We start from the raw sequence: 288,358 nt of genomic DNA on the forward strand, positions 1-288,358 counted from the left end.
CTCCTGCTTTTTGTTTATTTATTTTTGCTCTCCATTTGGTTGGTAAATTTTTCTCCAACCATTTGTTTTGAGTCTTTGTGTATCTTTGGATATACCGTTAGGTTTTGGCTGTATCTTTTGATTGGGGGATTTAGTAGATTTAAATTTAGGGTTACTGCCATTTGATGTTAACTGGCTATTTTATCCATTCGTTGATATAAATTCTTCTTTATGTTGATGCTCTTTACTTTTTGGTAGGCTCATTTTTAGAAAGGCTCATACTGGTTGTTCCTTTCTATGTATAATGCTTCTTAAGTATCTTCATAAAGATATTCTTAAGTAAAGAAGACTAAAGGAACTTTAACATGCAAGAGACACTCCCAAAAATACTCCTTGACCAAAATCTAATGAATTCACTCATCAACTCAAAAACTTAAATACAATAAAGAAAAACAAAACCAAAAGTGTTTTCTTCAAAAAGATTTATAAGATAGACAAACCTCTGGTAAGAGAATAAGAGAGAAAAAGTAAGATACAAATAAATAAGATATAGAATAAAAATGGAAAAGAACTAACAATATAATAGATTTTAAACATAATGAAAGAATATTATGAGGAATTATATACTAATAAATTTGATTACACAGATCAAATCGAGGCAAAACTTTCTCAAGCAAAATTATTGGAGTAAGAAGAAATAAAAAATTGGAACTAACTACAATAAATTGAAATAGTCATCAATAACTCTATCCCTAAATGTGCACACACACACACACACACACACACACCCCTCTTGCATACACACATGGCTAAAGCAAATTTTATGAAACTTTCAAGGAATACGCTCTCTCTCTAATTAAAGATGTTTCAGAAAAATTTAAAGAACTGAAAACTACCCAACTCATTTATATATAAATCAGGTTCCAAAATTGAAAGGATACAAAAAAGCATCCTGTATGCTAGCAAGAGCCAGCTGAAAAATATAATATAAAACAAAATACTATTTTCAATAACAACAAAGCAATAAAAGACCTAAGAATTAAAAAAAAAAAAGAACCTCATAGGAAAAATTTTAAAACTCTATTAAAGGACATAAATGTTTATGTACCAATAAAAAGACATACCATGTTCATGAATGCAGAAAGTTCAAAATTATAAAGAGGTAATTTCTCCTCCAACTTAATCTACCTAATGTAATTTTAATATTTTAAAATCTTAACATATACATGAAATAAAAGTTTATAAATAGCTTGCAGTCTTGAGAATAATGAGAACATGTCAAGAGGGAGAGATGACAAGAGAAATAGGGCAGAGCTCAGTGTGCCAGATATTATGTACAGAATATAAAGCTGTAATAATAAATATATTGATATGCTGGAGGAAAAACACATGAAGGTGGACTGGAGACAGATCAGCTGAACTCTCATATGATTGCAATAGTACGACCACAAGTGATGAGTCTCAGCATTATCTTGGTAAACTAGCAATGAGAACAGCACAGCAGGGGCAGCTATGAGATATATTTAATCAAAAGCCTGGAGGATTTCCTGACTGAATGGATATAGGGGTTAAGGAAGAGAAAAGATTGAGTGAGTCTGACAAGATGGATTAAGGACAGACTGTGCCAGATCACTTATATGAAGTTAATCTTAGAAAGGTTAAGTGTTGGGGCAGCATAGGGAATGAATCAGCAGAGGAAGAGGCCAATTACGCTAACTGGAGAAATACACATTAAACTGTTGCAATTGTCAGGTAGGGAATAAAGAACAGAACTAAAACTGTGGGAATTGGGATGGGAAGCGGGAATGCAGAGATGGGAGATATTTACAATGTTGAATCTAAATAACTTGGTACATTAGTTAAAGTGGATGGGAAAAGAGGAGAAGGGTTCAAGAAAGCTCTGAGTTTTCTAGCTTTGTTAGGAGGTAGGTGGTAGCAGCCTTCGTCAAGAAAATTCAGGGGTCACTGTTTCAGCCAGAAGTCAATTTAACTTTGAATATCCAAGTTTGGATGCTTCCTACACACGTACAGTGGGTAACTGGAAACGAAGCTCTGGAACTTTAGAGAGAGGTTAGGCCTGCAGATATAGAATCCAGCATCTGACCAGAGTTTGGGAAAGTAATTGAAGCCATGGATATGACCAATATTTCACAGTAAATGAACACAGAAGGTGAGAGTCATGTGGTCAAGGTCTGCCGGAGTCTGTGGTGTTAAGGCAGAACCCAGCCCTGCCTTGGGGAGGCACAGGGAATGCGAGGAAAAGTCAGAGCCACATTTGGCAACCGTCACATCACATCTGCTCTCTGTGGCGTGGTTTCCTCACTGACTATCAGACACATAAATATGTGTAGCATATCGAACAGATAAAGCCACTCTGTACTGATCTGCCTAAATATTTAGACAGAGCAAAGCAGTGACAGAAATGATTGAGAAATTGAAATTCCAGTCACGAAAGGTGATCAGCGAAACAGAGAACAGCTCTCATTTCAACCTCTCATCATCAGACCCATGGTTGACTTGTCACTTCCGGAATGAGGAAAGAATAGTTCAACAAATGTGGGAGGCTTTATAGATATCTGACGGCATGTGGGTTAGCCTTTAAATCTCCTTTGGTGAATTTTCTTCTGGTGGCATTCCGCCATTAAAGGTTAGACTGGGGAAGTGAGCAAAGGGCAGGGAATAGGTGCAGTTAAAAAGATATTGAATTTGGCACCAGAAGAGTGAGTTCAAGTCCCAGATCCACAGGTTACTATTGATGTGACATAACCTCCCTGAACCTCTTCTTAGCTCTAAAATAAGAATATTAATTCCTGACCTGCCTACCTCCCAGGGCAGGTGAGAGTCGATAGCTTATGTATGTCAGGAGTTTTTGAACTGTGTTATTCGGGCTGCTGGGCTCCTAACTGAGCCCTTAAGTGCCACAGCTACAAGGGGGATTGAGGGTAAGGGATATAACCAGAGGCAGTGCTTTGGCTCCCCCATGCCTGGCTATCCCAAAGAAGCCCCACTTTTATCCATATCTGCTGCTAAAAACATAGAGGGTAAATTCACTGCCCTGGATTAACGTCAGATGAGGCACGGAGGTGGGCGGATCATTTGAGGCCAGGAGTTCAAGACCAGCCTGGCTAACATGGTGAAACCCCGTGTCTACTAAAAATACATAAATTAGCCTGGCGTGGTGCCTCATGCCTGTAATCCCAACTACCTGAGACACTGAGGCAGGAGAATTGCTTGAAGCCAGGAGCCGGAGGTTGCAGTGAGTGGAGATCGTGCCACTGTGCTCCAACCTGGGTGACTCTGAGGAAAAAAAGAAAGGAAAGGAAAAGAAGGGGAGGGGAGGGGAGGGGGAGGGAGGAGAGGAGGAGGGAATGGGAAAGGAAAGGGGAAAGGGGAAGGGAAAGGAAAGGAAGGAAGGAAGGAGGGAGGGAGGAAAGAGAATTATTTGTGAACTGCAATTTTCTGGTACCCTCTCTCAACCTTCATTATCTGATAATTTAGAACTTGTTGTATGTGATTTCTATTATAATAAGTTGGCTCCTGGTACTATTCTAAATTACATCTCCTATAAGACCACAGATTTACTTATCTTGATTACATCTGTGGACTGGGTACTGAGTTGCCAGGTGAAGACTGCTCCCATCTTCTACCACTCCTGGTTTGATTGCAATGCCCCATCCTGCAGCCCAATAGAACTGCGGTGAAGATGCAATGTTCCAACGGTTCTCCACTGCAGAGATATCATTCAGGAGACCGAATCCCTGCTCAGTCCAGAGTTCCTGCGGAATAACTCAATTTCCCTCAAAGTTTTAGCACAGGTCGAGAGTGATGGCTCACCCCTGTAATCCCAGCACTTTAGGAGGCTGAGGCAGGCAGATTGCTTGAGCTCAGGAGTTTGTGACCAACCCGGGCAACACAGTGAAACCCCATCTCTACTAAAATACACACACACGCACACACACACACACAAATTAGCCAGGCGTGGCAGCATGCACCTGCAGTCCCAGCTACTCAGGAGGCTCTGGTGTGTCTTAACAGGGTTCCCAGGAGCTCAGGATCTCAATGGTCTGTAGTACAAGTAATGTCAAATGGTTTGGCAAAGAGAAAAATCAGATCTGCTCTAGATTTGCAGAGTGGCATAAATCCTGATCAAGACAGTGACCACAGGAGCTGGAGCTAGTTAATTTTCTTTTGTTTTTTTGGAGACAGAGTTTCGCTCATTACCCAGGCTGGAGTGCAATGGTGCAATCTCGGCTCACCGCAACCTCCGCCTCCTGGGTTCAGGCAATTCTCCTGCCTCAGCCTCCCGAGTAGCTGGGACTACAGGCACATGCCACCATGCCCAACTAATTTTTTGTATTTTTAGTAGAGACGGGGTTTCACCATGTTGACCAAGATGGTCTCAATCTCTTGACCTCGTGATCCACCCGCCTCGGCCTCCCAAAGTGCTGGGATTACAGGCTTGAGCCACCACGCCTGGCCTGCTAGTTAATTTTTATTTGTGTATAAGAATATCATAAGTTACCAATGAGTCTTTCCAATGAGTCTCTCCTTTATAGCAATAACACCCAAGAAATGGTAGTCAGAAAGAAAGGGAGCATTTAATTTAGGAAAACTCCTCAATTCGTAATTGTCTTAACTTCTGAAGACTGCAGGGCTTTCAGTCCGCATCTCTCCAGGCAGTAACTTTGTGGTCAACCCACTGTTTCCAAGGTCTGTTTCTACATTCTCCGGGTGTGTCACACAGGGTTTGTCTCTCCTCAAGTGTTGCTTTCTCTAATGCCACCTGGTCATCCAGCCAGGACGCTGGGAAGAAGCATGGCAGATTTTGTCGTTTCTTTCAAGCCAGGGAAAGGGAGGATTGGAAGTGTTTCCTAAAGTTGTGCTCAAGGCTTTGGTAGTTTCTAGCATTATAGGAAAATGAGAAAAGTTCTGGGTTTTGAAGTGTGGTGAGCAACAATGCCTTACGTAGGAGCTAAAGGGAAATTCCATAATCCTTCCTTCATTTGCCCCAAGCTGGAGTAGGAAGGAGGCAGACAGCCCTGTTGGCAGCTAGGAGAGCCATGGGCTTCCAGCTCCCATCAGCTTGCATCACGGAGGTTTGGAGTGAGGACAATGTAAACTGAATGGCGGAGCCCAGAGTACAGAGACTATACTGTCAGACCTCATTTGGAAATTTCTAGAACCTTACGAGGAGCTCCACTTGCTCCTTCAGATAATTTAAGAACACAAGAATTGCCAAATGAGCTCAAAACATGACCCATCCAGCCTAGAAGTTGCTTTATGATGAAAACCCCTGAAATGTGTTATGGCAGGGCTGGCTGCCCCAAAAGCCTCAAACCTCAGATGTTTTTAGCTGTTGAGAGTATTTCTAAGAACAAAGTCTCCATAATTTGGAAGAGCCCTTCTGTAGCATAGGCTGAGAAGGAAAACAGAAACTGGGAAGAGAACCAGTTATTTGTGGAAAATCTATGTGTACAAAGCCCTGTTCTTTTACCATAAGCACCTTTAAGACTCTCAATAATCCTGTGAATTAGGTAATATTACTGCCCATTTTCCAAAGAAAGAAACAGAGTATTGGAAAGGTCAGGCCCTGTGCCCAAGGCCACATCACTAATGAGAAGTAGACTGAGACCTTCCTCAGCCTTTGCGTTCAATGAACCCACCGCTCAATCCTAGGGGTTCTACCTCTTAAATAAGTCTCAAGTCAGTCTCCTCTTTGCCAGTTTCATTACCATGAGCTTCAATCCTTCACCGTTTCTGTTTTGACTATTGCAATGACCTTAACTGGGCTTCCTACATGTCTCACTACGCCGCTTTCCCCTTCCCTCCTTACCCTACGCCATCCCTCTCCACCCCCACATCATCCTTCACTCTGGCCATGTTTTGCCTGTACCACCCGATATAGACTGTCTTGGTAAAGACCTATTTCTTCCTTCAAGTCCCAGCTTATGGCATCACCTACTCTGTGAAGCTTGCCCTGATATCTCAGGCAGACTTAGACGCTCCTCCCCAGCGCAGGACCTTGCGCATGCGCCCTTCATAGCAGTGGTTACGCTGTAGCAGACTTGGCCCTTGAAGTGTATCTTCGCCATGCTGTGAACCTTTTGTAGACAGGGGCAAAGTCTCTTTTCATCCATTTATCCCCTGCACTTACAGTGTCTTGCCTACAGTAGGCACTCAATAAGAACTTGTTGAATAAAATGAATGAATGGAATGAGTGAAATTTTAAAATGCTCATTGAATCAAAGAAATAAGTAAATGAAATTTTAAGTACGTTATCTCCGACTCAAAAGCTACACTAATAAAAGAATCTTGAATCATTACTAGAATGTTAGATTTCTCTTGTAAACACAAAAGGAACTAGAAAATATAAGTACAGTAAAATTTGAATTTCAAACAGGTGAAATATTGTTACTTTAACTGCAAAAAGCACACATGGAAACAAAATACATTATATTTATGTAACACTTCATAGTTTTCGAAGTGTTATACTGTATTTCATTTGAACTTAACGGCAATTCAGTAGGGTAAAGCAGAGAAGGTGTTTATTATCCCAGTTTTTGAGATGAGGAAACTAAGCATCAGGGAGGTTAAGGTGACACACACCCAAAGTCACAAGGAGGCAGGGATCAGAACAGACCTCAAGAATTCTAAGTGCTAGTTCATCAGTCTTCTGTACCAGGTGACCTCTGGTAGCGGGCTCTGGTCATTCCATTGTCAGTGAAAAGGTACAATGATTATCATTTTCACGAAGTTCCCCCTCCTGACTACAGGCAAAAGGGTCCCAGCCATCTTAAGAGGCCAAAAGACTGAAGGCAGGCAATTCCTTCAGAGTCAAGACTCCATCCAATTCGACAAGTCTCAATCTTCCTAGCACACAGCTATCCCTATGATTGATTCGGGTGCTCCGTTGTCTCATGCTCTAGGTTCTTTTCTGAAGGTTGTGGCCAGAGGATATGTGGGGCAAAGTCAAGGCACGGGAGGAAGGAAGCGAGGCAGTGAGGAGAAACAGAGGCAGGCAGACCTGGGCTCAAAAGATAGTTCTGCATCCTTTCTTTTCCAGATAGAATCCAATTGCTCTAGCACCAGTTGTTGAAAACACTTTTCTTTCTCCATTGGGTGGCTACACCGCCTCTGTTGGAAATCACTTGACTGTATGTGTAAATGGTCTGTTCTCAGGCACGCTGTTATCATTTCAATGATTTCTTTCTTTGTTTCTCCTGATGCCACACGGTCTGGATAGTGTAGCTTTACAGTAAGTCTCGAAGCCAGGTAGTTTAAGTCCTCTAACTCGGTTCTCTTCAGCATTTCTGTAGGCATCCTGGGTTCTTTGCATATAAATCTAAGAGTCGGTTTGACAATTTGTACAAAAAACCCCAGTGAATCTATAGATCAGTATTGGAAGAAGTGACATCTTAACAATATTGAGTCTTCCAATCCATAAACATGGTGTATCTATCTACTTATGGAGGTCGTTCCAATTTTTCTCTTAGCATTGTTATTACTTTCCAGCGTAGAGATCTTGCACATTTTTTGTTAGATTTATTCCTAGGTGTTATATGTTTTTGCTGTTATTGAAAATAGAATTATAGGTTTTTAAAAATTATTTTTCAATTCTACTACAGCAAATGTGGATTTACCTTGGAGCTAATCCTGCCTAAGCTCCAGAGTTCTCCCTCGCAAAGGCCCTTTGCAAAACCTTCTCAGGTAACCTAGCAGCTTTATAATCATAATTTTGTATGATTTTCATTAAGTAGAGCCCTCCAAAATTGTAAACCATTCAGAGCACACAATACTTAGACTTGTCCTCTGCCTGACTGATAGTGATGTTCTTCTCTCTCTGAGAACCTGAGTCTTCCTATCTCTAAAATTGCAATAATCTTTTCTAGCTCCCAGGCTTATTTTTTCTAACGTGATAAAACACACACACAACAAAATTCACTGTTTTAACCATTTTAAAGGGTACAATTCAGTGACATCAGGCACATAATGTTGTGCAACCATTACCTCTATCTAGTTCCAGGACTTTTTTTATTCCCCCAAAAAGAAATCCTGTAACTATTAAGCAGACACTACCCATTCTCCCTTCCCACCCTACCCCTGGCAACAACTAATCTGCTCTATTCATGGATTCGCCTTTTCTAGATACTTCATATAAATGGAATCATATAATATGTGGCTTTTGTATATGGCTTCTTTCATTCGCATAATCCTTTCAAGATTCATCCATGTTGTAGCATGTATAATCATTTCGTTTGTTTTTACGACTGAGTAATATTCCGCTGCAATGTGCCACATTTTGTTTAACCGTTCATCTGTTGATGTACATTGTGGTTGTTTCCATCTTTCGGCTATTGTGAATACTGTTGCCATGAACATTGTGTGCAACTTTTCGTTTGGACACCTGTTTCCAATTCTTTTGGGTATACACCCAGGACTGGAACTGCTGGGTCATATGCTATTTCTATGTTTAACTTATTGAGGAAACACCAAACTGTTTTCACTCCTAGAGTTATTTTGAGAATCAAATGAGCCAACACATTTGTAAAGCTTTTAGTATAGTGCCTGGCACATAGCAGGAACTCGATAAATCATTACACAAAAATACAATTCAAATTATACACAAGTTATCAGCAATAGAGTACATCTGCTGTAAAATGTGTCATATGTTGGAGGGAACAACTAGTTCCTGCTCCTGATTTTTTGTGTGAAGTGACCTCCATTAGAATAACATTCCAAGCCTCTTGCTCCATCCCCTTCCTCATTCCTTTCAGAAAAGAGGAGTGATTTACCATCTGGAAGACCAAAGTAGGCCTGCTCTTGTCAGTCCATTTCACTCTTCCCTTGGGATCCACATGCTTGTAGGAAGCATGTATTCTAATTGACTCCACAATTCTGTGCCATAAAGTTTTAAGGAGTGCACCCCTCTATTGGAGGTCTGAGGCTGTTGCATTCAAAGATTGGCATGGCAGATGCCGTGGGTAAACTTATTCTGGGGGCACAGTACTAGTGAGTATATTTGCTAATGGAGCCAAACTGCCTTCTCTAAACACCTTCATTAACTTGGAGCTAACACTGCTTAAGCTCCAGAGTTCTCCCTCGCAAAGGCCCTTTGCAAAACCTTCTCAGGTAACCTAACAGCTTTATAATCATAATTTTATATGATTTTTATTAAGTAGGACCCTCCAAAATTGTAAACCATTCAGACCACACATACTTAGATTTGTCCTCTGCCTGCCTGATAGTAATGTTCTTCTCTCTCTGAGAACCTCAGTCTTCTCTAAACACCTTCATGAGTATGAAAGATTATATTTTGATTTACATCTGCCTGACCCCTGTGTATCTTACACAATTGGTTCTGTCAATGGGAAGGAAGGGATATTGTATATTGCTTCCCCCCACAAAAAAAAAACCCTGAATATAACCAGGTAAATTAACAAGGCTGCTTCAGTCCCCAAGTTCTTTTACTTCAAATCTAAGTAGGCTAAAAATCAAACCTTATATTGAAATCAAACATAATAAGTGACTATTTGTCTTTTTCAGAGAGTTTTTTTATTCTTTGATCTTGGAAAAGTTAAAATTAAAATCGAAAGGCACTGGGCTATTCTGTGGTGTTGTTATAGTAAACCATGCTATAGAAAGTGCTTTACCAGCAACTCTCCACTGTGGAGAGCCTTCATTTCAAAGTCCCTATATTCTTAAATTACCAGCCTTGAGATGGCATTTGTTTTCATTTTTGCACTTAATAGAGCATAATATCACATTCATTCTTTTTTCTCCTGGGGCAAGTGCAGAATTGATAGGTAGTGAACGTCTTCTTTTTAATTCAATTCAATAAACATTTACTGAGCACCTGCTATGTGCTAGGCACTGTGCCAGGTATTCTGCGGGAGAACAAAGTGTGTGTCCTTCAGTTTCATATGCAAACGGCTTTTAGTCTAGTGGCAAATGAAAAAAAGATACTTACATAAGTATAAGGCAAATTTTAGCTGATTTGGCTTTAAATGAGTTTCAGCCATTTGGTTTAGATGATTAAAATCTAATACATCTCTACAAAGGAAATTGGATTCAGAATTTTTATTTCATTACTATTCCCATGCTGGTTATCCTCCCTTCTGTCAGCCTAAATTTCTCTCTTCCTTTGGAAAATGACATGTTTTCTACAGTTCCACACATATCCCAACCTATTCAACTCGTTTATTAGCTTATTTTTTCTTTATAAACCAGTCAGTTAAGTAGCTTAATTGACTAATTTTTTGCTGCTATTATACTTTTCAGACAAGTAATAGGCAACATCAGGCTAGTGAATGAACAAATTAATGGATAAGTAGAATTCCAGACTGAAACTCAGAAAACGGAAATTCTAGTTTTATCTCAAATATATCCTTTAGACATTCCTTTCCCCAGAGTTACTTCTCAGGACTCAGGATCACACCGTCTACATTTATGTCTTTGTTAGGTAGATCGAAAGGAATGGAAAACAACAACATCTGGAGAATTTATGTCCAAGAAAACCCAGATATGAACATATTTCCATAGAGGGATATGTTGATCCATTCAATTCCCAAATGAAAGGTGGTTGTAGCGAAATGATTTAAATGGGGCTGTGAAGCCTTGAATCCTGGCTCTTTCCCCTGCTAGCTGTGTGACCCGGGACAAGTACGGTCACTCAGTTTCCTCATCTGTAAAATGAGGAAAAATCATACCGTCTGCTTCACAGATTTGTTTTGGGGGATAAAAGTGAGTTAATATTTGCAAAGTACTTAGACCGGTCCCTGGCACATGGTAAAAACTCTGGAACATCAGTTGAAATGCAGTCATGAATCTGGGATACAGAGAGAGGGCTAAAAAACAGAGTCCCCTAAAGGACATAAGAAGGCAGAATGAGGTGGAATGAAGCACAAAGAAAAAAGAAAGAGTGGGCTGAATGAAGAGAAAGTGGTAAACAAACACAAGGCAAGTGTTTGGCTCAGAGAAAGACAGTGACTCCATTGCAGAGGATAGAAAGAAAGGACCAAAACCCTTTTGTTTCCTGTTCTATATGACCACGTACAACTCACTTGACGTCTCTGTCCTCTGATACCTCCCCTGCAAAAAAGATGAGAGGCTGTAGAGAGTAGTGGTTAAACACATGCATTGCCATTGACTAGCTGTGTGACCTTGGGCAACTTACTTAACCTCTCTGGGTCTTAATTTCAACTGTTCCATAAGAATATTAACAGTACTAACATTGGGGAAAATAATACCCCAAGCATGATGCTTTGGCATGCTGAGTACTCTGAACTAAAGGAGATTGGAAACCTCAGAAGCAGCCTCAGAACCAAGATTTCTCCAACCTTCTGCCCTCCAGTTTCTTGCCCCTCTTTCTTCCCTGAAGTGTCATAGAAACCAGGGTTGGGCGCAGTGGCTCACAGCTGTAATCCCAGCACTTTGGGAGGCTGAGGTGGGTGGATCACAAGGTCAGGAAATCAAGACCATCCTGGCTAACACGGTGAAACCCCATCTCTACTAAAAAATACAAAAAAATTAGCCAGGCATGGTGGCACATGCCTGTAGTCCCAGCTACTTGGGAGGCTGAGGCAGGAGAATCACTTGAACCCGGGAGCTGGAGATTGCAGTGAGCCAAGATTGCACCACTGCACTCCAACCTGGGCAACAGAGTGAGACTCCATCTCAAAAACAAGAAACCAGAATTCCTCTTCCCCAAGGCAAGTCATAGAAACTAGAACACCTCCACCCCCAAAGAAAACCGTAAAACCTAGATATTTCTCTAACCTTCCCCTGCCTTTCTGTTTAGGAGCTGGTCATAAAGAAATTCTCTGACTTACTGTGTCTGATTATAGGTTATAAGACCCTCACTGCCGAGTGGTCCTGCCCCATGTCTGGGAAAAAGGAATGCAACACGGAGAGACCAAGAAGAATCCTAACAGGCAGGCCTTGCTGGGGCCCCTCAGTCTATTACCATTAGAGCTTACCTCTTTGGTTCAATCACACTTCTATGTGACTGACCATTCTTCATCGAATATAAGAATAAAAATGAATAGTTTTCCCTGGGTCTTTGGGTCATCATTTCTGAAAGCTCCTGTATCAGGAAAAACTTTGATTAAAGAAATCTGTTCTGTTTTCCTCTTGTTAACCTGTGTTTTGTTATCGAAGTGTCAGCCATCACCTATACAATGGTGAGGAAAGGTATCAAACACTCAAGAGGTCTCAGGATATCAGTTTGCATGTAAAAGCATGTTATAAACTTCAGAGGCCGTATTCTCATCAATATTAGAGATTATTACAGCCTTCAAATTTATTTACTGTTCTCCATTTAGAGAGCGAAATGGCCTAAACATTTTCGTTCTGTCTTCAACTGATTTTTAAAACAAATTGAGAATGTCGGTCAGTAGTGAGATTTCATAGCTTCTATCTCTCCTCTCTGTGGGCTGACTTCCTAGCTAATTCTCTCCCTCTGGATAGCTGTAAAAGCAAGAACTACTGCCAGGACAGCTCTTATCAAAATATTTTAGCACTTCTGCATCTGGTCCTGGCCATAAAATAGAAGCGAAGAAACACTTATGTAAAGCTTTCAGAGCTGTGAAGGAAAAAGAAAGCTTTTATATCATTGGATCTGGTTCATATATCTCCAGGACAGCAAGGAAAAAATAACTAAGATTTAAACCAAAAAGGCATTCAGTGAAAGAAACCTGAAGATATGACATGAGCACCAGCAACTAAGATAAACAAGAGAGCGAAAAAGAGTGAGTGATGTTGGGTGAATTACCTTTCCCCCGAGCTCTGTTCAGCTCTGGGTACCAAGTAAACTAATGAGCTGGGCCAGTGGGAGAACAAAATGATCTATGTGCTAACAAACAAGCTTCTGCCCCATCCTTCTCACCCTTGTCCGATTGCTGTGCTGGCAGCTCACATCCATACCAGTGGGTCCCAGGGTCCCGAAACCTCTTCCTCTCTGCAGCCAAGTTCTTTCTGTCCCAGCTCTTCTCATGATCCAATAGGAAATGGACAACAGAGACAGCATTCATTTACTATTTACTGGGCATCTACGGTGCTCCAGACACTAGGCTAGGATCTGGGGTATGCAATATAAAGCAGATGAAAGCCTCGCATTCAAGGAGCTGTCTTCGGTGATGGGAAAGAGAGCAGCAGTAAGATGTGGTGAGAACTGAGAAAGTGGATACCCTGAGTGCACAGATAGGGGAGTTACTGTTCTCTCTGAAGGAGGTGGGAAAGACAAAAGCCTTCACATAGGATATGATTCGTATCACTTTATAGATTAGGAAACCGGGGCCCAGTGTAATTAAGTCACTTATTCCAGGTAGCAAGACGCTGAATCTAATTCTTACTCCAAAGCCTCTGATCTTTCCAGTAACCTTGTTTTGCTGACATGACAGGATGATAATACTGGTGGGATTCAAAGGAAAGGGGAAAGGGTAGGTAGGAAACACCAGGTGAATTGTGAGTAGTTTCATGCGGGGTGTGGGGCGGGGGAGAGGGTAACTGAAAGTAACAGGAAGGAGTGAAGAGAGAGATTTTGTGAAGAAAGAGAGAAGGTGGCCGAGGCGGGTGGATCACGAGGTCAAGAGATCGAGATCATCCTGGTCAACGTGGTGAAACCCCATCTCTACTAAAAATACAAAAAATTAGCTGGGCGCGGTGGCTCAAGCCTGTAATCCCAGCACTTTGGGAGGCCAAGGCGGGTGAATCACGAGGTCAAGAGATCGAGACCATCCTGGTCAACATGGTGAAACCCCGTCTCTACTAAAAATACAAAAAATTAGCTGGGCACGGTGGCTCAAGCCTGTAGTCCCAGCACTTTGGGAGGCCGAGGCGGGTGGATCACGAGGTCAAGAGATCGAGATCATCCTGGTCAACATGGTGAAACCCCGTCTCTACTAAAAATACAAAAAATTAGCTGGGCACGGTGGCGCGTGCCTGTAATCCCAGCTACTCAGGAGGCTGAGGCAGGAGAATTGCTTGAACCCAGGAGGCGGAGGTTCCGGTGAGCCGAGATCGCGCCATTGCACTCCAGCCTGGGTAACAAGAGCGAAAGTCCGTCTCAAAAAAAAAAAAAGAAGAAGAAGAAGAAAGAGAGAAGGAAGCATTGGTATACTGAAGCCTGCCCCAATCTATTCTCATATTCAGGAATTTTGTTTCCTGGTTTTTATACCCTTGGCAGCTTAATCCGCGATGGTGGGAGTATTTATAGGACAGAAATTGGCAAATGTGACAAATCAGTGTGTTTCTTTCTCCCAGAGACGCAGTTAACCAGCACACCACTGGTGAGAAGGCTGGGAGAGCACGTGGATGGCTGTGGAAGCATTTACAAATAGTAAATTTCTTCTGGGGGAAAACTGAAGTCTTAAATCATACACATCCCATCTGTTCACATACCTCTATTTCTAGTGATGAGAAAAGTGCGCTGAATGGACACACTGGTGTGTAAACGCTAATTCACTTTTCCTCTTTCACATGCTGTAATAGTCAGGATTCTTTGGATTCACTGGCAGAAACCAGTGTAACTCGCTTGATCGAAAAAAAGGGGGGAGTTTATTTGCTCAGACTCTCTAATCAGCAAGTCCAGGGAAGGAGTTGTCTTTGGGGACCCCTGCGAGTTAAGAAGTGCTGTAAGTTGTCAGCTCTAGGTCCTTTTTTTCCCTCTCCATTTTTCACCCTATTTCTGCATGTTTGCTGTGTTCTTTCCAAATGCACAGAAGCTTTCTCTAAAGAAGTAGTGCAGAGGAGAGAGTCCTGAGCAGGAAAGGGACGAAATGACCCCAGGCGTTGCCAAGCTTGCATCACAACAGCTTGGTGACCCCAGAGGAAAGAGACAGCTTTTCCCGTCTAGCCTCCATCTCTATCCTAGGGCATCATTGTGGTAGTCCTGGCTGAAGTCATACACTGTGTCGGGGTCAATGACTGTGTTCAGAGGAGTAGGACCCTTTGATTGGCTAGACCCAGGGGATGTGCACACCCCTGACTTCGGGAAAAGTAAGATTCTGTATGGTATTTGGGGGACCCTGCTTGGACCAGGATAGGTCGAGAGGGTACGGTTAACAGAAGAAGTGAGGGAAAGGTAAGTTAAGTGGACTAAACCAAAGCCTTTGTATCTGCTCACCTTATTTTTAGAAACACTAACGCTCTGGATCTTTAGGGTGCTTTAAATGAGGCACTTAGATGACATGGGGAAGAATACAATCATTTGACCTTAAGATTATCTCCCTGCAAAGTTGATTGCTTTTGAATAAAGTCCAAACTCCTTGTGAAGTTCTGATGAGCTCTGGCCCCTGCCCACATCTACATTTCCAGCCTACTTCCCTATCCCTCCCTAGCCACCCAAATTCTCCCTTCATTTATGCCGCTTCAGTCACATTGGCTTTCTTTCTGTTTCCAGAAGAGGCTGTTCGTTCGGTCTCCCAGCTTTTTAATTACCATATACTCTGCCAGAAACGCTGGTCTCCCAGACGTTCCCATGGCTGGCTCTTCTCATAATTCATCTCGAAGATTACCTTTCAGAAAAGACTTTTTCTTAACCACCACGTATAAACTCGCTGTTGTTCCAGCCATAAACAACTTCAGTCGCATCATTCTGCCTTATTTCTCTGGCATCTAGCACCTTGTCACATTTCCGTCTTATTAATATGTTTCCATGTTACTGACTGTCTCCATCTACTAGAATGTAAGCTTAATCAGAGCAAGAACCGTGTCTGCCTTGTTCACTGATGTGTCCCTCTCTCCCAGCACAGTGCCTCACTCGTCATAGTGCTTAACAAATACCTGTGGAATGAGCCAATGAACAAAATCCCATGTACAGCTGACCCTTGAACAACGCACGTTTGAACTGCATGGGTTCACTTATACATTGATTTCCTTCCACCTCTGTCACCCCTAGGATAGCAAGGCCACCCACTCCCCTTGCTGCTTCTCTTCAGCCTACTTAACTGAAGATGGCGAGGATGACCTTTATTATTATTGAGTTTCTCTTAATGAATAGTAAATATATTTCTCCTCTTATAATTTTTTCTCTAGTTTACGTAATTGTAAGAACACGGAATATAATACCTACAACATAGAAACTACGTGTTAATCGACTATTATGCTATCAGTGAGACTTCCAGTCAACCGTAGACTATTAGTAGTTAAGTTTTGGGGGAGTCAAAAGCCACACACGAATTTTCGACTGCACGGGGGGCTGGTTCCCTTAACCCCCGCATTGTTCAAGGGTCAACTGTATTATGCTACTGTTACCAGCAGACTGTGCTTGAGGCAAGAGAAGAGGATCAGGATTTATGGGTTATTAACTCAATTTTCTTGATGCATGCCTCCTCCTTCCACTTAAACTGCTCAAAAGCAAATGATAATCACTTTATGGCTGAAACTAACGACAACTCTTTGATTCATCTTATCTCATCTTGATCTTCCTGTTGTCTTTGACACTATTGCCCAATTACTCACTTGATTTTTCCTTTTCTAATTTGAACTTCCACAATTCTATGATATCTTCTCGTTTCTACCTTTTCTGCCCTTCCTTATCTCTCCTTTCCTGGCTTCGGCTCTTCGCATTAATCCCAGGCATCTATCAAGTCTCAGTCTGTTTCATTTGCATATGTATCACCATGAGAACACAGATCAGCCCAAAAAAAACTTCTAGAAGCCAAAAGATTTACAGGATCAAGAGCTTTGTAAACAACCAAAAATAGGCCGGGCCTGGTGGCTCACGTCTATAATCCCAGCACTTTGGGAGGCCGAGGCGGGTGGATCACGAGGTCAAGAGATCGAGACCATCCTGGTCAACATGGTGAAACCCCGTCTCTACTAAAAATACAAAAATTAGCTGGGCATGGTGGTGCGTGCCTGTAATCCCAGCTACTCAGGAGGCTGAGGCAGGAGAATTGCCTGAACCCAGGAGGCGGAGGTTGCGGTGAGCCGAGATCGCGCCATTGCATTCCAGCCTGGGTAACAAGAGCGAAACTCCGTCTCAAAAAAAAAAACAACCAAAAATAGGAACCACAGTTCACCCGTGCTACTCACATAAACTTGCAATTATTTTTCCAGGAACTTTCCTATCTAAATCATTTATGTAGTAACGAGAATGGATTTAGGAGTATTACCGAGGAAGTTATCAATCTATTCACAAAATCTGGTGTCAAAAGGTATTACTTTAACGCAAAGAGAAAAATTAGAGATGAAGATGAATATTTCTGCCTAACGTTCTTGCTCACAGTCTTATTCATGATTTTAAAAATACCATGAGAAGAACCAACGTTCAGTAAAAGGTGAAGAAATAAGATACCTTTAGACATCAGGATTGTTCTTGAACTCCCGACCTCAGGTGATCCGCCCGTCTTGGCCTCCAAAGTGCTTGGATTACAGGCGTGAGCCACCACACTCGGCCTAGGATTGTTTAAAATATTTAATGTGTGGGAAAATAATCTTGCTATATTGCTGAGTGAAAAATGGAGGACACAAAAACATATAGGAAAAGAGAAAAAGAAAGGGCAGACTCTTTTATGAGTGAGTTTCAGTATGTCTTTAGATGCTTTTATACTTTTAAAATATTTTCTAAGATGTCTACAATAAGCAAGTATAGTTTTATGAAACCATTACTTTTCAAGAAGAATATATGACTTTACAATACATACCTTTGATAGGCCGGGTGTGGTGGCTCATGCCTGTAATCCCAGTACTTTGGGAGGCGGAGGTGCGTGGATCACCTGAAGTCAGAAGTTCAAGACCAGCCTGGCCAACATGGCAAAACTCTGTCTCTACTAAAAATACAAAAATTAGCCAGCTGTGGGTGCCTGCCTGTAATCCCAGCTACTCAGGAGGCTGAGGGAGGAGGATCACTTGAATCCAGAAGGCGGAGGTTTTAAGGTTTTAGTGAGATTGCACCACTGCACTCCAGCCTAGGTGACAAAGCAAGACTTTCTCAAAAAATAAAAATAAATAAATGTTTGTGATCTATTTATTTGCATGTATAGTGTATTTCACAATGTAATTTTTAAAAACATGGCTTTGGAGAGTATTTTTTTAAAAGACAAAATATACATAAATTTCTGAGAAACTATGCTCGATGTGGAGAGCAGAGGTGTGTCGGTCCTTACATAGACAGGGTGGAAAACTTAGCTACACTGAGACGCTGTCCATCAACTGTCCAGGTGGAAGGAGGAAGTGACAGGGTAAAATCTGGACTCAGCTTTTAAATTTCTGTCAGTGAAGCTTGTTCAATTAGTGCAGGAGATTGTTTGTAGATAGTGGTTTCCTGAATTTTACAGACAAGCCTCGTGATGAGAAAAGAACTGAAATTGCAGATGATGAGATAGATATTTAATAGACAAGAAAAGCTGATATGTAGAAAGTGGGATGCGGATTCATAAATTGAAACGTATAATTTAATTATTAGAGATAACCAGTAAATCTTTGCATCCACAAACAGAATAAAATACAAATTACATAGTCAGCACAATTCAGGGCTTCCAAGCTAGGAAGCTAATGCAAAATAATAAAGAACAGCAGCTAAGTTAATTGGCCATTTCCATTTTATTAATTAGAGAACGATGTGGTAATCATTTAAGTGGAAAAGAACCGTATTTTGTGGAAAATACATATCAACCATTCCAGATACTTTTTTCAGTAAAATATTTTCTTCTTGTTATCAGAGTATTTTTATTATTGGTGTTCTTAATATTTATAAAGCATCCAGTATCTCTGGGCCTTAATTTTCTCTTCTGTTGGGGCACTGGTTTTTGTACTTCATGCTATGAGAGTGGTACTGTAAAATTTTCACCAATGTTTTATTCCATTTCATGAAAGCTGATGTTGACCAAGACTGTGATCATTATCTGTGTTCCTGGATTTCAATTTCTGCTTATCAAACAGCCTCATGGGTCTTACCGACAAGCTCTATAATAAACGAAGGGTGTACAATCTAGCTCTGATGTTTCAAAATGGTTTTACTTATTGGGTTCTTTGTAAGATTTTGTTGGGGGAAACACAGTTTTATGGCTTCAACAACCAAGTTGAAAAGGACTGAGCTTCAAGGTTTGCCTAGCACTCAGACTCTGAGAGTACATACAAGTGGCATTTCCAAGCTTGTATGTCCAAGAAGTAGTAGATCTGGCCTTTGCCCTAACCTCACTATCACCTCGAAATAATACCCTTGAAGGACCAGGGCTGATAACCCCACACCACTTTTCACTTTAAAAAGTCACTCAAAGGATCTAATGGTCTCTTTGCACTTTTCAAATTATCCCACAAAGGAAGAAGTTCATTCTATATCTTTCAGTGAAAAAAGCAAACTTTCTGGAAATGTGAATACTTCCATCTATTTTATTTATTTTTATTTTTTATTTATTTTTTTTTTGAGACGGAGTTTCACTCTTGTTCGGGGAATTTCGCTCCTGGGTTCAGGCAATTCTCCTGCCTCAGCCTCCTGAGTAGCTGGGATTACAGGCACGCGCCACCACGCCCAGCTAATTTTTTGTATTTTTAGTAGAGGCGGGGTTTCACCATGTTGACCAGGATGGTCTGGATTTCTTGACCTCATGATCCACCCGCCTCAGCCTCCCAAAAAATATGTAGCTGAATCCAGACAGGTAAATGCTAGAAAGATGCAGATTGTGTTACCTGTATAGATGCACCAGGCACTACATGAAGCACTTTGTGTTATTGCCTCATCTTTTGTCCTCAGTCCCTCAAATGAGGCAGATATTATTATCATCTTCATTTTACAGGTGAGGAAACTGATTCACAGCAATTAATTATAGAACTTACCGTACATCTGCGTAGAAGAAAATTCTGGAAGCATTTATCTAAAAGTTGTAAGACTATGGGTGATATTTGCTCTTTTGCCTGTGTATAATTTCTAAAAAGAGCTTGTATCACTTATGTGACAAAATGAAAGGGGAGACTGTAGGTTCCCATATTCATTTTCCCACATTCCCATTTGGCAGCTGAGCAGTAGCAGGTTCAGGATCACAGACCTGGCTCTGCTTGGGAATGGGATAATGATCCATTAAGATTTGCAGATGATTCTCCACTCTGTGTTATATGGGATGGTAGCAATTTTTATTCAGTTGGCAGAAAGGGCTGGATGTGATGGCTCATGCCTGTAATTTCAACACTCTGGGAGGCTCAGTCAGGAGGATTGCTTGAGCCCAGGAATTCAAGACCAGCCTGAGCAATAAAGGGAGACAGTGTCTTTCTGAAAATTTAAAAATGAGCTGGGCATAATTGTGCCTGTTTGTGGTCCCAGCTACTTGAGGGGCTGAGGTGAGAGGGTCTAGGAGGTCAAGGAAGTCAAGGATGCAGTGACCTGGGATCGTGCCGCCGCACTCCAACCTGGGCAACACAGCAAGACCACGTTTTAAAAAAATCTGTTAGCTAGAAGAAGTGGTTACAATAAAGTATCCTGGAAAGAAGCCTTGCTCTAGGCAGCTTGCATTTTACTAAGGGTGAGTCTGCAACCTGCCCTAGCAGGCTGGGATCACTCTGTCAGAGCCAAGTTCCAAATAAGTCGGGCTTGCAGAAATTATGTGATCACCTACCTGGGTCTATGAGAACCAGGGAACTAGTGCTAGCCTGTGCCACTATTCTATTGAACTGCTTATCTATGGTTTGTGTTATTAATCTGCTCTGAGTATCTGTGTTTAACTTCTTCAATGAGATTATAAATTCCTGGGTGGAAGTGATGCTCTGGGAAATACCTCTTCATTTTTCCCAGAGCGCGTTAAACATAAAAAGTACTTGATGAATGGCACTTGAATGAAACAGAATCAAATATATATATGTATGGTAGATTTTGGCAATTTGGAGTATTTATTTTCCATAACAAAGCAATAAACAAAAAATGGAAGGGTCTTCCCTTTCTCTTCCCTTCCTTTCCCTTTCTCTTTCTTTCCTCTTTCTGCCCTTCTCCTTACTGAACAATTCCATCCTAAATCCACTGTGTGGGGCAGAGCAAGGTACACATCCATTCAGATGGGTGGCCTTAGTGTGGGATGTCAGAGCCCAAATGGGGTGAGGGATCTACTCAGGGACAAGGGCAGCAATGGTGATAAGAGATTGGCTATATGCAGGGGAATTGATCTAATAAATAAATATATTAAAAACAATGGGAGCCAAGCTTCTCATTGTTATAGAAGAGAGTCAGAAATAAGGAAAGGGAGAAAACTAGCATGAACATTGTGTTGAATTGATATTGGAGATACCAGTGTAAACTCATGAATTTCGGTAAATATATGTACGTATGGAAATAAATTTCGATGTAAATGTGTTTATGTATATATTTGTCGATAAGCGTGTATCTGTGTGTATATTCCTTACCTAAATATTTTTCTGACTTTGTCATGTTTTCAATTCCACATTTAATTCATCTAGGATTTATTTTTATGTGCAGTGTGAGATGAGTGCCACATGTTTTTGACCAAATAGCCAGCCAATTTTCCCAACACTGTTTATTAAATAAGTCACCTCTCTCCATTGATCTGAGATACCTGCATTCCGATATACGCATATGATGTTAACTGTAAACACCTTAGAGAAGCAAACTTGATGTTAATGGTGAAACAATGCTAACATGTCTCCATTTCCTCTGCTCTGACACCCTGGGCATCAGTGGCCTATTTCCAACTGAGCGTTCAAAATACATCCTTAAGCTCAGCACTTCCCAAGCTAAACTGATCCCATCTGTGACCTCAGAAAACATCATCAGCCTAACTGCCCAATGATCTTTCAACTACTCTGACCCCGTATTCCCCTCTCACTGTTAAATCCCTTCCTGAGTTCCCTCTTCTCTCTGCAACTCCTGAGTTTGGACTTATCCCCTGAGCTATTATGATAATATTATATTTATTTCCAATGTAATATTGAAAAGTATTTCAAAAATGGAAAGAATTCATGTGAAAATAAAGCATTTGGCCTGTTTGACAGGGCTGATCTGATGAGTCTGAGTGACCAGATCCCATCTCATGTACCTTTCACACTGATTTCTGAATAAACATAATGTAGTCAGAGGGCCTGTGCCTGTGACTCTGTAACTCAATAACCTCCAAGTCTCCGTGTTGTCTTAAACACCACAGCTGAACATTCAGGGCCGCTGGAATTGCCCTTCCAGGTGTTCTTTCTTCCACCTGACTCGCACTTTCATCACTTGTATTAAGCTCTGGTCCTGGAACATGCCAGATATTTCCCCAATTTTGTACTTTTTTGCCTTGCATGGAAAGCTGCCCCTTTCCCCTTTATCAAAAATTAAATTAGCCCTCTTCCATAAAGTGCTTCCCTCATCCTCCAGCTGGAATTATTACTCCCCACCGTTTTCAAAGCACTTGTTTTTGTGTTGTGTTGTACTACCTGTTTCCTTATGCTTGGTGTGGAAGTGTTATACCCCTTGGTTTCCAGATCCAAGATTTTAACTCCTGAAGCCAGGGCTGCATCTTCGATACCTCTGACCACTGCCTATGGCTAGCAGCTTTAGTACACTTACTTTGGCACCTAGCTAAGTCCTTTGATCCCTCCCCTCCCCTCCCTTCCCTTTCCTCCCCTCCTTCTCCTCCCCTCCCTTCTCCTCCCCTCCCTTCTCCTCCCCTCCCTTCTCCCCCCCTCCCCTCCCTTCTCCCCCCTCCCCTCCCTTCTCCTCCCCTCCCCTCCCTTCTCCTCTCCTCCCCCTTCTCCTCCCCTCCCCTCCCCTCTCCTCCCCCCCTCCCCTCCCCTCCCTTTCCTCCCCTCCCTTCTCCTCCCCTCCCTTCTCCTCCCCTCCCTTCTCCCCCCCTCCCCTCCCTTCTCCCCCCTCCCCTCCCTTCTCCTCCCCTCCCCTCCCTTCTCCTCTCCTCCCCCTTCTCCTCCCCTCCCCTCCCCTCTCCTCCCCCCCTCCCCTCCCCTCCCTTTCCTCCCCTCCCTTTCCTCCCCTCCCTTCTCCCCTCCCTTCTCCTCCCCTTTCCTCTTTTCTCCTCCCCTCCCTTCCTCTCCCTTCCCCTCTCCTCCCCTCCCCTCCCTTCCCCTCCCCTCCCCTTCCCTTCTCTTCCTTTCCCCATTGATATAATGAGCCACAATGTATACCAGGCACTATTCTAGCACCTGGGATACTGTGATGAACCAGACAAAGTTCTTGTCCTTATGAAGCTTATATTTCACAAGGAATCTTAATGAACCCTTTCAAGAACCCTGTGACATAGGGTCTATTGTAAATTATTCAAGAGTTTAGCAACATATTTGGTAAATAGCATCACTGGAATTCCAACTTAGATCTATGTGATACTGCTTGTCCCTAGCACCATAGCTTGCTGAAATATTTGTGGAAGTGGAAATAAGTTTGGTACTTCCAGAGGATTAAATAGGGTACTTCTTTAGATGCTGAGCTGAGAGGAAAACAATTATGCGTCACCGTTGAAAAAGCCACGACCCCCTTTGATCTCTCCATATGCTCAGGAAATAAATATAGAAACCAAGTCTTTTTTTTTTAATTAGTTTTCAATGATAAAGCTTATAATAGAAACCAAGTCTTATAGCCAAGTTTGATCTTCAATTCTGAGGGCCCATGTTGCTTTATTACAGAAAATTGAAAAGAAAAAGGAACTCACATTTTTTGAGGTAGATGCATCTACATATTTTATTTTTTTTAAACGTTCATAAGAACAATGCAAGGTAGGTACTACTGTCTCCACTTCTGCAGGGAGAGAAACAGATCCAGAGGGGTTAAATAATTGTCCACAATCATGGCTATTTCCTGGTCTTATGTTTTAAATAGGAATCTTATGAGGCATATGTAGAACTTACATCAATTGAGTCATTTTAAATGTACATGGAGAAGATTCTATTTAAAGTACTCCTATAAAAGGTAGACTAATTCAATAAATGGTAATGGGATTTACTGACTTGCCATTTTGGGGTTAAAAAAAGACAAATAAAACTGGATCCCTATATTGCCTCTTATACCAAAATAAATTCCAGATGGATCAAAGATTTACATGGAAAACATGAAATCACAGACATCCTAGAAGAACACATGGATGCATATTTTTATAATTATAGAATGGGCATGACTTTAAAAATATAGCCCCAGCCAATCACAGTGGCTGACGCCTGTAATCCTAGCACTTTGGGAAGCCGAGGCAGGCAGATCACCTCAGGTCAGGAGTTCAAGACCAGCCTGCCCAACGTGGTAAAACCTTGTCTCTACTAACATACAAAACTTAGCAGGGCATGAAGGCGGGAGCCTGTAATCCCAGCTACTTGGGAGGATGAGAGTGGAGAATCTCTTGAACCCAGGAGACAGTGGTTGCAGTAAGCTGAGATCACACCACTACACTCTACCCTGGGCAGCTGAGCAAGACTCCGTCTCAAAAAAAATTATCTATCTATCTATCTAACCCAAAGCCCAGAAACTAGAAAAAAAAGGTTTAGATATAAATTTGAATTTTGTATAGCACACTTTGGTCTCTTCAAAAAAAATAGGCAAAGATGAAAAGAAAAAGGATAAATAATATCTCTTTTTCTTCTTCTGTTCTTTCTTACCTTCGAGGAAAGGAGAAATATTTTCTTTGCTTTCTAGACCTTAGGTAGATCTCACCAAAGGACTGCTTAGGTATTTGAAGCTAAATTCCTGCTAGTAATGCAGGGCTGTACGGCCTGGCCATGTCTCACATGACAAAGTGATAGTCGCCAGCCAATCAGAAACAGAATTGGGGATCAGTTTCTGTATCCTGGACTGTATGTTTCCTGCAAGTCTCAAATCACAACAAAACGGAGGGGAATAATGTGATTTGTTGCTTGAGGCTTCAAAAATGGAAAGAATGAATGTGAAGGTAAAGCATTTGGCCAGTTTGACAGTCAGGGCTGATGTGATTAATCTGAGTGACCAGATCCCTAGAGCTTCCTGTCATTCCTTCTTGAAGCTGGGTTTCAGTCACAGAAGAGGGAAGAAAAGCAAGAATGAAAGGGCCGGTGAAATCTACTTGATTCTCAGTGGAACGCTAGGTTTTCTGTGCAAAGTGGCACTTTACCATTTTTAAAGGATATTGACCTGACTGGAAACTGTAACTGAGTTTATGTGACTTTTCTCAGCAAAATTATGGAACATCTTAGTTATATAAACACTGGGGACTGGGTTGGAGGGCCATAGGGGACTTGCCATGTATTTGTGCTACATTTATATTTGCCAAGCGCATATCCTCTCTTTAGCTCTTAGGGATAACAGATGTGAGCTTATTTGGGATGAGCAATAGATATTTTGTTTTGTATAGCTGTGCTTCTATTCTCCATAGTTCCACGAGTATTTAAGTTGTTTTCTAACGAGACTGTCTGCATTAGCTGAAGCTTTACAATAGGAAGACCTGAGTTGAGGAGGTCTATTGAGCAACCCCAGCCTTTGTAATGGAACTTTTGCTTTGTAATGGAACCTTGGTGTTTGTGGAGTGTGTGTCAGAGTGAGAAAGAGGGATTGTTGAAAGAGGGGAGCACAATCAAAGAGCTCTAACACTTTGGGGCCCAGGTAGCGCTGGTTTGGGATATCCTTAATGGAGCTTGGCTCTGGTAATCTTCTCCTTGGCATTTCAAAAAAGATTAGGTAGGGCGCAATGGCTCATGCCAGTAATCCCAGCACTTTGGGAGGCCGAGGCAGGTGAATCACAAGGTCAGAAGTTCAAGACCAGCCTGGCTAACATGGTGAAACCCTGTTTCTACTAGAAATACAAAAGCCAGGTGTGGCGGTGGGCCCCCACAATCTCAGCTACTTGGGAGGTTGAGGCATGAGCCTCACTCGAACCCGGGAGGCAGATGTTGCAGTGAGCGGAGATTGCGCCACTGCATTCCAGCCTGGGTGACAGGGCAAGAATCAGTCTTTAAAATAAAACAGAAAATTAATGAGCTGTCATAGAACCCTGAGAATGAGACATGAGACAAAGAGGAGACAGTAAAACCAGGTGGATCTTCACAGCTGAAAACTTGAATAAGCAGACAAGGGAGAGAAATTCTCAAGCACACCTTATCAAGCCGGGCAGTTTCTCAGTGCCAGCCTTATTAGCAAGCTGGAGTGGATGTGTACAAATACTCACAGTAATTCATGGAAACAGTGAAACAGTGGAACCTGTGAGGACAGGAAGAGTGCACTCAGAGGTGTTGCAATTTGGGTACAACTTCACAGGAAGCCTCCCGAGCTAGTGAAGTCTGAATATTGTTACCTTTTAGGGTTCATCCAGGACTTTCCCGAATCCTAATGCCGTACACCTTTGTTGCAAGTACGAATTATTTTCTCTAAGAATTATGGTCAACTAGTATTTGGAAATGGTGATACTGTAGGAGACCTAATCCATGGAAACGGGTCTGGAATCTGAGTTTGTTTGTGACTGCCAGTGAATAGTGAAGAGCCATAATGAAAAATACCTGACAGGTTGCTTGAAAGACCCTGGAAAGGAATAAAATGCTTGGCAAGTGTTTTAGGAAGGAGGAGGAAGCAGACGTAGCCTTACTAGAGTGTAATTACTTTACACCCTTGGAGGGATATTGGAAAAGTATCTGGAAAGTAATCTTTCAGCCCTGTCATTTGTTTGTTTGTTTATTTATTTATTTGAGATGGAGTCTTGCTCCATCACCCAGGCTGGAGTGCTGTGGTATGATCTTGGCTCACTGCAACCTCTGCCTCCTAGGTTCAAATGATTTTCCTGCCTCAGCCTCTCGAGTAGCTGGGACTACAGGAGCTTGCCACCATGCCCGGCTCATTTTTGTGTTTTTAGTAGAGACAGGGTTTCACCATGTTGCCCAGACTGGTCTTGAACTTCTGACCTCAAGTGATCTGCCTGTCTCAGCCTTCCAAAGTGCTGGGATTATAGGCATAAGCCACGGCACCCAGGCTGAATATTGAATTTCTATACAGACTGAAGCTATTCCTATATCAAGATAGACAAGGAATGTCACATACGACCCAAGTCCTTAAGTAATAGTTCACACAATGGATTTAAACCTAAGCAGGCCATGTGTCATATGCATATGAGCTCAAGTTCTGGGACAGACATGATGGAAATCATGGAGGCCAGAGGCAAAAGCTAGGTATGTTTCTCAAGAGTGTTACCACACCACTGGGAGGAGAGACATTTAAACTCTGCCTAGGGAAAACCTGTGACACTGCAAAAACTGCACGTACCGGAAGTGAAGTCTTCTGGGAACAACCTCAAACACAACCCTAACAATAGCTTACATTGACCCATTGCTTACTCGGTTGCAGGCATTGTGAGGAGCACTTTACAAGCATTATCTCATTTAGGAAATTGAAGGGGGTAGATGGAGAACTTTAGAGGCTTGACATTTGAGGTCATATATCTCCTAAGGGATGTGGTACTTCAGAAAGTGTGCTAAAATGTTTAAGAACTCTTGAGCAGGTATTTGGAAGAGCTATAAACTGTAGAGCTACACAGGTAAAACTGCTAAATTATCAGTGAACAAATGTTTTAAAAGCTTGCTTTTTAGAACTCGAAACCCTATGATGGAAGATGGTCAAAAGAAAGCATGGATTACTGTGAACAAGCAGTTATTGAGGCCGCCTGGAACAGAACACTTCAATCAAAACTCCAGCTGCCAGTCCAAGGATAGGCTCCTAATTCCCTCCAGCTGCCAAGACTAGAGACAAGCAGCATGACATGCCTGTCTAAATCAGGAGGGAGTCACCCAGACCAATTGGGACAGTCACTTAACTGCTAGAAACACAAAGGTTTTACTTCACTCTAGGGCTTCTGAGAAGGCTGGTAAGTGGCCTCTTGCCAGCTTCAAGGGTCAGTTGGCCAAGAAAAAAAATGTGGAAGAGGTTGTGCATAAAACTGCTAAACGAAACTGCTTTCATGGACAGTGTAGAGAACAAGGCTACATGCAAACAGAAAGTGATCAGGATGAAAACCCGTCTTTCTATTCCCAAAGTAAACTAGCATTATAATAAGTCCGATACGGCAATGTGGGCCAAGACCTGCACTGGTCCTGTCACAATAGCAGTCCTCAGGCATGCAGAGATTTGAGGATATCAGAGCACAGTCGAACAGGAACATGGAGATTTGGTGTTCCAGCAGTGCAGGAAAGGGGATCCCAAGCCATGATTCCTTCTCAGACTCCCCATGACCTACACCTTACCCACCTCCTTCGCAAGAACCTGATGGATGAGGGTTTGTGGTGTCAGCATGAAGGTTACCTCAACCCACAGTTTTTTTGTGGGGAGATGGGGTCTCGCTCTGTTGCCCAGCCTGAAGTGCAGTGGCACAATCACAGCTCACTGCAGCCTCAACCTCCTGGGCTTAAGCAATTCTCCTGCCTCAGCCTCCCAATTAGCTGGGACCACAGGTGTGTGCACCATGCCCAGCTAATTTTTTAAAAATTCATTTTGTTGCTCAGGGTGGTCTCGAACTCCCTGCCTTAAGCAGTCCTTCTGCTTCAACCTCCCAAGGTGCTGGGATTACAGACATGATCCATCACAAGCAGCCTCCCTATGCACTTTGGAACTGTGGGTAGGGTCTCTCGGTTCCAAAGGTTACATTTTCAGAAGGAAGAGAAGAAGTGGATGCAGATGGCAGTGGCTGTGTGCTTGAAATGGAAAGACAGGGCCAAGGAGAAGCTGCAGGGATAAGAACCTGTTCCAGTTCATTACAAGTACTTCCGCTACACAGTACGCAGCAGGTTGGTATCACAGAGATCTGGACATTCTCTTCACCCACCTCTGCAGCCCAACGCCTACAGGAGATAGACTTGGGAAGGAGCTAAAGGCATCTACGGGGTCCCCAAGAGTAAACTTGGAAATATTAGCGCATTACACTGCTAGGCGAAAAAAGAGATAGAAGGGAATATAATTCCCTAAAAACAAATGTTCCCTTTCTGTGAATGAGACTAAGTGGTCTTCAGGGAAACAGCATAAAACAGAGCTGCATGATCCTTTTCCCTTTAGGAGAAAAATTCGCGAAGATTGTGTTGCTTGGGCAAATGAGATCACCTGAATTAATTCCTAATTGATAAATGACAAAGTTTTGAAGTCTCATGGCCTGTATACCTTCTGTTCATGGCAGTGAGGGTTAAAAATGGGTGGGAAAAAAAAGATGTACATTTTAGAACGCTGAATAATTAAACCAGACCAGCGTACTTGATACTTGCCCCAGATATTTACCTAATAAAAGATCAGTGATTATCGGCATCTATTTGAGGAGACTGTCAAAACCTTATGATGATTGAAGGGAATAAAAAGAGACCATGAAATAATCTATGTATAATTTCAACTGGAAAAACCGGAAGTGGAGTAAAAAGAGACCATGAAACAATCTGTGTATAATTTCACTGGAAAAACCGGAGGTGGAGTAAAAAGAGACCATGAAACAATCGGTGTATAATTTCAACTGGAAAAACCGGAAGTGGAGTAAAAAGAGACCATGAAACAATCTGTGTATAATTTCAACTGGAAAAACCGGAAGTGGAATAAAAAGAGACCATGAAATAATCTGTGTATAATTTCAACTGGAAAAACCGGAAGTGGAATAAAAAGAGACCATGAAATAATCTGTGTATAATTTCAACTGGAAAAACCGGAAGTGGAATGAGTTGTCTCCAGACCTATATGTTATTAACAAATATGCTTTAAAATAACATATAATGCTATAAAGTAATAGGAAGATAACAAAAGTTGATGGAGGGGGCGAGACATGGTGTTGCACACCTGTATTTCCAGTCCTTTGGGAGGCTGAGGCCGGGGGATTGCTTGAGGCCAGGAGTTCAAGATAAGCCCAGCCAACATGGCGAACCCCCATCTCTACTAAAAATACAAAAATTAGCCAGGCATGGTGGTGTACACCTGCAATCCCAGCTACTTGGGAGGCTGAGGCACAAGAATGGCTTGAACCCAGGAGGCAGAGGTTGCAGAGAGACAACATTTGCACTCCAGCCTGGGTGACTGAGTAAGACTCTGTCTCAAAAACAAACAAGAAACAAAGTTGATGGAGTAATCCTGCGCTGGTGTTTCCCAAACTTCTGTCCTTCTAGTACTACGACCTCGCCGCATCCTTGTGTTTCATGTTGTTCTTTAAATCGGTGGGTGTTTTAAACTTACATATACTTTTTTAAAGAAGAAACTTCATATCATGACTGTAATAGAAAACCTATATCATTTGCCAAAGGCTGTCAGCCTGAGGCCTTGTCTGTCTTTTAAAAAGGGAGATTAGCAAGTGATAGACCAGACAAGGATCAGATGGAATCTTTCTCCTTGGAATAATGAGCAGGAGAGTGAGAGAACTGGAAAGGGAATAACTCTCTCACTATGTGATCCAATGCCATTTAATGTTGTTAGCTGGGTACCACTGATAACCGTCTCCTGTGTCACTCAGGCTCAGATCCTGATCTGTGTACTGTATACTGTGGGAAACACAGTTCTTGACCCTCTTAAAGTGATGTAGACCTCATCCACCTGGAATGGAGTGAAAATAAGATGGGAAATCAAGAGAAAAAAAGGTATTTAAAAACTCTAAAAAGCAGATTAGGAAAATTGAGAAGCAGAAACACGGCAGGAGCAAGGTTCACAAACATAAGACAAAACATAAAAGAAGTTGAGGGGAAAAACTCGCGCTTTGAAAGTAAGCAAAGAAGCTCAGAAAAGGAAGAAGCAAAGCTGACTGAGGGCTGAAAGCGGGTATGGAGTGACGCCACATCCAAGCAGGATCGACATGGACAGGAATGCAGACGGCTATCCAAATGAGCAAACGGGCTAGGTCTACAGGCCACATCAGCTGTTACTCCCTGGCCTGTGTTCCTGAGGGAAAGTGGCGGAGGTGTGAGAGAAATGGCTGACACTTCTGTGTGTGCACCGTGAGATCGTCGCACAACTGAACCTGCCGGCGGCAGGAACGGGGCTAACTGGAGAGTCGGGCATTTCAGTCACTTTCACACAGACGTATTCTTCATTTTCCCATGATTAAAAAAATGGGCATTTGTCCAGCTGAGTTTTACCTCTCACAGAGCTGTTTTGCATGTGGAATTTGAATTGCCCAGGACTTAATTTGTTTTTCTAGAAGGCAATAAAAGGTAATTTATAACTGGTAGGTTTGGTGGCCAGAGAGAATGATAAAATTCCAAACCCAGGGCATTGGTATTCAGTGCTCTTAGCTATTCCTCTATATAATCTAGTTTACAGCAAAGTAAAGATGGGTCACTTGGGACTCCTATAGTTGCTGTTTATGTCTCAGAAAATAATTGTTAATGATTGGGGCAAGGTACACAAACAGAAGACCAATAAGGCTCAAGGTGAAAGCTATGTTCGGATCACACCAGAAGCTACACATATGCTAACTAACGTAAAACTGTGTTTCATTGCTTTAAATACTCCCCCGTCTGCATTATCACAGTCACCTGGGCAAAAAAAGCATCAACATGTAATAACATAATTAACGTATCTAATATAAACATTTATGAATATATTTTTAAGCTTCAAGACAGTGTTTCTCAAGCACTGTTACAAACGTGGTTTTCTGAATTTTGAAAGTTCCTCTCAATTTTGGTTTGTTCTCACATTGACAGAATGAAGTGGGAACCATATTTATGATAAGACTTCGTAGATTTTAATGAAAAAGAGTTTTAGAGTAATATTTTACATTTATATAGGGTGCCACATTCTATAGAGCATTCTCACACCCCCAGTGACCTTCACCACGACTCCGTGAGACAAGTAGACTTTACAGAGGAGTTAACAGGCTCAGCAAGATTAAATGACTTGCTCAAGCCCACACAGCCTGTAAGTGAGGTTGACATTTAACAGGAGCATGTGTTGAAGCTGGTGTGTGTTGCCAGGGGAGGAGAGGCTGACTGTGTCCTCAGAAACCTCACAGGTGACCTTGCTTCCCGAAGTCCCCAGGTTGTATGGTCTGTCCCTAGCTTGTCAATGTCCCAGAATATTGCAATCCAAGTCAACCAAAGTACTCTGACCAAACCCATACGAGACTGAATTCTAAACCAGTAAGCCGGCTTGTTTATTGTGAGAAACATGACTGCCATGTGAACAAGATAGAATGCAGTTGCAGGTATCACCAGTATACTGTCTTCCTGTAGGTAGAATTCTGTGGGATGACACACTACAATACTGAGATTCCATGATGGGCATGAAGGGAGACTAGGAGGCAGATGTTGGGGAGTAGGCAAGGAAGAAAGTGACAAGATGCCTAGGAATATTATGATCACTTTCATTATTACCTGTATTTATTATCTCTGTCTGTCCCATTCTGGAAAGGAAGAAATTGAGACACAAAAAGATTAATTAACTTGCCCAAGCATTTGTTGGATTTCATTTTTAGGTAGTGTTTCTTGAGATGGATTTCTCATACTTCAGCCAGAAGCTACTTGCTCTAATTATAGTAGAAAAAAAAAAGATGGCCGGGCGTGGTGGCTCACGTCTGTAATCCCAGCACTTTGGGGGGCCGAGGCGGGTGGATCACTTGAGGTCAGGAGTTCGAAACCAGCCTGCCCAACATGGCGAAACCCCGTCTCTACTAAAAATACAAAATTAGCTGGGCATGGTGGTGCGTGCCTGTAATCCCAGCTACTCAGGAGGCTGAGGCAGGAGAATTGCTTGAACTTGGGAGACAGAGGTTGTAGTGAGCCAAGATCATGCCACTGCACTCCAGCCTGGGCAACAAGAGCAAAACTCCATCTCAAAAAGAAAAAAAAAAAGAGAAAAACCTTCTCACATAGTGGGTTGGGGCATACAAGCTTGCAAGGAGTAGATATATCTTTGGGGAAAAACTCACATTAAGAACCAAGTTGATTCATTTTAGGTGTTGGCTTCTCAACTGGCAGCATCAGTGAATTCATATTATGTATTTATTTAAACGATACCCTCAGAAATGTAGGCCTCTCTATAGGTGATCTTATATAATGGAGCCAGATGGGAGGTGGTTGAGGACTTGAATTTAAAGTTTTCAAAAATTTTTGCAAATTTTTTATTAAAGAGTGACATAAATACCCCATTACTAATATTTAATCGGATGAGCAGCCATAGGGGACCGCTATGCCTTCTTCTTTTGCAATTTTATAGCTGCCATGTTATTTTTTAGAGGTTTAAATATAACATCTCTTCACGACTCTGCAGGTTTTAATTATCAAAGCGGCTACATCAATTTTTGCCAAAAGCAGAGTGACCTTATTTTATAACTGAAACAAAGCCCAAAGCTTGGTCCCAGCAGCAGGCAGTTAATAGGTCATTCCATAAAGATTTATGTATACTTCGTGGACACAGAAGAATTTTAAATAGGGGCAGTCAAACTTATGGACTCGTCTTTCATCCCCTAAGGCAAGTTAGGATTTACTTCAATTAAAAGCTGTATCCTAGCTAAATGGGGTTTATCTTTATGAAGGCTCCAAGAGAAAAAAAAAAACCCACTGCTATTTAGCAATTTAGAGAATACCAAAATCAGCAACTAATCTTAATATACTTTTGGGAGAAAAAGAAACCACAATCAAGTTTTCTTCTGTTTCAGCATGAAGGTAGCTTTACTGTAGGATGAGAGAAACAGGCAGTGTTTCATAATTACATTTATACACCTGACATAAGAAAAATATTCCTTCAAAGGGAAAGCAAAAACGAGGGCAGAAATAGCTGGTGTTAGAGGGTGGTGGGTAGGTGTGTAGGAGAGGGTGAGGGACATGTTTCTGTTACCTCTTGGATCTAGCACTATCAATACCAACCTATCTTCTAGCTCATTTTGCCGCCGCAAAATTCTTTAGAAAAAAAATCTGTGATTAAAATCCTCAACCTCTGCACCCCCATTCCCATGCCCACCAACCTCTTCCCTGAAAAAATCTGTTGCCAGTGCCTCCTCCGTGATCTTTCCTTGTGTGGGTTTTCTCTCTGGAATAACATCTAAATCAGGAAAAGGTCTTGGGCACAGCTCACTGCTTCAGTGACTACCTTGAGGCCAGCTGGGGACTGACAGTCTCAGACTCCGACCAGTTGCCACAGATGCAATTGCTTTGAAAAGGAGATTCTCCTCTCTGCTAACCTCATGCAGAAAAATGAAAATGAGAAATGCAGTGGTATTTTATTTCATTTTCTCCTACTCATTCTAGGAAATAGAATCAAGGGAGTGTATGATTGGAGTGAAACATGGTTTTTCTTAGTAAATAAACATTCCACCTGCAGAATCAGTATGGATCTGAGAATATTCTAAACAACACTAAATGGCCATTCTTCATCTCCCTGTCTGTGAGGGATGGGGGCAGTGGTGGAGGGGGTGTGTAGAGAGTAAATGGTCAACACTTAGAGAATAGACCTCAATATGTTCATTTGAAAAAAATAGCACTCAAACGGGTGTAAGCTTTATAAATTCTAATTTTGTCATTACAAAAAAAAGTATGCTTTTAAATATGTTTTCGATGTGGTATGAGGAAATGAGATTGTTGTGATGTTCTGCGATCTCTTAACTAGGACTATTGGTATTTTCTGCAGTACAAAATGTCCATTCTTTGCAATTTAAAGCCCAGAGCACTTCTCCTCACAGGTGGGGAGACGGAGAGAGGCTGCACTTCAAAGTGAGAAAGATACAAGCGCAAGTGGAATGGAAGTGGCAGGTTGCTACCTAAGAGAATCCACATCGTTTAGCGCTGAGGCAGTGAACGCATGCCCCTAATAACCTGCCTTATTCCTGGCTCTCTTTCTCCCATAAGCTCATACTGCCAGTTAGTAGTCTCTTGCATCTCCTGAGTGGCTGTGCTTCCTTAGTGAGGGAGCTTGCTGGGGCCTCGGTGCTAAATAAGCAGACAGGGGAGACACCCGATGTGATCCTCCCACGTAATCCCTGCCTTGTCTTCACTGTGAGAAGGGCAAGGTCCTGGTTCCCTACAGTCCGGATGTCTTGTGAACCAGCAGTAAATATCACCTGGATTAATCAGACTGAGAGAGATGCTGATTAGCTCAGGGACTAGAGGAGCTCAGCCAAAGGAAACGAGACTTTAGAACAAGTCAGAATGATGGGAAGTTGTGGGGTGGAGAGGGGCAGACCTGCCATGCCAGTGGGAGAGAAGGCTGACATCTTGGGAGGTGAGTTCAGTGCAGTGGTTATGAATTCAGGCTGTCTGGCCAGACAGGCTCATTTTCTGCTGAGCAATTGATCTTAGGCATGTTTCTAGAACTTTACAGTTTCAGTGACAACCCTGAGTTTCCTTCTCTCTAAAATGGAAATAACTATGTTCTGAAAACCCAAAGAGACAATGTATATAAATTTCCTGGCATAAAATAATGTTTAATATTATCATCAGAAGCAAATAGAGGTCAGGTGCAGTGGTTTACACCTGTAATCCCAAAACTCTGGGAGGCCAAGGCAGGAGGATGGCTTGAGCCCACGAATTTGAGACCTGGGTAATATAGTGAGACCCCATGTCTACAAAAATTTTTTTTAATTAGCCAGATGTGGTGGCATGAGCCTGTAGTCCCAGCTACTTGGGGGAGAGAAGCGGGAGGATCTCTTGAACCTTGGAGGACGAGGCTGCAGTGAGCCGTGATCATTCCATTGCATTCCAGTATAGGCAGCAGAGCAAGACCCTGTCTTAAAAAAAAAAAAAGCAAATCAATATGGATTTTTAAAAAGTTATTCTGTCCCTATGCCTAGGTTCTTGCTTGGGCAAGTAGACAGGCATGTGCAGCTGGGCTTTAAATTATATCTTTTACTTTAGTTCTGCAAATGTTAATTTTTGTGTTGGGTTAATTTCTGTGTGGAGGAGCTGACATGAAGGCAGGCTAAGCTATCAACTGGGCATTTTCCCTTTATAGTCTGCCTGATCTCTAAAAGTTTTCTAATGAATATAAATCGGTGGTGATAATTGTCTACCTGAGAGAATTGCAGAGCAGTAACCGCTGACCTTTCATCCTGTCTCCCCTGTTTTCTGGGGTTTTGATAGCTACAGTTACAGTTGTAACATCCATCTTTATTAAAGAAGAAAAGGGACCCAATTCGGAAATTAAAAGGTTCGGTGCACTTGGCTATGCTGTCTTATAAAACATGTGTTGACTGTTAACACTAACTGTGACAGCTGCTTTCCTCATACTCTTTTAGCTGGTGCAAGAAGCTACAAGAAAGTTATTTTATCTCTGCTTTACTGAGGATCAGAGAAGTTAAGTAGCCTGTTTTAAGTCACTACCTGCCTAGTGGCAGAGTCCTAATCCATCAGTAGCTGGAGCTACCTACCCATTTGCCCCTCAAATATTTTTGGACTGCCTCTTATGTGTTGCTCCTGTAGTAGGTGATTGAGGGGACAACGTCAGTGAAACTGACCCCATCCTGGACCTCACAGAGCTGCTAGCCTCTGACGCTAGCAAGGCTGAGCAGAAGGTTTACAAGCATGCAGGCAATTGCAACTCCATGTCACAATGCAGAGGGTGTGGGGTGGCATAGTCATCCCAGGCAGAAAGAATAGTCTCTGCAAAGGCCCAGGGGCAGAAAAGAGCAAGGCACTTTGGGGGAAGCTTGAGGAGTCTGCTATCATGCTAAGTGCTGTGTAATAAATGAAGGCACAGGCAGAATACTGCGGGCTCTCGGGAGAAAGTCACTATGTCTGCCTGGGGAGTGTTGGGTTGAGTTTGAATTTATTTGAGGAACTGTGCTGTCAGACTCTCAAATATTCTGCAAAGCAGTAATAATAGGCTCTGGAGATGATGATGTTCATTTCTCTGATTAGAATTTTCCAAAAAAAAGAACGGAACTCAAGGCTCCTCCATATTTGTTTCATGCTCCTGTGCCCCAACATGAGCTGACGGGTAGCTGTGACTGGGTCTTAACACATCAAATAAGAAACAGCACGTGTGTAGGTGAAGATGCATGTGGAGGTCCACTGTAGGATCCTGGTGTCCCAGAGGGGATAAAACATCCTCCTAAAAACATCATTTGGCTCTGTGCACCTAACACTTTTGTGCTAGACTATTTTCTTGAGCTGGTGAGGTACCAACTCATTAAGTCTTCATAATAATCCTGTCAGGTAGGAGCAATTATTCCTAATGCTTCAGATGAGGAGATTGAGGCAAAGAGAAGTTAAGAGATCTTTGCTCACGCAGCGAGTCAGTACTAGACACTGCGTTTAATCTCAGAGCAGTGTGGGCCTAGCGTCTGTGCTCCTATTCACAGTCTTGTACCTCAGACTCCTTTACCTCTTGTATCATTCATTGCTGAAGATTTAGAACTGTCAAAAGTTCATGAAATCATTTATGCAGATTATGAAAGATAAGCCTCAGTTCTGTTCTCTGGTAATATATGAATCAAGATCATTTATGGGCAATCTCAGAAATAAACCTACCACCAGCCACATCCGCTCCCAGTGCTTTTGACTCATTACCTCTATACCTGTGCCAAATAACCAGATGTTGTAAAGCTGGTTACCTTCAACGGAGCAGTAAGCAAAAGCACCCCACGCAAACCTGTGATCTATCATGGCAGTGAAGTCACTGCCTGTAGGTGGATTTTGTTTTTGTTTTGTTTTTAATCCAAGCCTGAATCCTGGCTCCCCTGCAGGGAGTGCTCCACTAAGGCTCAGCAAAAGGTGAATGGCAGTGACACTGTGGCAGTCTTTTGTTCCTAATGAAGCTCCTTATGGTTCATTATGTGACCAGGTTCTACCCCAGGAGATCCTAATTTAGTAGCTTAGGGAAGAAGCTGAGGCATGCAGATTTAAAAGCAAAACAAAACAAAGCAAACTCCATGGGTGATTATGATATGTGGATAGAATTAAGAACCCCTGGAAGGGGTTAATCGGATGGAGGCCTTTCACCTGCCTGTGAAAGGTAAATAATGGCTGACGTCAATGATGATAATAATAACAAATTAAATTAGCAGAATGAATGACTGCTTCCAAGAAGTCCTGGGATTTAAATGTTTCCTATTTGGTAATTTATTTAGAAATTAGCATATTTGGGGGTCTGTAGTTCCTAGGCTTTGCTGTCCCACAGCATCATCAAGGGATCCATCTTTTATACAGTTATGACCTGGCCTAAGTTAGTTCTCTCTGTGCCCCTCACCCACAATGGACTCTCAGCTCTGTGTCCCTCACCCACAATCGACTCTCAGCGCTGTGTCCCTCACCCACAATTGACTCTCAGCGCTGTGCCCCTGGTTCATCTTCCCTGTAGAATGCACTCAGATTGCTCCCCGATGTTCCTTTTTCTTTTTGGAGTTGCTAGATTCAGACGATGTTCCTCTTTCTATCTTTATGCCTTGCTTAGTTTGATTGGTTACGGGGTCCCCACCTCTGGTTTAATATATATAGTTGAATTAGTTTCTTTCTCTACTGTTGTACTAGCCGAAGTAAACCTGATGCTCAGGAGCTGCCGTGACTACCATTTCCCCATTGCCTCCAGAAATCAGTAGACAGAGAAGTTAAACAGAAGAGAGATTCAGTTTAGACGCAGACAATAACTTTGTATGAAATAGCAAGACAGACATTTGAGAAGTCTTTGTCTAACCCAAATTAATAGAAAAAAGATAATCATCGTCTTGTGGGGACACCGTTAATATCTTGCTGAAAAATAAGAGAAAGCACTAAAATACCTTTCCAAGTTACTTGTTATAGGTTATGTTATTATGACTAACATTGCTTCTGAGGAAATGCAATTAATTTTTTTCCTGTTGGATGCTGATTCTATCTTTGAACCTTGACGGATCTTTCTGAATAGTGTGTATGAATACTGTGCTTTATTCACATCCACTAGTGCACCATTCTCTTCCTTCCTTCTTCCTTGCATATACATTTCTAGGAGGCATGAAGATTAGAAGAAAAAATTATCAAAAAACATAAAAATAAAAACAACCCAACTCTAATACATTTCTGGCTCAACTGGAAATGTAAGAAACTATAATTTTATTCTCATGGCCTAATTTTGTCCATGCTGTTTAAAACCATTAAGTGATTATAATTTTGAAAAATACCAGAAAAGCATAGTACATCTGTTCTTTCAGCTTACGTTACAGAGCAGAAGAGGCTTACGACATCTTGATAGCAGGACCTTATATTTTTAGCATGTCTCCATTAAGGGAGTGACGTCTACGTGGCAGGCGAGAATGACATGATGCTTTGGGTTGGGTGACAAAACTTAACGACCGTTTTGTCAAAGTGGGAGAAGAGCCCACTTTGCTATTTTGCTTGCTCTATTTTTGAATGGAAAGGGCTGCAATTGAAGAAGCAATATGGTCTGGGGCAAAATTATATGATAATGGTGCATAATAAATAGCGGACTCTGAGTGTGAAATTTAATGCAGTATCTGCCCGCACCGAAGTGTTAACATTAAAAATCAGACACAAAATGGATTTTTGTCTTTTCAAAATGCATCTTTATCGTCACTCAAGAGGTGATCCTAGAGTCAAACATCTCTTTATTATGATCAGGAAACTTCCAGTCTGCAGACTTCCAAATTCTTTTTAATGGGAATTAAACCACACCAAAAGGTTTTGTGACTATTTGAGCAGTCCTGTTCTGGGGTACAGGCTAAACTTTACTCAACTTTTTAGACTAAAAAGTTGCACCGTACATTGGGAACTTTCAATGAGAACAATCGATATCTCATTTGCATTCGGGCTGCTATAAAATGAATACAAAACCTTAAAATTCATAATCAGAAATCTGTAAGTCCTTTAAACCTTCTTCATGCTGGAAGATAATAAGTAAAGTACCTTTGGAATAACAGCCCCTTAATTTCCAGCCTTTGTCAGTAACCTCATTTTGGTTGTATAATAGTACCCACCTCCCTAACTCCAGTCAATGCAAAATCATTTCTGAAGGATAAACACACATTGTAAACTCAAACATGAGTTTAAGGTAATCAATAACAACTAGGAAAAAGAAGGGACTGTATGTGCTGTGAAATCTGTGACTGTAAGAACCCACAGGTCAACAGATTGGATTTATTTGACCCTAACAGCAGCTGAACACAAAGCAAAGCAGTCATGGCTGCTTTATTGCCTCAGTAGTTAGGCACACAGGAGTGCTTGGAAATCCATCATGGATACGGAAGTAAGAAAAGCTGGCCGGGCACAGTGGCTCATGCCTGTAATTCCAGCCCTTTGGGAGGCTGAGGTGGGTGGATCGCTCGAGATCAGGAGTTTGAGACCATCCCGGTCAACATGGTGAAACCCCGTCTCTACTAAAAAAAAAAAAATACAAAAAATTAGCTGGGCATGGTAGCGCGTGCCTGTAATCCCAGGTACTCAGGAGGCTGAGGCAGGAGAATTGCCTGAACCCAGGAGACGGAGGTTGCGGTGAGCCAAGATTGCGCCATTGCACTCCAGCCTGGGTAACAAGAGCGAAACTCCGTCTCAAAAAAAAAAAAAAAAAAAAAAAGAGTGCTTTTAGACAGATATTTAAAAAAATTGATTTACATACTCCTTGTGTATGGAATATAATTTAACTTTTTAATGAACAAGTTTGAATGTCAGAATTGAGGGACTAGCACTTAAGTGCTGTAATCAAAAACAAGGGGAAACAGTATCTTCTTCTCTCCCCTACCCACCAGATGTGCTTTTCTTCACGTTGCCATGCATCAAGTTGCCTAGGGAGAAATATGAATGTTATCATTGATCCCCTCCCCTGCCATCCAATCAGCTATGTTATCTGAATGCCCCTTTAAATGCCTGCTCTTTCTTTGCTAATAATACTGCTATAGTCCAGGCCACTAGTATTTCCCTGATAAACGATAGGAAGAGTTTTCTGATGGGTTTCTCTGCCTTTATGTAGTTTGACCACCCTGAAGTTCTTTTCCATTTTATAGCCAGTGATCCTCCTAAAAATGCATATCTGATCTAATCACTCCTCTGCTGAAAACCCTTTCGTGCTTCCTACTGCACTCAGAATAAAACCCAACTACTTAACGTGGTCTCTTTACAGGCCCTGTATGATTCAGCCTCTATTGCTTGCTTTTTGTCTGCTTGATCTAGCTGTTTCTGACTGTTAAACTCTCTCATTCATACGGTGGGCTTGTCAATTTATCTTGATGATTTATATTGTCTTTTTGTTTAAGTTTTGCAGGGTGTTTTTGTCTTGTTTTGAGATAGGGTCTCGCTCTGTCTCCCAGTCTGAAGTGCAGTGTCAGCATCAACCAACCTCCGTGGCTCAAGAGAGTCTCCCACCTAAGTAGCCGGGACTATAGGTGCATGCCACCACACTAGGCTGACTTTTGTATTGTCCGTAGAGATGGCTTTTTGCCACGTTGCCCAGGCTGGTCTTGAACTCCTGGGTTCATGATCTATCTGCCTCTGCCTCCCAAAGTGCTGGGATTACAGGTGTGAGCCACCACACCTGACCTAGTTTCGTGCTGCCAAGCTGATAATCTCTGTCTTTTAAAAGTAATTTAAATCTGTTTAGTTACTGTGTTTATTAACACAGATTGGAAATTATTTCTACGTTTTTGTATATTTGTTTTCTTTGCTACAACTTTATTCTTTTAAAGCTGTTTTTGCTTTTCATTAAGCTGCCGGTTTTCTACATTGGATCTCCCCAACACTTGGCCACTCTTTCCTCTCTGCTTATTTAGAAGCTCTAGATGATATTTTTATTAATATAAACTATCTTAAATTCAAGGTATTCACAGAAGCCGGGGACAGTGGCATGTTCCTGTAATCCCACCTACTTTGGGGGCTGAGTCAGGAGGATCTATTAAGCCCAGGAGTTCAGAGCCAGCCTGGGCAACATAGTGAGATTTTGTCTCTGAAACTAGAAAGCAAAACGAAACCAAACCCAAAGTCTTCAGACAAAGTCATTATTTCTAGCCCTCTTCTGAACAAATAGGACAAAGACCTTAGCTTATGTTACTCCTTTTACACTTCTTTCTCTCACGTTTTTAAACAAAAAGTGGTTATTATTTTTAATTCTACCACATATTTTAATTTTTTCCCTCACGAGTATCTCTTACATGTTTTCCCTCTGGACTTATTTTTCTTTTGTAGTTCTTTCAGGGGCGATGTGTTGGTAGTAAGGTCTCCTCGTCTTTTATGGTTGAAAATGTCTGTTTTGCCTTCTTCCTTAAGTGACAGTTTATCTGGAAATCAGTTTCTTGGCTGATAGTGTTTCATTCATCACCGCTACCATTCAGTTGTCTTCTTGTTTCTATTGTTGCTTTTGAGGAATCTAGTTATAGTTCCTTTGTAGATAATCAGTACTTTTTTCCCTTTGGTAACTTGTGATTTTATCTTTATTGTTCTGTACTTTCACTATAATGTGACAGGAGTGTTAGTTTACCTTTATCTATGTGCTCAGTACACATGATGTTCTGATGTTTTCATGAGAAAACCTCAGCCATTTTTTTTTTTTTTTTTTGTAGATGGAAAATTTCACTCTTGTTGCCCAGGCTGGAATGCAATGGCATGATCTCGACTCACTGCAACCTCTGTCTCTGAAGTGCGAGCGAGCATGCCCAGCTAATTTTTTGTATTTTTAGTAGAGATGGGGTTTCACCATGTTGATCAGGCTGGTCCTGAACTCCTGACCTCGGGTGATCCACCCACCTCACCCTCCCAAAGTGCTGGGATGACAGGCCTGAGCCACCGCACCCGGCCAGCCATTTCTTTTTCTTCTCTGCTCTTCCTTCCAGCGTTTCCTTTCAGAACTTGTACTCTACATATGTTGGAGCCACTCAATCTAACCCCAGGAATCTGAACTTTTTACACTTAAGAATCCCTTTATTTTTCTAAACTCTGTTCTGGGTGAATTCTTCAGTACATCCCTTTAATTCACTACTTTATCTCTTCAACTTTGGTTAGCTCCAGAGATCTTTTGATTTCAATGACCATATTTTTATTTTTTAAGATTTGTATTAAATCTTTTAAGACTAAATTTAAGATTTGTATTAAAATTTTTATTTTTTAAGATTTGTATTATTATGTTTCAAGATTCTTTTTCATATTCACCTGTTTCTTAATTCAGTCTGTATGTGTTCCTTAATGTCTTGTCCTTTTAAAATGGGTGCCGTGTATTCATTTATTGCATATCGAATTCAAAAACATTTAATTAAAAAAATTTGCCAGATCGTCCCGTAGAATTATTTGGAGCAAACACATGTTGTGAGTATTCATTGTGTTGCTATCTTTCATAGTATTAGATATTTTTATGTCATTGAAACTTGGTGGTCAGGCTCATTTTGAGGGGAAGTTTTAATTTGTTTTGTTTTTTTTCTCTCACTCCCACTGGGCTCACCTCTCCATGTTTAGTGATTTCGCCTCCACGTGTCTCCCCAACCTCCATTCTAGAATTAGATCGAAAGCTGGCATCTCGCCCCTGTCCCAAGTGATGCCACAGGCCGAGTCACACAGCCAGCTGCTTGGCTTGGTTCCCGATTCCAAGGCTGTGTCTTTGCTCTTCCACTTCTCCAGGTAGTGGGTCGGCAGCGGTTTATTTTTAGCCTTCTTTCAGGAGCTCCTGGCTCCTGCCCTCAACTGAGTTTGAAGCGTCTGTATTTCCTTTCACCTTGCAGGAGACGAAAATCTTGGCATTTGAAGCCGAGGCCCCAGTGGGCTTGTAGCTTCAGCCTTGCTGAATGCTTTCTGTTTTGGTTCCACTTTAGATCCATGAAAACGTTCATTTTGTTCTTGAGCCTGGTTATGTCTTTCTGGTTTTCTCTATTTTTTAGCCATCATTTCTCTTTGTGTGGAGGAAAAGGAGAAGATCAAAGCATGATGTTACTGCACCAGGTTGAGCAGAAATACTTCTGTGTGGACTTCTCCATCTTTATCTGTCACCACCGCTTCCTTACAGTTTATGTTCTAGTCATAATGAACTACTTTCAGTGTCCAGAGGGTCAATAAATTGCATGCCTGTCTCCCAACCCCCAACTTTGGATGAAATAAGACAAGAGGAGACAGTCAAATGGAGACTTTAAAAAATTGATATCTATATTATATCAACCTACCCTTATGCTTCATTACAGATAAGCTAATAAAATGAGGTTCCAAATCTGTTGCCCCAAAGGGCTTGCCAACAATCTCTGCTGACTCGCAGTCCCCACAGAATTCAGTCCTGGAACAGCCCAGTAACGGGGAAGTTTGGGTCTGCAGCCAAATCATGTTTATCCAAGATCACTGTCTGCACTGATCTAGGGCAGAAAGGTTAAAAAAAGAATAAATGTATTAGTTCCACCCAATCAAGGGCTATGAGCTAATGAATGTAACAGCAGTCACCAATCGAGTAACTCACGCCTGAGTGTGAAGAACAGTGGTGTAAGCCAGAACTAGTACTCCAGTAAGGAGTCCCCCTCCTCCCACGGAAACATGGTGCAAAAGGACAGGAGGTTCCCTTAACACACAGGCCATGCTCTTTTTCATTCTTCTGTCTTGTCTTTTTCCCTCCCTGCCTCCCTCACTCTCTCCCTCCCTCCCTCCCTTTTTTCCTTCCTTCATTCCTTCCTTCCTTTTTTCCCTTCTTCCCTCCCTCTCTCCCTTCCTTCCCTCTTTTCTTTCTTTTGACAGACGGTCTTGCCAGGTTGGAGTCCACTGGTACGATCACAGCTCATTGCAGCCTTGAACTCCTGGGCTCAAGCTACGGAAGAGGAAGTTTCCTTAACATATGCCATGCATTTTCTCCTTCCTCTATTCCTTGCCTCCTCGCTTTCTTCCCTCCCCTTCCCTCCTCCCCTCCCCTTCCTTTCTCTTCCCTCTTTTCTTTTGAGACAAGGACCTGCTCTATCACACCTTGAACTCCTGGGCTCAAACTATCCTCCAACTCAGCTTCTGAGTAGCTAGGACTATAGGCGCACACCACCATGCCTGGCTAATTTTTATTTTTACTTTTTATGGAGATGCAGTCTCACTACGTTGCCCAGGCTTCCAAAGTTGGGATTACAGGTGTGAGTCACTGCACCTGGCCCCTCTAAGTATTTTCAAAGGCTCTTCCTTCCTCTATCTGCCAGCTCTTGCTTTTTCTAACGCCTAAAATAAAAACAATAGTTAATACTTACTGAATCCCAACTATGGGGGCAACACTACCACATACATTATTGAGTTTAATCCTCAAACAACTCTATGAGGTATGTATTTTTATCTTGATTCTGTGGATGAATAAACTAAGAGCAAGTAAAGCAAATGGCAGAGGCAAGATTAGGCCCAGGTTTCTCCAGCGCCAGAGCCCATGTTCTTTTCATCACATACAGCTGCCTCTCATGTTTTATTCATCTCTGGATGCCTAGAACACAGCATAACACCAACTGAGAGAGAGTGCTCAATAATAATGAATGAATAAATATATGTCAATGAAATATATTCTCAAACTAGCTGCCTAGAGGAGATTTAAAACACTTTAATAGAAAGATTTATAAAGAATGCCTAACCTCTTCTGGAGTCAAATTCCTTTTCATAAGGGTGGTATGAGGATCCAGCTTTGAAGGTTTCTGTAGGGGTTGCTAGGTTTCATATACCTCTGTGGTCACATCTTCCCAGCCCTCTCAATTTTAGGTTTTCTTCCCCTGGCTGAGCAAAGAGACATCTTATCTCTTGGTTTCATTCTGCTTTTGTCCCTGGCCCAAGCTTGTTGCCTACCTTAAAGAGTGGGTTCCTTCTGGTCCCTGATTTCTTATACTTTAAAACTACTGAAACTTCACATACGCCTACCAACCACAAAACCTCCATGTAGAGATATGCTGTGTATTAATCAAGACTCTTGATTGTAAGCCACAGAAACTAATTCTGACTGAAAAGGAAGTGGACAGGCTTATGTAACTGAGAAGTTCAAAAGATGAACTAGCCTTAGATATACCTGGATTCAGAGAAACAGATTTACGATGAGCCCAGTGAAGTTTAAATTTCTGGATTACTAATTGCTTCATTCTGGGTTGGGCTCTGGAAGAGCCTAGCAAAGTGTTTTCATAATCATGTTTCTTGAAATCTTGTAAAAATAAAATATTTCAATCATGATTGGTTAAGATGGTGGCTTCTTTGCTACTCTGATTTCCTATCCATCACACTGCTCCACTGGTCACACAGGTTGGGTGGTGGTGGTGCAGTCTTAGTATATTAAGACATACTCACTTGTAATAGAATTCAGTTTAGCAAAATCCACTTTTATAATTCATTTTGTATTGTTTTTCTTAGAGGAATCCTCAAATTATGTATGCTTCTGGCCCCACAAGACCCAGATCCACCCGTGCCAAGGGTTCAAGTGATACCATGTGGATACTTTCCCTCTCAGTGTCTAAGCTCTTTGCTTACGTTTGCTCTGTTAGTAGCGAACTTCCCCCCATGGTGGCAAGAAGGTCACTGGCAGCTCTAAGGTTATAGCACGCTCAGGGCTGGTAATTCTAAGGAAAAGAGATGCCATGTTTGTTGATGACATCAGGAAATAACCTAAGGAAGGTTCAGATTAGCTTGGTTTGAGTCACTTGCTCTTCTCCAAATCAATCATTATGGCCAGGGAAATGTGGAATACAAGTTAGTCGAATCTGGGTAACATCCCTGGATCCAGTTGATTGTGGGAGCAAGTGCTATGGTGGGTGGTTGAGAGGTCATCCCAATCTAGACCCATAGACTAAGACTGAGGAAAAGAGAGTTTTCTAAAGGGATGCCAGGCGAACTGAAATTTCTTGTTTCCAAGTCACACCAACACTACAACCATCAGCAGCCTATTATTTTGAATAGAACAACTAAGTCTTTAGAGCATTTTAGAAACAATAACTCATTTGATCCTTAAGCAGTCCTATAAAATAGGTAGGGACTATTATGTTTTATAAATAAGGAAACTCAGTAAGAAGTAGAGCTAGGTTTGAAATCCATGTCTTTTGACTCCTAGTTCAGTAGTCATAGACATTTAAAGAGCTCATTTTATTAACGGATTTAAAGAAGTAGAATATTGCCTGAAATGAGGGTACCCCCCGTGAAAGCACAGATACACCGTCTATGTCTTTTGATTACAGAAACATGTTGACGATGCCCATGAGTTGTTCTGAACCCATTTTACTTGTGATATAATAGCACTGCCCCACCATTCTCACTTTCCCAGCTCAAGAGTGTCGGGAGACTAGGGCCAGGCAAGCTATTTACTGGAAGAGCAGAGCAAGAATAGTTCTGGGTAAATGACAGGAAAAACCAGCTATGGGTGCCTGTGCATGTTCTGCTCCCTAGGCTGGAGCACGACCCTTCTCTTATGGTTCATTAAAGGCTCAGCTCAGGTGACGCTGGATCCCAATCCACCTCCTCTCACCCTGGTGCCCGTTCAGTGTTTCTTTCCGTAAAGCCCATGACACTTTGTTCCAACAGCATTCTTCCCAGTGTCTCGTAATTGCCAGTGTTCATGTATTTCTCCACACCAGACTGCAAGCTCACTGAGCATAGGATTCTGACTTACTTCTCCAAATCCCTAACACCTAGTACAGGATCTGTCAACTAGCAGTCCTCCAACAAATGAGTCTTTTATAAGCAAATGAGCCTCAAGTACTTTGGGTAGGACAGGCAGCCAAGCGTCCTTGGGTTTGCTGACGTTCATGGATCTAACTTGAGGGCTTCATAGCACTCAACTTCAGTTTGTCCCTGACCTCTGAGGAAAATCGTCACGGAGGAGAGCAAGAGTGGAAGGAGCAGGACGGAGGCCTGTTATTTTCCTACATATTCAGTGGTCGCGTCCAGTCATTTCTCCTCTAACATCTTCCTTAGACATTTTGGGCGCTAGCTGGATCAGGTTACTGAGTAAATCAAAGCCTCTTTTTGCATACCAGCTGGATTTTTTTCTCCTGTAGCACATTACTTCAGTTTCGCTTAAGACAGAGCTAGATACGTGTGTGTGAGTGTGTGTGTGTACATAACAGGTGTCAAATGGTTTCAATAATACAAAAGTCAACATATGGTTGAACAAATACAAGTAACTTTTTTTTTTTTTTTTTTAATTTAAAAGATGGGGTTTCACCATGATAGCCAGGCTGGTTTTGAATTCCTGACCTCAGGAGATCCACCCACCTCTGCTTCCCAAAGTGCTGGGATTACAGGCGTGAGCCACCGTGTCTGGCCAAATACAAGTAACCTTCACATTGCAATACATGAGTGGGTCTTAGGAGTGGTCCTTTAAATCTGTAGGAGTAAATTTTGTTAGTAACTTATTAATTCTAATTTCTAAAATATTTATGTGAATTTGTAAAAGGGAAATCATCACTTTGGAATCTCTGATCAAAGCTTAACTGCTCTTTGCAAATGAAATATTCTCTTTAGATTATCTGGAATGATCCTTCCCTGTTGTAGGTGTATACACACATACACACACACACAAAACAGGCCGCACAGTGTTTCTGCTGACTGCCCTAAGATGGGCCGGTCTATGTATTCATCTTGATCCCACTTAGTCCACCTATCTGAAATCTGACCTTAACTTTTTCAGGTACCAGTTCTTTTATAACATTTATTTAACTGTAAATATAATACAACAGTATACAATGGAAAAAATCATATATAATACCAGTATCTCAACAGATCAGTTGCGATCTTCTCCAAATATTCCGTCTTTTCTTGTTTTTAAGTGCATGTAATCACAATTAGTGAATACATTTGCAACTTGCTTTTTTAAACCAATATGATTCTTTAAGAACTCAGACTTGTCTGAAGAGTTGGTAATACTATGTATACAACATTCTGGTTGCTGGTGTAGGAGTGTAATAACTGACGGTTACCATCAACGACTTTAAAACTGCAGACTGCATTTGGACATCTGCAATAACCCCTAATTTAAATCTTTACTCTCAAGAAGGAAAAATGAATTTTGCAAAACAGACAAGCAAAGAAAGAGGAGGCTTCTCCATCAGCCATGAGGTCTTACTTGCTTAAGTCATACTTGTCAACTAGGTTATGTCAGGTTTCATGATTGACATCTCTTGTGGCTAAGTTTGGTGTCAAGCTAGGTAATATTTAAAGATTTATATAACTTGCTATTTCATTCAGAGTTCAATATTTATTTCCCCTAAATGACCTCAACAGTAGGAAAACTGTCTGTTCTTTTTTTCTTTGGCTTACAGAGTCTCAACATTAGAGACTTATTCTTAAATTTGGCACATTTTATAAAGACACACTGGGAAGGCAGAAAGTTTCTTACATCTACTCCTCACAACTGTCCATCACAAATTTCAACAGGGACTGGACACTTCTTGCTTACCAGTCTCCCTTGGTGAACTGGTGAGAGGTGAGTCCCCCTCAACATTTTTACTTTTTATTTGGTGAAGCAGGGTCAGTGACAATGACTTCTTTTGTCATGTTAGATATGCAGAGCTTCCAGAAATAGTGCAGACTGGGAGACTGGAATGTAGTTACGAACTGTACCAATGAACCTGAGACTTTTTTGCCTGGTTTTTAAGCAAGGGCCTCCTCTCCAATTCCCAGCCATCAGTAAAGGATGTGTACAGGAAATGACAATATTAGAACAGAAACGATCAGTAAGTAAACCGGATGCAAGAGTCTACCTACCTTGGAAGGAAATCTTTTGCACTCAATTACGACATGGCTCTTCTCAATACTAGGGAGAGCAGAATTGATTCAGACTGTTTTTAGGCCTGAATGTAAACAATATTGTTGTCTTTTTGGGTTTCAGCACCTCCTTATTCGTCTGTATTACCTCTTTTATGGGAGGGGTGGTGGTGGTGAGGAGTGTGAAGACAACGGAACGTGCCCCAGACACTGAACCCCAAGGAGGCGTCTGTCATATGGGGGGGGGGGTCCTAGATTCCTCCGAAAAAAAGCGCAGCTTAAGGAGCAGGCTCACCATTTTAACACGGAACCTGGCACACGTTTCTGTCTCTCCATGAATGGAACCTCGGGTGCCCAACAACGTGAGCATGGGCTGCATGGACGTTTGAGACCCTGTGCTGAGTCCTGTCGCCTGATGGTCTGTAATTGAAGACAAGACTTCACAGAGCCACACTCAACGTTAACCTAAGCCGTTAACTCCAGTGACCCTCAATTTCAGCAAAACCTTGGCGACCCAAGCCCTCGCTCCCTCTCGTCCAAACGCCAGGTCAACCCCACGAACTGGCGGCGGCAAGGCCCTGGGCACCGATGGAGTTCTCGGGGCAGCGCAGATCCGCGGCGTCCTCTTCTCTGGCGCTCAGCGGGCGGCAGCAGCAGGGCGCTTTCGGGCTGCAGGAGCCGGCGGCGGCACGAGGCCCGGGCGGGGCGGGGGAGGGGCGGCGGCGGCGGGGCCGGGAGCGTGCGCGCGCACCTCATACTCCACCGCCGGGGACGCCCACTCGCGAGTCGGGGTGGGTAGGCAGGCCCGCGCCCCGCGCCCCGCGCCCCGTCGCCCCGTCTCCCCAGCCCTCCCGTTCCTCTCCGGCGTGCGCCCAACGGGTGTGGGCCCAGCAGCTGCTGCGCTCACCAGGCCTGGGAAGGCAGGACGCGAGGAGCAGGCCGCAGCCCCGCGCGGGGTGGACGCGCTGTCTCTCCCGCTGCCTCTCCCGCCGCCGCCGCCAGGGCGAGCCGCTGTGAGCCACCAGAGACGGGCGGAAGCCCCCGCGGCCGGGCGGAAAGGAGACCCGGCCGACCTCTGCGCGCCCGCGCGCCCCCGGCCTCCATCCGTCCCGGGGCTGAACGAGGCATGAGCCGGCGCCTGCCCCGGGATCTCGGAGCGTGGGCCGCGGCTTGCTTTCTTCCCATGCCGCGGATGCGCGGGGTTCGGCCGCTGCGGCCGGTGGCCTAGCTCGGGGAGCAGGCGCCGGGGTTCACCACCCGCCACGGAGAGGAGGCGGCGGAGGAGGAGGAGCCGGGCGGGGGCGGTCGCCGCGCCTGCCCTCCCCGCCGTACACGCCGGGGCTTCTCAGTGGCCGCCGGAGGAGGAAGTTCCGCTCCCTGCCAGACCTGTGCGGTAGCAACAGCGGCGGCGGCCGCGGTGCCGGGCCGGGCTCGGGTCTTCCGGAGGCGATCGCCCTTGGCGCCAGCCGTCCAGTGGGCAGCGTCGGAGCTCAGCCGGGCACCGGACTCCTGCCGGGCGGCCCGTAACTCCTGCCTGCGACTTCGCCCGGCGCTGCCGCCCCGGCTTCCCGGGGAGGTGGGAGACCTTCCTCGCTGCTGGCGGAGGTCCGTGGGAGACCCTTAGTTTCTCCGCCGCGGAGGTTAAGAGGTTCTGGAACAGAAGCGTCGAAGGAGATCAAGTGAACCTTCTGCAGTTGTTCGGATGCCGCGCGGCTCCCTTTCGGGGCGGAAGGCTGCGTTGGAGCATCTCGCGGAGGCGCAGGAATGGAAGCACCCACCTTGCCGCTCTTCTGCAGCGTGGCTTGCCTGATCTACCCCTAGGAAGGAAGAGGAGGCTTCTAACAACCCGATGAAGAGGACCTCGCCGGACATTAACTTGTGCTCCTTTAGGGGAGGTCACGCACGTTTCTGAGTGGAAATGGGCGTGAAAGGGGTGTCCTCTTAAAAAGCACAGCAGTCCTTCAAGAGGAGCGAAATTGAGTTTTCCCATTTCTGCCAAGACAGTTCAATGTATTGTACATTTGGTGTAAGATGAGAACTTTCTAAAGTATTCTGTCCAAGACCGTAAAGGATGACTACCCCAGCCCTGCTGCCCCTCTCTGGACGTAGGATACCACCTCTGAACCTGGGGCCGCCCTCCTTCCCACATCACAGGGCTACCTTGAGACTTTCGGAGAAGTTTATTCTTCTCCTTATTCTTAGTGCCTTCATCACCCTGTGTTTTGGGGCATTCTTTTTCCTTCCAGACTCTTCAAAACACAAACGCTTTGATTTGGGTCTAGAAGATGTGCTAATTCCACATGTAGATGCCGGTAAAGGGGCTAAAAACCCTGGAGTCTTCCTGATCCATGGACCCGATGAACATAGACACAGGTTTGTTTATTTCAGAAGTTCTGGTACTAACATTTGGCCGAGCAAGGTACGGTTATTGGATCGAATCTGTCTTTTTTTTTTTTTTTCTTGCAGTAAAATGTAATTTTTCGAGTCGTAAGAATTGTATTGTTAATTCAAGACTGAATAGAAATTCAGTCTTGTACTAAATACTATTATGAATAGTAATCTGTCATGTACTAAGCAGTTTAAAGTTCTTAGAGTCCTAAGTCGTTCTTCTTTTTTGTTTTAAATAGGAGAAACATTTGCGTTCAGAGTTGGGTCTAAGGTGGACATCTGGGAAGGGAGGTATGAAAACTTAACCTAAAGAAACGGTGTCAGAAGCCGTGCCTGCGTTTATTAAGAATATGTTGCAGTCAGTCATTGTGCCATCATGTGAAATCAATGCATTGAACATTGACAGCTCTTTTGGGTTTGCTATCCCACAGGGCTCTCATTTTCTGGCTTGTAGTTGAAGCTTAGTAGCGGATCTTAGCTTTTTAGGATGACAAACGTGGGCAAAATATACCTGTCATTTCTTAACGTGAAAATATCCTGATTTTTGTTCTTTTTTTGAGTATGTGTTGGTGCTCTATGTGAAATCAGTTAAGTTAAAAGGTATCATTGAATCCTAAGTTATTGCACGTTTTGAGGCTTGTAGACAAGATTTATTTTTGTAAAATTTAATTTACTAATTCTCTTTCTTAAGGTAATAGATGGCCTGTGTCAAGCAACTATTAGAATTTGTTTGATTAAGGGGTTCACTCGTATTCAGATGACCAAATCTAAACTGAGCTCTGGGAGAGCATAGCCAAACTAGGATAAAATGGGTGCTCTAGTTAAAGTTTTTATAATTTTTATATTTGTACTCAAAAGAGTCTGGGAAAGTCGTTGACTTTTCTTAAACCTGTCAACTTTTCCCTGCTTCTTAAAGTAATTCTTGAGTATGTGGGAAAAAAGCATCTTCTTGAATTCAGTTCCCATTTGATGATAGTTTTAAGTTTTTGTCAAGCACGGAAGCAGCTTAGGTTCTCATGTGAGCCTACGTTACACGTTTGGGAAAACGCAGTGTCGTAATGAGAACTGGAGTTTCTTTTTTCTCAACCTAGTTAATTCATTGCTTGTGTGAGAGTTCTTTGACTTTTGGATGAACTTTTGGAGTAGTTATTGCTAATACTGTTTCATGCATTCTTTAGTGACTAAGTTAATTTGGATTTTTTGCCATTTTCAACTTTTGTACTTTTGGATTTGTTTCTTTAATTTTGCCTTTTGCTTGTTGTGATTTTAAGAACTCTAATATGATCTGTGAAATATGTTACTGAAAAATGAACACTGAAAATAATTTTCCTTGAAAATCTTAGTTCCTATTGTATTTGTATTACCTATGAAATATATTGAAAAAAAGTGTTAAGACTAGTTTTAGAGCTGATTCACAGCAGCCACACATTAACATTAACATGATTTAGCTCTATTATGAATAGTAATCTGTCATGTAGTAAGCAGTTTAAAAAGCTCACTTTGCATGGTCTGAAAGTTCAAAATAATATGACCACATTTTAGTTTAAAGACATTTACACAAAAATTTCAGTAAATGGAGTTAAAATATGAAATCTGAATGAAAATACAGATGTGTGCCTTTTATTTACATTTTTAAAAGTATATAAATATAGTTTAAACAGGAATTCTTAAATTTATAAAACCCTTGATATACATGCATATGTATTTATACATCTAAAACTCCTGGGTTCCTGAGTTTGGAATGTGGGTTGGGTTGTTGCTCTGACAGCAAGGGTGGCTTGGGAGCCATGCTCTTGAGTTTCGGATGGTAAGAGTCTGGATAACGCGTGATAGAAGTGAGTCTGGATAGATTCCAATGCATTCCTTTGGAATCTGTTCGGTTCCTGAGTTTTGGAAAAAGAGAATTCAAATAGACATCAGGTAGCAAAGGATCCTTGTATTATCTCTGTCTGTTTCTGTGGTTATATCAGTTTACATTTGCTTTAGCATATTATTTGCTGCTGTTTACTGTATCAGAAAAGAGTCTGTCGTAATAAATTTGCTTTTACTTTGAGCAAGGAAATGCATTTTAAATTAAGTGTGTGTTTAAAATGTGGAAACGAAACATCAAATATATAAACAATAACTTATTTAAAAATAATTCAGAAGAGTAGCATTTTTACAGTTGGTACTAAGATCATACATATTTTGGGTTTTGGTCAGAGCTTACCTAATTTAGAAAACAAATCGACAATTTATCTTAATTGTGTGTGTGTGCGCGTGTGTGTAAGGGTACTGGATAGACTGCTGAGGAATGTCCTTTAGCTCGTAAGTAATGCAAAATAAATCATGGCCACCAATTTTTATTTCCAGTATTTAAGAGATACTTGTTTAGTTAGTATTTCTTTATTAATAGATTAGTATAATAATTTGGTGTTTAAGTTCTGGAGTCAGACTGTGTGGTTTCATACCTAGCTTGCCACTGATTAGATCTGTGATACTGAGAAATTTTTAAACTCTATGTTATGTTGTTATCTTTGTATAACAGTGGCATATACCTACTTTACAGTTTGTTGTATTGAAAGAGATAGTGCATGCAAAGCACTCAGCATAGTGCCTAGCGTTTAGTGAATGATCAATAAATGTTAACTATTATTATTATCATTAGTGATTATAATTGTAATGGAATTTTTTATTCGGAATCTGCTTTGCTTTAAATACTGTACATTTTCAGAAAAGTTTGGTACATTTTGATTAATGTTTAAAAGTATACTAGAATCTTATTGTCTAAATGACCCAAACTGGCTGGCAATAAATGTATGCCTACTGTGGCAGGCCCTGCTTTTATGGAACTTTCCATCTAAGGAGAGATGATGGGCATTAAATAATTTTGTTTTTGAGGTATGATGAATGTTACGAAGTTGTATTCAGTGCTATCAGAGCAAGTAATGGGCGAGCTAGTCTATGCAGTGGAGGTGAAGGGGCAGTGGGAATAAGGAAGACTTCATTGAGGAAGTGTGGCTCAGAAGCTTAGATGAGTAGGAGATCACTTAGTGAAGTAGAATTGGGGATTGATGGGAAGAGTGGTCAAAGCAGAAGACACGACATGTGTGAGAGCCGTAAGGTAAAAAACCTTGGCATCACTGAGGATCTGAGAAATGTTAAATATGGCTGATGTAGACTGTGGGTCTAGGTGGTGAGACTAGATGGGAGGTCAGGTTTGGCCTGGTTTCAAGTTTTTTGGCCTCTTTATTGCTGTTACCAAAGTTGGAATTAGTTGTCAGCATTCACAGATCAGGAGATTTCATGTAAAACTCGGGATTTTTTATTTCTCTGGAAAAATTAGAGGTTATGGCAACACAGAATGTATTTTTAGATGGTAACATTCAAGCCACAACCCAGTGCCACTCGGAGTGCGAAATAAGTAAATATAAATGAATCAATATTCAACCTGATTGTTGTTGAGTTTGCAAATTCTAATCAGGATTCTAGAGAATTTGTAGTTAAATATTTTGGTCTTTATCATAAATACTAAGAGAAGTTGTTGAAGGATTTTGATAAAAGCAAGAAAATGACATGATCATTTTAAATAAAAAAAAATTAAATAATCACTTTGGTTGCAGTGATTATTGACTGGATGGTGAGAAGCAGGAGGATAACAAGCTAAGAGGGCCCGGGTCACAAAGGTTATATTGGCTAGGACCGCAGTGGTGATGGTGGAGAATGAAATAAATCAGTGAAGAAAAGTGGTTGGTTCAAGGGTTGTTAAACTATGAAGTTTCACAGAAAATGGTGGTTGGCTAAAGTAGGAGGAAAAGAGAGCCTGAGATAACGTCAAGGGTTCTGGGTGACATGGGGTAGTAAGAAATATATGCTGGACTTAATTAATGCTTTAATTTATATTAGTGGTATTACATGAATTTAGTATATTTTCATGAGGAAACCAATATGTTCCCTTCTGTTAAGTAGTTCATAAATAATCCAGAATTTTCAAACACTATAGAGATACTTTATAGATGATGAGGACATGTCAAATGTGTAGATTGGTATAGATTATGGTTATTTATAGTATCTATGATTTTTCAGTACCCAAAACAAGAAGTGGTTACAATATAGACAAATGTTGTTATATGCTGATAAAGTAATGTGCATAAAGTATACTTTGTGTACGTAATAAACCTCAATAATTAAAATTTACTTTTTTTTTTGAAACTGACAATTGTTTTATATAATGGCATTATATAAATGGGCATTTGTTTTATGTAATGGCATTATATAAATAAAAAAAAACCCAGCTTATGAACTGTTCATTTGAATACCTAGGAAGTTTCACACTCCAGTCATAATTTTGTAGGTCTGAATTGAATACTTGAGGGTCAGGTTTATGTTTACCTTTGATAGTTTCCTCAAAGGGAAAGAATATAGGCCTTGGAGTTAGAAAGAAGGTTGCATCTTAGTTACACTAACTAGCTGTGTGACATTGTGCTAGACAGAATCACTCTAAACCTTTGTGCTGTTCGATACCATAGCCACTAGTTAAATATGAATCTTGCACGTGAAATGTGGCTAGTTCGGATTACAGTGTGCTTTAGTGAGAGTTTATTAAGTTCTTCATGTCATGATTTGTGTTTTTTGCTTGATTCTGTTTTATTACAGGAGTAGAGATTTCAAATCTCACTATTGTGATTTTATTTAGGGCTTTCTGCTCCTGTTTGGGGGACCTCACATTGTTTTATCCTCTAGTAAGTCTGCTGGATGTTCCATTTCCCTTATAAGTTGCTCATGATTCTTTTTCCCACTTCCCTTTCCCCAGATGTGAATTATTGTGAGGTCTGTTTATATTTGACATTTGTCAACAACAGAGTGATGTAGATGTCTTTGCTGCCTTTTTTTTTTTTTTTTTTTTTTTTGGTCCACTTGTATACTGAATGAATACCCTTTTCATCTTTGTAGTCGGAGAGAACAAATGGATCCATACAGCTCTCAGTCTAGTTTCCTCTGTTCTGATGGTAGCCCCTTCAGTAGTCTCAACTGTTTTGGTGCTGGAATAGGTTTTTATGTAATTCAAAACTCCGAATACATTTGGAAGTGTGGACAGTCACTAAGATTCTTTTTGTCTTTCCTGTTACCACACAGAATGCAGTTGCTCATCAAACTTCCCCAGCACAAATCATTCAAGAGTTGCTCTGTGACAAAATGTAGCTAGATAAAAAAAGAATTAGGAGGGGACTGTGTGGAAAAACAGGTTGAACTGCATGGAGGTCTCTCTTGTTTTCTCATTGAGACAGACCATTTGGTCTTTGAGATAGGGTACATACAATTGGGTGAAGGTAATAGTTTGGACATTTTTGTTTCATGGAGTAAGGCATGGTTCTGGCAAATCTAGATTTTTAAAAATAAGTTCTTTCAGATTCTGACAGTATCATATGGCTCTCATTTTTTTGATAGTCTGAGTTTTCATTTTCTCTGCCTTTCACAGATACAGTAATTTAGAAGAGGCTATATATTCTGGGGCTGTTCATCAGATAACATTTTGTATACGCTTGTTTAAAGTCTGATTTTGATTTGAAACAAAGTAACAGTGACTTTGCTTTTATTAGTTCAGCATTATAAAATCACTGAATGTATCAGTGTGTTTCATTCTTCTCAGAAATGAGGAGTATTATTATGGCATGGTTAAAATGCAGAATGCCAAAGTGTGAGTCCTGATTTTCATGTAGGTCAGTGAGGGTTCGACATTTCAGGAGATGACATGATTGCACAATGTTCTTAATAAGTGAAAAGTATTTATTGGCTATAGTTAAATGTTTCAGGGAATCCAAAATTGTTCAAGCACGAGTTTGTTCACTTGCTCTAAAAGCTATAATAACTTTTACACAATTTCTCTTGGGTTTTATGAGAAGATTTTCAGGGCTATAAAATGTTTGTTTTCTCTTACTAGTATTTCTTTTGGGCTTTCTTAATAAAATATCAAACTCACAATCTTTATAATAGATTTATAAAGATTATTTAGTCTCCATGGTAATGTAGTTTAAGATTTTGTTTTCTGTCATCACTGTTTATTGTAAATCTTTGATTGAATCACTTTGGGTTTTTTCACTTAATGTTATTTCTAATAGTGTTTCTTGATCTTCAGGTTCTTTTTAGTATTTTACTTGTTAACAGCCGAGGTAGCCCACATCCACATGTGTTAGTCATTTTTTCGTTGTTATAACTGAATACCACAGACTGGTTAATTTATACACAATAGAAATGTATTTGGCTCGTGATTCAGGAGGTTGAGAAGTCCAAAAGCATGGCATTGGCATCTGATGAAGGCCTTCTTGCTGTGTCATCCCATGGAGAAAGGTGGAATGGCAAGAGAGTGAGAGAGAGGAAGAGGAAGTGGACATAAATCATTCTTTTATCAGGAACCCAGTCCTGTGACAATGGCATTGATTCATGAGGGCTCTGCCCCCAGGACCTAATCACTTCTTAAAGGTCTTACTACTCAACACTGTTGCATGGGGATTAAGTTTCTAACACATGAACTTTGAGGAAGACACACTCAAACCATAACATCACGTATAGACTTACTCCCTTACTTCCCTGTCATTAGTTTTTCTTTTTTTAGTCTTTCTCATGTATTGTTTATGATTGCATAAAGTGTTTTACAATCATTTGCTTACTTATCTGTCTCTTTCAGTAGAAGATGTACTCCTTGAGAACAGATTACTATATTTTATTTATATCTCCAATGTTTGAAGTACATTTGGTCCTTAATAAAATTACATGTCTGTTGAGTGAATGTTGTCCATGGCAAAGTAACAAATTCCACAAAAGAAGATGTAAACACAATACAAGAAAGTATTGAGAGATAAGATGCAAAAGCAGGGGGGATGATGTCTTAAAGTGAGAATATAGTCTTTAATAAAGGCCCTTTATAAAAAAAAAATAAAAAGATTAGGAATAACTTGTATTGGCCCTATTTAGAACATAGTCTTTTAAATGTATCTAAAGCATTTTCTTCCAAGTAGCCGGAACTATAGGCATCAATTGGGAATACAGGTGTGAATGACCACACTGGGCTGTTTTAATTTTTTTTTGTAGAGATGGGGGTCTTTGTTGCCCAGGCTGATCTCCTGCATTGAAGCAGTCCTCTCACCTTGGCCTCCCAAAGCGTTGGGATTACAGTTGTTAGCCACTGCACCCAACCAGATCTCATTTTTACAGTTATGGATACTTTCAAATGGAGCTTATGCCTAAGATTGGAAAGTTGTTAACACAGAAGCTAAGTATCTTCTAGAAATCAGTAGTACAAGGTAAACATTAATTTGATTTTTTTTTTTTTTTTTTTTTTTTACGCGAAAGCAAGTTTGTTAGAGAAGGAAAGAAACAAAGGATTGGCTACTCCATAGGTAGAGCAGCCAGTTTAATTTATTTTTAACTAGGCAAATGTTTTGTTTACTGTTGTTTGAAAACTATAGAAATATATAACTTATATGGGAGGTGGAGGTGGGAGGATTGATTGCTTGAGGCCAGAAGTTTGAGACTAGCCTGGGCAACATAGTGAGACCCTGTCACTGCACACACCTGCACATGCACACACATGCGTGCACATGCACATAACTGTGGTTGGTGCCTCCCTGTAGTTGGAGGTTGAGGTGGGAGGATCACTTGAGCCCAGGAGTTTGAGGGTGCAGTTAGCTATGATTGTGTTGTTGCACTCCAGCCCGAGAGACAGAGACTGCCTCTTAAAAAAAAATTAACTTGGTTTGGGCTGATTCCACATACTTCTTGGATAGGAAAATCATACTACTACCTTTTATTTCCCTCGTTAGGCAAATTCTGTGAGAAAAGTGTATTTTCGCTGCTGTTGAATTTTTGCTAGAACTTTATTCCTGTTAGAAGTCTGCACTGGAGTTTTATTTTCAGATTGGGTATTAGGATTTGCCATTAAAAAAAAAAGTCTCCTTCAAATGGCATTCTTTCCGATGATCTGTTTTTCAGTTTATAGTCCAGAAGGAAGGCATCATTATGTATTAGAAAGAACACTGGACTCAGTGTTGAGACAGGGGCTTTAGTTTCACTGCTGTCCCTGGTTGTGGAAGTATATTTAGATAAGCTGTTCAACTTCCCTGGGCTTTGATGTTCTGATTGATGAAATGAAGGAACTGATTGAATCTTTAAAGATTTTTCTAGCTCATGCATATGAAATACAAGTAATTTTATGAAGTAGGGAACTGAAGAGTGCGCGGTAATTTGTTCATACATCACAGATATTACAAAGATAAAATGTATTCTAAATAGGAATTAGTTTCCTTTTTGTATATAAAAATTAGTTTAAAAATCACTTTAGAAATGACTAAAATTTGTTTACATAATATGATTATTTACATAATGAAATCTATACTAATTTAAGATGTGAAAATGAATAAATGACTTCTATACATTCTCATTTCTCATTAGTTTAAAAGTATAGTTTATTGAGTGTGTTATAGGTCAGCCTGAAGGTAGTGGGTATATTTACAAAATTGTTTTCAGGTGTCATTTCTTGAGCCCAATTATTTACTCATCTTCACCTGTTACCTAAGACTTCAAGATAGATTCTGTGGAAAAAGAGTCCTTGCCTGAGGCCTCAGACCCTTTCGAGGTTCTTACTACTCCTGTGGCACAATTTTCTTTGACTTAAGGTTATAATTTCTTTTTAAAAAAATGTTTTATTTTTATTTTTTAACAAAACACACCTCTCATGGGAAGGACTGTCATTTCCTAACCTTAATATTGAGAGATACCACTGAAAGTAGTGTTCTCTTCTGTTCTCCATATCTTAAGAGCAACTTTTGGGACTAGTCATACAGATAGTTTTTTTTTTTTTTTTTTTTTAAAGAGGAAATTAAATAATCTGGAGATTACAAAGAGCAATGAAGGTACTATTGTTCCTTTTGACTTTTATTTTGATATTTACATACTTATATAATCAACTTGTTATGTAGGTCTCTTGGCCTCCCCTTAGTGATACTGATATTACCGTTAAAAAATATTAGTCACATTCGTTTATTCAGCAAGTGTTTTGAGTATTTATTATGTACCAATCATTATGCTAAGTATTGGACATTATTAATGAATGTTATAGAAGATTAATTTTGACTGTGTGCATGATTGAAAAATTCAGATCTTAGACTAACATCTTAATATTTTTCTTAAAGCATGTTATTATGTTTGAAGCCAGATTCCAGGGGTCTTAGAGATACCTTTCCACCTATGGGAGGTTCCGGTACAGGCATTTAGGTCATCGGCATTTTTTAAGAGTTCAGATAAGTTGTTGCTCTGTCTTTCCCTATTTTTGTTTTTGTTTTCTAAGATGCATGATCATTAATTTATATATTTTTAATATATGGTCTGGGTTATCTGGTGTAAGGGAAGTGGATGTGCTGTGGTCAAGAATAGGTTGAAGCAAACATGCAGTCCAGCATGACTCAGCGAGTTTGCAGTGCAGGCGCACAGCTCTGCTCATTATGTAGCTATGCCCTGTGAGGTGCATTGGGTGATCACCCATGTGAGCTAGTGTTTGACTTGGAGCCATTATTGTCTGTGAAAGGTATAATTACTCTGTTAACATGGTACATGTGGCTCGCACCAAGGCTCACTTGCACCCAGAGAGAGAGTAAAGCCATGTTGAAACTGTCTACGATTCCTTGAGTTTTTCCAGCTACCTGCTGTTTATCTACTGACTCCCCTCAGACCCCAGACAGTTAGAAATAAAAGGCAAATATTTTGAAGTTTTTTGATAAGAAATCAGACCCTGGCATCTGAAAAGAATTCCTAACATTGTATGAAGTTGAGATCTGGTACGTATGTATGTACAGTCAGCCCTTTGTATCCATAGGTTTCACATCTGTGGATTCAACTACAGGTTGAAAAGAATCAGAAAAAATTTAAAAAGTTGATTGTTTCTGTACTGAACATATACAGACTATTTTTTCTTGTTGTTATGCCCTAAACAGTGCTGCTAACCATACATAACATTTACATTATGTTAGGTATTGCAAGTAATCTAGAGTGAAAGGACGGGAGAGGATGTACTAGGTTATATGCGGATACCACACCATTTTATATAAGAGACTTAAATATTTGTGGCTATTCGTTTCCAAGGGAGGTCCTGGAACCGATATCTCATGGATATCAAGGAATGACTGTATTTATATTTAGCTATGTATACATAGTTACATATAGCTATATATGATTATATCTGTATGTTTATAAAGTTAAAAATGTACACATGACTTTTTTCCAACTACTCACATATAGCTATATACATATTTACATATAGCTATGTGTGATTATATCTGTACGTTTATGAAATTAAAAATGCATATGTGACTTTTCCAACTACTTGGCAGTGAGGTGGCCTCTGATACAAAGTTGGTATGTGTTTGGTATGTGTCTGTTATGCATGTAATAAATGTGAATTATTTTTCTGTTACTTTGTGATGTCATTAATAAACATTACATTTTCATGACCTAGATTTTCTCCCTCTACATAAAAAGATTGGTAACACCCTGGGTGAGGTGAACATTGAGCCTCTGGCTCCCCTTGAGTGCCGTTGGTGTAAATGTAAATTAATAGAATTTTCTTAAGGAGCAACTTAATTTATATCTACTAATTTATGGTGCATATTCTTTGACTCAGCAATTCTTCTAGGGATTTATCTTGGGAAATTCTCACATTATTGCGCAAAGAAATGTTCAAGAACGTCCCCTGAAACTGTAACATGACACATTGTAAATGACCCAGGTATCTGTCAGCAGGGATTAGTTAAATAAATGAAATATCCTATACCAATATATACAGAGGGGTTTTGTTTTGTTTCTGGTGCCTGTGAATCTTTCTGGATACTCTCAAATGCACCATGCTATTTTAATTTCATAGGTTTATAATAGCATGTTTTGATATCTGGTAGGTTAAGTTTAATGCTATCATTCTTATTTTAAAAGTTATCACCACACATAAAAAGCCTTAATGGATATATTACTGAGTGTCAGTGTAACTGCTAGTTAGCTTTGTGAAACCTTAACATTTTCTTATTTTAGCTGAAGATTAGTCTCCTTGAGGTAAATCTTACACTGCGTTGGGCATTGTCATTCTCAGTACATGGTTTTATATTTCCACAACGTGTATTTGTTGTTGTAAATTAGATACAGTTTTGCATGTTTTTAAACATTATATATCCTTCTGCAAGTTTTTTCCCCTTCGTGTTATCTTTACAATTTGGTGTTTGGGCTCTGGTTCAATTATATAATTATATTATCCATCTAGATATTCAGTGATTAAACCTCAAATTATTTATATATTCCCCTGTGAATCAATTTTTAGTTTTTTGTTTAGTTTTGCTTTTGTCGTTGTTGTTGCAAAAACATTCTGTACATATGTTCTTGGGTACACGTTTCTCTCCAAGGCAAAAACTTAGAAATATAATTACTGGATTGTAGGGTATGTGTATCATTGACTCTAAATTTTGTTGTTAGCCCCTGAAGTACTGATCATACCAGTTTATACTCCCACCTGCACCTTTACAAACCATGATATTGATAGACTTTAAAACTCTTTTCTAGCCTGATGTCAAATTGTTTGTATTTCCCTGATTGCTAGCTAGGTGAAATATATTTTTTTAATATATTTATTGACTGTTTGAGTTTCTTAATCTTTGAGTTGCTTGTTCAGTTTTTTGCCAGTTTTTTTGGGGGTTGTTGACTTTTTTCTTTCTTTTTTTTTTTTTTTTTTTTTTTGTTGAGACGGAGTCTTGCACTGTCGCCTGGGCTGGAGTGTAATGGTATGATCTGATCTTGGCTCACTGCAACCTCTGCCTCCCAGGTTCAAGCAATTCTCCTGCCTCAGCCTCCTCAGCCTCCTGAGTAGCTGGGAATACAGGCGCCTACCACCACGCCTGGCTAATTTTTTGTATTTTTAATAGAAATGAGGTTTCACTGTGTTGGCCAGGCTGGTCTTGAACACCTCACCTCATGATCCATCCCCCTTGGCCTCCCAAAGTGCAGGGATTACAGGCGTGAGCCACCATGCCTGGCTGCCTTTTTCTTATTTATTTGTAGAAGTTATTTGTACATTCTCAATGAATTCTGTGTTAGTTAATATGCATTACACATTTCCTCTTGCTGTGAGTACCTTATTTTTATATTTTGTTTATGGTGTTTTTAGTTTGACATAAGTTTGAAATTTTAATATATTTAAAATTGTTAATAGTTTTGTGTATAAGCTCACTTTTTGGGTTCTGCATAGGGAAAGCTCTCTACCCTGAAGTTACAATCTCCTTCTCCTGTATTTTCAATTCTGATAGTTGTAAAGTTTTGTTTTTCACACCTACGGATTTAATCTACATGTTAATTTTTGTGTATGATGAGGTGGGGGACTGAATTTGTATTTTTCCATATGGGTATCTAGTTGTTCCTGTGTGACTTATTGAAGAGTCTGTTTTTTCTAAGGAATTTGTAATGTCGTTTCTGTCATGTAAAATTTTTCATATATTCATAAGTTTATTTCACTTGGTTCTTTTTTATATTTCTGTTGGAATAATGTGCCGTTTTGTTAAGTACAGCTTTTAGATACATCTTGACATTAGATAGTGTGGGCTCTTCTGCCTTGTTCTTCAAAATTTTTTGCCCTTAATTCTAAGCTCTTTCATGAGCATTTTTTTTTTTATTCAGGTAAAATTCATTTAACATAATTAATCATTTTAAAGTGAGCACTTAGTAGCATTCACTATGTTCACAAGGTTGTGTAACCACCACCTCTGTCTGGTTCAAAAGCATTTTCATTACTCCAAGAGGAAACTTCGTACCCATTAAGGGGTTACTCTCCACTCTCTCTTCCCTGCTTCCCCCCCAGCCTCTGACAACCACCAATCTGCTGCTTCTGTAGATTTACATGCTCTCCAAATCTCACATAAATAGAGTCATGCAATCGAAGACCATTTTTGTCTGGGTTTTTTCACTTAATATATTTTTGAGGTTGATGCACATTGTAAAAGGTACCAAGTATTAGCACTTCGTTTCTTTTTAATGGCTGAATAATATGTCATTGTTTGTATATATGTGATTTGTTTATACATTCATCTGCTGATGGGCATTTGGGTCCTATCTATTTTTTGGCTATTGTGAATAGTGTTGCTGTGAACATGTGTGTGCCTATATTTGTTTTGAGTACCTGTTTTCAGTTCTCTTGGTTATACGTCTAGGAATAGAATTACTGGGTCATATGGTAATTCTATGTTTAACTTTTCCAGGAACCACCAGACTCCTCTGTAGCTGCTGAAATGTTTTATGTTTCCACCAGCAATATACAGAGGTTCTAATTTCTTTATATTCTCTAACGTTTATTCATTAAAAATATTATATCCATCCTAGTGGGTAGGAAGTGGTATCTAATGATGAGTGAAGAATGAGTAATGATGAATAAGAATAATGATGTTGAGCACATATTCAGGTGCTGGCAGACCATTTGCATTTCTGAAGCCTGAATGTCTATCCAGGCTTTGTCTGTCTTTTAAATTGGTGGTTATGTCCTCTGCACAAAAGTTTGTAATTTTTACGGAGCCCAACTTACCTGTTTGGTTGCTTGCGCTTTGGGTGTCCTATGCAAGGATCAGTTGCTAAATCCAGAGTCTTGAAGATTTATTCCTGTTTTTTCTGAAGATTTCTTTAAGAAGTTTATGGTTTTAATTCTTATTTATGTTGTTGATTCATGCTGAGGTAATTTTTGTGTCTAGAGTGAGACAGAGGTCTAAATTAACTATTTTGCTTGTAAATATCTGTTTGTTTCAGCACCATTCGTTGAAGAGACAGGTTTTCCCCTGTTGAATGGTATTGGTACCCTTACTGAAAATCAACTGGCTCTAGATGTGTGGGTTTGTTTCTGGACGTTCAGTTCTATTCCATTCATCTATATGTGTATCCTTATGCCAATATTCACTGTCTGGCTTAATGTAGCTTTGTAGTAAGTTTTGAAATTCAGAAGTGTTCCAGCTATGTTGTTCTTTTTCAAAATTGCTTTGGCTATTTGGAGGCCACTGGCAGCTCCTTATGAATCTGAATATTGGCTTTTCAATTTCTGCAAAAACGACTGTTGGAATTTTGATAGTGATTACACTGAATCTGTGAATTGTTTTGGGTTCTGTTATCATCTTATTAAGTCTTCCAGCCATGACCACAGGATATCTTTCTATTTTTGAGATCTTTAATTTCTTTCACCCTTGTTTGTCGTTTCCAGCATACAAGTATTTTACCTCTTTTGTTAAATTTATTCCTAAGTATTTTGTTCTTTTGTATGGTATTGTATATGCAATTGTTTTCTTAATTATCTTTTTTGGTTTTTAAATTTCTGGTGTATAGAAACACAACTAATTTTTGAGTGTTGATATTATGCACTGCAATTTGCTAAATTAATGAATTAGCTCTAATAGTCATTTTAGGAATTAATTGGGATTTACTATATGTAGGATCATGGTCATCTGTGAATTGAATTGATTTTACTTTTTCCTTTCCAATTTGGATGTCTTTTATTTCTTTTTTTTTTTTTTTTTGAGACGGAGTTTTGCTCTCGTTACCCAGGCTGGAGTGCAATGGCGCGATCTCGGCTCACCGCAACCTCCGCCTCCTGGGTTCAGGCAATTCTCCTGCCTCAACCTCCTGAGTAGCTGGGATTACAGGTATGCGCCACCATTCCCAGCTAATTTTTTGTATTTTTAGTAGAGATGGGGTTTCACTGTGTTGACCAGGATGGTCTTGATCTCTTGACCTCGTGATCCACCCACCTCGGCCTCCCAAAGTGCTGGGATTAGAGGCATGAGCCACCGCGCCTGGCCTCTTTTATTTCTTTTTCTTGCCTAATTGCTCTTCCTAGCACTTCCAGTACAGTGTTGAATAATAGCACTGAAAGTGGGGATGTCTTATTTTCTATTTTAAGGGCAAAGCTTTCAGTCTTTCACCATTGAATATGATGTTAGCTGTGTGTTTTTCGTAAACACCCTTTATCTTGTTGAGGAAATTATTTTCTATTTTTAGTTTGAGTCTATGTCCCTTCATTCTATTAATATGATATATTACATTCATTGATTGATTTTCTTATGTTGAACCATCCCTGCAATTCTGAGATAAAGTCTGCTTGCCTGTGCCTATAATCCTTTTAATATGCTGTTGGATTCAGTTTGCTAGTATTTTGTTGAGGATTTTTGCATTGCTATTTATAAGACATATTAGTCTGTAGTTTTTTTGTGATGTCTTTGGCTGGCTTTGGTATCAGGATAATTACTGGCCTCATAGAATGAATTAGGTAATCCTTTCTCTTCTGTTGCTTTTAGAAGACCTTGAGAAGGATTGCTGTTAATCCTTCTTCAAAGGTTTGGCAGAATTCATCAGTGAAGCTATCTGGTTCTGGACTTTTCTTTTTTTTCAGTGGTTTTTGATTCCCGATTTGGTCTCCTTATCTGTCACAGATCTATTCAGATTCTCTTCTTGAGTCAGTTTTTATAGCTTGTGTGTTGTTAGGAATTTGTCTAATTATTTGGTGAACTATTGTTCATAATATTCTCTGGAAAACATTTTTGTTTATTTTTTAGAGTTGGGGGTCTATGTTGCCCAGGCTGGAATGCAGTGGTTATTCAGGATATGATCATGGTGCACTGCAGCCATGAACTCCTGTCCTTAAGCTATCTTCCTGCCTCAGCCTCTTGAGTAGCTGGGACTATAGGTGCATACACCAAACAAGCTGGGCCATAAGATTTTCTTTTAATCTTTTTTATTTAGTTAGGTCAGCTGCAGTGTCTCCACTTTTATTTGTGATTTTAGTTATTTGCATCTTCTCTGTTTTTTTTTTTTTGAGTCAGAGTTTCACTCTGTTGCCAGACTGGAATGCATTGGCATGATCTTGGCTCACTGCAACCTCTGTCTCCAGGTTCAATTAATTCTACTGCCTTGGTCCCCTGAGTAGCTGGGACTACAGGTGCATGCTGCCACACCTAGCTAATTTTTTGTATTTTTAGTAGAAACGGGGTTTCACCATGTTGGCTAGGATGGTCTCAATCTCTTGACCTCATGATCCTTCTGCCTCGGCCTCCCAAAATGCTGGGATTACAAGTGTGAGCCACTGTGCCTGGCCCTCTGTTTTTTTTTTTTTTCTTTGTCATCTAACCAGAGGTTTGTCAATCTTGTTGATCTTGTCAAAGAACCAACTTTTGGTTTCCTTTGATTCTCTCTGTTGTTTTTCTGTTCTTTCTTTTATTACCATTCTAATTTTTTCCTGTTTTTGTCTGTTCTGCAGGCTATAGGTTTAGTTTGCTACTCTTTTTATAGTTCTTTAAGTTGTAAAGATTATTGATTTGATATCTTTTAAACGTAGGCATTTACTACTATTAATTTGCCTCTGAGGACTGCTTTTGCTGCATCCCATAAGTTTTGGTATGTTGTATTTTTGTCTTCATTTATCTGTATTTTTTAATTTCCTGTGTGATTTCTTTGACATATTGGTTGTTTAAGAGTGTGTTGTTTAATTTCTACATTTTTTTCTTTTTCTTTTTATAAAATAAAAAATTATTTACTTTTTAAGACAAAATCCTCCTGGATAATTTCCACATATTTAAGATTTTTTATTTTTCTCCTATTATTAATCTAACTTCATTGAGGTCAGAGAAGATACTTTGTATGATTTAATCTCTTTAAATTTATTGAGACTTTTTTTGTGGCTCAAAATTTGGTCTGCCTTGGAGAATGTTTCATGTGCACTTGAGAAGAATGTCTGTTCTGCTGTTACTGGGTAGGTGTTCTGCATATATCTGTTAGGTCTAGTTGTCTCATTAAGTCTTCTTTTTCCTTATTGATCTTTCTAGATGTTCTAGCCATTATTGAAAATGGGAGTATTGAAGTTTCTATTATTGTGACATTCGTCTATTTTTCCTTCATTTCTGACAGTGCTTTCTTCCTATATTTTGGGGGTTCTGTTGTTTAGTATATATATTTATAGTTTTTATATGTTCTTGAATTGACTTCCATAAGTATTTTAGAATCACGTTATCAAGATACCATCCTTGTGCTTTCAAGTCTCCCTTTAGTGCTTTCTGTTGGTGGAACCTCGTAAGAGACCAGCTGGCGAAAGAAAGATGTAGTTTGCAAAGCCTAAGCCCCAGCATCATGAAGCGTAGAAGATTGAATTTGGCATTATGTAGAAGAGTGGATTTGGGATTGAAAATTTTGGTTTACTCACTGATGCTGTCTGGTTGTCTGAATTTGAGTGTATGGACTTTGATTAGGTCTAGATAAGCAGTCAGTGGAACAGTCTATGAGGGACCTCTTCCTTGTAGAATTGGAATTGAATAGCCAGCAGCTCACTTCAGACAAAATGGATGCCTGTTAGAATGGGCCTTTTCTCAGTAGAGCCTTGCAGAGGTTTATGACTTGTGTAGTCTCCTGAGGTTTTGCCCTATAGATGAGCAGCAGCCCAGTAGTAACAAAGACAAACTCTCTTAACCTGTGCTGGAGGATATACCAGTTCTCGACTCAGGCATGTAATAGACGTGCGAAGAGCAGAGCCTACATAGGTGAGTGCCTTGCTAGGTTCCAGGTCTCTTCCTAGAGTCCTGAAGGTGCCTTCTATTTGAATGTCCAATAGTAATTATGGACTGGTTGACTGCCTTCTGCATTCCACCCCATTCTCATCTATACCATATTCAGATTAACTTGGAGTTTTAACCATGTAAGTAGGATCCTTCTCTGTTTTGCAGGGGTGTTGTGATGGATCAAAGTCTTTCTTTTTTTTTTTTTTTTGAGATGGAGTCTCACTCTGTCACCAGGCTGGAGTGCAGTGGCTTGATCTCAGCTCACTGTAACCTCTGACTCCCTGGTTCAAGCAATTCTCCTCCTTTAGCCTCCTGAGTAACTGAGATTACAGGCACACACTACCATGCCCAGCTAATTTTTAGTATTTTTAGTAGAGGTGGGTTTGGGGTTTTACCATGTTGGCCAGGATGGTCTTGATCTCCTGACCTCGTGATCTGCCCGCCCCAGCCTCCCAAAGTTCTGGGATTATAGGCGTGAGCCTCCGCGCCTGGCCTGGATCAAAGTTTTCTATTCTATATTGTTTGACTTGCCTAGTAAGATTTGAGGGGGTGGGGTGGTGAGTTAAAGGCATGTGCTTAAGTTTTATTCCCAAAATACTTTTTCATTTGTATTGCAGATAATTACAGGAGAGGAATCCTGGATATAAACAGTAGGCAGCAACTGTAACACATGCAGAAAAGGGATTTATTGGAAGGATATTAGACTGTAACACATGCAGAAAAGGTGTTTATTGGAAGGATATTAGGTTGCTTTAGAATTGACATAAAAATCTGAAGAACTAGGTTTAGTAAACAGGCATTAAGTGAAGCCAGATACTCAGAGCCACTGTCAGTGCTGCTGATTAATGAGCATTGGTTATGGCATTGCTACCTCTGGATACTGGATTTCTGCTTCCAGAGTGATTTCTTAAATTGAGTTGTTTCTTTACAGGTGTATAGTCTCAGCCATAGCATCGCATTGCTTACACATAGGTGATAGGCAATACCCTTGTTGCTAGATGTTAGGAAGATTAAGTATCTTGAATTTTTCTGGCTTCTGTAGGAAGAGGAGGGATTCTGCTACCATTATACTAATTAATTCCTTAATGTTTTGGCAGCTTAAGAAACATAAAGGAAACGGAAAGGAACCATATATATATATATATATATATATATATATATATATGTATTTTTTTTTTTTTTTGAGACGGAGTTTCGCTCTTGTTACCCAGGCTGGAGTGCAATGGCGCAATCTCGGCTCACTGCAACCTCCGCCTCCTGGGTTCAGGCAATTCTCATGCCTCAGCCTCCTGAGTAGCTGGGATTACAGGCATGCGCCACCATGCCCAGCTAATTTTTTGTATTTTTAGTAGAGATGGGGTTTCACCATGTTGACCTGGATGGTCTCAATCTCTTGACCTTGTGACCCACCTGCCTCGGCCTCCCAAAGTGCTGGGATTACAGGCGTGAGCCACCGTGCCTGGTCCAGGAACCCTATATTTTATTATGGTGACTTGTAATCAAATAAGGGGATGAAGTTTTTATTGGTGCTGTGCTATTTAGATATACAGATATAAATAGACGTTTTAGACTCTATCCTTTCAGCACTTTTTGTTCAGGGGTTTAAAGTCGGGGTTCGTACTGTTCACCTGAGAGGGAGCCTGGAAACATGGGGTTATTTTTTGGCTGTCAGAATGATGGGGTGAGGGCACTATTGTACTTTATGAATGTGGGCCATGTATATTAAACATCCCATGGTGCCTTCACGGTTCTGCACAATAGGTGAATTATCGCCCTCATAATGTCAGTATTGCACTTAAGAAACATTAGGTTATATGGATCATCTTGATGAAGGGCTAAAAGTTATTAATAGCCTCCTTTGCTTCACTGTCTGCACCTTCTGGCTGAGGATTATTTCTCATTTCGTTGTTTTGCTGTTTTCTTTCCTTAGTTCAAGGGACTTGATTCCTTCCAAAATTTTTTTTTTTCAAAGTGTAGCTTTGGCCAGGCTCAATGGCTTATCCTTACAATCCCAGCACTTTGGAGGACCAAGGTAGGAGGATTGCTTGAGGCCACAAGTTGGAGACCAGCCTAGGCCACATAGTGAGTGAGACCGTGTCTCTAGAAAAAAATTTAAAAAAATTAGCCAGATGCGGTGGCACACACTGTATTTCCAGGTACTTGGGAGGCCAAAGTGAGAGGATCATTGAAGTGGGAGGCTGTAATGAGCTAACATTGTGCCACTGTACTCCTACCTGAGTGATAGAGTAAGACCCTATCTCTAAAAAGAAAACAAACAAAAACTGTGAAAAGGTGCCCTGCAGCATGGAAGAAAATATTTGCAAATTATATATCTGAAAAGATATTAATATCCAGAATATATAAAGAACACCTACAACTCAACGACAACAGAAAACCCGATTTAAAAATGGGCGAATGACTTGAAAACACGTTTTTCTAAATAAGAGGTACAAATATCCGATAAGCACATGAAAAGATGCTGAACACCACTAATCTTCAGGGAAATAGAAAGCAAAACCACAGTAAGATACCCCTTCAAGTAACAAGTGTTGGTGAGGATTTGGAAAAACTGGAAACCTTGTGCATTGCTGAGGGGAATGTGAAATGGCGTAGCTGCTGTAGAAAACAGGATGGTGTGTTCCTTAAATAAATAATTCTGTACTTAATATTGATTTCCAAAAGAAGTGAAAGTGAAACTAAAACAGATACTGTACACCCACATTCTAGCAGCAGCCATATGTGCAGTGGACTATTATTTGGTCTTCAAAAGGAAGGAAATCTTGAAGACATAATGCTAAGTGAAATAAGCCAGTTGCAACAGGGGACATGTTATATAACTCCACTTAAATGAGGTACCTAGAATAATCAGATTCATAGAGATAGAAGGTTAGAATGGTGGTTTCTGGGGACTTAGGGAAAGGGCAGAGCAGATTTAGCGTTTAATAAAGACAGGATTTTTGTTGGGAAAATGAAGTTCTGATGGATGGTGGTGATTGTTACAGAGCAGTGTGAATGTACTTAATAATACAGAACCGAACACTTAAAAATGATTAACATGGCAAGTTTCATTATGTATATTTTACGCCAACATTATAAAAAATCTGACTTCAATCAAAATCCATGTTCTTTATTTGTTTGTCTTTCTTTAAAAAGACTTTCACTGAAAAAAAAAAATCTTTAACGGAATAAAAATACTTGTCATCTCTTGGGCGCTGGCCACTATAAGCAGTCTTTGCGTGGCCAGTAGTTGTGATACTGATAAAAGTAGCAGTTGGTTTGGGACTGATAGTGACTGTTACGATTTCAACTGGGTAGTCTTGACAGTATGTGGTTCTTGGTATCTGTGGGGACAAACTGCATATGCTGTCTCATTTCTATCTTACATGAGTGGTGTGACTCATGACATATCAGTAGGTTCAGTAATGCAAATGGAGTACATTTAAAACAATGTGAAAGGTAGTAGTAAATGCAAAAGTTTGGAGGTAAAGGTGTACCATTAGTTTTGGGGCTTTAAGGCTTGGAACTGAGGGTTGGGGGCTGTCTTAGTTTGCTTGAGCTGCCTTAACAAAGTACCATGGACTGGTTGGTTGAAGCAACAAACGTTATTTCCCATAGTTCTGGAGACAGAAGTGATGAAGATGCTGGCTGATTCAGTTCCTGGTGAAAGCCCTCTTGGCCTATACATTGCCACTTTCTCTGTGTGTCCTCTCACGGTCTTTCCTCCATGTGTGCTTGTGAAGAAAGAGACAACAGCGTTTCTCTTCCTTAACTTACAGGGCCCCACGACCCTCACTGCTTAATCTCATGATTACCTCCCAAGGCCCTCATCTCCAAATACGATTACTTTCGGAATTAGGGATTCAACATAAGAATTTTTTGGGGACACAAATATTTAGTCTATAATGGAGACAGTCTGAGAGATAATATCTTAGTAATAAACCAGATAAATTGAGGCAGACCACAGAAAAAGTTATCAGTTTGGAGAGGCTGGATAGAAAAAAAAGATGTGAGCCGATAAGACAAATTAGAGACACATGAAGGGGGCGAAGGTTCAAAGCCTGAGAATGGAATGGCAGAGATTTGTGAAATTATCTGTAATAACAAGGAGAGATGGCTATAACAATTTTGTTTTTGGGTTCTTACTGCTTTAAATATATATGTAGGCAGGGGAGACATGGTAAAGATGCTCTATTAGGCTTTTCTTGCATTGCTACAAAGAAATACCTGAGACTGGATAATTTATTAGAAAAGAGGTTTAATTGGCTCACAGTTCTATAGGGTGTTTACTATAGGAATTATGGTGCCAACATCTGCTTCTTGGGAGACCCCAAGAAGCTCATAATTTTGGCAGGAAGTGAAGGGCAGTGGGGAGTAAGCATCTCACATAGCAGGAGCAGGAGCGAGAGAGTGAGGGGGGAGATGTCACACACTTAACCAGGTCTCATGAGAACTCACTGTTGTGAGGACAGCACCAAGCCATGAGGGATCCATCCCATGACCCAGACATCTCCCAACAAGCCCCACCTTCCTAACACTGGGGATTACAATTCAACATGAGATTCGGTGGGGTCATATATTCAAACTGTATCAGATGCCCATAGTACTGATAACAACTTTGGACCAGGGACTACACAAAGACTGAAGGGGTGATGTTTTACTCCACAAGAAAGAGTGAATTGTTTACCCAAAACCTTTTAAAAATAATACTTAAATTCTTTTCATGGTTTCACAGATGACATAATGACTTTTTGCTTTGAATTCATGGTGATTTCTTATAATTAACAACCTAGTGTACTAGTGCTGTTTCTGACTTCTTTCCGATGGTACCTTTTGATGAAAATATACAACTTTTTGGCAAAGGATCTTGACAGTGATCAGAAATCCACTTCAACTTGTATCCTTTATACTTCAAAATGTCAATGAGGATGACTGCTTACCACCATCCAAGACAAAAAAAAAAATCTCATAAAATACTGAAGTTAAAAGAAAGAGTGAATTTCTGTGTGTATAATAGTTTCTTTTTCCTTTGAGTGTTGTACCTTTTTCAGTTTCTGATTTGTTACAGCAGAGGTCCCCAATCTTTTTGGCACTAGGGACTGGTTTCATAGAAGGTAATTTTTCCACTGGTGATGAGTGGGGCGGAGGATGATTGTTTCAGGATGAAACCTCAGATCACCATAAGGAATGTGCACCCTAGATCCCTCACATGTGCAGTTCATGGTAGGGTTTGCCCTCCTATGAGACTCTAATGCCATCCCTGAGCTCATAGGAGGTGGAGCTCAGGTGGTAATGCTTGCCTGCCCAACCCATTTCCTGCTTGGCAGCCCAGTTCCTAACAGGCCATGGACAGGTACTTGGGGTAGGGGATCCCTGCGTTACAGGAAGGCCAGGCCTTATTTTATTTTAGCACCTGTATACTGGGGTAGTGATTTTTACTATTTTTTTCATTATGTGTTTTAAAACTACAGCAAAGCAATTTGAAGGAGGTCTTATAAGGTTTATGCCTTTTGTTGTTGTTATTTGGCTAATCGCACTGCTAGAACCTTTAGTACGTTTTTCAGTAGACTTAAGTTGTGAGAGTGGGCATCCTTCCATTGTTCTTGATTTTAACGGGGCAGCATTCAGTCTTTCACCCTTGTGTATGGTGTCTGCCATAGGCATTTAGTAGATGCCCTGTATCAGAGTAGGAAATATGCTTGCATTCCGAGTTCACCGAGAATTTTCGTCAGGAATGGATACTGGATTTGGTTAAACACTGTTTCTGTATCTCCTAATGATCATGAGGTCGGTCTTTTTAAGTCTTTTAATGGAGTGAGTTGTTAACGTTGTTTGAGTTTTGAATGTTAGCCACCCTTTGGTAATTATTCTGTAAACCTAAAAGTAGTTTTCCATGTTTTTGAGGGATGATAGTTTATTTATTTATTTATTGTGTTTGTCTGATTCCTGTATCAGAGTAATGTTGGCCCCATGATGAGTTTGGAAGTTTTCCTTTTTTGGTGTTCTGAGAGTTTCCATGGAACTGGTATTGATTTTTACCTAAATGCTAGGTAGAGTTCATTAGTGAAATAATCTGAACTTGAGTTTTCTTTGTGGAGAGGTTTTAACTGTGCATCCGGTTTCTTTAATAGATACAGGTTGTTAAGGTAATCTAGTTATTGAGTTCACTTGAATAGTTTTTTTTAAAACAAGGAATGTGAATTCTTGAATTTTTGATATAAAGTTGTCAATAGTTTCTTATGGTCATTTTAATATTTGTAGGATTGTAGTTATATCAGTTCTCTCATTGCGGATATTGATTATTTATGGCTTCTCTTTTTCCTTCTTTTACCACTATTAGAAATTTATCAATTTTATTGATCTCAAAGAGCTAGCTTTTAGATTTATTGGTTTTTCTGTTACTCTGTTTTGTATTTTATTTCTTCTTATTTTTGCTTTTATCTTAATTTTTTTAAACTTTGAGTTTAATTTTCTCTTTTTCTCAAGTTAGAACGTGAGGTTCTTGATATAAGATCTTTTTTTCCCCTGATATAGATTGGTTAATGCTATAATTCTCTAACTTTTCTTTTTTTCTTGATATTGGCATTTAGTGCTGTGAATTTCAGTCTAAGAATTACTTTAGCCTTATCCACATAGTTTGATCTTTCCATTTTCTTTTAGTTCAAGGCACTTTCAAATTTCACTTTTTAAAAGTGTCTTTATTGAGATATTCACATACCATTCCAGCCACTCATTTAAAGTATACAATTAAATGGTATATTCAGAGTTTGGTATAGTTAGTATATATTCACAGTTATATGAATCAATCACCAATCATCTAGTTTTACTTTTGATTTCTTCTTGAATCTGTGATTATTGAGAAGTATCTTATTGAGTTTATAATATTTGGAGACTATCCAGATACCTGATTTCTACTCTAATCCCGTAGTAGCAGAAAACAGACTTTATATGGTTTGAATCCTTTTAATTTCATTAAGACTTGTTTTATGGCCCAGAAAACCGTACATTTGCATTTGAACAGAATGTATACTTTGTTGCTGTTGGGTAGAGTGTTCTGTAAATGTCAGTTAGGTTAAGTTGGTTGATAGTATTGGTCAAGTCTTTTATGTCCTTATTGATTTTCCTTCTATTTTGATCAGTTGTTGAGTGAGGGATGTTGACCTACAACATTGTGAATTTGTTTACTCCTTCATTTCTGTCAGTTTTTGCTTCAGGTATTTTGAAATTTTGTTGTTAGGTGTGTAATGTTTATCGTAATCTTCTTTTGATATGTTGACCTCATTAATACGAAGCAACCCTTTTTATACCTGCTCTGAAAGCTACTGTCTGATTTAATATAGCTGTTCTCACTTAAACTTTACTGAGTTACTTTACACACTGTCAAATTTACCCATGTTAAGTATACAGTTAGGTCGGAGCTATGCCCTGCCTCATATACATAGGCTGATGATTTCCAAATCTTTCAGCATTTGACATCTGAACCTCTGTGGTTTGTTTACTATTTAAACTTAACAGGTCTAAAAGCATACAGTTTCATCTCTGTCTCACTCCTTCCCTTTATTTATTCTTGGTTTAGTTAATGGTACCCCTTTTTATCCAGTCAGAATAGTGACAAATCTATTATTGTTAATTAATTCCTTTCCATTTTCATGTTTAATCACTTGCCTAAATTTCTAGCTTTCTAAGGTCTCTTATATTGGTCCTTCTTCTCCATATCTACTTTAAATACATTTTATTAGGCCCTTGTCATTTTTTGCCTGGAGGGCTGCCGTGACCTGACTCCTTTTCCTACTTCCAACCTTATATCCTCTCCCTTTGGATTTGGTATAAAGCTTGAGGTTCCGTGGATTTCTCAGTGCTTGGCCTTAAATCTTTTTTATCCTCTTTCATGTGGCCAACCATTACTCAAATTGAGAAACAGTTGGGCTTCTTCATTAGCATGTTGTTTTAGGAATGGGATTACTGTTACCGTTTAGGAGTGGTGGTCCCAGATTTGATACAATTTGTCCTGTTTGCCTTTTCACTGCAGTCAGTATACTGGAAGGTATATGAACCTTAAGATGATCACGTTAGGACATTTTTGGTCATTTGTATGACAGTGTTATTCTGTGCAAGTAGAGTGTATTCATTTGCTATTGAAAATAATCTTAGACTAGATTTGTAAATATCTCCCTATAATGGCACCATTTAAATTAACCTCTTTGTTACTTTCAAGTTTAAGGAGATCTTTTTATGACCTCGAAGTTGTAGCATTTCTTTTTGAAAGGTCTTAAATTCCTTCAGGCACTTGCCACCAAAGCAGTGTAGAAAGCTGTTGTTTCATTATTTTCTGTACCAGTGCTGACTATCCTATAGTTATTTCCTAAAATCATTCTTGGCCTAGACTGTGCACAAGTAACTATTTGCATAACTGCTTCAACTGTGTTTTTGTGTGTGTGTGTGCGTGCGCCTTTCTGGATTCTCAGAAATTTCTTCTGAATATTATTAAAATATAGGATGTTTGAGAAGGCTGTTTAATATCTAAGTTTTTCATAAAACACTTTAGTATTGGCCATTGTTACTTATCAACGGGTAGCATTACATTGTTGATTCATCCAGTATGTATACTTTTTAAGTCAGTAAATTGAGCAATGGGGAGTTCTTCTTGGAATTTGGCAAATAGAGTCAATGTAAAATTCACTGACGATCATTAACAATAGGTATCTATCTGCTGAAGGCTTTAAAGGGCTCTCAGATTCTTAGACCTAAATCAGAAGAACATGGTCTGGAAATCTTAGCAATAGTAGTATCACCAGAGAAGAAAGAACCTATCAATGGAAGTTTGAATGTATGTTGTCTAGAGATGGGACCCAGTAGATGCGGAGGGAAGGAAATTACATTTACTGAGTACCTGCTGTCTGCTTGCAGTTTCCTTCCGTTGCTGCACTCTTACAATTTTTTAGATTCTTTTGAGTTTTCTATGTAGAAATCATATTGCCTGTGACCAAAGACAGTGTTTTGTTGTTGTTTTTTGTTTTTCTTTGAGACGGAATCTGGCTCTGTTGCCCCGGCTGGAGTGCAATGGCACAATCTTGGCTCACTGCAACCTCTGCCTCCCGGGTTCAAGCAATTCTCCTGCCTCAGCCTCATGAGTAGCTGGGATTACAGGCACCTTCCACCATGCCCAGCAAATTTTTGTATTTTTTAGTAGAGACAGGGTTCTACCATGTTGGTCAAGCTGGTCTCGAACTCTTGACCTTGGGTGATCCACCTGCCTCGGCCTCCCAAAGTGCTGGGATTACAGGTGTGTAATCCCACACTTGGCTTTTCTTTTTCTTTTCTTCTTCTTTTTTTTTTAAAGCTTCCTTTTGGCTATGTGTGGTGGCTCATGCCTATTATCCCAGCACTTTGAGAGGCTGAGGCAGGCGGATCACTTGAGGTTAGGAGTTCCAGACCAGCCTGGCCAACATGGCAAAACCCCATCTCTACTAAAAATACAAAAATTAGCTGGGCATGGTGGCATGTGCCTGTAATCCCAGCTACTCGAGAGGATGAGGCAGGAAAATTGCTTCAACCTGTCAAATGGAGGTTGCAGTGAGCCGAGATTGTACCACTACTCCAGCCTGGGTGACAGAGCAAGACTTCATTTCAAAAAAAAAAAAAAAAGCTGCTTTAAAAACATTTTCTTCTTCTTTTTATTTTCCTTTTTTATGTTGCTGGCTAGGACTTTTAGTACAATCAAATAGAAGCTGTGATAGTGAACATCCTTACTTGTTTCTCTCATTTTGAGAGAGAATTACTTCTGTAGATTGTTTATCAAGAATGCGATTTGCTCTAGTTTTTGAAAATATCTTTTATTAGGTTGAAGAAGTTCTCTTTTTCTCTGTTCACTTTCTTCTTCTGTTTCTACTGAATAAAGACCGTACTTTTGGGGGTCCATTGAAGATGGTAAAGCCAATGATCAGAGACCTGTTGGTAAAGCAGGTAAGAAAGGATCAGTTTTTCATGGTGGTGGATAGAAGAGTGATTTAAAGTGTAGGAAGTGGAAATGGCAAGTGAAAAAGTAAAGTGAAAGAAGGGGAACATCAATGAAGGATGAAGGGAGGCTGTTTTGAGGGGAGTTTTTATGTATTTTTAAAGGATGGGTGAGACTTCATATTTGTGAGTGATGGTAAAGCTCTAGTAGAGAAGGGAAAAGTGACTCTAAAGGAAAGTTTCTGCCAAGCACAATTTCAGTGTAATGTTATGTATCCCTGTGTAATCTAGAATCATCCAGAATGCTTCCAGACATGATGCAGGAGCCTCAGTGGCTTAGGCAAGGTAGAAGTTAATTTCTGTTCACACATATGAATTCTGCAGGAAAGTTTCGTTAACAGAGGTTGAGAAACAAGAGTTTTTATTTAGCAAGGTCATGGGTCTAGCCAAACCAAGAGGGTTCTAGGACTAAGGAAGAAGACTGGAAAGATTTTGGGAGACAGTTTTTAGTATCTGCACAATAAGTGTGAGAAAACTCTTAAAATTGATCTCTTGCGGTATTTGGGTGGTATTAAGAAGTCACAATGATATTTGTTTGTATCTGGACTCTTTACTTACTAGCCCTTGACCCTGAAAAACGATTTTTCTCTTTGTGCCTTACTTTTTTATAAGGTGGAGAATAATGGTGTTTGATAGACTACCTCATAGATTGGTATGGAAATTAAATAAGGTAATATATGTAATTGATGAGACCATTGCCTTGTACATCGGAGCCACAATTACTAGTTTTGTTGTCATTTGCCCTTGCTCTTCAAGGATCGGGGCTGTGTTGAAGGACAAAATACAAAAAACAAGATAACAAAAACAATAAACAAAACCTTACATTCCTTATGGGATATCCAAAATTTGAGAAGAATAATTTCAAATCTTATAAGAATTTGTAGATATAAGACTAGATTTTATTGGAAACCTTGGCAGGTACTCAGCTAAAGTTACCTGCAAAGTTTGAGGGCACAGTTCTTCACATGGCCACTCACTTCTGGTACCACTTGTAAATCCTGAGGGTTCTCAGATAATTTGCTAGGACTCACAAAGGGATTACAGATTACAGGGATCCGGATTAAAATCAGCCAAGGGAAGAAACACGAAGGGTGAAGTCCAGGAACGTTCCAGATGTTGATCTGCCAGCGTCCTCTTCCCATGGAGTCAGGACACGTCCTTCCAGCACCAATGTGTGACAGTATGCATGGAGTATGGCCAGCTTGGTAAACTCATTCAAGCTTCAGTATGTAGTGTTTTTATGGGGCTTCATTATGTAGGCATGTTTGACTGATTACTCAATTGCCTGTATGGTTGAACTCAGTCTCCCCATGGACTGATACTGTGCAATGCAGAGCCTTGTCCTAAGTCATACTGTTGGTGTTTATGACATGGCCAGCTTCTGCTTTAAAACTGTTAGGTGTGGCCAACCCTACCTGAAGATCTGGTATGGTCAGCACCCACCATAAACAGGGACACTGTTATCAACTATGACGTATTACCTCCCAGAAGCTGAAGTCAATGGTGAAACTTATCTTTGGGCAAGGCCAAATTCTTTACTACACAGGAAGATATAAGCCACTGATGAAAAGGAAAGATGTTTAAAATGAAAGCCTAACGTGATTATCCGTTGAAGATACCAAAGTTAAAAAAAAAAAATCTTAAAAATATGTAGATAAGAGAATGATCATCCAGGTAAAAATAAAACCTACAAAGAAGTGACCCAGCTGGTGTGATTTAAAAATCTTGAAATTTGGCTGCTAAGGTAGAATTTGAGGAACCATTTACATGCAAATCAAAATGAAAATAAAATTTTGAGTCATATAGAGAAGAAAACTAGCAAGAAAGTTCATAGTGCTACTAAATGATCATTGTGAAAAATACTCAAGGAAAAAAGGAAATAAAGTATATTATTTGCTTTGGCAGTGGTAAGGATTGCTGCATTCACTTGTAATTTGGAACAGAGAGGTTAGCAGGACTGAAAGAATTAATGGCTTACCTGTGTATAGAACATTACTTTTTACTTTAGTCCAGGTAAAGGGAAGTAGAAGGAAGTACTCAGCAAAAAAGGGTTATGGTACTTTTAAAGTGGTATAGTCAGAGTAGTGTGTGTTTTCCTATCTTTGTTGATGAAAGTACTAATCTTAGAGGTTTTCTCTCTCTCTCTGTCTCTCTCTCTCTCTCTCTCTCTGCGTGTGTGTGTGTGTGTGTGTGTGTGTGTGTGATTATTCCAGGTTGTAGGGTGAGGCATGAGCACAGCTGGAACTAAAATCTTTGTCTCCTGATTTTTGGGTTAAGTATACTTTTTTTTCTGTAAGGGCAAAATGTTTCCTCTTGGAACCCAGTTTTTTTTTTTTCCTCTCAAAGATACAAGGTTTTAATTACGCAAGATAAATAAATCCTGGAGATCCAACTGTACAGCCTTCTGAGTAGCTGGGACTACAGGCACAAGCCGTCATGCCTTGCTACTTTTTTTTTTTTTTTAAAGAGATGAGGTCTTGCTATATTTCCCAGGCTGGTCCCAGGGTTCTCCTGCCTTGGCCTCCCAAAGTGCTGGGATTACAGGTATGAGCTACCACACCTGGCCTATGTTAAGCACTCTTATTATAAAAGAAAAAAATAACAAATAGAGGGAAGAAACTTTTGGAGGTGATGGATATGTTTATGGCACAGATTGTGGTAATGGTTTTAAGAATGTATACTTATCTCCAAATTCACCATACTGTATACAGTATGTATAGGTCTCCATATACAAGCCTGGAGCCTGAAATTCTGAAGTCCTGCTTGCCTCCTGATCGTCTCCCCCAGCACCCTTGCCCAGCAGAGCTTCCCTGGACAAGGCTCTTACCCACCCTGCCATCTAAACTGTTCTTATGATAATGTGAATACCTCTCGCCCATCCTGCCATCTTAACTGCTCTTCTGCCTCATCTCCACCCACCACTGTAACTGAACTTGTGGTCATGTATACTCCTTGTCCCTACCCCCACCACTGTAACTGATCTTACTCTGTAACTTTCCACTGCCCACCCCAAACCTATAAAACCAACTCCTATCCCACTGCCCTTTGCTAACTCCCTTTTTGGCCTTAGCCCACCTGTACCCAGGGGAATAAACAGCCATCTTGCTCACAAAAAAAAGCAAAAACTGGGTTCCAAGTTCTGATTGAATTTCCTGGGACTCTAGAGTTTCTTTTAGGACCAGTCTGGTTAGTCTTTTCTTGCCCTCTAGTGATATTGGTTCTTCTGAAATAGTGTGTTTGCTCACTAAACTCTTAAGCAAATAGTGCTTTTTGAGGGACAAATAAAAATAAATCTGTAGATTATTTAGATTTTCAAAATATGTTAGAGTAAGGCTCTTCACAATATTGCAGCAGCGTAGGTTCTGATGAACAAGTTTGACTGCCTTAGCAATAACAGGTGGGATAAGATGACTGGAGCTTTCCTTTGGAGCAAAAATTTAGAGGGTTCAATTTTTTATTTTTAAAAATAATTATAAAAATTATGTCATTTGTGAATTATTTACACATGCATGTTGCTATCAAATGTACTTTTCACCTGTGGAGGAACAACCGATGCTAACACGAAGTTTATAGCAATAGTAAGTGCAAATAGAAACCTGTCACATGGCAGTGTTAAGGGGTTTCACCATAACACCATGTCATTCATTTTAATATGGAGTTTAATATTTAACATGCATTTGTATTGCTTACCCTGTAGTCAGAGCTGCTGTTCACAACTTTTTTTTTTTTGAGACAGAGTTTCACTCTTGTTGCCCAGGCTGGAGTGCAATAGTGCGATCTCGGCTCACTGCAACCTCTGCCTTCCAGGTTCAAGCAATTCTCCTGCCTCAGCCTCCCAAGTAGCTGGGATTACAGGTGCCTACCACCACACCTGGCTAATTTTTGTATTTTTAGTATAGATGAGGTTTCACCATGTTGGCTAGCCTTGTCTCGAACTCCTGACTTCAGGTGATCGACCTGCCTCGGCCTCCCAAAATTTTGGGATTACAGGCATGAGGCACCATGCCTAGCCTTACAGTTCTTTTGACTGTTGCCTCATGATGGTCTACAGACTTTTTATATCATAATTGCTTCAGATGGGGCTTAGAATCTGTGTTTGCATTTAATATTTCTTTCTTTTTTTTTTTCTTGAGATGGAGTTTCACTCTCATTGTTCAGGCTGGAGTGCAATGGTGCAATCTTGGCTCGCCGCAACCTCTGTCTCCCGGGTTCAAGCATTTTTCCTGCCTCAGGCTCCTCGTGTACCTGGGATTACAGGCATGCACCACCATGCCTGGCTAATTTTTTGTATTTTTATTAGAGATGGGGTTTCACTATGTTGGTCAGGCTGGTCTTGAACTCCTGACCTTGTGATCCATCCGCCTTGACCTCCCAAAGTCCTGGGATTATAGGCGTGACTGCGCCCGGATGCATTTTAATATTTCCAAACACCAATTATATACCAGATGTTGTGCTACACATTGAGGGATACATTAGAACAAAAATCAGATAGCGTCTCTGAACTTAATGGAGTTAATAGTCCTATCAGGAGAGACAGACATTACTCAAAGAATCACATGTGATTAAGTACTATGAAGGAAAGATACCTGGTGCCATCAGACTGTCTATTAGGGAGATTTGTCCAATCCAGGACATCTGAAGGAGTTATGATTGACCAATGATTTGAAGGTAAAGAACAAATTCTAAGAGTGTTTTAAGCAGAGGAAACCTCATGCATACGGGGCTGTTGGTGGGAAATAAAATGGTGTGTAAAAAAACTAAAAGAAGGCGGCCAGGCATGGTGGCTTATGCCTCTAATCCCAACACTTTGGGAGGCCGAGGTGGGTGGATTACCTGAGCTGTGGAGTTTGCGACCAGCCCAGGCAACATGGTGAAACCCCATCTCTACTAAAATAGAAAAAATTAGCCGGTGTGGCGGCACCTGCCTGTAGTCCCAGCTGTTCAGGAGGCTGAGGCAGGAGAATTGCTTGAACTTGGGAGGCAGAGGTTGCAGTGAGCCAAGATCCCACCACTGCACTCCAGCCTGGGTGACAGAGCAAGACTCTGTCTCAAAAAAAGAAACAAAAAACTGAAAGAAGGTATGTGGCTATAGAACGGAGAGCTGGAGAAGTGTGTGTGAGATGAAGCTTGAGGGATAGTAGAAAGCACCTTATAAAGAATTCCTTAATAGGCCGAAATATAATAGATTTCTTCGGGATAAGGGTAGCCGTAAAGTGTTTTAAGTGAGAAAAAGGTATAGTGTGAATAATTTCAGAAAGCACATTGGGTCTATAGTGTGGATAGAGAACAGCTTGTGGTGGGTGGGGGAGTGGTGGAGGGTGAATGTGTGAAGACTATGCGAAGCCTGTGACAATAGTTTAGGTGAGGCGTGACAGCAGTCTTACTGTGGTTCCATCGCTCGCCAAAAGGAGCATGCAGAAAAGGAGGACTATGAGTAAGTCAGTCTAAGAAGTGCTGTGTTAGACAGCTCCATTGCAGAACTTCTCAGGGCTTTAAGAATGCCCATGTGCATGGTAAGGGGATGCGGGATGTTCTGTGGCATGTATGTCTTGCCCCCCTCAGTGTGGGCTCTACAAAGTGGTGTGTAATACCTGTTCATGGAAGTTCACTGGTAGGTAAAGATGCTTTCGGAGTTTTTACATATGAGCTATTGCATACATGGTTGGGGGCTTCCACATGCCATTTAACAGGAGCTTGGGGATAACATGGTACTTGGAAATAGAAATGGAAAGCTTGTTTTCCTGAGGAAACCTCCCCATTTGTCATCAGGACAGAAAATCACCCTTGAAAGAGCCACTCCTCTCTGATGTTGCTCTTCCTTGGGGCCCATTTCCAGGTCCTCTGTTTTTCTGAATCTTTCTGCATGCTTGCACAATGAGTGGGTGAGTTGGGGACATTCTCAGCTGGAAATGACAGAATACCCACTGATAGTTTCTCTGTAGAATCTGAAATCTGGGGACAATTGAGGGGTGTGGCAGTAACTCCAGGCACTTTCCCTCTTTCTCTTCTGTCCTGAACCATGTTGGCCATTTGACCTCAGGCTTGTTGTCTCTTGATTGCAAAATGGCTGTCTTAGCTTTAGGCTTCACAAATACCTTTGGGGACAGGAATAGGTGGTTGGATAGGTTTAGGCTTCACAAATACCTTCGGGGACAGGAATAGGTGGTTGGATAGGTTTAGGCTTAGCAGCTAAAGGCTGTTTTCTCAACTGGCTCTGTCCATTTGTTAATCCATAAAGGAAAATATTTCCTGGTAGTTCCCTTTATTCTCTTTGGTTGAAATGGGGTTGTGTGGCTACCCTTAGCCGCAAGGGCAGCTGGGAAATACTTGATTAGCATAGATGGATTCTGATCTGTTCTCTGGGGGTAGTAACAGTGTTTTCTGTTGGTAAAATGTGGGGCTGGGATTGGAAGGCTCTTGGGTGTATCTGCCTTGGATATCTTATATAAGACTTTGTTCAGCACCTGTGTGCTGATGATGCCCTTGTCTGCCTGAGTCTCCTGAACAGATCAGGCCCCATATCAGTTCCTCTTGGACTCATTCAGGGGCCAACCTTAGCTCCCTGCCCTATTCCTCCCACATTCATCCAGTCTGTCTATAGGCCCCATGGATTCTTCCTCCCTGCTGAATGACCTTGTGTATTACTGACTGTCTAGCCTGCTAGACAGTCCCTCTCCCTTTCTCTCTCATTTCCCTTATCAGCACCTTCTCAGTGCTAATAATCCAGTTATTTTCTCTAATGTTTAACATATAATTGTTAATACTAGATAATATTAGGTTGTAAGTTTTTCTTTTGGTGTACAGGTTTATGACTTAATACATGCACCATTCATGTAACCACTATCATTATATATGTAATAATTCTATCATCAAAAAAACTCCCTTGTGTTATTCCTTTATAGTTAACTCCTCCCCCATCCATAACTCCTGGCTACCACTAATCTGTTCACCGTCCCTCTTTTTTGTCTTTTTTGAGAATGTCATATAAATGGAATCATATGGTGTGTAGTCTTTTGAAACTGGCTTCTTTCACTCAAATATTAATGCCTTTGAGATTCATTCAAGGAGTGTTTATAAATAATTCCCTCCTTTTCATTGCTGAGTAGTATTCCATAGTGTGGATATACCACAGTTTTGTTTAACCATTTACTTGTTGGAGGATGTCTGGATTGTTTTCACTTTTGCCTATTATGGATTAAGCTGCTATAAATGTGGTGTATAGTCCTTTTTCCTCCAGTTTATTTCTATTTTGGTAGAATACAATTAACATAATATTTACCATCTTAACCATTTTATACAGTTTAATACTGTTAAATACATTCGTATTTTTATACAGTCATAACTGCATCCATTTCCAGAACTATTTTCATCTTGCAGACCTGAAACTCAGTACCCACTAAACAATAACTTCTCATTATCCCATTTCTGGCCGGCTAGCTACCACCATTCTATTATTTGTCTCTAGGATTTTGCCTTCTTTAAGTACCTTCTACAAGTGGACTCATACAGTATTTGTCTTTTGTGACCAGCTTGTATATAGTTTTTTTTTTTTTAATGAATGTAAGTTTTTATTTCTCTGAGATAAATGTCCCAAAGTGCATTTGTAGGATTCTCTGATAGTAAAATCTCTAGTTTTTTTTTTTTTTTTTTTAAAAACACAAACTTTTCCAAAGTGGGAAAATTTACACCATTTTACATTCTCACTAGCAATGTTATAAGGTCAACCATCTGCAGAGTTCGAATTAAATTTCTGGAGAGGTGACTCCAGTGATGGTTGGGTCAGGTGTTTACCCTTGGAGTAGATACTGTTGGTTGGTTTATTTGGAAAAGAATGGGTTATAGTAAGTACCACTCTGCATTCATTCCTGTGGGTTAGGGTGACTATGGAGGGAATATTGAACTCTCTTTCACAAAAGTAGGGCTGGGTAGAGAACTGAGTAGGTGTCCACTGCAGTAGTGATTTCCAAATCTGTGTGTACACCAGAACCATCTGAGGAGCCCCTCATGGTACAGATTCATGGGTTACATATAGATCTACTAAATTGGAATCTGTTTTTAACAAGGGTTCAAGAGAGTTTTAAGTAATTATACCCACATCTGTTGGGCATGTTACATTATAATATCTATGTACTTTTGAAAATTTAAAGGTTTTAGAAGCATATGGTACACTATATAAATGAAAAACTTTCTGTTCTCTTATCTTTTCCTCTTTTTCTTTGGTCCTATGTTTATATTTTTGTCTCTTCTCTGATACTTACTCTATTTTTATTTTCTCTCCTCCATTTAGTTTTCACTGGTGTCTATTTTTTGCAGCTGTCTATGGATAAGTTACTGTTTTCTCTGTTCTTAGTCTGGAAATCTTATAAAGAGATTATAAAGAGAGTTTGATCTTAGGCATCCAGGGTTCATTTTCTTTTTCATACCAGATCTGAATCTCTCTCACTGATAATTTTTCCCTTTTAATGGCAGAAGTAGAAAACAAGTCCCTGGGCTTAATGGAGAAAACTTTATATTTTATATTTAAAGGTTGACATTCTCAAGTAGGCTCACTCTTACATTTTATTTCCTCCTTTTCTCACAGGGAAGAAGAAGAACGTCTAAGAAATAAAATTCGAGCTGATCATGAGAAGGCCTTGGAAGAAGCAAAAGAAAAATTAAGAAAGTCAAGAGAGGAAATTCGAGCAGAAATTCAGACAGAGAAAAATAAGGTAGTCCAAGAAATGAAGATAAAAGAGAACAAGCCACTGCCGCCAGTCCCTGTTCCCAACCTTGTAGGAATAAGTGGTGGAGACCCAGAAGATAATGACATCAGAGAGAAAAGGGAAAAAATTAAAGAGGTAATAAGCTGAGTTTTGTGATATGGAGTGTTTATGGATTTGTATTTGACTGGATATAAACAGATATATATCGTCTATGGTGTCATGTTTTGATCTTTTTATTCTTGCGTGATAGTTGTGGTAGAGTTTTCAGGTTGGTGCTTTCATAAGGACTAGAACTCTTTCTTTTTTTAAAAAAAATGTTGATTATAATATAATTATTGGACACATAAGCTTTTAATATAACATTGGGATTAGTGCCACTCATTCTTGTTAAGAGATCTTCTGGAATTCAGCATTTTATAAGTAATATATCTGTATGTAACTTAACATTGACCTAAGCAGTTTCTTAAATGTTCAGTTTAAAGGAACTCTGCCAGATACCATGCAGATCCCCTCATAAACGTGCTTCTAAAGAGTTAGATTTTATCTCCAATTTTTTAAGGAACACGTCATGATACCCCTCAACTATACTGTAGATTAAGAGCACATTTCTTCCAAAGAACCTCCATGGATTGAAGAATGGGAAAGAATTGATTTCAAAATTCTTCATTTAGCCTCGGAAGTCTTTCAGTTTGTTGTTTTATAATTACTTAAAGGTAAAGAGAATACCAGCTGGGAAAAATCTAGTGAATATTTGAATTCAACTTGGTTAATTAGAACTCCTGAAAATTCTGGGTGGAGTTTGTGATTATGCTGCCTGTGAAGAAAGATGTTTTTATCGGAGTGTGACTGCACCAGCAGTGTTTTAGAAGGTTAATTGTTACCAAGTAAGATAAATCTAGTTCAAATAGTCAAATATCTATTTGGATATATTCTAGTAATGGATATGGAAGGTAGAGCAGATATTTTAAGCATAGCCTTATGAATTATTATAAAACCTTGACCCCGATGGAGTAGAAATAGAGCTGTGTTCTGATTTTACCTCACCTCCGGAGTCTTTTTAATATGTAGACTGCTTATAGCACTTCCTTTGGACAGTGTTGGGACAGACAGCGATAGATATTTTTTTCAGATACCTAACTCACTTTTTTTTCAGATGTCATTACAAGTTACTGAAATACTTTTTTTCCAAATAAACATAATAATTCAGATAGACAACCATGTGTTCGGGGGACCCCAGATGATCCTCAGGTTCAGTGACTCACCAGGAGTACTCACGGAACTTAGCACATGGAAATGTTTTATAGTTTGGCGAACTTTTATCCTGTTATTTTACTGAAGTCATTTATTAATTCTTACAGGTGTTTTTGTAGATTGCTTGTAATTTTTCTTATACATAGTCATGTCTTCTGTGAAGAGTTACTTTTCCTTTTTCCTTCTTGATTTGTATACCTTTATTTATTTGTTTTTTCTTGTACTGCTGTGGCTAAGAGTTCTAGTACATTGTTGAAACTAAGTGGGGAGAACGGATATGCCAAGTTTGTTGCCAGCTTGAGGGGTTAAGCATTTAGTCTTTGGCCATTAACTATGATGTGTCAACTGTAGGTTTTTAAAGATGCTGTTTGTTAGGTTGAGAATGTCTCCTTGTAGTTGTAGTTTACTGAGAGTTTTATCATGATTGAGTGTTAGAATTTTGTCAGATGCTTTGTCTTCGTTTTTCTCTAGATAACTATGATTTTTCCTCTTTATTCTGTTAACATGGCAAATTACATTGGTTTTTGGATGTTAGATTAATCTTATATTCCTGGGTTAAATTAACTCCACTTTGTCATGATATAGTATCCTCCTTAGATGCTGCTAATTTTTATTAAGGAATTTTGCATCTGTGTTCTTGAGATACATTGGTCTTGAGTTTTCTTGTAATATCTTTGCTTGATTTTAATGTCTGATATATGCTGGCTACCTAAAGCAAATTGGGAAACGTTTAATGAATAGTACACTGTTAAATGAATAGACTTTTGTTACACCACAGTCTGCTATCATATAATTCATCTGATACACAATTAAATACTCTGCTGTTGTATAGCTCAGAAGTCCTTGTCTTGCAACACACTCAGCTCAAACTAAGTGATACAAAAAGTATTTATTGGTTTGATGGCTCTACACAAGGGCTTCAAGTTTGGCTGAATCCAAGTCTGTAGGTATTATTGTCAGTATTAGGCATGTGAATCTCTCTTTCCTTTTGCTAGTTTCTCCATGTTGCGAGAGAGCCATTATCCACTCCAGAATTATATATTACATAGACCATGAGATTGCAGAATAAAAAAGTCCCTTTATCTTCTGGTGCCTATAACAACATGTGTAAAAAGGACTTAACTGTTCCTACTCGAATCACATGTATCCACTCACTTTGTCTAGGGCAGGGGTTGACAGCTACAACCTGTGGGCCAAATTCTCTTGCTAGACAGCAAGAGAATTTTTTGAGAATAAATTTGAATTTGAACCCAACCGTGTCAGTTTACTTACATATTATCTGGGACTGCTTTTGTGCTGTAACAGCAGAGTTAGTTTGTTGATCTCTGTTCTAAGGATAAGGGGTTTTCTAGCTAGGCTGGATTAACTGGTGGTAGAAACAGAGCCTCTTGATTGACAGCTCTGTTGTATGTGAGGAAGAGGGGGAGCTTGTTCCCCCAAAAGACTGACATTTCTTAACAGGAAAGAATGACAAACAGATATGTACCTCCCGAAGAAAAAGGACCTGTCTCTTACACCCATGTTTTTTCCTGTCATATAGATGAGATTAAACATAGTTATGTGTGTTTTCTTACTGATACAAATGTTAATTGGATAATATAGTAATGTAGATCTTGAAGAACGGGCAAGGATATAGTAATAGAACCCAAAATTACGTGAAATAACAGTAACAGTCTGTGAAAAATGTAAGTTCATTGCTTATAATTTTTCTCTTTTCAGATGATGAAACATGCCTGGGATAACTACAGGACATACGGGTGGGGACATAATGAGCTCAGACCCATTGCAAGGAAAGGACACTCCACTAACATATTTGGTAAGTTGACTTTTGCTAATGAACTCAGACCCATTGCAAGGAAAGGGCACTCCACTAACATATTTGGTAAGTTGACTTTTGCTAATGAACTCAGACCCATTGCAAGGAAAGGACACTCCACTAACATATTTGGTAAGTTGACTTTTGCTAATGAACTCAGACCCATTGCAAGGAAAGGGCACTCCACTAACATATTTGGTAAGTTGACTTTTGCTAATGAACTCAGACCCATTGCAAGGAAAGGACACTCCACTAACATATTTGGTAAGTTTACTTTTGCTAATGAACTCAGACCCATTGCAAGGAAAGGGCACTCCACTAACATATTTGGTAAGTTTACTTTTGCTAACTACTATTTCCATTTTCTACCTCCATCTTTTAAAACAAGATGTAACTTTTTAAAGTACTTTTTAAAATCTGAATATTTCTGTGGAACTACAGTTTGAAGAAACATGAATGAATTTTGCAAGTGTCAGTCATGATTAAGTTCCAGTTGCTTTGGGGTACACACATATGTGCTAGATTTTCTATTTGCATCTGGATGCTTTAGTCATTTATCTGAGTATTTTAAAGCTTTTTTCGGCATTTTTTTTCTTTAGTGTCAGGAAAGGTAAGCACCTATCGTCATTTTTTTCTTCAGCATAATACCTATTCTGATATTCACCTTACAGAGGAAGAGGGGAAGGATAGGAAATTCTTGTAGTCCTGTGTACATTTTTTTAAAAAGTGACATACCCAGGGTGATGAGGTTACTGAATTCAGTGGGTTATGTTGTACAGGCACAGTTCTTAAGGGAAAATTAACAAATTAACAGTGTGTTCTGTGAATGGAGGTTTGGGCAAGAGCTGTGTCCATCTTGGGTTTGTTCACTCTGCCTTCTTTCAGCTCAGTTCACTTATAAAACCTCCTCGGGGAGTAAGTTAACTGACTTAACTAATTTAACTAACAACGTTTACTATACCCAAAGAGAAGCCTTGAGAGCTGTTAGGCTGCTCTTTGTAGTCCTCACTCCTTCCCCATTTTAGATGCTTCTTAGACTTGATTGTCCTTTAAGTAGTGATAGATGGAGGCAAGAACATTTTAATGGGCTAAAAAGAAAGAAACTAGTTATATGCAGTCTGATTTTCTTTATCACCTGTAGTAAACCATCACAGCAATTCAAATAATAGCAATTTTCTTTTTGACACTAGAGAAGGATTTTTCTAATACTGTGATTTCCCTTATAATTTGTTCACTGTTGCTTTTTTTGGTCAAAAAAGAAAATGTCTTAAAAAATAATTTCTGTTGGGTTTGGGAGATGTGGTAAAAGAGTAAAGGAAAACAGTTTCCTTCAGGTGATCAGTGAGTACCAGAGACTCCATAATATGTAATTTATCAGCTGTCATGCAATGAAATAAAGTGCATTTTCTTAGCAGCATTTCAGACTGGGAAGTTGATACTGCTCTGTGGGTGTCACAGTATGAGGCATTAGTGCACGAAAGACATTATGTTCAGATCCTCCCTTCAAGGGACTTTCCTTTATGTTAGACTCGGTGGTAAATTGTGAGCCGTTAAAAACAACTGGAGTATAAAAATGTATTGAAAATAAGAATTGGATTTTAATTTTTTACTTTTTTCAAATGATATTTCTCAGAACATCTAATGTGTTAATATTTACTCAGGACCAAGTAGATACTGGTCCTGTCTGTTTATCAAATAAATACTGCTTGCTTTAGTAAACTTTGACGGTAGAAGAAAATTAATTTAGATGTTTCGGAAACATCTATTATGAGAAGAAAATTGTAGTGAAATGGTAGATAAAGCAAAAAAATCTGCAGAATTTTCAATACTCAAAATTAGGTGCTTGTTATTTTTTATTAAATTTTTAAGTGGTTATGTAGCTTCTTTTCCAGCCAGATAACCTAAGGAGGAATAAGATCCATAATTATGTTTTGTCTTATGTTTGTAGCTTTGCAGTTAGTTTGTTAAAGGATGATTTTTTATAGTTAATACTTTGTTTCCTACTCTGTTCCTTTTGTGTATCTCAAATTCTTGCCAGTAAGTACAATTTGAGTTTTTTTTTTTTAAAAACGATTTTTTTATTTTTTATTTTTAAAAATAGAAAAAGTCTAAGAGAAGGGTAGTAATTAGTTCTCAGGGTCTCATTTGACATCTCAAATTTAGTATACCTTTACAGAATCCAAATCTTAGAGCCTCTATTACTGTTGGAACATGTAAGTGGATATTGAACCTTTGCTTGAAGTATTCTAGATTTTAGGGAAAACACTAACTTAAAACTTTCCCCGTTTTGTTAGCCATGATAATTAAGCGATTCTTTTGTATGGGTAATTGAGATAGCGGCTCCTCTGACTTCTGTCCGGTTATTTCTTAGCGTCACAGTCCTTTTTATGTGTGGATAACAGAAAGTCTATTGCAAAATGGCTTGAATGCAAAAGGAAACTTCATCAGCTGATGAATTCCTGATGTATATCTGATTCTACCTAAGCTTTTTTTCACTTTCTCTTCTGTTTTCCGGTGTGTTTATATCATCAAGCTGGTTTCTTAGCAGGATGGCTGCAGCAGTTTGAAGCTTTGTATCTTCATACTACCTCATCTGTAGGAAAGAGAACATTGTAGAGAAGAGAGCTCTTGGATGTCTTAGAAATAGAAGTGAAAGACTCATTATTTCTTTTTGTCCCTGACTGGGTTTTGTGCCAGTTGCTGAACCAAAATGCTGTACTTGGAGGGTGGGGATATGTTCTTATTTTTGTTAGTGAGGGCCAGGCTCTGGAGCCAGGAGAGGGGAGAGAGAAATGTTGCTGGATGTAAGTTAGCACTGATACTAATTATTCTAACAGTGATTAATAGTTAGAATGGCCGGGTACAGTGGCACATAGTCCCAACTCCTTGGGAGGTTGAGACAGGAGGATCGCATGGGGCCAGGAGTCCAAGGCCACAGGGCACCGTGATCGTGATGCCTGTGAATAGCCACTGTACTCCAAACTGGGTAACATAGCAAAACCTTTTCTGTAAAAAAAAAAAGCAGAATGCATTCTTTCTATTGAGATATTCTGGAGAATAGAAAGTTTTGTTAGGGATAGGTCTTTCTGCATGTAGGAGAAATTATTTGGATTTGGAAAAAGAGTATTCTTTGACTTTGCAGTGCTTTTTATTTTCCAGGGGTATGTGTGAATATATTTGTATGTAAATAAATTCCTTTTATTACTTCTGACTTCACTGTGATTCGATTTGCACATATTTTGAAGATTTTTGTTTTTATATTAATGAGAGATATTGTTCTGTACTTTTCTTGCATTCGTCTTGTTTTGGTATCAGAATAATGCTGGACTCATAAAATGATTTGGGAAGTGTTCTCTGCTTTTCAGTTTTCTGGATGAGATTGTTTAGGATTGGTTTTATTTTTTTCTTAAATGTTTGCTATATTTTGCTGAAGAAACCACTTGGATCTGGGATTTTTTTTTCTTTTGAAGGTTTTTAAACTACAAACTTCATTTCTCTAATAGTAAGGACCATTCAGTTTATGTGTTTCTTCTTGAGCGAGTTTTGGTAATTTGTGGTTTTTGAGGAATTGGTCTGGTTTTATCTGTTATTGATTTTATATGCATCGAATTGTTTGGAGTATTGCCTTGTCATTTGAATGTCTGTGGCAGCTGTAGTAATACTCCCCTTTCATTTCTGATAATAGTGATTTATGTTTTGTCTCTTTTGTTGTCCTGCTAGAAGTTTATTAATTTTATTGATCTTTTCAAAGAAACAACTTCCGTTTTCATTGATCTTTGTAATATTTCCTTCATGTTTTCATGTATTAATTTCTACTCTTTATTGTTTTCTTCTTTGCATGATTTGGGTAATTTTGCTCTTGTTTTTCTAATATTTTTAAGTAGAAGCCTAGATTATTGACCAGAGATCCTCTTTTCTAATGTGTTTATTACTATAAACTTTCTAACTGCTGCTTTAGCTGCATTCCTGAGGTTTCGATATATTTTCATTTTCATTCAATTCAGTGTTTTAAAATTTTCCTTGAGTAAGTTTAAGTATTTAGTTTTAAAAAAATCCTGTTGCTGATTTCTCATTTTAATTCCATTAAGATTAGAGAATGTACTTCACATAATTTTAATTATTTTAAATTGTTTTTGATTTGCTTTCTGACACAGGTTTGTCTCGGTGAATTTTCCATTTGTGCTTAGAAAGAATGGTATTTGTATATTCTGCTGTTACCGTGTGGAATGTTCTCTTGTTGTCAGTTAGACCCCATTGATTAATGGGGTTGTCCAGGCGATCTCTGTCTTAGTTGATTTTCTGTCTACTTCTGTCAGTTACTGAGAGAGGGATGTTGACGTCTTCAACTCTTATTTCGGACTTCTTTCAGTTATGTCATCTTTTGCTTCATGTAATTTGAGGTACTCTTGTTAGGTGTTTGTGCGTTTAGGATGATGTATTCTTAGCAATACCACTAAAGCCTTAGTATCAAAACCAGACAAAGATATTTATAAGAAAAGGAAACTGTAGAGCAGTATCCCTTATAAACATAGACATAAAAATATTTAACCAAATTTTAGTAAATCTTATTCAGTAATAGAGTTGTCCCTTGGTATCCGTGGAGGATTAATTTCAGGACCCCAGAGAATACCCAAATCCACAGATGCCCAAGTCCCTTGTATAAAATAGTGTATAATATTTGTATATAACTTAAGCATATTCTCTCATATATTTAAAATTATCCTTAGATTACTTGGAATACCTAATACAATAGAAATAGTGGTTATGCTGTGTCTCAAAAATTTTTTTTAATTGCTGTATTATTTTAAAATTATTTTCAAAATATTTCATTTATTGTTGGTTGAACCTGTGGATATGGAACTGGTGAATATTGAAGGCTTATTGTATATTAAATTGTGACTAAGTGGAGTTTATCTTAGAGATACATGGTAGGTTTTATATTTGGAAATTGGTTAGTGTTGTTTAAAATACCAGTATAATAAAAGAGAAAAATCTTAGGATCATCCCAGTAGCTGGAGAAAAAGCATTTAATCACATTTAACATGCATCCATGATAAAACCTGTTAGCACACTAAATTAGAAAGGGGATTTCTTCAGTTTGATAAAGAGAATTTCAAAACAACAACAATAAGCAAAAAATATAGAATACCTCCCACATACTTAATATTGAAAGACTAGATGCTTTCCCCTAAGATTGCTTTCCCCTAAGTTGGCAAGCTAGGCAAAGGTGTCTACTCTCTCACTTTTGTGTAACATTGTACTGGAGATCCTAACCAGTGTACTAATGTAGGAATGAAAAAAAGGAAAACAAAAGAATAAAGATTGGAAATAAAGAAGTGAAACTGTCTTTACGTTTTTAGTCAGCGTAATTGTCCGTAGAAAGAATCTTAAGGAATGTATCAAAAAAGGGTAGAAGAGTAAACAAACAAATTTCGTAAATGTTACAGGATACAAGTATGCAAAACCAATTATATATATTGGTTTACTTCCAACAGATGGTTATAAATGCAATTTAAAAAATAATGTCATTTGCAGTATCATCAAAAAATATGAACTGTATGTGTATGAATTTGACAAAATATGTATAGCCCCTGTACACTGAAAAGTTCATGTTGTTTTTGAGAGAAATTTAAAAGGACTTAATGGAGAGAAATGCCATGTTCATGAATTTGAATACTCAATATTGTTGGGATGTTAATTTTTTCTACATTTATGTTTAAATTTAGAGCAGTCCAATCAAAATGACAGTAGCTTTTCTGTAGAAATTGGCAAGTTGATTCGAAAATCTCATAAAAATAGAAAGCACTTAAAATAGTCAATTTTTTTTAAAACAAAGCTGAAGGATTTGCACTACCTGATTTTAGAATTTACAGTAAAGCTACAACTTAGGACAGTAGGGTTTTAGTATAATGATGGGCATAGAGATCTGTGGAAAAGAATAGAAATAGAAGAGCACATACATGGTTAATTGATTTTCAACAAAGATGCTGAGGTAATTCAGTGATTGAAAGGATAGTCTTTCCAACAAATGTTGCTGGATTAACCATATATTCATAAGGGAAAATAATGAACTTTGCCTCTTCCTTCAACATTGTATACAAAAATTAACTGGAAATGGATCAGAGAGCTAAATATAAAAGCTAAAAGTATAAAACTTTCAGTAGAAAATGTTTGAGAATATATGTGTGACTTGAGGTAAGCAAGAATTTTTCAGAATACAAAAAGCATTAAGTATAAAAGAAAAAATACTGGTAAATTTGACTTAATGAAAATGGAAGATTTCTGCTCCCCCGAGACATCAGGAAATTGGAAAGGCAAACAACAGGCTTGGAGAAGAAGATATTTGAAATACATACATAAGGATGTATCCAGAATATATAAATACTTCCCCACCCAAGGAGGTATATGGATAGCCAGTAAGCACATCAGTAAGCAGGGAAAGTAAAATTCACACCACAAGGCAATATTTCTACACACCCATTAACATGTCTAAAATTTGAAAATCAACAATACCAAATATTGACAGGGATGCTAGAGCAATTATCTCTCTTACAAATTGTACTGGGAGTGTCAAATGGCACACTGTGGAAAGCAGTTTGTCAGTTTCTTATAAACTTACTGTACAGCCTAGCAGTTCCACACCAAATATTCCCTTGGTGCTCACAAATGAGATCAGATGTACTTGTATGTTTCTTAGTAAATTCAATTTTTTTCCATCAGTGGTATACAGAATTTGCAAATTGAATTTTAAGATCTTTTCCCCTGTGTTATATAAAAAGTTTATATAGAATAGGAGTTATCCTTAAAATTATTAATAAAAAAATTAATAATGAACTTTGGGAAAATAATGAACTTTGTTTCTTCCTTCAACATTGTATACAAAAATTAACTGGAAATGGATCACAGAGCTAAATATAAAAGCTAAAAGTATAACACTTTAAGGTAATATTATGAATCTTCCAGAGTATGGTACTTTGATAGCGGGTAGCCCTTTGAAAGCTTCTTTATTTTCTCTGTTTTTTGGTCTGTTTGTTTAGATTTTTCTGTTTCTTCTTTCAAGTCAAGAGTAGTATTTCTTGAGAAAGATCAAATTTACTGTGAATATATGAATGAAATGGGCCTTTTATAATTAAAAAAATCTCTGTGCTTGTCTGTTATTGCATTTTTATTGTTTCTGTTTTTGTCTTGTCTACCTTTTAAAAACTAGGTAAATGGTAGATTCACTGTATGGTTCTTCGTGGAAACATTTCTTGAATTTATTATTTCAATAATTTTCATCATTTCTAATTTATCCATTTCTGCCTTTAGATTTTCTCATTCTTCTGTTGTTTTGCCCCAATTTTTTTTCTTCCTTAGAATGTTAAATTCAGTTATTTTCATTTGTTCTTGTTAACTAGGATAAATATTTTAAGTTTCTCTGTGAGAACTGCTTTAGTTGATTCCCATACTCTCATACTAAATTTTTATGATGTTTTATATTTTCTATAGTGTCATGTTTTGCTGCTGCTTTGACTCAAGAATAGTGTTAGGCTTTTTAATTTTTTCCTGTTGAAATCTTGACTTATCCAGGTAAACAATCATAATGGTGGCCAGTAATTTCAATTTTACACTTTTCTTCCTTGAGCTCTTTTGCTCCTGGCACCTTGTGGAACTAAGCAAGACTGGTACAGAATAGGTGGGTCAGACCTTTTTCCATTCCATAATAGTCAATACCTGAGAGAAGTGTATACATAGAGGACTAAATAAATAACTAGGTAACTGGAGGAGCAGAGAACTACCTACAAAAAATTGATAAGGACACAAATAGTAGTCTTAAGGATTTAAAATAAGTTCAGTAAATGTTTTGGATGAAATGCTAAAATGAAAAGAGATACGTATTCAAGCAGTTATGCACGAGATAGAGATATATGAGTGATTAAATGGCTTGATAAAGTTTTTATCTTAATAAAAAGCTGAGGAACGGAATAACACATAACTAACTTTCTAGATAATATCAATATCAAGGGAACTGAGCAGGGAGAAGACCAAGGAATTTATCAGGAAATGTTGGAGTACTTGTCAGCTAAGAGAAGACAGATGTGTTGATAAGTTGAAGTAATTATTAGGAACACATGAACAAGAAAATGGCTTGTAAATTAAGGACAACCATCATAAGGACAAATGGTGTATAGCTTCAAACCATTGGAAGAAAACAACTTCTGCCCGGTAGAAAGAGGACTGGAAAAAGAAAGAAAAGAATAGTAAATGGAAAATATGAACCAAGTAATGTTGAATGCTGGCTCTTAAAAATCATCAGGAAAACCTGTTGATAAGACAGAGCTGTTAATTATTACTCTGATAAGGAGATCACTACCTCACTGGAGTCGTAGCCTTTTAGAGTTTTGGGGTATAAATTATCATTTGAATACTTTCTGTTAAACAGTTGATGGGTCTTTCAGGAAGTTCCTGGAATGAACAATAAATTTTTTTTGCAACTTTTATCTTTCCGGACGAGAGCTCCTGGAACAGTAAATTCAGTAAAAGCCATGTTAATGCAGGCAGCAAGCTGTGTGGGTCATTTGCATTGTCAGAGGACAGAAATAATTGCATTTATGGAATTGGGGAGAACCCATCTGCTCCCTGCTACCTATTTTTTTTTTTTGCTATACTACTAGATTTTTTTACTCGACTAGTAGCAAAACAAACCTAGTTTTGCTGCTATTTTGTTTAGGATTTGTGCGGTTATATTCATTAGTAAGATTGGCCTGTTTTCTTCTCTTGTGTTCTCATTATCTAGTTTTGTTATCAGTTAGGCTGGTTTTGAATTAATTCTTCCCTCTCTTCCTCCCTTTCTCTCTTGTTTTCTTCCCCTGGAAGTTTTTTTTTTTTTTAATGATCAGGATTATCTTTTTTTTAAAAGTGGTTACAGTTTATTTTGATTCTCTATACTCATATTTTGTTTGATGGTTTCCTTTTTCTGTATGATCTACCTGCTTTTTGATTGTTAAGGATTAAGTTTCTTTTCCACTGTGATTAGCCCTGTTATACATTCATTATTTTAAAATATATTTTTATTCTTTCTGTGAATTTGGACCAGACCAGAAGGACGTGGTTGTCTTATTACTCAGCTTCTTATCTTGAACTACTCTCCCCTTTTCCTCAATGACTCTTCTTGTTTTTTCCTTTCTCAGTTGAGTAGGATCATATTCTCATATTCTGACTGGGCTGAAAATGAAGAAAAAGTATTCTTTTAGTTTTCTTTTATTGTCCTGTTATCCAAGTACTATTTTTTATTAAAATATATTAAACTGTATATTATTACCTAATGTACATGATTTCTAACGTAAAAGTGAACAAAATTGGATATTCTTTTTAGTCCTTGTACTATTACTTTACTTTTATTCATAAAAAATTAAAATATACGGAATATGAAGGGAATCTTTCCCCATCCCCCACCCAGGAGAACAGGAGCCTAAAGGGATCTTTTCAATGATATATTTTTTTCTTCCCAAATATAGGAAGTTCACAAATGGGTGCTACTATAGTAGACGCTTTGGATACCCTTTATATCATGGGACTTCATGCTGAATTTCTAGATGGGCAAAAATGGATTGAAGACAACCTTGATTTCAGTGTGGTGAGTGTACAATTGATAATTAATCTCTTAGATTGACCATGAAAAAACAGTGTCTAACTGCTACTGTCTGAACATTTGTGCCTTCCGAAAATTCCGATGTTGAAACCTAATCACTAATACTATGGTACTAAAAGATGAGGACTTTGGGAGGTGATTAGGTCATGAGGGTTGAGCTCCCTTGAATGGAAATAGCACCCTCGTAAAGTAGACCCCAGAGAACTCCTCGCCCCTTCCACTGTGTGAGGGCACTGAGGTCATGAAGGTGTCATCTGTGAGCCAGAAAGTGTGCCCTCACCAGACACTGAATCTGCTGGCTTCTAGATCTTGTACTTTTCCAGTTTCTAGAACTGTGAGAAATACAGTGGAAATTTCTATTTTATATAAGCTACCTAGTTTTTGGTATTTTGTTATAGCAGCCTGAACAGCTTAAGATACTAACCATAGTAGTTTTCAGCATTATACTAAGACTTGAAAGAAACCCCAAGTCCTCTTTCTTCTTTTGGGATTATTAATTGTTATTTAATTTTTGCATAAAATGTGCATCCTTTCTCACCATCTTTTCTTTTACTTATCATTTGAAGCAAGGTGTTAATAGGAAATCAGTAGGGGAAAATGCAGTGAACTAGAAGCATCAGGCAACCATAACAACTTTGTAAATTGTGTGTGTGTGTTTTAAAGTTTAGTGATTAGCACAGTTTTGATGAGTTTTCATAGGCCTGTATCCATTCTTCTGGCACTTGAGCGTGGTTAAGTGGTACTGCTTAGGTTTGACATGGTTGTTAAGTCACACGCCTTTATGTAACAGATTGTGCTTTTTGTATCTTGTTTAAGAAAGCCCTACTCCTAGGTCATGAAGATACTTTCTTGTATTTTATTCTGAAGGTTTTAAAGTTTTGCTTTTGTATTTAGTCTTTAATCCAAATGGAATTGATTTTTTAATGTAGGGTGAAAACAGGCCACTATTAATTGATCCTAGTACCATTCATTTCTCTGCTATTTTTATATGCCACATTAGTCATCTATTAGTCATATTATAGTTTATTCTTTAACATTGGCTTTTTTCTTTATCCTTATGTCAATACTAAACTGTCTTAACTATAATTTTTTTTATGAGAAGCTTGATGTCTGTATCTGAATTTTGGTATCTGATTGTTCCTCTGCAGAAATTATCTTAGTTCTCAGCTTTTTGTTCTTTCAAGTTCTGGAAAACTGAGTGGAAATTTTGATGAGGATTGCATTTAATTTACAGATAAATTTGGGGGAGAATTAGCATCTGTGCAATACCCCCATTCATTAACAGACATCTTCATTATGGCTGATAATTCCCTTGTATGTCATTGTTACCACTTGGGGTTCAATCAGGAGCCAGAACTATACCATTTACTTTAACTAGAGGATTTAATGTTTAGAATTGTTATCCAAGTAATGGGGAAACAAAAAGGCAAAAAGAGAGCATTGTGATGGCACAGGAGGTAGTAGCTATAGGAAACCGGAAACAGTTGCCACCTATGGGGGCTATAAGAACAGTGGCCGGGCGCGGTGGCTCACGCCTGTAATCCCAGCACTTTGGGAGGCCGAGGCGGGTGGATCACGAGGTCAAGAGATTGAGACCATACTGGTCAACAAGGTGAAACCCCGTCTCTACTAAAAATACAAAATGTAGCTGGGCATGGTGGCACGTGCCTGTCTGTAATCCCAGCTACTCAGGAGGCTGAGGGAGGAGAATTGCTTGAACCCAGGAGGCGGAGGTTGCGGTGAGCCGAGATCGCTCCATTGCACTCCAGTCTGGGTAACAACAGCGAAACTCCGTCTCAAGAAAAAAAAAAAAAAAAAAGAACAGTGGCAAGATGTTGAGATCATTAAAATGCGGTAGCTTGGGCTTTGTAGAACTAGTACTCGTGCTGCCCAGGTGTTACTGGCACCTTAAGAAGACTCTGTCACAGCTGGGACTCAGACTCTGAGGAGGAGACACTTAGCCAAATGCTTGATCTCTGTAAAGGAAACGATGAGGCTAATTTGGGGATTGTGTGTGTGTATGTGTGACAGGGGAACAGTACTCTGGAAACAATTACCACTGCAGCGTGAACCCTGGCTGGTACTACACTATCAGACACTAGAAGTAAACAGGAGGGCATAGGACTCTTCTTCCTCCAGTCTTGTCTTTTTAGAACCTCCTATTGTTAGTGCCTAAAAGGGAGCCAGCTGGTAAATTAAATGCATTTGTGTAGTTCCAACTCCAATATACCAAAATGTAGAGTATAGAAGAATGGGTTTGAACCTGAAAGAACTAGTTTAATAATCAGCACAGTCGTTTTTTGTTCCTTTCTTTCAACCTTTTAATGTCATTATGTTTTAGCTGCTTATTTTGCATATAGTAAGTATTTGGGTTTGGTTAATTTTATCCAGTCTTAGAGTCTTTTTATTTCAACTGTTAAGTTTGATATATTTACATTTATTGTGGTAACATACATTTGGAGTTAGGTCTTTCATCTTTGTTCTGCTACTTATATTATGCTTGTACTTTTCATTTGCTTTTAGTTTTTTTCCCTTATTTTAGATTAAATTACATCATCTCTCTTTTTCCCTCGACTAGTGTGGAGTTATCCTTGAAATTTAAATATATATATGATATATATATGTATAAACATATATATTTTATAAAAATATATTAAAACTGAGTTTTGTCTCTTTTTTTTAATTTTTTTAAATTTTTTTAAAATTTATTATTGGATTTTAGGTTTTGGGGTACATGAGCAGAGCATGCAAGACAGTTGCGTAGGTACACACATGGCAGTGTGCTTTTCTTTCCTTCTCCCCTTCACCCACATTTGGCATTTCTCCCCAGGCTATCCTTCCCCACCTCCCCCTCCCACTGGCCCTCCCCTTTTCCCCCCAATAGACCCCAGTGTTGAGTACTCCCCTTTCTGTGTCCATGTGTTCTCATTTTTCATCACCCACCTATGAGTGAGAATATGCGGTGTTTCATTTTCTGTTCTTGTGTCAGTTTGCTGAGGATGACGTTCTCCAGATTCATCCATGTCCCTACAAACGACACAAACTCATCATTTCTGATTGCTGCATAATATTCCATGGTGTATATGTGCCACATTTTTCCAATCCAGTCTATCATCAATGGGCATTTGGGTTGATTCCAGGTCTTTGCTATTGTAAACAGTGCTGCAATGAACATTCGTGTACATGTGTCCTTATAGTAGAACGATTTATAGTCTTTTGGATATATACCCAGTAATGGGATTGCTGGGTCAAATGGAATTTCTATTTCTAAGGCCTTGAGGAATCGCCACACTGTCTTCCACAATGGGTGAACTAATTTACACTCCCACCAACAGTGTAGAAGTGTTCCTTTTTCTCCACATCCTCTCCAGCATCTGTTGTCTCCAGATTTTTTAATGATCGCCATTCTAACTGGCGTGAGATGGTATCTCAATGTGGTTTTGATTTGCATCTCTCTGATGACCAGTGACGATGAGCATTTTTTCATATGATTGTTGGCCTCATATATGTCTTCTTTCGTAAAGTATCTGTTCATATCCGTTGCCCACTTTTGAATGGGCTTGTTTGTTTTTTTCCTGTAAATCTGTTTGAGTTCTTTGTAAATTCTGGATATCAGCCCTTTGTCAGATGGGTAGACTGCGAAAATTTTTTCCCATTCTGTTGGTTGCCGATCCACTCTAGTGACTGTTTCTTTTGCCGTGCAGAAGCTGTGGAGTTTGATTAGGTCCCATTTGTCTATTTTGGCTTTTGTTGCCAATGCTTTTGGTGTTTTGTTCATGAAGTCCTTTCCTACTCCTATGTCCTGGATAGTTTTGCCTAGATTTCCTTCTAGGGTTTTTATGGTGCCAGGTCTTATGTTTAAGTCTTTAATCCATCTGGAGTTAATTTTAGTGTAAGGTGTCAGGAAGGGGTCCAGTTTCTGCTTTCTGCACATGGCTAGCCAGTTTTCCCAACACCATTTGTTAAACATGGAATCCTTTCCCCATTGCTTGTTTTTGTCAGGTTTATCAAAGATTGTATCGTTGTATGTATGTTGTGTTGCCTCCGGTGCCTCTGTTTTGTTCCATTGGTCTATATCTCTGTTTTGGTACCAGTACCATGCTGTTTTGATTACTGTAGCCTTGTAGTATAGTTTGAAATCCGGTAGTGTGATGCCCCCCGCTGTGTTCTTTTTGCTTAGAATTGACTTGGCTATGCAGGCTCTCTTTTGGTTCCATATGAAGTTCATGGTGGTTTTTTCCAGTTCTGTGAAGAAAGTCAATGGTAGCTTGATGGGGATAGCGTTGACTCTGTAAATTACTTTGGGCAGTATAGCCATTTTCACGATATTAATTCTTCCTAACCATGAACATGGAATGTTTCTCCATCTGTTTGTGTCCTCTCTGATTTCATTGAGCAGTGGTTTGTAGTTCTCCTTAAAGAGGTCCCTTACCTTCCTTGTGAGTTGTATTCCAAGGTATTTTATTCTTTTTGTAGCAATTGCGAATGGCAGTTCGTTCTTGATTTGGCTTTCTTTAAGTCTGTTATTGGTGTAGACGAATGCTTGTGATTTTTGCACATTGATTTTATATCCTGAGACTTTGCTGAAGTTGCTTATCAGTTTCAGGAGTTTTTGGGCTGAGGCAATGGGGTCTTCTAGGTATACTATCATGTCGTCTGCAAATAGAGACAGTTTGGCTTCCACCTTTCCTATTTGAATACCCGTTATTTCTTTTTCTTGACTGATTGCTCTGGCTAGAACTTCCAGTACTATATTGAATAGGAGTCTTGAGAGAGAGCATCCTTGTTTAGTGCCGGATTTCAAAGGGAATGCTTCCAGTTTTTGCCCATTCAGTATGATATTGGCTGTTGGTTTGTCATAAATAGCTTTTATTACTTTGAGATACGTTCCATCGATACCGAGTTTATTGAGGGTTTTTAGCATAAAGGGCTGTTGAATTTTGTCAAATGCCTTCTCTGCGTCAATTGAGATAATCATGTGGTTTTTGTTTTTGGTTCTGTTTATGTGGTGAATTACGTTGATAGACTTGCATATGTTGAACCAGCCTTGCATCCCCGGGATGAATCCTACTTGATCATGATGAATAAGTTTTTTGATTTGCTGTTGCAATCGGCTTGCCAATATTTTATTGAAGATTTTTGCATCTATGTTCATCATGGATATTGGCCTGAAGTTTTCTTTTCTCGTTGGGTCTCTGCCGGGTTTTGGTATCAGAATGATGTTGGTCTCATAAAATGATTTGGGAAGGATTCCCTCTTTTTGGATTGTTTGAAATAGTTTTAGAAGGAATGGTACCAGCTCCTCCTTGTGTGTCTGGTAGAATTCGGCTGTGAACCCGTCTGGACCTGGGCTTTTTTTGTGTGGTAGGCTCTTAATTGCTGCCTCAACTTCAGACCTTGTTATTGGTCTATTCATAGTTTCAGCTTCCTCCTGGTTTAGGCTTGGGAGGACACAGGAGTCCAGGAATTTATCCATTTCTTCCAGGTTTACTAGTTTATGCGCATAGAGTTGTTTGTAATATTCTCTGATGGTGGTCTGAATTTCTGTGGAATCTGTGGTGATTTCCCCTTTATCATTTTTTATTGCATCTATTTGGTTGCTCTCTCTTTTATTTTTAATCAATCTGGCTAGTGGTCTGTCTATTTTGTTGATCTTTTCAAAAAACCAGCTCTTGGATTTATCGATTTTTTTGAAGGGTTTTTCGTGTCTCTATCTCCTTCAGTTCAGCTCTGATCTTAGTTATTTCTTGTCTTCTGCTGGGTTTTGAGTTTTTTTGATCTTGCTCCTCTAGCTCTTTCAATTTTGACGACAGGGTGTCAATTTTGGATCTCTCCATTCTCCTCATATGGGCACTTATTGCTATATACTTTCGTCTAGAGACTGCTTTAAATGTGTCCCAGAGGTTCTGGCACGTTGTGTCTTCGTTCTCATTGGTTTCGAAGAACTTCTTTATTTCTGCCTTCATTTCATTATTTACCCAGTCAACATTCAAGAGCCAGTTGTTCAGTCTCCATGAAGCTGTGCGGTTCTGGGTTGGTTTCTGAATTCTGAGTTCTAACTTGATTGCACTATGGTCTGAGAGGCTGTTTGTTATGATTTCAGTTGTTTTGCATTTGCTGAGCAGTGCTTTACTTCCAATTATGTGGTCAATTTTTGAGTAGGTTTGATGTGGTGCTGAGAAGAATGTGTATTCTGTGGATTTGGGGTGGAGAGTTCTGTAAATGTCTATCAGGTTTGCTTGCTCCAGGTCTGAGTTCAAGCCCTGGATATCCTTGTTGATTTTCTGTCTGGTTGATCTGTCTAGTATTGACAGTGGAGTGTTAAAGTCTCCCACTATTATTGTGTGGGAGTCTAAGTCCTTTTGTAAGTCGTTAAGAACTTGCCTTATATATCTGGGTGCTCCTGCATTGGGTCCATATATGTTTAGGATCGTTAGCTCTTCTTGTTATATCGATCCTTTTACCATTATGTAATGGCCTTCTTTGTCTCTTTTGATCTTTGTTGCTTTAAAGTCTATTTTATCAGAGATGAGAATTGCAACTCCTGCTTTTTTTTGCTTTCCGTTTGCTTGGTAAATCTTCCTCCATCCCTTTATTTTGAGCCTTTGTGTATCCTTGCATGGGAGATGGGTTTCCTGGATACAGCACACTGATGGGTTTTGGATTTTTATCCAATTTGCCAGTCTGTGTCTTTTGATTGGTGCCTTTAGTCCATTTACATTTAGGGTTAATATTGTTATGTGTGAATTTGATACTGCCATTTTGATGCTAAGTGGCTGTTTTGCCTGTTAGTTGTTGTAGATTCTTCATTATGTTGATGCTCTTTAGCATTCAGTGTGATTTTGGAATGGCTGGTACTGGTTGATCCTTTCTATGTGTAGTGCCTCTTTTAGGGGCTCTTGTAAAGCAGGCCTGGTGGTGACAAAATCTCTGAGTACTTGCTTGTTCGCAAAGGATTTTATTTTTCCTTCACTTCTGAAGCTCAGTTTGGCTGGATATGAAATTCTGGGTTGAAAGTTCTTTTCTTTAAGAATGTTGAATATTGGCCCCCACTCTCTTCTGGCTTGTAGGGTTTCTGCCGAGAGATCTGCTGTGAGTCTGATGGGCTTCCCTTTGTGGGTGACCCGACCTTTCTCTCTGGCTGCCCTTAGTATTCTCTCCTTTATTTCAACCCTGTTGAATCTAACGATTATGTGCCTTGGGGTTGCTCTTCTTGCAGAATATCTTTGTGGTGTTCTCTGTATTTCCTGCAATTGAGTGTTGGCCTGTCTTGCTAGGTGGGGGAAGTTTTCCTGGATGATGTCCTGAAGAGTATTTTCCAGCTTGGATTCATTCTCTTCATCCCCTTCTGGTACACCTATCAAACGTAGGTTAGGTCTTTTCACATAGTCCCACATTTCTTGGAGACTTTGTTCATTCCTTTTTGCGCTTTTTTCTCTAATCTTGGTTTCTCGTTTTATTTCATTGAGTTGGTCTTCGACTTCAGATATTCTTTCTTCTACTTGGTCGATTTGGCTACTGAAATTTGTGCATGCTTCGCGAAGCTCTCGTATTGCGTTTTTCAACTCCTTTAATTCATTCATATTCCTCTCTAAGTTATCCATTCTTGTTATCATTTCCTCGAATCTTTTTTCAAATCTTTTTTCAAGGTTCTTAGTTTCTTTGCATTGATTTAATACATGATCTTTTAGCTCACCAAAGTTTCTCATTATCCACCTTCTGAAGTCTAATTCCGTCATTTTGTCACAGTCATTCTCCGTCCAGCTTTGTTCCCTTGTTGGGGAGAAGTTTTGGTCCTTTCTAGGAGGTGAGGTGTTCTGGTTTCGGGTGTTTTCCTCCTTTTTGCGCTGGTTTCTTCCCATCTTTGTGGATTTGTCCGCTGGTCGTCTGTGTAGTTGCTGACTTTTCGATTGGGTCTCTGAGTGGACACCCAGAATGTTGATGATGAAGTATTTCTGTTTCTTGGTTTTCCTTCTACCAGTCTAGCCCCTTTGCTGTACGACTGCTGAGGTTCGCTCCAGACCCTGCTTGTCTGGGGTGCACCTCTAGCTGCTGTGGCACAGCGAGGGATGCTACCAGTTTCTTTTTCTGCTATCTTTGTCCCAGGATGATGCCTGCCTAATGTCAGTCTTTTGGATATAGAGGGGTCAGGGAGCTGCTTGAGGAGACAGTTTGTACTTTATAGGGGCTTAATTGCTGAGCTGTGAGCTCTGTTGTTCATTCAGGGCTGTTAGGCTGCTATGTTTGATTCTGCTGCAACACAGCTCATTAAAAAAACCCTTTTTTTTTCTCAAATGCTCTGTGTTGAGGGGTTTGGGCTTTATTTTTGGATGTCCGTTGAGGTCCTGCCCAGCTAGGACGCAGACTAGCCACTGTTTGCCTGCCGAGGCTCTGCCCTGCTGTCGTGAGGCTCGCCCTGGCTCCGCTGTTCTGCTGTGTTCTCCGCCACGCCCTGTGGCGGAGTCTCTCTGTTGTAGCGGGTTGCCTCGGCAACGGCAGGCTGTGTCAGCAGTGGGCGTGTATCTCAGTAGGGACGGGTTGCCTCGGCAACGGCTGGCTGCGTCAGCAGTGGGCGTGTATCTCAGTAGGGACGGGTTGCCTCGGCAACGGCTGGCTGCGTCAGCAATGGGCATGTATCTCAGTTGGGGCGGGTTGCCTCGGTAATGGTGGACGCCGCTCCCCAGCAGAGCGTCTCGGGCCGTCTGCACGGGGCTTGTTTGAAATCGCGGTTTTGTTCGTCCCACTAGGCCACCCCTAACGCTCTGTCCCTGCAATCCCCTGGGCTGGCCCACTGTCCACGTCTAGCTCAGTCTCAAGTCCAGCCCTCTCACGTCTCCGGTTGCCAGTTCAACAGGGCACCCGGACAAGCGCGCCCTGTGGGGAGCGCTGGGCAGGGCTGGCCGCCGCCACCCCGGCTGCCGGCTTTGACAGGCGGAGGTTCTGCCTGGCGTCCTGCGTCTCCTCCTCACTTGGGAATTTCCCCGTTCCGTGGGCAACAAAGATCAGTCTGGAAATGCAGCTCAGACTCACCTCTCCGCAGACACAACGAGAGCTCCAATCCTGGGTTGTTCTCACAGCACCATCTTGAGTCCCCCTTTGTCTCTTTTTTGTGTTTGTCCTCCAGTTTCGGGAGTCAGGAGCAAAACAATAAACAATGTAATATATATATTTAAACTTTAAGGGTAACTCCAAAGTAGATTCCTCTCTCTCTCTCTCTCTCTCTCTCTCTCTTTCAATGTATAGTATATATAAAGACATTATAAACTTTAAGGGTAACTCTAAGTAGGTCCATATATATATATCAGAGCTTAAAATTAATCATCAGGCCAGGCATCACTTTGGGAGGCTGAGGCAGGAAGATTGCTTGAGCCCAGCCTGGGAACAAAGTCAGAGCTAAACTCTGCAGAAAATAAGTCTCAGCTACTTGGGAGGCTGAGGAGGAAGGATTGCTTGAGCCTAGGAGGTTGAGGCTACAGGGAACTGTGATCATGCTACTGCACTGTAGCCTGGGTGACAGAGTAAGACTCTGTCTCCAGAAAAAAAAATCAATGGATTTATCCTGCTTCTGAAGAATATAAGGATCTTAGAATGCTTTAACTTAACTCATCTCCCTTTTGTTTTGTGTGTAATTGTTGTCTAGTTGATCCTAAGTTATATTTTAAACGTCCAAATTGAGTAATAGATAAATAAATGCATACATTTGTCAAATGCTTCCTCTGCAACAGGCACTGTTCTAGATTCTGTGGATATAGTCATCAACAAAACAGAGTTTTATCTCTTTTTTTGTGTTTGTGTTCTGGTGTAGGGGGCAAAACAGCAAACACATAAGTTATATACAGTGTATCAGATGGTGATGATAAGTTCTGTGGGGAGTAATTAAGAAGAGCAGGTAGGATTGGAGTAACTGGTGGGATATTGCTATTAGTATTTCACATGGGGTGGCCTTGGAAGGACTCTTTGTTAAAGTCATACTTCTGAGAAGAGACCCAAGGGGAGCCATGTGACTATACGGTTCTGTCTTAATAGATATTCAGATTGAGAATAGAGGTACAGTTCCCTTGTCTTTCCTGCTTTTGTTATATTATTGCAAAGTGTGTTTTCAGTCTAATTTTAAAAAGGCAATCTATTTTCTCCCTTGTTTTAATATTTTATTTTTCACTTTGTTGTTCTATAATTCTATTACCATGTGTCTATTTTTTTTTAATTTTTTTGAGACAGAGTCTTGCTCTGTTGCCAGGCTGGAGTGCAATGGTGTGATCTCGGCTCACTGCAACCTCTGTCTCTTGGGTTTGAGTGATTCCCCTGCCTCAGCCTCCCATGTAGCTGGGACTACAGGCATGTGCCACATGCCCAGCTAATATATTGTATTTTAGTAGAGACAGGGTTTCACCATGTTGGCCAGGATGGTCTTGATCTCCTGACCTCATGATTCACCTGCCTCAGCCTCCCAAAGTGCTGGGATTACAGGCGTGAGCCGGCGTGCCCAGGCAGGTTATTCTTTAAAGGACTCACAATGTTTGATCAATCTACGTGCGTATGTTTTCATCAAGTTTAGTAGATTCTCAGTTATTACTTCTTTCAAAAATGTCTATATCCAGTTTCTCCCTTCTGTCCCTCTAGAATTTCTCAGACCTTTTGTTTCTGTAGTGAAGGAAGATAATTTTACAAATGAAAGTATTTCATTACCGTGTGAATGAAATTGTTATTGTTCACACGGTAATGAAATACTTTCATTTGTAAATTATATTGTTAGGTGATGATGTGTTGATTAGGGAAATAATGCAAGGTTAGAAGGGTATTAATATTTTATATTAGATGGTCAGAAAAAATTTCTAGTAAGGTGACATTTATTCAGAGACCTGCAGGAAGTGAGTGATTTGTTCAGCTACGTGACAGGAAGCATCCAGATAAGAGAGTAGTAACTGTAAAGACTGACGCAGGCGTTTCAAGTTTGACAGTCCTGGGAGCAGCAAGTAGGCCCACACAGCCAGATGAATCAAAGGGATATTAGTACGACAGTCAAGAGGTTGTAGGGGATCCGCACATGTTGGATCGTATTGGTCATTTTACTCTGAGTATAATGTGAAGGCATTGTCAGGGTTTGCACAGAGTAGTGACCGAAACGGATGTAAGATTTAAAAGGCTCATTTTAACTGTCGTGTGCTGAATAGCGGGTAGGGGAGGAGCGTAAGTATGAAAGCAGGGACACTGGTTGGACGGTCATTGTTGCAATTCTGGTTTGGGATGGAGGTCCTCCTGCCTTTCTTTCCTTCCTCCTCATATTTAGTGAATGTCTAATACGTGCCCTGTAGTATGTCAGGTGTTGGAATATATGAAGTAATATTAAGCACTTTACTTTCAGGGTGGGATGGGATGACAATCATGTTATCAAAAAATCACATCATATTGTGAAAATTCTAAACTGCAGAAATGTGTTAGCGGATGATGTGTCTGCCTATGAATGTTGGAAAGTCTTAAGAGTAATACGGTTTTCCTTTTAATTTTGACTGAAATTATGAATGTTTTCATATTAGTTGTATATCTTCTGTAGATTCTTTGAGCATGTTCTCTGCCACTTTTACTTTTCTTTCCATGAGTTAGAATATTTCTAGCAATATCTACATCAATATATAAACACAGAGACTCTAGTTGGTGAGGTTATTAATATTACTGTATTTGTACAGTTTCCATCTGTATGCCATTTAATTTTGTTCATGATTCTTTTTCTTATAGGTAATTTGCGTTTTAGAAAAATGTGTCTGTTATCAGTATCAAAACTATTGGTTTTATGCTTAAGTACCTGCTTTCTCAGGAAAATTTATATATTGTCACACTTTCTTCTACTTTTTAATTTTTTAACATTTATTTCTAAATAATTTAGGTTTCATTTTGGTTTATATGCGAAATGAGTATTTATGTTAATTTCTTACCCAGGAGGCAATTTTGTCAACATGATTACTGAATACTCTATCATTCTACCATTTTTTTTTTTTTTTGGTGCCTCCTTTAACATTTATTATATATTCTAGGAAAAATACTTAAAACCAGGAGGAGAGATAGAAATAAAAATGATGCTATAGTAATTAGAACAGAAGAAAGAAGGATCACTAGTAGAGAGTGCTTACTATAGACTCAAGATCCAGAATTCAAGAAATGACGGCTTTCATGAAGAAGGGCGATAGTTAACATTATTAAATATGTTGATAATTTCACAGAACTGAATAAGATACATAAAAATGGCTCGTTGGTTTTGGCAATTAGGGAACTGGTGATAGCAGTAGAGGACTTTCAGTAACGTTAACAAATGAGAGAAGAGATTGCAGTTGTACGAGAAATGAAGATGCAGTAAGTAGAAAAATAATTTCCATAGGGTATTTGTGAAAAACAAATGAAGTATTGATAGAATTTTGAAAACTATAGAGCATTACAGATCTGTGAATATTTTCAATATGTTTTTCGCAGAACTCAGAGGTGTCTGTGTTTGAAGTCAACATTCGGTTTATTGGAGGCCTGCTTGCAGCATATTACCTGTCAGGAGAGGAGGTGAGCAAAATCAAGCAACACATTGTTTGTTTTGGAGGGATGGTTAGAATTTAATAAAATGAACAATTTCCCTAGACGCATATTATTTTTGTAAATTGGTAATAATGAGCCAGTCGCAAACTGGATGCCTCAGGTAGAACTATTCCTTGGGAATAACAATTTTTTCATTTTGAGAACCTCAGTAAAACATGAATTCATCACAGATCCTAGCTGTGTATACATCATGTCTCCTTTGCAAGAGTGATCCCTCTCTAGGATTTGGCCATTGCAATTAATTCCATAGTCCAAGTAAAGGGGGAGAGAAACTAATAAGATAAAAATTAAATAATGAGGCAGGAGGAATCAATGTGGTCCTCCTAAGACCAAAAATTAATAATTAAAACTCACTGTTTAAAAATTGAATGCAATTTTTGGCTATAAATAATAACATCTCTGAATTCTCTTCTCTGAAAATTTTGGCACAGAACACATAGAGACACTTGAGACCTAAGGTGACGAAGAAGTGGGTGTAGGAAATTCCCTTGCACTATTCAAATTGGTTAAAGAATGAGATTGAAGAGGGGGAGAAAGAGAAACTAAAGGAGGTGGTTATAAGTCATTTCTTTTCTTTTTCTTTTTTGTCGAGAAACTATTTCACCATTATTTTAAAATTGGTTCGTTGATCTAGACGATTTGTAAGAGCTCCTTGCAGATTTAAGAAAATTTATCTTTTGTCATGTGTGTTATAAAGATATATTTTTATGTTATCCATATTTTGTTTATGTTAACATTAAATTAATCATTTGAAGGACTTCCCCCCCCCCCCCCACTATTATGGCTTCTAGATTTCGGTCCTTAGAAGGCCTTTGCTATGTCTGTGTTATTACAAAACAAAAAATCCCATTTTATTCTGGATTTTTATGACTTTATATACTTATATATATATTTCATTTATCTTTGTGTGTAAAGAGTGAGCTACTTATATACTACCCTTTTTTTTAAAAGAAATATGTTTAAAGCTGCTGGTATTTAATATATAATATTAGATTAATATTTATCTTAATGTGAGGTAATTTTCTTGTCAAATTATATTGTGTGATTTGTTTATACCTCTAACCTTTATTTTCTATAGTCAGGACATTTAAGTTCACATTTAATACAGTAGAAATAATTGATTCATACTCTGGCCAAGAGGTTATCAAACGTCAGTATGTATCAGAATCACACAGGGTGTTCTGTAAAAATGAGGATTCCAAGCCCTACCGAAAGGATTGATTCAGTTGGTTTAGTGTGGAGACTACTATTCTACGTTATTTGTGCCAAATATTCTTTGTTAAAGGTGATTTTGAAAACATTGGTTCTATATTTTGAGAAACTCTGATCTGGCTTATAGGAGCAAAATCATTGTGAATTAATTGATATTTTTATTTAGGTTTATTGAGGTATTTGCGTAGAGTAAAATTCACTCATATCAGTGTATAGTTTTATGAGTTTTTAGAGTATATTGTCTTATAATCGCCAGCATGATCAAGATAGAGAATTTTACTATCCTAGAAAATTCCCTTTACCGCTTTATAATTACCCTATCCCATTGCCAGCCCCTGATAACTACTGATCCCTTTTCTGTCTCTACAGTTAAGAATGCTGGCTTCTTTTACTTAGCATAATGCATTTGAGATTTATCCATGTATTAGTAGTTTAACCCTTTTTACTGTATTACATTACTCCATTGTGGATTATATACCTTTATCAATGGAATTATTTCCAGTTTTGGAGTGTATGAATAAACCTGCTATAACTATTTGCCTATAGATTTCTGTGGGAAAATAAATTTTTATTTATCTTGGATAAATACGTAGGAATGGGATTTACTGGGTCTAAGGATAAGTGTATATTTAACTTTGGAAGAACCTGTCAGATTCTTTTCCAAAAATTGCCTCTCATTGTTGTGAGTACTTTGTGTTGTGAGTTTCTTTGCTATTGTTAGCTGTTCTAATAGGTATTTGTGGTATCTCACTGTGGTTTCATTTTGCATTCCCTGATGACAAGTGATGTTGAGCATCTTTTCTGCTTGTTTGTCATAGGTATTTTTTTGGTTAATTATCTCTTCAAATCCTTTGGCCATTAAAAAAATTTTTTTTTTGAATTACTAAATTTTGATAGTTCTTTACATATTTTGGACATAGGTCTTTTATAATCTCTATGTTTGCAAATATTTTCTGTATCTGTGGCTTGTCCTTTCAGTGACTTCACAGTACCTTTTGAAGAATTGATGTTGTTAATCTGAAAGTACAGTTTACTAGTTTTATCTTTTATGGTTCATGCATTTGCTATTTTGTTAAAGAAATGTTTGCCTAATCCCACATCACAAAGATTTTCTCTTAATTTTTCTTCCAAAAGTATTAGAGTTTTACTTTATTTTTACTTTCAGGTCTATAATTGATTTTGAGTTAAATCCTATGTACACGGTGAGGTATAAGTTGAAGTCCATTTTGTTCCATATGGATGTTGAAAAGACTACTTTTTCTTTCATTGGCTTTGTACCTTCGTTGAAAATTAGTTGAGTATGTGTTGGTCTACTCTAGAGACTCTTCGTTGGCTTGATTTACGTGTCTGTCTTTGGCACTGCCATATTTGTGTTCATTATTATGGCTTTATGGAAAGTCTTGAAATCAGGTTGTGTGAGTCCTCCAACTGTATTCCTTTTTAAAATTGTTGTGCTGTTTTAGTTACGTTTCCTTTTTGTATAAGTTTTAGAATCCGCTTGTTGATTTCTATAAAATAATCTACTGGGATTTTAATTGGGATTGTACATTTTGAGTGATTTTAGCTCCTAACAGTATTGAGTGTTTCAATCCATGAATATGATTTATTTAGTTATTTTTTCTATTGGTGTTTCTAGTTTTTAGTATACGGATCTTGCATGTATTTTGATAAATCTATACCTATTTCATGTTTTTAGTAGTTCTGTATTTTAAATTTTAGTTTCCCATTGTTCCTTGCCAGTATATATAAATGCAGTTGATTTTTTAAAAAACTTTTAATAAAGACTTAAATTCTCAGCCGGCTCAGGACATTTTGTTTCTTTTAAATCGCTTCCTGACACTATCATTTAAAAAAAAATGTACTAAAAGGTACGTAACATAAAATTTACCATTTGAAAAATTTTTAAGTGTGCAGTTCAGTGGCATTAAAAACATTTGCATGGTTTTGCAATATGTAATTTTTTTTTTTTTACATTTTGTTTTTCCTTATTTCCTTTCTTAAGCTATCCTCCACACTGTAACGATTGATTTTTATGTTGATTTTTTTACCCTGTGATTTTTCTAACTTCATTAATAATTCTAATAGCTTTAAAATATACTTTAATAGATTCTATGGGATTTATCTTATAAACAATCATGTTATTAGTAAATAGAGGTGAGTTTTATTTTTCTGTATAGAGAATGGTTATTTATTTTTGTTCTTTTCCTCTCCTTCTCCTGAGGCAGAGAATGGTTTTATTTGTGCGGTTCCTTTCTTTTTTGTGCCTTCCTGCTACAAAAAAGATGTCCTTGCCTAGGACATCTACAATGGGGAGACTACTCTCCCCTGGTTCCTGATCCTAGGAATCGCAGTCATAGCTTCATTCTCTACCATAATCGTGGCATATGTCTTCAAAAGTACTGTGATCCATGAATGTTTATTATGGAAATGTCCGTCTCTTGGTCTGCTGCTTTAACTCTCCACCTTTCATACCCGTAAGATTTTTGCCTGGTTTGTCCTTTCTGTGTGTGCCCTGCAGTAAAGATAGTTGCTGGAGAAACTAGTCCTAGAGGAAGAGCTTTTGTTCATGACTTAGGAAGGAGTGGGATTTGTGACTTGGAACTCTAGTGTCTTTCAGCCCCCTCAGCTCTCCTATATACGTTTCACCCCTCTGCCTTGAGTCTGCAGTCTGCTGCTTACCCCATCCTCTGTCTGCCTCAGCCTTACGGACAAAGAGCAAGTCTGGGCTCCTCTCAAAGAGCACTCAGAGAGGAGCCTTTCTTCATAAAAGCTTTGGGGTTTAGATTTCCCCAGGAAGTTGGAGGATGGATATTTATTCTTGGGTCTCATCTTTTCCACTTGACCCAAAACTTCCTCCTTACAGAAATGCCATTAAGAACCTTCCTGAGGTGTTTCATCTGCCAACTGCCAGTTCTCTAACACTGAAACGTGGCAGATAACTGGACATATCTGAGGGACAGCTTCATGTAAGACATATATGGAGTCAGGACATAGCCACCTTCATATATTGCTCTGTGCCAAGAGAAGTAAAACCGATTTCTTTTTCCAAAAGAAGGAGACAAAAAAGGAGAGGGGAAGGGAAGAAAAGGAAAGGGAAGGGAGGAGAAGGGAAAGTGGAAAGGAAGAAAAGGAGGGGAAAGCAGGGAGGGGGGAAGGATCAGAACTGTATCAAAAATTGCATAGTTTTAAAACTTGGAAAGGAAAAATCAAACCTCCAAACCCAAGTTGCTTCACTGGCAAATTCTACCAAACATTTAATATCAATTATACGCAAACTTCTCCAGAAAAAAAGAGCAAACTTTTTCAGTTTATTTTAATTAATCCAGCATTAATCTTATGTGACACATACACAGAGGTATTAAAATAAAACTATAGATCAGTATCTTATGTGAATATAGATGCTAAAAATTCTCAACAGTATATCACCAAATCAAACCTAGAAATAGATTAAAAGGATAATGCAGCATGACCAAGAATGCAACACTGGTTTGATGTTCAAAAATCAACCAATGTAATTCACTATGTCAACAGGCTAAAGAAAAACATCATATAATCGTCTTATTACATGCCACAAAACATCTGACAACATGTAACATCTGTTCATGATAACAGTTCTCAGCAAACTAGAAGGGGACCTCTCTCAAGGTGATAAAGGGCATCTACAAAAAAAACTGTAGCCAACAATATTCTTTTTCTCTTTTTGTGCATGTTGTTGTTGTTGTACATTTCAGTTTTATGCTGCAAATCCATAATACGTTGCTGCTATTTTTACTTTAGATGGGCAGTTATCATTTAGAATTATTAAAAATAAAAGAAATGCCTTCTTGTTTGCCTTCATTTCGGTCATTTTTGTTGGTCTTTTCTTTTTACAGGTTCACGTTTCTGATTTTTCAGGTATTTTATTCCTTCTGTGGGAAGAGCTTCTTTTAACATTTTTTATAGTAGAGGTCTACTGGTAGTGAGTTCTTTTAGTTTTTGTTAGTCTGAAAATCTGTTTCTACTTTATTTTTGAAAAGTTTTCTTTGGGTATAAAATTTATGTTGACGGTGTTTCCTATCAACACTTTATAAATGTCACTGCATTATGTTATAGTTTGGATACTTTGTGATGAGAAATTTGCTTTAACTATTTGTTCCTCTCTTTGGCTGCCCTGAAAATTTTCTGTTCATATTTTGTTTCGTATGAAGAATCTGAGTGGCTTCACTGTGTGTGTGTGTGTGTGTGTCGGGTGTGTGTGTGTGTCGGGTGTGTGTGTCGGGTGTGTGTGTGTGTGTCGGGTGTGTGTGTGTGTGTCGGGTGTGTGTGTGTGCGTGCGTGTGTGTCGGGGGTGTGTATGTCGGGCGTGTGTGTGCGTGTGTGTGTCGGGTATGTGTGTGCGTGTGTGTGTGTGTCGGGTGTGTGTCGGGTGTGTGTGTGTCGGGTGTGTGTGTGTGCATGTGTGTGTGTCGGGTGTGTGTGTGTCGGGTGTGTGTGTGTCGCGCGTGTGTGTCGGGTGTGTGTGTGCGCGCGTGTGTGTGTGTCGGGGGTGTGTGTGTGCGTGTGTGTCGGGTGTGTGTGTATGTAGGGTGTGTGTGTGTCGGGTGTGTGTGTGTGTCGGGTGTGTGTGTGTCGGGTGTGTGTGTGTGTGTCGGGTGTGTGTGTGTGTCGGGTGTGTGTGTGTGTCGGGTGTGTGTATGTCGGGTGTGTGTCGGGTGTGGGGGTAGGAGTAGGACTGTTTATCTTGCTTGAGGTTCTTTGAGCTACTGGGATCTGTGGGTTGTTATCTTAAATTGTTTTCTAGAAAATTCTCAGTCATTGTTTTAAAATATGGGTGCTCATTGACTTAGGATATGTCCTGATAAACTGACTGTAAATTGAAAACATCCTAAGTTGAAAACGCATTTAGTATACCTAACCTACCAAACATCATAACTTAGCCTGCCTTAAGCATGCTCAGAACACTTACATTAGCCTACTGTTGGGCCAAATCGTGTAACACAAAGCCCATTTTATAGTAAAGTGTTGAATAGCTTGTGTAATTAAATACTGAAAGTGGATGACAGAATGTCTCTATGGGCACTTGAAGTGCTTATTATTACTTCTGAGTGCTTATCACTTTCATACCATTATAAAGTTGAAAAGTCATGAGTTGAGCCATCCTAAGTCAGGGACCATCTGTATTTTTTCTTATCAATACTTTAAAAAATCACTACATTATCTTACAGCTTTCATAATTTGTGATGAGAAATCTGCTTTAATTCTTTGTTCCTTTATATGTAAATTTTTAAAATGCATTATAAGAGCTCCCTGCCCCACTTTAGGGATTCCAATTATACACATATACTAGGCTGTCATAACTCTCAGACTCATTGTTAGATTTTGAGTTTAGCCAAATTTAAGCGCTTTTTAAAACAAAAAAATGAGCACTTCTTAGAAGATATAACAGAATCAGTTTCCTCCAAAGCATATCAATCACGGTGATCAGGATACAGTTTAAAAATTACTCAATGTATGAAAAAAACGGGGAAATGATCCATTTTATTCCCCCAAAAGTCAATCAGTGGTGACCTGTTCTGAGGTAACCCAGATACTGGCATTCATTGACGAGGGTATTAAAGCAGCTGTTATAACCATGCCCAGTGACGTAAAGGAAGATATTTCTGAAATGCCCAAATAGATGAAAATCTCATCAGAAATGAAATAACATGGAGATTCTAGAATGAAGACCACAGTGTCTAAAGCAAAAAGTCATCCTGTCGACTGCTATCACTGGAAGGGCAAAAGTCAGTGAACTTGAAGACAGATCAATGTAAATGATCCAGCATGATGAAGAGAATATTTATTAAAAATGAAAGGAGCTTCCGGAACTTGTAGGACAGTATTCCAACATCCATATAATTGGAATCCTGTATGAAGAGAGCAAACAGCTGTAAAAAATATTTGAAGAAATAATGACTCCCTTTTTTTCTATATTTGGTGATAGACCTAGACCTGAATTTCAAGACGCTAAGGAGAGCCTAACATGATAAATACTAACCAGACAGATGTGGGCATATCATGGTCACACAGCTGAAAGCCAAATGCAAAGAGAAGAGTTTGAAAGCATTCAGAACAAAAGGACACGTTATATGTGGTGGCACTTTAATTTGATGATTGCCGAATACTCATCAGAAACCACAGACATTCTTATTTTTTCAGAAGTTCTTTAAAATTACATGAATGCTTATGGCAGAAACCGTAGCATTTTTTTATTGGGTTTATAACACATAGATGACACATGCGGCTATGAAATAAAAGAGGGAGGGAGGAAATGGAACTATAAGATTGTAAGGTTTCTCCATTTTATATGAAGTTACACCATATTACATTTAATAGTCTGTGAAACTTTAAGGACATAATTAATCCCTAGGGCACGCATTAAAGAAAAGTATTGCAAACATGTATAGCTTAACGACCAATAAATCGTAATTCTATAAAATAGTTTTTTTTCCCCCTTGGGTGGGGGGACAGAGTTTCACTCTTGTCACCCAGACTGGAGTGCAGTGGTGTGACTACACTTACTACTGAGGCTTAAGTGATCTTTGTACCTCCGCTTCCTGAGTAGTTGGGATCACGGGTACACACCACCATGCTTGGCTCATTATTTTATTTTTTTGTAGAGATCAGGTCTCTCCATGTTGGCCAGGCTGGTCTTGAACTCCGGGGCTCAAGAGATCTTCCTGCCTTGGACTCCCAAAGTGCTAGGATTACAGGTGAAAGCCACTGCGCCCTGCCAAGAAAATATTTAAATTAAAAAAAAAACCCAAAAGGAAGGAGGAGAGGAACAACAACAAACACAGTGGAAATGGCAAACAGAAAACAAAAAATAATATCATACACCTATATCCAGTAATATAAATAATGCCCTTCAGTTTTAATGAATGAAATGTTCTAAGTCAAAGGCAAAAATAGTTAAAAGGGCATAAGAGCAAGACCTAACTATATGCATTTTTTTAAAAAGACACACTTTATAGACAGGTTGAATGTAAATGGGTGGGAGAAAAGATAAGTAATATATAAACAGCAAGTGTAGAAAGATTTAAATGACTACATGGAGTATGGAAGTATACTTCAAGATGAAAAGTACTGTCAGAGACAAGGAGACCTTTCATAATGATAAAAAGATTATTCAGGGGCATGGTGGCTCATGCCTGTAATCCCAGCACTTTGGGTGGTCGAGGCGGGCAGATCACGAGGTCAAGAGATCAAGACCATCCTGGCCAACATGGTGAAACCCCGACTCTACTAAAAATACAAAAATTAGCTAGGCATGGCGGTGTGTGTCTGTAGTTTCAGCTACTTGGGAGGCTGAGGCAGGAGAATTGCTTGAACTTGGGAGGTGGAGGTTGCAGTGAGCCGAGATCCCGCCACTGCACTCCAGCCTGGCACCTGGCGACAGAGCGAGACTCTGTCTCAAAAAAAAAAAAAAAAGATCTATTAGAAAGACATAATCACAACATTAAAACATAAATGAGTAAGCACCTAATAACAGAGCTTTGAAATGTATGAATCACAAATGAAAGAATTAAAAAGAGATTCCTTTTAAATTTTTTGTTAAAAATGCAGTTCCACAAAGATTGTTGAATCTTTCAACATTCTTCTCTTAAATTGATAGAATAAGTGGACAGAAAATCAGAGATGATGTAGGAGTCCTGAATGACGCTATCAGCGATTTTAAATGAATTGATCTTTATTTATAGAGCACTTTCCTCTGCAACTGCTGAATACACCTTCTTTTCAAGTGCACATGGTATGCTTACCAAAATAAGTCATACCCGGGATCATAAAACACATTCAGTCCATTAAAAAAGTTAGAAATAGTACAGAGTATGGCCAGGTACAGTGGCTTATGTCTGTAATCCCAGCACTTTGGGAGGCTGAGGTGGGTGGATTGCTTGAGCTCGCGAGTTCAAGACCAGCCTGGGCAAACATGGCAAAACCTCATCTCTGCAACAAATCCAAAAATTAGCTGAGCATGGTGGGATGAATCTGTAGTCCCAGCTACTCAGGATGCTGAGGTGGGAGGACTGCTTGAGCCCGGGAGGTCAAGTCTGCAGTAAGCTGTGATCACACTACTGCACTTCAGCCCAGGCAACAGAGCAAGACCCTGTCTCTCAAAAACAAAAAAGGCATGATCTTTGACCACAGTGGAATTAAATTAGAAATCAATGGTAGACATCAGAAAAACTTCAAATATTTGAAAATTAAGAAGTATGTTTCTAAATAAATAGACATCAAATCTATTTTAGCAGCTAAAAAAGAAATTGAAAATATTACAAAGTTGATTTTTTCAAAGTATCAACAGAGTTGATAAACCTTTTTAGCTAAATTGATTAAGAAATAACAGAAGACAGATAGATTACCAATAGCAGGAACAAATGGTATTACCAATAGTAGGCTATCATTGCAGATTCCAATACAAGGTATAATAATGGAATATTGTAAGCAGGTTTTTTTTGCAAAATTTAATAACTTAGATAAAACAAATTTTCTAAAAAATAATCTTATGGAAACTGAGTCAAGGTAAAGTAAGAAGTATGCCATTTGTAGTATTAATTGAATTCATAACAAAAAGTGATTTCACAGAATTAACTCCAAGTTAAATGGTTTCAGTGGTGGATTATATCAAATAAGGAATAAATATCATTCTTCCACAGAGGAAGAGGGAACGTTTTGCAACTCTTCTTTAGAGGCCAGCTATCGCTGACGTCGTAGCCTGAAAGGCAGTATAGCAAGATGCAATAACAGACTAGTATACCTTTAGAATACATTAGCAAGAATCCTGAACAAACTATGAATATTTGTAAAGGTTAGCTAGTTTTGCAACTTTTTATGTATATAATATAAAAGAATATATCATGAAAAACTTTCTTTTAGGAAAGCAGAATTAAACATTTGAAAAAGTAGTTAATGTAATTAATCATGTTAACAGAATAAGGGAGAAAAATTATATAATTATTGCAGTAAATTTAGTAAAAGCATTTGACAAGATGGAACACCCATTCATAATTAAAATCTCTCAGTAGACTAGTACAGCGTGATTATTCCCAATCCAAAAACCTGAACTGCTCCAAAATCCTAAACTTTTTTAACCCCATCATGGAGTGCAAGGGAAATGCTCATTGGAGTGTTTCTGATTTCAGATTAGAGATGCTAAACTGGTATAATGCAAATAATCCAAAATCAGAAAATATCCCAAATTGGAAACATTTCTGGTGCTAAGCATTTTGGATAAGGGCTGCTCAACCTGTACTAGAAGGTAATTATTTTTCATTCTGGTAGGGGACACCTACGAAAACTCTACAGCAAACCATGTGTTAATGACAAAATATTAAAATGTTTTTACCCGAGTATCTGGAATAAAGGGAGGTGTTCCATTTTCACCATTTACATTTAGCATTGTACTGAAAATCTTAGCATTGCAAGAAAGCAAGACACATACCTCGTATTCGCTTGTATGGGTTTTTTTGCTAGATTCGTTTTGATTTTTGAGATACAGTCATTTTGTCGGCAAGTAATGACAGTTTTCCTCCTCCTTTTTTTCTAAATTCTGTGTAGCCAGGAGTGCCATCACAACACTGATTCGTTGTAGTCATGCCTGCACACACATTGCAGTTTGCACTGATGGCCCAGCTGACACTGGATGCTATCCTTAAAAATTTCTGGAAACCAGATGAACTTGACACTACCTATTGGCTGAATGGCTAAACGGAGTCCTCACCATCTCTGGTCTCTAACTTCTCCTTACAGCCTAATTTGCATATTCCTGAATAACGGAACAAAGGTGTGTTGCTCACTACCTTAGTGGCAGAGGAGGCCTGGAAACGTGTTTATATGGCGTTTGCAGAAGGTTTAAGGCAAAAGACGGATGGAGTTTCCTGTTTGTCAGATAGAATGATAGTTTCCATAGAAAGTACAGGGAGTACTTTCTAAAGAGGTCAAAAGCTGTAAAAGATCATCTGAGGGATCTGCTTACTGTTTCCTAAGATTCTCTGGACTTGACACTTACATTAAACCACAGTGTTGTGAAACTGTTTATTTAGACCACATTGTTTCATCTCCCTGTATGTTTATAGAGTTATATCATGATTTTTCTGCCTGTAATAGGCTCTCATACTTCCACATTCTTTGCCTGGCAGAGACTTTCAAGACCCCATTGAGGTCAGTTTATATACAATAAAATGTACCTATGTTGTATGTGTAATATGTAATTAAATGTATACTTTGCATTTTAACAAGTGTGTAATAAAGTGTTGGAATATAAATGGATACTATCTTTTCAGAAAATAATTTGGCTGTGTGAAGTAAATATTTAAAATTTAAAATACTCTGACCTCCTTCTAGGAATCTATTATCTGGAAGCAACAGAGTAGATACACAAGGGTAAACTTGAAAGGATATTTTATTGCAGTGCCATTTGTAGTAGCAAACATCTGAAAAAGACCTGAATATTCATCCATAGGAGAGTGACTGAACAAATTGATATATCTGTTACCGTAGGATAATGTTCAACTATAACCTGAATATATATTTTTAGGTTATATTTTAACTAGGAAAAATGTACTTGATATATTCGGTGACTAAAGCAAGTTATGACCAATAGTTGTTTATAGCTTTGTGTGCGTGTGTATCCATGTTCATTTGGCCAGCTAGTCATCACAGTATTTTGGCCAAGAAATAATGGCAACTTGGACTAAGATGGTGTTATGGAGATGAGAGATAGAAATGATTTCAGGGTATTTGAGAGATAAATTTGAAAGGATTGGGTGATATTTGGAGGGGGATGTAAGAAGGAATGGATTTTGTCTCTCAGGTTTCTGTTTTTGGTGGTAGATTGATGGTAGGATAGTTATTAAATCGCAAACACTTTAAGAATGCTAGATTAGAGGGAGAAGATCCTGAGTTAGTTTTAGGTGTTTTGAGTTTCAGGAGATTTTGCTATATTTAAGCAAAAATAAGTAGTAGAGAGGTGTAATGGGTCTGGTGCTCAGTGGGTAAGTATTGACTAGAGATATAAATTTGGGAGTCAGTTGCTGGGTAGCTGATAATTGAAATCAAACACATTGTGAAATTGTCCAGAGAGACAATTTTGAATAGGAAGAGAAAGGGGCCTAGAGTCATGCCCCAGGAAATAACAACATCAAAGGCCAGGCAGAGGAGGATAAACCAGTGAAGAAGCAGGGAAATTATAGATTATTCAACACAAAGTAAGACTGTATTTTAAGGAAGAACTTGTCAGTAATAACTGAAAATACTTCTGGTCATATGTGTGGTCAGTCCTTAGCAAGATCTATTTCAGTGAAGTGATGGTGGCAAAAGCCGTGTTGGAAGAGGTTGAGGAGTGAATAGAAAGGAAAGGATATGGATACAGTAAATCAGACAATTCTGTAAAACTAGAAAAGTTACTTGTATTATTATGTCAGAATAAAAATCCAGCTACTTAATTGTATGTTATGAATAGAGAAAAGGGATGGAAATACATAAAAACATTAACAGTGTTTTGTTCAAGATAGAGGAACTGTTTATGATTTAAGCTTTTTTTATTTTTTAATTTTCCTATTTTTTAAACTAAGCAAATATTTTGTAATAGATAAGATATGGATTATTTATTTTTCAGAAGTCTATTCAAGAGACAATCCATCTAGTTACTTGAACAGAGAAAATTTAATATAAAGATTAACTAGGTATAAAGTTGTTAACTGGGTAAATGCTTGTTTAAAAAGAATATCGGCCGGGCGCTGTGTCTCAAGCCTGTAATCCCAGCACTTTGGGAGGCCGAGGCGGGTGGATCACGAGGTCAAGAGATCGAGACCATCTTGGTCAACATGGTGAAACCCCGTCTTGCCTAAAAATACAAAAAATTAGCTGGGCATGGTGGCGCGTGCCTGTAATCCCAGCTGCTCGGGAGGCTGAGGCAGGAGAATTGCCTGAACCCAGGAGGCGGAGGTTGCGGTGAGCCGAGATCGCGCCATTGCACTCCAGCCTGGATAACGAGCGAAACTCTGTCTCAAGAAAAAAAAAAAAAGAATATCTATAGGTATCATAGAGGTGGCTCCTACAGGAAGCAAACAGGGTTGAGATACTATGGGGAAGAGGTTTTAGTAAAACTTAGAAACTTTAAGAGAAAGCGATACCGAAAGCTGAAACTCAGACGTCTGATGAAAGTGGGCTAGCAGGTTATTGCTGGCGCTGATGTCTTTGGGGTAGGTGATGGTGACTGATGCCTTTAAGGGTGTAAAGTTGGTTCTTAAGTATTGGAACAACTTCCGGATGGATCCAGCTGCTGCTATAGGAAGGGACTCCCTTTGCTGATGTGAAGGGTTAGAAAAGCAATCCAACATGGGAGCCTGAGCATGCGTGCACGCTTTTGCTGGATGTACCAGAAATGGAAGTCCCTGACTGCTCTTTACCCAGATAATCAGAATTGTGCTTGTAGGAATGAGGTAATGTTTTGCCCTGGATACATTTTACTTTTATCCAGGCTTACTTTTGCTAACTGTAGAAGAGATACCCCAAGCTGAATGTTCCATATTGTAACCCACTGTGTGTCTAGGCATTCATGTGGGCCCTGTGCATCATCCCAGCACAATTGGGGTGGAGGTGGGGCATGTACAATTAATGCAAATGAACTTGAAGCTTTGGCTGCTACTTTTCTGTAAATAATAAAGCCTTTCATCTCTGACCCAGTAGTCTTGTGTCTTCTGCCAACATTTATGAAATTGTGCGCGGTGGCTCAAGCCTGTAATCCCAGCACTTTGGGAGGCCAAGGCGGGTGGATCACAAGGTCAAGAGATCGAGACCATCCTGGTCAACATGGTGAAACCCCGTCTCTACTAAAAATACGAAAAATTAGCTGGGCACGGTGGCGTGTGCCTGTAATCCCAGCTACTTGGGAGGCTGAGGCAGGAGAATTGCCTGAACCCAGGAGGCGGAGGTTGCGGTGAGCCGAGATCGCGCCATTGCACTCTAGCCTGGGTAACAAGAGCGAAACTCCGTCTCAAAAAAAAAAAAAAAGAATTGTGGCAGGCTGACTTACTAGCTTGCAAGTATGATAAAATCTTAGATTTCATTATGAGTTGTAAAATGATTATTTTCAGGTTCATTTTGAGAAGGAGGTGTGTGTGAAATGTGTTTCTGTCTCTTCGTGTTAACCCTCAGTTTTGCAGAGACCTTCACTTGGTCCTGAGGAATAGCCGTCTAGCCTTAAGGCTACTTATGCTCATGGTGACACTGAAAAATTCATCCAGAATGTACTGTAGACTCAGGGAAAATAAGCAAAAGAGTTGAGAGATGAAAATAGGTTGAGAGGTTTCAGGGAATATTTGGTAGAAGTCTCAGATGAGTTTAATGGAACAAATGATAATATGTGAAAAGATAATGAAGAACAAAGAAGAAATACGAAAAGCTAATAAAGAGAAGGGACTGATTACTTAAAAAAGAATGACAGCTGACAGCAGAGTTCTCAGTAGCAATAGATGTCAGAAGACATTAGAATAATATCTTTAAACTCCTGAGATAAAATAGCTGCCACTCAGAATTTTATATTAGCCAAACTGTCATTCAAGAGGGAAGATACAAGATAAAAGACAAAGGTATACGCATCAATCAATAAAATATTTTTGAGGAATTTAAATATTAACTATAAAAATTAAGATTAGATAATGCAAGGTGTAGGAGTGTGTGTGCACACGTGCGTGTGTGTGTGTGTGTGCGTGCGTGTGTGTGTGGTGAAGAACTGGACTCTAGAGCTGGACTGCCTGGGTTTAAATTCAGACTAACCACTTAACTAGCTGTATGACCTTGGGAAATACATTACTTATTCATTTTGTATGTTTTCTACTCTGTAAAATGGGGGCAAAATTAATTCTCATCTCACTGGCTTGTTAGGATTAAATGAGTTAATATGTGTGTCATCAGCATCATCGTCATTGTTCCAACATTTTTGTAGACCATATTAAAAAGTTCTTAAAACTTGTATGCTAATGCGAATTATTAGGGGGGTAAAGTTGGTATGGAAATGGGAGGAGATAATTAGTTTATTTTAAATCTTTGCATCTTTTGATTTATTCAATACTTGTTGAGCATCTGCTATATGCTAGACACTGGTGTTTTTTTTTTTTTGAGACGGAGTTTCGCTCTCGTTACCCAGGCTGGAGTGCAATGGCGCGATCTCGGCTCACCGCAACCTCCGCCTCCTGGGTTCAGGCAATTCTCCTGCCTCAGCCTCCCGAGTAGCTGGGATTACAGGCATGCGCCACCGTGCCCAGCTAATTTTTTGTATTTTTAGTAGAGACGGGGTTTCACCATGTTGACCAGGATGGTCTCGATCTCTTGACCTTGTGATCCACCCGCCTTGGCCTCCCAAAGTGCTGGGATTACAGGCCTGAGCCACCGCGCCCGGCGCTAGACACTGTTTTAAGCATTTGAAACAAACAAATTCCTCTACCCCTATGATTTTACTGTCGTAGGGGTAAATAGGCAATAAATAAAATGGATATATGAGAGAGTGTGTCTGGATACACGTATACAGTCGTGTACCGCGTAACTGTGTTTCAGTCAACAATGGTTATGATGAGGATGGCTCCATGAAATGGTCATAGAGGTGCAAAATGCTTATTTTCTAGTGATGTTTTAATGATCCTCATCCTGTGTGGGCCTAGCCTTTTTGTGTTTCTGTCTTAGTTTTTTACAAAAAAGTTTAAAAAGTAAAAAAAAAAAAAAAAAATTTTTGATAGAAAGTAGCTTATAGAATCAGGATATAAAGAAAAAATATTTCATACAACTGTAAAATATCTTTGTGTTTTTAAGCTAAGTGTTATTGTAAAAGTCAAAAAGTTAAACCAAAAAAGTTTATATAGTAAGGTTACAGTAAGGCAAGGTTAATTTACTGTTTTGAAGGATAATCATAAAAAATAAGTTAGTGTAGCCTGAGTGTACAAATAAGTTTGCAGTAGTGTTCAGTAATGTCCTTGTTCTTCACATTCACTCACCACTTACTCCCTGACTCACCAGAGAATTTCCAGTCCTGCGAGTTTCATTCATGGTCAGTGCCCTGTACAGATGTACCGTTTTTAATCTGGTATTCTGTGTTTTTGCCATAATTTTTCTATGTTTCGATATGTTTAGGTAAACAAATACTTACCATTGTATTAAAATTCAGTGCAAGATTCGATACGGTAACATGCTATATAGGTTTGTAGTATAGGAGTCACAGGGTATACCATATGACCTAGATGTATGGTAGGCATTACCATCTAGGTTTGTGTGAGTATATCCTGTGATGTTTGCCCAAGGACGAAACTGCCTAATGATGCATTTCTTAGCACGGATCTCTCTCATTATACATGATGGAACATACACCATTAGCGATAAGCACCAAGGAGAAAAATAAAGCGGGATGGGGTAAAAGCAGTTGGAAGTTTCAAATAGGATGGTTAGGGAGTCCATTAAAAGGTAGCATTTGTGTGAAGACCTGAAGGAGATTAGAGGGTGAGGATATTTTTGTAAGAACATTTACCAGACATGGCAAATGAAAAGACGGTGAAACAAAAACATACCTAGCATTTTTAGAGAACAACAGAAGAGGCCAGTGGAGCTGATGTAGAGTACATGAGGGACAGAGTGAATGAAGGAGAGTACATGAAGGAGGGGGTGAAGCCATAGAAGGTAATGGGGATACATCTTTGATAGAGGTATGTACCCTCTCTAAGGACTGTGGCTTTTGCTCTCAGTGAAATAGGGAGCCATTTGAAGGTTCTAAACTGTTGACTTCTGTGTAACACTCCCACGTGGACTGCTAGATTGAGAGCAGGCCACGAAAATATTACCTTAGTAATATAAATACTCTAATAAAGAAAACAAGCGTAAGAAGCATATATAGATTTTAATGTCACGTCCCTCCTCAAGAATCTGCAGTGGTTCTGTGTTACCTATTCTGTTGTCTTAACTGGTTTTTTTTTTTTTTTTTTTTTGAGAGACAGTCTCGCTTTGTTGCCCAGGCTGAAGTGCAGTGGTACTATCTTGGTTCACTGTAACCTCTGCCTCCCGGGTTCAAGTGATTCTCCGGCCTCAGCCTCCTGAGTAGCTGGGAGGCACACTACAGGTGCACACCTTCACACCTGGCTGAATTTTTGTGTTTTTAGTAGAGACAGAGTTTCACCATGTTGGCCAGGCTGATCTCAAACCTCTGGCCTCAAATGATCTGCTCCCAAAATGCTGGGATGACAGGTGTGAGCCACCATGCCCAGCCTCATTTTCATTACTTATACTTTAAAGCTCTTCATAATCTTGCAATATTGTGTCTGTTAAATTTTATTTCTTCCAGTTCTTCTGAAGCTAGGGTCAATTCTTCTAATCCTGATTCTTCTAAACCTAGGACTGGTTTTAACATAGTTCTATTACTTATAATTTATTCTGATAAAAATATCCGGAAGGTTTTACATTTTACATACACTGAATACATAAACGTTTTTTCTACAAATAAAATGCTTGGAAGTCTTCTTTTAAGTCCTTTAGAGACTCTTGAACCTGTAAAATATTTACTTTCATCATTTTATCTGTCAACAGTCCTAGTCGCAGGAACCAGAGTCCATTTTAGCTGGTGATTTATTAGAGGGTACTGACTAGCTGACAGTCTTTGGGAAAGTTAGGAAATCAGATACTTCTGTTACACACTTGGATCCCTTCAGCCAGGAGAAATGCTTAAGCGTACCATGTAGCTGATGAGTACCAGTTCTGTTGTCTTCATTACCCCTAAGTATCTATGAAGCCAGGGACCAGTCACGAGAACTTCTGTTAGAGCTACCACAGAAGAATCAAATACCTCCACCACAGTGCTTACAAGACAAGCGGTCTCGCATCATGTGACCGCTGCTCCAGTGTGCTCACTTCTTCCCTCTAAATGTCACATACTTGTTTGTAATTGGCGTGCTTTGGTCCTATCTAGACCCTTAGCTGCAGTGGACTCTGGGAAGTGTTACATATAATTTTCCATTCTCTGCAGTACTTGAAAGAGGATTTGAATGGATTTTGAGTACCTGCCACATTCATAATAAAAGAAATGAGAGTTATGACAATGGAGTATCCTTTTCTGCTATCAAATGGTAGTAGTCAACAGTTCGATAACTTCGGTGCTTAACAGAGATAATGTGAAACAGCCACCCAACTTAGCAAAACACACATGAAGGGCAAACTGGCAGTAACTTATTAATATTACAAATGTTTCTACTGATTGAAACAACAAATCCACTTCTGGAATTCATTTTACATAGCCATATACTGTAGAAACAAACTAAATGTCCATCAATAGAGGACTGAGTAAATAAATTATAGTATATCCATAAAAGAGGAAATTCTGCAGCCACCAAAGAGAATGAGATGGCAACACTTTGTAGGCTGATTTGGAAAGCTCTTCAAGGTACAAACAATAATATTAAAGAAGCAAGTTCAGAATGTATGATATTCTGTGTTAGAGACTCTGAGTGTGTGTAAATTGTAACAAATTCTATTTTTAGGAGGGTTTGGGAATGAGGATTTTATGTGACATGACTAGGAACCATGTATGCCATGGAACTGATTTGGCACAAAAATACAGAGAAGCTAATAGATGGTTGCGTTGTAAAAGGAATTGTGTGGTTGAGGGACAGAACTGAAAAAGAGACTTAATTTTTACTTTTGATACTTTTTGGATTTTGTATTATTTGCCTGCATAGCATACTGAAAACTAATTTGTTTTAAATTTGCTGTTGCTGTTGCCTACCAAAATATTTTTCTGAAAATAGGGAAGATAAACCTAAAATATATTATTAAAGAGTTTATATATTTGTGAATAAATTAAGATTTATATGCTATATAAGAGAATTTTTCTCAATGACATTACTGTGTTGTTTTCTTTTAGACCTGTCTACTATAACTGTTTATTGTATATGTTAATTGCTATTAATGACACAAGATTTTTAGCTGGAAATTAGACAATATGTTATTGGTTTGTTCTGGAAATGAATTGAGCATGCTTTCTATTTACAAAAAGCTTATATTTGTAGGTCATTTTATCACTTTAAATTTTAGTTTATATTTAGAAAAGATGTGATACAAAAATGTGTGATTAACAAATATGTAGTATTAATATTAGTTATTAGATAAGAAAGTTGATTCCTTTGTCTTCATGGTAAATAAGCAATACTTTTTGCTATATAAGGTAACTTGTCTTTACTAACATGTAAAAAATATTAATAAAGAGAACTGATTTTACATTTGCTTTTCCTAATTGAGATGAACGTGAGAAAATTATGCAACTTTCACCTTAAATTATAATGTTTTTCTTTGGGGTTTTGATGTTAAAGTAGATACTGAAGGGAATGATAAATTGTAGATGTGTGAATTAAAAGTTCCGCTAAGTAGCTTTTGCCTTACTGAGGGAACTTTGGAACATCTTAATGAGGGACAGAGTGGATGGCAAAGAGTGCATGAAGGAGGGGGTGAGGACACAGAGGTAATGGGGATATTACCTCTATGATATCTCCTTATCTACTTGTACATATTTCTCTCTAATGTTTTCTATCCGCAGTAATGTTGGTATGCTTTGTTAGAATTGCATCTCAAAATTTTGACTTATTCTAGATCTTCAACTACTTATTATATTATTAGAAGAATCTAATACTATTTTTATCAAATTATTTGGCTGCAATGAAAAGTTGGAGCTTTAAGTAACCATTCAATTTGGAGACCATTTGAGAGGAGGGGATAGGCTTGATGCATATAGGAGAGTGTGCTACTTTTTCTAATAGAACATTATAACCCAGTCACAATTTGGAATCTGTAAGTCAGTGGTTTCTAAAGTTAAGTACACACACTTATATTGGGTTTGCTAAGAAAATAGTAGAAATTTTACTATATACATCTTCATAATACCGCATGTTAAGAAAACAGAAGAAATTTTACTAACTACATGATTTTAAAAGGTTGGATACCACTGTATTTAGGAAATTTATTGTTTTTGGGTACCAAAAAAGCAGCAATTGGGACTGAAAAATGAAGCATTTGTTTATTTAGAGACGGAGTCTCACACTGTTGCCCAGGCTGCAGTGCAATGGTGCAATCTTGGCTCACTGCAACCTCCACCTCCTGGGTTTCCACAATTCTCCTGCCTCAGCCTCCCAAGTAGCTGGGGTTACAGGCACCTGTCACCACGCCCAGCTAATTTTTGTATTTTTAGTAGAGATGGGGTTTCACTATGTTGGCCAGATTGGGCTCGAACTCCTGACCTGGTGATCCACCTGCCTCGGTCCCCCAAAGTGCTGAGAAGATTACAGCTGTGAGCCGCCCTGCCCGGCCACAATGAGGCATTTGTAACTCTCAAAGTAAATTTAACATGTGAACTCAAATGTTTCCTTTTCTTTTTTATAATATGGTTAAACCCTGATGGAAAATTTTGATACATAACATGTTCATAGTAGTTTAAGGGCATTTATCCAAATTGAATTACCTTTTTCTTTTGCTTATATTTTGGACTAAACTTGTTTACCTTGGATGAAAAATCCATAGCCTAATGTTTCCTCTTAAAGTTTTTGCCAGCTGAAAATAGAGAGAATATCAACACCAAAACTAAGTCCTTGCTTCAATTAATTGTAGTTTCAGGCCTTTGCATGGTTAGCTTTCTTTCCTTAGTATCCAGCTTGCAAACATACTCTCTCATTGCCATATGCTGCATGGTACCAATGAGTCGCTTTTTCCCACCTGTGCTTTCATGTACTCAGTACCTTGTGCTATGTATACTTGGAGAGAGAGCGCGCAATCAGTAAATGCTTACTGGTGGCTATAATTTATGAATATTCCATGTTTTAAATCTCAGGTATTCAAGATTAAAGCAGTGCAATTGGCTGAGAAACTCCTTCCTGCCTTTAACACACCTACTGGGATTCCTTGGGCAATGGTGAATTTGAAAAGGTAACTTTATGTGGATATTCTTATTCTGGAAGAATTATTTTGACCTTTTAGTCTTAGAAATTTCTAATGACTCACACCCATGTGTTTTTAAGACTTACATGTTTTTCTCTCTATGTATAATCTTTGTTTTCTTCTGTGTATATGCATACATTTGTTTCTTTAAAACATTTTCCGATTTTTAAAACATGTCCTTTATTTTGAAACAAGTTAACTGTCTTCATTGCAGTTTTTACTATTCATTTCTCTAAGTCTGGATTTCTCTTCCTCACCAGTATGGTATACAACATTTGTTTCTTTTCTTTGCTTATTTGTTTCCATTTAGTGCTAGAATAGAGCCAAAGTACATCCCCCTCTGTTTCTTTTTATATACTACCTGCTGATCTTCTGAGTGAAAATGGAAAACAGTATACTTAAAAATTAGGGCTTCCTATTGCTGAATGTCATATTAAAGATAAAGGAAGCGATAATTCATGATGTTGACTGTGGGGTTTTTATTATAGCATCCACACTATTGAAGTTCAAAGTGAACTCTTAAGTATCATTCTTTAAAATCTGTTTTATTCTAATTGAAAACACTGTTTTTTTACTTAGAAGTCGGTGAAATGTTTTCTTTGGACAACTTTATAAATTATACAAAGATATACAATTAATATTTTAATAATATCAACATATTTGAACTTGCATTTAAGTAATTGTTTGTTCTGCTCATTTTTTCCTCCTAGTAAAATTTATTCATCATAATGTTGGAATTTGGAAATTACCTAAAAATCTGATTGTTGTTCATGCACTGAAAGCCTTTAGAATAAAAGTTAGGAACATTTATTTTTCTGGTGATGTGAATCTGTGACATTATTTTTAAAAACGACACGAACAACTTCATTGAGTTTAGATTTACATTGAGATGTCAGCAGCGTTTATACTGAGCATTAATCTAACTTTACTATTTCTGATTTCATGCACTGTGTTTAGTGCAAATTACCTCCTTGGTGAGGAAACACCTGGCTGGAGTTCCAGAGCAAGCTCCATGGAAGGATATGGCCAAGTGATGTTGTGTATGTACTTGTTTCGTGACAGATTTTGTGATATTTCCTTCAGGATCATCGTCAGAATCAGGCACTATTGTCTACATAGCTATTAATTAAAACTTAATTCCAGTAGGAAGACAGACTGGAGGCTCTTATTTTGTCTATATAGAGGACAAGAAGTTGAAAATCAAGATTACATTGCCGAACTTCTAAGTTGAGATTGAGATTGAAGTGGAAAGGTTTCCAAGGACCATGTTGTGAGCATTTTCTAAGATTCATTTTTATTTAGTTTCTTTGGTGTATATTTAAACAAATACATCATTTTACTTGAGTTTTATATTATGAATAATTATTCATGTACTTAAAAATTAAAAAACATTTTTTTGCAGAGATGGGATCTTATTTCGTTGCCTAGGCAGACCTTGAATTCCTGGGCTTAAGCGATCCCCCTACCTCCCAAAGTGCTGGGATTATAGGCATGAGCCATTGCACCTAGAGTTATTTACCTGTTTTTTAAAGTTATTATTACTATGTTTTTGGGCTGGGGCCTACACATTTCCCAAACATAGGCCTTCCTGCCCAGTCCTGATGACTGAAAGCCAACCCATCTTAATAGTCTTATATTTATCTTCTACAATATGATACAGCAGACAGAAATAAAAGCAGAGCTTTTTTTGCAATGTTTATTTGGTTTATCACTTTAATGGCTCGCTTTTCTGCTTCTTATCTTTCTCACTCAATAATACTCCATGGAAATATGATTCCAAGTCACCCAATAAAGATCTAAATCAATCTTTGTGATGAATACTGAATGAGAAATGGGGTAGTTATACCATAATTTATTCATTAATTTTCATATCAGTGGTATTTGTTTCCCTTATTTTCCTACCACACACATGGCTGAATAGCATCCTGTTATACGTGTCCTTGTGTAGTAGGAATTCTATTTCTTAGAAAACGGTTCTCAAGAATACAATTGCTAGATCAAAGAGCATATGCCTTTCTTCATCTATGGGACAGATTTCCAGATGTGGGATTGCTGGATTAAAGGGATATGTATTTTTAACTTTAATAGATATTGCCAAAATGTGTTCTAGAAAGGCTGTAGTACATTTCCATCAACAATATGTGAGAGTCTCTAAATGTCTACAGGTATAATCATTGTTTGTATTTTCTAACTAGTGGATTTGAACATCCTTTTCATAAATTTATTGGACATGTAGATTTGCTTTTTTGTGAATTGTCTATTCCTAAGTCTTGCTTGAGTTCTTGCCTTTTTCTGATTAATTTATAAAGTGTTTCTTAGATTATAGAATTAATTCTCCTCTCTCTACTCTTCTGTTGGTCTGTTGTCTTTATAATCATTTATGATTCATAAGTTTTATAGTTTTACATATTCAAATATATCTTTTATAACTTTTAGTTTCCAGTCTTGTTTTAAAAAAATTGTCTCCATCTGTATTGTTTACTTTCTTTGAGGTTTCCATAAAAGCTTTGAAATACTGCTTTTCTAAAAAAATGGAAGTATGGCATTAGCTGTAGTTTTCATCATTACATCAGTTCCCTTTGTCAGATCGAGGAAATTTCCTTCCATTCCTATTTCACTGAGATTTTGTTGTTGTCGTTTTACTGTGAATGGATGTTAAATGTTGCCAGATACTTTTTTTTTCATCTCTGGGGGTAACCATAAGGTTTTTCACCATTATTCTTTTAATTTTAATAGGGTAAATTACTTGTAAGATTTTCAAATGTTAAATCAACCTTGAATTCCTTAGTTATTCCTTGGCCATAATGTATCCTTTTTATATATTGCTGTATTTTGTTTCCTAATATGTTTTGAAACTATTTGATAAATATTGGTAGGAATTTTATTTTTGGAATGCCTTTGTCAGATTTTGGTGAGAGTTATCTGGTCTCATTAAATGAGGTATTATTATTAAAATTGTTTTCAGAAGTAATTTGTGGGGTGCTGTAGTTACTTCTTTCTTACTGTTTGATAGATAGACCTAAATGCAACTACCTGGGCCAGATTTTTTTTTGTTGGAAAGTTTTTAATAAATTAAAATTTCCATGTGTGTGTTGTGTGTGTTTGGAGGGGGTGGTTTGGCGACAAGGTCTTGCTCTGTTGTCCAGGCTGGAGTATGCTGGCACAATCACAGCTCACTGCAGTCTTGACCTGCCGAGTTTAAGTGATCTTCCCATCTCAGCGTACCAAGCAGCTGAGACTATAGGTGTGTGCCACCACGCCCAGCCAATTTTTTTGAGATGGGGTCTCACTGTGTTGCCTAGTTTGGTGCCAAACTCCTGAGCTCAAGTGATCCTCCCTTTCTGGCCTCCCAGGGTGTGTTAGGATCACAGGTTTGAGCCACTGCACCCTGCCCAAATTTTTGTGTGTGTATGTATATATATAAATTTATATGTATACATATATAAAAATGTATATATATATTTATAAGATATATATAAACATGTATCATATATAAATATTTAGATTTTGTTTTATTGTGTATCACTTTTACTTAATTTTAAAGAAATTTCTCTATTTCACTTAAATTAGAAAATTTGGTGTAAAGTTGTTCTTGTGTTACTTTCTTTTACCTTTCTTCTTTGTAGATTCTGTAGTCACAACCATTCTTTCATTCCTGATCCTGGTAATTTGTATTCTTTTATTTTCTCTTTATAAGTTTAATGAGGCATTTGTCAATTTTGTTAATCTTTTCAGAAAAGTGCTTCTGTTTTTGTTAATTTTTACTTCTTTTTGGGTTTATTGATTTCTGGTTTATTTTTATTATTTCCTTTTCTTTTCTTATTGAAGTTAATTTTGCTCTCTAGTTTCTTACATTGGAACTCTAGGTTATAGCTTTCTTCACTGATCTTACAGCTTTCTCTCTTTTCCCTCCATAAATGACTATTTTCCTATAAAGCTATAAATTTCCCTCCAGGGACTGCTTTAGCTGCATCCCAGAATTTTGATATGTTGTTTTTTTGTTATTCAGTTCAGAATATTTTCTCATTTTCTGTAGAATTTCATCTTTGATATATTAGTTATATAATTGTGTGGTTTAATTGACAAATTTTAAGCTGTTTTTTAGATATCTTATTGTTTTGATTTCTAATATAATTATGATCATAAAAAATACTCTACAATTTGAATCCTTTCAAATTTATTACAACTTGTTTGTAGCTCAGCATATAGTCTTTTTTGGTATATACACTTGATAAGAATACGTGTATTCTGCAGTTGTTGGGTGTAACATTCTATATGTATATCAGTTAGGTTATGGTGTTTGAATCATGTATATCTTTCCTGATTTTTTTTTTTTGGTATAATTGTTTTATACATTCCTGAAATGGAGTGTTAAAATATCCCAGGTATGGTTGTGGTATTGTCTCTTCTCTATTTCTGTCAGTTTTTTGCTTCGTGCATTTTGATGAAGCTTTACTCTTAAATACTTAGACATTTAGTATATGTTTTCTGATAACATGAGCCTTTTGTTATCTCAGTGTGTCTTCAGCTCTGGTGATGTTTTTGTCCTGAAGTTTATCAGATAATAATATAGCTGCTCTACCTTTCTTATGCTTACTGTTTTCGTGGTGTATCTTTTCTTTCCATTTATTTTCAGCTTCACTGTATTTTTTTAACTGTAGTGCTTCTTTTGCAGACAGCATATAGTTTGGATCAAAATCCAAATTTTGATATTCAGTCTAACAGTATTGACATTTTACATCATTTAGCAATAGATCTCAAAAATTATTCTATATCAACACTTTATATATATTTGTCTCATTCTTTTTAAGAGCTTCATAATATGATGTTTATGAAAATACTGTAACTTTAACTCTGTATTAGTGAACTAGATTTTAATACTATCATTAGAGGAGGTATCCTGTGTATGTTGGGAATGGTGTGTATCTGTACATACACATGTGTTGGTATGATTTTGCTAGAAATAGTGGATCAAAGAATTATATACGTTTTTTTTCTGTTGATAAGTACTGCCTTCTAGAGAGGATATGCCAGTTAACATTTCTTTAATAAGTGTGTGAGAATGGCTCTTATGTAACCCTTTGAAAATATGGTTTACTTTTATTTATCAGATAAGTAAATATAAAATCTTATTTCAATTTTTGTTTCATTAATTTTTGAGTGAGATCGAGTTTATTTTATTCAGTGGATAGCATTTTTATGTCCTTTGTCTGTTTTTTTATTGGCTATTTAAAAAAAATCAGCCCTTAAGATCTTTTATTAGCTTTTTTTAAATATACTATTAATAGCAAAAAAAATTGCAATTTGGGTTGTGTAGTGTGATGCCTTTAGCTTTGTTCTTTTTGCTTAGGAATGTCCTCACTAAACTCTTTTTTGGTTCCATATGAATTTTAAAATAGTTTTTTTTTTTTTTTCAAATTTCTGTGAAGAATATCAATGGTTTAATGGGAATAGAATTGAATCTATAAGTTGTTTGGGGCAATATGGTCATTTTCATTGTAATATTTCTTTCTATCCATGAGCATGGAATGTTTTTCCATCTGCTTGTGTTCTTCTGATTTCTTGGAGCAGTGGTTTGTAGTTCTCTGTGAAAAGGTCCTTCACTTCCCTTGTTAGGTGTATTCCTGGGTATTTTATTCTCTTTGTGGCAACTGTGAGTGGGAGCTTATTCATGATTTGGCTCTCTGCTTGTCTGAATATATTTAAAAGAAAACTGAACATGTTTTAAAGAAAGAAAACAAAATTCAGATATTCAACAATATATTTTTATAATATCTGTAATCCCATCCAAAATTACTTTATGGCATGCAAAGAAGCAGCAGAATAATGTAGCCCAGAGAAAAATCTGTTCATAGAAACAGACATGGAAATAAGAGAGGTGATAGAGAGAGCAGTAAAGGAATTTAAATAGCTATTATAAGTATGCTCAAGGATTTAAAGGCAAACGTGAAGAATGAGAAAAGAGATTTTTAAAAGGACCAAAGTGAAACTTCTAGAGCTGAGAAACATGAAATAAAAGGTTTACTTGACCAGCTTAAGGGCAGATTTGATACTGCATCAGAAAAGACCAGTGAGCTTGAAGACAAAGCAATAGAAACCACATAAACTGAAGCACAGAAAGAAAAATAAAAAGCTGCAGTATGGAGTGAAGCATATCCAGTGGTGACCTATGGGGCAGTGTCAGAAACAATTCATACCTGTAGTAGAATTGTGGACGTGGTGACTTTGGGAGTGGGAGGAGTCGCAGAAAAACTACAAGCATGAATTGTCTTATTGTGCTTCGCTTAATTGATCTTTGCAGATACTGCTTTTTTCCTTTTTTTAAAAATTGATCGTCTGTGTCAACCTTGTGCTGAGCAGGTCTACCCGTGCCATTTTTCCAGCAGCATACACACACTTCTTGTCTCTGGATCACATTTTGATAATTGTCATAATTTTTAAAACCTTTTCATTGTTACTATATCCGTTACAGTTATCTGGGATCAGTAATCTTTCTAGTTACTACAGAATTGTTTCGGGCACCATGAGCAAGCAGCCATAGATGATGGCAAACTTAATCACTAAATGTTGTCTGCGTTCTGACTGCTTCACAAATTGGCCACTCTGTCTCCTTTCACCTTCTCCTTGGACTTCCCTATTCCCTGAGGCAGAACAATGCCAATAAATAACCTTACAATGGCCTCAAGAGATAAGAAGAATAGCATGCCTCTCACTTTAATCAAAAGTTAGAAATTAGGCTGGGCTTATACCTGTAATTCCAGCACTTTGGGAGGCTGAGGTATGCAGATTGCTTGAACTCAGGAGTTCAAGACCAGCCTGGGCAACATTTGGGCATGGTGGTTCGGGCCTGTAGTCCCACTTATAGTGGGAGGATTGCTTGAGCCCAGGAGGTGGGGCTTGCAGTGAGCTGAGATCCTGCCACAGCAACTCCAGCCTGAGTGACAGAGAGACCTTGTCTCAAAACAAAAAAAGCTAGAAATAATTAAGCTTAGTGAAAAAGTCATGTCAAAAGCTGAGATAGCCACAATCTAGGCCTCTTGTGCCACAGTTAGCCAAGTTGTGAATGCAAAGGAAGAGTTCATAAAAGAAATTAACATTACTACGCCAGTGAACACATAAATGATGAGAAAGCGAAATAGCTGTGTGGCCAATATGGAGAAAGTTTGAGTGGTCTGTGCAGAAGATGAAACCAGCTACAACATTCTCTTAAGCCAAAGCCTAATGCAGAGCAAGGCCCTAATTCTCTTCACATCTATGAGTGCTGAGAGGGGTGAGAAAGCTGTAGGAGAAAAGTTGGAGGCTTTCAGAGGTTGATTCACAAGGTTTAAGGAAGGAAGCTGCCTACGAAACATAAGGGTGACAGGTGAGGCAGCAAGTACCAGTTGAATGGGGTGCTGCTGAAAAGATGCCTGAAAATGTGGAAGTGACTTTGGAACTGGGTAACAGGCAGAGGTTGGAGAAGTCTGGAGGGCTCAGAAGAAGACAGGAAAATGTGGGAAAGTTTTGAACTTCCTTGAGACTTGTTGAATGGCTTTACCTAAAATGCTGATAGCAACATAGACAACAAAGTCCAGGCTGAGTTGGTCTCAGATGGAAATGAGGAACTTGATGGGAAGTGGAGCAAAGGTCACCCTTGTTATGTTTTAAGCAAGAGACTGGTGGCATTTTGCTCCTGCCCTAGAGATGTGTGGAGCTTTGAACTTGAGAGAGATGATCTAGGGTATCTAGTGCAAGAAGTTTCAAGAAGTGATTTCAATGCTGGTAAAGGCATTCAGTTTTATAAGGGAAGCAAAGCGTAGAAGTTCTGGATCATTTGCAGCCTGACAAAGCAATAGAAAAGAAAAGCCCATTTTCTGAGAAATTCAAGCTGGCTGCAGACATTTGCAAAAGCAATGAGGAGCTGAATATGAATCCCTAAGGGAATGGGGAAATGTCTCCAGGGCAGGTCAGAGCTCTTCATAGCAGCCTCTCCTATTACAGACCCAAGACCTAGGAGGAAAAAGTGGTTTCGTGGGCTGGGCCCAGGGTCCCCTTGTGTGCATCCTAGGGACTTGATGCCCTGCATCCCAGCTTCTCCAGCTGTGGCTTCACAGGGTGCAAGCCTCAAGCCTTGGCAGCTTCCACATGGTGTTGAGCCTCCCAGTGCATAGAAGTCAAGAATTGGGGTTTGGGAACCTCCACCTAGATTTCAGAGGATGTATAGAGATGCCTGAATGTCCAGGCAGAAGTTTGCTGCGGGGACGGAGCTCTCATTGAGAACCTCTGCTAGGACAGTGCCAAGGGGAAATGTGCCGAAGTCCTGGGCAACACTGTGAGACCCTGAGTACCTGCTGGGGCATCACCTAGTGGAACTATGAGAAGAGGGCCACCGTCCTCCAGACTCCAGAATGGTAGATCCACCAACAGCTTGCACCATGCACCTGGAAAAGCTGCACCCAATGCCAGCTGGTTTAAGCACCGAGGAGATTGGGCCATACCCTGCAAAGCCGTAGGGGTTGAGCTGCCCAAGGGCATGGGAGCCCTCCTCTTACATCAGCATGACCTGGATGTGAGACGTGGAGTCAAAGGAGATCATTTTGGAGCTTTAAGATTTGACTGACCCACTGGATTTCAGGTTTTCATGAGGCCTGCAGCCCTTTGTTTTGGCCAATTGCTTCCATTTGGAATGGCTGTATTTACCCAATGCCTGTTACCCTCGTTGTATCTATGAAGTAACTAATTTGCTTTTGCTTTTACAGGCATGTAAGCAAAGGGACTTGCCTTGACTCAGATTAGACTTGGGACTGGGGACTTTTGAGTCAATGCTGAAATGACTTAAGACTTTGGGGGATTGTTGGGAAGGCAAGATTGGTTTCGAAATGTGAGGACATGAGATTTGGGAGGGGCCAGGGGCAGATTGATAGGATTTGGCTGTATTCCCATTCAGATCTCATCTTGAATGCCCATGTGTTGTTGGGGGGGGACTCAGTGAGAGGTAATTGAATCATGAGGGCAAGTCTTTCCCATGCTGTTCTTGTGATAGTGAGTAAGTCTTAGGAAATCTGATGGTTTTAAAAAAGGGAGTTTCCTTGCACAAGCTCTCATGTGCCTTTCACCTTCCACCATGATTGTGAGGCCTCCCCAGCCACGTGGAACTATAAGTCCATTAAACCTCTTTCTTTTGTAAATTGCCCAGTCTCCGGTATGTCTTTATTATCAGTGTGAAAATGGACTAATGCAGCATGGTGGTGCATGCCTGTAGCCTCAGCTTCTTGGGAAGCTAAGGTAGGAGGACTGCTTGAGCTCAGGAGGTGGAGCTTGCAGTGAGCTGAAATCCTGCCACTGCACTCCAGCCTGGATGACAGAGTCAGACCCTGTCTCAAAAACAAAAACAAAACAAAACAGCCAGGCACAGTGGCTCACGCCTGTAATCCCAGCACTTTGGGAGGCCAGAAAGGGCGGATCACCTGAGGTCAGGAGTTCGAGACCAGCCTGGCCGATGTGGTGAAATTCTATCTCTACTATAAATACAAAAATTAGCTGGGCATAGTGGTGCAAGCCTATAATCCTAGCTACCCAGAAGACTGAGGCAGGAGAATAGCTTGAATCCAGGACACTGAGGTTGCAGTGAGCCAAGATTGCACTACTGCAGTCCAGCATGGGTGACAAGAGCAAGACTCCATCTCAGAAAAAAAAAAAAAATCTGTAAATAATTAAGTTTAGTGAGGAAGGCATGTCAAAAGCTGAGATACCCAAAAGCCAGGCCTCTCATGCCAGTCAGCTAAGTAGTGAATGCAAAGGAAGAGTTCTCAAAGGAAATTAACAGTGCTATGCTAGTGAACACACGAATGATGAGAAAGTGGAATAGCTATATTTCTGACATGGAGAAAGTTTGAGTGGTCTCTGTAGAAGGTCAAACCAGCTGCAACATTCTCTTAAGCCAAAGCCTAATCTGGAGCAAGGCCCTAACTTTCTTCAATTCTGTGAATACTAAAAGAGGTGAGGACGCTGTAGGAGAAGAGTTTGAGGCTTACAGAGGTTGGTTCACAAAGTTTAAGGAAGGAAGCTGTCTCCCAGAACACACAGGTGACGGGTGAAGCAGCAAGTGATCAGAAGATCTGGCTGAGTTAACTGATGAAGGCAGCTCTGCTGAACAACAGATTTTCACTGTAGACGAAACAGGTTTCTACTGGAAGAATATGCCATCTCATACCTAAAGACAAGTCAATGCTTGGCTTTCAAGGACAGGCTGACTCTTGTTGGAGGATAATACAACTGATGATTTTAAGTTGAAGCCAGTGCTAGTTTACCATTATGAAAATCCTAGCGCCTTTAAGAGTTTCACTACGTCTACTCTGTGTGGTCTGTAAATGGAACAACAAAGTTCAGATGACAGCACATCTGCTGATGGCGGTTTACTGAATATTTTAAGCCCGCTTTTGAGACCTGCTGAGCACAAAAGATCTCTTTCAAAATATTACTGCTGATTTTCAGTGCACCTGGTCACCTATTTTCTGCAGTGAAGATGCCCAAGATTAATGTTGTTTTTATGCCTGCTCACAAAACCTTCATTCTGCAGTCTGTGGGTCAAAGAATGATGAAGGCTCTCAAGTCTTATTATTTAAGGAAAGCATTTTGTAAGGCTATAGCTGCCTTAGATACTGATTCCTCTGACAGATCTTGGCAAAGTAAATGGAAAACCTTTTGGAAAAGATTCACTGTTCTAGGTGGCATTAAGAACATTTGTGATTCATAGGAGGAGTTCAGAGTATCAACATTAACAGGAGTTTGAAAGAATTTGATTCCAGTCCTGATGGATGATTTTGAGGGCTTCAACTCAAGTGGAGTAAGTAACTATAGATGTGATGGAAATAGCAAGAGAACCGGGATTAGAAGGGGAGCCTGAAGATGGGACTGAATTACTGCAGTCTTATGATAAGACTTGAACGGATGAGGAGTTGTTTTTTACAGATGAACAAAGGAAATGATTTCTTGAGATGGAATTCTACTTCCGGTGAAGATGCTACGAACATTGTTGAACGGACAATAAAGATTTAGAATGCTACCTAAACTTTGTTGATAAAAAGTAGTGTCAGGGTATGAGAGAATGGACTCCAAGTTTGAAAGAATTCTTACTGTGAACAAAATGCTGTCAAAAAGCATCACACGCTACAGAGAGATCTTTTGTCTTACAGAGAAATAAAACAGGAAGAATCAATAAATGCAGCAGATTTTATTGTTGTCTCATTTTTAGAAATTGCCCCAGCCACCCTTCAGTGGCTCCTACCACCCCCATCAGTCAGCAGCCACCATCATCAAGGCAAGACCCTCCACCAGCAAAGAGAGTACGACTTGCTGAAAGCCTCAGATAATTGTTTGCATTTTTAGCAGTGAGGATTTTTAAAATTAAGATATGAACATTGTTTATTTAGACATAATGCTGTTGCACACTAAAAAGACTACGGTATAATGTAAACATAACCTTTCTCTATACTGGGATATCAAAAAGTTTGTGTGACTCACTTTGCGGTGATATTTACCTGATGGAAGTAGTCTGGAACCAGACCTCTAATATCTCTGATATTTGTAGCCTGTTTTTTAAGAAGTAATGTCTAAAAATTTTCCAGATTTGTTAAACAGCTGTAAATTCACAGATTACAACATTTGATGGAACCCTGCAGGATAAATGTAAAGAAACATGATGTCTGAAAATCTGTGACTAGATAAAGAAAAGTTTTAGCCAGAGAAAAAAGACATTTACACTGGGGAACCAAAATAGAAATACTTCCTTTTTATCATAAGCAATGCAAGCCAGAAAACAATCGAATGCATCTTGAAAGTGTTGAAAGAAAAAAGTCGATCTCGAATACTGTAGCCACTGAAAATATTCTTTAAAAACAAAGGTGAAAATAAGACATTTTCAGGCAAATAAAAGCTTAGAGAATTATTGCTAGAGATTTTAAGGAACTTTTAAACAATACCAGATGGAAAAGCAGATTTACACAAAGAAGTGAAGGGCACTGGAAAGAGTAAATATTTAAATAAATATAAAAGGCCTAGTTTTTCTATTTTCATCTTTGTTTAAAGCAAAAATAATGACTTGCATTGTAGAGTCTATAATATATGTAGAAGAAAAAACCGTTGGCCCAGTAGCACAGAGGATAGTATGGAGATGTGAAACCCCTACATTATATGTGAAGTGGTGTAATATATAAAGGTCTCCTGTGGTAGGTTAATGGTTTACATTGTAATGCCTAGAGCAGTCATAGAAAAATAAGCCAGTAAAGAAAATGGAATACTAAAAACTACTGAATCCAAATGAAGGCAGGAATACAGAACGAAACAACTAATGGGAAAAATAGACAACAAAAAGGCAAGATAGTAAACTTAGGTTGGTGGGATGTAAAATGGTACAGATGCTTTGGAAAAGTTTGACTATTTTTCTAATTTTTATCGTGTCACCAGGTACATAGATTAAATAGTTGTTATATTCATACAATGTAATACCACTTAGCCATAAAAAGAATCTAACTGCTGAGACACAGCAATATGGATGCATCTCAAAGACATGTTGAAAGAGCCAAATATAGGTGCATATATGATGTTTATATGAAATTCTAGAATATGCAAGATTGAGAGTTGTTTGAGACTTGGTGGAGGAAATGTGTGCATTGATTGCAAAAGGGATAGGGATATGTTTTGGAAGGATTGACTAGGTTTGTATACCAGTCTTTGTTTTCATTTGTCACAATCCATTGAATGGTGGGCCTGAAAGGATGCGTTTTTGTAATGAAATTATACCTCTGTGTATTTAAAAAGAAAAATAAACCAGATCCTATACTTGGCCGAGGGGCTGTGTAATAACAAAAAAATAACATTACCCTATAATTGAAGGACAATCTCAACTTTGAAAATGTATTTAGAAAACATGTTTGTAAAAATACAGCATTAAAATTAGAAACGATCAGTGAGTATTTAAAATGTAATAGGCAACTCAAATTATGCTTATGTAGGCATACAGTTTTCTAAAAGGCTGGATGAGAATGTGTCAACAGATTGCTTTGGGACTGAGTGATTGGAAGAGGTAGAGGGAGACTTTATACTTCTTTAGTGCTTTTTAAATTTTAAATTATATGTATGTATTACATATCCCCTCAACTTAAATGAAAATGTAACAAAAGTCAGACTTCATTTTAAAATAAAAATTAAAGTTGTTATATTCATTTGGTGTCAAACGCGAAAGTTTTTTACTTAAAAACATTTTGAAGCATCTGCTATAACAGAAAGGTGAGAAGAAAGCCATTCTTACATTTCAGCTTTACTTGTAGACTAGTGTATTCATCGAAAGCCCTTAAAGCTTTTTTCTCTTGACCGGCAATTCAACCTTTGTTAATTTACCCAAAGAAATTGGATATATGGACTAAGGAAGACGTATACAAAATGATGTTTATGACAGCATAGTCCACAAAGTCATAAGTACAGGTCAAATGTTCAAGAGTAAAGGTCATTTGTTAAGCAAATTTGGTAGTCCATAAGGTAAAATAATATGTTGCCACATAAACGATATTATAGAGAAAATATTTACATTATACTCAAAACAATTTATAAGCCAGATTATGGCATCATGAGAGTGATTATATAATATGTTATTCATAAGAGTACAATTTAAGAATGAATGGGGGAGCTGAAACTAAACTATTTAATTTTCAGAGTATTTAATCATTTGACAAATTGGTTTTATTTTATTGGGTATCCTGTAAAATACTTCTGCTATAAATCTCTTTTCTAAGATGAAATTGTTAAAAACATACATTCTTGTATATTTATCTAATTTTGAAATTACTGGCACTTTCAGTTGACTCTTGTGTCCTTTTATTAGAGAAGATATTCTCCCAATGCTTGCTTAGAGGAAATTCTGCTGAATTGTGGGATATTCTCAATTGTAAATTTTTGCATATTAAAATGTTTAAATATTTCAGATCAGATATTTTCACAAATTCCATTCTTTTGCTTTCATTTAGAATACCTTCCACAAATCTGAGATATTTTTACATAGACTTTTATTTGTAATTACTTTAAATAATCTTCCAGTTTAGATGATACAAAATCATAGGGCTTCTCAATTTCATTCTATTCAAGTATACAATATAAATAAATCTTATTGAAAATAGGAGCTCCATCAAACGATTATTCCTGCAAATGAAGATATTTCAACTTAAGCTTACACATTGAGTGCTTAATTTCTTTAGTTCATTCCTTGCTTTTGTTGGAATGCATTTCATTATCAGCCTGTTTGCAAGCTTGGTTTCTAATAATTGCAGTTCACTAAATGCTTTACTCCATTCTTTCAATACATTGATTAAATATGTTCAACTGACTTTGAACAAAATGCAAACCAAGTAAGGATAAGTCATCATCAAAGCAGTTTAATACGATTGTAGAACACTCAGGTTCACTTACTGTCAATAGTTCACCAAACATTCTTAGAATTTTTCCTTCTGTTGGTGGTCAGGTAAGAGAAACATGCTTTTTCCTTGCTTCTTGTTGTTTTTTTGTATTCCTTGCAAATTTTTTTGTTAACTCAGGTTCTCTGAGTATATATGTAAATTTTAGTATCTAGACCTTTTATTTTGATCATTTGAAAAAAACATAAAATTTGTATGAAATCATGATATGGTTAGTTTTTGGCAGCTCATCATCTTTTCATAGTTTGAATTTTTCTATCCTCAGCAGTGTTATATCTTGTTCTTAGGGATTTTCTTGTTTTTCTTAGTTGCTAGGATATATGTAAGTATCAGATTTAATATTTTAGATTCTTCCTGTGATGCTGTATGTAAAACATTTAGAAACCTTGTTTAGAATTTAGCATTTGGAAAATGTTCCTTTTTGACTTTTGGCTAGAAGTTCTTTTTATAGAGGATGACAAACTGTTGGACTTCATAAGTTTTGTTTTTATACTTGACTACACTGTAATTCATTCACCGTGCTGAAACCTAGTTAATCTTTCTAAATGGTATGCTTGATTCCTTAAGTATTATGTTATAATCCTTAAAGTTATTCATGATTTTCCGTCACACTTAAAGACTACAATTTTACTTAAAGACTACAATTTTACCATGGCCTACAAAATTCTTTTGTAGTCTGGATTATACCTTGCTTTTTAATCTCATCCTATGTCATTCACTTCTTACTTTCTGAACTCAAGCCAAACTAGCCTCCTTCCTTTCCCTCAAGGCCATTGCATTTGCTGTTTCCCTTACTGGGAATTCTGTTCTTCCAAATCTTTTCATCAGGGGCTCGTAATCATTCAGGTCCCAGGTCAAATTGTATCATTTTAGAAACATTTTCTCTGAACATAATTGTAAAGAGTCTTTTTTCTAGTTTACTTTCTATCACTAGTATTCAATATTCTATTTTTCCTTTTTAATTTTCTTCATAGCAACTATCACTATTTAAAATGATCTTATTTATTATAGCAGCAGGAATATTATATGTCAGGTTCACCACTCTCTCAGCATAGTAAATGCTTACTATTTGTGAAATGAATGACTGTCTAATGTAGCTACTATATCCATATTTTTCTTTGATTCTCACTTCTAGACATAAAATATCTTAATGGTATTTACCTTCCCTATTTTCAGACAGTTTAAAAATCGCACCAAACAATGAAGGAACTTTAAGCAGGATTGTGATATGTTCTTATATCTCTTTTAATGTTTTCTAAACACAAATAAAATATAGCATATTGAATTGACAGAATACAAGTGAACATAAGATAAAAAATAATGTATATATGTATGTGTCTCTGTGTGTGTGTATATATATATTTTTTTTTAATTAATTTTTTATTTTTATTTTTTTAAGACAGAGTTTTGCTGTTGTTGCTCAAGCTGGAGTGCAATGGCACAATCTCAGCTCACTGCAACCTCTGCCTCCTGGGTTCAAGAAATTCTCCTGCCTCAGCTTCCTGAGTAGCTGGGATTATGGCATGTGCCACCATGACTGGCTAATTTTTTGTATTATTAATAGAAACGGGGTTTCACAATGTTAGCCAGGCTGGTCTCGAACTCCTGACCTCAGGTGATCCACCCTTCTTGGCCTCTCAAATTGTTGGGATTACAGGCGTGAGCCACTGTGCCTGGAAAAAATATTTATATTCATATGTCACCCTAAAAATAAGACAAGATCCTAAGAATGGTTTAGAATTCTTGTAGGATTAACCCAGGAACTCTGCTGCTTGAATCATGTAGACGCCCAGTTCCAACCATGAAACACCTTTTATCAGACTGCTGTCCTGCCAAAAGCAGTCGTGAAAGCTAGACAAACAGTATCAAACCAGATGCTTTAAATACATTCGCATAGAGCTTGAAGGGGCTGTGATCCTAAGAGGTCATCTCCGTATAAACCTTGGCTTTTTCCCTGAGGACCTGTTTAGAGCAACAGAGGCCAAGTCTAACTTGGCAGTCATTTCGAGCAGAGGAGACAGTGGTCAGGCCTTGGAGCTGCTTGAATGACTGAAACATAGGGACAAAATCTCAGATAGAAAGAAATTGCAGAGGAAAAGCCCCAAAATTTATGGACAAATTTCCCTCAAGTCACTGGTGATTCTGCAACTGCACATGTATGGGGAAAGCAAGACTCAAAGAAACTCAGCAGAAAATAGCAGAAGAAATTATTTAACAGCCACACGATGGTGGGGAAACAGAGGTTAAGGCTGCCTAGGTGTCCTTGGTAAATACCCCTGGCTTCCAGGTGAAATCCCCAGGGCTACTTCTGCAGGTTGGGGTAAAAACTGAAGTGGATGATTCTTGACAAAGCCTAAAACACAATATAATCTGTATTTACTGAGTCTGAGTTCAGAAGAAATTTAACCTTTTTAAAAGATACTGTCATTCAAAGCCTCTATAATTTTTGGTTTATGTAGTCTGGCTTCAAATAACAAACCTCTGGACAGACTGAAAAAAAAAAAAAACCCAAGAGCATATTCTAGAGATTATATCTGCACAAATGAAACGTGCATGAGATTATTCACTGAAAATGTTCATGATAACAAAATATTGGAAATAGCCCACGGGACCATCAGTAGGGACTTTATTAGATACATTTCGTTTTATATAATGTATTGGTTTTCACACAGGCACCATCAGCATTTGGTGCAAGCCAGTTCTTTATTGTATGATACTGTCCCGATCGCTGACTACAGGGTAGTTTATAACTGGACCTGGCACAGTAAATGCAGGCTGCACATTCAAGGTTTGAACACTCAGAATGCTTCCACACATTTTCATACGCCTTTGGGGTGGGGCATTCCACGTGAGAATCGTTAATATTATGGAATTCTCTACAGCAGTGAAAAAAAAAACTGAGGAAGCTGTTTGTGAACTGATGTGGAAAGACCACTAGCTTGTTATGTTTTGTTTAAGGAGGACAATGAGAATATATATTTGGAATGTTTACATATGCATAAAACATTCTGTAGTAATATATAAGAAACAAATGAAAGTGATTATCTGTTAGGGCATGTGACATGACTGGAGATGAGAATGGGTGAAATATTTATGGATTTAAAAAATACTGTTTTAATTTTTAGAACATGGATTATGTATTTAAATGTTAAATAAAATTTTAGATATAAATAAGCTATTATGTCAACTATGATTTATAAAAGATCTATTCAAAATTTACATATTTATTAAACAAATGTTTTGGTCTTTTCCCAATCCTGTCTCCTTTTACTTTTACTTTCATTCAGTGGAGTAGGGCGAAACTGGGGCTGGGCATCTGCAGGTAGCAGCATTCTGGCTGAATTTGGTACACTACATATGGAGTTCGTCCACCTCAGCTACTTGACAGGGGACCTTATTTACTACAAAAAGGTTCGTTCTTTGCCTTCTATTCTTTGTTTGGCCCAAAGATTTGATTAATGCTTAAAAATGTTTGCCTTTCTAGATGTATGTTTATTAGGCTTCTAGCCTTTATTTTTTCTTTTGAAGTTACTCAAAGAAATATTCTTTCTATTTAGAACATATTGAAAATATTTATTGTTATTTGAGAAGTTATAACCACTGCTAAAATTGCACTGCTATTTCCACGCAGCATTGTGCTGCAGTCTGCAGTTCTAGCCAGCATGGTAAGACAAGAAAAACAAAATGACCAGATGTTTAAGAATTGAAAAGGAAGAAAGAAAATAATAGCTATTCACAGATTACATGATTATCGACCTAAGGTATTAAGACAATCCATATTTAAATTACTAGAAATAAGAGTTTAATATGTTTTTTAAATAGATGATCAATATGGATGTTAAAAATCAGTAGCATTTCTCTACACCAGCTACAAAAGGCAAGAAAATGTCATTTTGCAAAAAGATGTCTTACGTAATAGAACAAAAATATGTATGTTTCCTACAAATAAATCTAACAAAAGATCAAAATTTTACTCAGCCATGAAAAAGCAGAAAATCCTTTCATTTGCAGTAATTTGGATGGAACTGCTGGAGGACAATATGTTAAGTGAAATAAGCCAAGAACAGAAAGACAAATATTATATGTTCTCATTCATATGTGGGAGAGAAAAGAAATTGATCTCATGGAGGTAGAGAATAGAATGGTGGTTATCAGAGGCTAGGAAGGGTAGTGGGAGGTTGGTTAGTGCATACAAAAGTGCAGTTTAGAAGGAGTAAGATCTAGTGTTTGATAGCACGATAGAGTGACTATAATTAACAGTGATTTGTTGTATGTTTCAAAATAGCTAGAAGAGAAGATGTAGAATGTTTTCAACAGAAGAAATGATAAATGTTTGAAGTGGTGGATATTTCAGTTACTCAGATTTTATCATTACACATTATATGTTACTATCAAAATAACATGTACAACTATTCCGTATTCATAAAAATAAAAAATAAAAAATTTAAAAATACAAATCTTTATTAAATGACATTGAAGAGGATATAAATAAACGGAGAGATATCATATTTATGTATAGGTAAACAGTATCATAAAAATTTCAGTCATCCCCAAATTGATTTGTAGTTCAGTGCCAATGAAATCTCTAATGGCCTTTCCCCCCGCCGGCAGGGGAACTTGAGGAGACACTTCTAGAATTTATACAGTATAGAAACATTGTAGACACTTGTGAGGAAAAACACACTGGCTGGATTTACATTGCCTGGTTATTAACATTGACAGGGTAGTATTCGTTAATAGTGACAAAGAGACTGGCGAATAGAGACTGACAAAGAGACTGACGAATAGAGACTGACGAAGAGACTGACGAATAGAGACTGACAAAGAGACTGGCGAATAGAGACTGACGAAGAGACTGACGAATAGAGACTGACAAAGAGACTGGCGAATAGAGACTGACGAAGAGACTGACGAATAGAGACTGACGAAGAGACTGGCGAATAGAGACTGACGAAGAGACTGACGAATAGAGACTGACGAATAGAGACTGGCGAATAGAGACTGACGAATAGAGACTGACGAATAGAGACTGACGAAGAGACTGGCGAATAGAGACTGATGAATAGAGACTGACGAATAGAGACTGACGAATAGAGACTGACAAAGAGACTGGCGAATAGAGACTGACGAATAGAGACTGACAAAGAGACTGGCGAATAGAGACTGACGAAGAGACTGACGAATAGAGACTGACGAAGAGACTGGCGAATAGAGACTGACGAAGAGACTGACGAATAGAGACTGACGAATAGAGACTGGCGAATAGAAACTGACGAATAGAGACTGACGAATAGAGACTGACGAAGAGACTGGCGAATAGAGACTGACGAATAGAGACTGACGAATAGAGACTGACGAATAGAGACTGACGAATAGAGACTGACAAAGAGACTGACGAATAGAGACTGACGAATAGAGACTGACAAAGAGACTGGCGAATAGAGACTGACGAAGAGACTGACGAATAGAGACTGACGAAGAGACTGGCGAATAGAGACTGACGAAGAGACTGACGAATAGAGACTGACGAAGAGACTGGCGAATAGAGACTGACGAAGAGACTGGCGAATAGAGACTGACGAAGAGACTGGCGAATAGAGACTGACGAATAGAGACTGACGAATAGAGACTGACGAATAGAGACTGGCGAATAGAGACTGACAAAGAGACTGACGAATAGAGACTGACGAATAGAGACTGGCGAATAGAGACTGACGAAGAGACTGGCGAATAGAGACTGACGAAGAGACTGGCGAATAGAGACTGACGAAGAGACTGGCGAATAGAGACTGACGAAGAGACTGACGAATAGAGACTGACGAAGAGACTGACGAATAGAGACTGACGAAGAGACTGACGAAGAGAGACTGACGAAGAGACTGACGAATAGAGACTGACGAAGAGAGACTGACGAAGAGACTGACGAAGAGACTGGCGAATAGAGACTGACAAAGAGACTGACGAATAGAGACTGACGAATAGAGACTGACGAATAGAGACTGACGAATAGAGACTGACGAAGAGACTGACGAAGAGAGACTGACGAAGAGACTGACGAATAGAGACTGACGAAGAGAGACTGACGAAGAGACTGACGAAGAGACTGGCGAATAGAGACTGACGAAGAGACTGGCGAATAGAGACTGACGAAGAGACTGACGAATAGAGACTGACGAAGAGACTGACGAATAGAGACTGACGAAGAGACTGGCGAATAGGTCTTAAACAGACCTACAGATATGTAGAAACTTGTTATAACAAGTGTCACACTGTGGATTATAATAGTTAATTCCAGGAGCATTGAATGCTTAACTTCAAAAGACAAAGCCCTGATACTTTGAGAATAAAAAAATCTATGCCCTTGAAGTAAAGAAGGATTTTTACAATGGGAAACAAAAATATTATCTAGTAAAAATACCCTGTAACCCAGCAATTCCATTATTTGGTATGTACATTTATATTATATACATAAAAGCGTTGTTTGTATTGGCAATTTATATAATAAAACAGTAATGAAAATATGAATTATGTTTATATCCATCAGTTAAAAAAATTATAAAGTTCAAAACAAAGCTGAACAATATGTTGTTTAGGGAGTCAAAAGTGGTTTTGATAAATTGTCCAAGTAAGAATAATATAGAGAGATGAATCTCTAAATTAAATGTTTTATCTGGAAATGCAGAATTCCAGTTCAGGGCAGACACACAGACTGGGGTGGTCTTCAGTACATCCAGAGAACAAAGAGAAGGTTGGAAGTTTTATTAGAAGAGAAATGTTATATATAGTTTTGAAAGGAAATGCATTGACATGTGTAAAGCTTCTAGAAGCTTTCTGGCTCTGACTGGTGACAGTAGTAGGTAAAACTATAATCTTAGGGTTTTTAAAACTGAGCTTGGGGAAAACTTAATTTTTGGAGCTGGTGTTCTGTGCCCCAAGTGATTTTTCCCGAGGCCCTTTGACTGATTTTGTTTAGTGTGATAAGAATGACCCAATTTGTATAATTTGCTCTCACAAAGTCAAGATAATGACAAATATGAAGCTCAGGACTACAAATACATGTAGGATATGGGCAGTAGTATGTGAACAGGAAGTGGAAGTGGTAAACAGACCACCAAAGGTGTTTGTAGTGTTATATTTCTTAAATTGAGATGTGCATAGTGTCGAGATACATATGTATATTCGTTTCAGTATATGAAATACTTCATCAACAGAGAAGAATTTTCAGGAAAATACAGCAAAATGGAAGTAGATGACAGAATTTTCCCTGTCCTGACTAAATGAATAACAACAAAAATATTCAAGACAGTAAAAATTCATCAAAAGCAGTAAAAGAAGGCAAAGATGTAACTTCACATCATATTTGGTAACCAAAATACAAAGAATAGATTTCTGATTTCTGGCATGAGACGTAAGTCTGCTTCCTACTCCATCCTGAAAAAAAGGGAGTCAGCAAATTCCAGTATTCTCTGTCAGTCTTGCCAGAGAGACCAGTGTCCAGAGCATCAAATATGTGAGTGCCCATAGCTGCAGCGGAGTTCTCACCTCTCATCCTTCTTGAACACATAGGCTTCAAGTGATCAGATAGTAGTATACTTGTACTCCAGAGCTCAAATTGTATCCAGGAATGGAGGAACAGACACACACACACACACACACACACACACACACACACACACACAGGGAACTCAAGGAGAATTCAACACAGTTCAGATCAGAACTAACCCTGGTAAAAGTGAGCAAGATAAACCAAGCATTGCAATTGTGCAAGCATACTGTTGGAAACAAAAGCAGCGTGGTACATAGCGTGTAAAAGACTGATAAAGAATTCAGTTTCAAAATTTTTAAAAAATAAAAAGTGACCGTGAGTAATTCATCCTATAATAGGAATTAAATTTAATAAAATTAGAACTCAAAACTAAAATAAAACAATAAAATGATAACAAAAATAATGTGGAGCTAAAGAAACAAATTGAGACCTGAAACGAGATATCCCCATAGCTAATAAAATAGAAAACAACAGTGAACTGATTGCACATAGTTAAAAGCCGAATTACTTACATAGAATAAAAGCAAGAGATAGTCGTAGTCAAAACAAGGGAAAAGCAGAAATTAAAACGATAATTTGTAAAATTCAGATAATTTAACATATGGGCATGTCTGAAGTAGAGGATCTAAATCATAGGAGTTAACTTAAAAGCAGCAAGAAGAAGAAACACTTCTGGGTGCAGCGGCTCGCACCTGTAATCCCAGCACTTTGGGAGGCCGAGATAAGTGGATCGCTTAAGCTCAGGAGTTCAAGACAAGCTTGGACAACATGGTGAAACCACTTCTCTACCAAAAATTAGCCATGTGTGGTCTGGCATGCTTATACTCCCCAGCTACTCGAGAGGCTGAGGTAGGAGGATCACTCACACCTGGGAAGCGGAGGTTGCAATGAACTGCGATCGAGCCGCTGCACTCCAGTCAGAGGGATAGAGCAAGACTCTGTCTCATAAAAAAGGAAAGGAAAAGAAGAAACTGCAAATTCCATTTTTAACAAAATTAAGAGACTTCAATCCCAGCACTTTGGGAGGCTGAGGCGGGATCACGAGGTCAAGAGATTGAGACCATCCTGGTCAACAAGGTGAAACCCGGTCTCTACTAAAAATACAAAAATTAGCTGGGCATGGTGGCGCATGCCTGTAGTCCCAGCTACTTGGGAGGCTGAGGCAGGAGAATTGCCTGAACGCAGAAGGCGGAGGTTGCGGTGAGCCGAGACCGTGCCATTGCACTCCAGTCTGGGTAACAACAGCGAAACTCCGTCTCAAATAGGAAGAAAGGTAAAAATATAAGCAGTAAAGATCAGAGAGAGGTTTGGTATAAACTGGAGACAGAATGTTTGGCGCTGCAGATTAAGAAATACAAAGCCAGTAGAGCACAGTTCTCTAAATTAGGTGGTGAATGTTGACATACAAAACTCAACATTCTCATGAGCAGCGATGAGAACAGGATCACAGCCTGACAGTGAGAACTTATGTGGACTTTACTAGACATAATGTGTTGAGGAGCTGGAAGAACAGAATTGAGTAAGGCTTCTACAGACAAGCTGTTTGCGCCTGCGGACTTTGGTGAGGGGAAGATTCGCTAGCATAAGCAGTGCCGTATTGCTAATCTCTAGTGGCTGGGGATAAGCAAAATCTAAAAAAAAGTTTATATCTGGATTTTACCTTGTGTCTTATGACAAAACTTTCAGGAAAACTGTAATGAGTAATTTGTCAAAGAAGAAAAGGCACAGAATTTATACAAAGATATTACCAGAAAAAAGGAAAGGAAGGAAAATTGTGGCACAAAATATATAAAAGAGCAATTGAAAATTCGACCAAGTATCACCATGAGAGAAAACATAATGAAGCCCTCATCCCTGTAGAACACGTATATAAACAGAGACAGGTGCTCAGAGACAGCGAGATACGGTATTAGTAACAAAGTATAAGAAAAAACAACACCAACAAAACGCAGGCCAAAATGGAAGCAACACAAAGAAAGTGTCCAAAATAGAAGAAACGTAGAAGACAAAACTGAGAAAAGCTAGTAAATGCGTGGAAATGAAAAGAGATCTTTTTTAGAAAGAAAATGTTAAGAAAGGCAGAATTGAACAGTATACATTTTTTTGAATGACAGAAGAGTTAATTTTCTCACCCCTTATAACATCATTCAGAACTTGCTAAAAAGTGGTTCATCGAAGTTTTCAGATTGAGATTGTTATACATACTGTTGGTCTCAAACGTGAAAGAACACTGGGAATACAGACAGCATCCCTGAGCCCATTCCTAAAACTACTTAAAGCCAAAATCCAGCCAAATGAATGACATGGAAAACCTTGTGGCAGAAGGGTTGATACTGCGCTCAAGTCCAGGACGGTGAAGTATATTTCAGGTCCTCTGAAGAAGAAAGAGTTTCCCAAAGTCATTTATTTATACCAGCCAGCTTATTCATCAAATGCAGTATTCTCAAACAAATAGGAATACAAGGAACGTAACACTCCCTCCCACCCCCAGACACCCATTTAAAAGTTCACCCAATCTAGCATTGAATCAAAATAACTCCATAGGAAAGTCTCCAGCCACTTAATATATTTCGTGATTTTTCTTTCCCTGTTAGCCTCAGGGAGATATTTTTAAAATTGGAATTTCAGGAACTTAAAGATATCAATTGTGGGAAAAATATTTAAAGTTCAGCAATTTGTTTTACCTTGTTTAATTTTTGATCTGTTGAATTCAAATTAATACTTTTCAAAATACAATGGCATTTTATGATTCAATTCCTGTGAAATTGTTTCTGTTCTTATGTTTGAATATATACATATTAACTATGTCTGGAGTTACGTTTATAACTGATGTTTCAGATGGTATTTCTAGGTAGTAGCATGTTGAGTTTTAAAATCATTTCTATTTGTGCTGTTTTCTCTGTATTATTTTTATTATTGCTTGATTTTAAAATAACAGACACATATCATCTTATAAAAATGAGTCATTTAAGAAAATAGAAGGCTTTCCTGACTCCCTGCTGCCCCTCCAACACACACACACACACACACACACACACACACACACACACAAAGGCAAGGAATTGGTGTATATTCCGAGTTAGGACGAACACAAAGTCTACGTTAATACCAAGCCTTGATGACACTTATTTTTATTAATTGTATTCTTAATTTCATTTTACTTAGGTTATGCACATTCGGAAACTACTTCAGAAAATGGATCGTCCAAATGGTCTTTATCCAAATTATTTGAACCCCAGAACAGGGCGCTGGGGTCAGTGTAAGTATTTCTAGTATACCTGAGGTTTTCTTAAAAGATAGTCTGAAAATTCTTTGCTTGATATAGTAAAAAGTTGACTACGTGGAGTTAGAAACCCTCAGTTAGTGTCTGACCTTGTGGTCTACTGGTGCTCTTCTTTGGCATGTTTCTGATCTCTCTTAGCTTCAGTTTTCTTATTTATCAAAAGGAAATGTTAATAACATGTCTTCTAAGAGTATTTTATTCCCTGTATTGCTAAAATACAGTGTGGCAGTTTGAAGATTATACTTAAAAGCTCTTACTAATAAATTATATCTTCATGTAAATAAAAGCACTGTTTAGGAGAGGGAGGTGAAGGAGGAGTGTGAAAAATAAACGAGCATAGTAGATTACTAGAAGGGGGGCAGTTGCTCTTGGATGAGCCATGTCTATTCATTCATTTTAGAAGAAGCCATCTTGGCATTCATTATTTACCAGTCTCTGTGCTAAGTTCCTCGAAGAGATTGAGATGGGTAAAGAAGATAGGGCTTGGCCTGGATTCATAGGCTGGCAGGATAGGCAGACACAAATATTATTGTACAGGAAGGTACCCGTTGTTACATGGAATGGTGGTAGAAGCAATTCCCTCTGCTAGAGGGGAAAATGTTTTGTTTAGGGTGAGGGTAATTTTTCTTACTAGAGCTCATTTATTTTTGAAGGAATTGATTTTTAAAAGTAACAACTAATAAATATTTATGTGGAAATGTGGAGCTTACAGAATTTTAGTAATTGTAGGTTTATCAGTGATGTTATTTTTTTAAAATTAGGAAAATGAAAACAATGGAAGTTGCAACTTTGTCACTAATAAAACATGATCAGTTATTTTTGAGACTAATAAAATCTTAATGAAATAGTAAATAAGAGACAAAAGTAACAATCATTTAATTTTTGTATTGATAACACTGCTGATTCTGCCAGTAAGAAAATACGCGGTGTGAGTACCAAGAATAGGAAAACATTTGCCCTGGAATTGTCTTTTTGTTCCTTTCCAAGAAATTGTCTTTTATTTTATGAAAGGGAAGCAGATAGATCAATATAATTATGTCTTTCATGGATCTGGGAATAGATCTCAATCTTTTTTGACTTTTTTTATATTTACTTTTCCTGTTTCCTGAAATTATTTACATACGACTCATTTTCTCTTTATTTTGAAGAAGATGTAAGCGCTAATGCCTAGACTGAGTCAGAATATTTTCCTGAAAACCAAAACCCTGAAAGCTGCATTTCTAAAATGTAAAAATGTAGTTTTCTTATTTCAGATAAGAGTGACTGGATTGAATGTCTACTTAGTAATCCACATGAGTTCTATTATAAATTTTTACCCCTGAGAGTTATATTGAGATTTGAGAATATTATAATAATATAATGATATAATAATATATGAAAAATTATGTTTAGTTCCTGACTCAGATCATATGCCAGTGTATATTCTATATGGTGTTACTATTTAAATGTAAAAGATGAAATCATAAAAATACTAAAAACCAGGTTGAATATGTACTCAGGAAAGCTTTTTCTAAGCATGTCACATAAAACAGAAACTACAAAAAAATAAAGGTTTCAGTCTTTATTGTATATTACTGTTAACAGTAATTACTGTATTAGCCCATTTTCATGCCGCTATAAAGAACGCCTGAGCCTCAGTAATTTATAAAGGAAAGAGGTTTAATTAACTCACAGTTCCACAGGGCTGGTGAAGCCTCAGGAAACCTACAATCATAGCAGAAGGGGAGGCAAACACATTCTTCTTCATGTGGAGGCGGTGAGGAGAGATGCTGAGCAAAGCTGGTAAAAGCCCCTTATAAAACCATCAGATCTTGGGAGAACTCACTCACTATCACGAGAACAGCATAGGAGTAACTGCCCTCATGATTCAGTGATCTCCCACTGGGTCCCTCCCACGATGCTGAGGACTATGGGAATTACAATTCAAGGTGAGATTTGAGTGTGGACACAGCCAAACCATATCAACCTCCTACATTTAATAATTCGAAAGCAAGTTACAGTCCAATAAAACATACTTGGACATATTTGAAAAACAGAATTTTCATATCCTTTCTATATCAAAATCTCTTATAAATCATTAGGAAAAATGATCACCCCAATAGAAAAGTGGACCAAGAAAAGTTAGTTCATGAAAAATAAAAACACAAATGGATAATAAAAACCTTTAGCCCTACAAGTGGTGTTAATGAAGATAACTTCATTTTCTTGGAGATAGTATCATGTGACAGCATCTCTTTTTGTACAGATGACTACTACCACTGCCGGGTTAGTAATTACAAAGACAAATACATTTGTGACTTATCCATAGATGGGTCACCAGAGACCCTTGCGTCTCCCTTTCCTATGTCACCACATCCATAATCAAATCAGTGTAGCTTTTAAACAGACACTATTCTTTGATTAAATTGACAAAGGCAATTGATGTGTCCCTGTACAGTCTCCAGAGTGTGTGTATCTGTATGCTTTTTGAGCCAGCAACTCATTTCTAGCAATTTATTCCAAAGAAATTTTCAGAGCTATATATTGAAGTTGATTTACAACAATCTTGCAGTTATTTAGAATAGGGATAATTTGGATGCAATCTAAAGCAGTCCTGTCTAACAGAACCTTTTGTAATGAGGGAAAGATTTTATTATCTGTGTTATTCAATACCGTAGTTACTAGCCACATGTGGCTATAGAGCACATGAAATGTTGGTTGTGTGGTTGTGGAATTACATATTAAATTTTATTTTTAATTAACATATTTAAATAGCTACTTGTAGCTAGTGCTTCTACATCGGACAGTGCAGCTTTTAAACATCTTGTAATAGGGATTTGGTTAAATACATTTTGGCCCATCCATATGTAGTATGGATGCAGCCATAGTATACTATGCAGCCATTAAAAGTTATGTTTTGGAATACCTTGACTTAGATTAATATGACATATCTACAAAGATATTTAGAAAAGGAAATGCTGTAAAAATAGAAACCAAAGTGTTATGTGTTGTTTTTTCTAAATGATTGTTTTTATTTTCTCCTTTTCATTTACCGTTACTATCCAAAGTTGATTATGAATATCCATTATTTTTCATGTTAGCTTAAAACATTTTTAAATAAAGAGAATGCCATTTTCCATACCAGAATAAGGATACCCAAAAAAGTAAATCACAATTTGAGAATTGCCAGCCCTGACATGATCAGAAGTACAGCATTGAGGACACGGAGGCAGGGACTTGCTTGAACCGAGGAAGCGGAGGTTGCAGTGAGCCAAGATTGCGTCACTGCACTCCAGCCTGGGTGACAGAGCGAGACCCTCTCTCTAAAAACAAAACATAACAAAAAACAAAGACAAAAAAACCAACTCTTTCTCTTCAACATTGTGTTGAGAAAATGGACAGCCAGGTGAAAAAGAATGCAGTCGAACCCTTAGTCTATATTATCTATAAAAATTAACTCAAAACAGATCAAAGACTCTAAATTTGAGAACCCAAACTGTAAAACTCTTAGAAGAAAACATAGGGGCAAATCTTCATGACCTTTGATTTGACATTGGATTCTTTGAAGTGACACCAAAGGCACAGGTAACAATACAAAATAAAAGGTAAATTGGATTTGATTAAAATAGAATATTTTTGTGCATCAAAGGATACCATCCATGAGAATGAAAGACAACCCACAGAATAAGAGAAGATATTTGCAAATCACACATCTGATAAGGTTATATACACAGACTATATAAAGAACTCCTACAACTCAACAACAGAAGGCAAACTACCCAATTAAATAGTGGGTAAGGACTTGAATAGTCATTTCTTCAAAGAAGATAGGCAAATGGCAAGTAAGTACATGAAAAAGATGATTAACATTAAATTGCAAATCAAAACTCAATGAGGACCACTTCACAGCTACTATAATCAAAAGAATGAAAAATAAGCATTGGCAAGGATGTGGAGAAATTGGAACCCTTGTACACTGCTAGTAGGAATGTAAAATGGCATAGTTGCTGTGAAAAAGAGACAGTTCCTTAAAAAGTTAAACGTAGAATTACATATGGCCCAGCACTTTATTTCCTGGGTCATATAGATACCCAAAAGAATTGAAAACAGAGACTCAGATACTTGTATGCCAGTGTTCGTTACAATATTACTCATGATAGCCAAAGGTGGAAGCAACTCAAGTGTCCAGCAGATGAACGGGTAAACAGTATGTGGGTTTAAACATACAATAGGCTATCAGCTATAAAAAGGAATGAAGTGCTGATACCTGCTGTAATAGAAACAAACCTTGAAAACATTATGCTAAGCAAAAAAAGCCAGTCACAGAAGGACAAATATTGTATGATTCCACTTATATCAAATATGTAGAGTGGCCAATTCATAGAGAAAGAAAGTAGATTAGAGTTGAGCAGAGGCTTGGATGAGGAGAGAGTGGAGAGGAGAATGGAGAGTTACTGCTAGAGTATCTATTTGAAGTGATGAAAAGTTCTGGAACGAGGTATTCGTGATGGTTTTACAGCACTGTCAGTGTAATTAATGCTACTGAATGGTGCATGTTGAAAATAGTTAAAATGGCAACTTTTGTGTTATATACATTTTGTCACAATAAAATTTGCAGCAGAAAAGATAACTTTTATTTCTCTGCATTTTTTCCACACAAAATAAATTCAAATTACTTTATAATATGTTTGCTCTCAGCAGTTTTTAATTTTGATGTTGTAGAAAGAGCCATTCACTGATTATTTTGGCAGAAGATCTTTAAAATCCTAGCGAGCTGCCCTGGTATCCTTTTACCAGCTGTAGTCCTTACAGAATTGTCCAATTTGTTCCTTTTAATGTTTTTGTATATTTTATGTCAGCCTCTGAAAAGTATATCAAATTTTATTATTATCATTGAGCAGTATACATCTGTCATATTTATAAATAGTCTGCAAAACAAACATTTAATTGAACTGAAATTTAACAATTCAGCTTTGGCTAACTATATTATAATTAGAGTAATGATAATATCCGTGCTATGCACATAGCAATCACAGAGAATAATTACTGGTAATTACCTTCAGGAAAAGTACTTGGCAACAGACATAAAAGAATATAGTAAGGAACCTAGATTTAAAGACAAATTGCTAGTTTTTTTCTTTTTTCCTTTTCTAAAAAAACCTTTATTTTTTTCCTACTAGTTTTCTAAGCACAACACTTAACCTATGTCACTTAATGATTAAAGTGAAGAAAATACAGGAAATCAGTCACTACTGATCCATTGTTTTATATTACTAACGTTATAATTGTGGAAGAACAAGAATGGGCATGTTATTTTGAGTTAGAAAATGAATTCTGATTTTCTTGCTTAATAATTTAGATAATTTATTTAACTTCTCTATGCATCTTTCTTCATCTGTTCTAATTGCACTTATTTAATAGAATTTTCATGTGGGTCATATTTATGACATAATATATTTGAAAATGTTTCAAATTAGTTTTTATTCTAGAATTTCCTGTAAGAACACAATAGCTTCTGTTAGAAACCTGCCGTTAACTGTATGACCTATTGAAATAAATCATATGAATCATTGTTATTTAGGAGTATTTTATAATTGTTACCAATTTCTGAATATCAAAAGTGCCTTAGAGGGACATGGTTTATCAAATTTGACATGTAGACATATACTCCACAGGAAAGAGAAGGGGCTTCAAGTTCTTTAGTGTTATCCACTTGCCTTAATGTAATTTCAGATGGTCTGTAAGGCAAGATGGACAGAATTCTCACTTGAGAAGTTTGGGTTTTTTGTTTGTGTATTTTGCTTTCAATGAAGATAATTGACAAGAAAATGTAATATTCTCTGTACTGTTCAATAATAAGGTTAATTTTGTTGTGTTGTGATTTGTTATTGTAACATTGTCAATTCACATTCTTCCTTTTGCACTCAGTGAATATATACTCTGTTAAAAGTTAAACAAGGCATATACCATAAGGTGTCATATTCAGAGACTCAGGAGAAACTAGACCAGGTTTTGAGAAAACTAATGAGGGAAAAAGATTACTTTTGTTTGATTAAAACTGTCTATAAAACCCATTGTAATAAATAGGCTACATTAGGAGAAGGAAAAGCTTAAAGCAGAAGGACATACTAGAAAGCTAATGTAATACGAATCTGGATCTAGGATAGCTGTCTGTGGGAATGGTAATCATCCTAGATTTTATCTTTTCCTTCGTATCCCACATTCATTCTTCACTAAGTCTTGTCAGTTCTAACTATTTCTAAAATATTCTTTTCCCCATTTTAACTGTACCTTTTTCCATTTGGAATACCCATCGCCTTCTCTATGTCCTCTTGCCAATAAATTATTACCTATTCTATTAAAACATAAGAGGAAAACTCTAAATTAAGTAAACTTTTAAAATATAGTAGTCTCTCTTGCAACCACGTGTTAGGGAAAAGGAAAATTATTGGAGTATATATATAAATACCTGTCAGATTAATAGCAATTTTATATGGGTGATAGTATTATAGGAATATGTTTTCCCTTATCTACAGGATGTTTGCATTCATTAATTTCACTGATACTAAATGTCAACCACTGTTGCAGATGCTGGGTACATAGATGTGAAAAAGTAGACAGTGTCCTAATACCCTTGGAGAACTTACATACTGCTGAAGAGATAAATATATGATGTGATGTAATATAATGATAAGAATTCTACCAAAGCTCTAGGCACTAGGGATAGGCACTTGGCACTAGGGATCCCCAAATACTAAACACAGTTGTCGGTTCACAGGCCTCATCTTTCAGACTCCATCAGCATCTTGATTTCTTTTTTCTCTCTTTCTTTTTTTTAAAAATTATACTCAAGTTCTGGGATGCATGTGCAGAACATGTAGGTTTGTTACATAGGTATGCATGTGCCATGGTGATTTGCTGCACTCGTCAACCCATCAACTCCCTAGCCCCATCCAGCGACAGGCCCAGTGTGTGATGTTCCCCTCCCTGTGTCTATGTGTTCTCATTGTTCAGCTCCCACTTAGGAGTGAGAACATGCAGTGTTTGGTTTTCTGTTCTGTGTCAGTTTACTGAGAATGATGGTTTCTAGCTTCATCCACATCCCTGCAAAGGACGTGAACCCATCCATTTTTATGGTCGCATGGTATTCCATGGTGTATATGTGCCATATTTTCTTTATCCAGTCTATCATTGATGGGCATTTAGGTTGGTTCCAAGTCTTTGCTATTGTGAACAGTGCTGCAATAAGCATACGTGTGCATGTGTCTTTATAGAATGATTTATAATCCTTTGGGTATATACCCAGTAATGGGATTGCTGGGTCAAATGATACTTCTGGTTCTAGATCATTGAGGAATCTCCACACTGTCTTCCACAATGGTTGAACTAACTTACACTTCCATGAAGAATGTAAAAGCGTTTCTATTTTTCTACATCCTCTGCAGCATCTGTTGTTTTCTGACTTTTTAATGATCGCCATTCTAACTGGCGTGAGATGGTATCTCATTGTGGTTTTGATTTGTATTTCGCTAATAACCAGTGATGATGAGCTTTTTTTCATATGTTTTTTGGCCACATAAATGTTTTCCTTTGGGAAGTGTCTGTCCATATCCTTTGCCCACTTTTTTATGGGGTTGTTTTTTCTTATAAATTCTTTGTAGATTGTGGATATTAGCCCTTTTTCAGATGGATAGATTGCAAAAATGTTCTCCCATTCTGTTGGTTGCCTGTTCACTCTGATGATGGTTTCTTTTGCTGTGCAGAAGCTCTTTACTTTAATTAGATCCCATCTGTCAATTTTGGCTTTTGTTGCCATTACTTTTGGTGTTTTACTCATTAAATCTTTGCCCATGCCTATGTCCTGAATGGTATTGCCTAAGTTTTCTTCTAGGGTTTTTATGGTTTTAGGTCTTACATTTAAGTCTTTAATCCATCTTGAGTTAATTTTTGTATAAGGTGTAAGGAAGAGGTCCAGTTTCAGTTTTCTGCATATGGCTAGCCAGTTTTCCCAATACCATTTATTGAATAGGGAATCCATTCTCCGTCACACTAAACATGGAAAGGAAAAACCAGTGCCAGCCACTGCAAAAAACTTAGCAAATTGTAAAGACCATCGACACTCTGAAGAAACTGCATCCACTAATGGGCAGAATAACCAGCTAGCATCATAATGACAGGATCAAATTCACACATAACAATATTAACCTTACATGAAAACAGCTAAATGCCCCAATTAAAAGATACAGACTAGCTAATTGGGTAAAGGGTCAGGACCCATTGGTGTGCTGAATTCAGGGGACCTGTGGCACATGAAGAGAGACACATAGGCTCAAAATAAAAGGATGGAGAAATATTTAACAAGCAGATTGAAAGCAAAAAAGATAAGGGGTTGCAATCCTCGTATCTGATAAAACAGACTTTAAACCATTAAAGATCCAAGAAGACAGAGGAGGGCATTACGTAATGGTAAAGGGATCAACGCAACAAGAATTGCTAACTGTCCTGAATGGATACGCACCCAATGCAGGAGCACCCACATTCATAAAGCAAGTTCTTAGAGACCTACAAAGAGACAGACTCTCACACAATGATAGTGGGAGACTTTAACACCCCACTGTCAATATTCGGCAGAATATGAAACCATTAAAGATCAAAACTAACAGGGATATTCAGGACTTGAACTTCCCTCTGTACCAAGCGGACCTAATAGACATCTACAGAACTCTCCACCCCAAATCAGAGTATACATTTTTCTTAGCACCACATCACACTTATTCTAAAATTGACCAAATAATTGGAAGAAAAACACTCCTCAGCAAATGCAAAATAATGGAAATTATAACAAACAGTTTCTTAAACCACAGTGCAATCAAATTAGAACTCAGGATTAAGAAACTCACTCACAACCACACAACTACATGGAAACTGAACAACCTGCTCCTGAAGAACTACTGGGGAAATGATGAAATTAAGGCAGAAATAAATTCTTTGAAACCAATGAAACCAGAGGTACAATGCACCGGAACCTCTGGCACATAGCTAAAGCATTGTTTAGAGGGAAATCTATAGCACTAAATGCCCACAAGAGAAAGGAGGAAAGATCTAAAATTGACACCCTAATATCACAATTAAAAGAGCTAGAGAAGCAAGAGCAGACAAATTCATAAGCTACCAAAAGACAAGAAATAACTAAGATCGAAGCAGAACTGAAGGAGACAGAGACATAAAATGCCCTTCAAAATAATCAGTGAATCCAGAAGCTGGTTTTTTGAAAAGATCAACAAAATAGACCACTAGCCAGACTTAATAAAGAAGAAAAGAGAGAAGAATCAAATAGACACAATAAAAATGATAAAAGGGATATCAACATTGATCACACAGAAATACAAATGACCATCATAGAATACTATAAACACCTCTACACAAATTAAAAAGTCTTAGAAGAAATGAATAAATTCCTGGACAAATACACCCTCCCAAGACTAAACCGGGAAGAAGCTGAATCCCTGAATTGACCAATAATAACTTCTGAAATTCAGGCAGTGATTAATAGCCTACCAATCAAAAAAAGCCCAGGACCAGATGGATTCACAGCCAAATTCTACCAGAGGTACAAAGAGGATCTGGTACCATTCCTTCTGAAACTATCCCAAAGAATACAAAAAGAGAGACTCCTCCCTAACTCATTTTATGAGGCCAGCATCATCCTGATACCAAAACCTGGCAGAAACTTAACAAAAAAAATTTCTGGTCAATATCCCTGATGAACATTGATGCAAAAATCCTCAAAATACTGGCAAACCAAATCCAACAGCACATCAGAAAGATTTCTTTTTTCTTAAAGCCCTTTTAGTTTCTAGGACAATACATCATTTTGCTTTTCTCATGGCCTTACTTAGTTTCCTCCTCCTCCTCCTCCTCCTCCTCGTCCTCCTCCCCCTCCCCCTCCCCCTCCCCCTCCTCCTCCCTCTTCTTTCTTCTTTCTTCTTTCTTCTTCCTTAGTTTTCTTTTTTACTCCTAGCCTCTCCTAGTGTTGGAACGCCCTGAAGCAAGCTTGTCCAGCCCAGGGCCTAGGATGGCTTTGAACGCAGCCCAACACAAATTCATAAACTTTCTTAAAACATTTTGAGATTTTTTTTTTTTTTTCAATTTAAAAAAAGCTCATCGGCTGTCGTTAGTGTTAGTGTATTTTATGTGTGGCCCGAGACAATGCTGTCAATGTCGCCAAGGTAAGCCAAAAGATTGGTGAACAACCCTGCTGTAGGGGTCAGTCCTCCGCTGCCTTCCCTCCAGTGTCATAGTTTTAAATACCCTTTACATGCTGACCTCTCTCAAATCTAGAACTCCAGTCCCCACCTTGTCCTTGGCCTCTGTACTCGTATATCCAATTATCTACTTGACATCTTTACTTAAATACCTCACTCATGTCTGTAAATGAGCTCTTCATAATCATTCTGTCCACCTCAAAACCTGTTATTCTGCCAGTCTTTCCCATTTCAGTTAATGGCAGCTCTGTTCTTGCTCATGTCATAAATCTTGTTGGCATCCTTTATTTCTTTCTTTTATCTCACACCACATTCCAGTTTCTCAGCAAATTCTGTTCTGTCTGCCTTTGAAATATGACTAGAATTCAATGCCACCACCCTGAGTCATGTCACCATCCCTTGTCTGGATTGTTATAATAGTATCCTAATTGGCCTTTCTGTTTCTGCCTCCACCTTGTTCAGTCTATTCTTAATACAGGAGCCAGTCATTTTTTACAGAGTAAGTCACATTATGCCGTTTTGTGCAACTCTCCGATTTTCATGTCAGAGTAAAAGCCAAAGTCCTTTTGGGTCCCTGTGATCTGGCTCTTATTATCTTTTCCTTCATTCTTCTCCGGCGACACTGGCCTTCGGTCAGGTGTTGAATCCATTAGGCACTTCTCCACCGCAGAGTTATTGCAGCCACTACTTCCCTTGCTTGGATTGATTTTCCCAGAGATATTCACATAGCTCACTCACTTGGTTTCTTCAGGTTTTTTTTTAACTCAAAAGTTACCTTTTCAATGAAGCCTTCCCTGCTCACCTTACCTGATAAGTGGAAGTACAGAAAATTGAAAGATATGTTTTTTAGAGTCCTTCCTCCGTGTGGCCCATATTTTCTCTGTGAATTAGAAGGCAGTTAGCTGCTGATAGCAGGGAAGACGGTAGAGCAGTAGGGGACTTATGACAAAGAACAAATATCTCCTTCAGGAAATAGGAAGGAACACTAATGAAGGAGTTACAGAAGAGTTGACAGGCATTGTTGAGGCTCCTGCTGTTGGTGAAAGTGGTGTATTTGGAGATAATAGTGAAACGTACTGACAGCTGGGCTGATCCAAAGCTGCTGTTTAACTGGTTGGGTACAACAGAAGAACGGCGGAGTAAGGGTCCTGGATGGTTCCTTTCCTATTCAACCTGGACTGTGTAGGATCCGGACTTATGGGAGCACATGTGTGTGTACCTTTGCCTTTCTCTTTTTATCTAACAAATCCCAAAACTCGAGTCACCCCAGCCGCCTACTTTTCCCATTTACAAACAGAGTCAACTAAGCATTGCTGGTGGAAATAACAGTACAGGTTAAAGTTGCTGTAAGTTTATAATTTCCAGTTTCACGTGGATCACCAGTATTCCGCGACAGTTTCTTTTTTGCTGTTTCGTTTTGCTTCGCTCAGCTTACCTTCTTATTCTTTACCCTTCATAAGTCTTCTGTGGAACTCTTCTGTCCATCCACAAGCCTTTTTGTTTTGACCGAAACAAAAAAGAAAAACCCTTTTTTCTTTTGACCATTTATTTATTCTCAATTTCCTAGGCAATTTTAGTTGAGATCTATCTTTAGGAAAAATAGTTTTTATATAGATTTTTAAAAACATTTCAGTTTGAGCGTCCAGGGTTTAAAAACTGGGTCAAAACAACTAAGTTTGTGGAGATTACTGATACGTTTGGAGTAATTCCAAATATCCTGTTGGTTTTGTTTCTTTACTTTTGAAAAACTGCTTTATTAAGGTATAATTTACATACAGTAAACTGTACTTATTTAAAATGTACAATTTGATGTTTTAAAATATGTGTACACCTCTGGAAACCATGATCACAATCAAAAGAGCAAGCATATCTGTCACCGCTTTCCTCATACCCTTTTGTGTTCCCCCTCCCCCAAAGCAACCACTGATCTGCTTTCTGTTATTAAAGATTAGGTTGCCTTTTCTAGAATTTTTATGTAAATGGTATCTTTTATATGTACTCTTTATCTGGCTTCTTTCAGCGTAATTATTTTGAGATTTATCCATGTTGGGTATAGCACTAGTTCCGAGTGGGATTCTGCTGTGTGGAATACTACAATTTGTTTATCTGTTCTCCTGTTGATGGACATTTAGGTCGATTCCGGTTTGGGGCTATTACAAATAAGGCTGCTGTGAACATTGACTTACACACCGTCATATATTCTCATTTCCCTCTGGTGAATACTTAGGAGCAGGCTGCTTTTATCAAATAGTAGGTATGTATATTCAATTTTTTAAGAAACTGCCAAGTCATTTTCCAGAGTACATACACATTTTACATTCTCTTCAGTAGTGTTTCTCCATATACCTGCCAACACTTGATATGGTCAGTCTTTTAATTTTAGCCATTTTATTTTTATTTTATTTTTTCTTCTTTTTTTTATTATACTTTAAGTTCTGGGATACACGTGCAGAACGTGCAGGTTTGTTACATAGGTATACGTTATGCCACCGTGGTTTGTTGCACTTACCAACCTGTTATCTACATTAGGCATTTCTTCTAATGCTATCCCTCCTCTAGCTCCCTTACCCACTGACAGGCCCTGGTATGTGATGCTCCCCTCTCTGTGTCCATGTGTTCTCATCGTTCAGCTCCCACTTATGAGTGAGAACATGCAGTGTTTGGTTTTCTGTTCCTCTATTAGTTTGCTGAGAATGATGGTTTCTAGTTTCATCCATGTCCCTGAAAAGGACATTAACTCATCCTTTTCTGTGGCTGCATAGTATTCCAATGTGTATATGTGCCACATTTTCTTTATCCAGTCTATCATAGATGGGCATTTGGGTTCGTTCCAAGTCTTTGCTATTGAGAATAGTGCTGTAATAAACATATGTGTGCATGTGTCTTTATAGTAGTATGATTTATAATCCCTTGGGTATATACCCAGTAATGGGATTGCTGGGTCAAATGGTGTTTCTAGTTTTAGATCATTGAGGAATTGCCACACTGTCTTCCACAATGGATGAACTAATTTACACTCTCACCAACAGTGTAAAAGCGTTCCTATTTCTCCACATCCTCTCCAGCATCTGTTGTTTTCTGACTCTTTAATGATTGCCATTCTAACTGGTATGAGACAATATCTCATTGTGGTTTTGATCTGTATTTTTCTAATGACCAGTGATGATGAACTTTTTTTCATACATTTGTTGGCTGCAAAAATGTCTTATTTTGAGAAGTGTCTGTTCATCTCCATTGCCTACTTTTTGATGGCGTTGTTTTTTTCTTGTAAATTTGTTTAAATTCCTTGTAGATTCTGGATATTAGCCCTTTGTCAGATAGATAGATTGCAAAAAATGTTCTCCCATTCTGTAGGTTGCCTGTTCACTCTGATGATAGTTTCTTTTGCTGTGCAGAAGCTCTTTAGTTTAGTTAGATCCTATTTGTCAATTTTGGCTTTTGTTGCAATTGCTTTTAATGTTTTAGTCATGAAGTCTTCGCCCATGCCTATGTCCTGAATGGTATTGCCTAAGTTTTCTTCTAGGGTTTTTATGGTTTTAGGTCTTATGTTTACATCTTTAATCCATCTTGAGTTAATTTTTGAATACGGTATAAGGATGGGTCTAGTTGCAGCTTTCTGCATATGGCTGGCCAGTTTTCCCAACACCATTTATTAAATAGGGATTCCTTTCCCTATTGCCTGTTTTTGTCAAGTTTGTCAGAGATTGGATGGTTGTAGATGTGTGGCATTATTTCTGAGGCCTCTGTTCTGCTCCACTGGTCTATATATATATATATATATATATATATATATATATATATGTTTTGGTACCAGACCAGGCTATTTTGGTTACTGTAGCCATGTAGAATAGTTTGAAGTCAGGTAGTGTGATGCGTTTAGCTTTGTTGTTTTTGCTTAGGATTGTCTTGGCTACACAGGCTCTTTTTTGGTTCGTATGAGATTTAAAGTATTTTTTTTCTAATTCTGTGAAGAAAGTCAATGGTAGCTTGATGGGGATAGCATTGAATCTATTAATTACTTTGGGCAATATGGCCATTTTCATGATATTGATTCTTCCTATTCATGAGCATGGAATGTTTTTCCATTTGTTTGTGTCCTCTCTTATTTCCTTGAGCAGTGGTTTGAATTCTTGTACACATAAACCCTCCCAAGACTAAACCGGGAAGAAGTCAAATTCCTGAATAGGCCAATAACAAGTTCTGAAACTGAGGCAGTAATTAATAGCCTACCAACCAACCAAAGTCCAGGACCAGACAGATTCACAGCCAAATTCTACCAGAGGTACCAAGAGGAGGTGGTACCATTCCTTCTGAAACTATTCCATACAATAGAAAAAGAGGGAATCCTCCCTAACTCATTTTATGAGGCCAGCATCATCCTAATACCAAAAGCTGGCAGAGACACAACAAAAAAAGAAAATTTCAGGCCAGTATCACTGATGAACATTGATGCGAAAATCCTCAATAAAATATTGCCAGACTGAATCCAGCAGTACATCGAAAAGCTTATCCACCATGGTCAAGTCGGCTTCATCCCTGGGATGCAAGACTGGTTCAACATATACAAATCAATAAATGTAATCCACCACATTAACAGAACCAGTGACAAAAACCACATGATCATCTCAGTAGATTCAGAAAAGGCCTTCGATAAAAATTCAACACCCCTTCATGCTAAAAACTCTCAATAAACTGGGTATTGATGGAGCATATCTCAAAATAATAAGAGCTATTTATGACAAACCCATAGCCAATATCATACTGACTGGGCAAAAGCTGGAAGCATTCCCTTTGAAAACTGGCCCAAGATAAGGATGCCCTCTCTCACCACTCCTATTCAACATAGTATTAGAAGTTCTGGCCAGGGCCGTCAGTCAAGAGAAAGAAATACGGAATCTTCAGATAGAAAGTGAGGAAGTCAAATTGTCTGTTTGCAGATGACATGATTGTATATTAAGGAAACCCCATCGTCTCAGCCCAAAATCTTCTTAAGCTGATAAGCAATTTCAGCAAAGTCTCATGATACAAAATTGACATGCAAAAATCACAGGCATTCCTGTACACTAATAATGGACAGAGAGCCAAATCATGAGTGAACTCCTATTCACAATTGCTATAAAGAGAACAAAATACCTAGGACTACAACTTACAAGGGATGTAAAGGACCTCTTCAAGGAGAATTACAATTTTAGCCATTTTAATAGATGTGTAGTGGTAACTTATTTTGGTTTTAATTAGTTCCCAAATGACTATGCTGAACATCTTTTTATATACTATTTCCTACCCACTTAACTTCTTTGGTGAATTATCTGATCAAACCCCTTGTCTACTGCCTATTTAAAAACAGATTATTTTCTTAATTGTTGAGTTTTGAGATTTCAGTATATATTCTGCATACAATTCCTATATCAGATATATTCTTGGAAGGTATTGTCTCCCAATCCATGGCTTGTCTTTTAATTATCTTAATATGTTGAAAAGCAGAAGATTCTAATTAAGAAGTCCATTTTATCAGTTTGCTCTTTATGAATTATTCTTTTATGTCATATCTAAGAAACTTTTGCCTAACCCAAGCACACAAAGATTTCGTACTGTGTTTTCTTCTAAAAGTTTATAGATTCAAGGCTGAGCATGGAGGCTCATGCCTGTAATCCCAGCACTTTGAGAAGCTGAAGTGGGCGGATCACCTCCTTGACCAACATGGAGAAACCTTGTCTCTACTAAAAATGCAAACTTAGCCAGGTGTGGCATGCCTGTAATCCCAGCTACTCTGGGGTCTGAGGCAGGAAAATTGCTTGAACCTAGCAGGCAGAGGTTGCAGTGAGCCAAGATTGTGCCATTGTACTCCAGCCTGGGCAACAACAGTGAAATTCCATCTCAAAAAAAAAAAAAAAAAAAAAAAGCATATAGATCCAGTGTATGTTGTAATCTGTGAGATTACAAATGTCCATCTGTGAGACATTTTGAGTTGTTTTTTCTATAGGGCTCCACGTTTTTTGTTTTATTTTTTAACATACAAATATTCTGTTATTTTAGTGTCATTTGTTGAAAAGACTATCCTTTTCCCACTGCACTGCCTTTGCACCTTTGTTAAAAATCAGTGTACATTTAAGTATACATTTATTTTTAGACTCTATCCTGTTTGTCATTAAATCTACACGATCCAAGCAGTGTATGCCATCCTGATTTGATTAATGTAGATTTGCTGTAAGAGAAGTCAAATGGTGTTAGCCTTCCCACTTTGTTTTTTCTCAATCGTTGTTTTTGCTCTCTTTATTTTCTTTTTATTTTTTCTTCTTCAACTTTTATTTTAAATTCTGGGCTACATGTGCTGGATGTCCAGATTTGTTACTTAGGTAAAAGTGTACTGTGGTAGGTTGCTGCACAGATCAACCCATCACCTAGGTATTAAGCCTGGCATCCATTAGCTATTCTTCCTGAAGCTCTCCCTCCCCCTATACCTCCTAACAGGCCCCAGTGTGTATTGTTCCGCCATATGTCCAGGTGTTCTCATCATTCAGCTTCCACTTATAAGTGAGAACATGTGGTGTTTGGTGTTGTGTTCCTGCATTAGTTTGCTGACGATATTGGCTTCCAGCTCCATCCATGTGCCTGTAAAGGACATGATCTCGTTCCTTTTTGTGGCTGCATAGTATTCCATGATGTGTATGTACTAGATTTTCTTTATGCAATCTATCATTAACGGGCATTTATGTTCATTCTAAGTCTTTGCTATTGTGAAAAGTGCTGCAGTGAACATAAGCATGCACATATCTTCATAGCAGAATGATTTGTATTCCTTTGGGTATATACCTGGGAATGGGATTACTGGATCAAGTGGTACTTCTGCCTCTAGATTTTTGTGGAATCACCACCCTGTCTCTCACAATGGTTAAGCTAACTGACAGTCCCAGCACCAGTGTAAACGCGCTCCTTCTTCTCTGCACCTTGCCCGCATTTGTTGTTTCCTGACTTTTTAATAATCACCATTCTGACTGGCGTGAGATGGTATTTCACTGTGGTTTTGATTTGCATTTCTCTAACGATCAGTGATGTTGAACTTTGGATCAATTTGATCAGTTGATCAGTTCTGGATCAATTTTGATTAAATCCTTATTCTTATAGTGCATTATTTTTTCTGTGTCTGTGTGCCTGGTAATTTTTGACTAGATTCTAGGTGCTGGATATTTTTCATTCCCTAGAAATCTTCTTGAGCTTTGTTTAGGGATACAGTTGTTATTTGGAAATAATTCGACCTGTTTCCTGTTTTGCATTTTGAATATTTTAGGTGAATCTGGAGCATTGCTCAGTGAGGCAAGATCTTCCTGAGTACTCTACTGAATGCCCTGTGAATCATGAAATTTTCTTATCTGGCTGGTGTGAATGTGCTGCTACCAGCAGGCTCTTTGTAAGCACCAGGCAGCGTTCCCTGCAGTCCTTTCATGTGCTTCTTTCCATAGTCTTAGGTAGTTTCTTCACATGCTCAGTGCTCTCCTGAATACTGAAGGGAGATCCTTTGCAGAACCCGGGTTCTCTTTCTGTGCACATCTGTTCTCTCTGATAACTGTAGCTCCCCCAGTCTTTCCAGACTCTCCGCCTTATTTCTTCAACTTAGGGAGTTCATAGGTGTATGTCTTCATTTTTTCTCTCTGTTCCTTTACCTGAAAATTTTCTTGATGCAGTAATCTAGGATCAATAATGGACTCACCTTGTTTGTTTTTCATCATTTAGCGGTTACTATCCTCTGTTGTCTGATGTTCATTGTCTTGAAAACCGGTATTCATGTATTTTGCCCAAAGTTTTTGGTGGTTTTAGGTTTCAGGGTAAGCTCAGTACCCATTGCTCTACTTTGGCCGGAAGCACCTTTTTAAAAAGTCCATTTCTATTATGTTGTTTTTCCTCCTATTTATTGGGCATTCTTAAAATATCCTACCCCATCCTGCCTTATTTTTACTCATTTGAATATTTGTATATGTGTATATTTCCATCTTTTTCTAACAGTTGCCCTTGAATTTTAACTTACATCTTGTTTATATTTCTTCTAACAAGATCTAGAATTAATCATGATTGTACCTTCCCTCTGAACAATATAAAAACATGCGTACTTTCACTGCCCCATTGCTCAACCTTATTTTGAACTTGAGGTTCAAAGAGTTAATCTCTCTGTTCATTATTGCTTCTTGTATGCTCCATTCTGTTCCCCTAGATTTTTTGCTTTAATTCCTAGAACACCTCCTCTAGGAGTTTCTAATGGTTGGTCGCTGTACACCTTTCCCTCAACCCCACCCAAATGACCTTGCTTCCTAAGTCAAGGTGAAAGAAAAGATCCTTATGCAAGAAATCTCTTTACCTGTAAACTCATTTATTTACCCAGTTGATCCTCTGTTTCTCCGGTCTCAGAGAATGCAGCATCCGTTGTTCTGTCCAATGTATTAAAAACACGTACTTTGAATGAACAGCCCCCGCCCCCCCCCCCCCCCCGTCCCCCGGCCCCGCGCCCCCTGCAAACAGGCTTTGTGTGAGCAACATGGCTGTTTATTCACCTGAGTGCAGGTTGGCTAAGGCGGAAAAAGGCTTTAGCAAAGGGCAGTGTGATAGGAGTTGGTTTTATAGGTTTGGGGTGGGCAGTGGAAAGTTACAGAGTAAGATCAGTTACAGTGGTGGGGAGAGGGGCAAGGAGTATACATCACCGTAAGTTCAGTTACAATGGTGGGTGGGGTAAGAGTATTATCGTAATAACAGTTAAGATGGCAGGGTGGGGTGAGGAGCTTGTTTGGGGAAGCTCTGTTGGGCGATTGGGGGGACAATGGCGATCCAATGGTGAACGCTGGTGGGTGAGGGGGGTGGTGGGAGACAATCAGCCTAGACAAACAGGACTTCAGACTTTCAGGCTCCAGGTTTGCATATGGAGACCTGACACAGTGTTTATCCATTGACCTGTGCTCTGGATCCTGTCTTTGGACTCTTGAACTTTTTATTTTTTGGTGTTTGCATTTACTTATGCTACATATTAAACTTCCTGGTTCCTTTCTCATAGCCAGTAGGTTTCTCTCTATACTTTCTTTAACTCTTTTTCAATGCCATAGATTCCTTCTGGGGAATACTCTGTATCTCTTCTTCATGTCTTGGTAAAGTCTGTTTAAAAAAAGGAATAGTCTGCTTTTCTTGTTTGCTTTCTGTTTACTTCTCAATGCATTGCATTCTGGGCTCGCTCCCCATCACTTCACTAAAAGTAATTTCTTATGTGGCCCTCTTACTGTCCTATAGACTGGTCCAAAAATAAGACAGGTATTGCTGTGTAACAAACCCTTCTAAACTTGAGTAGCTTAAAACAATTTTTTTATTTCTCTGGAATCAACAGGTGTGATTGTGCTGATCTGGCTTGGGCTTTGCTTATCTTATCTGGATTTGTTCATGTGTCTGCAGGTAGCTGACAAGTTGGCTAGAGGCTTGGTTGGCCCCACTGGGGAAGACTCAGCTCTGCTTCATGTGGTCTCATCATCTATCAGGAGATGCCATACCTTTTACATGTTAATAACAGTTCCACAAGAAGAAGTGAAGCATGCAAGGCCTCTTGAGGCTTAGGCTTGAAACTGGCACACTGTTACTATTTACCAGATTCAGTTAAACAAAGCAAAATGCAAGGCCAGTCTACTTTCAAAGGATGGAAATTTGTTTCCTGTTCTTTTTTTTTTTTGAGATGGAATTTCGCTCTTGTTACCCAGGCTGGAGTGCAAATGGCGCGATCTCGGCTCACCGCAACCTCCACCTCCCGGGTTCAGGCAATTCTCCTGCCTCAGCCTCCCGAGTAGCTGGGATTACAGGCACGCGCCACCATGCCCAGCTAATTTTTTGTATTTTTAATAGAGGCGGGGTTTCACCATGTTGACCAGGATGGTCTTGATCTCTTGACCTCGTCATCCACCCGCCTCGGCCTCCCAAAGTGCTGGGATTACAGGCTTGAGCCACCGTGCCCGGCCCTGTTTCCTGTTCTTGACACACCTTCTGAAATGTTGATTGGAAATTTGTTTTACGTTCTTTACACAGCTTCTGACATGTTGATACTCCTGGTAATTTTTTCTTCTGACCCTTTCCATTTTGTCTTACCAACCTCATCTCTTTTTAGAGCATGACAAACTGTGTCCTGTATGTTGGTGACATCCAAATCAGCAGTTAGCAAACTGTGGAGACCAGCCTGTGGCCTGTTTTTACATGACCCTCTAACTTAGAATGGTTTTTACATTTTTAAAGTGTTGTTTAAACAAGCAACATAGTCATCAACAATTCTGACAACAAAGCAGAGGGATGTGCAGCGGAGACTCTGTGCTATTTGGCCTTTTAAAAAAAAAATTTCCCCCATGTTAATCAGTATTTGGTTAGGGACCTTTCTTGGTTATAAACTTCTATCTGTACATGTACAGGATATTTGTGTGTGAGTATTTTGTGGTACTTCAAACTCCATATATACAAAATTCAGCTCCGTATCTTTGCTTTAAAACTGTCCCCCTAATTTCTGATTTCACCCACATGCTACATAGTCTTCTTGTATAATCTAGTAGTTTTCTTCCCATGCTTAAAATTTATTTGCTATATTAGGACTAGGGTATAGGCTGAAGCCAGAATGTAGGGGATTAAGGAGCAAGTAGGTTATGAAAAAGAATTAACAGTTAAGTTCAGACTCTTGAGAGACGAGCGGAATGGAATTGTGCATTTGAGTATTTCTGTAAGATACATTCTTACTACAGTCAGCCAAGTAGTTTGAAATATTTTATGTGGACACAGGGCTATAAGAAAATTTAAAAGCTCTGGGCGCAAAGATAATGTTTACAGAAGATGAAAAAACTCTGAAAGGGAATCTTTAATACCAAGATTTTAATGCATTTTCTGATGATCTACGTTAATGAGATATTGTAAGTTTTAAAAAAATTATCTTCATAATGGATATTTAATGCAAGTAATTGAATGTGGTATAATTTTAGTATTGGGGAATTAGGAAAGTGTTTAAAAATGCATACATGGAAATTTTATTAAAACTTGAGCCAGGCGCGGTGGCTCACATCTGTAATCCCAGCCCTTTGGGAGGCCAAGGCAGGTGATCACGAGGTCAGGAGTTCAAGACCAGCCCAGCCAAGATGGTGAAACCCCGTTTCTACTAAAAATAGAAAAATTAGCCAGGGGTGGTGGCGGGCACCTGTAATGTGTTTCAGGTATGGGGTGGGATTTTGCATGAACTTTTAAGAACATCTTGACAAAGAATCATTATATAACTACAGTTGACCCTTGAACAACACAGGGTGGGGTTTAGAGTCACCAGCCCTTTGCATAGTCAAAAATTCACACAGAACTTTTGACTCCCCCAAAAGTTAACTGCTGATAGTCTACCATTGACCCAGAAGTCTTACCAATAACATAGCCAACTAGTACATATTTTGTATATGTGTTATATACTGTATTCTTGTAGTAAGCCAGAGAAAATAAAATGTTCTGAGGAAAATCATAAGGAAGAGAAAATACCTACACAGTACTGTATTTATTGATACTGTGAATTTATGTTGTCTGTTTACAAGATGAATAGTCTGTCTGAAATGGTGGCAACCACAGTGGCAAACCTCAATCTATGGTGCATTTCCAACAGTTCACCTTTTTCTTGTAATATCATGACTTTTCTTTGCTCCTTGGTAGCACTTTCAGATTGCGAGTGGCACTTCATATGAGTCTCATGTTATTCAGGGTTTACACTACTGCACCAAACAGGATAAAAAATACACAAAACTATGAAAGTTCACTTTTTACTGTAATATACAATTTACTGAAGACACAGAGATGATTAGTGTCACAGGATGTTTAAGTGGATACTTAACACTTGAGCTCACTGCATGGCAACAAGAGGTGACTGTGGGATTATTACAGTAGTAAAGTATGTACTACAGTTAATCTTACACATTTATGATTTAATACCACGTCTTTACATTTGTTTACATTTCTCTTGGCTGTCAGTGGCACCATGTATATCTGTGTGTGTAAGTTTTGGTACATCTTAGCTTTTTCTAATAGATGTGTAAATATTTCATGACACTACAGGATAAAATAGACTAGTATCTACACGTACGTTATTCATTCATGACGCCCCCGACCCTTTCTTAATATTTTCTCTATTTCTAGGCCATGTGGCTTGTCTATAAGTTTTTCCACATTGTTGCAAATATTAAAAGTCATTTCAATATATTTATTTTTAAAAATTCACGAGTGGACCCATGCGGTTCAAATCTGTGTTGTTCAAGGGTTAAATGTTTTAGGATTTGAAAAAGGCTTTTCTGTGTACCACATTTTAAAAAGGTGTTCTATGTAAAATCATCTTGAATAACAAATGTACAAGTTCCACACCATAGAGAAAACAGGAGTTACATGTAGGTTCGCTTGGCTTCCATGTGGTTTGGTTTTCATTCATGGTAAGGACAAACAGCGGGAGCAGATTATGAGACAGAGGAATAAGAAGTTAAACACAGATAGTATTGACTAATTGCAGTGACTGAAGAAGCAGTGAACTTGAGAAAGTTATAGTAGTACTTCTGCTTCATGGAAGAAGATTCAGCTATAACTTCACCACCGCGGCTAGCCATCTTTCTTGAGACCACAATGAAATGAAAGAAGAGAAATATTTATAAACAGGAATAAACTCATAATAATAGAAAGATTTGGAGGCAAGTGGGATGTAATAATGAACAAGAGATTTCAATGAATTTGCAGAACACAGAGTGTCTGGGAATGGCTGCCTCGGGATTACAGAAAAGGTAACCGATAGAATTCCCGAGATTTTGGGTTCATAAACAATAGATACAAGTAAACAAATATATGAAAAGTAGAAGGAAAACCAGCTACTTATTGAGGGTCATTATATGAAACGTGGGCTCTACCCGAAATCCTTAGGTGCCACCTCCATCCCTGGCATTTTACCACTAGGAAGAACTATACAGCTCTTTTGTAAAAAATCACAATTTCATTTAGGAAAGTAAAAGCTTTCAGTAGGGATGTCAGTTTCCCAGAATAAAGTCTCCCTTCATTCTGAAATTTGGCCAGGTCCACTGTCCCACAATACCTATTCCTGATTCTGAAACAAAGCCTACCAGTTAGCCCACCTTTCCTCAAAGCATTCTACACAGAAATCATCCAGTCAATATTCCCACTCAGGGGACAGAATTGGTGACAATTAGGTCTATTCAGTGGAGAATAACGCTATTCAGTAGAGGAAAACCATACTAGCTACCCAGAACTTTATTCTTAAGTGCAGATAATTTAATAATGGTTGACTACTACAGTGGAGTATCATATAGAAATGCAAATAAAGGATACATTGTTACATACAACAACATGGTTGAATCCTGAGCTATAGAAGCTAGATGTGAGAATACAATTACATTTAATTAATGTGTTAAATATACCAATAGGCAATATAAGCTCATAGTAATTGGGAGAGGCTGTCAGATGGTAAATGTGTTAAATATTCAAAGAAGTAATTACACTGAAAGTTAATATATTGGTTTCTTTTTTGGGGGGGGGTGGAAATTATGATTGGGTAGGATACATGGAACATATTGTTCTGACTGTGGGTTATACAAATGTTCCCTACAATGAGAACCTTTATGCTTTCTGTACACACGTTAAGTTTCACAGTTAAAAAAAATACAGTCAAAAAAAGAGATCCCACAGGAGACAGAGAATTCTATAGATAAACATTTTTAATTCTCCTTTTTAATCAAAAGCCTCTGAGAAGGTATATTCATAAAATAAAAACAGGATGCCACAAAAGGAAGCAATTAGAGAATGAAAAAAGAGTTCGGATTAAAAGTATGATTGCTGACATTAAAGCTTTAGTGGAGAGACAAAAGATAAAATTAATTTAATAAAGCTCTTGGAATATACAGGAAGACTAAAAGACTAACATTTGAGAGAAAAGAATAATAGAAACTCAGTACAGGAGGTCCAGTTTCCAATTGAAGAGCATTTCAGAGGCGAGAACTCAGAAAGTGGAGTACAGAAAATCATCAAAGTAGCAGAAAAGATTTTTCCCAGAGCAGTAAGATACTGATCTTTTGTTTGGAAAGTGCCTAGCACAGTAACTGTAGGATCAAACAAACAAAAAACAAAGACTTTACCTAAATCTAATCAATGTTTCAGTGAAGATTGTAAACCTTGGAGAAGACAGTTGAGTGTGAGGAAGTAGGAATGGGAACGTATTAAGCCTGTTAAAAAATAGAACATCAGATTTCTTATCAAGTATACCGATGTGAGAAGGTATTGGAATGGTACTTTCAAGAAGCTCTGAGGGAAAATTATTTCCAACCTTGAATTTGATACCAATACGAAATAAAATTGAGAGCATAACAATAAGGTTTTCAGATGAAAACGTTTACATCCCACACACTCTTGTGGGAAGTTATTTCAGAATGTGGTTCAGTGAAACAGTTATAGACAGACATAGGACTGAAGAAACAATGGGCCTAACTCTGGAAAGCAAGAGAAGAGAGGTGTCCAGAAGACAGCTGTGGAGTATGCCTAGAAAATGACCAGATTGAGAGGAAAGTCTCTGGAGAAATAAGGAGCCAAGAGTGACTTAGTGTAAGTAGCATGGTTGAGAGGCCGGGATACAGTAAATGATAAGGAAATTGATGGGACACAATAGGAAAGCAGTTGGAGAATCTGGAAAAAAACAAAAAGCTTTACAAGAAAGTCATAGTTAAAATATAAGGACAATGAAAGTGCAGCATAATTTTATGCAGTTGGTGATGTCCAGGAAGAGACTGGGCAGTTGATAAGATGTAACCACAAAAATGAGGTGGTAATTGATGGGAATATTTTGTCATAATTGTTCCGATAACATAAATGTTTTTAAATAGTACCTCTTCAAATGCAAAAATCACTGCTCTCTTGTTCATTACCAAATAATGTGCCCAAAAGGCACCACTAATCTTTAACCCATCCCAAATGCACATTAAACATAAGGGACTCTTCCTATCTACTCTTCATTTCTGTATTCATATTTTACAAGTTATGGGTTAACTTTTATAATTTTTTGTGATTATGAAATGTGTCAATCTGTTAGAATTAATTTAGCTTCTAACTATAATCTATTGTATAAATCCATCATATATTACCATCATTATAAAATTAGTAAATGTAAGTATGATGAGCATGGAAAGCTATTCAAAATTTAATTGTGAGTTTCTTGTGCTATCTGAAATTTGGAATAAGACGTCTTATTATAGCTCTGTCTTCTACTCCTCCAAGTGCCTTCTGTAATACCCAGTCACTTAATGTTTGAGATTCAGGAAGCTTTCTTAAAGCAGAGGTGTCCTGTTAGATATTTAGATAGAAAATAAAGAATATCATTAAACTAACAAATCTTAGTTGAAAGCAAATGACTTTTTTTTTTTCCTTTCCTGAGACAGAGTCTCATTTTATTGCCCAGACTGGAGTACAGAGTTGTGATCTCGGCCCAGTGCAGCCTCTGTCTTCCAGGTACAAGGGATTCTCATGCCTCAGCCTCCCAAGTAGCTGGGATTACAGGTGTTCCCCACCATGCCTTTCTAATTTTTGAATTATTAATAGAGATGGATTTTTACCATGTTGGCCAGGCTGGTCTGGAACTCCTGACCTCAAGTGATACACTTGCCTCGGCCCCTCAGAGTGCTTAGAATTAAAGATGTGAGCCACCACGCACAGCTGCAAATGGCCCATTTTATATGACGTTCAAAACCTGGCAAAACAAATCTATGGTGGTAATAGAAATTAGAAAAAATGGTTCTCATTGGGGGTTGGGTATTGCCTGTGAAGGCCACATGAGGAAAACCTGTATGATGCTAGAAATGTCTATAATTTTATCTTGGTGGTGGTTTTGTTGTGTATACATATATAAACATCAGAATTATACACTTAGGATTAAATAAAAAAGAAGCGAGAAGAATAGCATTTGAGATGAGGGGAAAGTGAAGTATGGGCATATTGCCTAAAGCGAATGAGAGCTCTTTTCCCCCATTCATTACTTTCTACACAAAAGATGAATTTTAATTGTAAACGTTACATGTATCCTTATGACTGTGTCTAAAGTTAAAATTGAAGGGCTCCTTCCGTAGAGCATCGCTTGAGCTCAGAGTTTGAGATCAGATCTTCTCTATGTGTACACCAACATTCTTTAAACACACATTTTTAGAAGTATCAAACTGTGTAATTCTGAAATTTGCTCTCCCTGCCCACTCAGCAGCATAATTAGACATCTTTTAGTGTCAGATTATAGATTCACCTTGATTTTCTTTAATGGTTATGCAGTCCTCCCTAGTACATTTATATTGTAACTTATCCTCCTTCCTAAACATTTGGGTTTTTTTTAGTTTCTTACTAATGAAAATAATTCTCATTAACTTTTATTACATCTATATTTGTATATTTCTGTAAATATTGTTATAATTCCAGAACTACAATTTCTAGGTTAAATGTTGTTAGCTACTACAAAATTGACCTTCAGTTTCAGCAATGGGGACCGTAATCTTGTCAACATTGGATATTATCAGTCTTTTAAAATGTTTGCTGATCTAATAGACAAAAATGGAATCTCATTGTTTTAGTTTGCTTTTCTCTGGTCACTGGTGGAATTGGGCATCTTTTCTTAAGTTAATAACCAATTGGTGTTTCTTTTTTTGTTAATTGTGTGTACCCTATTTTAGCTTCCCCTATTTGTCAGGAGTCGTAGTTTGTGACGGTAATCCTTGTTACGAACGTTGCAAATTCTTCTCCATTTCTTGTCTTCATTGCAAATTCTTCTCCATTTCTTGTCTTCATTGCAAATTCTTCTCCATTTCTTGTCTTTTAGATTTGTCTTTTAGCTTTACCTTATGAAGCTATCCATTCTTCCTTTATGACTCCTTCATTCTGTATTTTCCTTAAAATCATTTACTTAGGAAGACCAGATATGTTCTTATATTTTGTTCTGGAAACTTATTCTTTTGTATTTTACTACTAAATAATTAATCATTCACGAATGTATTTTGTGAGCTAAATACATGAAAATTAGCATTTTCCCCAATAATGAATAGCCAGTTTTTGCCATAAACTACTAAATAATCTATCTTTTTCTCACAGGTTTAAAAACCAGGGATAGTACTGTATGAATCAATGAATGAGGGTTATACAAAATGTAATTTTTTTTTTTTTAATACAGAGAAGAGGATGTCAGTTTTGCAACAGTTCGAAGATACAGGGCAGGGTTTGGAGAAGGTCAAGGATAAAAGTGGTTGCTTGGGAGCTGTAGTGTCGAATTGGATAGGTTTAAAAGTATAGGTGGGATGAAATAAGAATGTATCTAGGACAAATATAGGCATACCCAGATGCTTATATATTTATCTCTATGCTTTGCTTTATTGCACTTTACAGATACTGCAGGGTTTGGCGTGTGTGTGTGTTTGCAGATTGCAGATTTGTGATAACCCTGTGCTGAGCAAGTCTACCAGCCCCATTGTTTTGACAGCATGTACTCACTTTGTGTCTCTGGGTCACATTTTGGCCATTCTTGCAGTATTTCAGATTTTTTCCTTAGTATTATGTCTGTTATGGTGATCTGTAATCAGGGATCTTTGATATTACCGTAGTACTTGTTTTGGTCAGCATGAACAGTGCCCATAGAGAATGACAAGCTTAATAAATGTTATGTGCTCTACCAACTGGCCATTTCCCTGTCTCTCTCTTTTGGCCTCCCTATTCCTTCAAACATAACAATATTAATATAAGGCCAATTAATAACCCTACAATATATGCGTAGTATGCATCAGTAAATATAAACGCTTCAGTGGCCTCTAAGTATTCCAAGTAAGAGAGTCATAAGTCTGTCACTTTACATCAATGGCTAGATATAATTAAGTTTAGTGAGGAAGGCATGTGGAAAGCCAAGACAGGCCAAAGGCTAAGTCAGCCTCTGGCACCAGTTAGGAGGTTGTGAAGGGAAAGGAAAAGCTCTCGAAGGATATTAAAAGTACTATGCCAGTGAACACATGAGTAATGAGAAAACAAAACAGCCATATTGCAGATATGGGAAAAATCTGAATGGTCTGGGTGGAAGATCTAACCAGCTACAACATTCCCTTAAGCCAAAGCCTAATCCAGAGCAAGGCCCTAACTTTCTTTAATTGTGTGAATGCTAAGAGAGGTGAGGAAGCTGCAGGAGAAGAATTGCAGGCTTACAGAGGTGGGTTTACGAGGTTTAAGGAAGGGAGCTGCCTCTCAAACATGAACGTGACAGGTGAAGCAGCCAGTGCTGATGTAGAAACTGCAGCAAGGGATCAGAAGATCTGGCTCAGTTAACTGATGAAGGTGTCTGCCCTAAACAGATTTTCAATGTAGACGAAACAGGTTTCTACTGGAAGAAGATGTCATCTCTCAGCTAAGAGAAGTCAATGCTTGGCTTTCAAGGACAGGCTGACTCTTTTGGGGGGCTCATGCAGCTGATGATTTTAAGTTGAAGCCAATGCTAATTTGCCATTCTGAAAATCCTAGCACCTTTAAGAGTTTCACTACATCTACTCTCTGTGTGGTCTGTAATGGAACAACAAAGTTCAGATGACAGCACATCTGTTGATGGTGGAGTTTAAAGCCCACTGTTGAGACCTGCTAAGCACAAAAGATCTCTTTCAAAATATTACTGCTCATTGACAATGCACCTGGTCACCCATTTTCTGTGGTGAAGATGCCCAAGGAGATTAATGTTTTCATGCCTGCTAACACACCATCTTTGCTGTCCATGGGGCAAAGGGTGATTAAGACTCTCAAGTCTTATTATTTAAGGAATGCATTTTGTAAGGCTGCAGCTGCTATAGGTAGTGATTCCACTAACAGATATAAACAAAGTAAATGGAAACAGATATAAACAAAGTAAATGGAAAACCTTCCCGAAAGAATTCACTATTCTAGATGCCCATAAGAACATTTGTGATTCGTGGGAGGAGGTCAGAGTATCACATTAACAGGAGTTTGGAAGAATTTGATTCCAGTCCTGTTGGGTGATTTTGAGGGATTCAAACTCAAGTGGGGTGAGTAACTGTAGATGTGATGGAAATAGCAAAGAAGTGGAGCCTGAAGATAGCACTGAATTACTGCAGTTACGATAAGACTTGAACGAATGAGGAGTTCCTTCTTACAGATGAGCAAAGAAAGTGGTTTCTTGAGATGGAATCTACTCCTGGTGAAGAAGCTAACAACATGGTCGACATGACAATAATGATTTAGAATACTGCATAAACTCAGTTGATAAAGCGGCATCAGGATATGAGGAGGTGAATCCAGGTTTGAAAGAATTTCACTGTGGATAAAATGCTATTAAACAGTATCACATGCTACATTACAGAGACATCTTTCATCTTACAGAGAAATCAAATAGGAAGAATCAACGCAGGAGACTTTATTGCTGTCTCATTTTAAGAAATTACCCCCCCCACCCCAACCATCAGCAGCTACCACCCCAGTCAGTGATCAACCATCATCATCAAACGACCATTCGCCAGCCACAAGACTATGACTTGCTGAAAGCCTCAGATGATCATTTGCATTTTTAACAATAAAGTATTTTTAAAATTAAGATATGAACATTGTTTATTTAAACATAATGCTCTCATTACAATTTTTTTTTTTTTGAGACGGAGTTTCGCTCTTGTTACCCAGGCTGGAGTGCAATGGCGCGATCTCGGCTCACCGCAACCTCCCTCTCCTGGGTTCAGGCAATTCTCCTGCCTCAGCCTCCTGAGTAGCTGGGATTACAGGCATGCACCACCATGCCCAGCTAATTTTTGTATTTTTAGTAGAGACGGGGTTTCACCATGTTGACCCGATGGTCTCGATCTCTTGACCTCGTGATCCACCCGCCTCTGGGTATAACAAAAAGTCTGTGTGACTAACTTTGTTGCAATATTTGCTACATCGCATTAGTCTTGAAACAAACTTGCAGTATCTCTAAGGTATGCCTGTATGTACCTAAATTTGTATAAATAGTAATCTAGGATAGCAGGTCAACAGCTATTTATTATATTATGCAAGGTTATATTATAAAGGAATTCTTGGGCTATTTTTCTTTTTTAGATGTATTTTAATTTAATTTTATCTGTGGCTTAGGAATTATCATTAGCTATCGTATAATGACATGTTTAAGAGTGAGCTCTTTTTGTTTAACATCAGATTTAAATTGATCTTTCATACTTAGTCATAACTTATTTATTTAAAGCTATTAATATGTAAAGGGTAATTAGCAGTTCTGGAAAAGTTTGGCTCTATTACAATGTACAAACTTTAATTCAGGAAAAAGACTAGTAAGTATGTGATGTACCACATCCAGAGAAAAAATATTTTCTAGAAAATTGGATACACGTGGCCAGGTGCAGTGGCTTATGCCTATAATCCCAGCACTTTGGGAGGCCGAGACGAGCGGATCACGAGGTCAGGAGATTGAGACCATCCTGGCCAACATGGTCAAACCCCATCTCTACTAAAAATACAAACATTAGTTGGGTGTGGTGGTGCATGCCTGTAACTGCTGCTACTCGGGAGGCTGAGGCAGGAGAATCGCTTGAACCTGGGAGGCAGAGGTTGCAGTGAGCCAAGATTGTGCCATTGCATTTCCAGCCTGGTGACAGAGCAAGACTCCATCTCAAAAAAAAAAAAAAAGGAAAAGAAAAGAAAATTGGATACACATATAGAGGAAAGTGATTATGTGTACACTTATGGGACTAAATACGAAGTATGTTGAAAATAAGATTGTCAGTATAATTTTTAAATTATCGACCTGTAACATAGTCATTATAATTGAAAAGTTTATTTGTCTCATCTTCCCTTTCCCTTGCCTCTGTCCTTCTGTTTCTCCTTTGTTACAGATCATACATCCGTCGGCGGTTTGGGAGACAGTTTTTATGAATACTTACTGAAAGCATGGTTGATGTCAGATAAAACAGACCATGAGGCGAGAAAGATGTATGATGACGCGATTGAGGTGATTATTTCCAGAACATTTCCATCTACTTAACATATTGAATGTACAATGTATTTGGTAGTGACTAGATGAATATCCTATAACCATTTTATTATAGACATTCAGGAAATACATATAAGTATTTTATTATATGCTTTCACTATAGGGTTTGTTGCAATTTTAATAGAAAACCTCATATTAAATCTTCTTTTATTTGTGGCATTTTAAAGAAACTTTTGAAGAAAGAATTTACTGTAGGCCAGGCACAGCCGCTCACGCCTGTAATCTCAGCACTTTGGGAGGCCGAGGTAGGCAGATTACTTGAGGTCAGGAGTTTGAGACCAGCCTGTAAAACCCATCTCTACTAAAAATACAAAAATTAGCTGGGCATGGTGGCACAGACCTGTGGTACCAGCTACTCGGGAGGCTGAGGCAGGAGAATCATTTGAACCCGGGAGGTAAAGGTTGCAGTGAGCTGATATCTCATCATTGCACTCCAGCCTGGGTGACAGAGTGAGACTCCATCTCAGTCAATCAATCAATCAATAGAGTGAGAATCTATCTTAATAAATAAATAAGATAAAGATAAATAAGGATTTATTTTAGTGTATTCACAAAAATTGATTTTAATTACTTTTAGTTAATGTTTACAGAGACTGGAAAAACTTCTGACTTAATGTACATTTTCGTAAACGTTTTCTCTTTCAAATGAATCCTTGAACCTACACATTGAGAGCCTTATGGGTAACTAATTAAAACAATGACAACACATTCACATAGTATTTTCTACGTGCCAGGCACTGTTCAAACGCTTTTTTTTTTTTTAACATATATATATGAGATCATTTAATCATTATCACCATTTTATACATGAGGACCTTAAGGAACAATGAAGTTAAGTAACTCGCTGACGGTCGTATTGCTGGTGATTCACAGGACCTGGAACTGAACAGTCTGGCTGCAGAGCCTGTGCTTTTAACCACTGTATTATATTGTTTCATATTTAAATGACTTCATATCATGATATTGTGACAGTTTATAATTGGAACAAAATTCCTTCTAGGAAGATTTTATATGGAGTATTTCTAAGAAAAACCTGTGAAATAGCAAAGTAAGTTAAAAGTGTGTTAAGTAAATGTGTTTAGCAGGTTATTAGCTTCTTGTTCTATTATAAACTGATATTCACTTAATGATTTAATTACTTTTTAAAAATTGTATAGATTTTGTATATACTATATTAATCTGTGCTAATGTAGTCAGTAATTAGTTGTCAGAGTTAAAATTTTTGTTTTTTGTTTTGTTTCATTAAACCAAGAATCTTATCCATTTTATATCCTTACTTTTTAGGCACCTAATTTACTACAGTTGTTTTAAAAAAATGCACAGGAGTTGAACTTAATATGTGGCTCACAGTGTTTGGCCCATTATAGGTACTCAATAAGTGTTTGTTGAGATATTGTGTTAGATAATAAACTAGGCTGGACGCAGTGGCTCATGCCTGTAACCCCAGCACTTTGAGACACCGAGGCAGGCAGATCATGAGGTCAGAAGTTAAAGACTAGCCTGGCCAACAGTGAAACCCTGTCTCTACTAAAGATAAAAAGTTAGGTGGGCATGGTGGCACATGCCTGTAATCCCAGCTACTCAGGAGGCTGAGGCAGGAGAATTGCTTGAACCTGGGAGGAGGAGGTTGCACTGAGCCGAGATCGCGCCACTGTACTCCAGCCTGGGCAACAGGGTGAGACTCCGTCTCATAGATAGCTAGCTAGATAGACAGGCAGGCAGGCAGGCAGACAGACAGACAGACAGAGACAGACAGACAGATAGATAGATAGATAGAACTAAAAGTACAGCCAAGAATGTAAATTTTAGTAGGAGAATTTTATTCTCTTTTATTAAAATTTAAACCTAGAAAGTTTTGTGATTTAAGATAGGTTGTTATCTGGGAAGAATTTAATATTCTTAGACCATATTGTTGAAAATAGCTCGTAGTAATTCCCGCTAGACTGTGGGCTCCTTTGAGGGGAGAGACTAAATTGCTCATCATTATCTCAGTGCATAGTACGATACTCGAAACATAATAGGTATTCCATGGCATTTGATAAATGCATGAATATATTTAATATTTTTATATTTGAGAAAATGTGATATATGCCATGCAGTAAATTAATTTTTGCTGTTTTCTTGTCATTTTCTTTAAAACCATTTTGACTTTCGCTTAATTTTTTCCAAAGGAAAAAAGAATTTGTCATTGCTTTTTTAATTGTACATGCTTTGAAAGGCGTGTCTGTTTTAAAGTTAACCTTATAAATGCACATTATTTTCCATGAATCATCTGCTATATGTTATGGATCCTGTAAATATTTCTGTACTTTCCCTCTTTGTCCTGTTTTAATTAGTTTTTTTAATTACTGAGTCAAGAATAGGTACCTAATAAATGTTTTTTAATAACGGTCAGCTTTCACTTTGAGACATGATTGCAAGTATGTGGTTTTTGCAGTGTTATTTTCAATAACTATTCTGTTAGAGTATTGTAAAATAAATGACATACGGAATGTTTGAAAGAGATAGGAATGACCACTTAAGACTCATTCTAATTTGAAATACATTATTTTTAAACTTTGTCTTTCTGAGCTATTCAATTATTCCATACCCACCCTACCTTCTCCTATCCTTATAGATACCCATTTCCCTGGTTCCTGCTTTCTTTTAAAACTATTGGTCAAAAGCCCTAACTGCCTTTTACTTTAGTTATAGTAAGTCCATGTGGATATGCTTTTGGATATCTTTTAATTGTAATGTGGTAAGAATTATGTTATAATGAACAGAAATTACAAATATATGGATACCATCCTTTGGGCATTTATGGAATACCTTATATGTGGAAAACATGCTGGTATCATGAGGTTCAGAAAGCTGAAAAATCCTGCCCCATACTCAAAAAACTCATCTTTTTATTTGTGTTTCAGAGTACTCTGGTTAAAAGAAAACAGTGACAAAAACTTACAATCCAAAGATAATTTCTTGCTGTTTCGGTTTTCAGCCACCTCTCATTCCCCTAACGTCAAATACAATTATCTAAGAGCACCATTCATTTATAAAGTTACTTAACAATTAAACATGTATTGAGTGCACACTACATTATATGCCTTCTGGAATGTAGGTGATGAGTAAGACATAGTCACCCCAGTTCTGTAAAACTCACATTATTATTACAGGGAATACAGAATAACGTTTTCCAAGGCTGATTGTTACTAGGCTTGGCAGAGAACAACTGACCATGAAAATACTCCTTTTCGTCAGAAAGAAAAGTATAACCGCTAATCATATATAATAGTTTCTACTGAAGAAAGCTGAGTTAATGCCATTTCTTCTGCTTTTCCGTAGAAATGCCTCTAAAGGGAGAAAATAGCTCATCTCAGCAAAGTCTAAGAACATATTTCAAAGGAGCAAAGCTTTTGATAATCTCATTGTACAAATGAAATGTGACCGTTATGCTCTGATATACTCGAATTTAATATAGACTGTTTCTCTCACCATTCTCACATCCTTTGAGTAAAATCTATACTCCAGGAGAATAGACAGTGTATAATATGGCTTCTCTTGCCCAGACAAAGCATCCAAAACAAATGCTTAAGTTTAAGAAGTAAGGGACTAAAGATAATATTATATAGAAGGTAATTTTTAGGCCAAGTCTCCCCTCTTCCACTGTGTCTTATGGTAGTAATTCAGGTATTTGTTCCAGATTATATGCAATTTGATCACCCACTTCAACGCTTATATTAAATAAGTCTCCTAGTTTGGGAAAGTTACTACTTTATAGAATATCATATTGCCCAGGTTTTATAATGGCCCGAGGATATCGTAAGTTTGAACACTACTAGTTTGCTTCTAAAATTTTCAATATCTTTCCTTTCCTATAGGCTATAGAAAAACATCTTATTAAGAAGTCTCGTGGAGGTCTCATCTTTATTGGAGAATGGAAGAATGGGCACTTGGAAAAAAAGATGGGGCATTTGGCCTGCTTTGCTGGGGGAATGTTTGCACTAGGAGCAGACGGTTCCGGAACAGATAAAGCTGGTCATTATTTAGAGCTAGGGGCAGAAATTGCACGTACTTGTCATGAGTCCTATGACAGAACTGGTAAGAATATTAGTAAGGCTAATTGTTTAGTGCAGAAGAATCTCTAAGTTGAAAATGTGTCCAGGAATAAGAAGGAGAATATAGAGGCACTTTGTATTTCAGTAGTTTATACCGACATGGCAGATCATTTTCTTAAGAACTTGAATTTTAATTCTGGAAATGTGTCTCTGCATAATTTTTTTAAATTCTGAATTCTACCGTTTCTGTTAAACATTTTGAAGTAATTGAAAGACAAGAATTGGGGGGTACTTGGGAATATATGGAATAACATTTATTTTAATATAAGAATCTATTGTTGTCATTTCAGCTTCTATAAAAACAGTTATCTAAAAGAACATAAAATTTACTGATTTAGGTTATATTGCCTTGCCTATCCTCTAGTGATAAAAAGAATAACCAAAAGATAGTAGTATTTATCTTTATTGGTATCTAGCTAACTAGTGGTTTTTCAATTAGTTCACCAATAGTTTTTGGAATTGTTTATGGCTTTAATTAAAGATCCTCTGACATTGCATTCGGCAAATATTTTCTGACCTTAAGTGTCCTTACATGGAAAAGAGGTGATTCTTAATGGTGACAAAAATTGGCTTGGTTGGGGCTGGAAAAAAATGTATTCTTTTTATGTATAAAGTACAGATATACATATAGTCATAAATAGATATACAGTATATATTTGGTATTAAAATTTATGGAGGAAGAAGGCAATTCGGTTTTTTTTTTTTTTTTTTTTTTTTTTAAAAAGCCAAAGGGTTTCTTAGGGGTGCGGTAATGAAAAGGGGGCTGAGAACCTAGACCTTCCAAGGTTTTCTCTGGCTTTAAAAATGTATGTATGACTTCCCTGAAAGCTAAAAGAACTAGAAATTTCAATTCCAGAAGTTACATTGTTGATTTTATAAAATAACTGAATTTCTGTTTTAGGGTTAATTTATCATCAGATACCATGAAACAATTATGAGTGACTTAAAATTTATGCTAGTTCATAAATATGTCAAGTTATTTTTATACTGTCAGGAATTAAACTTATGGCAAAATTGACTTTTCAGTTCTCTTGTTAACTAAAGCAAGGGTTCCGTTTCTTGAAAGACTATAAATTAAGAGGACAGTGAAGTAGTGTTATTTTAGGGTAGCTTAAGTGTTAGTATATATTACATATAAAGGCAGTAATCTGGGTTAGAAATAGAAGCTAAGTTATCATGTTGATATAGAATGTCAATTATATACACAAAATACAGCTAAAGTTAGTCACACATTGAGGAACAGGATGGATACTCAATTTTATATTAGGATCCACGAGAATAAGGATTGTGTATTGGAAGCTTTTGACCAAAAATCAAATAATAGACCTAAGATAATTGAATTTCATATAGCATACATACTAAAATATGGTATATCATAGTTACTGCAATTAAATATTCACTCCATGAAACACGGAACAGCCATTATATGCCAAGTATTATGCTAGATGCATGTAAGATAAAGTATGAACAAGAGCTACTTCTGCCTTTCAGAAATGTATAGAGTACCAGTTATGAAGGGATTCTCTTACGTGTCTGATTTTCACGTTTCATAATGACATTGCTGATGCCGATTCTTGTTCTGATTGTGAAACAGGGTCACAGGTTCATATTGCAAGTTGATGAACCTGTGACCCTGTTTGTTATGGTAAATCGCAAAATGATTACTAATTGATTTGTGTCCTGCATTTTCAAGTCTTCCATTGTTTTTACCTGTCTTTAATCTCAATTTAGAGCCTTTAGTTAAAAAGTGCAGTCCTAGTTTAGCTAACTTTCTAGCAGGTTATTACATCCTCTGCTGTGTTTTCTTATACCTGTGCTATAATTTTTGGCCACCGTATTTTAAAATATCCATTCACTTCTCCTTAGTAGTTATTCTAGCTAAATGTATACTGTAATTATCTACAACTAAGTCAGTTCATGATCTGAGCTCTAAAATATTTTCTTATATGTGCATATTATAGGCAAATGTCTTTAAAATTGCCTTAAAAGTCCACACAGTATCATTACTTATATACTTTTATTTTGGACAACAATGGAGTATATTAGGTGCAAATGTCTAGGTTTGCATTTGTTTCCAAAAGATTACTAGACTCTTATTGGTAGAATTAGATTTAGCAGTATATTTATACACATTATTCTGAGAAACATTTTAAATCAGAATAATAGGAATAGTTATAAGTCTATTTTAAGAAAACGAAATATGGATCCTTTAAAGTGACTCATTTTGCACTGAATGCAAACAGCAGTAATAAAAATAAACCACAAAAATTACTTCATATTCCATTCTTTCAGGGAAGAAAGAAGTCCTTGCAAACAAACTTACATGGTTTATTTTGCTCAGTTATTTTTTTGTCGTGTTACAGCATTAAAGCTGGGTCCTGAATCATTCAAGTTTGATGGTGCAGTGGAGGCCGTGGCTGTCCGGCAAGCTGAGAAGTATTATATCCTCCGTCCGGAAGTAATTGAAACCTACTGGTACCTGTGGCGATTCACTCATGACCCCAGATACAGGCAGTGGGGCTGGGAAGCGGCACTGGTAAGTAAGCCAGTATTCCCCTTTATCTGTAAGAGTGTTGAGTCACGCCCTCCTGTGATGCCGTGCATCCTCACCCAGAATTCTAAATGTTACCTCGTTTTTAGTACCTGTAGGGCAGTTTTTGTTTATCTGAGGAAGAAACTCTTAATTAGTCAATTTAAGTTTCTTGGCGGTAGAAATAAATCACATAACTGTAGGGAGTCATTTAAAAGGCAGTTTTTCAGTACAATTCTAAAATTAATAGGTTAATTTTCTATTCTGTTCTCTTACTGCTTACTCACTGAAAAAATAACATCGCAAAATTGCCCAGGTTCACAGCCTGGGTAGATGACATCCTATTTACTTCAACTTGTGCTCTGAGTGATTCCTCATAGCACCACTGTAAGAAGGAACAGTAAATTGTTAAAACTTTTCTAGATTGAAAGGGTACAAATGTATACATATATACATACGTATACACATAGATGTATTGCAAAGGAAGAATTTTTAATGGTTAGTAAGTAAAGGGAGAAAGTGGTTTACTCTTAAATGCTAGTCTTTCAGGGAATCTGTGGCTATCAGTACCTAGGGAGGAAAAAACTACTAGTCTTTTATGAAAGTATAGCTTATTTCCAGGGGTTAGGGGTTATTTTATTCTTTAAGATTTACTAATTATGATAAATAACAGTAATTATGGCGATTTGGTATTCTAATTGTTTATCTTACAATCTAGTTAGAATGACTAAGGACATCCCCAAAGAGGTCAGTAGTGCTGGTAAATTGCCCAGACAAGAATGTACGAGATATATTTTAGGGCAAGATGTATACCAATTTATGTAAAGAGAATGGTTTCACAGTGGCAAAGCGGGAGAGAAGCCTGGAGGCACATGTAGACAGCCATACACACCAAATCAGAAGTTGTTAGTTGTTCAAGAAAGAAGACGTGTGTACACAGCTTCCTCCCTGCAACACACACTCTCTGAATTTCTTCTGTCAGCTACTGTGTGAGTGCTGTCATATGGGAAGTGGTAATATAAAGTTCTTTGTTTGTCTAAAAAGCCCTTCATATCTTATTTTTCTTTTTTCTTACCAATTTCTGCCTGTGAAAGCTATCTGACTTTGAGATTTCCTTACAGAACTGCTAAATAGTTTATAAGGGGGAACTCCTGAAGGCTTTTGTTTCAGTGTGGAGTAACAAAACAGAAGGATCTGATTGTAATCCACAAATTGGTGGGTTTGGGAGACCACTGCCATAACCTAGGAATAATGTGAGATCTTGAACTAAGGGGAGTACACTTATTTTTCATTCGTCATTCAGACCTAGATAGTCCTCCTGGACTTTCACAATAAGAACGTATTAATGGAAGCAAGTGGTTGGTTACACAGGACATGAACAGATTAAGCATTTATTGATGCTGCTTTTCCTTGGCCCCTTGGGTCCAGAATAGGGAGCACAGGTACTAGTGAGACTCTCTCTGTGTAGGAGGGTGCTGCCACAGTTGAGAAGACAGCCCAGCTTTGCCACAGTGGTCTGGGAACAGAATACACACACACTTCTGTTGTTAGCAGTGGCTTCCTAATGCTTCCATAAATTAAGCACTGTTTTATATAAGGGAACTGGATAGGTAAAGTGATCATATAATGAGTGTTTCACTTTCATGTCCCCTGATAGTTAATGCTTCTTATTTAGAGGAATGAGGGAGACGGGTCTGGATCATGTGGGGAGTAGAAAGTGAGGGCGGAAGCGGTTTTTGTCATTGAAGAATAATTTAGGATGATTCATCCTTTCCGAAGGTCCTTTTCTCCTGTGTGCTTCTTTCAAGTATGGCCCTACTTTTATTTGTTAAGGAGAGATGTGACAGAGTCAGACTTGAGCCTATGTCTGTCTAAATTTGAAATATAGGAGGTAGAATTTTGCTTTTATATCCTATGTGGACAAACAAACTCAACATATAATTGGTCAAGAACAATAACTGGAATAGTTATGCTCTAAATTCAAGTTTCAGAAACGTGCAGTGATGAGGAGAGGGAGGGATGGAGGCAAAAGAGGCGGTGTCGCGTATTAAATAGTATTTGCTCACGCGTCACTCTTGGCCCTTCCTCTTGGGTGTGAAGAAAGTAAAGGGAAGGCTGGGTGAGGCAGAATAGCAGTATAGCATGTCTTCTGTAGCCTTAGCTGTTCATTCTATTTACACATTCAGATTTCCAAACTTGCCCTCATGACTTGAAATGTCTTAAAGATTAGTCGTGCCTCCCTCCCACTTTCTTAGTATTCTTAAACTGTTTCGATAGTTCATGTGGTGGTGAAGACGCTTGATAACTGTAAAGAAAAGTTCTTAAAAACTCTTGTATCCAAAATTTGTTTAGAATATATTAGAGAAAAGCACCAAACCCTTTAAACTGGGCTATAATCAAAATGGAGCTATGAAATGAACAGATTGATTAAATCAACACCCTTTAAGGTGAATTAGCTTTTCATAGGAAGGAGAAACCCGGAAGAGTAAGAAAAGTAGCAAGACCAGGAACAACCAGCCATGGCAGACAGCGACGATTATTTAAGTGACTGTACTTAAACCAGGGTTAGGTAGAATAGAAAAACAAAGCCACCACATGTGCTTCCCACTCTGCAGGAATGGCTTAAACCTGGAGTGTGCTGTACCTGCAGAAGCAGGTACTTCGGTTCCTTCGAATTAAAAAATAAGGTTGTGAATACATTCCATTTCATTCAGTACATTTTATTTAGGCATGCCCAAAGATGCAAAAAGAAAGTAAGAATTTCAACTTTCAGTCAAGCAGTAAAGCACAGTAGTTAATAAGGTGGAGCAAATTACTCTGTGCCTCAGTTTTCCCATCTGAAAGATGGAGCTATTCACTTCATAAACTTGTGAAATTCAAGTGTGATTGTATTTAAAACTCTTAGGACAACTTTCAGCCACTGCTAACAACGGAAGTGTGTGTGAGTATTCTGTTCCCAAACCTTTTAATTGTTAACTGTTCATATGTAATAATGATTGGAGTAGGTGGGCTCTTTCTGCCAGTTGATACCACCTGTAATGGCTAACTGATAGTATATACATGTAATACAATGTCTGGCACATAGTATGTTTTTAGTAAATATTATCTCTTACTACGGTTACTATAGAGTCCTCCTACTAATACTTTTTTTTTTATCATGTAGATTATTTGTCCTTGGAAGTGATAAAATTGCAATAAAAAATTTTTAATTGAAACTGACCTCCATCTTGATTTGTCAGAATTCATGAATCTTTGTTTTGCCAGACAGACCCTTCATTTAGAAAGAATAGCCTAAATTTGATTTCTAAGTTAGGAAAATATAAGATGCCTTAAAAAGATTAAAGAGTTTTGAAGAGAGAAATTCTATAGGAAACATCCTGTTTCTCATATGAGTTAATTTTTCCAGTATGAGAATATTCCCTTTTGATAATACATTATTCTTAAACCATCAGATTTTCATACAAATCTTTATGAACTTTTGATTATTGTCCTTCAGAGTTTTGTTGTTCTTCAAAACTTGAAATTTTACAGAATTGCTTCTTTTGTCTGATCTCTTTCATAGGCCATTGAAAAGTATTGCCGAGTTAGTGGTGGATTTTCTGGAGTCAAGGACGTATATTCCTCTACTCCTACACATGACGATGTACAGCAGAGCTTTTTCCTTGCGGAAACATTAAAGTAAGTAGACAGCTTTAAAAAATGTTTTTATACTCGACTGGTTTTGCTGTGTGATCACTAGATGATGCGACCGTGTGACAGGTTACACTGATTTTATTATAGATGTCTTTATGTAATTGGGTCTGTATATTTTTAGCTACATCTCAAGAAGAATGGCTTAGACTACAAGGTAGGTAAATTTTATCCAAAAAGTATTTAGTACCTGTTAAAATTTTTGTTCTTTGCTCTAAATGTACATTAAAAATCACCTGGAATGCTTCTTAATACACAGGTAATTGGGTCCACAACCACAAAGTTTCAGTAGATCTAGAGTTCAGCCTAAAAATTTGCATTTCTAACAAGCTCCCAGGTGATGCTGTTAATGCTGGCCCTGGCTACTGTAGCTAATGAAATCTGTTAGGATAATCGTGCAGTTCTGATAGCTCTAAATTACCGTTGCCACTCATCCACCTGGTGATGTTTACGGTTAGGGTACCCGTAAGGAACAGTGGAATAGAGTAGACATATTTTGGTCTTATATTCAAAACCCCAGGTAGAGCTCTCTGTAAACAGACCTGGGGAGATGGAGACTATAAATATGTCCACTTCCCTGAAGACTGACCAAGTAAAAGGCTGTTCATACTCTCTCTTAAATTTCTAATTTGTATTTCTTGCATATCTGTACATGAATGCCTTGTAAACATTTTATTTTTTCAACAAATGTGTATTACCAGGCACTGTTTAAGTCATTTGAGGATGTTTCAATAGGCAAACCGGATAAAAATTCCTGCCTTCTGGATTTTACATTCTAATACACTTGTAGTTTACATTCTGGTATATTACAATTAAAATGTACCTGTCTCAAACTAAGTTTCTAAATGTTCATCCTAATTGTCTATCTTATTCTAATTTTTCATTATTAGCCCTAGTACTGTTGTTTTTCTATCTTTTTAGCTTATAAAATATAGAATCATTTCTGCTTCCTGCCTTTAATATACCACCAATCCTTTATGCTTCTTTTATGTTTTTTAACTTTGCTCCCTCTTCTCCATTTATACAGTTGACCATAGTCCATCCCCTTATGACTGCTGGGATGGTTTAGAACACCTGCCTGGTACTCAGTTTCCTGCATCTAGATGTTTCTTATTCTGATTTATCCTGTGTGATTAGGCTTGAGACCGTCTAAGTTGAAAGAGCACTGGACTAGAAAATAAAGTGACAGGAACTCTAGTTGTACACTAGCTACGTCTAGCTGATGAACACGTCAAAGTAAAATTTCTTTGCTTTCAGTTTACATGTCTACAAACTTATAGAATTTGGCCCAGATTATGTATAGCTCTCCTGTTTTATTTTAAGACTTCAGAAAAACTGTAAGATAGTACAGTGAATTTGTGTCTTTTCACCTAGTTTTGCCACATTTTCTTCTCTTCCTTTCTGTATACACTCACATATACACATAGCTTTGCTTTTTTTTACATTTTATCTTACTGGACAACTTGATAGTAACCAACATTATGATACTTCAGCAATAACTTTCAAGAAAAAGTTATCTTACATAATCACAATTCAGTTCTCATACTTGTGAACCTTAATATTCATACAATACAGACCAGTGTGGTGGCTCACACCTGTAATCCCAGCACTTTGGGAGGCCAGCACAGGTGGATCATGAGATCAAGAGATCGAGACCATCCTGGCCAACATTTTAAAACCCCATCTCTACTAAAAATACAAAAATTAGCTGGGCGTGGTGCTGCATACCTGTAATCCCAGCTACTCAGGAGGCTGAGGCAGGAGAATTGCTTGAAACGGGATGTGGAGGTTGCAGTGAGCTGAGGTCATGCCACTGTACTCCAGCCTGGGAACCTGGGACTTTAGAGCAAGACTCTGTCTCAAAAAAAAAAAAAAAAAATTCATACAATACCGTCGACCGATTTTCAAATTTCGAAACTTGAAATTCTGCGGAATTGCTTATTGCTAAACAAAACTTTGAAGGGCAATAGTCATATACAGTCTCATTTTCAAATTTCTCCAATTGTTCAATAAGATATTTTTGTTTAATGTCAATTCAGGATCCAGTATGGGATCATTTGTTATGTTTGGTTGTCATGTCTTTTTAGTCTCCTTTAATCTAGCACCGAGTTTTCCTGCTTTTCTTTTATCTTTTATGAAATTGACATTTTTTAAGTATTCAGGCTAGTTGCTTTGTGGAATGTTCCTCATTTTAGAGTTTTTTCTAATTGTTTCTCATGATCAGGTTTCGGTTAAACATTTTTAGCATAAATATTACATGGATCTGTTTTCTTATCATTGTATCCTTTAAAGAGACACAACAGTTTAGCCCATTATTGGTGATTTTAAGTTTGAGCCTAGGTTAGATTTGATTGTTGTCATGTAAACAGTCTTTTTTCTTTTTGTCATTAATGACTTATCTGTGGAGTGATAATTTTGTGACTGTGTCAATATTCATTTTCTTTGAATCATAGATTCTATTCTTAAACCAACCTAATATACATTCAAATATTTACATATATATTAAGTTTCTTCTGTTGCATTTCATTGTCTATTTTATATTTCATTGCTTGTGGCAGGAATACCTTTATTTTTTCTATTAATTAATGCCTCTCTCTCATTTCCAATTTTGGTTTAAATTTCACCTCTTGCAGACTGGCTTTCATAATTTATTCACAAATGCCTCATCCCTACAAACTTTGAGCACTTTAGCACATGGCATAGGGCTGGAAACAGATGGTATGCTGCCTCATCCCCTTCTAGTACCTGTGTGGAATATCACCAGTTAATCTTGGTACTTTTCCCTGCCAAGTTCAGGCAGAATTCTGCTCAACACAACGGTAGGCTAGGTAACCAGTCATTTATGTATATGTTATAGATACATATTTGCTACAGTGTTTGCTTTTAGAAAAACATACGTGGGCAGCAATCAAAGTGAAAAAGGTCAAACAAAAAGAAACATGCTACATTATAACATCACGCAGGCTAAGTAGATTGTCACAGTTGAGCAGTACATTGAGCACTGTGCTTCCTGGCAGCGAAAGCAAAAAGGAATCATTCTGCCTGGTGTCATTATCATCTTCGGGAGTTGAGGGAGCTTATGACTTTGGCAACTGAGACAGAATTCTTTGTGTCGCTGCATTATAAAATGACTTAAACTGGATAATTCTATAAAAATATTGAACTGTTTAAGTGAACCATAAGAAATTACCCTTTTAAAAAGCTGAAAATATTTGAATATTGGCAATTTAATATGGTTCAACCTAATATATAATGGTAATGGTAAATATTTTCAAACAGTGATCTTAGAGAAGATGCAAAAACATTCAATCTGATTTTTTTTATAAAAAAACTGATGGCATAATATTAAAATACAATTGAATACAGTCATTTCTGTGAAGATCTGAATTAATGTAGCTGTAGTCTTATAATTTTCTTATTGTAAAAATAGAACTTAAAACTTTATAAAGGAACGAAGATAAGTGTGATCACTTAAATATTTCTCAAATATCAGTTAATATAAATAGGCTTTGTCAGAAACTGTCAATTTAAGATTGTATATTTTACCAAATGGTGGAAATTCATTGTGAATTTATTAAAAGGCAACAATCAATGTGTTTTAGCTACCAGAGATGGAAACACTGTCACAACACTGGCAAGATAAATGAAAAAGCCTGTATTCTTGATCTAAGTCGAGGGTCATTTTACCTTTTACATTTTGTCATAAGTGCTATACTATTAATTTGGTATTGCTATAGATAACACTTCTTTCCCCAGAAGAGGCCATGTCTCCTACTCTTTGGTTTTCCTCAGTAGTCCTTACTTTATTTATTAATGTCTATCTAGCATATAAACTGATGGCATAACAAAAACTATGTAATGAGGAAGGTCAAAGATAGGTTCCTTCAAAGATTCTAAAACTCATATACTCTAGCACAGGAAATAAAACACATGCAATATATACAACAGATTTTAAATACGTTAGGTGTGTAAGTGAAATATTAACAAAATACAGAAGTCTTTTAGAGGAGCAAGAGTTTGCTTAACATGGAAAACATAAAGGAAGACTTCCTGGAAGTAGCAGCGTTTGAACCAGACTTGAAGGCAAGACAGGTAAAATAGGATGAACTGGTATTCAGGCAGACAATGGGTTATTCAGAATGAGATGAGAGCTCTAACGGTGGAATTGACAAGCCTGAATGTCTAATTAGACATAAGGAGATTCAGTAAGAAGGAAGAATCAGAGATAATATTAAAGTTTTTAGTGCCAACCTGACTACAGTTTCTAATCAGCATGCCTTACTTTTAAATGTTAATAAACAATATTGACTTAGAAATATTTATTCAACTATAAACATGTAAGATTTGTACATGTTTATGTATGTATGTTATAGTGATTTTTAAAGTTTAAAATACGAATATAACAAGGTAATTTAGGAAAATACCCAAAAAGAGAAGGATATGTTTCCAGCTTGAAAGAAATCATCAAGATCCCAGCGTAGCAAATGGAAACAGACCCACACCAAGGCACAGCCCCTTAGAATTTCAAAACCCCGGGGTAAAAAAGTTCTCACAGCTTCCGCAGGGAGAGAATAAAGTCTCATAGATCTGGAATGAGTGCTTCAGACCTCTCAAGAACAGTCATGAAAGCTAGAGAAGCATTAGAGCAGTTGATTAAAAATTATGCGAGAAAATTAATTACAACTTAGAATTCTGAGTTTTTAACCATGTAAGGTCTGAAAAATCCACTTCCAGTTCTTTTTCTCAGTTAAGTTTTTGGAGGACTTGCTCTGTGAAAATTGGACATAAACCACACAGGAAGACATGAATACAGGGAAGAAGTAAAAGGAAAATTAAGGGAATAATACAGAGAGAGACTGAGGAGGACAGAGGCTCCAGAGAGATTTCTTCACGATTAAATTTATAGACTGCTCATATCTGAGTATTTTGAGGGGAGATTTAAACAGTTGGTGAAGATTTTAGGTGCATTACTGCTACTATATAAAGTCAGCCTGCTTTTTAAATAAGGGGAGGAGACGTGCAAGAAAGGAAAAGCCGTGCTGAATAGCTTTTTGTTAACATATGAACTTGTTTGAAGACACTTGGTTGGAGACTTGATTGTTTTGTAAGAAGAGCTAAATGGTGTTACTGCCCCCTTTCTTCAGCTGCAAGAAATAGAAATATGTTCTTTGATAATGGCTTTTGTCCCTCCAAGGACTGTCTTTTCATTGTTTCAGTGAAATAGCAGTTGGTCAAAAGTCCCTTAAGCTAAAAGAATTTCGAGGAAAGTAGCAGGTAGAACACCGAGATTCCTAGGAGCAGTTCTCTAATGAGTGTCTCTCTCCCACATGGCTTCTCTCTAGTTCCGTCACTTTATAAGCCTCTTATCAACAGCTTTGAAGGAATGTGTTATTTTATATATGTGCCTTAGTGTCTGCACCCATTCACCCAGATCTTTCATTGAATTAGGTTTTCATCGCACCTTACCTCAATTCTGTTGCATATTTATTTGAAGATCTGAGAAAAGTATACATGTTGAGGATACATTTCAACCATTGTTTCTGAGTTCATATATATCAGGCATTAGGCAGCTTAGAAATTACAGGTTAGTTGGAAAATAGGCTTAACAAATTTGTTATTCAAGGTAAGAGAAATAGCATAAAATGAAGATGAAGTTCATGACCACAGTCTGTCTCCTTTCACTGGTATCAGAGTCTCAATGGCAGAAGTTACGTCTGTGTCTCTTGCTTGTGTGCCTTTTTCCTCCCTATCTCTTGAAATTCAAACTTTGAATATGCTAGTAAAATTCTGGAAAGCTATATAAGAGCATGTCAATAATCTTACTCAGAGTTGTGGAAAAAGATTTATGTACAAAGATGTTTATTGCTGTTATAAAAATAAAGGTCATTATTTGTTCAATAATAGCTGAATGGCTACATAAATTACGACACATCCGCAATAGTATCACGAAGCCAAAACAGTGTATTTTTATAGACTTTTCAGAGTATAATATTAAGTGGGCTATTAAGTCCACCTCTGCATATGTAACACATAGATGAACATGTTAATAGTATTTCAACAATATCAAAATGTAAACTATAGTTTAGCTTAATTGAAGTTATTTTCATTTTTTAAAATATTTTTTGTTTTTGCCTTTGTAAATATTTAAAAACATCTTTAAAAATTATCTATTTTGAAAAAAAAAAAAGTAAGGCTGGATCCCTGCTAAATAACAAAATTAATTTTCTCTAGAGCAAAGCTTTAAATATTAAAAAGAGAAATAAAATCATGAAACAATTGAAAGTTTTTTTCCAGCTCTGGAGATGAAGACACAAAACCCAGAAATCATGGAAGAAAAGATTGAAACTTTAATTACATAAAAATAGAAAACCTTTGTAAGAAAAAAGAGCACTAAACAAATAAAAGACAAATGGCACAGTGGGAAAGGATTTCTTAAAATTAGAAGTTGTTAAGAAAAAATACTAAGCTTAAAAAATAAGTAAAGCAGTTCTTAGAAAAGAAATGGCTATAAACACATGAAGAATGCTTGATCCACTTGTAAGAAATAAATGAAATAAAACTCAACATCAGATACTATGTCTTATTTACTATCACACTGCTTACGATTTTAAAAGTTTGTGTTCTAGTGTTGACAAGGATATAAGAACTCAGTCACTTTCAAACACTGGAAGTAAGAGTGCACTGGAAGTACATTCTTTGTTGTTGTTGTTAAGGAAGCAGGGTCCACCTGCGGCCCCTCACCCCACTTGGAAGAATATTCTTAAAATATCCTCAAGTGTGTGTTGTTCTGATAGTCTGTGTGAGACACTAATATCCTCAGTGCTTTAGTGTTTGAGTTGGAACAACCATGCATGCAGTCAACATGTTTGTTGAGCTGTACATAACAGCATAGCACTTGTCATATTAAAATCAATTGTATAAACACTGTGATGCGTAGCTCTACGACAATGTTGTAAAAATAGCATGTGGCCACTGCAAAATGAGTTAAATAGTATAGAACTGAAGAAATGACAAAAAAAGATAAGTTTATGTATGCCTCTCATCCGGTCTCACTCCCCACAGAGAATAATTATTAAATAGTTCTTGAGATATCCTTCTGGAAGTTTTCTGGGCATATGCAAACATATAAAAATATGTATTTATAATATATCCTTTAGCTTTTTTCTCCATATATGAGATTATATATACCTATCTTTCTGAAACTTGCATTTTATCTTTTTATCTAGGAAAGGTTTCCATTCTGGCATATGTAAATCCACTGAGGAATGTTTTATAATTTATTTAAGCAGGACCCTATTGTTAGTTATTTAAGTTGGTTCTGGTTTTATAAACAGAGCTGCAGTGAATGTCCTTTTACATATATCTCTGCTCCCTCCATGAAGATAAATGTTGGTTAGATTCCTAGAAGTGAAATGGATGGCTACAGCAATGGCATGTTCATTTGTTATAAATAGAATTAAGCAAAATAGAGAGAGCTAACTCTTCAGAAGACTTCTCAGAAAGTTTTAGAAAATTAATTAGAAATGGTTAACATCAGATGGGCCTTTGAGAAATATAGAAACATTTACAGTGTCTGATAGTGTGTAGTAAGATTTGAATGAACAGACCTTTTGTTTTTAAGTAAATCTTACCTCAGATAACAGAATAAATCACTTACAACTTGTTTTCCGTAGGTTAAGAACATAGATGAAAAGTCAGACAATCATTCTTAGGAAGTAAATGGAATCAAAGTTTCAGTGTTTGCTCACACTTTTGAACTAGTGCTTTCTGGAATCCTTAATTCTACCTCTTTATTCTTTATCAAGATGTGAGCTCTTTTTCTACTAGGTAGTGATTAAAATATGTAGACAATACAATGTAATATATAAAACAAAAATGTGTGCCAGCGGTTTTGTGTGCTAGGGCTATGTCAGTGATTATAGTAGAATAATTTTAACATAAAAGAACTTATATCCTAAAAATTTCATTCACTCTCTCCCTAACTTATAATTACTGTTTTGAGCGCCTGCCTGTAAAAATATGCCCTCTGCGTATTATCCAAGCACCTCATTATTCTCTTTCCTTGTCCTTTTTTATTTTTCTTCGTAACACTATCACCATTTGCATCAGTCCATTCTCACACTCCTGTGAAGAACTGCCGAAGACTGGGTAATTTATAAAGAAAAGAGGTTTAATTGACTCACAGTTCTGCATAACTGGGGAAGCCTCAGGAAACTTACAATCATGGCAGAAGGGGAGGCAGGCTCGTCTTACATGGTGGCAGGCAAGAGAGAGCATGTGCAGGAGGAACTGTCTTAACGCTTATAAAACCTTCAGATCTCATGAGAACTCACTCATTATCACAAGAACAGTATGGGGGAGACTGCCCCCATGATCCAGTCACCTCCTTCCTCATGTGGGGATTATGAGGATTACAATTTGAGATGAAATTTGGGTGGGGACACAGAGCCAAACCGTATCGCCATCTGACATAGATGTGTGTTGTTGTTTGGTAGAGATCTGGATCTTGCCCAGGTTGGTCTTGAACTCCTAGGCTCAAACAGTCCTCCTGCCTTAGCCTCCCAAAGTTCTGGGCTTATAGGTATGAGTCATCACACTGATCCTAGTTGTGTGTTTTAATCTATCTTCTTCCAGTAGAATGTAAGCTTCATAGCTGTAGAGACTTTTCCTTTTAACTACTGTGATCTCCCTAACACCTAGTACATGAGACACTCAGTAAATATGTATTGAGTTTGTTGACAAATTTTTATTCTGTTAGGCAAGACAACTGTTGGCTATTTGCATCTTTGCTCTGATTACTCTTAAGTAGTAGTTTTTAATCATATCATTTTGTCGTTTTCAGTTGTGTTTTTTAAAGGATTACCCGATCATCTGGTCTACAATTTCCAATTGTTCCCTTACTCCACGTTATGTTTCTTGCTTTACTTTCCTTCATTAGCACCTGTCTTCCAACATAGCATATAGTTTTCTTAAGCATTCCCCAATTAGAATATAAACTACCTGAAGAGTTTACAGCATTTTTGTATATTTTGGTTATCGTTTTATCCTCAGTATATCTACAGGAGGTCCACACATATATGTATTTCACTATTAAATGTTTGCTGAATAAAGGATTGTATCATTTGATTTCAAAGGAGACAGCTAAAAAACCCCAGCAATTTTATAAGATCTTGTATATAATAAAAGTAGGAGGGGGAAGAAGAAGAGAATAACAGACCTGCTTTATTCCTGGTTGGGGCTAAGGGCTTGATCTCAGAATTCACTTAGTGTTAGGAGGCAGCTGATAACGAGTCAAAGAATTGATAAAGCAAGAAGGGACCCAAGGCAAGATGCGAAAGCTGAGGGTGTCAGGGCTGCGGATTTGTTTTCAGTGGAGAGTCAAAGGTCCAGATGCCCACATAAGGGAGAAAAGAAGAAACTGTACAAAGCAACTGTTGTTAGAGTTACATAAGGTTGGTAACCTAGAAAAGTGGCTCTCAAACTTGAGAGTGCATGAGAATCAACTGGAAGCCTCTTAAAACAGGGGATGCGAGGCTCTCTTAATGGAGTTTCTGATTAATAGGTCTAGACTGGGGCCTCAGAATTTGCATTTTGAACAAGTTCCCAGGTGATGCTGATGCAGCTGGTCTGGGGGAATCACACTTTGAGAACCACTGACATCTGTGACTGGGTAAAACATTTATGGAAGCAATTAGGGATTAATGAATTAACTGTACAGGCAGAGAACCTAGCAGACCATAAAGTCAGGTGGGCAAGTCTTTGCTTAACTGCTCTATTTATGTACTTCAGTCTCTTCAAATATGTGTACTGGAAGATGAGAATCCTGGTCTCCACATTTTTAAGTGCCTCCTATGTCCTGTCGCTGTACAATCTAAGTATTAGGCACTGGGATACACACACACAGAGGAACACACAGTGTATTTTACTTGTACTATTTAATATAAGCATTTTCCAGTTTCAAAAGTTTGATCTTTGAAATATCCTTGCCAGTTTCTTTTGCTACAGTAGAGGGAGCTACAACCTAAATTGTACTTACATAGCAGTAACACACAATAAGGCTATCCTTTTTCATCTCTGTTTATTAGTTTACTTTTTAAAACCTTTTAAAATCAGCTTTACTGAAATGCATTAAGTGTACAGTTTATTGCATTTTGGCAAATGTTTAAACCTGGGTAAATATCAGCCTTAGTGGATATATGGAACATTTCCATTCTAATTTTGCAGTCAGTTCTACCCACCCCAAACTTTTACCTGCTTTCTGTCACTATGGGTTGCTGCCTGTAGAATTTCATATAATTTGTATCATGCAATATTCGGGAGGAGGTAAAGGAGAATCGTTGTTTAAAGGGTTTAGAGTTTGAGTTTTACAAGGTGAACAACGTGAATATACTTAACACTACTGAACTGTACTCTTAAAAATGGTTAAGGTGGGAAATTTTACGTTATGTGGTGGCTTTTTCCAAAACAGCATTTATTTTATGTCTGGTTTCTTTTTTGCATGATATTTTTTAGGTTAATCCATGTTGTATTTATCAATAGTTCATTCCTTTCTTTCCTTTTTTTTTTTGAGACAGGCTGTCGCCAGGCTGGAGTGCAGTGACACAGTCTTGGCTCACTGCAACCTCCACCTCCCAGGTTCAAGCAATTCTCCTGTCTCAGCCTCCTGAGTAGCTGGGACTACATGCCACATGCCACCACGCCCAGCTACCTTTTGTTGTTTTTTTTTTTTTTTAAGTAGAGATGGGGTTTCACCATGTTGGCCAGGATGGTCTCAATCTCTTGATCTCGTGATCCGCGCACCTTGGCCTCCCAAAGTGCTGGGATTACAGGTGTGAGCCACCGTGCCCAGCTCTAGTTTGTTCCTTTCTACTGATGAGTATTGTCTTGTTTGGCTATATCACATTTTATTTGTCCATTCACTTTTTGATGGTCTGTTAATCATATGTTTTTGAAAAAAATAAGAAAAAAAGAATTGGTAGCAACAATTTTTCTCTGAAAACTCAAGTAAATATTGTTGCCTGCAGTTTATTGCCCTAAGTTTGTCCTGGTTTTAAAAAATTTTTATTGTCTTCCAGTTCTTCCTTTGCAAACAATTTTACTAAGCAAGTTATTCATACTATTTAGTTTGATTTGCTAACTTAGCTACTTTTTCTAAGGGAGCATACCGTAGTATTACAAAGAAAGCTAGTAATAAATGAATAGAGTAATAGATTTGTGATACCAACTTGTAGTGTCTAGGAGGTAAGTATATGCGCACTTCACTGTAAAATTCTTTCAACGTTTCTATGTTTGAAAGTTTTATGGGCCAGGCGCGTTGGCTCACACCTGTAGTCCCAGCACTTCGGGAGGCTGAGGCAGTTAATCACCTGAGTTCAGGAGTTTGAGACCCCGTCTCTACTAAAAATACAAAAATTAGCTGGGCATGGTGGTGTACACCTGTAATACCAGCTAATTGGGAGGCCGAGGCAGGAGAATTGCTTGAACCCAGGAGGCAGAGGTTGCAGTGAACTGAGATCATGCCACTGCACTGCAGCCTGGGCAACAGAACAAGGCTCTTGTCTCAAAAAAAAAAAATAGAAAAGAAAAGAAAGTTTTATAAAATATTGGGGCAAAAAGGAGGGGAAAACTAGTAAATTATCCAGAATAGGTTTTGTCACTGATGTTATTATCATATCCTCTCCTAGTTTTAATTCTCTTTTTTATTGCTACTCTTATCTTCATTTGCCTATGAAGTTATTTTCAGTAAAAGTAAATGAATGCACAGTTAGCTAGCTGTCAAACTATTAAAGCAGATTCCCTGAGCAAGATTTTGAAATAAGCTCACAGACAACTCTGATAGTGGCTTTGTCCATAAAACATCACAAGTGTATGTTTTTTTAAGTTTCTAAGCAAAAGTGACGAAGTATTATATTTTAGAGAGGCAGGGAATCAGTGGTGGTATTGTGGGTGAGGATTCTCAGATAAGGGGGGGAAAAAGAGAAGACTGAAAAACAAAGCCACTGTTTCCTTTCATTTATCTTTTATCTTGTCTGTAACTGGATCCTGAAGTTAGCCTCCTACCATGAGAGGACTGTTTTTCCAGCTGGATGAAAAGAGTAGCATCAGGTCCCCTATTCTGCTGTTTTCTGCTCACTTACTCCTGGAGACAAGCTAAGTCAAATCGATATGTACTTATTAAGTGCCAGCTTTCTCAGAGTTGTGCTATTTGAGAATTAAAGAACATGAAACATATATTCTACCCATAAAAAGCTTGGAGCCTAGTTTAGAAGTCTCTTACCTTTAGGCATAGACAAATCTAATAAAAGTACAAAGTATATATGTAGTTGGCCTTCTATATCCATGGGTTCATGAATTCAACCAACCATGGATTGAAAATACAGTTTTTTTTTTTAAAAAATTGCGTCTGTATTGGGCATGTATATAGACCTTTTTCTTGTCATTTTTCCCTAAGCAATATAACAACTATTTACATAGATTTAAAGTGCATGGGAAGATATGCATTGGTTACCTGAATATAATATGCCACTTTATATCAGGATTTGAGCATCCAGGGATTTTTATATCTGAGAGGTTCTGGAACCAATTCCCCACAGATACTGAGGGACAACTGTATTAGGTTCTAAATAGGAAATAAATGTTTTAGAAATTCAGAGAAGGGAATTTTGGTTCAGGCTGAAGTAGTCATGAAGAAAGACTAAAACGATGCTGAATTAGTAAGATGTTAATAGGTGAAGTAAAACAGAAAGTAGCTCTCTGAAAAGGATTCAGCCTGGAAAAAAAAAATCTTTAAAAAAGACACTAAAGAAACTAGACCAACTAAAGTACATTCTCTAGGAGAAGTAGCAGGAAATAGAATTGTAGAATCAAAATCAGGGCAGCAACATGGATGACCCTTGAGGACATTATGCTAAGTGAAATAAGCCAGCCATAAAAACATACGGGGTGACTTTACTTCCTTGAGGTCTCTAAAGTAGTCGCATTTATAGAAACAAAGTAGAATGGTGGTTACCAGGGACTTGGGGAGGGAATTGAAATTAGTTTTAGTTTTGCAAAGAACAGTGTGAATATACTTAACACTACGGAACTATACACTGAAAAATAGTTAAGATGGTAAATTTTATGTTATATGTTTGTTACCACAATAAAGAATATGAAGCAATGGCATGCTAAAAAGGGAATTATAAGATAAAATGTAAAGCACTCATACTTCAACTCCAACTTCCTCTCCTCCAACCCCTTCATCCAACTTTTTCCCTTCTTTAAAATTATCTTTCTCCTATCCATTATTCCTAAAATATTAATATTGACTTCAAAATCACATTTGAACTAGTACCTTGATATATAATTTATTTGGATTCTTGCAGTAATTTAAAATAACAAGTTATATTCCAGGTAAACAAATATGGCTAAGATGAAACTAGAGCCCCAAAGGAAGAAAAGTAGCTTGTTATTTTAAATTACTACTGCAAATGCAGTTGGATTGAAGAAAGTATAGATGTATTTAATGTCTGTTTTCACAAAATTCTAGGAAGTCATGGTATGAAGACATTAGAAAGGAACTAGTCATCATGAAGAATCAGAAAGGATTTCTAAGACAAGTTCTTGCTGGAACATCTAATGTTCTTTTTGGATTGGATCAATAATAGACACGAGGGTAGGGGATTCCATGAACATAATTACATAACATTCAGCAAATTGTTTGACACAGTCTCTCAAAATGGATGAGTGGAACTTCTGCTTAATCTAAAGATGGAACCAGATTTACCCTTCTGCCTTTAATAAATGGCAAAATACATATGAAACAATGGTTTTTGAAATACCAGGCAGGAGGCACTGAAGGACAGTAATCTCTGAGAGGTAGGAAACAAACGAAGTGAGCCCTGTGATTGCCCAGCTGACTGTCTTGTTAGAGTTTCCAGGACATAGTACAGGGAGGGGATCTGAGACAAAGCCCAGTGCACTCCCTGAGGAGATGAAGCTGTGAGTGTGGGGAAACTAGAATAGCCAGAATTCACAGGACAGTACCAGCAACGAGAGAGCTGCAGAGAGAAGTAACGGGGGACCCACTGGAGCACTGAGCAGGGTCCTGACCATCACGTGCATGTGAAGGACCTACCTGAGGTAAGGGAAAGCATCATCGTAGAGGATTAAAGGCAGCAGTTTCTGGTGCTCACATAGGGTCAGAAACAGCGCGTTTTACCAGCAACCAGACTGGAAAACTTCATAATTCAGGTGGCACTGGGTAGAGTGAGTACTCAGGAAGGTCCTGCCTCAGTAGTGGGGAATAACCTGCTGCCTTGGACCTGCGTAGCAAATAACGAAAGCAAGATCTAAAAGGATCAACTGTTTCTAGGTGATCTAACTCCATCCCTGAACAAAACTCAAGATTTAGATAAAGGAATATAAAAATAACTACCACAGCGTCTAGCTTCTAGTCAGAGATTACCATGTATGCAAAGAGACAGTACAATGTGATCAGTAATTATGAAAATAATTGAAACCAACTTAGAACTGATAAAGATATTAGAATTAGTAGACAATGACAATTAAAATATTTATAACTATGTTCCCTCTATTCAAAAAGTGGAGACCTAGAAGATGTAAAAACCCAAATCAAATTTCTTTAAACGAAAACTGTAATGTTGGAGTTGAACAATGTACTAGATGAAATTATTAGCATGTTAGACATTGCAGATGTGAAAATTGGTGAACTTTAAGACTTAGCAATGAAACTATCCAAAATGAAGCATGAGCGACAAATAAGAACCTTTATGAAACTAGAAAGAGATCAGTGAGCCATGTGACAACTTACAGTGGCTTAAAATACATGAAATTAGAATCTCCAAAGAAGAAGACACAAGAAGGTGGACCCCCTCCAAAAAAAAACAAAAACTTTTTTTTGAAGAAGTAATGGCAAAAAGCTTTACAAAGTTGATGTAAACTATACACCCACAGATCCAAGAAGCTAAACAAACTCCGAGCACAAGAAACATGAATGAAGACAACTTCACCAAGATACATTATAATCAAATTGCTCAAAACCTTGAGCAGGGGTAAAGAAAAAAATCTTCAAAGCAACCAGAGCAGAAAGAAAAATTAGGTAAAAAGGAGCAAAATATTAAAATGGTAGCAAGAATGAAGCATGAAATTTTAAACCTTCTGATGCAGGAAATTAAAAGACTTAAAGTAATTTTACAGAGGATCATTATATCATGACAGCTCATGAATGTCGTAATAATAAAAATATTTGCCGCTGAAGACTGACTCCAGATTCTGAAAAAGCAAGAGTTTACTATAAAACAATGACAAAACCCTATTATAAAGAAGCTCATCTGATTACCCAGTGAAAATGCATAATTTTTAAAAACCCAAAAAGTGCCAACATGAACTAAGAATAAAAGAAAACTTCTTATTTAACAGCACATATACTTTGGAAATGACAACTGGAGAAAAGATAAAACTGTTTTTACTTTTCACATTGTTCTTGGAAAATCACTATTCAAATCCCTTTTATAAGTATATATTCACTAATAAAACATGGTAACAGAAAGGGATATATATGTTTTTAAATGGTATATGTTTTCTTTTATGATGAAACGTTATAGATAGCCCAGATTCTTTATGGGGTGAAACTGTTCCATAAAAATATTAGCAAAAGAAAGTAAAATTGATAAAAAATAAAGTAGTAAAGAAGAAAAATTTTTAAAAAAGAATGACAGTTGGTTTAAACAAAAAGCAACAGCAGTTGAAAGAGACAAAGAAGGATATTATATAATGATAAAAGGTCTTGTCCAACAGGAAGATATCACAATCCTAATCATATATGCACCTAACGCTGGAGCTTCCAGATTTATGAAACAATTACTGATAGACCCGAGAAATCAGCAACACGATAATAATGGGGAGCGTCAGTACTCCACTGACAGCCCTCACAGGTCATCCAGACAGAAGGTCAACAAAGAAATCATGTTGGCACAAATGGATTTAACAGATTTGTACAGAACATTTCATCCAGCAACTGCATAATACACATTTTATTCAGCAGTTCATGGAACTTTGTCCAAGATAGACCATGTGATAGGCCATAAAATGAGCCTTAATAAATTTAAGAAACTTGGCCAGGCGCAGTGGCTCAAGCCTGTAATTCCAGCACTTTGGGAGGCCGAGGCGGGTGGATCACGAGGTCAAGAGATCAAGACCATCCTGGTCAACATGTGAAACCCCGTCTCTACTAAAAATACAAAAAATTAGCTGTGCATGGTGGTGCGTGCCTGTAATCCGAGCCACTCAGGAGGCTGAGGCAGGAGAATCGCCTGAACCCAGGAGGCGGAGGTTGCAGTGAGCCGAGATCGCGCCATTGCACTCCAGCCTGGGTAACAAGAGCGAAACTCCATCTCAAAAAAAATAAAAATAAAATAAAAAATAAATTTAAGAAACTTGAAATTATATCAAGCACTGTCTCAGTTCACAGGGGAATAAAACTGGAAGTCAATTCCAAAAGGAACCTTCAAAGCCATGTAAATACATGGAAATTAAGTCACCTGCTCCTTAATAAACATTGGGTCAAAAACTAAATCAAGCTGGAAATTAAAAAATTCTTTGAACTGAACGACAATAATGACACAACCTATTAAAACCTCGGGGACACAGCAAAGGCTGTGCTAGGAGGAAAGGTCGTAGCCCAAGAGTACTAACTGACATTCTAAGGTCACACCTCAAGAAGCTAGAGAAACAAGAACAAACCAAACCCAGCAGAAGAAAGGAAATAACCAAGATTAGAGCAGAACTAAATGAAATGGAAACAAAACAGAAAATACAAAAGATAAATGAAACAAAAAGCTGGTTCTTTGAAAAGATGAATAAAATCGATAGACCATTAGCAAGATTAACCAAGTAAAGAAAGGTCAGATAACCTCATTAAGAAACAATACAGGCGATACTGCAACTGACACCACTGCAATATAAAAGATCATTCAAGGCCACTATGCACACCTTTACACATGCGAACTAGAAAACCTACAAGAGATGGATACATTCATGGAAAAATACAACCCTTCTAGCTTAAATCAGGAAGAATTAGATACCCTGAATAGACCAATAGAGAAGCAGCAAGATTGAAACGGTAATTAAAAAATTACCAACATAAGAAAGCCCAGAAACAGACAGATTCACAGCAGAATTCTACCAGACAGTATTCCACAGGATAGAGAAAGAAAGAACCCTCCCTAATTTATTCTGTAAAGCCAGCATTACCCTAATAACAAAACCAGGAAAGGACAAAACCAAAAAGGACTACAGACTGATATCCTTGATGAACATAGATGCCAAAATCCTCAACAAAAGACTAGCTAACCAAATCCAACATATCAGAAAGGTAGTCCACCATGATGTAGTGGGTGTCATACCAGGGATGGTTTAGCATATACAAGTCAATAAATGTGATACCCCACATAAACAGAATTATAAATCACGTGATCATCTCAAGGGATATAGAAAAAGCATTTAACAAAATACAGCATCCCTTTATGATTAAAACTCTCAGCAAAATTGGCCTACAAGTGACATATATCAATGTAATAAAAGCCATCAGTGACAGACCCACAGCCAACATAATACTGAATGGGAAAAAGTTGAAAGCATTTCCTCTGAATGGGAACAAGACAAGGATGCCCACTCTCACCACTCTTCTTCACCATAGTACTGGAAGTACTAGCCAGAGTAATCAGACAAGAGAAAGAAATAAAGGGCTTGAAGTCAAACTGTCGCTGTTTGCAGATGATATGATTGTTTACCCTGAAAACCCTAAAGACTCCTCCAGAGAAAGCTCCTAGAACTGATGAAAGAATTCAGCAAAGTTTCTGGATACAAAATTAACGTACACAAATCAGTAGCTCTTCTATACAACAGCAGCAACCAAGTGGAGAATCAAATCAAGAACTCAACCCTTTTACAAAAGCTGCAAAAATAAAATACTTAGGAATGTACCTAACCAAGGAGATGAAAGACCTTTACAAGGAACACTACAAAACTGCTGAAAGAAATCAGAGATGACGCTCGTGGATGGGTAGAATCAATATTGTAAAAATGACCATACAGACAAAAGCAGTCTACAAATTCAATGCAGTTCCCAACAAAATACCACCATTATCTCTCACAGAACTAGAAAAACATCCTAAAATTCATATGGAACCAAAAAAGAGCCCCCAGAGCCAAAGCAAGACCAAGCAAAAAGAATAAATTTGGAGGCATCTCTCTACCCGATTTCAAACTATACCTCAGGCCGTAGTCACCAAAACAGCATGGTACTGGTATAAAAATAGGCACAGAGAACAGTGAACAGAATAGAGAACCCAGAAATAAAGCCAAATAGTTACAGCCAACTGATCTTCGACCAAGCAAAGATAAACATGAAGTGGGGAAAGGACACTTTTCAACAAATGGTGCTGTGATAATTGGCTAGCCACATGTAGGAGAATGAAACTGGATCCTCATCTCTCACCTTATACAAAAATCAACTCAGGATGAATTAAGGACTTTCAGACTTGAACCTGTAAAAATTCTAGAAGATAACATTGGAAAAACTTTTCTAGACATTGGCTTAACCAGGGATTTCATGACCAAGAACCCAAAGCAAATGCAACAAAAGCGAAGATAAATAGCTGGGAACTAAAGAGCTTTTGCAAAGCAAAAGGAATAGTCGGTAGAGTAAACAGACAACCCACAGAGTGAGAGAAAATCTTTACATTGAATACATCTGACAAAGGACTAATATCCAGAATCTACAATGAACTCAAATCAGTAAGAAAAAAAAATTATGTCAAAAAGTGGGCTAAGGACATGAATAGACAGTTCTCAAAGGAAGATGGACACGTGGCCCACAAATATGAAAAAATGCTCTACATCACTAATGATCAGGGAAATGCAAATCAAAACCACATTGTGATACCACCTTACACCTGCAAGAATGGCCAAAATAAAAAAATCAAAAACAGTATATGTGGGTGTGGACGTGGTGAACAGGGAACACTTCTACACTGCTGGTGAGAATGTAAACTAGTACAACCACTACGGAAAACTGGAGATTTCTTAACTACCATTTGATCCAGCAGTCCCACTACTGGGTATCTACCCACAGGTAAACATACAAAAACATATCTGTATCATGATACAAAAAAGATAGTTACACATGTATGTTTATAGCAGCACAATTCACTATTGCAGAATTGTGGAACCAACCCAAATGCCTATTAATCAATGAGTGGATAAAGAAACCGTGGTATATTTATATGATGGAATACTACTCAGCTATAAAATGGAACAAATTAACGGCATTTGCAGTGACCTGGACGATATTGGAGACTATTTTTCTAGGTGAAGTAATTCAGGAATGGAAAACCCAACATTGTATGTTGTCACTGATATGTGGGAGCTAAGCTGAGAGGACACAAAGGTGTAAGAATGATACAGTGGACTGTGGGGGAATATTGGGAGGCTGCAAGGGAAAAAAGACTGCAAATATGATGCAGTATATACCGCCTGGGTGATGGGTGCACCAAAATCTCTCAAATCCCCACTAAAGAACTTACTTGTGTAACCAAATGCCACCTGTACCCCAGTAACTTTTGGAAAAAATAAATGAATGACAGCAGAGTCTTCATCAGAACCAATATTCTCCTGAACATAAATAGAAGCAAACAAGATTTTGGCAAATCAAGTCTAACAACATATTAAATAGATAGTATGTTATGACTGAGTGGGTCTATCCCAGGTGTGGAGGGTTGATGTAATGTTTGAAAATCAATCAGTTAACTAAAAAAAGATCACCTCAGTAGACATAGAAAAGTTTTATGGCAAAATCCAACATCCATTTCTGATAAAAACTCTCAGCAAAATAGGAATAGAAGGAAATTTCTTAACCTGATAAAGGCATATATGAAAAACCTACAGGTAACATCAAATTGAATGTGGGCTGGGCATGGCGGTGGCTCACACCTTAATCCCAGCACTTTGGGAGGCCACGGTGGGCAGATCATGAGGTCAGGAGTTTGAGACCAGCCTGACCAACATGGCGAAACGCTGTCTTTACTAAAAATACAAAAATTAGCCAGATGCGGTGGCATGTGCCTGTAATCACAGCTAGGGAGACTGAGGCAGGAGGATTGCTTGAACCTGGGAGGCGGAAGTTGCAGTGAGCTGAGATCACGCCACTGCACTCCAGACTGGGCAAGAGAGCAAGACTCTGTCTAAAAAAACGAAAAGGAAAACTGAATGTGTTACTCTAAAATCAGGAACAAGACGAAGACGCTCTCTTCGCTACGCCTGGCCGGAATGTTTTTTTTAACTATTTTATTTCAGCAGGTCTAGTTGTTCATCTTACTGGATTTCTTACACACTATTCTGAACCCTGTTGTCTTTGTGTTTAGATCATTTGGGGGACTGAGGTTTATTTCTGTGACGTTTTTCATCAAAGCTGCTCAAAATAGGTTATTGGTTTTTTTCTGCCATTATAACTGAGCTCACTTCATCTTCTTGTTGAATTCTAATTGAAGCTCATTTTTCTCCCCTTTTTATTTTCAGATATTTGTATCTCCTGTTCTCCGGTGATGACCTTTTACCTTTAGACCACTGGGTGTTTAATACAGAGGCTCACCCTCTGCCTGTGTTACATTTAGCCAACACCACACTTTCAGGTAACCCTGCTGTTCGATGAAAGCAGTTCCAGAAGGACCACTCTCATCTGTGTTTTGTTTACATGGACCACTACAGAAATTCGTTTGGAGAGGCGGCTTTTGAGAACCTGGACCTCTGTGTCAACATGACAGGGTGAAGCTATTCACCCTAAGACTTTTCAACTTGTAGATGTATCAGCTTTGAAATTATTTCATTTTATACCTGACCAAAAACATGTTCTGGTATGTGTAGGACAGAGACCTGGATGTGCTTCGATTGGTAATGAGGTGGTCTCATGAGAAATGATGCCTGGTACTACCGTATTGGCTTTTTAGAGTCCTGAAATCTGGAGGCTAGACTTCCTGAGAGCAGGCCAAGAATAAAGAGCACCTTGCAGGATGTAAAGATGGCCTTTGGAACCAGTTATATATTTGTTTCCTCCTACAGCGGAGCAGCGTTCAAATCAAATATTTTACATATTGCTTATCCCTTTTTCTCCATTTTAATAATGGAATGAACTAAAAGAAACAAGAACGAAAGAATAGTTTAACTGCATCAGTGACAACAAGACTCAAAAAAGAAACAGGAGTACCCATCCCTATCTGAATTTTCAAGTTCCCCATTGGATGACCAGACTGGCAACCATTTCCAATCCCAGTCCATTTCATTGAAATTTCTTGGTTAAGTTTAATTTTCTCTGGGGGCATGATATCACAAAGAATACGCTTCAAGTCTTTTTCTCCATATTGAATCATCGAAACTGATATTTATCGTGATCACCACTTACGAGCCTGAGTTGGGGATTTTGTGCATGTAGTTCAGTCTAATGGTGGTAGCATGACAGAAAGTGGGGGAAATGCCGAAGTTTGTTGCCTTGAAACCTGTTCTAAGAGCAATCCTTTGTTTTGTTGGTACATTATTTTTTCCAGACCATCACATCTACCACATAAATTTTATCTACTTTAATCTCACAATAAAGTTAGGAGAGTCACTCAACTTACTACTTTATTTATGTGGCAAAAAAAATCTCTGTACCATTAGGCAGCTCTAAATTTGCCTTGATAAGCTAAATTACTTTTATAATTTACTAAAGCAAAACAAACACAGTGAAACTTTCTTATTCTATCTGGAATTGGGGGGTCTTTTATTTATAATCTCATCAGATGAGTGAGTTGTTCACAGATATTGTATGTTTTTAAAATTTTCTCCAAGAATATTTATAGAAATAAAGAATCAGAATAGTTTCAAATTTTTCAGTGATAAAAGAGTGGTAATCATATTACACTAAAATTGGGATACATCTAAGGGACTTTATCTGACTATCAGTAGGTTTTGCATTGACATTTCTTTTTAAATAAACTACTAGTTCTTTATATTTTGGCAAAATGAACTTAAATTTTATCAGAAACTATAAGATAAATATCTAGTGCTTATGAATTTTCCGTCCTTAAATGTATGTGACAGTGCAAGGTACATTTTTGCTCTTTTTGTTTAATGTAGACACCTTCCATTGATATTAATAAAAGATAGAAACAGCGTAATTAGTATAATATTTACTCTGAATTTGAAGATTTCATGAAACCAAGTGTGTGCAAGAAGCCCACATTGGAATTCTGAAGGCTTATTTTCTTGTTCCATAGCGTTTCTTTTTAAGTTAGCTTTTAGATATAAGTTGGGAAAGGATTTAATTAATACATTATTTTCTAAGGTGGATCAACTATACCACAGATCATTAATTTTGACAGCTCTGCTGATGATCCATAAATGATAACCACTGCAGAATTTTTCAGTATACATAGAAAATAAAGATGCAGGGCCAGTTACAATAGCCCTTAAGAGTGTTAAATTATAGCACATGTTTTGACATTGTAATATCTTTTACTACTTGAACATTTAAATTTCTAGGTGAGAAGATATACATATCACTGTAACTGTAGAAGGGAAAAGGCAAAGTATTTGGTTCTAAAAAACAGTTAGCCTTCCTCATAAAAGTAGCACAAGCCCACCTATGAATCACTAAGAAAAAGTGAAAAACTTGAATTGGCAAAGACCCAGAGCAGCAGCGCAGGTGGCAATGAACTCTGAATTCTCTTTCAGCTTGTTTAGAGGAATGCAGAGTTAAGGGACCTTCTTGATTCCCCAGGAACTTCTCAAGGGATAAGGAGGCAGAACCCCTACTCCCAAGTGCCCTATTTGTATTACTTAGATGACTGGAGCTTAAGAGAAGGCAGGGAAGTACACAAGCAGAGTGAGTTCTGGTACAAGCGAAGAAATTGACAGGGACAATGGAAGAGTCTTCTTCACCACTCCCTACCTTCTGTGTGATGGAAAGACTAGAGCTTATAAAAGTACTTCCATTTGTTTCTTCTCCTGAATACCAAAGGCAATTAAAGTCAGCTACAAATGACTTGGCAGTGTCATGTTTTATTTTTGTAATAGATTTTTAAATTATTTCCTTCAAGATCAGTTCTCATCCCATATAATACTTAGCTTCCAAGAGTATTCTTTACTTCTGTCTTTTACAGCTCTTTGCATTTTGTAGACCTTAATACTCAGGTTAAATATTCACTGCATTTATAAGACCTTCTGCAAAGAACCCAGAAATGGTCGTTTCCAGGTGCCTCTTCAAAGAGCTGACACCTTACCTGTGCCTTTGGCACAAATGTGCAGAATGGGTAGGTCAGTTGGTGCATAATAGAAAAAATAGGCATTTTAAACACTGTTCTGTCTTCTGCGTTTAGTTCTCTTCATTTTAGATTCATACTTTTTACATTAAACCAGATTTTTTTTTTTATTCAACCAGTATTAAGTTGTTAAAACCAAGAGAATGGGGCCCTAACCAAAAAGAAGTCTCAACTCAGAAAAGTAAGTCCCCAGTCAGGTGGTTTTTACTTTCTCATGGGTTGTACCTTTTATGTCTCTAACACCAACGTATTCCTGACTTTAAGCAGGTGTTTATGTGTAAAAGTAAAACCTGGGTATTGAAGCAACACATTCTTTTCATGGAGTATTGACCCTGATCCTCTGTGATGTCATCTGGAGCAACTCAGGGCTATACTTGCTAGATTTTAACCAAGCAGTTTGAAATCTTAATCATCCTCTCATCCTCTCCACTCTCCATTGCCGAAGTCTTTGTCAAAACTCCAAATTCGTTGATAAAAGCTTTTGTTTGTTTGCCATTCTCATTACAATGCAGTTTCTCCTTAACCCTGGAGTTTTTTGAATAAGTGCATGAGTAAATGACAGGATGAGTGAACAAACATTAATGAAGCATCTAATATGTGCCAAGCATTGTGCTTGGCACTTCCAATCATTAGAATGTTTTATGTGATTCCACAGCATTTTCTGTATGAGAGTAGTTTGCAACATTTTAAATGTTTCCAATATGAATTGTGTTACAAAATTCTTAATTTTATATTTCATATAAATTAAAGAGGAAGAAGAAAAGGTTTATAATATATTTTAAAACAATGTGTTACTATATAATACTAACAACTATAATTGTAGTTAGTAAAATCTCTTGAAAATGTCAAAGAAATATTTGATTTATGATGCAACTTTGACTAAAATATTTACTTTAGAAATAAAAACATCCTTATTTTGCTATATCATTTTAATTGCATACTTAAAAAGCAGTGTTTTATAGAAATGCTGGTTATTTTATATTCAAAAAGATTTTGCCACATAATTCATGGGTAAAACTTGCAGTTGTAAATTGTCTTTGCTCTGATATGGGCCCTATTAATAGTCTCATGCTGTTAAATATAAAGAAAAATAGACTAAAATATTTCAAAATTCCAAACAACAGTTCCTAGTAATAGTATTTTGAGTTATTATTTTTCTTTAGAGTTCCTTATATGCAAATTGGCTAGCTCCTATCTTTTCCACTCTTTACATGTATATATATATGATCTATGTATGTATATAAATACAATTATACACAGGTAAATTTTTAATACTTTTTGTTAATAAACACAGCTGAAAACTGGTTTTGGCTGCACAAATTATAAGCAGAATATTTGAGTAACTCTATGATATGAGGCTATTTTAACCCATGTATTCTGGGTCAGTAACACTGATAAAGATGATTTTCTGTTACTTGGGCTCATTCAGATCATGATGGAGATGCTCTTTTTGATCTGTAACTGATCAGCAAGCTTCCAGATAATATTTTAGGCTATAGGAGTTAAACAGTCTCTCTTATTACTCATTTTTGCTGTTGAAGTGTTGAAAACAAGTATAGATACTATGTAAAGAATGGGTGTAGCTGTGTTTCAGGAAAACTATTTACAAAAGCAGATGGAGGGCTGGATTTGGCCCATGGGTCACAGTTGGTGACCCCAATCCCAAGTTTAGTTTGTGTTAGACCCTCTAACCTTTGATCTATGTGTTTTCTCTCTGTTTTGACTTGCACAATGCATTTTTAAATCAAAAAGATGTGTGTATGTATGATTGTGTATGTTTGTATAACCTAAAACTATATATTTTGTTGTCTTGAAAGCAGATACACTCCTCCTGGGGTCTGTTCAGGTTTCAGGATGATTGACTATAATGAAAGAGGCAGAACGGGGTTAGGGAAGGTGGGTTTGCTGTATGCTGTTAGCCATTATCTTCGCCTTGTTATTTAATGCCATAATTTCAGATTCTCTGTAAAAGAAAGGTCTGTGTATTGTCAAAATACTGTATTCTCCAAGTTCTGCTCCTTGACCCTTGGACTGGGATTCTGGATTGCTGGAGCTGCAGAAATTCATCCACTTGGGTACTCTTAGAACTCTACAACAAGAATGTGATAGAATGTCTGATCTTTGTGCGGCAGAAAACAAACTTTTGAAGAATTCTAAGCGATAGAAAATGGGTTATGTGACTCATCTATTTGACAGCCACTATCCCTTTTTTAGACTGCAGAATGGTACTGCCCTTGTTACCTCTAGAATAGCCTGAATCTGATGAGTACAGAGAAAAGATGTATCCAAAAGGAGAATCCCTTTCTCTTGCATAACTCTCCTCAATTCCTTTACAAGTCAGTAGCATTATTTCAGAAGTCAATATGCATCATTTTGCAACTAAAGCATACCTCATCCTTAAACTTCCACTATTTAACAGCTAATCCATTGCAAACTTGGTTTGAGCCCAGTAATGGCAGAACTCATAAAATTGCTCGTGAAATTACACAGCACTTTACTCGCATATACGTTGCAGTGCCACCAGTCATTCTAATAGATACTAGAGTTTTCTTTAAGAAGTTTATATTTTACTATCTGGGGAAATTTTAGAGGAGGGGAAGCCTGTATTCAGAATGATAGAGGAGCGGAGACTTCTTGTCTCTCTTCCACATGGTAAATGAGCTGCCTTTTCAGGTCCAACATGCTGTAAGGTTGCTTCAGCTCAGTGTGAACGTAAGTGTGGGAACTCAAACCCATGCATCCATACCCACACATATTAATACGCAGAGGATTTTAAACAATTGCAAATGTCTTGTGGTTATTTGATTTCTACAGAATTCTACTGCAAGGTATATTACCAGAAAACCTAATAAAGATAAGCTTGGTTCTTCATTGGGAAAAAATATTTTTAAAGAAAATTCAGAAATTTTTGCTGACTGAAAGTATCTTCAATTTTAATTACTGGATTTGGAGGTTGAAATGCCATCCTTCAATCTCACTAGTCTCAAATTCATTGATATATATATTTTTTTTTTCCTAAACCAATAAGTGGGGTAAGTATAGCCTCCTAAATTGGTACCCACTGGCTGCTCCTGAACTGGTTTCCAGTCATGTCCTCTAGTATGTGATTTTTACAAATTAAAGGTAATATTGTATATTGAAGTTCAAATAAAGATGTTCTTTAAGTGAAAAGTCTTTTGTTCAGCCTTCATTTTTACCCACTGATGACAGTTCGGTTGCTTCCTATGTACAGAAAAAGCAGCTTAGGGTTTTACGGTAACTGGTAGTCTTCAGTGTCTCTTTCAGAGTATTTCTTTTGGATCAGCTAATCTTTACATTCTTGATGTTACAGATAGATGAAGAGTTCGGTTAGAGAGTCGTTTTTTATTCCAATTGATTTTGAGAAAACAAATCATAGACCTATGTGACAACCTTACAGTGTTACTGTAGTCCAGTTCCGCCTCTGAGATCATCAAGCTTAGAGATTGCCTCAGTCACTGGACCTCATTCTGTCACGTTAAAATCTGACCTGACCCTTCTTAAGTGATTCTTGGGCAAATATAGGCCCAAAAGACTTGAGCAATAGGATCAGCTTGACTATAGATAGCGGTTTAGTATGTCAATACGGTAAAAGCACAGGATATTTAAAACCCTGTACCCAGGGAACATCAAATAAGATAGTTGTAAAAACCTTCTGAACTAATAGCCAATTTCCATCCTTTGTGGGTTAATTCTTCCTGGCACAGTGAATTTCAACTTGATCAAAATTTTAGACTAAAATTACATTGTGAATGTATCAGAATTAATTGTGGGCTTATATTTTCTGGGGCAACTAAAACTAAAACAGGACGGGAAAAAAAAATGATCTCAATGACTACAGTTTGATAAAATCTGGGCTTCTCTTTGCCAGATAGCTGAAATCGTCATCTTTACTTCATTGGCTTGCAAAGGAACTGTCATCATGCAAATAGCATTCAGAATGGTTCAGATACTAAGCCTGCACCTTCCACTTGGTTGACCTAACAAGTTTCTTTTGTTATTTTTTATTGTGGTATAATATATCTAACATAAGATTTGCTATTTTAACCATTTAAGTGTACAGTTTGATGTCATAAATAATTACATCAGCAATATCATGCAACAATTGCCACTACCTATTTCCAGATTTTTCACCACTCCAAACAGAAATTCTGTAACCATTAAGCAATGACTCCCCAGTGCTCCCGTCCATCCCCCAACTCCTGGTGTATTAGTCCGTTTTCATGCTGCTAATAAAGACATACCCCAACTGGGCAATTTATAAAGAAAAAGAGGTTTAATGGACTCACAGTTTCACATGGCTAGGGAGGCCTCACAATCATGGTGGAAGGCAAAGGAAGAGCAAAGGCATGTCTTACATGGCAGCAGGCAGGAGAGCTTGTGCAGGGGAACTGCCCTTATAAAACCATCAGATCTCATGAGATTTATTCACTATCACAAGAACAGCAGGGGCAAAATCTCACCGCCATTATTCAGTCACCTCCTACCAAATCCCTCCCACAGCACGTGGGGATTATGGGAGCTGTAATTCCAGATGAGATTCAGTTGGGGACACAGCAAACCATAGCACCTGGTAACCTTAAATCTACTTTCTAGGACAAATTTCTTAACACTGCTAAATCTTAATCTTGCCTCAAAAAGAGGGATAATACAGGATTTTTAGCAGAATTAAAGGAGAAAAATCCAGGCACCTAGCCCAAATTTAGCTTAAAGCTTTAGGTGTTTTAAAGTATTTTTTTTTTAGCAGATTGGAGTAATCATTTCTAAAGGAATAGAAAAAAAACATAAAGAAGGGCAATTAAAACAAGGCAGTGAAGAGCCAAGAACACCATCTAATTATACCTTCTCACTTTAGGCACGAGGAAACTGAAACCCAAAGGGGAGGGTAAGATGAAGGCATTAGATGGTCTTTAAGATAGTCTTTCAGTGTTATCATTCTATGAAATAAGACGTGTAGTTGTTATTGTGGTTATAAAGAAGTTAATATGCAAATACATCAATAATGCATGTGAACCAAGCAGTTTAAAAACTGTAGAGCAGAAGTCTTTTTGTTAGATACACATCAAAAATATATACAAAAAGTTAATAGCAGTTATCTTTGGGTGGTAAGGATGTCATTTTTTTTTGCAATTTCCTTGTTTAACTTAGAAAAATTTTTTTATTGAAGTATGATTTACATAAAATATTCCCATTCTAAGTGTATTATTAAATGATCTTTAGTAAGTTTACAAAACTGTACAACCATCCCACAATCCACAAAGATCCCGTATATTCAGTTTGGGATCTTTGTAGTCAGGCTCCATTTTCATCCCGGCCACTGGTAACCACTGGTCTGCTTTCTGTCTCTGTAGATCTGCCTTTTAACTGGACATTTCATATTAATGAAATCAAACAATATGTGGTCTTTTGCATCTGGCTTCTTTAACCTAGCATAATGTTTTGCATTCAAGGTTTAGCAACACTGTAGCAACTATCAAGAGTTATTCCTTTTTACTGCTGAGAAAATTTCATTGTGTGAATATACCATATTTCATTTATCTGTTCACTAATTGATAGACATCTGGATTGTTTCCAGTTTTTGGTTATTATGAATGATGCTGTTCAGAATATTTGCATGCAAGTCTTTGAGTGGATATATGTCTTCATTTCTCGAGTGCATACCTAGGAGTGGAATTTCTGAGTCATATGGTAAAGCTGTGTGTAACTTCTCAAGAAATTACCACACCGTCCTCCGTAGTACTGTTTTTACGTTCTCACTGGCAATGTATGACGGCAAGGACACCAGTTTCTCCACATCCCCACTAATACTTGTTATTGTCTTTTTATTATCTGCCCTTTTTATTATAACCGTTTTAATGGATGTGAAGTTGTATCTCACTGTGGTTTTAATTTTCATGACTCCAATAGCTAATGACGTTGACCATCTGTGATAGCAGCTGTTCATGTCTTTGGTAAAATGTCTATTCCAATATTTTGCCCATTTTAAAAATTGAATTGTCTTATTGAGTTGTAAGAGTTCTTTGTATATTCTATATTTTCTCTAAGGTTGTGGTTTGTCTTTTCCATTTTTTACTGGTGTCTTTGACATGCAAAAGAATTTAATTTTAATGAAGTGCAATTTATCAATATTGTCTTCTACAAATTGTGCTTTCTTTCATAATCCAAAGTCACTAAGTGTTTAGACCTATTTTTTTTAAAGTTTTATAGTTTTAGCTCTTACATTTAGGTCTATGATTCATTTTGAGTTAATTTCTCATGAATATGAAGGGTCTAACAATGTTTTGTGCATTAATATCCATTTATCACAGTCTTTATTGAAAAAGACTATTCCTTTCCTATAAATTGCTTTGGCATCTTGGTGAAATATCCACTGACATTAATTTCTGGACTTTTCATTTTGTTCCATGGGTATATGTATTTTCTTATTCCAGTGCCACACTATGCTGATAACTGGCTTTAGAGCAGTAGTTCTCAGCCAGAGGGTGATTTTGCCCTTCCTCCCTTCAGGGCCATTTTGCAACGTCTGAAAACATTTTTGATTGTCATGACTGGGGGTAGGGGATGATTCTGGCATCTAGTGGGGTAGAATTCAGGTACTCTTTTTCCTGAAAGTGGGTCACTCTTTCTTGTTTCTTTGCACATCTTACAGTTCTTTTTGGTTGAAAACTGGACGTGATTGTAGAACTGTGGCTTCCGATCTGATCTCTCTGACCCGGGGAGGTGGCAGCTGTCGCAACTGCTGTTCTGTTTGTTTAGTGATTGGTGCACACTAATTCTTTGGAGGCTCTTTTCCCCATGTTGCATCATCATTGATGTCTTTGCTTCGTTTTGTATCTTTAAAATCTTGTTTATATTTTTTGAAGCCTAGTGTCCAAGGAGTCAGCCCTGTGTCAATATAGTTTAGTGGTCAGCTAATGATTTGTCAGAGGTTATACCCAAATACCTTTGGCTGGTAAGGGCTTCTACACGTTACCAGTGGATCCACACGTAAGCTGGAGAACACAATCAAAAGTGTATGCAGTTTACAAGTCTTCTCAGCTTCTACTTCACCCAAGGCCTCATGTCCGTTTAGGAATGTTCGGAGGTAGCTCGGGCTTTCTCTGGTTCCTTTAAACTGTGCTCCACTTGTCCTTGCATGCATCCTTCCATGCCACCAAAGATAGGTGGCAAGTACACTGTGGCCGTCTCATTCCACGAATCTCCCTGCTAAGTTTCTGGCTTGTCTGCCAATCTCGTGCTTGGCCCAACCAGAACTAAAACCTCAGGCTAGCTGCACTGGCCTTTCCCATTCATTTGCTACTCAGATTCCTTTCGTTTCTAACAATGACCAGGAGCACTGAGCTCTTCTGCATTCCACTCCAAATCAGGTAATCCCCTCACAGCTTGTCCTGCCCTGGTAGAGCTGCCATGCAGATGGAACTGGAAGGGGAGAAGAGCAGCTTGGGGCTAGAACACCGCAGACACACTGTTCTTACCTGCTTTGAAAGTTTTTCTTGGATTAAAAACTCCTCAATTTGTTGCATGCCTTTGATCAATTTCCAGAATGCTAAATGGTTTGGGTTTTTTAATTGTCCCTTTTATTCCTTTTGAGGGGAATGATTTGCTGAGCTTCTCACTCTGCCGTTTGCCATTCCAGAAATGAATAGATAGATGAGTATATAATACCTTTATTCATATTCTTTTTAAGTTCCTCTATAATTTTCAGCCTTCTTAAAGCTTTACTCTGCCCATCTGAAAGGCCTTTATCCATTTCCAATAAAGGCCTGCTCGTCTTTCTTCACAAGACTAAAGACCGACAGACCTTCCTGATTTCCCAGACTGGTTCTTCCGTGTTCGTACGTCCGTGGCTGTTCCTAACTCCCAGAACTCTTCATATTCCGCCTTCTCAGACTCGTGTGCACATGTCTCCTAGATAAGGATGTAGACAGTATCTTAGTCATCTTTTTATTCCCTTTTAAAGCACCTTTGTTGAATAGACAGCCCAGTTCTCAGAGTTGATACTCTTCCACCAGGCCAGGCTGCCCCATTTAAGGATGACTGCAGTCCATTCTGAGTTTTCTATCAACAAAAACTTTACCAAAGCCATAAATACTAAGAAAAGTCTAAACCTTATAAAAGAGAAACACCATGTCTTGCTTCCTTTTCTGCAAATGTAGAAAATACACAGCAAAGTGATTCAGAGTGTCAGGAGGGCCTAGTGTCAGGGATCCTTAATTACTCAGGAATCCAAAATTGCCTTCCTTGGTCTTCCCTGACTAACTGGTTGTGAGGCCTTAGGCAACTTATTCAGCTTCTCGGACCTCAGTTTATTTTCTATGAAACGGAACTGGACTAGAGCACTGGAACGTGATTCATGAGATCATTAATATAGTCATTCCACACGTTTTTTGAGCTTTTACCTACTGTTTGCCAGAAGCTCTCTTGGGCTCCAGGTATACAGAAATCAAAATAAAATCTGTACCCTCAAACAGGACTGGCTTGCTTAATATTGTGGCAAATACTCTAAGAGGTGTGCTTTCAGCATGATATGGGGAGAGTAGGGTCCTCATCAAGTTTAGCACAGATTGGGAGGGAAGAGGACAATCGGGAAAGCTCTTGGGGTAACTGATACTGGAACTGAATTTTAAGAGGTGACTGAATTGGAAAACAAGGGGAAAAAGAGCTATTTGATAAGGCAGAGATACCTGAAGAAGGGGCCAGGGCTATGAGAGCGAGGCACAGGTGGGAGACTGGCCTTGAACCTGGACAAGGACAGCCGTTTTACTGAGAGCCATAAGACAGCCCTTCCTGTCTTAAGGCCTTCGGTGGGGGTCCAACAGGGGTACCTACCAAGATCCTCAAGAGTGATTCTCCCTTCTAAAAGTCGGGTTCAATCCTCCGCCAGGACCAGAGAGCCCCTAAGATACAAAAGTGAATGTTACTTGAGAGGTTAAGGGACACCCCGGCAAATAGACTTCAACAACCGTCACTCCAGAATTTCCAGTGAATCAAAGTAAATGCCTTTAAAGGAAGACAGTCACGTTTTGAAAGAAAGGGAAACGTCTTTTTAGTCTTGTTTGTAAAACGTTTCATCACTGACTTGGTTTCCGTGGAGGCTGTGGAGGCCCCAGCAGGCCGCTGGTATGGTAGACTTGCCTGAACAGCTGTAAATAATGAATTTGGTGTGGGTTCAGTAATTTGAAACAGTTCAGCATTTAAGAATCTAGAAATATATGCCAGCAGAGGACGGTAATATCTTTCTCTCCTCCCTCTCCTACCTTTCCTCCCTCTCCTCTTTCCCCTCCTCTCTCTCTCTTCCCCCATCTTCTCTTCTTTCTCCTCTCCCCTTTCCCCTTCTCTCTCTCTCTTTCCTCTCTCTCCTCTCTCCTCTCCCTCCTCTGCCTCTCCCTCCCAGGGTCAGCTGATTGAAGCCTGGGAGGCTGGAGATACAGCGAAACACCTTGCTTAAGTTTGCCTGCTGCTGGCTGACAGTAGGTGCAAGGCTCTTGGTTGTTCTACCATACCAGCGGCCTGCAGGGGCCTACACAGCCCCCACGGAAACCAAGCCAGTGATGAAACGTTTACAAATAAGACTAAACAGACTTTCCCCTTTCCTTTAAAATGTGACTGCCTTCCTTTAAAGGCATTGAGCAAATAGGTAAGACTTATTGGAAGATGAAAAATATAATCTCGTGACAAGAGAAGCCTAGAAAAATTCAAGATTTGAACCCTACGAATGATTTTTGCTCATGTAGAACAATAGGTGTGTTGTGGAATAGTATATTTCCTGATATAAATTGTAGTTTCCCATAGTTGTTAGGCCATAACTCTGCCTAAGTCCTTTTGAAATTATTTTTCTTTAAATATCTGTGGAATATATATGTACCAAAAACCATGACATTTAACTCTGGAGCCTCCGAGCCAGAAGAGGAGGATGGGCACACCGAAGATTATGTTTTGCTAGTAAAGGTGTGTAGGAGCAAAGAAGGAAGATGAGTCGGGGAACAAGGGAAGTGAATTGACCTCAGTAAGGGTGATGTCAGGGGGATGGAATTGAACCTTTTGAAGTAGGGAAGAGCTACGTGGTGGTGAAGATAAAGTGGGTGAGGAATTTGTAACTCAAGCTTTCAGAGAGGAATTATCCATTTGACTGAAATTTCAGCGATGAGAAGTTTGTAGCATGTGATAGGCTTCTAGCTGCCACACGCGACGGAGAGGCAGTCTAGGAAAAGGAAACACGGACGGCACTGAGGCAAGGAGGGCACTGCAGTGTACAGCACCCAGTCCTTCCGGGCAGGGCTGCAGAAGGGTCACCACAGTGCACGACCCATTCAACAAGAGCAAGAGGCTGGAGCAGAATGAGCTAGGGGAAGGTAGAAGAGGAGACCAGCGAAGTAATAGGGCCCCATCTTGGAAGAACCTGTGGTCCCTTGTCAAGAGTTTGACTTTTGGCCAGGTACAGTGGCTCATGCCTGTAATCCCAGCACTTTGGGAGGCCGAGGTGGGATGATCACTTGAGCCTAGGAGTTCGGTACCAGCCTTGGCAACATAGGGAAACCCTGCCACTACTAGAAACACAAAAACAGTTAACCAGGTATGACGCACACCTGTAGTCTCAGCCACTGAGGAGGCTGAGGCTGCAGTGAGCTTTGATGGTGCTGAAGCACTCCAGCCTGGGCGACAGAGTGAGGCCCTGTCTCAGAAAAAGAAAGATTTGACTTTTATTCCAAGCAAAATAGACACCCCGGGAGACAGCACAGTTGTAACGTGATCTGCTGTTTTCAAAGGGTCGCTCCGGCTTCTGTGTGGAAAACAGATGGTAGGGGAGCCATGATGGGACAAGGGACACCAGGTTGGAGGCTACTGAGATAATTCAGGTGAGGAATGCTAGTGACTCAGACCAGTGGTGAGGGAGAGCAAGAGTGGTCTATATTTTGAAGGTAAAGCTGACGTGATTGATTATGGGTATGTAATGGAAAAGGTTTGACTCCAGTGTGTTTGAGCTATTGAAGAATGCAGTGACCACTTTTGAATGGGGAAGATTAAGATCGAGGAGGGGTGCAATGAGGAGTTTGCTCTTGAACATATTAAATTTTAATTTCTTATTAAACATTCAGCTGTTTTCTGAGAGTAGTTAACCCTGTGATCCTGGAGTTCAGAAGAGAGTTGGGCTGGAGACACAAATGTGGACAATTGTCAAGGTATAGCCTTGTAGACCTGCGATCCCTTAGGGTAAGCCACTTAGAAGTTGAGAAAAGAAATCACCCAAGGGCTGGGTCCTGAGGCCATCCAGTGTTTAGAGGTCTGTGGGATAAGAAGGGAGCAGAGAAGACCAGAGAGAGCCAAGGGGCTGGGTGGAGAAGCCAGAAACCAAGGAGAGGGTGTGAGCCACTGAGAGATTCAGTGAGTCCTGAGAATCGGATTGGGGTTGGCAACATGGCAATGACCGGTGATCTGGACAGAAACTGTTCTGTGGAATGAGGGGCAGAAGCCAGCTCAGAGGAGTTTCAAGAGGAAGTGGAAGAAGAAGAGGTAGAGACAGTGAGTGTAAACCGCCCTGTACAAGAGTTTCACTTGCAGTGAGGAGCATAAAAACAGGTGGTAGCCAGGAGTGAGAGGATCAAGAAGAGATTTTCTTTTGGAGGGTGATACTACAACCTGTTTCTACTCTGATGGGAATACTCCCCCGGAGAGGAAGAGTCTGGTGTGGCAGGAGAGAGGATAATTGCAGGAACCACGTCCTTAGGTTGGCGGTGGGCGTGGTCTTGGTGGTGGGCGTGGTCTTGGTGGTGGACGTGGCCTTGGTGGTGGGCGTGGCCTCGCCAGCGCATGGAAGTCGAGCATCTGGGAAGAAAAGCAGGTAGTGGGAGGGGCTGCTTCTATTTTCTCAACAAAATAGGAAGTAAGATTATTAAGAGAGGGAATGGGGAGAAGATGTCAGCATTTAAGGTGAAAGGACATGAGAAAAGGGATTAGAAATAGTTTTATAGGAAAATGGCAGTTCGGAGGAGTAGGGAAACTACCTGTTTTATTTTCTGACAAACTGGACCGTTAATGTTACCTGTGGACTTTCTGCCAACCCTCCCACTGAGGACAACTTGAAAAGCCGAATAAATCTTAAAAATAAGGCCGGGTGCAGTGACTTATGCCTGTGATCCCAGCACTTTGGGAGGCCGAGGCAGGTGGATCACCTGAGGTCAGGAGATCAAGATGAGCCTGGCCAACATGGCAAAACCCCGTTTTTACTAAAAACACAAAAATTAGCCCAGTGTGGTGGCATGCGCCTGTAATTCCAGCTACCGAGGCAGGAGATTGCTTGAACCTGGGAGGCAGAGGTTGCAGTGAGCCAAGATTGCACCACTGCACTCTAGCCTGGGCAACAAGAACAAAACTCCATCTCAAAAAAAAAAAATTGTAAAACAAAAAGGTAAATCTTTTAAAATTATTGAAGAACTAAAAGCTAGTGAAGGATCACGAGACCAAAATCTAGGAGAAATGACCCCAAAGAAGTAAACTGCCCAGCATTCCAGGCGACCTGGACCTGAAGGCATTTGTTAATAAGGAAGAAACATCTGGGACACTGAGACCCTCTGCTGTGCCTGGAGGGGAGCATCAAAATCTGCCACCCACCCGCACTCCCCGTCCATTTAGGCTCGCCTTCCATTCATATGTCTATGGGATGCTCTAGAAAGGAGCAAGACAGAGCCTCTGCCTTATAATCTAGTGGGCTTGAAGAAGGGGAAGCCAGGCAGTTGCCCATGAAGGCCCCAGTGTAAATGCACATGTGACCTGGAGATTGGATTGTTTTATCTTATCCGCCTTAGGAAGCAGAAGGCAGTATGGCAAAGGGAGAGGACCCCAGATGAGGCAGGAAAAGAAGAAGGCTGGGTATGGTGGCTCACACCTGTAACCCAGCCCTTCAGGAGGCTGTGGTGGGAGGATCGCTTGAGACCAGGAGTTTGAGACCAGCCTGGACAACATGGTGAGACCCTCCTGTACAATAGTAATAAATCAGCCGAGTGTGGTGGCTCACACCAGTAGTCCTAGCTATGCCAAAGACCGAGGCAGGAGAATTGCTTGAGGTATAGTCGCAGCCGCAGTGAGCAATGATCATGTCTCCGCATTCCAGCCTGGGCAACAGACTGAGACCTTGTCTTTTAAAATGAAGAAGACAGACTCAGGAGGGGAGCAGCCATAGAGTTGTCCAGGGATCCTTCACACAGGCCTCCAGCCACAGCACAGTTGTGCTAACCTCTGGGAGCAGGGAGCTACAGACAGCAGCGCCCTCCAGCTGGCACCCCAGGATCTTGTATCTGATACTGCACTTCAGAGGTTCCCTGTCCTCACAGGGAGATATCAGTCTAGCCCTTCCACATTGTTCTAGCTGCTTCCCAGCTCACACTGTTCCAGCACCAAACTGGGGGGCTCAGTTGGCTGATGGGGAAGAGAAATAGACTGGGCCACAGGAGCCAGGGGGACAAAGAATGTACACATGTGGGGTGTAGAGGCAGGCGGAGGAGGGGAGGACGTGAAGCTGACGTTGTTTGTAAGAATGCAAGGATCTATGTGTACATGTGAAGAGACCCAGGCATCTCAGATAAACTTCCCCTTTTCATTCCTAAGACTGTAAACCGAAACCCTTTTCATACGTAATTCCTGAGACTGTAAACCGAGACCCTTTTCATATGTTAAGCTATAAACCTAAGATTCTTCCACGTGTAACATCTAAAGTATAAGCCTATATAAAGAAGGAAACTTCCTTTGTTAGGGGAGCTTGGCTGTTAGGCAACTATGCCACCTTGCTCCCGGCCGAATAAACTCCTTCCTCCTGTATTTGGTGTCCAAGAGATCCGTTTCCCGTGGCAGCTCCTGCTACATTTTTGGTGTGTTGGCCGGGAAGTGAAAAGTGAATCTCGGGTAGCAGACAGCAGGAAAAAGTCTCTTAGGTGGTTTGCCAAGCCCTGTGGAGCCTCCCTGCACGGGGACTCCTGCTCGCTGGGGTGACGCATCCTGAGAGTGCTCCCAGACAGGTATTTGCCTGGTGGGAAAGCCTCACCAGAGCGGAGCAGGGAGGCCCTGCAGTATGGATCCACCCAGTGTCTGAACACCGAGGAGGAATGAGCATTTGGGGAAGTCTGGACAACTGAATTTGGTAAGATTGAACCTGCGAAAGTAGCCCACTCCATTTTGGGTGGAGGCATGGCCTGATCACCCACGGGTGCCAGATTGGCACGTTGGAAGGTAGCTCTCTGTAATCTTGGAAGCCTTTGCTTATGGTTTTGAATTGGAAGGAGAGCAATCGATGTGTGTCTGTGTGTGTGGATGTGTGTCTGCATCATCGAGCAATTTGTAAAAATTAGAGACAGCCACATAAGCCTGAGTGAAGAAGGCTCTGGGCGTTGTAAAAGGATCGAAGTGAATGTAAATTGGAGAGTGCTCCGTGCTGCGGCTTGCTGGGCAGGAACTGCTGTGAGTGAACTAACACTCTCCTAAGTGTGGAAATTGTTCCTTTGAATTGTTAATATGGCTCACTCCTATAGCCATTCTGCCCCTATAGAAACCATGCTGAAAAATTTCAAGAAGAGATTTAGTGGGAATTATCAAGTAACTATGACACCAGAGAAATTAAGGGTTTTATGTAGGGAAGATTGGCCAGCATTTAGGGTAGGTTGGCCCCCAGAGGGGACCATAGACAGGCCCCTTGTCTCCAAAGTAAGGCATGAGGTTATATACGGTGAGCTAGAACACCTTGATCAATTTCCATACATAGACTCATGGTTGTAGTTAGTGTTTTTTGTTTTTTTTTTTAATGTTTTTTTTTTTATTGCATTTTAGGTTTTGGGGTACATGTACAGAACGTGCAAGATAGTTGCATAGGTACACACATGGCAGTGTGTTTTGCTGCCTTCCTCCCCTTCACCCACATTTGACATTTCTCCCCAGGCTATCCCTCCCCATCTTCCCCTCCACTGTCCCTCCCCTATTCCCCCCAATAGACCCCAGTGTGTAGTACCGCCTTCCCCGTGTCCATGTGTTCTCATTTTTCCTCACCCGCCTATGAGTGAGAATATGTGGTATTTCATTTTCTGTTCATGTGTCTGTTTGCTGAGAATGATGTTCTCCAGATTCATCCATGTCCCTACAAAGGACACAAACTCAGCGTTTTTGATTGCTGCATAATATTCCATGGTGTATATGTGCCACATTTTCCCACTCTAGTCTATCATCGATGGGCATTTGGGTTGGTTCCAGGTCTTTGCTATTGTAAACAGTGCTGCAATGAACATTCGTGTGCATGTGTCCTTATAGTAGAATGATTTATAATCCTTTGGATATATACCCAGTAATGGGATTGCTGGGTCAAATGGAATTTCTATTTCTAAGGCCTTGAGGAATCGCCACACTGTCTTCCACAATGGTTGAACTAATTTACACTCCCATCAGCAGTGTAAAAGTGTTCCTTTTTCTCCACATCCTCTCCAGCATCTGTTGTCTCCAGATTTTTTAATGATCGCCATTCTAACTGGCGTGAGATGGTATCTCAGTGTGGTTTTGATTTGCATCTCTCTAATAACCAGTGATGATGAGCATTTTTTTCATGTTTGTTGGCCTCATGCATGTCTTCTTTTGTAAAGTGTCTGTTCATATCCTTTGCCCATTTTTGAATGGGCTTGTTTGTTTTTTTCTTGTAAATCTGTTTGAGTTCTTTGTAAATTCTGGATATCAGCCCTTTGTCAGATGGGTAAACTACAAAAATTTTTCCCCATTTTGTTGGTTGCCAATTCACTCTAATGACTGTTTCTTTTGCCATGCAGAAGCTGTGGAGTTTGATTAGGTTCCATTTGTCTATTTTGGCTTTTGTTGCCAATGCTTTTGGTGTTTTGGTCATGAAGTCCTTGCCTACTCCTATGTCCTGGATGGTTTTGCCTAGATTTTCTTCTAGGGTTTTTATGGTGCCAGGTCTTATGTTTAAGTCTCTAATCCATCTGGCGTTAATTTTGCTGTAAGGTGTCAGGAAGGGGTCCAGTTTCTGCTTTCTGCACATGGCTAGCCAGTTTTCCCAACACCATTTATTAAACAGGGAATCCTTTTCCTATTGCTTGTTTTTGTCAGGTTTATCAAAGATTGTATAGTTGTATGTATGTTGTGTTGCCTCCGGTGCCTCTGTTTTGTTCCATTGGTCTATATCTCTGTTTTGGTACCAGTACCATGCTGTTTTGATTACGGTAGACTTGTAGTATAGTTTGAACTCCGGTAGTGTAATGCCTCCCGCTGTGTTCTTTTTGCTTAGAATTGACTTGGCTATGTGGGCTCTCTTTTGGTTCCATATGAAGTTCATGGTGGATTTTTCCAGTTCTGTGAAGAAAGTTGATGGTAGCTTGATGGGGATAGCGTTGATTCTGTAAATTACTTTGGGCAGTATAGCCATTTTCATGATATTGATTCTTTTTAACCATGAACATGGAATGTTTCTCCATCTGTTTGTGTCCTCTCTTATTTCGTTGAGCAGTGGTTTGTAGTTTTCCTTGGAGAGGTCCCTTACATTCCTTGTAAGTTGTATTCCTAGGTATTTTATTCTTTTTGTAGCAATTGTGAATGGCAGTTCGTTCTTGATTTGGCTTTCTTTAAGTCTGTTATTGGTGTAGAGGAATGCTTGTGATTTTTGCACATTGATTTTATATCCTGAGACTTTGCTGAAGTTGCTTATCAGTTTCAGGAGTTTTTGGGCTGAGGTGATGGGGTCTTATAGGTATATATCATGTCGTCTGCAAATAGAGACAATTTGGCTTCCTCCTTTCCTATTTGAATACACTTTATTTCTTTTTCTTGCCTGATTGCTCTGGCTAGAACTTCCAGTACTATATTGAATAGGAGTCTTGAGAGAGAGCATCCTTGTTTAGTGCCGGATTTCAAAGGGAATGCTTCCAGTTTTTGCCCATTCAGTATGATATTGGCTGTGGGTTTGCCATAAATAGCTTTCATTACTTTGAGATACGTTCCATCGATACCGAGTTTATTGAGGGTTTTTAGCATAAAGGGCTGTTGAATTTTGTCGAATGCCTTCTCTGTGTCAATTGAGATAATCATGTGGTTTTTGTTTTTGGTTCTGTTTATGTGGTGAATTATGTTTATAGACTTGTGTATGTTGAACCAGCCTTGCATCCCCGGGATGAATCCTACTTGATCATGATGGATAAGTTTTTTGATTTGCTGTTGCAATCGGTTTGCAAGTATTTTATTGAAGATTTTGCATCTATGTTCATCATGGATATTGGCCTGAAGTTTTCTTTTCTTGTTGAGTCTCTGCCGGGTTTTGGTATCAGGATGATGTTGGTCTCATAAAAAGATTTGGGAAGGATTCCCTCTTTTTGGATTATTTGAAATAGTTTCAGGAGGAATGGTAACAGTTCCTGTTTGTGTGTCTGATAGAATTCAGCTGTGAACCCATCTGGACCTGGGTTTTTTTTGTGTGGTAGGCTCTTAATTGCTGCCTCAACTTCAGACCTTGTTATTGGTCTATTCATAGTTTCAGCTTCCTCCTGGTTTAGGCTTGGGAGGACACAAGTGTCCAGGAATTTATCCATTTCTTCCAGGTTTACTAGTTTATGTGCATAGAGTTGTTTGTAGTATTCTCTGATGATGGTTTGAATTTCTGTGGAATCTGTGGTGATTTCCCCTTTATCATTTTTTATTGCATCTATTTGGTTGTTCTCTCTTTTCTTTTTTATCAGTCTGGCTAGTGGTCTGTCTATTTTCTTGATCTTTTCAAAAAACCAGCTCTTGGATTTATTGATTTTTTTGAAGGGTTTTTCGTGTCTCTATCTCCTTCAGTTCTGCTCTGATATTAGTTATTTCTTGTCTTCTGCTAGGTTTTGAGTTTTTTTGATCTTGCTCCTCTAGCTCTTTCAATTTTGACGACAGGGTGTCAGTTTTGGATCTCTCCGCTCTTCTCATGTGAGCACTTATTGCTATATATTTTCCCCTAGAGACTGCTTTAAATGTGTCCCAGAGATTCTGGTATGTTGTGTATTCGTTCTCGTTGGTTTCGAATAACTTCTTTATTTCTGCCTTCATTTCATTGTTTATCCAATCAACATTCAACAGCCAATTGTTCAGTTTCCATGAAGCTGTGTGGTTCTGAGTTAGTTTCTGAATTCTGAGTTCTAACTTGATTGCACTATGGTCTGAGAGACTGTTTGTTATGATTTCAGTTGTTTTGCATTTGCTGAGGAGTGCTTTACTTCCAATTATGTGGTCGATTTTGGAGTAGGTGTGTGTGGTGCTGAGAAGAATGTATATTCTGTGGATTTGGGGTGGAGAGTTCTGTAAATGTCTATCAGGTTTGCTTGTTCCAGGTCTGAGTTCAAGCCCTGGATATCCTTGTTGATTTTCTGTCTGGTTGATCTGTCTAATATTGACAGTGGAGTGTTAAAGTCTCCCACTATTATTGTGTGGGAGTCTAAGTCTCTTTGTAAGTCATTAAGAACTTGCCTTATATATCTGGGTGCTCCTGTATTGGGTCCATATATGTTTAGGATCGTTAGCTCTTCTTGTTGTATCAATCCTTTTACCATTATGTAATGTCCTTCTTTGTCTCTTTTGATCTTGTTGCTTTAAAGTCTATTTTATCCGAGATGAGAATTGCAACTCCTGCTTTTTTTTTGCTCTCCATTTGCTTGGTAAATCTTCCTCCATCCCTTTATTTTGAGCCTTTGTGTATCCTTGCATGGGAGATGGGTTTCCTGGATACAGCACACTGATGGGTTTTGGTTTTTTATCCAGTTTGCCAGTCTGTGTCTATTGATTGGTGCATTTAGCCCATTTACATATAGGGTTAATATTGTTTTATGTGAATTTGATACTGCCATTTTGATGCTAGCTGGCTGTTTTGCTCGTTAGTTGGTGTAGATTCTTCATTTTGTTGATGCTCTTTAGCATTTGGTATGTTTTTAGAGTGGCTGGTACTGGTTGTTTCTTTTTATGTATGGTGCCTCTTTCAGGAGCTCTTGTAAAGCAGGCCTGGTGGTGACAAAATCTCTGAGTACTTGCTTGTTTGCAAAGGATTTTATTTTTCCTTTACTTCTGAAGCTCAGTTTGGCTGGATATGAATTTCTGGGTTGAAAGTTCTTTTCTTTAAGGATGTTGAATATTGGGCCCCAACTCTATTCTGGCTTTTAGAGTTTCTTCTGAGAGATCTGCTGTGAGTCTGATGGGCTTCCCTTTGTTGGTGACCTGATCTTTCTCTCTGGCTGCCCTTAGTATTTTCTCCTTCATTTCAACCCTGGTGAATCTGGCGATTATGTGCCTTGGGGTTGCTCTTCTTGCGGAATATCTTTGTGGTGTTCTCTGTATTTCCTGGACTTGAATTTTGGCCTGCCTTGCTAAGTTTGGGAAATTTTTCTGGATAATATTCTGAAGAGTATTTTCCAGCTGGGATGCATTCTCTTCATCACATTTTGGTACACCTTTCAAACGTAGGTTAAGTCTCTTCACATAGTCCCACATTTCTTGGAGACTTTGTTCATTTCTTTTTGTGCTTTTTTTCTCTAATCTTGGTTTCTCATTTTAGTTCATTGAGTTGATCTTCGACTTCTGATATCCTTTCTTGTGCTTGGTCAATTCGGCTGTTGAAACTTGTGCATGCTTTGCGAAGTTCTCGTGTTGTGTTTTTCAGCTCCTTCAATTCATTCATATTCCTCTCTAAGTTATCCATTCTTGTTATCATTTCCTCATATCTTTTTTTAAGTTCCTTAGTTTCTTTGCATTGATTTAATACATGTTCTTTTAGCTCACAAAAGTTTCTCATTATCCACCTTCTGAAGTCTGATTCCGTCATTTTGTCACACTCATTCTCCTTCCAGCTTTGTTCCCTTGTTGACGAGGAGTTTTGGTCCTTTGTAGGAGGCAAGGTGTTTTGGTTTCTGGTGTTTTCCTCCTTTTTGTGCTGGTTTCTTCCCATCTTTGTGGATTTATCAAACTGTCGTCTAAGTAGTTGCTGACTTTTTGATTGGGTCTCTGAGTGGACGCCCAGGTTGTTGATTATGAAGTATTTCTGTTACTTGGTTTTCCTTGTACCAGTCTAGCCCCTCTGCTGTATGACTGCTGAGGTCCACTCCAGGCCCTGCTTGTCTGGGGTACACCTGTAGCAACTGCAGAATAGTGAGGGTTGCTACCAGTTTCTTCTTCTGCTATCTTTGTCCCAGAATGATGCCCGCCAAATGTCAGTCTGGTCAGTCCTTTTTGGGGTGACTCTTTGGATATACAGGGGTCAGGGAGCTGCTTGAGGAGACGGACTGTACTTTATAGGAGCTCAAGTACTGAGCTGTGAGCTCCGTTGTTCATTCAGGGCTGTTAGGCAGGTGCGTTTATGTCTGCTGCAGCACAACTTATAAATCCCCTTTTTTTCCTCAGATGCTCTGTCTCAGGGAGTTAGAGCTTTCATTTTCAGTATTCGTTGCACTGCCCTGCCCAGCTAGGAGGCAGCCTAGTCCCTATTTGCTTGCTGAGGCTCCACCCTTCTACCGCGGGGTCCGCCCTCTTGCTGTGGGCTTTGTCCTGCTGCCGTGGGCTCTGCCCTACTGTCGTGGGCTTCACCCTGTTGCTGTGGGCTCTGGCCTGTTGCCTGTGGGCTCCACCCTGCTGTTGTAGGCTCCTCCCTGTTGGCGGAGTCTCTCTGTTATGGTGGGTTGCCTCGGCAAGGGCAGGCTGCGGCATCAATGGGAGTGTACCTCAGTAGGTGCAGAATGCCTCGGTAGTGGCGGACGCCCCTCCCCCACTGAGCTGCACTGTCCTGGATTCAGCTGTGCCCACGGTGAAACTCTCAACCCCGAGTGTTTCGAATCGCCGTTTTGTTTGTCCCTGTGGGGGTGGGACCTGCGGAGCCTGATCACCTGGCTCCCTGCCTCAGAGCCCTTTCTCTCTCTTTTTTTTTTTTTTTAAGTTGAGCGATTGACTCTTCCAAGTGTTTTAGTCACCTGCTGAAAGGGCACCGGGATGTGTGCAATTTCCCATGCAGCGACCCACTGCGCCGGCTCAAATGTCACTTCCCAGGAATCTCCTGGTCTGGCTCTCTGTCCAAGTCCCGTTTAATCAGATGGATATGCTAATCTGCCCTCCCATATCTCAGATTGTCGGTTTAACAGGGCACCCAGACCAGCGCATTTTGTGCGGGGTGCCGCCGCTGCGCTGCGTCGCCGGCCAAAACGGTGGTGCAAGCTGAGAGCGCTGCACTGGCCTCCTGTGTCTCTCCTACTCCTGGGAATTTCCCCTTTCTGTGGGCAACAAAGATCCGTCTGGAAATGCGGCTAGGACTCACCTCTGCACCTTCACTGCGAGCTGCAATCCTGAGTTGTTCCTACCATGCCATCATGGAAATCTTCCCTGCAGTTAGTGTTAAGTGGCTAAGAGAGCAGGTAGCCACTGTTTTAGTAACCAAGGGATAGACTGCTAGAAACCACCATCCCCCTTGCTGCCGAGGAACGTGGACTCCCAAGTCCAGGCAAATTCAGTGGCAGAAACAGGCAGGATTTGCATACACGAATACTTCAGTTATTGGAAGTAGCTAACCAGGCATTTGTAAACCAAGAGGCGGTAAGCCAGAGGGAAAATCATAGGGAAAGGGAACATCAGGCTCAATGGAAGGCTGACTTGATAGCTGCTGCTATCAGAGGAATGCCCCCAAGAGCGTGGAAAAAGGGGGGTTCCCGGAAAGCCCCACAGTCTGCCTGAATGCACCTGCAAGGCGATCAGTGTGCATTTTGTCAAGAAATAGGACATTGGAAAAAAAATGCCCACAGTTAATCAGAGAACAGGGCGATCCTAAGCACGAGGATCCAGATAAAAAGTGAAGGGACTCTTTTCAATTTAATGGAAGGGCCACTGGACTAAAAGAGAGGGGGGCTGGACTCATATGCCCCCGAAGAGCCCACAGTCCAGACGACAGCCCTGTAACCCCCCATGGGAAGAAACAAAACCAATATTGTTAGAGCTATTAAGGTGTTAAAAGAACAGGCTTTCTTGTACTTAATGGACTGCCCCTACCCTACTTCTCCGGCAAAACCTGTTGTGCAAATCGAGAGGCCACTATCCCATTCAAAAAGGAGACTGCCTGCAGCTAAAAATGCCTCAGGCGGGGGCCATCTAGGCTCTCATTGTCCCTTGGGAAGGAGGGTGGAGCCTTCCTAGCTAGAAGCAGAAGACTGATATTATCACCCAGGCCGGTGCGGGGCTTGCGGGGCCTTGCACCCAACTCATACACGCAGTTGGGATTATTGCCAGCAGAGGATAGTTGGTTCACTTAATTGAGCTTAAAGAATACCTCCTTAGCATTGGACTGGCCTCGGAGGGTCAAAAACTGTTTGCATTTCAATGGCAGAAATCCAGAAGCAGGTGTAACCACTCAATACACCTGGACCCAGCTTCCCAGGGGCTCAAAAACTCTCATCACCCTTGGGGAGGCTTCAGCCCATGACCGCCCCCCAGAAGCTTCTTGCTTGCACGCTGCCCCCGTATGCTGATAACCTGCTATTGGGGCACCCCAGGGCAGTCGGGTGCGCAAACAAATGCCTTACTTCGGCACCTGGAGGACTGAGGGTATAAAGTGTCTAAAAGGAAAGCCCAGATGCAATATCTGAGGCTCACCATCTGGAAGGGGGAACGCAGCCCAGAAGCAGAAAGGAAGCAAATCACTTGCAAAGTGACAGAACCTGAGACTAAAAAGCAGGTGAGAGAGCTCCGGGGAGTGGTGGGTTTTGTAAATTGTGGATTTCCAAACTTCGCAGTGCTAGCCAAACCCCTCTATGATGTGACAAAGTGGGGAGACCAGGAGCCCTTTGAATGGGGATCCCAGCAGCATCAGGCCTATTAGGAACTGAAAACGAAACTAATGTCAGCTCCAGCTTTGGGGCTGCCTGATTTAACAAAGCCCATCACATTATATGTGGCAGAAAGAGAAAAAGTGGCAGTTGGGGTCCTAGTCCAAACAGTAGGACCTTGGACCAGGCATGTAGCTTACCTCTCCAAGCAGCTGAATGGAGTTTCCAAAGGATGGTCCCCATGCTTAAGGGCCCTGGCAGCAACTGCTCTTCTGGCGCAAGAAGCAGATAAACTATCTCTGGGACAGAACCTAAATATCAAGGCACCTCACACAGTAGTGACTCTAATGAATACCGGAGGGCACCACTGCTTATCAGATGTTAGGCTGACCAAATACCAGGGCCTGCTATGTGAAAATCCCCACATCGCCATTGAAGTCTGAGACACCTTAAACCCTGCCACTTTGCTCCCAATGTCAGAGGGTCCCGTTGAACACAACTGTGTCGAAGTCCTGGGCACAGTCTATTCCAACAGGCCTGATCTTCCGGATCAGCCATGGACAGTAGTAGACTGGGAGTTGTATGTGGATGGGAGCAGCTTTGTCAATCCACGAGGGGAAAGATGTGCAGGCTATGCCGTGGTAACTCTGGACACTGTAATCGAGGCCAGATCCCTGCCTCAGGTCACCTCGGCTCAGAAGGCTGAACTCATCGCTTTAACTTGAGCCCCAGAGCTGAGTAAAGATGAGGTTGTAAACATTTACACTGACTCTTGATATGCCTTCCCAACTCTCCAAGTACATTGAGCACTGTACAAAGAGTTAACTTCAGGGGGAAAAGAAATAAAGTACCAGCATGAAATTTTGCAGCTGCTAGGAGCAGTCTGGAAGCCCTGGAGGGTGGCAGTCATGCATTGCCGAGGATATCAGTGGGCCACACCTCCATGGCCCTGGGAAATTCCCGAGTGGATTCAGCAGCTCATCAGGCAGTATCTGGCCCCTACCGAATAGTGGTTAGAGCCCCACTGATTCCCCAGATCCCTGATCTAATGCCTACTTACTCTGAGGAGGAAAGAGACTTTCTCCAGACAGAAGGGGTCAACTGATTAAAGAAGGATGGATCCAACGGCCAGATGGAAGAGTAGCAGTACCACAGCCACTGGGGCTGCAGGTGTACAAGCCGTACATGAGACCACTCATTTAGATCAGGAGTCGCTTGAAAAGATGTTAGGCCAGTACTTCTACATCTCACACCTAGCAGCCTTGACCAAAACTGTGGCACAGCGATGCATTACATGTCGGTAACACAAAGCGAGGCAGGGGCCAACTATTCCCCCTGGAATTCAAGCTTATGGAGCTGCTCCATTTGAAGATCTCCAGGTAGACTTTACTGAAATGTCCAAGTGTGAGGGACATAAGTATTTGTTGGTCCTGGTGAGCACACACTCTGGATGGGACTGAAAGAGCCCATGAAGTAACCCGTGTGCTGCTTCGAGATCTGATCCCTAGGTTTGGACTGCCACTGCACACCGGAGCAGATAGTGGACCAGCGTTTGTGGCAGATGTAGTCTGGAAAACAGCAATGGCCTTGGGTGTCACCTGGAAACTGCACACTGCCTACCGACCTCAGAGTTCCAGAAAAGTGGGGAAAAAAATGAACGGGACCATCAGAAACAGCTTAGGGAAAGTGGGTCAGGGAACAAGATTAGAGTGGGTGCAGGCATTTCCCTTGGGGTTATTCAAAATTAGAGACACACCCTTTAGGAAAAACAGGATATTCCCCTATTAAGTCTTATACCATAAGCCCCTTCCCCTAATTTGGGCACTCCTAGGAACTCCTCGGGAGTGGGGAGAGATTGAGTTAGGATGCTAGTCACCAGCTCTAAGGAGAATCACTTAGGATACTCCAACCTAAGTAAATAACAAATGTCCTGTAAGCCTTTTTCTCCCCAGTTCACCCTTTCTCACTAGGTAATCATGTGTGGATAAAGGACAGGAGTGCAGTCCCTCTAAAGCCACAATGGAAAGGACCTCAGACCTGATCCTGACCAATCCCACAGCTGTGAAGGTAGAGGGAATCTCAGCCTGAATCCACCACAGCCGTGTAAAAACCAGCAACAGCTGAGACTTAGACCAAGGCAAAGACTGCAGAATCACCTTAAAAAGGACAACAAGCTTTCCTCCAGCCACATCCCGGAAGCTGGCTGGTCCACGCACGGCCGAAGCATGAGGAGATTCATCATGGGACTTGTTCTTCTTAATATTTGGACTTGCACAGAAGGAACATAACTAATTTTGAAGAATGTCCTCAGTATGTACACCAGGTAGGATGTAAAACTTACTGCCATTCTTTTGTCCTGCAGTTCTTATAAATGTACGGGGACACAAAAGGGAATCTGTTTATATAATGGTACTCAATATGAGGTGTGTAATCCGTGAGATGGACAGGCGGCTGTGTCATAGGGATCATTAAGCCCCCTTTGTTCCTATTATCTGTTAAGATAGGTGAGCTGCGAGGGCATCCAGTTTACTCCAACAGGGAGAAGAGAGACCTAAAACTAGGGAATTGGACAGATGATGAGTGGCCACCGGAGAGAATTATTGAGTACTATGGGCTGGCCACACGGGCTGAAGATGGCTCTTGGGGATACCGGAGCCCTATTTACATGCTCAACCAGATCATCCAGTTGTAGGCTAGTTTGGAAATACTCACTAATGAAATGGGCAAAGCTCTGTCCCTCTTGGTCCGACAATAAACTCAAATGAGAAATGCAATTTATCAGAACCAGCTGGCCCTAGATTATTTGCTAGCAGCCGAAGGGGGAGTCTGTGGAAAATTCAATCTAACCAAGTGCCATCTGCACATAGATGACCAGGGCAAGCAGTGGAGGATATTGTGCGAGGCAGGACCAAACTGGCACACGTGCCTGTACAGGTGTGGCACGGATTTAACCCTGAGTCCTTATTTGGAGGTTGGTTCTCATCCTTGGGAGGATTCAAAACCCTCATCATAAGTGTTATCTTAATAACAGGTGTTTGTTTACTGCTCCCTTGTCTACTCTGCCTGTTCCTTCAGATGATTAGGGGATTCATCACTACTGTAGTTAGCCAAAAAAAATGACATCACAAGTGTATTATATGAAACATTATCGGTCGGTTTCTTCAGAAAATCTAGAAAGTGAGAATGAAAGTGAGACCTCTCACTAATAACATAAAGTGGTGAGGGTCTCAAAGAGGGGGATGAAGAGGGAGACCCAGGCATCTCAGATCAACTTCCCCTTTTTCCTAAGACTGACTTCCCCTTTTCATTCTTAAGACTGTAAACCAAAGCTCTTTTCATATGTAATTCCTGAGACTGTAAACCAAGATCCTTTTCATATGTAATTCCTAAGACTGTAAACCGAGACCCTTTTAATATGTTAAGCTGTAAACCTAAGATTCTTCCACATGTAACATCTAAAGTATAAGCCTGTATAAAGATGGAACCTTCCTTTGTTAGGGGAGCTTGGCTGTTAGGCAACTATGCCACCTTGCTCCCAGCCAAATAAACTCCTTCCTCCTGTATTCAGTGTCCGAGAGATCCGTTTCCTGTGGCAGCTCCTGCTACAGTGTGTCACTCTGACCAGTGAGAGGAGTTATGTATCATAGGGGTTACTGTCGTGGGTGGCCCCCAACCCTCTCTGCTGGAATCCCACCCCACTTGACTATGCAGCCAGGCTTATGTAATGGAGGCCAGCAGAGAGCTGGGCTTACCAAAGGGTACTTCAAGTGAGAAAGAGCAAAGCCAAAGGTAGCCAGCTAAGCCCTGTAAGGACCCAAAGCAGCAGGCACCTCCTATTCTCAGTCAAGGCAGGCAGCATCATTGAGGAGGCAGCCTGATGAGGCTTTGGGCTATCTGTCAGGGTTCTTCAATGCCAGGAGCAAAAACCAACTCTGACTACTTATGTAAAACGTGTTTTTGGAAGGACATATGGAGGCTCAGATAGTCCGCAGAAAGTCAGAGACCTAGGTTTGGAGAATAGGCAGACAGCAGGGGTTCCAGAGGCCAGGCCACAGAAACCCCCGGATGGGGGCCATGCCAGACAGCCCCATTGCTGGACCACCCCAGACCTGTTCTTAGCATCCCCTTGCTTTACAACCTCGTGCAAGGTTTGCAGTTTGTATCCAGCTGAACAGTGTAGAAGGGTCCAGCTGCTCCCTCTGGCTGCCTGGGAGAGAGGGCTTTCTGCCCAGTGAGACTCACAGAGTGAGCAGGTTTCGCTAAAATTTGGGAGGCTGTTTAGGTGCGAGCAAGCAAAAACAACAACAGGGCTGGGCACAGTGGCTCAAGCCTGTAATCCCAGCACTTTGGGAGGCCAAGGCAGGCAGATCGCAAGGTCAGGAGATCTAGGCCATCCTGGCCAACATGGTGAAACCCCATCTCTACTGAAATTTAAAAAATTAGCCAGGCATGGTGGTGCATGCCTATAGTCTCAGCTACTCAGGAGGCTGAGGCAGGGGTGTCGGTTGAACCTGAGAGGTGGAGATTGCAGTCAGCTGAGATTGTGCCACTGCACTCGAGCCTGGGCGACAAGGAGACTCCATCTCAAAAAAAAAAAAAAAAAAAAAACCATCAAAACAAAACAACAGCGAAGACAAACACGCAGGGTTCAAAGCCCAGGTCTGCTGCATATTCACCGTGTGATCTGGGGCCACAACGGTAGCATCTCTTTCTGAGCCTCCATTTTCCCATCTGAAAAGTGAGGTAATGAGGCACCTTTTACAGAGTGGTCATGGTGGGAAAGATTAAATAGCTTGTCACACATGGCGTCACTAGGCCTGACCAGCTGAGGCTCAGCCCTCCTTCCTTCTGGACCAGCTTGTCCTGCCAGACCAGAGTCTGGGACAGAGTAGTCCGGGACTTCACTCACAGTCCCCGCTTGGCCCCAGCCTTGCTCACCACCGTCCAGTCTACCGTGACTTTTGTAAGTGGAGGGTAGCTGCCGCATGGCCTGTGAAGACTATAAATCTTTCTGCACCTCATGCTCTTCTCATTCAGCTTAGCCATAACACCTTTGCATGTCAAGCCTTTCTACAATGCCAGGCCCTCTGCTAATCACACTGCAGACATTGTCTCACGCATTCCTCAGCAAACTGAGGGAGGTGCGAGCATCACTCACATTTTCTGGCAAGGACACTGAGCCTCAGAGAGACTTAGGGGCTATTCGAAATGAAAGCATGCACTCCTAACCACTTGGCAATACCACCTCTAACGATGGCTGGTTGAGTCTGCCTGTGGGCCCAGCCCTCACCACTTTAGCTTAGAATACAAAGCCAACCATCCCTGAGAGCTGGCATCTGCTGGAAATGTGACAGGTATCCTGCACTCCCCTTCAGAGCTGGGTGGGCCTCTTCTTCCACAGCTTGGTCCAAGCTTGTTGCCCGGGCTGGGTGAGTTTCACTAGAGCTCTGGGCTGCCCCACAAGGGCCTGAAGCTGACCAGGACCTCGGAAGCCTGGCTAGGCCACCCTCCTGGCTCACAGGCAGCAGCACCAGAGGAGGAAGAAGTCATGGCCTCTACCTGACTTCTAGAGGCCAGGGTGGGCTGCAGCTTCCGGAAGCTGTGTGGGACCAGCTCAGGCCAGCACTGCCCACAGCGCAGTCCCTGAAGACATCAGGACTGAGAAGAAAACTAGGGACTGCGGAAGCCTCCCAAGGCCCGTTGGGGATATTCTCCTGAAAAGGGTACCTGTGTGACGCAATCCACAGTTCCCTCTGGGCATCGGGGCCTCAGCTCTCTTCAGAACAATACTCGGAAAAGGCAACCCTGTTTGTGGAGAAGAAGGAAGCAGCTCACACCTGGCTCCAGGGGAGATGGCGCGTTTCATTTTGCCCCTTTGAGGAAATGTTTGTAAGAAACACAAAAGGAAGCACGGGAGGCTTTGGTGTTTTTCCACTTGACAAACATCTGTGATTTCAAGAGCACGTGGTGCTCCTCTCATACTTTATTCCTCTCATTCTTTCTTCACCCGCATTTGCTGTCAGCCAAGCTCTGGAAGAGGGCACTGAAGATCCCCTGTGCATACTCAGCTCGAAGTGCTCTTCCTGTGTTGTGGGGAGGCCCAAGGGAGACGGCTTAGAGAGGGCAGCAGCCTCGTTCGCCGGAGCCCATGCCTTGTTGTTCACGGGCCAGCAACGTTTCTTGAAAAGTAAGAGGAGGGAGCAGAATTCTCCTTGTCCTCTCCAGGAGCCTGTGGATGTCAGAAGAGACCTTGGTTGACATGGTTCCTGATTTTCCAGCAACACTGGGAAGGCAAACGCTGCAGAGGGCACAGCCGCAGACCCCAGCACCCCTTGGCCATACCGTGACACCTCCCAGAGCTCTCACTTTCTTGGACTTCAGAACCACAAAACTTCTCCTAAAGGAAACTGGACGTTTTTAAGGATCTAGCTTGAGGGGGACCTAGAGACCGTTTCTGGAGGCACTCTGCATTGGAAACCTGTAAAAGGGGGAGGGGCTTTTAAAAAAAGTCATGCAACATTTGTTTATTTACAAACCACATGGGTAACCATTAGTGCTGAGTAACTGTGAGATTTACAATGACTCATTGTATTTAGTCCCTACCATCAAGGAACTGTCAATATATTGTCATTTCTCCTTTGCTCTCAGGCTGCTTTGAAGCAGGAAAATTACCCTGGAAAGAGCTTCATTCCATTTAGTCTTTTTGTCAATAGTTTTAAAATCCGGTTTTTGTTGGTAAAAGTGACTAAGCCAACAATTAAGCTAAAGACATTTTTGGCTGGAGGCAGTATGGGTTTAATTCAACTTGACAAACAATGGTTGAGCGTCTGTTCTGTGGCAAAGATGAGGGCAGGCACTGGAGGTGCAGAGGGGATGGAAAGATGGCACCTGTTCTCAGGAATATCACAGCAGCCTAAACATACCCAAGCTGCCAGGTGGACTCTGTGCTGAACAGGCCTGATGTGCTGTGGGCAGAGATAGCTGAGAATTAGGAAACCTTCATAAAGAAGGTGGCATCGAGTTAAAACACTGCCTAGAACCCCTTCTATTTATGGGTCTTACCCTTTTTCTCTTCCAAACCTAGTCTGTTTATTAATCCTTGTAATCATGTAATTTAGACATTCGCCAAATAGTCGTTAAACCCCACGATGTCCCAGGCACAGTTCTAGAACTGGCAGACACGCTGGTGAGTAAGACAATTTTTGTACTTTTAGTTGGGCAAGGATAGATGACGATACCATCAAATGAATAAAGACATAGACTTTTGATTGTAATAGGTGTTGTAAATAAAAGTAAAATCGTGTTAGGGGGACAAACAGTGGGTGTGGATGGGGAAGGCATGTGTGTCCTATAGTAAATACAGTGCTAAGGAAGGCCTGCCTAAAATGGAGATATCTATGCAAACACCTGAATGGAGGGACAGTGGGAGCCATGAGAGCTCTGGGCTGACAGTATTCCTGGCAGAGGGAAGGAGTGACAAGCACAAAGGCCCTGGGGCAAAAGCATGTGTGATGGTCCAGGATGGCAGGAGGATGGCGATGAGCAGAAGGATGGGGAGAGCTAGGCTGGAAAGACAAGCAGGGGCCGGATCATGAAGGCCAGGGTAAGGAGTATGGATGTTTTTTTCTAAGGGTGGTAGGAAGCTACTGGAAGTCTTGAAGGGAGTCATATGATCTGATTTGTGTTTTTGAAAATTATTATGGCTTTGGGTTTTAGAATAAACTTTAAGAGATCAAGAAGGGAACCAAAGAGAACTTGAGAAATAGTTCCCTTTTGAGAAATGAAAAACACAGTTGACATTTCTGATACAGGAAACATAGAGGAGTATATCTGGGGAAGGAGGACTTGATGCGCTCAGCTTTGGATGTAAGTGTAAAATGCTCATTAGCTATCTGAGTGGAGATTTTGAACAGGCAGTAGGATATTTGAGTCTGAAGTTCAGGAAGCAGTCAGGAATACCCATTGCCACTCAGAAGGCAAATTAGATAAGGACTAACAATAGATCTCTAAGATTCAATACCCAGGAAGTTACTAGAACCTTTTTTTGCCATAGTAACATTCACAGAATGGCGGAAGAAGTAAAAGCCAAATCGTGGGGGTGAAGATAGTGAGTATAGATTATTCTTTCAAAAGAATCAAATTTCAGTTTTGTTAATTCTATTTATCCTTGCTTTCTACTTCATTAATTTCTACTCTATTATTTACTTCCTTCTATTTTCTATAAGGGTTCCGTTCATTTCTTAAGGCAGAGACTGACCTAATTAGTTTCTTCTTTCCTTATACAAGTATTTAAGGATTGTAAAAATTTGTTTGAAAGGTTTCTTTCAAGTATTTGTTTCTAACGTTAAATTTGTTTCAAATATTTGGGGGAAAAGCCAAATATTACATATGCTGCATAAGCTTCGATATGTTGTGATTTCATTATCACTTCATTTTCACGATGAATTCATCTTTGGCCCTGCCTCCTATTTTATTTCAAAACATGATGCAGTTGCAAAGATGTGTTTACTGCAGAAAACCAACAAAAATGACAGATTTGAATAACAAACAAATGGGAATTCTAGGAATGAGAAATATAACCACTGAAATGGAAAACGCAGTCAATAGATTAAACAAAAGATTCGACACATTGAAAGAGAATGTATCCAGAGTGCAGGAAATACATAGAAGATTAAAGAAAAACGAAGAAGTGAAGAAAAGTCAGAACTAAAATATTCTAAACGATTCTCTGAGTTCAGAGCAGGAGCACTGGAGCTGAATCTTAGGAGAGGAATGAAGACATTGCTCGACTGTGAGACTTTACGATAAACACGTACAGTCAACGTTGCAGTAACTGCTAAAAGACTATTAACAGCGGCCGGGCGCGGTGGCTCACGCCTGTAATCCCAGCACTCTGGGAGGCCGAGGCGGGTGGATCACGAGGTCAAGAGATCGAGACCATCCTGGTCAACATGGTGAAACCCCGTCTCTATTAAAAATACAAAAAATTAGCTGGGCACGGTGGTGCGTGCCTGTAATCCCAGCTACTCAGGAGGCTGAGGCAGGAGAATTGCCTGAACCCAGGAGGCGGAGGTTGTGGTGAGCCGAGATCGCGCTATTGCACTCCAGCCTGGGTAACAAGAGCGAAACTCCGTCTCAAAAAAAAGAATATTAACAGTATGTGAACATTCCAAATCTGCAGAGAGAGAAAACATGAAGTGAAGGAAGTAGCTTGGTAATTTTTATAAAAGGCACAAGTGAGGAAAGACAGTCATGACCAGGCTAACATGAAACAGTGATGTGTTATTTACGTGAGGCATCCCGCTCCCACTCACACTGGGGGGTTCAAAATGGGAGAGACACGATCAGACTGGTGCAGTCAGTGAGACTGACTGCACCACCTGTAACATGGGATGTGCTCCGGAGGAGGGCAAGATGAAGGCCTCGGCTTGGGAAATTGGGACCTAGTCTGGGCCTGCACTAAGGCTGTGGCAGTGACAGTGGGGATAGGCTGGGTGGGCTGGGGAGATGAAAAGGCCATCTCAGTTATGCTGAGATAAAGTTAAAATGACAGCCACAGGCCTCTGGTCTCAAACGGGGAAATCAAAACCCGGCCTGCGTTGTGAACCCAACATCAGGGGTTTGGGAATTGTGTGAGTCTGACCTTTGCTCACTTCCGAGTGACGTCACCAGTGCACGGGGTGTTTGAGCCTCCTAATCCTGCCAATGAGGCGGGTGGCTGTCAAGCTGTCACGTGGAAAACCTGCCTCTGGAGTTGTTGTTCGGGCTTTGCTCCTTCAGAAAACAGAGAGAGAAACACACACAGCATCTGAAGACTACCAACTCTTATGCTATTGCAATAAAAATCATCTCTCCCACTTAAATAAAGCTTGATTCAGGTGTCTGTTCTCACAAGTTCTTCGCATCTTGCCCTGTGAGGAGATGCTATTATTTTATTAGCTGTGCGGATATTATTTTTCACATTTCTTTCTATTGAGAGGAGACAGAGATCCAGAGAGTTGGCACGGCTTGCCCAAGCTCACCCAGTGTCAGCGGCAGAGCTGAGAGTGGACACCAGGTGGCCTGGTGTAGGCCCAGCCTCACTGCTGTCAGATATGAGGTTGGTGAGCTGTTTTTTAGTATCATCTTGCCAGGACAGGGCACACGTGGTAATGTTGCGCCCAAATAATTAATCTTTTCTTTTCTCTGTAGTAACTAAAGCAATGTTTCTTTTCTTTCCAACTCCTACTTGAAGATTTGATTGCTGGTAAAGATGCTATCTGACGCATGTTGAAGTTTTGTACTGTCTGAATATTTTAGAAGGAAACTTCAGATTTTTCTTCTCACGTACATTGTGTATTTCTTTAATCCTTGGATAAACAGGGTGAAAATAAAGGAGTAAAACTAGATTTCAGAATAACAGATTCTATAGATTTTTGTCTGTGTTTAAGATATCATTGCATGCATACAAGTGTCAGCATCTTTTCTTAAGTAGAATGAAAGGTGGATGTTTTAACAAGCATAATTCAAGAAAAAGTTTCCTCTCAAGATCCGTCATTTTGATTAGCTCTCCAGCAGAGTCCAGCATATGAATTGACTTTCTGCAATCAATCTTCAGGCTTTAGCAAATCCTACTAACAAGTTACCGTTATTACTATTATCTGAAGCATACAACATTAAGGCATTTCTAAAAATCAAGCCATTTTTAATATGTGGTGGCTCCTGTTCCATTTTGTTTTAACATCTCATATAAGTAAATAAAACAATTGGCCAGGTGCAGTGGCTCAAGCCTCCCAGCACTTTGGGAGGACGAGGCGGGTGGATCACTTGAGGTCAGGAGTTCGAAACCAGCCTGTCCAACGTGGCGAAACCCCATCTCTATTTAAAAAATATATATAAGTAACAAAACCATTTCAAAGCCATGCAGTTGGTCTCTAAAGAAGAATAATGAGAATGCCTCACCATCTTCTTGCTTTTTCCTGTAATTCAGTTAAAATATACGATTATAATTATATTTTAAATACACAATTTAAGGATATATGCAAAATGTTTTGCTTGTAATTCCTAAATCACTCATTACCTTCACCATGTTTTTTCCATGGTCAAGCTATAGATCTATTTTCTACTCTATGAATACGTCTATCAATTTCACTGTTCTCTTGGTGAAACTGCCTTGTCCTGATCCGCCACCTGATTCCTCTGGAAGCCTTCATCATTAATCCATTGTAGCCTCACTCTGTCACCCAGGCTGGAGTGCAACGGTGCAATCTCAGCTCACCGCAATCCCCACCTCCCATGTTCAAGCGATTCTCTTGCTTCAGCCTCCTGAGTAGCCTATAGCTGGGACTGCAGACACAAGCCATCACACCTAGCTAATTTTTGTGTTTTTAGTAGAGATGAGGCTTTGCCATGTTGACCAGGCTGGTCTCAAACTCCTGACCTCAAGAGATCCACCCACCTTGGCCTCCCATAGTGCTGGGATGACAGGTGTGAGCCACCTCTCCCGGTAGTGACAATCTTTAAAAACAAAGTCTTCTTCTGTTTTTGCACATCCAAGTGACTGATGTTCAGGATACAGAAGTAGCACATTAAATAACACTGTTAAAGTTTATACTCTGGGAATGCTTTTACAGACAAACCCCCACCAAAAAAAAAAGTTATAAGAGCAAGACAAAAATAAATCTCTTTGAAGACATTAAGTAGCTATTAATAGATAGGGGGTCAGTTGGAGTGAGGTGGCCAGACTTGAATGGTGAGAAAGAATATCAGAGCAAAGAAATACATTTTGAGATGAACCCAGAATTCTGCAGGGCTTTTTCCTTGAGGCATTTGCCAGTTTAAAAGCAGCACAGGGCTGAGAAGCTAGGAAACTGGGCAGCCAAAGACACTTAAATGAGACTAGAAAGCTGAGCAGAGCTTTCAGCAGTGTAACAAGCCTGAGGAAACAAAAATTAGAGTTCAGGATTCACCAAGAGAAGGCCCCAGTAAACCCTCTAGCCCTGCCGTCAGGACTCCAAGAGGTAAGGTAAAGCAGAAACTAATGGCTTTCACAAAAGACTGAAATCTAGTCTTGAACCAGTGTCATCTCAATATGATTAACAGGGGCTCACGTGATCTGCTTCTTCTCTACCTCCCTACCAGAGAGTTGTTATACAGCAGAAGAGAGAATTCATCACCAGGAAGATGGACTAACCGAACACATCCATCCTGAAGTTCCGGGAGAGGGGAAATTAAAAAATAAGAAAAGTGGGATTTCCGGGGCTATTATGATGGTGATGAATTTTAAGCGGTTGTGGCAGCATCACTTCCAGCATGATGATGACGGACGCTTAGGAGAGCCTGCTCTTCAGTACTGTCAAGCTGTGGAGGCTTCCTGTGATCCAGGCTGTATTAGAGGAACTGAGGCACAAAGGGAACTTAGAGTGACTGGGTAAGAGCAAATCTAGTTTCCTAATCATGTGGCGGAGGCCGGAAGAATGGGAAAACTCCTCTATCAGTGGGTCTCCAGGATTGGCCGGAACAACTCCATATTTAGCCTGTCTGCTGAGCTGACCAACGGGGAAGACATAGAGAAGGAGGTGTTCCGTGGACTGCAAGCCTACGGTAGGAACATAGGCTGAGAGCATCACCACCTCACTCGGACACCAGTGACGGCTGAGGTGTCGAGTCCATCTGTCAGCATCCTGTTTCCTTTCCCTTTCTACCTCCCACCTTTCCAGGGCTTTGAGACAGACTGAGTGTCCTCACACACGGAATCTGTGAATCCAGCAGACTCAAAAGGGCTGCAGTCCTGAAGCCTGGACCCCAGGGGTGGGTTTCTTATCCCCCGTAGGTCTGTCCCTGGGATAGGCTGAGGCTGAGGCACTCCAGAAAAATACGTGCTTCTTCTTGCCTACCTCCTTTCCTGTCCTAAACGGACTCTGAGCCAGGGTCTGTAAACCTGACTCTGTGTGTATTCACATGTGTAAATCCGTACACAGGCACCTGCTTCCGTCTCCTCCATTTTCCATCCCCTTAGCTGCCGTTACCTCCCTTCTAGGCTGCTTCTGGACCTTTCCTAGGGAATGTGTGAAGCTTGGCTGCAGGCAGCCATCCAGCAGCAGGAAGATGGGCGGCCCATGGGCCTGGCACTGGCAGGCAGGGCTCGCGTTGATTTATGATATTAAAATATCAACTACCCCCACTTCAGACGATAAAAACCGAGCTATATACTGCTTACAAAAATTCATTTGAATTACAATGATCAGACATGTAAACAGTAGTAAGAAGGAATAAGGTGTACCATGGAAATACTAATCAAAAGAGCTGATATAGCTATATCAATATCCAAAGCATTACTATTAATATCTCTATTGCATAAAAGAATAGAATCAGGAGGATTTTGTTAATATTTGTTTATTTAATATGAAATTCATAGCTTGAACAAATCTCAAAAATCCTTGACCTTTTATTTTTTTTTGAGAGAGAGTCTCACTCTGTAGCCCAGGCTGGAGTGCAGTGGTGCAATCTCAGTCCACCTCAACCTCCGCCTCCTGGGTGCAAGTGATTCTCCTGCCTCAGCCTCCCAAGTAGCTGGGATTACAGGCACCTGCCAACATGCCTGGCTAATTTTTATATTTTTTTAGTAGAAACAGGGTTTCACCATATTGGTCAGGCTGGTATCAAACTCCTGACCTCAGGTGATCCACCCGCCTCGGCCTCCCAAAGTGCTGGGATTACAGGCATGAGCCCCCACACCCAGCCAAAAATTCATCATCTTTAATTACTGAAAATTGACCATAGTCTATTTCAACTCTTTGAACAAGTATATTATTTACATTTTTAGCCTCCAAAGACTCAAAACTATAAAAAAAATCTTAAAAAACTCTTGTAATGTCTGTTACTTTGATATTTCATCAACAAGAAAAACATGTGTTTTGTTTACCTCATTTTTTCTAAAATTGTGAAGTGTATTATCTGTATCTTTGTTATGTCTAGATTGCAGATGATTAATCATGGATGATATTATACATGGTTTTGGAGTTTTTTTCTTTTCATGAAATGTCGAGAGGACAAAGCATATCCTCACAAGCCGTGACAAATTTCTTTGAAATACTTTCGGCCTAAAGGGAAATAACAAAGTTAAATATAGTTATTAAAGTTTATTTTGTTAGTGTTTTGAGTGCTAGTACCATAAACAATTCTGCAGTGATGTGAATTATGATATAATCTAATCTCTGCTATTCTTTCTCATATCATTTAGTTTTTTAATTCACATTTTATTCAAAAAGGATATGAAGTTCTTTCTGTGTTTATCTAACTAACCCACTCTTTTTCAACCTTCAAATCACCAGACACTCTATTTCCTCTATATTCAGCTGTTTGGATGTTTGTAATAATTGTTTTCATATGTTTAATTACTCATTAATTTTTGCAGCATTTCAATTCTTTTTACCAGATTTAGGGGGTACCGGTGCAGGTTCATTTCATGGGTATGATGTGTAATGGTGAAGTTCAGGTTTCCAGCGTGCGCATCGCCCCAATAGTAAACATTGTACCCAACAGGTAATTTTTCAACCCTTAACCCTTCCCAGTCTCACCACTTTCAAAGTCCCCAGTGTCCATTAGTTTCTTCTGTATGTCCATGTGTACCCATTGGTTAGCTCCCATTATAAGTGAGGGGATGTAGTATTTGAGGATATAGTTTCTGAGTTATTTCACTTACAATAATGGTCTCCAACTCCATTTATGTTGCTGCAGAAGACATAATTTCATTTTTATGACTGCATAGCATTCCATCACGTGTGTGTGTGTGTGTATGTGTGTGTGTGTATGTGTGTGTGTGTATGTGTGTATGTGTGTGTATGTGTATGTGTGTGTATGTGTGTGTATGTGTGTGTGTGTATGTGTGTGTATGTGTGTGTGTATGTGTATGTGTGTGTGTATGTGTGTGTGTATGTGTGTGTGTGTGTGTGTGTGTGTGTGTATGTATATCTCCAGTTTCTTTATCCAGTCATCTGTTGAAGGACACTTAGGTTGACTCCACGACTTTGCTATCGTGACTCGTGCTATGATAAACATATGAAAAACTATACCATGCAAAGAGAAAACAAAATTGAGCAGGAGTAGCTATACTTATATCAGATAAAACAGACTTTAAATCAATAACCGTAAAAAAAAGACAAAGAAATGTTATTATATAATGATAAATGGTTCAATTTAACAAGAAGATATAACTATCCCAAATATATATGCACCCAACACCAAAGCACCAAGATCCGTAAATCAAATACTACTAGACCTAAGAAAAGGGATAGACAGCAAGACTATAATAGTGGGGAACTTCAACACCCCACTGAGAGGACTAGACAGATCATCAAGGCAGAAAATCAGCAAAGTCTTAAACTGGACTCTAGACCAAATGGACCTAATAGACGTTTACAGACATTGTACCCAAGAACTGAAGAATATACATTTTTCTTATCTAAATGTGGAGCATTCTCCAAAATAGACCATATTCTTGGCCATAAGGCAAAACTCAATAAATTTTAAAAAAATTATATAAAATATCTTTTTGGACCACTGTGAAATGAAATTAGAACTCAATATCAAGAGGAATTCTCTAAACTCTATGAATATATGGAAACGAAACAAGTTGCTCTCGAGGGATCTTTGAGTAAAGGATGAAATTAATACAGAAATGACAAAGATGGAAACAAATGAAAATAGACACAGCAAAACTTCTGAGATGCAGCAAAAGCAGTGGTGTACGTTTATAGTGTTAAATGCCTACATTAGAAACATAGAAAGGCATAAAATCAACAACCTAATGTCATACTTCGAGGAACTAGAAAAATAAAAGCATTGGGAGGCTGAGGCAGGCGGATCACGAAGTCAAGAGATCGAGACCATCCTGGCCAACATGGTGAAACCCTGTCTCTACTAAAAAAAAATACAAAAAGTTAGCTGGGCACGGTGGCGCGTGCCTGTCGTCCCAGCTACTCGGGAGGCTGAGGCAGGAGAATTGCTTGAACCTGGGAGGCAGAAGTTGCAGTGAGCCGAGTTTGCGTCACTGCACTCCAGCCTGGCACCTGGTGACAGAGCGAGACTATGTCTCAAAAAATAAAAATAAAAAATAAAAGCAAACCAAAAGCTAGCAGAAGAGAAGAAATGAAAATTAGTGGAGAATAAATGAGGTTGAGACCAAAACCAAAACACAATACAAAGGATCAACAAAACAAAAAGTTGGTTCTTTGAAAAGATAAACATAATTGATAGACTACCCAAGAGAAAGAGAGAGAGGATTCAAATGAACACAATCAGAAATGGTCAAGGTGACATTATAACTGATACCGCAGAAATACAAAACATCGTTTGAGACTACTTTAAACATCTCCATGCTCACAAACTAGAAACCCCAGGGGAGATGGATACATGCCTGGAAATGTAGGGGAGATGGATACATGCCTTGGAAACGTAGGGCAGATGGATACATGCCTGGAAACGTAGGGCAGATGGATACATGCCTGGAAACATAGGGGAGATGGATACATGCCTGGAAACGTAGTACCTTCCAAGGCTGAACTCGGAACAAGTAGAAATCCTGACCAGACCAATAGCAAGTAATGAAATGGAACTAGTAATAAAAAAATCCCCCAAACCAGAAGAGCCCAGGGTCAGATGAATTCACAGCCAAATTTTACCAAATGTTCAATTTTTTAATACAAATGTGTTTATAGCCAAGTAATTGATAGATTTACAATATATAAAGCCCACAAGTAGATTCTCATTCCAAAAGTCATCTAAAGTGACTACTTACGTCTGAAGGTGAATATTCTAGTATTAGCAATAATTTGAATGGTGTGGCTTATTCACGTTACTTACAATTTAGCACTAATTAGATATGGTGGTAAACCTCAAGGTAATGTGATTATTGATTAGTAAAAATTCACGGATGCCAGAAATTATGTTTAAGTATGCATTTGGCTTTTTTGGCCTTTTTAAGGCTGAGGCTTAATACCAACACCAGAATTGAACTGTGTGTACCCTGTGCATAGTATGCACCATTTCTTAGTAGGTCTTCTACCAGAACAAAAGTATAAACCAGGAAAGTGGCTTCTTCAGGTTCTGCATCAATCAAGTTAGTACTACATTACACCTTGCTTTTCTTAATCTTTTTATTATGTATTTATTTTTAGACAGGGTCTCACTGTGTTGCTAGGCTGGAGTGCAGTAGTGAAATCATGGCCTATTGCAGCCTCAACCTCCCCGGTTCAAGTGATCCTCCCACCTCAGCCTCCTGAGTAGCTGGGATTAATGGAGCATGCCACCATGCCTGGCTAATTTTTTTGTACTTTCGTAGAGACAGGGCTTCACCATGTTGCCCAGGCTGGTCTCAATATCCTGGGTTCAGGCAGTCTGGCTGCCTTGGCCTCCCAAGGTGTTGGGAGTACAGGCATGAGCCACTGTGCCCAGCCACTGCTTAATGTTTGTATAACTTAAATCTACTAAACTATTAACCTCTTTTAAAACTCAATGTATTGTGGGCAGAAACCTTATCTTAGTTGTGTTGTGCCTCTTTCTTTAATTTTATAGGAAATAATGATAATTTGGTAATTTGTCTCTAAGGATTCTTTTTTTATGATTATTATACTTTAAGTTCTGGGGTCCATGTGCAGAATGTGCAAGTTTGTCACACAGGTATACACATGCCATGGTGGCTTGCTGCACCCATCAACCTGTCATTGGCATTAGGTGTTCCTCCTAATGCTATCCCTCCCCAGCCCCCAATCCCATGACAGGACCTGGTGTGTGATACTTTCCTCCCTGTGTCCATGAGTTCTCATTGTTCAACTCCCACTTATGAGTGAGAACATGTGGCATTTGGTTTTCTGTTCCTGTGTTAGTGTGCTGAGAATGATGGTTTCCAGGTTCATCCATGTCCCTGCAAAGGACATTAACTCATCCTTTTTTGTGGCTGCGTAGTGTTCCATGGTGTATATGTGCCACATTTTCTTTATCCAGTCTATCATTGATGGGCATTTCAGTTGGTTCCATGTCTTTGCTATTGTGAATAGTGCTGCAGTAAACACACATGTGCATGTGTCTTTATAGTAGAATGATTTATAATCCTTTGGATATATAACCTGTAATGGGCTTGCTGGGTCAAATGGTATTTCTGGTTCTAGATCCTTGAGGAATCGCCACACTGTCTCCCACAATGATTGAACTAATTTGCACTCCCACTATCAGTGTAAAAGCATTCCTATTTCTCCACATCCTCTCCAGAATCTGTTGTTTCTTGACTTTTTAGTGATTGCCATTCTAACTGGCATGAGATGGTTTCTCATTGTGGTTTGATTTGCATTTCTCTAATGACCAGGGATGACGAGGTTTTTTTCATGCTTCTTTGGTCACATAAATGTCTTCTTTTGAGACGTGTCTGTTCATATCTCTTGCCCACTTTTCAATGGGGTTGTTTACTTCTTGTAAATTTGTTTAAGTTCCTTGTAGATTCTAGATGTTAGTCCTTTGTCAGATGGATGGATTGCAAAGAAGACATGTAATTCAGGAGATTGTTTCAACTTAAGAGAGAGGGAGAATATCTCCAAATGATGGTGAAAGGAGATTTTAGGATAACAAAATAAGTGGACCTGCTGAACAACCTGCTGTGCCACTGAGTGGCTCTTTATGAAGCAGTAGCCAAGTGCAGTAACTTACCATTTTGCATTGCTTCACATCTTTCCCTGCCTCCCTTCCTTCATCCTCAACCTCAGTGATCTGGATTTGCACCTCTCAAGAAGACTATCAGTATTTTAGTTTTTGCTTCAGACTTTGCTTTTTAGGGACTAAGATTAAAACTAAGCAAATAATTAAAGAAGAAACTTCAAAGAAAATGAAAAGTAGTGCAAGAAAGAAAAAAATAATAGGATGGCTATGATTATTATTATATGGCTCAGCCCTTAATAGAGTTTAGTCATAACATTATAAAGAATAAATATCCAACAACTGAGATACAGCTAACTGGAAGAATGGGGTGAGGGAACAGATATTGCTCATGTCGTAGTGGTGGTTTCACAGAAGCAAATACTTATCTTCACTAGTAAAAAATCGACTAGAGTGGGGGAAAAAAAAGTTAAAAAAGAAAAGAAAACTAATGGAATGGCCATGATTGCTCTCTTGAGAAAGGGAAGTAGGGAGTTGACAATTCCTCTTCTGTAAGTCTTACTGAATTACTTTGCTCTTTTATTATGTACACTTACAACGTTGATTTAAAAAAAAACACACATTTCAAATGCTAGTTACTGATGAAGGCATGTGGTTTTATTGTTGTAAGCTATAAAATCTTCATTAAGGTAGATATTTAAACTCTGAAGAAATTTCAGTTTTTTGAAATGATTGCCCGTTTTACACTCCTGGCAATATATAAGATCGTACCCTAGCGGTTCCACATCCTCGCCGACATTTATTGCTGTCGATCTCTTTTTACTTTAGCATTTGATACTGTCTTTTTCATTTCCATCGTTCCTGTTGGTATGTAGTGGTATCTCATTGTGGTTTTAATTTGCATTTTGCCTAGTGCCTAATGAGGTTGAGCATTTTGTCATGGGCATGATGGGATTGCTGGCCATTGGCCAAGCTTCCTTTATTTTTTTTAAATTGGCTTCTTTTGTTCTTTAGTTATAGGAGTCTTTATGCATGCATATACAAGGTATTTGCCAATGTCATGTGTTGCAAATATTTTTCCAACCTATGACTTAAGTATTTTCTCAAGTGTGTCTTTTATTTAGAAAAAGTTTATTAAATTTTGCTGAAACTGCAGTTTAGCAAGTTTTTCTTTTATGGGTAATATTTTGTGAATTCTCTGAAGGAAACTTTTTTCTTCTCTAAGGTAACATTCTAGCTTTTCTATTTAGGTCTGTGGCCCATTTATTGCTGTGATTTTCCTTTCCTCATGTATCAGTATTCTATGCTGTATAACAAATTATTATAAACATAGTGAAGGGAAGAAGCACACATTAATTATGTCACAGTTTCTGTAGGCAGGAGTCCCATCGCAGGATGGCTGAGACCTCCACTCAGGGTCTCACAAGAATAGAATCAAAATGTCACCTGGTCTTTGTTTTTTTTCAGAGCTTGGGGTCTTCTTCTATGCTGACATGGTTGTTGGCAAAATTCAGTGTGGTTGAGGTCCCATTTTCTTGCTGGCTGTCAGCAACGGGCTGCTGGTTTCTAGAGGCCCCTGTAGCTCAAGGGAGAGTCTCTCATTTTAGTATGCTAAGATAGAGTCTTATGCAAAGTAGCATAATCAGAGAGGTAATATCCATCACTGTGCCATACTCTATTGGTTAGAAAGAGATCATAGATCCTGCCCACACTTAAGAGGAGAGGGTGTGGAGCCAAGAGGCAGAGATCAGAAGGACCACTTAGAATTCTGTCCACCTCACCCCATCACATTTTCTCTGTGACCTAATACTTTCCCTCTATGAGTCTGTTTTCATGCTGCTAATAAAGACATACCTGAGATTGGGAAATTTACAAAAGAAAGAGGTTTATTGTCCCATAATAACAGATAGTTACACGTGACTGGGGAGGTCTCACAATCATGGCAGAAGGTGAAAGGCACATCTCACATCGTGGCAGACAAGAGAAGAGAGCTTGTGCAGGGAAACTCCCCTTTTTAAAACCATCAGATCTCATGAGAGTTATACACTATCATGAGACAGCATGGGAAACACCTGGCCCCATGATTCAATTACCTCTCACTGGGTCCCTCCCACAACACATGGGAATTTAAGATGAGATTTGGGTGGGGACAAAGCCAAACCATTCAATCTGACCCTGGCCCCTCCCAAATCTCATGTCATCAGGACTTTGTTTAAAAGATCCCCAAACTGTAAACCATGTGGATGTCTAACAGCAGGGGAATGGAAAAGCAAACTGTGATCTATTCATACCATGAAATACTGGTCAGACATAAAAAGAAATCAACTGCTGATACACATTTTGATATGGATGAATCTCAAAAATACGCTGGGTGAAAGAAGCTGGCCACAAAGAAAAACACACCACATTAACTCAATTATATAAAGCTTGAGAAGAGGTAAAACTAACCGATGATGATAAAAACCAGATCAGTGTTTGCTTAGGAGGTGGAATTGACTAGAAAGGGCATGAGGCAACTTTCTGGAATAATGGAAATGTTCTGTGTCTTGATATGCATTCATTAAAACTGGCAAGTTTCAGGTTCACTGTATGTAAGGTATATCTGAATTCAAAGAAACACATTAATTGGGGCATACACGCCTGTAACCCCAGCACATTGGGAGGCCAAGGAGGGTGGATCCCGAGGTCAAGAGATGGAGACCATCCTGGCCAACACAGTGAAACCCCATCTCTACTAAAAATACAAAACAATTAACCGGGCATGGTAGCACATGCCTGTGGTCCCAACTACTCGCGAGGCTGAGGCGGAAGAATCGCTTGAACCCAGGAGGTGGAGGTTGCAGTGAGCCAAGATTGTGCCACCGCACTCCAGCCTGGTGACAGAGTAAGACTCCATCTCAAAAAAAAAAAAAAAAGAAAAAGAAAAAAGAAACACATTATTTCAGAGCAAGCATGCATTGGACATTGGATTTGGGCAGGCCATTAAACTTTAATGTGTATAGGAATCATTTGGGGTGCTTTTTAAAAGTGCAGAGCCCTAGGCTTCACCCTAAAGATTCCAATGCAGGTCGTCTGCAGTGGTGCCAGGGATCTGCATTTTTAATAAACAATCCAGGTTATTCTGGCACTGCTGGCCCTGGAATAACCTTGGAGGAACACTGTTTAAGACATGTGCCCTCACTAGCTGGCTCTCCCTTCCTATTCTCATTCTGAGCAGGGGCTTCTCATAGCTATCATGCCATGGCAGGGGGATGCAGGAGAAATTGCTCAAATCTCAAGCAGAGAGAGGAGGAGGGACAGCTTGCTGTGCCTCTGGTGGGCCAAGGTACTCTTTACTTCTTGAATTTTTATATATCTAGGAGGAGAACTCTCTTGCATGAAGCCTCCCTGGGCATTGGTGAAGAAAGCTCAGATGTGTGCCTCAGACAGGCTGGAGAAGGAGCGGCTGCCTCCTCCCCAGTTGCTCATGACCAGCCCCAGCAGGGTACAGGCTTCACTGACCATTAGCTCAACTGTACCTGGGCCTGGAGCCCAGCAAGTCTCAAAATGGGTGCTCTGAGAGTGTCATCTGGGGAGGCCTGAGGTTCCTAGGGGCGTCATTCGGTTCAAGATTAAGTTGTACTGCCACTCCACAGTGCATGAGACTTTTCTCCATGAGGCCTCCTCGAAGGTCGAGCCATCTTTTCAGAAACTCATGGCAGACAGCAATGGGTGGACAGGGGTTGTGGGGCCCTGTGTCCATCTGCAATGACCACAAGATCGGAAGTGATGAGTCCCAGGCAGGTGCTGTGTGAATCAGATTCAATGTGTACCCTTCATCTTAAGACACTCTTGGCATCAGGTGCAAGGCTTCCACCTGCCCCAGGGGGCTGATGGCTCTCCCTGTGCCCTGGCAGGTATTAAGCTGTGCACCAACCCTGGCAGCCAAGCCAAATCAGAAGCCAAAGATGGAGGATAGAGTAACTTGAAAGTACTCTATTGCGGGAGCTTCCTGTGTGCCAGCAAAGAAGCCTCTTGGTTTCTGGGGCCCAGGAGGGTCTCACCCAGTGCAATACCCACGTGTGAGAGGAGAGGGTTGTGTTAGACCAGGATGCGCCAATGACAAGAGGGAAGAATAAACAGTTGAGAAGCACCTACCGAGTACCGGATGCCCTGCCGGGTGTTTTGCATGCATTATCTCTAAGCCACACAACAGCTCTGTCAGCCAGGCCTCGATCCATCCTGCAGGTGAGAATCTGAGGCTCAGAAAGCGTAAGTAACTATCAAAAGGCATGCAGTGCTAGGTGGAAGATCAAGGATCCGTCTGCCTTCTGAGGCCCATATTTCTTCACTAACATTCCCCTGGCCTCTTACCAGAACCAAGTGTCGGGTGGGCAGCTGCTGGAGGCTGAGAGCTAGTGGCTGGTACAAGGTGGCGGGGAAAAATATTCTAGAATGTGTGTGCTCGCAGATCACGGCCGCAAGACTGGGCTAGAGGCTACTCAGCTGCGCAGCAACACCGAGGATGCTTCGGCAGATGCTTCCACCATCACCATCGTTGTCGTCAGTGTCCTTGCTATGCTGCACAGCCTGAGGCCTGAGCAAACCTGTGCACATCCTTCTTTCATTTGAACTTATCTTGGGAAGTAGGTGTTACTATTCTGGAACTCAGAGCAATCCTGTCTCTCGGACCCTTCCTTCCTAGCAAGCTACCTTTGCACTACAGAACTCCCAGGCCCCTCTCAGGGGTGGGTGGAGGGCCTGGAGCAGGCTCCCCATCTTTGTCAGTGAGGGGCCCTGCCAAGTATGTGTAGGTGTGAGCCCTCACCCAGGTGAGGGAGGAAGAGGACAAGCCGAGTGGATTACTGAGCATTTGAACTCAGCCTCAGAACAGCAAATATTGATTCAAGAAGCTGCCCAAAGGAGCTGACATTTTTATAGTCAACAAATAAAGCTGAGCTCCTCCCCAGCCCCTCAGTCAAAGGCTCTTTCTCTCTACAGCTGCCAGGGTACATTTCTGTCACCACGTCTGAGAAGAGCAGGAAGAGCTGGTGAGAAACGTCCGAAGCGGCCTGGCTGACGTCATCGCCTCACCTTTAGAGAGAAATGCGAGCCCCAGGCCCCAGGGTGTGACCTCAGGGAACCAGCCAGCTTTTCTGACAGGTACCAGAGTCCCTTGGGGTAGAGCAGAACCTGGCACTGGGGCCCCCAAAGACAACACACACCTCCACACACAGCTTCCTCTTGTGGTGGCTTTTGGCAGCCTATGCAATTTGAGTTCCCTCATTCATGGATGAGGACCTGAGTCCCGGAGAGAGAGATGGCTTTCCAAGGTAAACAGCCAGAGAGCAGTGAGGGCTGCCCAGCTCCTCCGTTTCAAGGCAAAGGGAGGGTCTGCGCTCACTGAGCTACTCAGCTGGGAGTGAGAACTCATCATCTGCCAGACAGCTGTCCCTGCCCCCTGGGCTTGGCCAGCATGACCCACAGCCTGGCGTTCCCGCGCCTGCCTTCACGCTTCGTCTAGCAGCTCCCTTCACCTGAAAGTCTCCTCCCCAAGCACATTTGAAGACGACTCATCATGCACGACCCTGCTCACTGTTCACCTCTTCCGGGACTCTTCCTGACACACTCCTCGCCCTCACTCCCACCTCTGGCCAGCAGAAACCACTGCTCCCTCCTTGGTGCTCCCAAAGCACATGCTTCCTCCCTGTCTTGTGGCATTTATGCTATTTTGCCTGGGTGGATCATTTCTTGGGTAATTCTCTTAGTCCTTCTCAGTCAAGAGCTCCAGCAAGAGACCGGTTAATTTCTGTTGCCCCAGTGAGCCTGTAAAAGCCCCCAGCACTTGGCAGGTGCTCAATCAATTCTTGCAGTGTTGAGTTAGAACAATTCAAAACATGTGGCTAAGAAACCAGAGAATCAAATTCCGCTGCATCAAGACCGGGAAAGGAAGTTGGCCACGCCTCGGGCAAGCCTTCCCTCGGGAGGGAGGTTTGTGCAGGTGCTGGGGATTCTGCCATTAGTATCTTGACTCACCCACCCCGCCTTCTATTCACCCATCTGTCCATCACCTAGGAGTTGGACTTCTACTCTCTGTCTGGTTCTGGTTGGGTGCTAGGAAGGCAAAGGCAAGGACACACACCCATCAACTCTGCCTGGAGCTTCTGGAGCATGCCAAGGGACTTGGTAAGGAGAATCTAAGAGGCCTTTTGCTTCCAGACTGGTCTGTGGACCAGTCCTGGGGAACTGAGGCTTTTGGGCTTCAGGGAGGAGAAGGCAGCTCTTCTCAGGACTGGCCCAGGCAGAGCTGTGGAGTAAGCGTCATTATTATTATTGCTATTCGCCAAAGGTCCTTCCCCTTCTAGGCACGTGGAAGGATTAGGTTTCTCGGCCCCTGTGGTTGGGTGGGTCCATAGAGCTAGCTCAGGGCAGCCGTAGCAAAGATCACTTCTGAGCTGGATATACAACTGGTCAGTTGAATTGCCTGTGTAAGACCCTCAAGGGTGCTTTTCTCCTGAGTAGGCAGCGCTGTGCCTTGAGGTTATTCAGGGATCAGCTGTGGGTCCCAGCAGCAGGTCTCTGATCCGAAAGTGTGCATGGCAGCTCCCTAAGTGGCACCATTTCCCAGGCAGGAGGAAGGGGCACCAGGTGTGCAGGCAGCAACTTGTCTTTCGGAAGATGACCCAGAGGTGCCTTTGTTTACTTATTTTAGCCTGCACTTTGTCGCATGACCACACCTATCCCCAAAGAAGCCCAGGAAATACAGTTTCTAGTGGGGCAGATGTGCGCCCATCTTAAACTCAGCTATGTCCATTACTAAAATGAAACAAGGGAGAATGGATACTGTGGACAACGAGTGGCTTCCACGGACGCAATCACTGTCTCACTCCAAACAAATGCCTGATTCTCCCAGACGAGCCCTAGCTGCCCACGGCCCCTCCCTGAGACCGGCTGAGCTTCGGACCTTTTCTCCCGTCATCAGCCTTCCAGCTCTGAGTGGCCTTCAGCAAAATGCCTCTCTTCCTTCCAGGGCTTCCTTTCCTTATCCATCAAGAGGAGTTTAGGGAACCGCAGCTTGGGTGCAGACATGGCCAAGTCCAAGAACCACACCACACACAACCAGCCCCGAAAATGGCACAGAAATGGTATCAAGAAACCCCGATCACAAAGATACGAATCTCTTAAGGGGGTGGACCCCAAGTTCCTGAGGAACATGCGCTTTGCCAAGAAGCACAACAAGAAGGGCCTAAAGAAGATGCAGGCCAACAATGCCAAGGCCAGGAGTGCACGTGCCGAGGCCATCAAGACCCTTGTAAAGCCAAGGAGGTTAAGCCCAAGATCCCAAAGGGTGTCAGCCGCAAGCTCGATCGACTTGCCTACATCGCCCACCCCAAGCTTGGGAAGCGTGCTGGAGCACGCACTGTGAAGGGGCTCAGGCTCTGCCGGCCAAAGGCCAAGTCCCAGGCCCAGGATCAAACCAAGGCCCAGGCTGCAGCTCCAGCTTCAGTTCCAGCTCAGGCTCCCAGGTGCCCAGGCCCCTACAAAGGCTTCAGCGTAGATATCTCTGTCTGCCAATGTGAGGACAGAAGGACTGGTGCGACCCCCCCGGGGCTGCCATCTGCATGGGGCTGGGGTCCTCCTGTCCTATTTGTACAAATAAACCTGAGGGAGGAAAAAAAAAAAGAAGAAGAAGAGTTTAGAGCAGGTGAGGACTGAAGTCCCTTCCAGAACTAACATTTGACACTGTGGTTATGGGCAAGTCCTTTAACCTCTCTGGGTTTTAATTTCCTCATCGAGAAACTAGAGATAAAAATAGTTCTTACCTCCAAGGCTTATTGTGAAATCATCTATGGTTACGCCTGACATTTAAGAAATAATCAATAAATGTTGACTGTAATCAAAACAGTAAGAGTTTCCTTTGTCACTTCCTTAGAAAGAATCTGAGGTACTCATTCATACTAAGGTCTAAGGCAGGGTCAGCAAATATCTGGCCCAAGGGCTGTCAAACTGTCCCTTCTGTTACCGACATCGCTGATCAATGAGGGCATTCTCGGCATTGAGTGAGTATGCGGCCACTGGACACAGCCTCCTGGCTTTTCTCAGACTAGGGCTGCGGCGGCCTCCTCCTCTAGGAAGCCTTCCTGGTTCCACCCCAGGCATGATGAAAAACAAGAAGCCTACCCATACCCCTAAAATAGCTCTTCTTGCTCTGTATTATATTTTCTTTTTCTTTGTCAGTGCCCCTGCTAGACTGTGAGTCCATGCTAGAGGGACTAAAATCAGTTTTTCTATAGCCTCAGTCAGTCCCCAGAACACTGCAGATACTCAAAAAGTGAATTCTAGATCCTGTGACTGGCAAGGAGGGGATATCTGGGGGCTGAGTGGTGGGCTGTGGGACGGCTTTATAGAAGCCCATGTTCCTTGCCTCTGGAAGCTGCTGCAGGAGCTGTGGGGAGGGTCTCCCTGCCCAAATTTCCCCTCCAGGGCTGCCTGTACACCTCCAGTTGAGCCGGGGCAGCCACCAGACATGGGAAGAGAACAAGGCCAGCAAACATGGAGACCCCAGGCTGCTCCAAGGGAGCCGCCCTCCCCAGGGCTCATGAGTGTCTGCTTGCACCGCAGGCTCCCAGCTGCAAGGCAGTTCCAACTTAGCAACTAATGGACCTGGGAGAGCTCAGACACCTGTCTTCTGCTCTCACAGACCTGCGCTCAGCATCACCTTGGCGATAGAGTGGACAAGGGGTGTAGTCGGGAGAGTTGCCATCTGCCCAGTCAACACAGAGAGGTATTCCCTGCTGGGGCTCAGGCAGGCCAGGGAGGGGGCAGGGCAGTGATCACACTGCTTTTGGGAGATCCTGATGAGCTGTGTGGAGTGCTCATGGACCTGGGAGAAGCATGGCACTTTGAGACCTGGTTTCCAGTGTCCTGGCTCACAGCCAGACAGCGTCATCTGATTTTTTTGTCTGTGGAATGTGGTTGCCAGACCTGGGTCCAATGTGACTCATGCACAGCATGCGAAGAGAGCCTGAGGAGGGCCTGTATGTGCCATCAGCCTACCCTCTGGCCTGTCACAGGCCCTGAAATATCAGAATCAGGACAAAGCCAGGGGGTCCCCTTCCTAGGAATTCTTCCTGGCTACTCAGTCTATTATTGCAGCTGAAAAATCTGAGACTCAGAGAACATTAAGTAACTTCCAAAAGTCACACAGCTTGGCACAGGCCATAACCCTCCAAGCGTAGGGCTGGCATCACCCTCCTGCAGGCCTCCTGCCACAGCGACCTCCATTTCTCTACCAGACCCTCGATACTACTCTCTTGTAGCAGACACAGAATCTGACAGGCAAAGAGTCACTTAAGAATAATATTTCTTTTAATATTAAAAATTTTCTGTCCATGAACTCAAATGATCCAAACCGCACCCCCGGGCCAGGTGCTGGGGAGTGGGATAGGAGGAAGCCATGGACTCTGACCTCCCAGGACCTCGGTGCTGGACGTGGACTCACAACCACCGGATGGTGGCACCTGACGTGGTCAACAATGGGTTGGCCCATTGCCCCTGGCATCCCTGGATAACCCAACACACACCTGTAGTGCAGGGAGAGTATGTGTTGAACTAGGCTGAGGGCTTTCCCTCCACTCCTGCTGCTTCCGTGTTTGCAGACAGAGCCGTCCATTGCTTTCCAGAGGAATGGGATGCTACAGCAGGAATGCAAAGGAAAGAAAATCGGTATGCAGATTTCTTATTTCCAAAAGCGGTTTTTAAGTCCCCCTTTCAGAAGCAATAGTTATGAAAGTCATTGCTTTTAATTTATAAAATCAAGGAGCATTGAGAGTTAAAAAGATTTTTTGCTAATCCAAATCTATCACACTCACTTATTCAAAAGGTACTTACTGAAAACCTGTTTTGTGGCACACTGTTCTGGATACTAAGGCTGTTTTTAGTCCATGTACACAGTGGGAAAGAGAACAGTAAGAAATTAGTCGGCCCCGGGAGGAGTTGGGATTGCCCTGTCTTGTGGGCTTGAGGGTGCAGGTAAAGTCGAGGTGGGGGGTGTGAAAGGAACAGATGGAGTCCAGTGGAGCCTCCCAGACCAGGGGTCTTTGGGAAGAAGAGGCAACCAGTGTGGAGAACACTGTCCAGCCCTGCCCAGGCACCTACGGGCTCCCATGGACGTGGCATCACCCATGGAGAAGGTCTCCATAGTACATGGCATCTGTGTCAAGAACTGGCACATTCTCTGACATCCCATGGTGTCCTGGACCTCCAGGAAGAGAGGTGTTCTTCCACACCTCCAGACTTGGCCTTCCATGGCAACGCTTCCCTTTCAATGATCTGGGACACTCATACGCCATGCCCTTCTGGAGGATGGGGCCCTGGCTGGCCAGAGGGGCCGTACTTGGGTGCAACTGAAGAGAGGTGGTTCAGAGTTTCCCTCTCAGTGCAGTCAGGATCACACGTCCATGTTGGCTCTGTCCGGCTGAGACCTGTTACACTGCCCTGTGCCGTGTCCCTGCTCCCTGCTCATGATGCTCCCTACCTTTGGGTCCTAGGTACTGCCATCATTCCCATTAGGAACAGAAAGTTGAAATTCCAGTGTGTGTCTCCTTTACCCAAGGGTGTATGTTACTGGGTGTCAGAGCTGGAATTCAACCCAAATCTGATACCAGAGTTCTGAGTCCCTGGCACCATCATGAGTCAGTGTACTAACGAGCTGGAGTACAGGATAGAACGTTTGTTGGTGACAGAATTAGGATCCAAAAAGTTTTGTCTAACCAGAGTAACAGTGACTCTGACAAGATGAGTATAAATCAGGTCCAGTCACATAAAAACCCAATGCCCAAGGAATGGCTGGGTGGCAGCAGGTGGCCAGCACGCCCAGGGCTCCCCCTTGGCAGCTGTGCGGGGTGTGGGGTATGTCCAATGGGACATAAAGCCAAACTGTCCTGTTTCATCCATGGCCATGTTGGAGCCCAGAACAAGAGAGACAGAAGTTACTTTCACTTTGCACTCGTCAGTCCATGCAGAGAAGGCGGAAAACCTGGAGCCTCTTCAGGGAAAGATTGCAGAAAGAACCCGAGCTAGGCAGGCCTGGGTTTCCACATCCCTCCACCATGTACCTGTGTGCGACCTTTGGCAAATTACTCCCCAACTCAGTTTTCTTGTCCTGTGAAACGGGTTTAGGCGTCTACTTCGCCTGGTTGTTGCAAGGGTTAGAGCTAAATTAGCTGTAGAAGGATACCTTGTAAATAGCGTTATTTAGAGGAAACTGATCTAAATGTGGACAGCTGACCTGCTGAAAATCAGTCACCATGAAAGGAATGAAGCTTGCTCCATATTCAACCGGAACCAAAGCATGATTAGAAGTGGCCAGGAAGTAGATTTTGGATTTCAGGCAGCCATTCCTGGCCTGGGCTGCATCAGGAACAGGGAAGCAGGCAGGCCTAACAGCTGCTTGGCCGTATAGGAGTCTGGAGGAGCGAAGCTCATGCTGGGCCAGAGCACTTGACAGCTGTTTTCCTTGAGGACCTTAAGCTAGTTTAGAAAGGACATTAATTTAAAAATTCTTTAGTCTTCACATTCAAGAGAAGATGTTTGCACATAAATCTATGTCCCCATCTGTACTTATTCCTCAGAATAGATCAGTAGAAGTCTAGGATCAAAGGGCATCAGCACTGGGAAGACTCGTCCTACATACTGGCAAGTCGTTTTCTGGAGAGATTGCACCCATTAGCAATCCTACCAGCGATGGGCAACAGCACCCGTTCCCTGCGTCCTCCTCAACGTGGAGAGTTAGCTTTCAAGATCGTTTCCAAGTCGGTGGGTAGAAAGGCACCCCACTGTGAGATTAAGCATGGGGTCTTGGTTTAAGTTCTGGGGCTCTGCCCCCTGCAGACTGTGTGACCTAGGGCATGCTCCTCCATGACAGTTCTTTCCTCTGTAAGATGGGAATACATCGTGGACTTGGGAGGCTTGAATAAGGAAATGTAAGCTGTGTGCGTGCATTATAACGTGTAAAGTACGCGTAATTACAAATGACGTCTATTATAATATATAATTAATAAGTACGTTGTTTGCATTCCAGGTGCATTATTTGCATTCCTTAGTTAATAGTGAACTTTTTTTCATCTGTCTTGCCTAACAAAGAAGAACTCTGACAAAAAATTGTGCTAATTTTTGCCCACTGTTCTGTTGGCGCACAGGACTTTTCTTACTGATCTTTTAATACGTCTTCCTCTGCTAGTTATATAATATTAGGCCCTCTAAAGTTTTTTACCAGACACACATCAGCATCACCTGAGAGGTTTTAAAAGTTAAATTGATGTTTGCAGGTAAAGCCGGGGCATCAGAATAGTTAGCTGGACTCGACAATTCTACGTTGCAGCCAGGGCTGAGATGCGGGGTTCTGTTTTAACATTGTCATTTGCTTGCTAATTTTGTTTTTATACACTTGGGGTTCAGAAGTTTAAACGTTTGTGGATGTAGCCATATTTCTCTTCCTCTTCCTTTATGATTTCTTCAGTATGCTTTATGGTTAGGAAGTTCTCTCCCCTACAAATAGTCCCAAGCTTCTCCTGGCTTCTAGTGCTGTGGTGGCTTCCCCTCTCACCTGCTTGTGTGATCTTGGCAGGTCGCTCAACCCTTCTGGGCTTCTGTTTCCTCTAAGGGAGGGAGTTGGACTTATTCAGACTTTTCCAAAGTCTTCTGAGATGCTTTTTTGGAAAAAGAATTTCCCAGCCAAGTAAGTTTGGAAATGCACATTAACATGTCAAAAGTTCTGAGAAATATTACAATAAAGAAAGATTACCCAGCATTTCCACTCCTGGGTATATGCCCAAGAAAACTGAAAACATGTGTCGACACAAAACTTGTCTATGAATGTTCATAACAGCATTATTCCCAATAGTCAAGAGGTGGATACAACCCAAATATCCTTCAACTGATGAACAGATAGCAAAATATCTATACAATGGATGCTATTCAGCCATAAAAAAGAATGAGGACTGATTCACGCTAACCTGAACAAACTTTGAAAACAATGCTAAATGAAAGAAGCTACTCACAAAACATCACATAGTATAATTCCATTACTAGGAAGTGCACAGATCAAGTAAATCTATGGGGATAGAAAGATTCGTGGCTGCCTAGGGTGAAAGGAATTGGGAGGAAATGGAAGTGACTGTTAGTGGGCACCTGATTTCTTTGGGGGCATAAAGATGTTCTATAATTAGGTTGCATTGATAGTTGCACAGGTCTGAATTACTAAATACTAAATAATATTAAAGCCAACTAAACGTGGACTTTGAAGAGGTGAATTTTATGGAATGTGAATTACATTTTCTAAAGCTATTTAGAGAAGAAAATAAAATTTTTTTTAATCTAAATGATTAACTATTATATATTTGTCTCCTTTAAATCTATTACTATTGAATTTTTGGTCTTAGTGATGTTGTAACACTTTGTAATAAAATTTTGCTGCTACTTTTAAACATGTTTTCTTTAACTTATTTGCCTCATATGTATTGCAATTATAATGACAATGTTTGCTTATGCTTAGTGTAACCTAATAAACAACTGATCTTCAAGAAAATGACTTGAAATCAGGTTCTGATACATTAGTTGCTTAATCTAATTCTGGTGAATTTTTGGTAAAAACCATCTAAGATTTGTTTAGATTAATAAAGTGTTACAAGAGATAAAAATTTTAAAATAAAGTAGTATCTCTCTGAAATTTCCTAACTTTTTTTTTTTTTAAAGAAAGAGAAAGAGAAAAGGGGGAGAGAGAACAGGAGTCTTGCTCTATTGCCCAGGCTGGAATGCAATCTAGAAATAGGTATTAAAAAACCTCTTTTATGCTGATGATTGTGCTTAACGGAGACAGGAAGGAATAAGGGAAGAAAATAACAAACAAACAGCCAACCAATATTTTGTTTAAATCTGGGAAATGCTGTGCAAGTGCTGAAGAGTGATTGGCTTCCATTTATGTGGTCACTTTCAAAATAGGTGTAATGTGATACTAAAAACAATGTATGTTCTGTGGACCTCGGGTGAAGAATTCTATAAATATTCACTGAGTTTACTTGTTCCAGGTCTGAGTTCAAATCATAAATGTCTCTGTTAATTTTCTATCTTGTTGATCTGTCAAATATTAACAATGTGGTGTCAAAGTCTCCTGCTATTATTGTGCGGGAGTCCAAGTCCCTTCATAAGTCATTGAGAACTTGTCTTATGTATCTGGGTGTTCCTGTATTGGGTGCACATATATTTATGATCATTGACTCCTGTTGCTGCATTGATCTTTTTATCATTATGTAATGTCCTTCTTTGTTTCTTTTAGTCTTGGTTACTATTGTAGTCTATTTTGTCAGAGACGAAAGTTACAACTCCTGTTGGTTTTATTTTTCTTTCCTCTCCATTTGATTGGTGAGTCTTCCTCCAACCTTTTGTTTTGAGTCTTTGTGTGTCCTTGCTTATGAGATGGATCTAGATACAGAGTGCCTATGTGTTTTGACTTTTTATTCAGTTTTCGTGTCTGTGTCTTTGATTGGGGCGTTTAATCCATTTAAATTCAGGATTAATATTGATATTTGTGAGTTTAATATTGTCGTTTAATGCTGGCTGGCTATTTTGCCCATTAGTTGATATAAATACTTCATTATGGAAATAGTCTTTATCTTTTGGTAAGTTTTTGGGATGACTGATACTGGTTGTTCCTTTCTGTGTGTAGTGCTTCTTTCAGAAGCTCTTATAAACAGGCCTGGTGGTGATGAAATCTCTGAGTGCATGCTCGTTCGTGAAAAATTTTATTTTTCCTTCAGTTATAAAGCTTAGTTTGGCTGGAAATGAGATTCTGGGTTGAAAATTCTTTTCTTTGAGGATATTGAATATTGACCCCCACTCTCTTCTAGCTTGTAGGGTTTCTGCTGAGAGATCTGCTGTAAGTCTGATAGGCTTCCCTTTATGGGTAACCTGACCTTTCTCTCTAACTGCTCTTAGATTTTCTCCTTTATTTCAACCCTGGTGAATCTAACGATTATGTGCCTTGGGGTTGCTCTTCTTGAGGAATATCTTTGTGGTGGTCTCTGTATTACCTGGAGATGAGTATTGTCCCACCTTACTAGGTTAGGGAAGTTTTCCTGAATAATATCCTGAAGAATACTTTCCAGCTTGGATTCATTCTCTTCATGACATTCAGGTACACCTATCAAATGTAAATCAGGTATTTTCACATAGTCCCATATTTCTTGGAGACTTCGCTCATTCCTTTTTACTTTTTCTTCTCTAATCTTGTCTTCTCGTTTCATTTCATTAAGCTGGTCTTCAACCTCTGATATCCATTCTTCTGCTTGATCAACTCGAGAGTGAAAACCTGTGCATACTTCACAGAGTTCTCATATTGTATACTTCAGTTCCATTAATCACTTATATTCCTCTCTAAATTGTTTATTGTCATTAGGATTTTGTCAAACCTTTTTTCAAAGTTCTTAGTTTCTTTACATTGGGCTAAAACATGTTCTTTTAACTCACAGAAGTTTCTTATTATCCACCTTCTGAAGCCTGATTCTGTTAATGGAATGCACTCGTTTTCCATCAGGCCTTGTTCCCCTGTTGATGAGGAACTGTGATCCTCTGTAGAGGGAGAGGCATTCTGATTTTGAGTATTCTCAGCCTTTTTACGCTGGTTTCTTCCCATGGTTGTAAATTTATCCACCTGTCGTCTTTGTAATTACCAGCTTTCAAATTAGGTCTCTTAGTGGACGTCCAACTTGTTAATTCCCAGGGCTGAAATGTGAGCAACCCACTGCGCCAGCTAAAACAGCGGCATCAAGATTCTTGGTGCTTTCCTGTCCGGGAGTCTCGGGTCTGGCTTCCCTCCTGAATCCCTTCTTCAATCAGCTCCAAGTGTTGGCCAAAAGGGGACCCAGTCCTGTTTACTCTGCGCCAAGAACCGCCGTGCCGGGGCACCAGCAAAACCGCAGCGCCGGCTGGAAGAGTTGCGCTGGCGACCCGTGGGGCTCCTCCGCTGGGAATCTCCCGGTCCTTGTGCAAGAAAGATTCGTCTGAAAGTGTGGCGTCCTCTCGTCCTCTGCGCTTTCACTGGGAGCTACAAGCCTGAGCTGCTAGTGGTCAGCCCTCTCGGATCTCTCCCCAGAAAAATGAAGACTTTGGAAGAGCTGGGTGCTTCCCAACTTTGTATCTGGCTAATCCCAGGACCTTAAGAAAGCTTTCTTCCCAACATCTTGAAGCTTTAGTTTCCTTATCTGAAAAATATGGCCCATAAGACCACTTGGCATTGTGCAGTTGAAAGAGCACTTCCATATCTACTTCTCACAGCATTGCAGCCTCTCCAAGAAGAGGGTTAGAGCAACAAATGAGATCTGAGGTGCTGTGAGGGCAGGCTGCCTCGGCTCGCACAGCTGCCAAGTGGTGGTGTGTGGATTTGAATCCGTTTCCATCAGGCTGGGTGCTGTGAATAATACCTGCTCAGCCTGGGTCACTGTGCTGCTGAGAGTTGGTAGCAACACCGTCTGAGAACCTGCTCTGAGAATTGGCAGGTGCTGTACCGTGTGATGTATCGTTCTAGCCAGTGACGACGGGCGAGGTATGGTCTGGGAGACTCACTCACCCACTTTTTCTGAGGCTGGAATGGCATTATTTCCACCTTTGTGGCCCCTGATCAACTACTCTGAATTTTATATTCCTTCTTGTTAATGTAGGAAGGCTCATTCTTATTTCACGGGAGCTGCTGGGGACTGATAATAGCCCGTTTATTGAGTGCTTACCCCGTGGCCTGCACTCCACTGGTCGCAGGACCTGCATCTCAGGTGGCAGCCTCAGTAAAGCTCATGGCAACCCTCTGAGTCAGGTGAGGTCCCTCCCTTTCACAGAGGAGCAATTGGAGGCACAGGAGCTAGCAGGTTTATAGCCCGAGTTTTTTCCATTAAACTTTATGCTCGTTGTTGGTCTTTGAAGACATTATTAAAGGCTATATAATACTCTGCAATAGACATGTAGCTCGCATTTGACATTTCTTCCTACTTTAAGACACAAACAGTGCTATGAGGGACAAACTCATAAAATTCTGTGCACCTCTCTGCTTATTTCCTTGAGGTAGATTCCTGGAAGTGGAGTTACTAGGTCAAAGGGCATGAACTCATTTACTGCTCCCTGTGTGCTGCCAAGAGGCTTTGCAGAAGAGAAAGGCTGAGGCACGACACTCCCACGAGAGGCAGGAGATGCCTTCGCAGGAGGATTGGTGACCAGGCTTGGCTCCGTTCTTTCTCTCGTCTTCCCAGATGATCTCGTGAAGACTGAGCCTACCCACCCTCCGCTTGTTCAAACATATGGTAACAAGTAATCTGGTATAGTCAGTTCTGTGGGCCTATTCTATGGCTCTACGAACATCCACAGGCATCTTCCCACGGATGCTCGCTGGCCAGGTAGACAAGTCAAGGAGAGTTAGTCCTACAGGGGGTCTCAGGCCAGAGACTCTGCGCTGAGATCTGAGGTGTCATCTGCCGCATGAAAATACCAATCCTGTATGTAAGAAGTACAAGACTTGTCATGACACCTGCCAGTAAATAATAAATTCGAACATTCATTGAGCATTTGCTCAATAAATTATGCATATTAATCAGTGTAATCCTGATATTAACCTTATGAAGTAGACTTTATTACTATGCTTATTTTAATAGTGAGAATGAGGAAACTATGTAAGATGCAGAAAGCGGCTTGTCTGAGGTCGTGCGGTCGTAAACACGTGGTGGATCCAATCTGATTCTGGTCAGTCTGACTCTGCCGGCCACATGCCCGCCCACCACACTAGACTGCTAGACTGGCTGGCTGATGGGCAACAGACACCCTTGGCCAAGCAGTCTTGAGTTCCTGGTAAACACTGCTGAGAACAGCACTGGAAAGCAGCTTTGGCAGCGCCTGAGGCAATCCGATGAGGGGCTGTTGTCCACTAGATGAGACACAGTATAAAACGCAGATGGCAAACGGTCTTTATCCCTTTCCTTGGCATCCAGTAAAGGGTATATTCCTCGTACCTCTTCCCTGTCCTACCAAGAGTGACCAGAACTAAGAATTAATATACCTACCAGGGTCCTCTGGCTTCTGTTTAGCCATGCCCATCTGTTCTCCGCCCTCCAGCACAGGACTGTGAGGGATGTGGTGTGCTGGTCACATTCACTTCCTGGTTTGCTGGTACAGCAATGTGCAGCGCTGAGACCTGGGCCCTGCATGGCAGCAAGCACTGTGCTGGCCAGGTGTGGTGGGGGCATAGCATGTGCTCCAAGAGATGGACGGAGAGAGGAGGGGCCAGGTATGTGCACGGATAGAGAAATGAATGGATAGATCAACAAAGACATCAGGCCAGGTGCAATGGCTCAATCCTGTAACTCCAATGCTTCGGGAGGCTGAGGTGGGAGGATCACCTGAACTCAGGGGTTCAAGACCAATCTGGACAACATGGTGAGACCTTGTCACTACAAAATATATGTGTATTAGCCAGATGTGGTGGCATGTGCCTGTGGGCCCAGCTACTTGGGAGACTGAGGTGGGAGGATCACCTCAACTCAGGGGTTCAAGACCAATCTGGGCAACATGGTGAGACCTTGTCTCTACAAAATACATGTGTATTAGCCAGATGTGGTGGCATGTGCCTGTGGGCCCAGCTACTTGGGAGACTGAGGTGGGAGGATCCCCTGAGCCCAGGAAGTTGAGGCTACAGTGAGCCTTGTTCGTGCCACTGCACTCCAGCCTGGGTGACAGAGCAAATAAACAGATGGATAAAGAGCTCAGCACCATTTTCTTCACTGGTCCCCACTAGATTGTAAGCTCCATGAGAGCTGGGGCCCGCTGCGTCATTAACTGTGGTGTATCCAGGGTCTAACACTAATTGACGCATGGTTGGTATTGGATAAATGCTGGATGAATGAGTGGCAGCAGGTGCTGTAGGACTGGCAAACACTTGAAGAGAGCATTCTGTTTTTTGGAGTTAGGAAGGATGTCCCTGCATGTGGCTGTGCCCAGGGACCGGCTCGCTCTGGGCCTGTGGGTCTGTGGAGGGGCTGAGGCACTGCTCCCACCATCCGGGCCCAGGAAGCCAGGATGCACAACCCAACAGGACAGCTGCCTTTGATCTGTGGGGTTTCCCTTCAGGGGAGGGCATGACTCAGAGGCAAACCACTCCAGCTTCCTGTGGCCCTGAGCCCTGCTGAGTCTGGCTCTCCTTAGAGGCCCAGCCAAAGGGGCACAGCCTGCACTGATCCCAGTCCTCAGTAGGATGCTAGGGCAGGGTTGTCAGGTCAGGGATTCCATTCGTCTCATGGTTTTTAAACTTGAATGTGCCTGGGAATCCCCTGGAGGTCTTGGGAAAACACAGATGCCTGGGACCCACCCCTGGATTTCTAATTCAGTAGGTTTGAGGTAGAGCCCAGGAATCTGCATTTCCAACCAATGTCTCAGGCCCTTCCCAGCTTCTGAGGCTATGAGAACCTGCCCCAAACTATCTGTCCTGGGGCTTGCATTGCTCGCTCTCTCGTGTTTTGAGAACTGTGTTAGGCTCACCTCTTCCAGCCATTCTCAATTCCACGTAAAAGGGTGCTGAGGCCTGCTGTCATCAGCAGGGGGCTCTGGGAACCTCTGTAGGCCGATGGCTGCTGCGTGGCTCAGTGTGGACCCTCAATGCCCACTGTTGCTGCAGGCACTGGTATCCGTCATGACTCTGTCCCACGGACCCTTCCCTCCCGCCATTCCTCCCCAACCCCCTCTGCTTCCTTAGCCCTCTGCTTGGGAGGGTGCGTGCACCTGGACTGAACTTGGGAGCTCCCTGCCCAATGGAGAGAACCATTCATCCTCCTGTCCTCCCCCAGCCTTTGCTAGGACCCAGCTCCAGCCTTTGGGGCCCGTGTGGAGCTTCCTGCCATGGCCAGGCCCACCATGCCCCCAGGATTGCCTCCTCCTCCCAGGTTCTTTCCATAGGGGCCTCCCTTGGCTGCCTCTGCAGTCCCACCCTCCTCCCCCTGCAGCTCTCCTGCCATCTGTCCTCCCTTCCCACACACACCCAACTCTCACCAGCCCGGGACTTCGTCTTGCTGGGCCCTGTGTTTGGCCAGGGCAACTTAATTGGAACTTCCCTCCAGCTTTGCAGACAGGACCCAAGGTTCTGGAATGTGTCGGTCCTGCTGGGAAGGGCTTGCTTCCTGTGGGCCCAGCTGAAAAGTACATAGGAAGCAATTACTTAACAAAGGGAAAGGTAATGAAGGAGCTCAATAAATATTTGTTGAAGAAGGGAACACAAAAGCTGCTTTCCAGATGCACACCCCAAAATGCCTCTTTAGAAAAGCACTTGGTTCTGTGAGAGCCTGCAGGTATGCATGGGAAGCCCTTGGTCATTTGACCCCGAGAGGGGAAATGAGAATCCTCTACACAAGACATTTCTAAGTCAGAAATTTCTCTGGCACAGTGACTTCTAGTGAGGTCCGTGGCAGCTAGTGCCCTAGGCTAATAGGTGCTAAACGCTCAAAAAGCATCCCAGAGATAATAAATTTGGGAAGCACTGAGGTAAATAAGTAAGAACTGGCCCTGTACTGGGGGGACTTCTCTGAGCCTGGAGTAGGGAGGGGTGGCCTCAGGCCATTCCCAGGTTCTTAGACCCTGAGAATCTGCCCCCAAGCCATCTGCTGGGGCTTGCTGGGGCTGGGAACCTGCGGGAGGGTAAAGGCAAGGGCAGCAGGGGAATGGAGGCAGTCTGCCACTTTCTCACCTAGCCTCTGTCAACCCAGCCACTCCAGTATTTGTGCCTAGGAAGGAAAAGATTTTCTTTTCTTCCAAGCTTCCACCAGCAAGGCCTTAGAGAGGCATCCCCCTTCCCTAGACTCCCACAGAGATGCTGGGGCCTTGGGGGTGACTGCCAAGGACCCTGAGCAGCCTGACACCAGGGCCAGAGGTCTCCCTGTTACACACACACACACACACACACACACACAACACACACTCTTGCAAGCATGTGAGCTTTGCAGCCTCAGGACACTGGAAATGGAGTCACAGTCACCCCAGATGGAGAACCTTGAGATAGAGGAAGACTCTAGCGGGAATATGAGCCGACAGCTGGGTGAGAGTTTGGAGGAGTTTCCAATGCCCTCGATGTGCGCCCTCCTCCTGTTGAGACACAGGGTGGGCTGTACTCTGACAATCCAGGGATGTGAGGTCAGGAGCGCAGAGCAGGGTGGAAGTCACCAATGAGAGAGTGAGCTGGAAGCTGGCACTTTGAAGAAGGCAGTGCCATCCCATGCTCCTCCTTCCCAGCTTCACGGCAGCCAGTAAACTTTGCCCTCTTTAAAGACCTGCATCCCCCAGGGATGCAGTCAAGGCAAAGTGGGGGTAGGTGGAGCCCCGGTCAGGGAGAGCTGGGCTTTGCCCAGGCCCTGTGTGGGAGATGAACCACCAGGGAGAGCATCTGTGCCCAGCGTGGGAAGCTTGGGCTCCTGGTCCTGCCAGTTCCTCTTCTAGAGAAATGTTTTCTCTGGAGCTCTGGGAAAAGAAGTTTTCTGGGACACCTGCAGAATGTTACGCCCACTCTTTTTTGGTTAGCGGAGAGGGTGTGCAGAATCCCTCGTCACCCAGCTGGTCTGAGACAGCAAAGGTCAACAGCAAGCCTCCTTGGCCTCTTGCCCTGCTGAGGGGCACCCAGAGGATGGTGTCCCAGCTCCTCTCCAGTAGAGCTGTGGGAGGAATAAGGCTACAGGGTGATTGTGACTCCCAGGAGAGGCCTCTCAATTTGAGGCCAGGGTGGGGTTGGAGTCGGGTGGGAGGTAGTCCTAACTGCTCTGGAGAGAAGCTCAGAGAGGGGGAGGAGTGGGGACAGAGCAGAGTGGAGGCAAGGCTCGTCCGGAGTCTCCTGAACATGGTGGTGATGACTTACATCAGCACAGCACCTCATTCGCCTCAGTCAATAGTCATCCAATGAGAGCCCCCCGGCCTGCAATGGACCCCTTCCCTTAAGTGGTCAGTGGATGTATGGCTGTGGGGTCTCTGCTTATGTCTTCCCAGGACACCCTCCATGGGCACCGTGTGGCTGCAGGTTAGGCCTGTCCATCATAGCAGCCCCCACCCCTGGAGACCACGGGGGAGCTGTTCTGCAATTTGTCCCTATTCATCTGGCCCTCCCCCGGGACAAG

At 39.6% G+C, this 288,358-nt stretch overlaps 1 protein-coding gene across 2 annotated transcripts; it reads left to right on the forward strand.

Annotated features, from left to right (window-relative positions):
* The first annotated feature begins 50,753 nt into the window (after positions 1 to 50,753).
* MAN1A2 (mannosidase alpha class 1A member 2) lies at positions 50,754 to 227,934 on the forward strand. Of its 2 annotated transcripts, XM_009001969.4 has the most exons (13): positions 50,754 to 51,744; positions 87,934 to 88,189; positions 91,025 to 91,121; positions 100,619 to 100,737; positions 113,215 to 113,295; positions 134,408 to 134,502; positions 152,246 to 152,369; positions 159,670 to 159,763; positions 190,935 to 191,050; positions 194,953 to 195,172; positions 197,553 to 197,725; positions 201,282 to 201,397; positions 221,987 to 227,934. In XM_009001969.4, exons 1-13 carry the CDS (start codon positions 51,443 to 51,445, stop codon positions 222,117 to 222,119), a joined length of 1,926 nt encoding a protein of 641 aa, XP_009000217.2. In that variant the 5' UTR covers positions 50,754 to 51,442; the 3' UTR covers positions 222,120 to 227,934. The 2 variants fall into 2 exon arrangements, with proteins under 2 accessions (XP_009000217.2, XP_078188986.1); XM_078332860.1 differs by lacking the exons at positions 50,754 to 51,744; positions 87,934 to 88,189 and having other exon boundaries at positions 91,023 to 91,451.
* Positions 227,935 to 288,358: the final 60,424 nt, after the last annotated feature.

Source organism: Callithrix jacchus, chromosome 7, assembly GCF_049354715.1.
Source record: "Callithrix jacchus isolate 240 chromosome 7, calJac240_pri, whole genome shotgun sequence".
NCBI classification, from domain to species: Eukaryota; Metazoa; Chordata; class Mammalia; order Primates; family Cebidae; genus Callithrix; species Callithrix jacchus.

What these genes read in the sequence shown, in the direction of transcription:
- MAN1A2 (XM_009001969.4), top strand. Translation starts at nt 51,443, where the DNA reads ATGACTACCCCAGCCCTGCTGCCCCTCTCTGGACGTAGGATACCACCT. An exon ending in ACAACCTTGATTTCAGTGTG is followed by an intron (nt 100,738 to 113,214) that starts GTGAGTGTACAA and finishes TGTTTTTCGCAG; the next exon opens with AACTCAGAGGTGTCTGTGTT. An exon ending in AACAGGGCGCTGGGGTCAGT is followed by an intron (nt 159,764 to 190,934) that starts GTAAGTATTTCT and finishes CCTTTGTTACAG; the next exon opens with ATCATACATCCGTCGGCGGT.